The following is a 288,358-nucleotide window of genomic DNA, read 5'->3' as shown; positions in this document are numbered from 1 at the left end:
TTGGCATGATATCATACTTGTTTTAATATGGTATTTAATAATAGGCTCGAACTGAGGACGAAGCTCTGTCTGCAATGGCTGGACACTTGAACCAGGCACAAATCCAATTTCATAGTTCTTCCATTGCATTGACCAGCTCAGCCAGGTGGTTTTGAGTTATAGTGAAGAATTAAATAGAATAGCTTGGGGAATGTCTTAGCACACGTACATAACTGAAGGAATGCCTGCTGAGAAACTGCATATTTAAATAAAGCCTGTGGCAAGCAGTGTCCATTTCGAGCATATCCAACCCGAATGTTCAGCTCATCCGAAGTGGTTTAGATGTAGAGAGGACGATGTTGTCCATGTGTGCTCCAGGCCATGCTTTATTCATGTCTGTGACCTTGGGACATAGGGATCCATTAAATTGTGATTAGTTTTGATGTTATTCTGCTGACTCAACCAGAGGTGTGTGCTGGAATCCCTCTCAGAGGAGAAGCCTCATAAACTCAATTCTGCTTATCTCTGTATCAATATCACCAGAATTATGAATTGTAATAAAAAAAACGGCCTGATGTAAAGGAGGAGATGGTAATATATTCTCAGGGTGCTAGCTCAATGTATGCTCTCACAGGCTTATTGCTCCTGCGTGCACACACACACACTTGAACATATGCTCTTTTTCTGTCTCTCACGCACACCAGTCACCTCGGGTTATCACCGGACGTGAGATGAGACAGGGTGCTTTCTGTCCGCTGTCCAAAGCGATGATTGGAGTGGACTAAGTGGAAGCTCCAATCAGGAATGAACACGAAGCTAAGCAAGCCTCTAACCTGACTGCTACACAGTCAAGATGTCAGGGTGGAGGTCATTTTGCAGTGCTGTCTGGACACGACTAGATCCTCTAAAACACTGGTGTCTTATCAGTTGAATCCTCTTCTAATTCAGCAAAGAGAGCAATATTTCATCAAGGCTGGAGGTTTTCAGACAATTCAACATATTTCCATATCCTGTTCTTTATCCCTACATTCAAGGACGAGGCTGCTACAGCAACACTTGCTCTGGTATTGCCATGTTAATCAAGTCAAGTAAATTTAATTTGTCTAGCCCAGTGTCACAAATCACAAATTTGCCTCAACAATCTGTAAAGCATGTCATATTGCTTAGAGTAATTATGAGCGACCATGTCAGAAACACTCTTCACATCAGCCTATTAGTATCTGTCAGCAACCACATCTTACTACAGAAGTGTCAACAACGCTGGGAATACACTAGTGTTACAGGCAAGACCGTCCAAACCGAGACCAGAGTTTAAGTTGAGACCAAGACCAAGGGAGGGCGAGACGAGTCAAGACCAAGACCAGTTCCCCACGTTACATGACACATTAAAATGTGTAACGACATCATACTTCTCAAATTGATCTGAAAGATCCACATTCTCATTAAAACACCCACATACACACACTAAGAGCTGAAATCAACGTAAGCATCTTTATTCAACACTCCTTTTCCATGCTGACCATCGCGGGGAGGGGGGACAGTCGTTAACGGTAACAACACATTTTTAATTAGGGTTATTGGTTGCATTTGAAGCATTACGTTTTACAACCAATCAAAGTTAGGATGTTATCAAATAAATCAGACAACGCAAAAGCAATTTATTGATATTCTTAATGTTAAAGTCTTGACTGGTCTTGAAATATAAAATCCTGAGTCCGAGACAAGACCGAGTACAAATGCGGTTGAGTCTGAGACGAGACCAAGACCATCAAAAAGTGGTCTTGAGTACTACAACACTAGCATACACTGTATCATGTTGTTTAATTCCAACTCCACCTGTATGAGTAAATCAGATAAGAAGGCAAAGCCCACGATTTATGTGCTCACACTCTACGATTCAATCGTCGAGCCATGACCTCAGTGCTCGCGCTGAAGGTGTGAAAGTAGACAACAAAATAGACTAAGACTATTTTTTAAAGGCTCCGAGCCAGGAAAAGGTACAAACGTGGTTCCTTGATCATCCTGTGTGCCAAAACATGTTAAACAAAAACAGGCTCCTGTGGATATGGTGACTAGGAAGATGTGGCGATATGGCTTGTTCATTTTGCAGAGAAAATTGTTAACTATGTTTTGCTGTATAGATTGTTAACTTCGTAGCTAGCATTGTGTCGCCATGGTACTTTCAGATGCTCTGTTTGTTTGTCACTTTTTGAAAGCATTTGTTAAAAACATTCTGAAAAATGGCTTGCACCAAGAAATGTTAACTAACAACTGAAAATGCTTTCAGAAAGTTCGATTTGCTCAATAAGAAAACATGCAATGCATTATGGTTTTCCCCTCATATGAAAAAGACATTTGCACTGTAAATTGGACCAGAGGACCCCCAGAACCCCCTTACATATATTTCAGCATCAAATATTGAATCTAAATAGTGCTAAAAATCTTCTTGCCTTGTTCTTGTGCATCGTCATGTCTCATGACCCAAATGTATAATCACGCTGCTAATCTGTCCCCACCGCTTTTCAACACAAAGTGACGCCCTTATCTGTTTGCCTCTTTGTGCAGGCGCGGTAAGAAAAAAAAAGACACCTTTCGTGGGGAATCGACTCTTTGCTCTGCTTTAACTGTGCTAGCCAAAACGTCTGACATGTCAGGGAGCAGTTGATTGGTCCTTGCTCCCCACTATACACTGCACAACTGTCGTCGGACAAAGCTGAAATTCGACCTTTAAAATGAGTCGTGCGGCTAAAAAATAAGGTCAGAAGCAGGATCAGATCATACAGTGTATGCCCAGCTTAAGGCAACATGGCTGCAAAAACAACTATCTATGATATGAATATTTCAGATTAACAAATCAGATGACTCACAATCGTCGTTTCATTGCAGACATTACAGTTGGACTCGTCAGTTTGCCTAATGGTGATTTTTTTTAAAGCAGCTGACTCAAGAGGGTTTTGCATGTTCAAGTAAAATTTAGTGTGCAATCACTTGCCACATGTGACCATAATGTTCAAAGTTTAATGGATCTGCTGTGTGTATTGTACCAAGAAACCCAAATGTGTCATGTTCAACAACTGCACAAAAAAAAGATCAGAAATTATTGTAAAAGTAATTTTACATTATACAAAAATATGAAAACATCAGTTCATTTAAAACTCCTGGCTACACCATAAAGAAATATATACCATCTGGTGTCTTAAGCCATTTCCACATTTATTATTGATAGCAAATAAGGCTGTACATCAGAATAACATAACTAGGTTCTGGGAACTGTGGGCCAATGAAGTCTAATTCTTCAAAGGTGTTTTTTCTTTCCCTTGTAGATTTTCTGCCTAACCCAGAGTGTCAGGCAGTCTTTATGGCCGACGTCAAGCATATTAGTCAGTGCATAAATACAACACTTTTTTTTGAAATACTTACCTGCAGTACTGACTGAGAGGTTATCTTCTTAAGCTGCTATCATTATTCCTTCATGAATAAAACCTGGGGTCATCACAAAAGGTGTTGCTCTCAGAAAACCCTGAAGGAAAAAAAAATCATGCATCTTGTTTTACTTAGCGTGGACTGTCAATGATGTTCTATGATAATAAATGGAAGGCTGTACTCACCTAATGTGGAATGAAATTGCTAAAATTCTGGAGTCTCTTGTAAATAAACAGCTTCATTCTTTTTTATTTGAACATGGCTTACCAAACAAATATCATATGGGTTTTAGACCAGGTTACAGTACTATTATGACAACCACACTGGTTGTAGATGACATTGTTAAGGCCGATGCTAAACTAAGTTGTGTTGCTTTATTTATCGACCTGTCCAAGGGTTTTGACACCGTTTCAAAACTTTTTTAGTGATAGGGCTCAAGCGATTATTTCAGATGGATATGAATAAAAAACAAATGCATTTCATAAAGGAGTTTCCCGGGATTGGGTCCTTGTTTATATAAATTATATTTTTAATCTTGTGAGTAAATGTAATTTTCACTGTTATGCTGACGACACTATTGTACACAGCAACTTCTTCTCTCGTAAACTCTCTTAAGACCCATATTACTGAGTTGGTAAAAAAATTGAAAATCAGAATTGCTTTTATATTTGGAAATAAAACATGCTCATCATCGTGACATAGACGTGACATTGTTCAGGCCACTTTAATGTTGGTGTTAGGTTATGGTGATATTCTATATATGCATGCTCCGGCATCCGTTTTAAAAAGCATGGACTCTGTTTTCCATGCCGCTTTGCGTTTTATTACTGAGAAAAACGTTTATACACACCACTGTCTTTACTGCAGTTGGTTGGGATTCCTTGTTCTCAAGAAGGTCTAGACATTTTTCATTGTTTGTATATAAGGCCATCCAACACAAACTTCTTAATTATCTTACTGCTAAAGTAAACAGCTCTTACCATACACAATCACAATCAATTGAAGTGGGATTAATTGTTATTATTTTCGGTTTTATTTAGTTAAACCTTCCTCTTTTGTCTTTAACGTGAACTTTTCTTCCTGTCTTTGTATATTAGGTTATGTTTTTTCCTTGTGTTATTTTGTCATTCATTCCCCTTCCTCTTATGTTTGGTGTATAACTCCCTGTATTTGTGTTTGCTTATCCTTTGTATTAGTTTTTTCCTGTTTCCAATGATAAGTTCACCTGTGTCGTCTCCTCCTCACAAGGGTATTTAGTTAGTATGTTCCCCTCACTCTTTGTCAGTTCATCATTGTTTATACAATGATTCCAGCCTTCTTCTCAGTATTAGTTTCCCTGTGTTTTGGACTTTCTGTGTTTCCCCTGGAACACTGCCTGTTTCTGGACATTGGGGGATTTTGAACTGCGGACTTTGGTTTTGTTTGCCTTTGTTGAGCTGCTTAACTGGTATGACCCTTGCCTGCTTCGCCTAATTTTTGTTCCTGTTTCACCTTTTATTTATTCAAATCTTTGAACTGTACCTGTTCTGCCTCCGGTGTCTGCAATTGGGTTCACACCCTTGTTTGCCTGCTACCCTGCTAGCAGCACTTTTGATACTCATATGGATAAGGAAAACATGAAATTACTTAATGAAATTACTTTTTTACTACAAAAAACATTACCACCAGCATCACATCAGCTACATATAAAACATAAATATTGTATATGACATTGCCAACTTGTAGGTGAGGGTATTTAATTCAGTTTAATGTAACTGACCAAATCTGAAAAATGTGCCAACTGTTATATACTGTACATACTTTGCACATCAGCATTTATTGCAGTGGATTTTGAACAGAAAATTATGCAAATTTCAGGCAGCCAACCTGAATATGCAGCTACACTGTTGGCATAGCATACTCCTAGCTGCATCATATATCCACCATACCCTTGTAATCATAGTGCTGTACTGAAGCCATCAATGCTATGCTAACTCTTTAGTTGCATGCCAGGTCACATCACTCACCTAAAATCTATGCTATCACCTGCTGCTACATTCCCCTAGGGGGAAGTTAGTGTCAACAGTCACCACTCCCTGCTTTGTTGAGGTTGTGCCTCTCTTTGGGGATTGACGTAGCGACTGATATATACGATACTAACTATATATTCATCCAGCTAATGTAATATGCAGTCGACACAGCAGCTGTGGCAGTGGTTGCTAGCAGTTAAAGCTTGTTATGTTGACTGAAGAAGTAGGCTGGTAGCAAAGTGGTTAGGGAGCATACCACATAATCACAACAGACCTGTTGCATGGCCTCATGTTTCCTGTATCCCTCTACTAGCTGTCAAATAAAAGCAAATTGCCAAAAACATTCATTTAAAAATGAAGAAATACACAGTTTTAAGAGTTGTTTTTTCTGTACACTGACTAATAAAATGTATAACTGAGTCAATCTCATCTATGCTTGTTGTCATTTTAGTCATGTGGAGGCAGCTAAATTAGCACCGTTGCTAGTGAGCTAACCTGCTAGAATCTTTACTGCCAGCTGACCACCACTGGCAGCGGGATCTATTATTGCAATATTATCTTACATAATAGTAGGTCACGACTGTCTGTGTTTTTGACAATTATTATTATTTGTGGGATTTTGTAAACAATGTTAAAATGGTTATATTTTAGTTGGAGCTGTACAGTATTCATTGTCAGACATCTTTAGCTTGGCAACTCACACATTAATGGATTTGAGGAAAAGGTTTAGGATTAGGGATCTTTAACTGTGGTCTTTAGACAACACAGTTTACAGTACTGACAGTAGAATGCTAACAAAAAGAAGCCTACCGATGCCTTTGGCTGCCTCTGTCTAGTCGCTGGAGTTTGTCTCGTCAGTGATCACCAGACCTATTTGAATCAGTCTAGAAAAAGGCTACTCAACACCAAAGCCAGGTTACATGAGTTCAAAAAGGGACTAAGATAACTTTAAAAATAAGAGGAGTAAATGTTGAACAGTTGGAATAATACATGATGCCTGGAAAATTCTTCCTTTTGCATAATGATGACCTTCACCTTTTGCAAAAATAATACCTCCTATAGTTCCTCTGAAGTGCAGGCTGTGTGAGAGGAACTTCAAGCATTAAGGAGCCACTGAGGAGTGGTGAATAAGAGAAAAAGAGGGAGGGAGAACTGTAGAAGTTGAGGACTTGAAGACATTTTGTATTTGTACATCTGAATGCTGGCAGGATGCCCTATTGTCTGCCTTTTATAAAAGAACTTGCTGACAAAGAGGGAAGTGTGTGAAAAGAGTCCGCTCCTCTTAGTAAAAATATACAGTATATTTTCGCTCCATGTTTTGATGCCACCTGTCTACTGCTGTAGGTTGTAGCCTTCAAAGTAAAAAATATTCAAAGCCGTATTATTTTCCACCATATTTTTGAAATAAGGGCATCCAGTTTGCATCAAGTTTGAGGGAGAGGTTACAACAAGGCAGCATTGATCAGGACTGCTGGAGGATGGCGAAAAATATGATTTTCTCCAAACAAATTACATCCACATACTGTAAAAAGCTTGAGTTGGGCTTCAAGTAGGACATCAATATGCTTCTAAATACCCAGATGTCAGCTATTCTGTGGCATACCTGCAACCATGAAATCAGTTTCCTCAGCTGGAAAACATTTGAAGGATGCTGCATACAGTATGCTTGTTATCAGGAGACTGTGGTTTAATCAAATCAGAGCGCTTGAGTGTGAAACCAATCCCAAACTGAGCATTATTTATCTTGGCATGACACAATTCCTGTGTTTGTAGTTAAACCTACCGTAACCTCCACTCTGAGCCAGGGAGTACAGAGAAAGGAGGATGAGGAGATCCCATTCAGGTGAAATAACATCCTGTGTTACTTACTTCAATGGCGACGGTGCTTTAGAAAGGTAGGTCACGCACAAACTGCCTCCAGTACTCAGATATTTTCCCCCTTCTCTCCACTTGCTGTTTCTGTGTCGACGTTCAACCTTGAGCTGCCAGCATGAATGGCTTGAAAGGGATGACATGAGTGCTTTCACAGAGAGGTAAAGAGGGGGTGAGTAGATACACCAACAGTCAGACAGAAACTAGGACTGTCACTTTTTCTTTGAAATTCAAAGTTTTGTTCAAAAATGGAAAAAAATTGTAATATTCCAACTGTAATGACCTGTTTGAATTCAAAATGTACAGTCTATAAGCACATCAGACCATTTTAATTGCCCTTTTTCGCTTTCTCTCTTTCTCTACTAACCTCACACACACTCACATGCTCCATGCGCATCCACACACATCTGGAACCTACAGCTTTAAATCTACACTCCAGCTGTAGTCCACGCCATCTTGGTGAGAACAGGTAGAGTGTATCCACCATTTTGGTTCATAGCCCTTGCTTAAGCTTTGCGGGCCTAACTTTTAACAAACCACCCATGTAGTCACCCCCCCCCCCCCCATTCCCCCAGTTGCCTGTGGTTATTTGTGTATTATGTTGTAATATCAGCTATATGCTTGGACTCACCCTTCACTACTATATATTAATGTAAAATAGTGTTTTTATTATGTTATATATCTTTTTTGTGCATGCAAAAAAAGTTTCAAAGTGAAAAAGCCCAAAGTCTGCCCCTACGCGAGAGCTTCCATCTCCCACAGAAAAAATACTGCTCCTGAACTGGCTGAAAACAGCTCGAAGTAGTAGTCCTTTACATAGGTACTGTGGATGTGCAACTCCCAACAAAGATCTAATCACTCTCGCTTCACTCCGTGGCTAAAATCGAGCGTTCAACACAGGGTTGAAAGAGGAGCTGCAGCAATGTGCAGCATGACAAAAAGATGGTGTTTTTTGAAAATTAAGCCATGTTAACCTGTTCCGGTACAAGCCCTAAATACATTTATAAACCTGAAAATGAGCATAATTTGACCTCTTTAAATAGTGGCATTTACTGATTGGATAATCACAGACATTGATATTGTGAATGGAAGGATTTTGGGTTCTTTACCAGGTGAAGCTGGCTAAACAACCAACAAAGATAAGGCTGTTTGCCAACTTTGTAAACGTGTGTGACTGACTCCTTTTCACCACCCTCATCCTCAGGAGCTTGTAAAAGGTCATCGGCCATTGGCATTGTTTCGAAAGAAGTGGTTTTCTGGGTAATGACAGAACTGGAGCCATAGACACACAGTTGTATGACACCACATGGGGAAAAATATAGACTGCACTGAAAGGTAAGACACTGTCTGACAACGTGGTGACAGCGTTAACACACACAGCACCCATGATAACCTCTTTCTCGGTGTGTCACCTCTTTCTTTTCTGCTTCAGAAAATACTTGCACAAACAATAACCAGAACCACAGAGCTACATCACCGAAGTCCCAAGTGAGACAGAGAAGCAAAGGCTGTGTGAGCTTATTTAATGTGCAATATCATTTTGCACATTAAAAGTTCCAGAGCCAGTTATTCAGTTCTGACTGCTATGTGCCTGTCTCGCTTATATATGAATCCTTTGCTCCCACCGACACAAAAGCGCATCAACCTCTGCAAGCTAATAGTTTTCACAGAACTTGACTTTTTTTTTTTAAAGATGGAAGGAGGGCTTTTATTGCAACACAACCCAAATCCAGACCATAGTCTCAGTCCAATTCCCTTCAAAAATCTTTCTTTCTTTTTTCTGTTCAGAGCATCATGCACTGCAGATAAATGGATGCACCGCAGACAGCACATATAGGGAGGATAAGAAAAGGACAACAAAGGACTAGACAGCTCTATGAATATAGGAATGGGCTGAAAGCCTCATAAAAAACTCTGAAATTCATGACAAGAAGACTCAAATTCACAGTATGAGCACATCCTCTCGTATTTAACAGTTCTGAGACGACAAAACCAAATTAACCGTGCTGAGGCAGACTGGATGTCTGGGGATGCGCTAAGCTGATCATCTCACAATCTTACTATTTGGAAATTAATTTTGTGTCTTAAGTGCAGTGTTGTGTGTCGGAGCAGTGAAGTGCTTCACAACATGCTGTGGCTGGAAGCACAAGCAGCGTTTAGATGCTGGCTTGATAAAGACTGGAAGAAGCTGCAGCTCATTGAATCTGACTGTGTGGTTTTTATTGTAATAATGTTTTTATCCCCTCCTTAAACCACAGAACATGATATTGCAGCGTGGCAGTTACTGTTGCTCGTGCCGCTACTTAAAAATTCAGGTTTATTACAACTTGGCTCTTATTTTTGTAGCTTCAGTCCTATTAGTTATGATAACATTGTAATCAAATAATTGCCGAGATCTGGCAACATGGTGACATTGCTACAACAAAGAACAAACACGAGCCGCCAGCATGGCCGGAAACCTGCTAGGGGGCCCCCGGAACAAAAAATGAGCGGCTGGGCCCCTACCAACCCTTTCATTCCTCCTTCTCTGTACACTGTGTATTGTTTTTCACATGTCCTGAGATTTGCGGTGTGGTAGTTTGATTAGACACAATAATTTAGGAATACACATTGTGTAAGCTCAAAATAAAAGTAACGCTGGTCTTAAAAGTAGATTTTGACACAGACACCCTTTTTAAGACAGGGCCTCAAGATCAGGTAGTAAAGCAGGCCATTACCTTGAGGCCTTTATCATGTTAGCGGCTGTTGTGCTTTACTGGTTTACAGATTTTCTTATGAAGGATCCTCACCACTTACAGTTTGTAGGTTTAGGGAAAATCCTCTGTAGCCAACACAACACAGAGGGACTAAAAATACTTCTTCTCTTATGCGGCATTCAGACCAAACACGAATTTAATCCCTGCAACGCTTTCCTCGCGGGAGTTTTATCGCTGGACAACAGCCAAGTGTTCACACACAACGCGATAATGCGAATAAACACAACTTGTCATTACAACAGCTGTATGAACCCAAAGTAAACATTTTGCTGTGATTAAATAACTATAAACGGATCAAACTGATGCCGAAATAACCACAATGTGATGCAGATTTGTTAAACATATGAATTCATGCTTTGTCAGGTCTGTCAGCAAGACCACATGACAACAACTTCTAAAAAAGTTTGTTTTCTTAATGTTCGGATCGATCAGGGCTATGCTGACATATCTTTTCTGAACTCACCAGGTAGTTCAACTTCCTCGCTTTCCTTTCTCCAAGTAATGTCCAGTTTTGTCCTTTTTTAAAAATATAAATATGAAGTAGTCATCCCACAGAGCTCTGGGTGCCAACCGACGCTAACATCAACAGTGGAACCGGATGTGCACGGAAGCTAGCTGTTGAGAAGCTCGAGAGAAGATAAATCAACGTTGTAATCCCAGAAAACAAAAGTAAAAGTTAATTTAATAAAAGCAGTTTACACCGAGCTCCTCCCGCGAGCAAACGGCGTAGTTGTCAGAGCAGAATCCAGTCAGACTACGGGTGTTTATTTGTCCAAAAGCAGCAGAGCTTCTCCCCCAAGTTTCGCAGCTCTCTGCCGGCCAGCGGGTTTTCAATCCCCTGCTCTGCTTGGCCCTTTCCACACAGCGCTCTGATAATCTTAATGCTTAATGGCTATCGCGACTCAGGGTCACGCGACTTTCTTGCTCGAGTTGAAAATTTTCAACTCATGCGAAGGCCTTTGCACCGCTTCACAGGAAATCGCGGCTCTACGCGTCTTTGCATTGACTTTATATGTAAACCGCCCACAACGCTCACTTCGCTCTTGGTCTGAAAGCACCTTTAGGCCAACAGCATGGTGATGTTTATCCCATTTGAATCTTCTGCATTGCCCTGTAGTTTTGTGTATTTGCACTTGATCATTAAAAAGTTTTTGTGGGGAGTGTTTCCTTATTCTAATGGAGCCTTGGCTGCTGTGGCCAACCTAAGTGGTCAGACACGTTGTAAACAAGTAAACAGTTTGGCCAGATGATCTAAAAGTCATTTACAGGTAAAAATGAAAGTGAGGCAATAATTCTTTATTGTGCAGTGACATCACTCGGTTGCAGAGCAATGTTCTGCATTGCTAGCATAGCTTTTAGTCCGCTGGATTTCAATATGGTGCCGAGCATTTCTCTATTGTCCTTTTTTAGACAGCATGAAATACAAATAACATTAGCCAAGGCGATCACTGAAGATATTTTGAGATTCAGTAACATTTATTCACTTCAACAGAGATGAAAGGCACATGCTTTCCAAAGTTTTCTTGGTACCGGAGAGAGCCTGGGTGAGAGAGAAATGGACACAGTAAGAGCGGTAGAGAGGCAGCCTGTGCTGCTTTAGAGGCCGCGGGTGGCCCCTGAGCCGCCCAAGCCATCTCTCGTCTATTCTCAGCCATCCCTACCCCCATCCATCCAGGGACATGACTCCGTACCCTCTTCCTTCTCTCATCCTCTCTATTTCCTGTTTTCATCTCAGCCTCTGGTCCCCACAGACAACTGGAAGAAAATGAAAGCAGGTAAAGGTGCTCTCTGCCTCTCGCTCTCCCTGCCTGCATATTTCAGTGGATTTATTCTAGTCTGGCCTTGTCTGTCCCTGTCCTACTACTCCTGTTTGCGGTTGCCGAAGGGTCACGCTTACCCCGTCCCCACACGTTGCAAATACTATATCAATGCACACGCCTTCACACGTTTGCATGGTATGCCCATATGCATTGTCGGCCGCACACACACTTTCCCCACATGTATCTTCTGTCTCCTTCTCTCTTTGACTCTATTTTGGGAGAATATCTTTAGAGTAACTTCAATAATTCTCTTTGTGCAACACGAGGCTCCTTACTCTCAGAAAGGTTAAAGAAACATCTCTCCAAAACCTGTTCCCTGGAGCCCTTAGACACTCAATGAAATTATTTACATTGCATCACTGCACCTCCTTCTTGAGAGTGTAGCTCGTAGACCAGTATGAGACAAGTTTGTGTTGTAAGGGGCCGTGTGGAAATTACTGGGGGGGAGGAGGGGGGCTGAACTTTATGTTTATTTTATTCCATAAAGTGGGGTCTTCCCCAGTATTATTAATATTACCTCCATATCCTCCCCTTGACTTAGATGACTAAATGACTACACAAAATGTAAAAGGGGTCACTCCAAAGTGGCCAAAACCCATTTTGACGTTCCCCTCAGGTCTACAGAACCTTGAGCATCGTTATGCTTATTGTTTTGGTTTTACAGCCCTCACTGTTGTGGTTCAGTTTTGCCACCTTCCAGCCACAGCAGGCAGCTGTTTTGTTGCTAAAAGGAAGTTTTTCCTTGACACTGTTGCCAAGTGCATGCTCATGGTGGGAATTGTTGGGTCTCTGTAAATATCATTACAAAGAGTACGGTCTGCACTAGAGAGCTGCTTTGGGATTGGGATCCCGCGGGACCCAACACAAATAGCGCGGGTGGTTAAAAAATATACTGCGGGTCCCGCAGTAGCGCTGATAAGATGGAGCAAACAAAAAAAGTTGAAAAGAAGATTAAAGTTGGCGTATGCGGCTGCTTCTGAGAATGTATGCACGGAACTGACTCGGGTACGGGAGGCGGACACCCTGACAAAGAGGATACACCCCATGCCACTCGCCAGCGCGTGTCTTAAGGTGTCGGGAGTGAGGTTTACTCACTGCACAGCCTCGCTGGCTTATAAAATACCATAGCAAGACCAAAGCAAGGCAAGTCTGAAATTTGGAAAACTTCTCAGTTCTTAGGTTTTTCTGAATGTTTAGCATAGCCCAAACATTTGTGTCCTTTTTTTACTCTGCATGTCACAATGTTTGGAGTGGATACTCATGTTGCGGGAATTGGCGGTAATGGTCATAAAATCAACGGGAGTGGGATCAAGAAAACAGTCCTGTGCACGTATCTAGTCTGCACCTGCTCTATATGAAAAGTGCAATGAAATAACTTCTGCTATTAATTGAAGCCATATAAATAAAATTGCATTGAATTGAATTATTTTCTGTAAAAAAAAAAACTAGCAACATTAGTGGCGTAGAGAGACAAACTATTTCTTCAGGTAGAAACCAAAAGCTAAAAGAAAGTCTTCGGTGGCCTAACTATAAATGAATGCTAAGACCGAATCAACTTTATAAGGTGACAATAATATGTAAATGTTGTGTTTACAGTTTGTGAATTCAGGCACAATAAACAGTTTGTTAGGCTAGTAGCAGAAGAAGTCAGATGACCTAGTTTAAGGAGGGTGGTGGTGTGGATCTGTCATGTAAACTAAAAAATTTCACTCAGGAGACTGATGTTTGATACCCATGTGGCAGAAAGTCAAAGATGACATGTTTATAAAATAACATTTTGTAGACAACTTACGTCATGTGACTTACATAATGTGGTTATTTTAACCCAAACCACAATTTATTCCTAAACCTAACCAAGCTGCGACTATTTCACAACATTTAACAGGTGTTAAACGTCATGTGACTCCCTCACTGAAAGTCCAGTATGCCACAGTCACTGGACTGGTACTTGCCAAAAGTACTTGTACATGTTGTTTTGGGGAATAGGCCTAGTCGTTGTACTTTCCAACGGACATCTATGTATTTTAGGACAATTGACAATCAACCTATTTTGTCGTTTAGGTTATGAGGACGTGTTGCCCCCGGGGAACAGAGTTGGTAATAATTCTTTGTGGGTTACCATGAGTGATCCCTTTCACATACATGTAGTCCTTTGATTCATATTCAACATATTAAACATGTTCTAAACTGTAACTCCAAATTGTAATTGTAACCTCCAAACTTGTTAAACTTGGACACTAACTTTAAAGGACACATTCATTTAAATTACTAATTCTACCTTCTGTTTGAATGCGGGCAAGTACTGGCTAGTAAAAACATGAAAATCTTGTTAATGATAATGTTTAATCTGTAGAAATGTAAAGATCCACATGTATTCTCATATTTCTAACTGACAGTGATCCTATTTGTCCCTGGTGTTAATTGTGATGGGGACAAATAAAGCCCTGACACTGTGACAGGATTGTTTTCCTCTAAGCACAAAAAAGCTATATTTCCAATGTTACTGTTAAATTTTTAGTTTTTTAATGAATAGCCAAAAAAAATAAAAAATACATTACCTCCCCGTTTTCTACTCGCACAATCATTTTCACACCATCCCTAAGGTTGTAGTGCTTTAGAGGCTTAGCAACCTGTCTACTTTATTCTCTATGCAAGGACATAAGTGCACTGCGTCCCTAAGCCCTGATTTGCAAATGCACTCACAGTTTAATTGTTATTATACTTTTATATTCTACTTAGCTTAGAAGAATATTATCCTTACTTAGCATAAATCATAATCACAGTTGTCTGATGTGTGATGACAAGACTGCTTACTTACTAGTGTCACAGAGTAATAGCATGGCAGGTACAATCACATTGACAGGAAAAAAAAAACTTTAATAAAAAATGATCTCCGTAGAGCACTTACTTGTCACCATTCACATTTTCCAATTTGCAATTCACTCAATCAGAAAGGCAGTTTAAATTTTTTTTTTCCAGCGCTCCTCACCTGATTCAAATGCTGGATTAATTAGTCCCAGCTGTTAGAAGCTTACATGTAGATACTTAAAAAAAAAAAAAGAAAAGTGAGCTGTTAGGATATATATGCAGCATAAAATTATCACTTGTACGTTTCTGTCTTTTCACCTCATGCAAAAGCTGAACACTTGATTTAAACACTTACTTTACAACTTCCTTCTTTAGCAGAGATTCTGGGTGAAGACTTTGCATCACAATGGAGCTGAAAATGCCACTGTGTCACCGGCATAAGCAGCAGAAAGTGTCCTAGCGCAAAGAGAAAAGGGGATATGAATAAAAGATGGCCAGGCACAGCCGTGAGCTCTCTATTATTAAAGTGAGTTTCTACATCAAGGAACATGGAAGCTAAAAGTATTTGTGTGTTTGTGCGCATGTGCGTCGCTACCTGAGGTCACCATAATTTACTGCTCGTGTCTCACAGCTGCTTCTATATGGAGCCCGAAAGTGTTCAATATCAAATAAAATACGCTTTCTTTCATAACGTGATTTTGCATGTCAGCAGTGTTAGCACCACCATCACCTTTCAGCCAATCACATCCCCTCTGCCTCTTTATAGTTACACAATTTAATTTAAATGTAATTACTTCATAAAATTGTATTTAATATTGAACACCTTGCGGCTCCATAATCCATACAATGACAGTCAGTGCATTAAGGTAAATAATGGAGGAAGATTTATTTTCTGTTGTCTAGACATACTACTGCTGACAATGATTAGATCTAATAATTATTATTATTTTCATTGTTTGTTATTTTAGTAATTCTAGATTCTTTAGCTGTTTTTTAAGTTTTGGTCTTAATACACACACACACACACACACACACACACACACACACACACACACACACACACACAGTAAGTCAATGGCTGTAACTTTCTGGCCACAATCATTAACCACTCTCCTTTTGTTGGCTACTTTATTGATACCATTAAACTGAATCCGCAATATGCAAATGCATGCAAGGCCCAACACCGTTTGATCAGTACATCATGACTTCCACAGGTGAATTACAATATGAACATGGATGAATATTCAGGATGTGTCACTTTATGCACTTTTATCATGTGCAGCCTAGCCACAGGCTAGCTTTTAATTGGCTTCCCTGAGACATGTAAACATCAGCTTACATATACAGCAAGCAAACATCAGAGAGGAGGAAACAGGGGGATGAAGAGGGTGAAGAAGAGCACGCCTTCCAGAACATAATGGAAAATGTGTGATTTCCTGTCTTTATGCTGATAGAGTGTCCTTGTTCCTGCACTGTGTGTCTCACTGAGGAGGTAATTGAAATGATCTTGAGTGAAGACCTCAGTGCTGCTTTTCCTCACACCAGATGCCAATAATGTGGTGATTCCTCTTGCCACATGTAATCTAAGTCAGCCTGACATGCACTGAAAGGATAAAGTCATTTTAAGGCACTTTAAAAGCACAGGAGCGAAAACAAAATGGGTGTTCAAAAGATATTGCTTGAATAAATATTGTAATTCACAGTGCACGCATGCAGCCTCTGTACAGATGGATGTCTCTGGACAAACTAGTGTATTTACTTGTCTGTGTATTTATGATTACCCCTCAAACTTCCTCCTCACGCTGTCTGTTTCCTCTAGCTCCGCTCCACGTCGCTGCCTCATTTTTAATATTTTACCACACATTTTAAACTTCTGTTTACTCCTCTGCCGCATGGGTACATACAAACATCAACTTGCTTTTAACAAATCAAGCCTTGAACGAGGAGGCCATGCTTTGTTGTCTCATTCAATTTATGAATTAAAGTCTCTCCCTTTCTCTTATATTTTGATGTTTATATTTGTCTTTTTAAAATCACCTATGGGTCCAGAAAGCGTCTCAACCGCTGGACATCATGGTGGCTCCTTGACCATTTCATCAAAACCTCATGGCGTTCAAGTAATGCAAGATCGGGCTAGTGGGGAGGCTAGCATATATATATATATATATATATATATATATGTGGATGTATGTATGTATGTATGCACACACACACACACACACACACACAGTCAAGCCTGATTTTATTCATACCCCTGGCAAATTCTGACATAAAGTTACTGTTATTCAACCAGCAAATTGTTTCATGATTAGAAATGACACAGGCATCTCCCAGAAGATAATATGACGATGTACAAGAGGCATCATTGTGGAAAAAATTATTACTCATCTTTTATTTACATTTGAACAAAAAGTGGCATGTCCAAAACTATTCATACCCGTCTCAATAATCAATCGAAAAGCCTTTATTAGCTATTACAGCAATCAAACGCTTGCTATAATTGCTGACCAGCTTTCTGCATGTCTCCACTGGTATTTTTGCCCGTTCATCTTTAGCGATGAGCTCCAACTCTTTCAGGTTGGAGGATCTCCTTACCATCACCCTGATCTTTAGCTCCCTCCACAGATGCTCAATGGGATTTAAGTCAGGACTCTGTCTGGGCCACTGCAAAACGTTAATGTTTCTGTCTGCTAACCATTTCTTCACCGCGTTTGCAGTGTGTTTTGAGTGGTTGTTGTGCTGAAATGTCCACTGGTCCCCAAGGCCAAGCTTCTCTGCAGACTGCCTGATGTTGTTGTTGAGAAGTTCGCTGGTCCACTGGCTGAAAAACAACCCCAAAACATTAGGTTCCCACCACCATGTTTGACTGTGGGGATGATGTTCATAGGGTTGAAGGCTTCTCCTTTTTTACGGCAAATGAAGGCTACATCATTGTGGCCAAACAATTCAATTTTTGTTGCATCTGACCATAAAACAGAAGACTAAAAGTCTTCTTCTTTGTCCAGATGAGCATTTGCAAAGGCCGAGCGGGCTTTTGTCTGCCTTATCTGGAGAAGTGGTGTCCTCCTTGGTCTGCGTCTGTTGAACCCAGCGGTGTGCAGGGTCCGTTGGACTGTCTGCCTTGAGATGTTGCCACCAGCAGAGCCCAGATTCATCTGGATGGCCTCGGTGGTGATCCTAGGATTCTTTTTTACCTCACTCACTATCCTCCTGGCCAGCACAGGTGTCACTTTTCACAGTGTGGAACGTCTTGTATTTTTTAATAATACTTTGCACTGTAGCTACTGGAACTTCAAAACATTTATATATGGTCTTATAGCCCTTTCCTGATTTGTGACCAGCCACAATGCACAGCCGCAGGTCCTCAGTGAGCTCCTTTGTCTTAGCCATGACAACAACAACAACAGCAGAGAGCTTCTGATCTTCACCTGTTGAGTTGATTAAGACAGCTGTTCCCAATGACTCAGGGTAATTAGGATGCTTTAGAACAGCTTGGACTATTTGGAATGGTATAGATCTTTGGATTTTCCCATAGACTGTGACAGTTTGAAAAGGGTATGAATAATTTTGGACATGCCACTTTTTGTTCAAATGAGTAATAATTTTTTCCACAATTATGCCTCTTGTACATCGTCTTATTATCTTCTGGGAGACGCCTGTGTCATTTCTAATCACTTGCTGGTTGAATAACAGTAACTTTAAGTCAGAATTTGCCAGGGGTATGAATAATTTCGGGCTTGACGATACAAGTTTATTAAACCCCTTAAGATAAACCATCTTGTTTTTCGTGGGGGTCCTAACATGCAAAAAACAAGAGACGAACCACAGACACACTACAACTAAGATAAACACACAAACATCAAAAAGATACATAGGTGAATACAACCACTTGATGACCACAGAAAGGCCGTGAACGAATTCTTGACCAGCACTGAGGATAAAAAATATTTAACATCTTGTGAATTGTGAATTATATAGGCATAGCATCATCTGAAACATGAAATGATGTTAAAGATAGTATGTTTGAAGGTAAGTTATTCCAGTCTGAAGGAGCCTTAAATGCTGTCTTTGCTATTGCTTATATATATATATATTATTATGTCTGGTGTGAGGGTGTGTGGTGTGTGTGTGTGTGTGTGTGTGTGTGTGTGTGTCAAATAAAGGTGGACATATATAGATAATATGTCCACCTTAATAAATAGATTATCGAACTGGTCCTCAGACATTCCTTCAATTACAGCAGGTTTTACATTTATATTGAGAGACTTTGTCATAACCTAGTTTCTAGTGTATTAACTCTCTAGTACGTCCTCTATGTGACCTCTTAGGCCCCGATCAGACAGCGCACACCAGGTTCACCTCACTGCCTTTGTTGTAGAAGCCTACAATTTAAAAAAAACATCATCTTGCTGCATTTTTTTTTGTTGCTAGGCAACCTCTGAATCACATGTCTTTAGCCTAACTGTGAAGTAATCTCAAAAATCTTTTCCTATTCAATAATGGCAATAAACTTAAAAAAAAGCCTTCAACTTCGACAGGGAGCGTGAGTAGCACGCAAAACTTGGTGTTCCAAGGACATGGATTGAAAAGATAAGAGGGGAAACTCTGTCAGTGGCATCTGAATGGCTGGTTTAACCACTCTCCCCTGCTAAGAGAGACTATCTGTGTCACCTGCTGATTGAAGTCTCTGGGAGCCCTGTAGCTCAACTCAGTTTATCTGTCCCAATTCAACCTCACTGTTCATCTCTGGCTCTTCATTTCAACCCCCTACCTTCATCTGTTAAATCCTAATGGTCTTCACCTGTGTGTATGTGTGCCTATAGTGTGTATGGATATGAGCGGAAAACAGCAATTTAGGTAAGAGTGAATATAGCCTTAGTGAACAAAACTGTCTGGACAGTTAGGCAACTTTCTGTAATAACCTAATGGACTCACCACAGGATTAAGGGTGGATGACTGCAGTGTTTAGGAAATCAGTGGATTACTGCAATTAATAAATTGAAAATGAATAGGAGAGTCAGCAAGGTGGGATAATCTGAGGACATAAAGAGGTTAGATTTCAGAACAATAAAGCAAAAATGGTAAGGATTTATACCAAAATAACAAACTTGCCCACTTTTCAGTCTGAAATAGGTCAGCAGTGTTTTTATGAAAAGCTTTCCCACCTTCAAATACAGCTGATGGATTCTCAAATAGCAACATTATACGGGCACAACATATTGTTAAGGGCTCTCAGAAACTTCAGAATCATAAATTCCATGTTAGGTCCACAGGCCACACATTTTTCCAGATCAAGCTGAGACCCAGTCCACATTTTCACAGTACATGACTCCCTGCTATTAGGAACTGTGGGGGACTACAGCCAGAGTAGCTTTATGTAAATGCCCTTCTCCATGACAAGGTCTGAAAAGGAACTGCTGCCCTGGAGCGGTTTGGCGGTAGATGGAAGGAAAGGTTTCTCTTATCCATTGCTTCCTCACAGTGGGACAGTTTTCCTTATAGATGTTCAGAGTCAGTGTATTTACATTCTTCCACCATCTCTCCCCAATCCCATGACAGAGTAAAAAAAGGGAATTCCTTTCCATTCCCCATCCCGGAAGAATGACTCTTGTTCCATTCTGTTCTCGATAAAAAACAAATCAGAAAATAGCATTTATTCATATTAGAAGTGGCTTTTTCCTGTCCCGTCCCATTCCAATGATGAATAGTGAAATTGACTCCCACTGGAATCCCGTCACCCACAGGATTCCCAACAAAATGTCAGCCTCGAGTCCACATCCATACATTAAGTGGATGGACTTGGCGCTGGCACTGGATGGACAACATAAGGTGCGCAATTATCCAACATGTACATGTATGTAATTCCTAGGATGCTGGGCTGCGTCATGACTAATGGCCCACCAAAGCAAATACTATTTCAGTTCAGTGCAACGAAGCTTAAATATGTTTCTCGTATTCAAATAATTCTTTTAAGTCATAGCTCTGTGATAAAAGCTATCTAAAAGCTTACAGCTGTTCAGTACATTCACTGTTACATGTAATGTTCAATTCAAATTTATGACCAAACTGAGTGTGTCTTATTATGATAACAATATGATGATAAATATCGTCATAACTTCACTACAGACTTTAAAAAAAACAACCATTTTACACTACATCAGAGGACCAAAAACCCCCTCTCCAAAAAGGAAAAAAAAAAGTGTGTTAGCATTAAAGGTGGTGTTACAAGCTTGGTGATGTAGCTAGTGACTACTCACAGGGCTAGTTGGCAAACTACTGTAGCTGCCGATCTAACTGCTAACATAATATTCGGCACCGGACCATGCTAGCCCTAGTCAGTCACAACTGCTCTCCAAGCTAGCTACCTGGCTTGCTCAGTCACTAACAGGGCAGGGTTAAATAAAAGTGGATGGTGCAACACTAATAGTCTATGATAGCTTTCTCTATTTATGACCGTGCAGCTTCTCAAAATGATTGGCTGTGCAAATCGACCTGTCAGAGTTCAGTGTGCGAGATTGAACTTGATGCAAAAGACAAACAGTTTTACTTTCATGTTACATAGTGACTGTGACCCTGAGAGCTCAGCGCACTTCAGCTTCAGAAAACACAAATAGACAAAATACCCACACATGTTGCGAGTCCTACTCACCAGCGTAAGATGGCAGCACCCGTATCTGGGGTATGAAATCCTTATTTAATCCTGTCCAGTCTGAATTTTTCATCATCACCCCTGGCTGGTGAATGACTATTGGACTCCATGCTGAATAAATTCTGCTGAATAAATTCTAAGTAGTAGTGGTCAGCTGTATGCCACCTGTCCTTTAGAGGACATCATTACAGGCTTGCAAATGAAGCAAATATGTCCGCTCTGAATGATCATGCAGACCACTGATACCACAAAGGAGGTTTCATAGGCATGGCATTTACAATATGTTTGATGTGACTTGATTTAATTTTATGTGAATTTATGACACACACACACAAACACACACACAAATCATCCTAGCTGCCCTGATCTTCCCACTATTTCACTCCCAAGCTATCGACTGGCATTCATTCCACTTCTGCCTGTTTACTCATGTAATATCTAGGTTGTTTAGCCCAGCAGATAAAGACCTGTGTGATCCATGCTTTCCACTCTCAGATACGCGCACACAATCACACACAGTACACACGCTCTCCCACATCGATGGGAACCACCACCCTTATTCCATTTCCATAACTGAATATATTATTCAGTCCCTCTCCCCCCGCCTCGCTTTGACAGGGACAGATTGAGCCGGTCTCTGATAGCTGCAGTAGCTACTGTTATGGGAAATGGAGCTGCACATTTACATTTACTCATTCTATTACTTTGATGGATCTTCTGGGCTACCAGGCAGCTATTTTATTGTTAGGGTGTGATGTGTCTTTTGGAGTAATGGAGAAAAAAGATTGAGGACAGGTATTAAAATGCTTAGAAGGTGCAGAAGTTTATGAAACACGGCAGACTTTGTAGATAGTGACTAGTTAGTAGTCCTTGGCAAGTCAGATTTGACACAGATTCAAGTGTTGTAATGGTGCTGTTACTGTAAGTTAAACAAAACTCTAATAAGCTAAACAATTGCAATCTTAATGTTGTCTTCCTGCAGCAGAGGCAGAGCCAAGGGGTGACCACTGACTAGCATGGATGCTAAAATGGGCACCACAATGGTCAACTATTGCTGCACTGCTGGAGCACTACTGGAAATGCTGGAAGCTTTGTTAGCAGGATAAAGAATGGGGACGACAGCCATCTACATCTATGAGAAATACTGAGATAAACGTGGCCACAAAAAGGGAAAGGGTGGGTCTATAAATTGTTGTACGATCACATGAATCTCTTCTGTAGACTGGGTGAAATTATGTCCCTTGGTTACTGATTAAAAACAAAACAAAATAACCCCTAGCTTGCCCAACTAGAAACTGGCTAACATGAACATGATTTGAGGCTGAATGAAATGCAAAGTAAAGTGAAAATAAAATCTGGCAATGAGGCAACCAGGGTGTGAACTACAGGGGAGCCAGGGGGAGATTAGCTCCTCTTAATAAGACATCAGCTCTCATAAAAGCATGATTTGTGATATTTTGGGAGGGATATTTTCTAAAATGGCAGCCTGTTTTATTGCCATTCATTTCTATACTTCTCTATCATCAGGGATCCATGCGTAAAATGAGGAGCGTCAGACTTCATCCAGCCAGAGGGAACGATCACCGACCGTCAGCAGCGGGCCGCTCGCTCTGCGATCTCCTGTCCCTGGCCCTGTACGCTCCACCGCCCCACTCCCTCTCCGGTACAAGTTGTGTCGCTATTACTCAATGCACTACTGCTTTTTTCTTCCCTTTCACAGAGAAAAGAAAGGTGAGGTCGGAAACACAGCCACTGCTGTTGTGTGAAGCGTAATTGTAGCAAAATGGCTACCTATAATATATAATAATTATTATTATAATTATAAGACAAACATGCCTGATACTTCCACAGTCAGCCCTAGGCCTACATGCTTGCAGCTATTCCCCCCTGGGAAAGGAAAAAAAAGTGAGCTCCCCTGAAAGCTATGGTAGCAACATCTGTTTAGTAATCTCATGTAACATTACTTGTTGTTAGATAAAGCTAAGTGGCTAGCAGACCTCCCTAACACAAAGCTATCTTAACACAATATATATTTATATACAACCATGGATAGTAAGTTTATTGCAAGAAGAGGGTTATTTATCTTATACGCTAGCTGCAGATTGTATTTTTACTTAGCCTATCTGTCTAAAAGAAACTGCACTGTTTGATTATTATCTTTTGTTTGGTTGTTCCTACCTGCAAAGACTTCTGAACCCCCTCGTCTACGAATGATTTGCGTCTCCAACTTTTTGCTTCTTTTTTTTTTCAAAGAGAAGTGCTTCCTCTTTTCACATCTGGTGCAGAACACTGTGTCGATCACGTCTGCTGTTAATTTGAATCAGACGTAGCAAAAGTTGAAACGTTTACCCACTACATGAGTTTTATTGTGGATTAAATGCTTTAAAAAAGATCAATGCATCTTTTGATTTAGAAACGCTATGATTTGAGCAGACATTATTGTAATTGTCAGCCAGGAAGGTATCAAGCTGCTACACAGATCTATGAGACTGAATGGTGGTGCATAGACAGCATGCTCATGAAATAAATGTCCCATGCAGTTGGTGAAAAAAATAAAAGCAAGCTCAGATTTCACCTTCAAACAATACCATACAAGCTGTGTTGCTATGGATAAGGGATCAGGAACAGAGCAAATCAAAGACAAAGTGTAAACCAGTGAAGCCTTGGAGAGGAAAAGCTTGCTAGATTTGTTGTGCAAACATGACTTCACCTTTGCAGTGGGAGATCCACTCAAGGCAACTTCATTCTAATCCCTTGAGTTCTCTTGTTGTATAACACATTACAAGTTGCCTTGTAACCAAAGCTAAAAGCTAAAACATTGCAAATGAATAATGATGAAAGAAAAGCACAGTGCCTGTACTGTTGCCAAGGTAGCAGGTGTGCAAACACAACAGATCAAACATAAATGCTTAGGTTGAAAAATCCTTTTATGTTAATTCGTCACACAAACTTCTAGTTATACAGTTCTTATGTAATTTTCCTCGTACTGTGATAAATCATAGCTTCAAAACTCCATTTGCTTTGATAACAGATGGGAATAATAGTTATATTTGTCCTTCAGGTCAAGTTAATTCAATGACAGTTGGGTTCCTACAGTGATGCACATGAGCCATTTGGATTCAGCTCACAGGGCTGACATTCTTTTCTTTTTATTGAGACTGGCCTTTGGTTCAGTTCACCTAGTGGCAGTAGGTGACTAACATTCTTTCTGAAATAAAAATACAGCCCTTTTCAGACACAATACATTCCACGGATGGCTCCATCTGGCCATCTTAAATGTAAGGGCTTTTTAGATGTTTTAAATGTAGGTCTCTGGTTTCTAAATGTTCCGCGATGGCTTTATTGAAACAAGCACATTTAGTTTTACAGTCCTCATTTTACAAGAGATTCGACATTGGGTACACAACAGGAGGGGGAGAAGATTGGAGCACTGGAAAGTATCTATCAGAACAGAAGAGGATTTTAGTTGATGGATTCTAAAAACTAATGTATGAAGAAGTCAGAAGTAGGCTGAGCCTGATACATATAAATCAATTTTTTAAATTTTGCTTATTGCAGATTTTGTAGAATCAGCCAATAAGTAACAAAAAAAACTGCAGTAGAGAAATGAGGTGGTTTGCCCACCAAAGAGCACTATGAGTTTAATTTTCATCTGTAAAATGTCCTGCTCAGTATATATTTTGGTCAAAACTCTTAATAACAGTATTTATGGAACCTTTTCAAAAATGTTCATGTTATGTATGTTGATGATATACATTAATATCAGTATTTGCTTCACAAATTAAACCTTGGTCAGGCTACACATTCACACTGCTTAATTAAACAGATTTGATTTTCTCTGTGCAGAAGAGATAATGATTCAGTAGCCAATTTATTACAGTGCTCTTCAGAAGAAGGAACAAGACGTGAATTTAATTTATCCTTGTGGGTATTGAATGATACTTCTGTAGCTCTTATGTAAACATGACGGAATTCAACGTGACGTGACGGCTGTTTTAGAAAAGTGGCACCATGCTTACGTAACGAGGTGCATGTCTGACAGCAAACCTGTCTCCTTAAAATGACGTTTATATACTATGAAATAGCAGCAGCAAATACATTCTGAAAGAAACACCATGCTACCTGGATTACATACTTTATCAACTCAGTTTGTCATCTTATTTGAATATTGAAATAGTCCAAGTGTCACTGAAGTGTAAGTATACACATACACCTAACCACTGGTCTCTGGGGTCATATAGCAATTATGTTTCCTCTGCATTTGAAAATAGATATTCTAGATTTTACCACGTTTTATGGTAGCTATGGTATGTAGGCCGGAATTGATTTAGATGTAACTCATGCAAGCAGATGCTGTAAATAATATACAACCCTTTTCATTCTAACTTCACATGTGGCTGTGGTGTAAATAGCTGCCATCCAAAGGGGAACCATTAGTGTGGGCAGAGAGGGGATTGTGGGAGCAGCGATAGTAACACACAAGTGTCAGTGTCAGTGACTGTCTGAAAGCTGCCCCCCTCACTTAACTCTGTGCCGTAACAGAATGGTTTTCTTCATCTTCGGCACCGTAACCAAGCAAATGATCACTTCCATGGCTAATTTAATTTAAGTTGTCCTATTATCATGTGGTTATTATGCACCTCCATCAAGGACACAACTACGGGCTGAAGTTTCTGTGGTGGGTCTGCACCCTATTCCTCTCCCATTACAAAAAAGTCAGAATGACATGCCACACAGAGCACTGTTTAAAGGGTAGGAAATAAGGTGACTCTGATTTGTCATGACTGACACAGAACCCGCCTCATTTCCAGTTGTGCAGCAGCTGAGCACCAAAAATCAGTCAATTCCCTGTTCATGCTCTGAGCTGCTCCTCATAAATACAGAACCCTAAAAAAGGAACTAACTGGTCGTTCTGGCTTTGAATAACACAAACATGTCAGGAGCATAAAACATCAGTAGCAAGCTACTATTTGCATCCATTTCTTACTAACTTGCATTGACTCAAACCTCTGAACTGTGTGTAGCTGTTCAACAGATTTATTTTATCATAGGTTTGTTGGCATGGAAAAATGAAAGGACTTATAAAAAGAAAGTGTTTTTTTATGCAGTATATAATATAGACTGATGTGATGTTGCTGATCAGCCGCTGAATAGATGTCAGTTTCTGTCAGATGTCACATGGCTTTCTGCAAAATGTTGGAAATCACTAAATGATGAAGAGAAGGCAAGGCAATATACTGGATACTGGGGTGGGGAGTGATATGGATAAAATGTTATGTGTTACTTTTCAAAGTGATAAAAGATTTGAATATATCTTTTCATCACATGAGTGTCAGATTCGTAGGATGATGCATTTAAGGACACAAAATGGTAAAAAAAAAAACACTATAAAAAAACAAATTGTGTGGTTGCGATAAAAAAAGACTAAAAATTGATTCACAAATATCTAGGATTTGATTCTAAGAAAGTACTTCATCAACCCGCTCCCCGGCGGTTTGTTGTCAAATAACTTGTCATTTTCTACTGTATAACCCAATCATATTATACAGTATCTCCCTTCACCCTTCACATTTTTGTAAATATTTCATTGTATCTTTTCATGTGACATCACTGAACAAAAGACACTTTACTACAATGTAAAGTAGTGAGTGTACAGCAGTGTAAATTTGCTGTCCCCTCAAAATAACACATCACACAGCCGTTAATGTCTAAAGCGCTGGCAACAAAAGTGAGTACACCCCTAAATAAAAAAATATTTTGTGTGGCCACCATTATTTTCCAGCACTGCCTTAACCCTCTTGAGAATCTACATTTACTCATTTGGCAGACGCTTTTATCCAAAGCAACTTACATTTGAGGAACAACATACAAGCATCAACAGAGCATCAAATACAGATCTACAACTGACAAAACATACTAGTAAGAGCTCATAGTACATATCACATCAATGGGGTAAATACCTAGGGCAGGAACTAAGAATTAACAAAAAGTACAATCAAAACAAAAAGTGCAATCAATACGGCAGAGCCAGGCGGCGCTCGATGGGGGAGCGTAGCGGCCGAGAAGGAACGTAAGTTTGTATTATGGAGTTTAGGTAGATGGGTACAGACCCAGTAGTCACTCTGTATGCAAGCATTAGTGACTTGAATTTGATTCTGGAGGCCACGGGGAGCCAGTGGAGGTCACTGAGTAATGGAGTGACATGAGTCCTTTTGGGCTGATCAGAAACCAGATGCACTGCTGCGTTCTGAACCATTTGTAAGGGTTTCACTGCACAAGCTGGAAGACCTGCTAGGAGGGCATTGCAATAGTTGAGGCGAGAGATAACCATGGCCTGTACCAGAAGCTGGGTGGCGTACTGAGTGAGGTAGGGCCTGATTTTCCTTATGTTGTATAGAGCAAAGCGGCACGACCGAGAGACAGCAGCAACATGGTCTGAAAAGGACAGCTGGTCATCAATCATGACACCCAAGTTTCTCACCATCTTGGAGCGATGGTTGAGGAGTCCTGGAGCTCACCAGAGCTTCACAGGTTGCAACCGAATTCCTCTTTCACTCCTCCATGACGACAACAATTTACACTGTGTGTATATAAGTATGAGGGGTGTACTGACTGTTGTGAGATACTGTGTATTATATAAATCCCAAATTATTTATAGATTATTATAGAGCCTTTATTCTTGATTGTCCTTGTTTTGTAAGTATACCTTAATTATCATAATTTAGTAAGAGGCTTCCCTGTTATGTGATCTGCTCCCTTTTAATTTGATTCCAATGAAATCTCATTTCCTCCATGTTTACCTGTTGTCTTGATACGTTTTCGATTATGTATATTTCTTTTTTTTTTTTAAACCTGTCCTGCCCAGCAGCCTGGTATAGAGTATGATGACCTGGATACCATATTGTGCCAGACAGATTTTACTTTAACAAGAGAGTATTAAAATACTCCTTTGTCTGTTTTATTATTTATTTAATTATGTATTGATTTGTCACCGGGCCGGACAGGGGGGCAGACACGGGGATGGGGGGGCACAAACAGACAGCACAGAGAAAGGACAAGACCTGCAGGAGAAGGGGGAAAGGGGGATGGAAGGTGGGGACAACAGGGAAAAACTGTGGGAAACACCAATTGCAGAAAGCAACAAAACCTGCAATAGAACAGAGAGGGGGGCTTGGGGAGGTGAAACACAACAACAACAACAAACAAACACAAACAAAAACAAACAATTAAAATAATAATAATAGTAAAAGACAACCAGCCGAACAGCAGCAATAAACAGCTGAAATAGTAACACAACTAAGAGAAAAATTAAAACAAGAAACAGTCACACACACTAAATAAGCAACACAGCACAGCCACGAGAGCTGGAATAATAATTAATTTAAATAAGTAACTGAAAGAAAGGCATCAGGAATAATTCTACCAGGGACAACCTAAATTTGTTTGTGTCTGTGTGCGTGTGGGTGAATGTGTCTGTATGTGTGTGTGTGTACATGTGTGTGCACATAAGCCTGTTAAAGAATGTAGTTGTTAGTGAGAGTGGGATGCCACGACTGTAACAGGCAGGCAAGAACCCCAGTAGCCAATAGGGGTGGAAGAAAGAAAAAGAATAAATCAAATAAAAAAAAACAAAGACTCCCAGATGCACCGCGATGCAAACGCAGAAGACCCCGACCCAAATGCCAGTTGACAACGTAATGCCGACGGAACGCAAAAAGCGTAACCCGCGGAAGAGCAGCACCCGGACCGACTGCGCCGCGCACACAACATAGACCAGTGCTCCCCCCCACCCAGCACCCCACCGCCGCACAGCAAACAACCACAATGCCCAAATGCCACGCAATCATCAACACCAATGCACAAGTGACGAGCCCAACGCGCACACTGCGCGAGCATGGCGACACCCATGCCCAGCATCCCCCGCGAATCCCGCATGCGAGGTCGGGCAAACAAGAGAGAGCAAACGGAACAACACGACAGCGAAAGCCAGCGGAGAGAAACACCAGCAGCAAGTCCCAGCCCGGCAGCAAACACGCCACACAGGTCACCGTGCACCCGCCAATAAAAGTCCGCCGTCCCCCCAACCGCCGGAAAAAACTAAGGCCGCCGGCGCCAGCTGACATCCCCCATGCCCAGCGCGCCCCCCGGCCGCCATGCAACACCAGCCAAACCAGCAACGAGGCAAAATCAACTAGCTCAGCTGCATGCCACCAACAACCCACCCACCCGTCAAGGGCCGAGAACTTCAGGCACAAACCCAGAACAAACCGGAGCACAGCCCTGCCCCGCACCCACACTGCACATCCCAAGAACTAACTATATACCTCAGTATCCAGAGGGGTCCATCAACTGGCCGACAGAGAAATGGGGAAGCATTGATCCGAGGCCAACAAAGCAAAACAGGGACGCAAACAGATCCCTCCAAGCCAACGAGGAAATGCCTCTCCAATGCACAAACTAAACGCCCAGCAGCCATCCAGAGACCCTGCCCAGGGAAAAAGCATAATGCATCAAGATGCATCGACAATCGCCCCACAATCCCACCGCAGCCCACCAAACTGCAATCGGATCAACCCGCGCCGAGACCCCCACCCCCAGAAGCCAGGACATCCTGCGACCCCCCAAAGCGCAAAGGACCCCAGACCGCATTAATTCCGATTATGTATATTTCCACAGCACTTGTACCACAAGTACAACAACAGGCATACCAAACACATCGCTAGGTTTCTTCTCTCTCCTTTCTTGTCACTAATTACCATTTTTCCTTCTGTCACTGTTTAACTACTGTCGATGAAACTCATCACTTCCTCCACAGATACTTCACATCTTCCTGCAGGTCAAAGAGCATAATCCCTCCAGCTCCTAATGGGCTTTAAAGGGGAACTGCATCAATTTTAAGCATCAAAGTCTGTTTATAGGTTTGGGGGAGTACAACTGCTTATGTTTAAAAAGAACTGCGTAAATCCTTTTGTGGCTACAGAGGGATCTGTGTGAAGTCTGATAAGTTGCCTCAAGTGATGTCAGCATTGGTTGGGACTAAAGACTACAAGTTTGAAAAGGAAAGAAATCTGTTGTAGCAGAGTAAGAAAGAAGTGAGCTTACCAGACCTCTATAGCTCGCTCCTCATCTCTGCTGCAGGCAACAGGCTCCGGCTACATTAGCCGCTGCTAGAGGCTGACAGTTTGTCTCCAGTCAAAACAAACTGTCAGTGGTCAAGTTGCATTGTTGGTAATGTAGGCGGCAGGTTTTGACAAGGAAGAAGAATGTGTGGAATAAAAAAACAAACCATCTGCTTGTGCTGCATCTGTATTGATCCCTTTTTTTAAACTTTCCATCATAATTCCGGTGTTGTATACCAACAGTATGGATTTGTGCATTTTATATTAAATAAATTTGGACTACTCCAAATTCCTCTTCTCTCCCTGGGAGAAAGAAAGGAAGGGGGTTGAAGGTTTCTCTCTCTAAGTGCTGTCTCTGAGCAGTCTGATCGTAAAACTGCCACCTTTTTGATGCCGCAGCCAGATAACGCGGTGCTTGACTGTTAAACTGACAAAAGGAACATGGACCAGCGATTAGCGTTTTCCTGAACAGCCTATCAGAACTCTTCTTAAAGAAAGGGCAGGAAACCCTAAACTGCCCCCCCCCACATGTAACTGTGGCAATTGACCTTCCTCGTTGTTTAATCACCTCACACTCCTTGTCACGCCCAGGTGTGAGAAAATCCAGGACACCAGGGTCAGCCCTGAACTTCTTTATGTAAACAAAGACTGCTGTCTCCAAAGACTCGAAGCATTACCTCGTTTACTTAAATAATCTTTTAGTTACTTGATTATGTTTGCCTCTATTTGATTAGTTATGTTACCATGTTGTTGCTATCTGTTGTTGATATTATTGCTGAAAAGAATCTAATTAAGTTAATTTTGCAGTGTTTTAATTTTCAGCAAGGTTAATGACATTCCTTCATTTTATGTGTAATCAATGCTTGTTCACAATGCTTTCTGAAACCACCTTTAGAAATGATGATAAAGAAATGTCATCCTATACTCTATTAATTGCCAGCTTGAATTTAAGGTTAAGTAACCAAATTTCCCAGTTGCTAAGCAAAGATTGTTTTAGGATTAATCAGAGCTATCCTCATGTAACCCGAGCTCCCCCAAGTGGACGAAATAAGTATTACATACCATCGTCGGAAATGCCGTTAATGTATAAATGTCACTCGGTATTTATCATGACCAATAATTTGACAATTGTTTCCCTTATCAAGTGCTTAAAACTAAGAGCGGTACAACCGTTTGACAATTGAGGTTTGTTTGTCGGAAGATATTTGATTATAATACACACAAATAGATTTTCTTTTCCTTTTTATAGACATACTAATAGTTTAGAAAAACAGTCCCTCGGCAAACCGGAAACAGCCCGCCCCTCCGGGAAATGAAGGGCTGCACTCTGGGAACCACGCCCCAACAGAGTTTGGCCCGGCGCAACAAAGCCTTTGTTTCGTTTGAAGCTACACACGCGAAGTTACCACATTACCCCTATCCTAAAGTCCCTGCATTGGCTTCCAGTTAATTTTAGAATTGATTTTAAGATCCTTTTACTACTTTATAAGTCACTTAATGGTATTGGTTCAGAATACTTGTCCGATTTGCTGTTACCATATGAACCTACTAGAACCCTCAGGTCCTCTTGTAGTGGCTTTTTAATTATTCCTAAAGCCCCAACTAAGACTTATGGTGAAGCGTCCTTTCAATGTTATCACCCGTGTTTGTGGAACACCCTTCCTGTTGAGCTGAGAGTAGCAGGAAATCTGGAAATGTTTAAAGGCAAACTAAAGACATGTCTATTTAACCAAGCTTTTAACTGAGCTGTATTTATTTGATTTAGTTTAAATGTTATTTATTTATTATACTTTTACTATTGATGGGCTGCTTTTCTAGTGCTTTTTGTTCTGGGGTCCTGGGGTTTTAGTGTTTTGGGTTTGGCAGGGATTGATGTTTGGGCTTGATCTGCTGTTTTTTTTCTGTGGTTGTGGTTGTGGTTTTTAAACTATTGTTTTTAAATGGCTCTGTAGTGTGAAGCACTTTGTGTTATATGTATTTGTATGAAAAGTGCTATATAAATAAAGATCGATTGATTGATTGATTGATTGACAGTGCTCACAACACTGCAGATGAGTAGACCCTTCAGGAATGAGTTAGTGAAAGAAAGCAGTATTTTTCTTATAAAGAGAAACACAGAGCAGCAGAGTGGTGAGACATGCCCAAAACTACCAGAGTACAAAAGCTTAATTATTTCAAAACCAATAATGATTGCATGAACAGTAGGCAGTACCAAACAAACTATGTCTTCAGTCTGTTTATGACCCTGCTGACCTGGTTGGCTCAGGAGGTAGAATGGGTTGCCCATTAATTGCAAGGTCGGCAGTTCAATCCCCGGCTCCTCCAGGCATGTCGAAGTATCCTTGGGCAAGTTACTGAATTGCCTGTGGTGGCTGCCAGTGTGTGAATCTTAGTTTGTGGTTGAACACTTAGGTTCAGTGTGAATGGTGAATGCAGATTTAGTGTAAAAGTGCTTTGAGTGGTCGAAAAGACTAGAAAGGCGCTATACAAGTACAGAGCGTTTACATTTAAACAAACCACACCTCGAGGAATTACTGCTCCTGACACGCACTCAGCTACATAATTGATAGGCTAATCCTGAGACTGCTGGTCAGCAAACAAGCCAGCACATGAAGCAGACATGAGCAACGCCAGCATGTAGCAGATGCACAAGTCATGTACTGCTTTGCATTGTCTTAAATAATACACTAGTGGCACTCTGTGTCTATTTGGAATTCAGTGCAGACCAAGGCACATTTTAAAATGCTATAAGCACCTTTAGTACCTAATACTTTTAGTATAGTATAACAATTTGTTGTTAGCTGTTTATATCACTAAACAACAATGGCTGGGTAAACTATCTGAATTTACAGCTTCCTAGCAGAGGGGGCGAGTCAGAGTAAAAGCGAGGGGGGAGTGGAGAGGAGGAGGAACTGGTTAATCCCGGAGAGGTCTGTCAGATGAGAGCGATGAAACACATCTGGCCTGTCGGCTGCTCCCGGGTCTTTAATATTCACAGGAACTCCCAGGAATCCGCTGCAAAAAACCCACAATGAATAATTGATGCCTGTGGTGCCACAGGGCTTCTTCCGTTTGTTAATTGGATTTTAAGAAAAAAAGAACAGAGAAACAGGTAATAAAATAAGAAATCAAGAGACTATTTTCATGCTGCTGGCAATGCTGCGACTGTATTGTCCGTACGGCCTTTATTATTCATTCTTTTAAACACTGTGGAGCTGTAGTGTAGTGTGAATTTCTCACTGAACCTTACATTACTGGTTAATGTCTGTCATGTCAAGGCTTCTTCTATGAAACAAAAATATTTTAAATCTCGAGATCAATTTGCAAAATTGTCTATATGGGGCAACTAGCCATCACTGCTAGCTTGGAAACAGAAACTCTGCCCATGGTTGCCCAGGTCTCAAATTTTTGGGTGACACTTAATTAAGGTACACAAATTCCTAAGGAACAGCTAAGGAACAAATCCAAAAACAAATAGGTAACTGAGTTTTAACAAGGATTGCAAATTTCCTCTATTTTCAAAATACACATCTGTTTCTCAGTTTTTTTTAAACAATTTATGCACATTAGTTATGTGAAACATTAATTCATGAAGCACAAAAGTTTAAAAGGACACAGGCAGTCTCTGGACCAGCCAGCCCCCACAGTCTTGTTCAAGTCTTCAGCAGGCTGTCTGCTGTGTCTCTGACTGCTATGGCCTGTTAGGAGCTATGGTATTATTAGTACCATTATTCATTTTCATTGTATTTGTACCATTACCAGCATTATAATTGTTTCATATCTCTATGTGGAACTTTAGTTGGGCTACTATATTCTCCCTCTCCCTCTCCCCCCAGCTGGTCAAAGCAGATGTCCAAATTGGGCCCAGTTAGCCATTTAACGCACCCGGTGTCATGTGACTCTTTTGTGTTACAAGGTCTCAGGTGTGAATGGGGTAAATTTGATGTTATCGTTATCGGTCTCACATTCCCTCATACTGGTCACTAGAAGTTCAACATGGCACCTCATGGCAAAGAACCCTTTGAGTATCTGAAAAAAATAAATGTTGCTCTACATAAAGATGGCCTGGTCTATAAGAAGATTGCCAAGACCCTGAAACTGAGCTGCAGCATGGTGGCCAAGACCATACAGCGGTTCAACAGGACTGGTTCCACTGAGGTTCCACTTTGGTCGCCATGGTCTACCAAAGAAGTTGAGTGCACGTGCTCAGCGTCATATCCAGAGGCTGTCTTTTGCCTGTCAGTGGTCAGACCATACACCGCACACTGCATCAAATTGGTCTGAAGGAAGCCTCTTCTAAAGATGATGCACAAGAAAGCCCGCAGAAGGTTTGCTGAAGACAAGCAGACTAAGGACATGGATTACTGGAATCATGTCCTGTGGTCTGATGAGACCAAGATAAACTTATTTGGTTCAGATGGTGTCAAGCGTGTGTGGCGGAAACCGGGTGAGGAGCACAAAGACAAGTGTGTCTTGCCTACAGTCAAGCACGGTGGTGGGAGCATCATGGTCTGGGGCTGCATGAGTGCTGCCGGCACTGGGGAGCTACAGTTCATTGAGGGAACCATGAATTCCAACATGTACTGTGACATGCTGAAGCAGAGCATGATCCCCTCCCTTCGGAGACTGGGCCACAGGTCATTATTCCAACATAATGACCCCAAACACACCTCCAAGACGACCACTGTTAAAGAAGGTGAGGGTAAAGGTGATGGACTGGCCAAGCATGTATCCAGACCTAAACCCTATTGAGCATCTGTGGGGCATCCTCGAACGGAAGGTGGAGGAGCACAAGGGCCACCAGCTCCGTGATGTTGTCATGGAGGAGCGGAAGTGGCAACCTGTGAAGCTCTGGTGAACGCCATGCCCAAGAGGGTTAAGGCAGTGCTGGAAAACAATGGTGGCCACACAAAATATTGACACTTTGGTCCCAATTTTGACATTTTCACTTAGGGGTGTACTCATTTTTGTTGCCAGTGGTTTAGACATTAACGGCTGTGTGATGTGTTATTTTGAGGGGACAGCAAATTTACACTGTTATACAAGCTGTACACTCACTACTTTATATTGTAGCAAAGTGTCTTTTGTTCAGTGATGTCACATGAAAAGATACAATGAAATATTTACAAAAATGTGAAGGGTGAAGGGAGATACTGTATAATATGATTGGGTTATACAGTAGAAAATGACAAGTTATTTGACAACAAACCGCCGGGTAGCCGGTTGATGAAGTACTTTCTTAGAATCAAATCCTAGATATTTGTGAATCAATTTTTAGTCTTTTTTTATCGCAACCACACAATTTGTTTTTTTATAGTGTTTTTTTTTTTTTTTTACCATTTTGTGTCCTTAAATGCATCATCCTATGAATCTGACACTCAGCTTCAGAGCCTGCCATTATTCCAGCATTATGAGCCAAAATTGCAGTGCTGTATTTAGATCATAGTATCGGTTGTAGTGAGAAGTTTCAGTGGCAGTCTCTGCAGGCACAATCGAATACTGAAATAGACATTAAAGCCACTGTACAATAGAAGGTTCTTAGAGGCGGAAAACAACAATATAGTGACTTAAATCATAGTTGGCTGAGCCTAACACAGTTGCAGCATTTTCTCAAAAAAAAAACCAATTTACAAAACAATGAGTTTCATATAAGGCATAGCTGGGGAGCTAAAGCCACGGTGGCAGACACGCCCTGTCGGCTCTTGTGTGAATGTGGTCCTCTATTTGTTCAAATTTCACTTCTCTTCTTACTTCTAATAAACCACGAATACTGCTACTACTACTTCTACTTCTTCCTTCTTCTTGGTGCGTATTGAATTTAGTGACAAAACACGCTCTTTAGTGCCGCTTGTCCATTTGGGCTACTGTAGAAACATGGTGACATGGCGACTTCCATGTAAGGGGACCCGCAGTGTATGTATAAAGACATGACAATGACAATTACCAACAAAACCACAAATCATAAAGCAATATTTGTTATTTTGAAACAAACGGGAAACTTTTACAAAACTCCCTTCACCGTTATGCATCATGGGAATTCTGAGGGATAGATGCAGGTTAATATGTATCACACAGGTGGCGTGTGTGCCGTGGTTTTGTTCAGTCCTCTGCCCGGCGTCAACTTCTAAGCATCTCAGAAACATTCAGCAGCAGAGCCTGTAGCCTGCCCCACATTAATGACTTGTTTTTAATATGTCTTTTTTGTACTACCTTCTACTTCTACTACCTTAATCACAGCTCTCTGTGACCTGATATTGTTCCGTCGCCTGCACGTCTGCATATCCCACAGGGAGCATTTCAGAATAAGAGCGTTTTGCCTGCCTGATTTTGCTGACATGTTTAGATTTTGTTGATTTGGTGATTAGTGCTTTTTGTGCTACTTCTATGAATCAGTTGGCTAAGTAGTTAAGTTGTTTCTTTTTTGTGTGTTTTAACTGTGTTTATTGTTGATATAAGCTTCTGGTGTGGGCACAAGCACACACTAGAATGACTGCGATCAGCTCCTGCAGCCGCAACGCAGGTGGACTTTCAAAGTAAGCCGGGGGCCATGTATGTACTTGATATAAATGACATGGTAGCAGGTGGGGCCTGTGATGAAGCTCTGCCACCACTGTGCTGAGAATCTAGCTCCGCCCCTGACACTGAACCTTTAAGGGAGGGAGGGGGTCAGGAACACTTGTAATTTAATAGCTTTAACATCAGAATATACTCCCCAATCTCTTGCTTTTTGTGATCGATGCTACGCCACTGTTAATGAAACTCAACATGTGTTTCAAATTAAAAGCATAGCGGGAACTCTGATTGGGAAACAGAATTCAGAATGCAAATTGTGATTTGCGGTGCATTTACTTCATGCTCCTGCAGCCTCGTGTCAGGGGGAACATGTGATGGAGTGATGAGGCTTAATTGCAAGAAAATCATGCGATTAATCCTGATTAAAAATTTTAATCGTTGCCCAACACTAGAAGAAAAGCAGCAAATGCAAATATGAAAAATGGCAATGGAAAATAATTAGTTAATGATAGTGTAGAGTAGGTAATGACTAAGGGAGCACATCCAAAAAACAGGAAGGGAGTAAAATATACTTGAAACATTAAAAATTAGAAATGAAGACCTGGAGCAAAGGGGGTACCTGAGGACCCTTATAATCACACTTGTCACAAAACGTTATCACATGACCGTGAAAAATGAATGATATGCACGGCATCAACATCATATTCCACATCCTGTTCAGTCTGACACTTCTCTTTACACCTAAACCAATGAGATTCTTTCAGAGCAGCTCCATTTCCAAGAAGTGCCTTTATAACGAGAAACACACCTACAGGCATGCAACGACACTCAATTCTGGACCGAGACCTTCCGGCTCCGTGAACTCATCCTTTCTCAGCAGAGGTGTTAAAACCAAACAGCACACAGGAGCATTTTCTGTGTAGCTGCAGGCTACAGCCATTTAAACAGCGCGGAGAGAGGGCAGCCCATCTGCTGGCTAATAAAACCAGGTTAAAGCAAGTAGGAGAGGGAGAGAGAGAGAAAGGTCATAATATAGGCAGCAGTCCTTCATGTTTCACTGCCCCACTGCAGCCTTTATACCTTTGGTTACTAGCAGGCCAGCAACACTCGCTGAGCTGTTAAAACACATTGGAGGAAATTTATGGCACACAACAATAGAACAGGCTTGTTTTAGAGATCTAAAGGCTGCTATCTGTGTGTGTGTGTGTGTGTGTTAGACAGAGGAGAGAGTCTTTGTTAGAACCCATTACATGTGCTTTTATGTAGTTTTGAAGGACAGAACACAAATGTGTCATTAGTTTGGGCTGTATTTACTCCACAAGCCCAGTGAGCTGATCCAGTGTTTTCGTAATAGGCTGATCTGGTTGTCACTGTGGATGTGGTGTTACACTAAAAAATATCCAATACCATCTGTGGAGACAGAAGTAAAGAAAAGATGACATCTGGATCTGATATGCTCAGTACCTCTTTCCCTGAAGCCTATCTATGCTTGAATGATGCAATATAACACACACACATAAAGCATCATGTTATTATGAGAGCTGCTGTACGCCTGGTGTTGTCATAAAATACACACAAGACATTACATTATAAGTACTCAATAAGATCAGATATCCCAGTGGATTTTAATGGCTTTTCTACCCAATTTGCATGGATGTTTATAAGGTGCAAGCTCTGTGTGGCTATAATGTATTGAGTGTGGCTATGGCAGCCCGTAAATCCCTTATGAGAGCTCCTCATCTGATTTAGATCAAGAATGCATGTACTGCTATCTATTGCATGCATATAAGGAGATATAGCATCTTTTATTTTAAAGTCAGTGTCACTTTTTAGTGAAGTGAAAAAAAGTGAAGTCTTCAGCATCATGGCAGATGAAACAAAAGATGTAAAAAAACAAGAACAGATTTCTCTAGTACTCAGATACTATTTTAATAGAGCTATCAAGGAGAGTTTTCTTCATTTTGAATCCGCTGAGAAGCTAGATGCAGAAGGGCTTACTAAAAAAATAATCCACATTTTGGAAAGTCACGGACTAGAATACAAGAACAACCTTGTAGGCCAAGCATATGACGGTGCAGCTGTCATGAGTGGTAAGCACTCAGGGGTCCAGGCTAGAATCAAAGAGCAAGAAAAATATGCCTTTTACATCCATTGCCCACTGTCTAAACTTAGTGCTAGTAGATAGATTCAAAGCTGTCCCAGAGGCAGAGGAGTTCTTCTCCCTACTAGAAAAACTATATGCGTTCACGTCTGGATCATTTGTTCATCCTAAATGGCTAACTGTACAAAGAGAGATGAACGAAGGTGCACCATGAGAACTCCAGCGATTAAGTGACACTCGATGGGCATGTCGATTTATAGCTCACTGTAACATTATGGATAGACTGCCTGCCCTCAAGCGAGTACTGCAAGATATAGCCTAAGAACTGCATGGTGAAAGATCTATTGAGGCTCGAGGTCTGCTGGCACAGATAGATCTTGAATTCATTGTGCATCTTGTTACACTCCGTAAAGTGTTTGGAGAAACAAAACTTCACTCTGATATGCTAGAGTCTCCATCACTTGATGAAGCATGGATTTAGTTGAAGCTTTAGTCCAGACATTGAATGACTTCAGGCAGGAGTCATTTTTTGATAACTTGTGATGAATATTTCTGAGCAATGTGATACTTCAACACAGCAAGCTGCAAAACGGGAAAAAAAGCTAAGCACTAAACTCAGTGAACACAGTGTACTGTTGGTCAGAGAGAGTAAGAACCAGATAAAGACAGGTTTCGTACAGCCTTTTTCTACCCCGTCATTGATCAGATGCTCAATGAGCTTAACAGACGTTTTTCAAACTGTGACAAACTGTGACATAATGAATTGCATTAGCAAGCTCTAAACCCCAAAAGTGATGCATTTTTGAAAGAGACAGCTCTGTTTTCATTTGCTCGATTGTATGATTCAAATCTTGATGACTTTGGGCATGAACTACATCAGTTCAGCCGAACTTTAGAGAGGAAAATACAGAGTGGGATTCAGAGACCCTCTACTACAGTAGAGCTGGTACAGTTCATTGAACCATATAAAGATGTGTTTTTTGAGCTCTTCAGACTCAGACAACTTCAGACAGCAAAATAGCTGTCGCAATCCCAGAAAGTACTGCTTCTTGTGAACAGAGTTTTTCTGCACTGAAGCTGGTGAAAACTTCTCATGTCCACCATAACTGATGAAAGATTGAGTAATTTGGGGTGCTAAGTATTGAGTCTAGGAGGGCAAAGGCTTTAAATCTTGACTCATTTGTCGATAGTTTTGCCAAAAATCACAAAAACCAAAGAAAACCGTTGCTGTAATGTGAGATAGAAAGGAAAAATACAAACTGGGATCCAGAGAATGACCTTATATTGTTCATTAAGCCTTACAAAGAAGTTTTGCATTAAAGCATTTTCTGTAACTTGAGTCAAACTTAACAGAAATGTGTTTTTTAATATTGTTTAATAAAACTGTAACTAGGTTACTGAAAAGATACAGTAACCTGAAACAAAAAACTGTAAGTTACTGTAACTAAACCATTACATTATATACTAAAAAAGACATTTTGAAAGCTTGAACATTCCCTTTGTCTCTTTTGTCCCACATGAATGTGCCCCTACTGGCCCTCAGTAAAATTGGTCTACAACTGCCACTGACTCATTGTCCTGCTGCATGATAAACTTCCTCCCGATTAGTTTCAATGCATTTCTCCATAAACTGGCAGACAAAATGTTTCTGTCCACTTCTGAATTCATTCTGCTGCGACCATCATCAGTTACATCATCAATAAATATTAATGATCCTGTTCCAGAAGCAGCCATGCACGCCCAAGCCATGACATTACCTCCATGCTTCACAGATGAGCTTGTATGCTTCGGATCATAAGCAGTTCCTTTCTTTCTCCACACTTTGGCCTTCCCATCACTTTGGTAGAGATTAATCGTGGTCTCATCAGTCCATAAGATCGTGTTCCAGAACTATTGCGGCTCATCTCTGTACCTCCGATTCTTGCTGCTGATGAGTGGTTTGCATCTTGTGATGTGGCCTCTATATTTCTGCTCTCTGAGTCTTCTTCCAACAGTGGATTGTGATCCCTTCACCCTGCACTGTGGAGGTCGTTGCTGATGTCACTTACTGATGTTTTGGGGGTTTCTTCACAGCTCTCACTATATTTCTGTCATCAACTTCCACTTGTTTTTTCTTGGCCGACCTGTTGGACGTCTGTTGCTCAGTACACCAGTAGTTTCTTTCTTTTTCAGGACATTCCACATTGTTGTGCTTGCTATGCCCAATGTTTGTCCAATGGCTCGATTCGGCTTGATTTTCCTTCTTTTCTCAGCTTGACAGTGGCTTGCTTTTCTCCCATAGACAGCTCTCTGGTCTTCATGTTGGTTTATCCTCTTTAACAGGAAATGCAGTCTTTATAGGTTTGAACCAAGGATGAAAACTTAGACTAGTCATGCAGAGCTATTTAATGTTTGGACAATCAACCTAAAAGGCAACACCTGGGCAACAAGAAACATCTGTCAGTCACATGTTCCAATAGTTTTGCTCACTTGAAAAATGGGTGGGTTCAAACAAAGGGTGATATGTCCTAAGTTGTTTAACACATCTAGAAGTGAATACCAGGAAATGAGAGCTGAAATTCTGAACTCTTGTCTCATACTCATCTTTTGATCTTAAACCCAAATGTCTTCAGTAAACAACAAAAACAAATGAATTTACCTTACCGTTCCAATACTTTTGGAGGGGACAGTACTTGGTTAAAAGAACTACACAAGCTGAGGAAACCTGTGGCAGAATGGCTGTAAAGCCACAATTGCTGGCAATTACAAATTAATAAAATTCTATCGTAACACTTGATTGATGTAACACAACACAAGTAGCTCGTTTAGGCTTTTTAAAAGGTGTAACTACAAGGCTAGCAGTAACCTTCTTCAAAATTGGCATTAGAATAACATAAGGGGTTCTGTTCTTTCCAGACATTGTTTGAGTTCAGCATTAACCCCTTGACGTCGATTGTTGCGAATTCGCATCGCACCTCTTCCTTGCTGACTGCAAACGAAGATAGCACATGGATTCCCCCAATGCCTGTTGGTGCATTTGATACAAACCTAGGAACCTTTTGCAAGCTCTGGTTTCTTGTTTATGCCTGTTGTCGCTAATTTGCATCATACCTACACATAGGCCTACCTGTATTTATATCTTTTCTATATTCTAATTAACAACCTTCACTTAATTTAACATCAGCTGAAAGGCAAATGAAAACACAAATCATATTTTATTATTTTTTTATTGTAAAAAAAATTCAGGCGTGCACCTTTTCATGCCATTTATGAGGTGTTCCTGCTCCTCAGTTTATTATAGATGTGTGTTTCTGTTTTCCTCCATTTTGACATTCTGTCAGCATCTCTCAAGGTTTCGAATGTGGGCTGTGGGATGTGCACCTAAAATAAACTTATTTATATGCTATTAATCTGTAAGTTGTTAAAAAAAATGCACATCCTGCAAATTGATTCTACTGTACAGCTATTTTTTATAAGGTGGGCAGTGGAAAAAGGTCAGTAGACTGCTTCATATGCAGCTGAATCCCTGTCAGTATTATTTTGTGATCCAACTGAAACTAATTGACTATTTTAATGTGTTATCATTTCGGTGAAGATCTGCTTTAATGGTGCTAAAATTTGGGTCCCTGCTGATTGCATATGTCATGTCACACAGTCACAAGGCAACAAAATTCACTCTGCACAAATGAAGGAAACCATGTATGTAATAAGACTGTCTGGGAGGATAAAGTGAGGTCTGAATAGCACCCAGCTGCAAAGGGAGTGAGAATCAATGGTAAAATTAATGAGCATCCTCTGAGACAGTCTGATTTTAGTCCACGGCGCGTTTTATGGCTCTCAGAGGTGTGGAGGCCCCAGAAGAGGCTGGTGATTATGGAGTAAGTAGATTATACAGCTCATCCGTACTCATCACTGTGTGTGGAATTTCTGAGTGGGGGAAACTCATACAATCAAAATTGAAATATCATCTTCTTGTTAATTGTTTCCAAACAGCAGTGCAGTTCACTAGTAAGTACAAGTCTAATGAATATGTAATTATAGTAAGCACTGCAGTGTAAGCAGATTGTGTACCCAACACTCATATTCTTTACTTCAATAAGGCATATTTATCTTGTTAAGTGTTTTTTTAAGTGGCACTCGTCGCGTGTCCTTCGCTGTTACAGATGCCGCATTTCATGAGTTTTGGATCTGCAGGAAGTCAGGTGACTTGTAAGTATGTGAGTTAAGTAATTTAAAACTTTAAACAACTTATAAATAATTCAACAAGACCCATCCCTCCACCCCAACCACCTCCCAACTCTTTATGCTACTTCACCTGATATTTTTTTCTCTACGACACTCTGTCTCTGCACAATAGAAGTCAGTACAGAGTTAAACGACACGCAAAAAGCAAAAAAGTGTATAAGACATTGACGTGTTATTCATACGCCATTTGGTGATACCGAATTGTCACAGCTGTGTCCACCAATTTCCATAACTTTCCAAATCCAACAATCCAACGTGAAGGGACAATGGAGCAAGGGTTTGAATTTCTCTCTCGAGCTCTCTTTGATCATTCTTGACACAACAATTTCTGTCACATTTCATGTGAACAACTGAGTGCAACACCACGAACGTCTTCTAGGAGAGACTATCTGAAAATGCGTGCGTCTCCACCAGCTCTGTAGGATGGTAAACTTGTCACTCCACCTTCTAATGTGACAATAAGTGAAAATAAGACAGCATAAACCCTGTTTCTCCTGGTCATTCTCCCCCTATTTCAGCTGTATTGAGTCTCTCTCTTTCTCTCTGGATTACTCTCTCTCCGTGGACATTACAACCCTCTGATTGACGGGACACCTAGTGTTATAATGATAATGTTTTTTCTTTTATTTAGTTTGATTATATTTGCTCTTTATATATTTGCACTCTGTCCTACCTTGTACTGCAACTGCTGCATAACAATTTCTAGTGAGAAAGTACTTTCTTATCATATTATATAAAGAACCCCAAAATAAATGTGGTGAGTTGTTGATGTCCAGCCTGGATAAATATACAGAGCAGTATTATTTTGTCAGTTCTTTTTTTTTTTTTTATTTAGTGTTAGTCTTAGTCCTGTGTGAAATGCCCTTGGTAGTCATATTTAGTCAACCTCATCCTGTTTTTTTGTTTTACTTGACTAAAAGTCTGAGCATTTTACTCTTATCTTAGAAAACTGTAACTCTTTTAGTATAGTTTTAGTCAATGAAAACTGTTAAGTCTTTTCAGTCCTGTCCAGCGGAAACCATTACTTTTTTTAGAGAGTTTTAAACAAAATAACTTGATAACTGTTATTGATATCAAGTGCCATCACTTCCAGGTGCATTGACTCGAGGTGTCTCCTAACTGAATCAAGGAGAAAAAGTTTGACTCCACAGCAGCGGGGCTGATTGAAAGCCCCACTGCTGCAAACACATCTGGACAGGTGTGTCTCAAGAGTCAACACACATACAGAGATTTGCACATTTTCGATTTGGCTCAGCAGCTGTTCCTCTCCACTCCAGCTCCCTGCATGCCATCACCTTATTACGCTCTTATTAATATAATATCATTAAATGTTCCCCTGAACATCTGAGTGCAGAAATGTATACGCACCTCCTAACGTTTATTCCTTTTGGCAGGGCCAAGTCCGGAGAGATCTACTGCGGAGTCGAACTGATTATTTGTTGGGATGTGGTGGAGTGTGAGTGGGTGGTTGGGGGGAGGGGAAGGGGTTGCATTGAATCATTTCATGTATTTATTATCCGTCCTCTAGCTTTGGCTCAATCCTGCATCTCCTAGATCAGGTAGAATAATGGCCTCCATAACCTTGGGCGTCGGTGGCCTCTGAGAACTCTCTCTCTGCAGCCTCCCCCCTTCGCTATCTTTTCATTACATGTCTGTGGAAACAAGGCGCAGATCAGATAGTAAACAGAAAACGCTCATGTGCAGGCACACTCCCACATGCTTTAAGGCAGTATTTCTCTCCACATCAGGGTGACAAGAAGAGGCATCCTGAATTGATTGGGACATAATGAAGGAAGGCTGGGAGCGGGGGATCGATGCAGTGGGACACTGTTGACGGAAACAGACAACACAGGGCTGGGTGCTTCACTTACACACAAGGCCAGTCTGGATACAAAATCTGTCAAGATCTGGATGTGAGTCTGCATTCTTATCTTAATACATTGATCATTTTGATTGCTGAATATTTCTTTCTGTGGTGAATCTCTTCACATTTTTTGCATTTTGAAACATAAAACAGTCCACAGCTCTGAAGAATCCAATGACAAACACAGGATTTTTCCCTCTAACTGGGTCTGAAAAGGCATTTACTGTACACAACCTTGGGACACTAAGCTTCTCCACTGAAAAACAGACCAACAAAGGTTTTTAAGGAGATTTAGTAGCCCCTTAAGGCACGCAAAGAGGCTGTTTTTGCAGGTTTACAGGCTGCTAGCTATTTGAAATAAAACTAATATGCCTGTTAGGACTGTTGCAAAAATAAAGTCAGAACCTGTGCATGCAAAACATAATAAAAGACAAGACGTCCAAAGTTGCACTATTATATTTTTATAGCCTGTAATAGTTTTGTTGTTTGGCTTGTGCACGTTATTTCTAGCTGTAAAAGCGCACAATCATTTTCTGATCCTCTTCACGGTGAAGAGGGGGTGTTATTTAGACCTGTATACACATAAGAATGTGGACATTTGAGCGGACTAAATCATTACACAGACATGTGATAGTTGAACATGACAGTCCAAAATCATGAGCAAGCTGCTGCTGTAACATATAGTATAATAATATCCTCATGTCTTCCCGAAGGCTTTTAAAAAGAGTTTGAAACTTCCAGGGAGTTGCTCTTATTCAATCGCAAGAGCATTAGTGAGGTTGGCCTGTGATGTTGGGCGACAAAGGACTCAGTATGATTAAATTAAAGAATCTGAATCCCTCTTCCCAACAGGAGAGCATCGGGGGAGGTGCATCCATCAAATTTCTGAAACAGACATTCTGACAGTCTAGTATCCAGACACTGTAGTGTCTGGTCTGGTGTGAAGAGGTTCTACTACTTCTATCACTTTTCATGAGCACGACCATAAATCGAGGAGAGACTGTGCGGAAGTGTCCCCTGTTGTCCCCATTTGTACGAATCCTTGCATCTTGCCCTTCTCTGTGATGGCAGTCTTTTAGCCCACCCTTCAAGTGTAGCTATCAAACCCCGTACTATTTATGTCAGGTCAGGCTTTATTCAGCATTATCCATTCAATGCACAATATTTACATTCAGTCATTACCTTTCTATAGAGTAATTTTTATATGGTGGAATACAACCTTCTACCCCGGGATTCAAAGTTGGGTGATTAATGTTAGTTCACATTAAAATCATTCAATCACCAAAACACAAAAGGGGGGTGCTTATATTATGGAGCAGTAACAGTAAATGCAATGTATTTGTTACCAAGGTTAGCGCTGACAGCGATCAGTCATCAAAAATGCATTTACTAAACAATATGTGGTCATTTGAGGGATGTTTTGACAGTGAATCACTTAAATATTTTAAGGAGTAATGAACGATATGGAGCAGCCACAGTGGGCTGCAGGCTTCCAACTCTTCACCAAAGTTAAAACTCTTTTTCAAACTTTATTACTTTGCTCTGCTGTTTGGTGGAAAACTGCTCACGCCATGCTCAGCATAAAATCCAATCACGGTTGCCCATGGCATGATAGAAAAAGGCTAATATGACTGACTCTTTTATAAACACAAGACACGTTTGTTTGGTTGCACTGTAAACTGGTACACCAGTTGCTCTTCTACTGTATGTTTGACAAAATAACTGTGTGTTTACTCTCACCAATATTATGGGACCTGTAGTAACACTTGTTGAAACCACCAGTAACCACAGGAGCTGTGAAGTCAAATATGGATAAATAAGGATTACAACCTGGCTCGGTCAACAGGAAAAGGCCTTCTGCAAACTGTCTCGTCAACATTCCTGTCAGTGAAACATGTTCCTGGGGTTAACTATCGATGTTCTACACAATCTATTGTTTTGCTTTATTGGCATGACATGTGGCCTGACCTTCCAGTTGTAGGGTTCTGACCAGGGTGTGAAATTAGGACCCGCCACCCGCCAAACAAGAGCACATTTAGAGTATTGTGGCGATCTGTGCCTTTAAACATGCACACCCATCCGTCAACTCAAGGATTATCTATGCTCGCTTGTGTGCTTTGTGTTGTCTGCAGGTACCTTAGAAATACCTGGTTGTCAGGGATTATAAACATGGGTCCTTCGTGCATGTAAACATGCATGTAATGTTTTTTGTGTAAAAACATTATTAACATTATTAACATTAAATTATGCCTAAATTATCTCAATGTTATTCCTCCAATTAACGCAAAGATTTCAAAAGTGGCAGATTATGTTTTTGAGTTACAAAGACCAAAAAGTGCCACAGTGACAGGCAGTGGAAAAAGTTAATTTCAGACCCTGGTCCTGACTAACTCCCTGTAGTGTGAGGCAGACAGTGGTGGATTGGAAATGTATTGTTAGGCACGTACCCTCATCAGCACAGGAGAGGAAGTTCCTCTCCTCTTTGTTCCCTGATGGCCGCTGATGTGATTTGAAAGACTATGACAGGTCATGGTAACCCTCTGTGCATGGCTGACAGCTTCTGCTGTACCACGCTAACAATAGAAAGAAAGCCAGACTGTAACTCTGCGTCTGTTTCAGCAGGAGTCTATCCTTTCATTTTCAACACTACCCTGAAATCTGCGTTATCCGATTGTAATCGCTGAGCAACGTTATTGAGCATGCCTCTGAGGAGGAATATTGACATAAACACATTTAATAAGGAACAGTACAAAACAGGTACAGGTACAATAAGTCAGATCCTCATAGTGAAGCATTTTCCAAAGTGAACTTTCCAGACACATTTATTGGGCTGATAACATTACTCAAACACAGTGTATGACCATTGTAAACAATAAAACACAAAAAAAGGCATCAGACTTAGAACTGCTCCAGAATTCAAAGTGCGCCAAGCTTTTTAAAATTCTCAACTTTTGGTCTTTTTTTTTTAAATCCTCTTAATATATCTTTTGAATGTTAAGTCATTACTTTTCTTTACATATTCATTTTTCTGCAGTATTGATAATTATAATATGTACAAACGAGGCCAAGACACTGGTAGCTCTGAGGCCGTAAGACAGCCTGTAAATATTTGCTCTTCTTCCATGACATGACTCTAGTTTTGGAAAATGACAAGGTAAGGCTGTGCTCCCTCTCTGTTGGTTTTGCTGATTGCATGCCTTGTTGGTGACTGTAATGAAAAGTCTGTGTGAGTCTTGGTGACCACTTTGTCTTGACTGGCGGGATGGGGGCAGTGACTTAGTCCTTGGATTTTCCCACTGATAGCAACATCTTTATGTACAAAGGCTTTAAAGTCCCACCGTTGTCCTATTGGTTGGGAGGCTATCAAATAAATGCTTCCCCGTTATGTTTTAGCTTGTTTCCAAGTGTCTTTTTTTGGTTTTCTCCCAAAAAAGTATTGGTATCAAAATGTCTGTTTAGATATAGTTGTGCAGTGGGGGAAAGGGCTTGTTAGCATGTGTTAGAACAAGGGTTCAAACTGTTCTCAATGTATGAAAAGAAGAATCTCTTTGCTTGCAATGCAAAGTTCTTTACTTTGTATAATGTCCAGTGTTGTTTGTCTTTATACAATGCCATGACATAATCTTAGATGAGATGCAGCCTCAAGCCTGGTTTCACATCTTTTCCATCCTCCCCTCCGTCCCGTCGCCTCGTCCCTCTCTCCATCTCTGACACTCATCCCCATGCTCATCCAAGGGAGACTACTTTAGCAACCACTCGTTCACTGGAAGAGAGGAGAAGGACAGGAGTGAGAATACTGATTTATATATGCGGCGCTCGCCACAGTTCAACTATTCTCTGGCATTATTCACCCCCACCCTCCCCACGCACCATATTCCATCTTTAGTGATAACATACAATTTAAAAGAAATGGCCCTTGAGTGAATGGAGTGTAGGTGGGGGAGGGTGGGGGAGGTGAACTGGTGCCATTATGATATGAGCGGCAGTCTTGACAGAAACTTACACTCAAAACAAGGGGAACAAGAACATGAGTAAACATTTTAATTTGATAAAGGCTGTCTTGTTGTTATGTGAAAGAAGGCATTTATTGGAGTGCGTTATCATGAACATGTTTTCCTTTCACCAGGTGTTGACAAATAAAAAAGTAAACACACACATATGCACAGCAAACCTTCCTGATTTCCCATTCAGTTACCCTGATTAGAACCTCTCTGAACCTCCCTGAGGAAGGGAGGAGTGTATCTTGCTGCTCCCGGCACGGTTGACCTTACACAAATCACCATGGGGATGTATTTCCCCTTTTAATGAGACCCCCCCACCATCCCCACTTCATCTTGAAGGTCTTTAAATCTCTGAACAATTAAATGAGCATTGTAATATTTTTGCTTTTTGGTTTGCTCTCTCAAGGGTGTTTTTGTTTGGCAATCAGACGTGTGTGAGGTAGGTGGGGAGGGCAGAAATTTCCCCACAACTGCTGCACAGAATAAGAATTTCATCTTTTAAAGGTGGGGGGGGGGGGGGGGGGCAATCACTGTGCGTATCGGCCACAGCACTCCTGAGCAAAGAGAAAAAACCACAATGAATAGCAGGGACTGGAGTTACCGCTCGCCTTTAACGTATTTGCGCTTCAGGGGTGATATTCAACATTCTGTACAGCAGTTGCCCAGACACATTGGCTGAAACAGAGGAGAGGAGATGACAGACTGCAGCAGCACCTCCCAGGTTGCAGTGAGCTGTGACAAGCCAGTTTTCAGCCTCCCAACTGCCAGATCTGTCAGTCAGACCAAACAGGTGTACTGACTGTCCAGCCATCTGACTTTCTCCCGACTGTCTTCCCTCTTTCTCTTTAGCACATCAATCTGCAGTTTACATGCTATCAACTATCAGCTGAGTCCCAGCTCAGCACTCAAATTTGATATTAGTTCAGTTTATTAATTATAATGGTGAGCTTAGATCAAGCAATAATCCCCTTAAATTTCTGTGGATGTCATATCTAAAACAAATTACATCAGGGGCATTCGGGAGCAATATTCCCACCTGAAGCTGAGAGTTTGGTGATTAATAATTTAGCACGCTTACTGACCAAAAATTATATCTTGTCAGTTGCTTGTCAGAACTTCACAGGATGTAAATAGTTGTGAATGCAAACTGATAGCTGCAGGGGCTGCTATTGCTTTGAGTTTAATAAATGAATGCCTCTAAAGAGAATTAAGGTGAAACCTTCCCCTGCAATGCATTTTAAAGTCTTATTCCAGTTTATTACATCTTGGGTCTATATTTATGTAGAGAAGCATGAGCAGTGAGTGAGGTTATAAACAAACCCCCAGGTTGGTCATACAAGGCAGTAAAATGTTATTAGATGAGTCAGGTAAAAAAAACAAAAAAGTTAATATGATAACATGGGGCGTAAAAAGATGTCTTTTACTTATTCTCTAGTCAGTAGATAAGATAAATTAAAACTTAATCTCAATGAATTTTAACCTTCCATTAATCTTTCACTATTTCTCACTCCTTAGGTCCCTTTTGACCACCTGTTTGGCTTTAGGTTGTTTTTTTTTTACACCACATTTTAATAATTTAACTAATTGTATTATTTATTGATTTGATTGATTAAATAGCTATTGGTTTTGACTCATCTGACTACTTTTTGTTTGGCATTGATTTTGGGGCTCTATACAGCCGGACTTAATCGGCAGAGAATGTCCATGTACCTCCAAATTAATTACAGCTCTTTACATTAAAACACAGTAATAAGAAGATAATAAGGGGGTAATACATTAGGAGTTTACTTATTGTTATCACCAAGACATTACCAATAATCTGCCTAAAACTGTTGGCTTTAAAGCCTACCTGTTCAAGTGACTACTCTATTCTACTCTACTTTGTTGAATACATATTTATCATAACAAGACGGACACATAAGACACTAGCTGTAATAAACCAGAATTTTGCATTGAAGTAACATTTTGTGAAAACTTGTAAGTGTGGTAATACCATGTGTTGTTGCGCAATGGAAACACCAATGTACCTGCATGATTTGATTCACAATATCATTGTTATCAAATATAAATATATATGAACATTTAAATGTCAGTGGTGGAGAGAGGGAGATAATATGGCAGCAGGGTGAATTAGGTTATTGTTTCTACCTCGGTACTGGAGCTTCTGAGCCCTGTTGTTGGGGCAGTCTTTGCCCTGCATGCTGAAGTTGATGTTGGTGCGGATGCAGCGGTTGTTCAGTGGCTGGACCGGGCGAACGTTGTCACTCATGCTCAGGAAGATCTGAGATGGTTGGTTCTGGCTCAGCAGTCGCAAGGAGTGCATCTTAGATGAAGACAGAGACAGGGAAGAGGGAAAAGAAGCCTTTGAGAACAGGTTAGCCTAAACATCATGGAAATGGGAGCCAGGCATTTTGATCCACTGAAATATTTCCAGTGCAGGGCTGTATGGAGGATTAGGCAAAAGAAGAGCTGAGAGGTTCTGGAATCAAAGCCTCAGTGCTGGGCTGACATCGTTCATGGGGCAGAACTATGGTGAGAGAGAAAATCCTCAGCTGAGACAAACAATCCCCAGTGAATTTTGGGAGTTGTATTTCAGCCCTGGCTTGGCGGCTGAGGCTCACCTGCATGCGTGTGAGGTACACCGGCTTGTTCATCAGGATCCATGTGGCTGTCTCAAAGCACGGAGGGATGGTCATCGATCCTTCATATGTGATAAAACTACTGGTCTCTGGGTAAATCTCCTCTATGTTCAGGCCGGTCAGTAGATACGCATCATCTGCAAAAAAACAAAACCAAGAAGCGACCTTTAATGTTGCCTCAGAGGATACTGTACTGTTATTATTATTTTTTTCTATTTATTTTAACTATATTTTTACAGGGAAAACAGACTGAGATCTGGATCTCTTTTTAGGCTGGACCCTGTGTAAACATGTTAACATGTACAGTAGACACACAAACAAAAAATGTATTAAAATATACAAAAGCAAAAGTACACGTCAAGAGAAGCAATTAGATACAATATCATATTGATTCTCCATAAGATTTCTTAGTTGGCTAAATGATACCATTGTGTTTAACTTGAGTTTGGTCTGCAGTTTGTTCCTTAAATATATATGGAATTTATATAAGTGCTTTCTAGTGTCATTTACAATATAATTTACAACAAGTAGGGTGGCCGTGGTGCTGTGTTTAGGTCTTACTATACTATTAGCAGAGAGAAAAGATTGAAACTGTTTGTTGATTAACAATTGTAGGATTTTTGCCATATTAGGGACCCTAGAGATAAGTTGATAAGATGAGTTAACCATGTCAATGACATCACTTCCCTTATGCAATGGCAGAACAGCCAGAGTTGGACTGTTGGACAAAACTTTTACGAAACAAACTATTAATTCATTGATCAAGAAATAAACAGCAGATTAATCCATAATGTTAAAACAATCATGCTGCCCTAAAAGTGAAAACATTAAAAACTAGCTTCACTTTAACCAACAACATGAGCTAAATTCTGCTTAAAAACAATGCACCAGTAATCTAATGAAATAACTTGTAATAGTATAACCCTCAAGGGGACATTTTCTGTATTGAGTACTTTCACTTACTTAATGTACATTTTCCTAATAAAACGTTAGTAGTACTTTTACTTCAGTATGGAATCTGAATACTTCTTCCACCACTGGTTAAAAAAGATGCTAGAAGTATTGAGAGTGAACCGTATGAAATAGAGTTGTGGGCCAGACAGCATAACAATGAGCTGAAACTCACTGAAAGTTGAGGGGAGCTGCAGGTGATAATTCTCTTTATGTTAATCACTAGAAGTGACCCCTTTCACATTGTCACATTGTTGTTTGATGCAATGTTGTTATAAAAATATCCATTATAGCCATTAATAAATGGACCTTGAGTTAAGATTTCTTTGTTTAAATAGTATTGTTGCTACACATATAGCTTAGGTACATTCTTCTGTGCAGTTCTTTGGATGTATATATGTATGCATGAATCACTGAAATTTTTGGATTCAGTCTGATAGCCATTCAGGAATCAGGATTCATACTGGTCTGCATAAAAGCGTCAGCAGATACAGCTATCTCAACCAAATCCTAATTTTACGACGTCACCGAATGGCGTATTTACACATTAACGTGGGATATTTATCAAAATGTTGTACATGTCATCTACGTGTTCCATTGTGGCCATTGTTGAGGGTAATATACAGAGCATGCATTTGTCACAAATCTGAACAGGTCAAAAAAATCTTGGAGAGTAAAATGTGCTGGGTAGCGAATAGGAAGTCCTTTCAGATAGCAGACATGATCTTGTTTCTAACTTTTAACTAATAGTTACCTATTAGTTAACCTAATGCATCCTTCTTTTAGCGTGCAGATGGTAAACTCACCCCCCACTACTCATCACTGACTGAAATGAGCTCATCTGCCATAACACATTTTTCTCACTTCTCATTTCACCTATCATGTACTGTTCTGTGAATGACAGGCTGTTGGTGTTGCAGCACAAAACCTCTTTTATCCAAACTGTCTCCGCTGTCAGGATGCTAATTAGACAGACTGCAACTCTCTCCCTCTTCACACTCCAGAAGCACGCTATCAATAACTTGTCATCTGTTGGGCTGTTGACAAATGGACTGCCTATTGTGATGAGGTCACTGTGGTGGACCACTGCAGCTTTAATGCTAATTCGACTGTTCTTTGCACCACTATTAAATACTGCATCTTACGCACTGCAAAAGAATATTAGTTTAAAAAAGAATTTGAATGATAGGCTTGATTTGAGAAAATCCCCATAAAAAATCTCCTTTATATGCTATTACCATTCCACCTACAACATGAGCAAGTGAAGAGTATTTCTACTGCTGATCTTTTATTGTGTGGTTGAAATAATTAATTCTCTTTGAATGGTGTGTTTTTTATGTGTAGTATATGTGCTTTTAAAAAAGCGTTAGGCCTTCATGAAGGGGCTGTGCCACTGTGTGTGCACTATTAGTCAGTGTATCTGAGGGACTTTTGACAGCTGTCAGAATCCTTGCTGCTCCAAAGCTGGACCTGAAGGATCCCCCCACCCCCTCTTCCGTGCCACTGAGACTCCTCCCAGCCACAAGGGGTCAGTGCCTGTATCCAGCCATTCATTGCTCTCCCCATTAATCCAATTATTTGTCTCTTTTTTCAAGCTAGCCTCAGGCAATCTCCGTGCCGATGCTGCCTCTCCAGTATGGCAGGCTGGCAGAGGGAAGCCTCTGGAGAGCAGCTGTCGAATGCTGCCTAACACGCTGCCTCACAGACAGCCTCCGCCAGCTATCAATAGTTCCTATGCAGGAATCTCACCATCCCCATTCTGCAGCATCCCTTCAATTACCTCAAAAATTGACTGTTTGCTGACAGCTTCGTCTAAACAAATAAAGATACATATGTGTATAAAATATAGTAAAGATACTGTATATATACAGATTATTTATAAAGAGATTGGGTGTGGGTCCAGTTTTTTCTTACAAAACCAAAAACACAAAATCAAAAGTTTATGGCATGGATTAAACAGTGCAAACATTAGCATGTCCTTAACTAGCTAGCAGAAGTCGCTGGTATTTACCCAGGGAGCCTCGGTCTGACTAATATACTTTATACTTTACAGTGAGCAAAACCGTGCAAAGGGGTGGCCACAGCCACCAGCCCTTTAATTACCAGCACACACAAAACAGAAAGCAAGAACACACAGAACAGTCAGTCACTATGTACAATAAAGGGAAGTACCCCAACTCAGTCTTTCTTGTTTTCCTACAGTTCCCAAAAAGGCGTTGCCTCATATGGTGGACAGCATAAGCTTCAGGCTCCTGGGAATACTCGGCCCGAGTGAAGAGCAGACAGTTAGCTGTATAACTCTGGACTTCAAGGACAGGCAGGCTAACAACAGACGGACTTTTTACGCCCTGCCAGGGGTTGGCAGGCTAGATGCAGACACTCATGACGAGCTGACCACTTCATTGTGTGCACCAGCTGTAAGCACGTGTCATACTGTTTTTTAAACAGCCATTCAAACAGCTAGGGGTGTGTGTGTGTGTGTGATGTAAGGGGTACGTCCTTAAAGGTGCCAACTGCCACAAGCTACTATTTTAGATTCTCTATCCTGCTCTATTTGGAAAGTTTATGGTCTAGCTGCAATACAAGAATAATGCTGTTTCTTTACATCCATGGCTTTTCTACATGGATCATCAACTGGTGTGGATGCTGTCTGAAATAAAAGACCTGTTGTTTAAAAGAAATAATTACAATTTTAAATGGTAAATCTGTCACCATTAGCATGTGGGAAAAAACAGTAAGTAAAGGGAGCAAGGCTTAGTCTTAATTAGTACAGACCTAATTAGTACAGGACATTCACACTTACTTTTATATGTTATTCTTGTGATGGTGTCTCTGTTCAGCATTCGATTGAGGAATGAGTTGGATGTCTCAGCAATCTGGATTAAAAGAGAGAGAGAGAGAGAAAAAAGGTGTGAAGAATTGAGAGCCAATCTAAAATTTCACAATAACAATAGTCAACACAATTTCAATCTACTCAGTTCAGTACTTTAAAGGATAATGCATTTCTATCACCTTTAATGCCCATAAAATGTGTAAACCCACTGATGTATTTTGCACAGTCAGAAGCTCCTACACTCTCTTGTACTGGTGATTTGGCTTCTGGAAAACAAAGGCTCCCACTGTTTTCAAGACACCATTAAAAACAGCTCACAGAAACACACTGCTGCCATGACAAAACAAAATCTATCTTTTTAAATAGCAAATACATTGTATTCTTGACCTAACATGACTTTATAATGGATCCAAACAAGTTTTATTCTATCAGAGGCCTATTTTAGAACTTTGTACACAGTCAGGATACCTGTTTCCCCCTGCTTCCAGTTTTAATGCCTCTCTATAGCTACGTACTTACTGTAGAGACATGAGTGGTATTGATCTTCTTATCTAGTGAAAATGAATAACATGAAGGACAGAAAATATGATAAAGTGATGATATCTGGCAGTTGTTCATTTGGCATTTTAAAGTGAATAACCAGAAATTTCAGTACAAAGTAATTAAGTCTATTGCTGGCCTGGTCCGTCCCAGTGATGGGGACTCGAGTTAGAGACTCAGACTTGAGTCCAACTTAAGTCGCACACACAGTGACTTGAGACTCGACGTGAGACTCGTCCTCAAAAGACTTCAGACTTGACTTGGATTCGAGGTGCGGAACCCCTGAACAATGTTTATTTTTAGGGAACGTCTGATGAGCGTGCTGTTATTCCCCTCCCACCGTTACCTATAACCTGCGCGGCCGCACGTGAGAGAGGACAACAAACAGCGGCAGCTGCTGAGCCATTCATCAAAAACTTTGGCTTTAAAACTTCACACAACAAGACCCAAACAAAGAAGCGCTGAACGCAAAATAGGTTAGTTACCTGAGGTTAGTGAACATGTTTAGCTCAGCATTGGCCAACTAACGTTAGCTTGCTTCTTGCTTTAGCTATGACCTACAGGAGGTTAACCCCGGCTGTCGTTACTTATGAAAAGATGAATGAGTTTATTTACTTGCCAAACTTGCGGTGGTCGATTTACGTAATAATTTACATCCCGCTGGTTGCCATCACGTTAATTATTAATGACGGCTGCAAACAGGTCACAGGTTTATTGTTGATCATGCAATGTTACAGTTTTATTTTGTTATAACGTTACACTGGTTTGAGAGTCTGGTGGATGTGTTGACTTACAGTAGTTAATCAGTTGTGATTAATTGCATTTCACATTACATAGATGTGCTCTGTAAATGAAAAACAGGCTACAGTTACAGAATTCCTCATAACTATGCAGTTTTTTAAGCAGCCTGGATTGAATGCAGCAGGTGATATAGCATTCATTATAACCACGAGAGACTTGAGACTTGACTTGGACTCTAGCTCAGAGACTTGAGACTTGACTTGGACTCCAGCTCAGAGACTTGAGACTTGACTTGGACTCTAGCTCAAAGACTTGAGACTTGACTTGGACTCCAGCTCAGAGACTTGAGACTTGACTTGGACTCTAGCTCAAAGATTTGAGACTTGACTTGGACTCCTGCTCAGAGACTTGAGACTTGACTTGGACTCTTGCTCAGAGACTTGAGACTTGACTTGGACTCTAGCTCAAAGATTTGAGACTTGACTTGGACTCCAGCTCAGAGACTTGAGACTTGACTTGGACTCTTGCTCAGAGACTTGAGACTTGACTTGGACTCCAGCTCAAAGACTTGAGATTTGACTTGGACTCCAGCTCAGAGACTTGAGACTTGACTTGGACTCTAGCTCAGAGACTTGAGACTTGAGACTTGACTTGGACTCCAGCTCAGAGACTTGAGACTTGACTTGGACTCTAGCTCAGAGACTTGAGACTTGAGACTTGACTTGGACTCTAGCTCAAAGACTTGAGATTTGACTTGGACTCCAGCTCAGAGACTTGAGACTTGACTTGGACTCTAGCTCAGAGACTTGAGACTTGACTTGGACTCCAGCTCAGAGACTTGAGACTTGACTTGGACTCTAGCTCAGAGACTTGAGACTTGACTTGGACTCTAGCTCAGAGACTTGAGACTTGACTTGGACTCTTGCTCAGAGACTTGAGACCTGCAGTTAGCTACAGTTAGCGTGCAGTTAATTGGTGAAAAGAGTGGTGGTGACAACAGAAGGAGCCTAACAGGACAATAGTATACAAACTGCTATAGGGTGTAATTGGTTGGGTGCTGGTTATGGTGTGGATTTTCTACCCCTAACCCTAACAACAAAAAACATTTACTATCATTGATGATAGAAATTACACTCCACCCTTATTTCACCCTGAGCATTATAGTAAGTCAATCACAGGTTGGTCATTGGTTCAGTGACAAAGTCTTTTTATTTCCAGTGCCAGCATTTAAAAAAATTCTTACTTTTTACTTTTCTATCTGCACATGGCAACTGCACTAATGGTAAAGTTTAAGGAGATACTGTGGATTTTAATACAAATAAAAAGACAAATGCTAATTGCAGGTTAAAAAAAATTAGGCATACTATGTGACAGGTTACCCCAGGTAAGGTTAGGGTCAAGAGCTGAGCTAAAATAAGGTGACAGCCTTTGAATCTCCAAAACAGCAGTTCCCTCCTCTCTGCCTGCAAGGCTGACTGACTGATGCAGCTGCCTCGATAAGGATGCACTCTTTCGTCCATCTCAAAGCCAAGATTATCTATTTTTTGTTTCATTACAGACAGACTGACTGGCTCTATGTAGAAAATGTTGCATGTGACTTGAATGACATACGTCACTTAGGTAAGCATAGTGTCTTGTTTTAAACCAATAGCCAACAGAATTTTCACACTTGTATAGAGGAGTGAACAATAGACATTAGTGGATACTTAGTGAATCTCTGTCGGTGTAGGAGGGCTGAATGTCCCAAACAGGAAGTATCCTTCGGAATTGGTTTGGTACTACATTGTGTCCGCACTCTGCACGCTGTTGCCAGTCTCCCCGACCGGGTCTCAATAAACAATTCTTTGTAAGACATCATGAGTTTCCTGAGATCTTCTAAGAATAAGAGTTGACCTGCCCCCAAGAAATTTCATAACACACGTTGGTGACGGAAGTCAGGTCTCCTGCGTGAAAGTCAGACTCGCCCTGACCTCCACACCCTTACTTTCCACCTCACTACGTTAGGGCAAACTACTTATTGCACAGGCACTGAACGTTGGTATTGGATGACACTTGCTGAAAATGAGTGGAGAATATATATTTGACAGAAGCCACATGAAGCTACAGAGTAGATCGAACCAGGCATGGAGTCAGACACAGAAACAGCATAGAGCAGACGGAGGACGGAACAAAACCGTGACGTCATGGGGCATAACTCCGCTTGAGCGTAGAGTAGTCTGAGAAGTCAATGGCTGGCGGAAGCACCTCACACTTCGTGTCCTCCCTCACACCCTTCTTTGATTCCTCCCTGCCTTCCCCTCCACTCTATCTATCCCTCACTCATGCTAGTTGAACTTCACTCAAGTCTAATTGTCGAGATGTCTTTGGGTGAAGTGATTAAAAAGAGATGTGCTCGTCCTCCTCCTCCCCTCACTGCAGCTAGAATTACTTAGTCTTTGACCTGTTCCCTGTGCTCTTCAGGCAGGCATTATGCCTTTACCAGCCACTCATGCTGTTCACAAGTTTTGCTACTTTCTGTCTCTCACATTTTCATCGTTTTCCTAGAAAAGCACCCAAGGGGATTCAGTCAGTCTGTCTCTTCCATTCCAGGAAAGTCTGCACATTAGATTTGAGAAAGGATTTAGCACCATATGAGACTTAAAGACACATCTTTAAGATTCACATATTTCTTGCTGTTACATCAATCGACAATCAAATGAGTGTATCAGTGAGTGAAATGGGCTTGCATTCACAGTAAATGCCTGCCCCGGTGTCTCTCTATTGTGTGTCTGGTTTCCACAGAGGTCCCCGCGTTGTTGCAGTCACCCACTGCTGACCTTATTGGTGCCTCACGACAACACGCTCAGAATGGGGGCCTTTCTTGGCTTTCTGAGTCACAGCGATGGGATCGGAAATCTGACAAGGCCATTTCTGCATGAGTCACTGAAAAGTGAGAAAAATTTGCTCCTGCTTTGAAAAAGATGTGGCTAATTACCACCTGTCTGCTCAATGCTACTAAGACTCTGACCCGGTGTAACACGCTCAGACAGTGGAGAGGAGAGATGTTAGCAGAAAACCAGTTGGAGTGCAGTTGGGCGTTGGGTGTGTGAGTGGGTGGCAGGTGAGTGCATCTGTGTGTGTGCATGATTTTTTTTATCTCTTAAGATATTACTGATCCTTTTTGTTTTGACATGTGGGCATTAACAAAATTGTCTTCCTTGGATTTCACTACTTCTGAATTAGCCCTGCTGCAATGTCTTTAAAAGAATGTCGTGCTAGAGTATTTATCCAAAGCTTAACAAAAAGGGATCAACATTTCTTTGATCTTATTTTACAGGGATTGAATGCTTATCTGTTGCTGCTTTCTGATTTAGATTCATTAAAAAGTATTGCAGCTTTAAAGAGAATTCTTGGAAATGCAACATTATGACTATACTGTATAAGAAAATACTGTATAAGAAAATAAGATACAAGCCTGTGTATGAAAACATACATAAAGAAGTGACTTCTGAGGTGCTTTTCGCTCAAAAACATACAATGGCTGACTTTAAAATGGCATCAAAAGAAGAAGTAGGGTGATGTATTATAAATAGCAAGAAAGTCTGCATAAGAAGGTGTATGGGGTGTATGGATGGGTCAAACCAACCCAGGACTTTCACACAGGACAACGGCGTTCGAGTCCAATGAGAGACCAAGTAAATGGGGAGTTATTTTCATTTTTAAGTTAAATAGTATTAATGACTTATGTCACGTGTGTTATTTGTTAGAAGTGTCACGCCCTGAAGAATTTGTAAAAAGTAAGAAGTCAGGTCTCATGATGATACAAGAAATTGAGTTCTGTCACATGGTATACGTCATGTGACTGGCGCAGTGTACTTGTTTTAACCCAAACCACCATGTTTTCCTAAACCTAGCCAAGTAATTCTGTTGCCTAAACCTAACCAAACATCCACAACATCAGAATGTTAACTACGTGTTTAATGTCACGTGTTTAATCATGTGTCACGTGTTTAATGTTATGTAGTTAGACCTGGTGAGACTTGCGTCACGTGACATGACATGACAAGTCATGTTGTTAAGTTCCGGTTGTTGCAGAAAAAAACATACTTTCTCTGAAACTAAGCTGTAATAATCAGCTGCCAACTTTTCAATGTAGTTTGGAGTGAGATTTGGTATTGCAGATCGGTTCATTTTAGGCCTTCTGTGTCATATCATATCGCAGGGGTCGGGGTCATTACTCTTTAATCTTCAGGAATTTGGTTTTGAAAGTTCAACAGCCACATGCATGTACAGATGAAAAGCCAAGTCAATAATCATGGTCAGATCAGTGTGATCAAGATACTTGCCAACCTCCAGACATGATGGCCTTAATTTTGACCAAACCTAACCATGTATTGGGGATTCTTCCCCCACAGAATCTATGTGTCAAACCAAAGACTGTATTTCTTTTAATTGTAGAGAATGTTTGGAATATTAAAGCAACAGCTTAAGGAAACCCTTAAGCAGTGGAGGAGCCACTTAATTGGGCAGGTTGTCTGGGGGTCCTCCCCCATCAAATTTTTAGCATTAACTCTTAATTTCCTGCATTCTGGTGAAATTTCCTGCACCAATTCTTGCCTTTTCTGGATCAATTTATGGTGGAACTGTTTTTATCTAGGCTATGTCAATGGAAACACAAAACTCAGGTGACAATTTAAAATATAATATACCAGAATAGAATCAGTATGCATGGCTTTCAAGCATTCTGTAGGCCAATTTCTTTTTCTCTCATGATTTAGTCTTCCCTCCTCTTTGTGTCTTTGTTTGGGGAAGTTCTTCTTTAAATGCGGCACCTTTTCACCTCAAGGATAAATTAATTCATTTTAATTCAGTTAGGAATTTTTACAGGACTTTTATTTCCCAAACCATGGATGCTGGAAAAGTCTCCTGACTTTCTGTGTTTGTAAAATGTGTGGCACCTTTAAGATGCAATGAATACTCTAAATGTGCATGGGTAGTATCATCATATTATAAATCTTTTCTTTGACAGCTAAGCCTAACAGCAGTGTGGAACTGCATGGTTCTGTTACAGGGCCATTTGCTCTTTCTGTCGTATCTGGAATACACACCTGCAGCCCATCTCCTCTCTCGTACGTCCTCCGACACGCTCTCCTGCTGGTTAGTGGGGGGAGTCAAGGAGGGTTCACCTAGGTCAGCGTCTCCTCTGTCTCTTCAAGACTAAATGATGATCCCATTGACATTGGGGAGCTAATTAGCAGTTAGCAGCTGAACTTTTCAGCCTTAGTGCGCACAGTGCTGAGGACGTCGGCTGCCTCTCTGATCTCTGAGCCTCTCATTCAAGATGGAGCCCTCTCACAGACAACAAAGAGAGAGGGGAGTACTGCCACCACCGCTGACACAAAGCCAAGAAGCACAATGTTTTGCTCTGTAAGATAATTGGATTGCTAATTGTTTGTGAGTCGTGAGTGGAACATTTAGAATATTTCAGGCAAAGACACAGAGGAAGCAGTGGGAGCACTGAGGCTGTCATGCTGAAGGATAATTCAGCTCCTGGCAGATTTCTTCTAAAAACAATTTGTGGCTACTAGATACAAACACAGATAATCAGCCCATTTTGGGTATTAAAGGTAGATCAGAATATTAACAAAAATAGAATGAACCATGATTCAATTAAGTTGAATATGGACATCATCTGACACTTTGTTAAATGAGAACCATACAAAATAACCCCTAAATTGCATCCAAATTTGACATAAATTTCACTTTCCTCTTTCAAAACTTACATAATAACTGTTTTTGCTCTGTTTTCACTCCCTTTATTCACAGATATGTGGCACACACACTAAATTTCTTGCCTATGTTATTCATGACTATTATAATGATGCTGGGGACACAGGGAAGACAGAAACGCAGCGAAGCATCAGTTCTCGTGCGAACAGTAGCTTGACGGTTCGCATCAAAAGCACATTTCTATGTGCAGCTCAACAAGCTATTCTGCTTGTTCTGCAGAGTTCAACAGGCTTGACACACATTGACTGATATAGTAGACAAAACCAAATTATAACATTTAAGTTTAAAACAACAAGGCTGAAACTTATGAAATTATTATTTGGTCAGCCCTGTGATAAAAGTCTTGTAAAAGACCTTAATGTATCTTTACCTTTAATGTAAAGTTATCTAAAAGACTTGGTGGATTCCTTTGAGTGATTTAGTACTTAGAGCCTGCTCATTTTGTTTCCGTGGCTGAATGTGAGTCTGAAGACATGCCTCGGTCATCTGTTCCATTAGTGTAGTCAACAATACAATAATGAAAAATGATCTCATTAGGTGCAATCCCAGTTCACAGCCTGTACAGGTCACCAGTCAATGACAGGGCTGACACATACAGACAGACAACCAATAATGCTCACATTTACACCTACTGGCAATTTAGACTGGCCTGCATGGACTGTGGGAGGAAACCCATGCAGGCAGCAGGCACGGGGGAGAACATGGAAAATACTGTATATACTGTATGTATACACAAAAATAAACATACTTTTATAATTACTTTAACGAGGCTACTTAGTTTCAAATATGTATGAGTGTATGACATATAATCTATAGGTATTTTAAAATACATGTACTAAGTCTATATTTTCATGGAATTTGCCACTCCTGTAGGCCATTTTCACTTTTCACAGAAGACACTTTGACACATAGGAAAACACAGGTGTAAATAATTAAATGGATGAATTCCATTTATCTGCTTCAGGAGACCCTTTTCCTGGCAGACCTTTTGACATGTCATAACAGGAGAAACAGAGACAGAGCCATTAACGTTATCAGTACCACCAGCACTTTAACGACAAGTCAAAATGTCTGCCAGGAAAAAGGCCCATTGATTATTTTAGTTTCCTTTGGAATTCAAATGGTTTGAGTTTTTGCCACCAGGCATCCCATTATAGTTTGGATCATGCAAACAAATGTCGCCATGGAGTCAGCCATGAGCTGCAACCGAGCTCTGTTTGTTTTTTCCCCTTAACAATTTACTGGATTACTTTTGATCCTGAAAATAAATCTTAATTTTGATAATTGTGAGGCAAGATTTCTATTCATATGATTTGTAAAATTCTCCAATTGCATTGTATAAACTGCTGGAAAGAGTCAAGCTGATTGCAGCCGCATGTATGATATTGGCGCATTCTTGTTTAACTGAGTTAAGACACTGTTTCAGAAGAAGGTTGCAAGATGAGACAGAAACTGCATTAATTGGGTTTAAAGGGTCAATAACTTAAATCTAAATGCTGTTTCAGAAGTTTTTACTGCCTGAAAAGAAATAAAAATAGGAGGGAAAATTTTTGTGACCATGTCAGCGGTGCTACACGGAAACACTTAAATGAACACTTGGTCCACCTTTAACTGAGTCTCGTCTGTAATGAACACCATGTTAAGTCCTGTTCCATTTTGCACTATATGTTCCTACATGTATTATACACTGTAGCTATCCTGTAATGCTTATACATTGATTAAAACAGGTCAAGGTCCTTGTAAAGCTGGACTCAAATTCAGTATCTATAGAGGGATATGAAAAAACTCTCCAATACAATGATTAGTATTCTGTTGGATTGCCAAGGTATAACCCATTATAAAATGTCACCATAGCAGCTGCTGGGTAAAAAAAAAATGTTTGAGTGAATACAGCCTACACACTGGCAGTTTTTAAACATATGTATGAGACTTACCTTCATGAATATAGACACTATGACCAGTCCATTAGGGCTTTTAGCAGCTTCTGTATAATTTGTATACAGCTCGTGATTGTAGTGGATCAGTTGAACCTGGAACATACAGAGAGAGTTAATGTAGAGAGTTACTGAAATAAAATCATAAAATTACATTTTTGGCCAGACAACTTAAACGGTATGATAAGGAGACACAAGGCTGATATCCAAAGTGAGTACAAAATAGTGGAGACCGTGGAGTTGTAAACCCCTCTAGAGAATCTATATCTCAGTTGCTTGAAGTTAAGAGTCCCTCATTCACCTAAACCCTTCCTCGTTGCTACATCATGTCAGATGATTTAAAAAGGAAAATCAATATGGGATCAAGTCTCTCCCGTGGATTCACAGAGACACTCAATGAAATGTAAGGAGCTGATGTTCGGAACATTTGTGTACTCGAAATAGATGTGGATAGAAGTAATAAGAGGGACAGACAAGGATTCTGTCATCATTTGATCCAAGGCCAGCCTGCTCTCACAGACTGAGGTGAGAACAGCTAAACCATCTCCCTGTATGAGGTTAATGTTTCATTGACGCAGGTGCTTCATCCACTCCAGCTGTTCAATATTCCTGCCTTTAATGATGTTTGGGCGTGGGCAGGCACGCTCAACTTCCTTCTCATAAAAGTGCATAATGTTGAAAGTGTTGCCCACGGTTTTAAAACCCCGTGAAAGACAGCAACGATGAGTCCATCTCTATGTATTTTAAAGTACATTTTTATGAACGTTGTAAGCCTTTATTAATTAGTCCACAGTAAATAGACAACAGGAAATGAAAAGGAAGAGAGATGGGGAGTGGCGTGAAGTGGAATGTTGCGATTCACCATGAAACAGGAAGCAGAGAGTGCTTTTTGCTTCCACATATTTACGTGTTTCCTATAAAAACACAAAACTAGGTACTTGACGAGGTACTTGACGGGGATATTACGCCCCCTGCCATGCAGAATTTGTGCAGAATGGAAGCTCCCAGTGAGTGAACACGGCAGCCGGAGCGGAACCAAACACAGCCTCCGAGACTGACCGGTTTGACGACAGGGAATACAGTACCGAGCTGATTTTCTTGCTGGGTTTGACTCAGCTAATAGGATTGCTGGCTGCACGGCTAACTGAGCTAACTAGTTAAAGGTTCAAGTGTGTAAGATTTAGTGGCGGTAGTAGCAGTCCAGTCTACCACTGCCCCCTACACTTTCAAAGAGCGAAGGACAGCTACGGCGGATGACACAGCACAAAAGGTGTCTCTTCTGAGACAGCAGAGATTAGCCAGTCAAGAAATGAGGTTTCTTTAGGTATATTTATTAAGAAATTATATTCACTTAATTATTCAGTAAAACCATATGTTATTGGTGACTTGCGCAAAATTGAATGCACAAAATTGAATAATGAATTCTGTAGTAGTGTATTGCGCACTTTTAATTTAAATGTACTGCTATATCCCCAAAAGTGCAATAATATTTTTATTTTACCAGCAGTATTCCCTTTACACAGTAGCAATAACATATTTATATATTCTCAACTTAAACATTAATGTAATCAGATCAAATATAAAACCAAAGCTATTTGCCACTGCCAGGGCTTTACCTTTTATCTAGCTTGTTAAAAGTTCCCATCAGAGTCCAGAGCCACGGTCATAACATCATAACAGGCACCTTCTGAGCAACAGGTTAACATATATAAATCTGTTGTTTTTTTTTCTGAACAGGTATCAGCAGAAACATTTTTCTTTTATCAGGGAGCAGCAGAAACAGACTACGTACAGTAGCAAGTGTCTGTGAGCTGAAGGGCTCGAGCAACGCGCGTTATGGCATTTGTGCTCGCCTCACGCACACACCCGCCCGCTGCTGAAGTTGATTTGCCTTGAACTTTTTGTACGCAACTCGCAGCACAGATCATTGGAGGAGAGACTGATCCTCGCTGTTTGAGTTTCCAGAATCTATTACTGTTTACTAAATAGTTATCAGGAGATCAACAGGAGGGAATTCGCATGGCAGAGAAAACTAAATGAAAGCCTATCAGGTAAATTTATGTAGCCTATAATTTTAATTTAAGTTAAGCTGTGTAGCACACAGAAGCCGTTGCCATGGTTACTATCCATAGAGCGCCTGCTGTTTACTTGCGGAGCGCTGTTTCCCTGCCTGATCACTGGAGCAAAGAACAGATTATGTCAGATTATGGTGATTTTATAGCGGCAAAAAATATAAATAAATAAATACTTTGATAGTGGTGCTGAAATAGATCTCAGTCATGACAGCAACAGTTACTCACATAATCACTTCCTCTTTAGTGGTTTTGCCTACAAAATAAAAGTGCAAGAAGCTTGCCTGCTGTAATGCTTTATATGGAGTTGAATTGAGAGCTTTTACTTTGTACGATATTAAAAGAGTCTGTAGCCTGCTTGACACAACTCTGAAAGAGCAGAAAATGTGATGCCCCTAAATGTCTTCTGCCTGGAGATACTGGGTCCGTAGGTTGATGGATGCGGATCAAAAACCAAAACACACATACTGCTGCACATGCCGTAATGTGAGCATGAGAAACAGTCGCTGCAGAATCCGCAAAACTGTTCGCTTTTCAGTTACTGTAGAAACATGATGCCGCTACATGGCAATGTCCATGGAATGGGGGACCCGCAGTTATGTAGATATAAATGACTCATTCTAAGGTAATAAAAATACTGGATTACCTGTTGGTCTAATAGCTGGTTCTGCTGCATTTACTGGGAGGCTGCAGAGGGCGTTGCAGCGTGGGCCAAACTAAAATAAAGATTGTCACTGTGATAACTTTCTACAGTTTTATAAACCTCACTTTATAGTGCAGTGTTTTGGCGTCTGATAAGTCTTCAAACTCATCAATCTATTACTAAACTGGGACCAGGCATTTCATTGTTTCATCAGTAGCCCCTAGCATTCTTTTAATGCAAAGGGGTTTTTGGTCTGAACAGCCGTGAAAAAAATTAATTATGGTTTATACTGGCGATGATTATAATGTAACAGGCCTTTTATAAATAACCAATTCCTCTCAAAATGTATCATTACCTTAGCAGCTCATGATCACGTAAATACTTGACATTCAACACCCTAACAGCAAGGACTAGGCTTTCCTTCATTTTTTGTGGGTTATGTCCAGTTCTGTCCAATTCTGAACTGTTCTGGGGACAGTGTAAAAAAAAATAAAAAAATAGTGGGGTTGCAGCTTTAGTGTTTTCCTCTAGTGAGGAGGAAACTTTGATATGTAGTGTCAGAAACTGGTTTCCATGAGATGAGAGATCTCTCTGTGATAATTAAGTTACTTTATATATTATTATACTTTATCTTATCTACGTTAGTTCAGTATAAACCTATACTGTGTGTGTGTGTATATATATATATACCTAATTATAAAATATAAAAAAATAAAAGTAGCTAAGGTGTAACTAAGCTACTTTTGCCACACTGCTGTAGCTTAGCTTGCTACATTTCACTGAGGGGTAGCTTCTGTGTAGTGAAGCTTCATTTAATGTAGAGTAGCTAGCAGCTTAGCTCACTACATTTTCCAAGTAGCTTGCCCAACACTGATAACTGCAGTACTATTGCTGAGGGTTGTTGAAAAATGATGAATGAAAATGAAAAATGAACTCGCCTCTCTTCATTACCTAAATCAGCAAAACTTGCAGCCATACTACTATAACCTAAAGCTTCTAATTTATTACCATTGGGCTGTAGTACTTAAGTGCTTATTTCAAGCCAAGAGAGGTGGGAATGATTTTCAGATCTTTTCCAATGGCTTACTCTTCATAAACTTCTCATCCTCACTCACTGGCAAAGGGCTCAGCACGTACTGTACTGGATGATATAAATAAACAAATGTAAGAAGAGAGTAATTATGAAATGCTCGATTAGGGGAGCACAGAGAGCGACAGAACGTCTATAAATGCAATCAAGGCGAGAGAGGAAGTGATTAGAGCCCTACAATGATCTGATTAGATTTTTAGGTGGGAGCGGCAGAGGCAGCCAAAAGAGCTCATCCGCACTCCCTCAATGACAAATTGCACAACATTTGCTGCTGGTGGGCAATAAAAGGCCAGTGTAAAGTGAGAATGTCTGCCAAATGGAGAAGAAAAAAAAGAGGGAGATGCAGAGCAAAAGAGGGAGAAACTAGAGGCCGTAATTAGATACAAAAACAGTTGAAGAAATAGCATAAGAGAAGAGCTGCTGCATGTTGGCCAGACCAGACCAGTGAGACTGCATCATTCATCATAGTGTCCCTCAGTTCAAACCCAGACTCACACTAACAACTAAATACAGTAACACCTCCACCCATCTCACAGGTACATTCTATTAAGATTCTGTCATAACACTCACATGTTACGACAAGAGATGCAGACAGATTATCTAATATATAATATTAGACTACTATAATATATAATACGGTGTGACAGATGTTACAGAGTTAGTACAAATTGGGGTTGGGGTTCAATAGCACTTCATCTAATCAGAATCCAGTATTGAATCTGCTTATCAATTCGAAATCCTATTTAGGTTCATTTTTTCAGTATTTGTAAGTAAACTTAGAAACTCCAACATTCAGTTGAGATCTTTATTCAGTTTTTGTTTTCTGAGAAACTAGGTCACGTATAAACAAGTGATCATATATGGAGGGGAGATGGTAGACCCCGTTTTTGGTGTCAGACGTGAACATCCTCCTTGATCGTTCTCTGGCTGGTCCACACTGATATAACTGTTGGTTGATCGATAGCCATGTCATTTTGTACAAACATTCATGGTCCCCACAGGATGTGTCCTGCTGACTTTGAGGATCCCCTGCCTTGTCTTATTCCCACCATGAGACTGACATTTGTGGTTATAAGTTATATATCTTAACTATTACAATGATGAAATCCATGTACAGTAAGGATGATTTGTAGCTGTGATAATCCTCTGCGCCGTCATCAGGCCGAAATTTCAGTTTGTCCAATACGTTTGTCCAATTAGGTTTATTTCCCAGTAGTGGGGGTGGTGATGGCGCATAGATAAGATGCTTTGCTTTGGTGTGGGAGACTTGTCTTCAATTCCCACTGTGAGACATCCACATATGTGTCCCTGAGCAAGAAACTTAACCCCTAGTTGCTCCAGAGGCGTGTGACCTCTGACATATATAGCAATTTTAAGTCACTTTGGATAAAAGCTAAATGAATAAATGTAAATGTAGCCTAAGCTGTACTTTTTTATTATTGCTCATTGCTGTCTATTTATCAGATCTATCTCAGTTTGTACATGTTAATAATGAATCCTCCATGCATGCCAAAGTTAGTCATGGAGCTACACAAGGTTCAGCGCTTGGACCAACACTATTCAACTTATACAGTATGTGCTTCTTTTAGACAATGTTATTAGGAAACACTCCATAAACTTTCATTGTGATGAGACCCAATTTATCTATCGATCAAGCCAGATGAAACCAATCACTTAGCTAAATATAAGCATGCCTTAAGGATGTGCAATTTTCTGATGTTAAAAAAACGGAAGTCATTGTACTTAGCTCCAAACACAGTGTCTAAAGATATAGTTTCCTTGGATGGCACTGCCATGGCCTCCAGCACCACTGAGTTATCTTTGATCAGGATATGTCCTTTAACTCCCACATATAACAACATCAAGAACCAGAGGTCGCATGCCTCAGGAGCATCGAGTTAAGTGTCTTGCTAGGCATGTGTCTTATCCACTGCCCCATCAACCACCTTTTCTCACCTACGTAACACTGCAAAAATCAAACACGTCCTGTTTCAAAATGTTGCAGAGGATGACAGATGTATAGATGATAGGATAGCTTCTCCGCACTGACTCCCTGTTAAATCCAGAAGAGAATTTAAAGTCCTCCTCCTCACCAACAAAGCCAATCATATCTTAAAGAGCTCATAGTTCTTTATCACACCACTAGAACACTGCGCTCCCAGAATGCATGCTGCAGCTCCTGTGTTCAAAACACTGCAGCACCACAGAACAAAACATCAGTTGACCGGAGCCTACCAGAGCTACGGTGAGTAATGTTAGCTCCTGGTAGCTCTCACACTATTATTCGCGGTGAGTTGTTCATTTGTCTTGTCAATTATATCACTTTTCCTCTCCTGAAAACATTCATACCAGACTTTCTAACCCTGAGTTTTTCACTGCACTCTCCCGGGTCACAGCAGGATGTTAAATGTTACAGTAGGTGAGTGGTGGAGGCTAACGTAACACTGACAGAAGTGATTGTATTTATGTCTGAAACAGTGCAGCACGTCTAGTGAACGGCCCTCTCATTTCTCCCTAGTCCATTACTTCTAAATATTCGTTAACATCACTAACAGCAGCTAATGCTGCCCGTTGCCAAGTTAGCCACAAAGCATTATCAGTGGAGGAGCGCTAACAGTGTTAATGAACAGTTAAACTATCTTGTTTAATGTATTCTAAATATATCTGCAAGCTGCTTGTCTGTAGTTACAGTCGGTGTGTCAGAAATGATTAAACCAGAAGGGACACGTAAATAAATGTGAGCTGAACAAGAATCTAACACAGCTTCTTGCCTAAAGAAGTTCTCTAACTTCTTAGAGTTAAATTTCAAAGTTGCAGGTCCTCCTTGTAGACAGTTTTCTCTGTGTCACTGTATCTGCTATTGGATTTTAAAATCCTCAAATATCGAAATTGGTATCGGACTTAAAAATCCCATATCGGTCAGGCTCTACTTCTGACCACTCAAAGTACTTTACACTACATGTCACGTTCACCCCATTGCCACATATTCATACACTGATAGCAGAGGCTACCATGCAAGGTGCCAATTGCTCATCAGAAATAAACTAATCATTCCCACACACTCACACATCTATGGCGCAGCCATCGGGAGCAATTTGGGGTTCAGTATCTTGCTTCAACATGCAAACTTCCAATTAGTGGGTGAGCTGCTCTACCTCCTAACCATAGTGCTCTGGATCATGTTTTTTCCACTGGAAGGTCACCGTGCAGGACACCTCATCACATTTTCTCCACTGGAAGGGCCCCCTAGAGGACACCTCATCACTTTTTTCCCACTGGAAGGGCCCCCTAGAGCAGTGGTTCTCAAACTTTTTCACTTCAAGGACCCCTTAACTGACACAAATTAGACCACGTACCCCAATTTGATAAGATTTTTTTCCCAGGATCGACCATCTGATAGGAAATTGGGTTTTTAGATGTTTTATTACAGAACATATATGAAACTCATAACCAAAATAGTCATACATTTTGTCATTGTGTTACTAATGAATGGAATTTTCCCCCCTTTTTACTTGAACCCTCTCAAGCACAACCGGGGGTCCCAGGACCCCACTTTGAGAACCACTGCCCTAGAGGGCATAACATCACATTTTCCACTGAAAGGGCCCCCTAGAGGACACAAAATCACTCTTTTCCACTGAAAAGGCCCCCAAGCGCACTTGGTTACATTTTCTCCACTGAAAGGGCCCCTTGGAGGACACTTTATTATGTTTTCTCCACTGGAAGAGCATGCTAGAGGGCACTTTATCACATCGTCTTGCACATTGGGCAAACCTAGAGGGCACTTTTGCAGTGTTTTTTTGAATGCGCAGGAGTTTCAGTTTGTTAAACCTGCAATAAAACCTGCATGAGAAGCCACACTGAGCGGACGTGGTTTGAAACAACACTGACTTGGGTGTAAAGGGTCACTTCTACTTGGCTGGCCAGTGCTCTCTGTTGTGTGTGTGTGTGTATTTGTGTGAGTGTTTGGGGGTCATGACAGCCTCTTTATGGCATGATGGCTGGCCTGGCCCCAGGGGTAGGGAAATATGAAGACAGCAAGTCGATAGCGGAAGAGAGGTGTTCAGCGCTAACGGTGAGAGGGGGTTTAAAAGCACTGGGCTGAAAATTACACTCTCCATCTCAACTTCTATCCATCCGTCCACCCTCCTTTAGATTAACTGGAGCATAGATCCATAAAACTAACAAACGGACAAGGCCTGCTACCAAATACACAAATCACACTCTCATCATGCACACGTATCTACATACCATGCTACCTGGTGTGTTAACTGTTTTTCATCTGTATCAATACTCATCATGCTACATTTGTAATTGAACAGAATCCTAAATATAGTTTCCTTTCTTTCTTCACATTAATTCTGCATGTTTTCCATCCATGCAGTGATGTTTTGGCGTATTTTAACCCAAGACGCAGCACAATTAAGATGCCGCGGTGCAGATGTGGGCGAAATGTGCCATTTAATAGTGATTAATGATAATTAGGGAAAGAGAAAATAAAACAGAACAAGCTTCCCCATCAAAAGCTCTGGGACCGATAATCTGCCGCAGAGACATCAGCTCAGTGTAATTTTCCATATGTGTGTCTGTGTTTGAAAGAGGACATTTGGCGTGTGTATCTGTGATTGATGGGTGTTTAAAGTGTTTGGATCAGCTGCCTATGGCGAAGCCTTCTCAAACAGATTTGTATTAAATATAGCTGGATCCTCTCTTTAGCAATGAGCGGTGTCTTCTTCACTTTGTAGGGGCTAACTCTGTTTTTTATTAGGTCTAATGTGAATCTAATCTTCTAACAGTAATATTCTTTGAATTTTGAAAACATATAACATTTTTTGTCCATCATCATGTAGTTTAATCAGATGATCTAAATAATGGGTTTTAAAGTCATGGAGGCAACAACTGCTCAATGTTGTTTGCTTTTCAAGAGCATTTTCCATCTAGGGATGGGTATTGAAGCAAAAAGAAAATTCAAACTAGAAGGCAAACACTAAACTGAATCTAGTTGTATTTAATTAGATTGTTTGGCTATGTTCAGACTGCAGGACAAAGTGACCCAATTTTTTGCTCATATGTGACTCAGATCTGATCTTTTTATGACAATTTGAACAGGACAAGTCACATGGAATCTGATCTTTTCCAGTTCGGATTTGGGCCACTTCCATATGTGATACAGATCTTTTTAAATGCGACCTGAGTCTGGACACAGGTTGGAATTGATGTGACTTTGACGTCACTCTGGAGCAGCTGTTGTCATAGTTCTGCTGTAGACGGAGCTTTCAGCTGCTCACAAATTCCCTTTCCTACACCTGAAATCCACCGGCCGCAAGCTCTCTTCTGAGTTATGTGCATGCTATATAGAGAGAGAAGGAGTGAGTGAGTTGCGGGATAGTTGCGTTGTACAGCGCCAGAAACCATAATGAAAAGAACAGAAAGTTGTGAACACCTGTCATAATTCGGGAGAAATGTGACCCGTGAGAGGAGAATAAAAAACAGGAGTCTCCCGTGAGCTAACCTCTGTTGCTCTTTGTTTACTTCTGTAGCCTGCAACAGCGTGCTGTGTGTGACCTGTTATTCTAATGCGCATGTGGGTCACTTTCAGGCGGCGAACAGTTCACACTGCAGTCTGATATGGGCCACATTTCAGGGCCACAAGTTTATCAGCTTCTGTATAACTCAAATCTGACTGTATGAAGACTTTTGTGTATAAAAACACGCCAACCCGGAGGAAGGAAAAATGGACACTGGACCAAGGTGTTTCATTTTCAGATTAGAGCAGCTCCAGGGTAGCAGAGTTATTTAAAGACCAAGGTGTTTCATTTTCAGATTAGAGCTCAGCTCCAGGGGTAGCAGAGTTGACTGCATCCTTATTCCAGTCCATTCTGCCTGCATTTACACCTGCATACACATGCAGCTTCCCTTATCCAAATTAAATATCCAGATACACACTGAACATTAATATCACGTGGCAATGTTGTCTTGTTGTTCTACAATTCACAAATGCATGCTAGTGAAAAACTCCAACATCCTCCTTTAATTCTGGCAATATTAACTTCACTGACTGTACCGCAGTGGTTCTTTTTGTTACATTAAACGTGTGTACTGCTGTGTCCGTTCACAGGATACTTCTAATTTTATACAACTTGAGTCTTTTTTTCACAGATTCCTATCACTGATAATAATATTGTAATCACCAAGTTTATAGCTGGTGATAGCTCGTAATGTGGTGACATCACAAAAATAAGTCAGGCAAGAGAACGAGCAGTCTGATGATCAGACAGGTTGTACACAAAGCCCCAGGTTAGCCAAACTTATTTAGGAGAGAAAGCCAAGGTGAACAGTAAAATGATGACTAGGGATGTCCTGATACAGATTCCCATCCCATACTTACCTAACCACTAAATGTTGATTAAATATGTATCTGACACATGGAATAACAGCTGTAGCCTGTCTTGGCACATCTTATTTTTTAAGAGATTCTTTATCCAAGTGCAGGTTCTGATTCAAAACTATAAAGTATCTCAACTTAAATTATTGATATAATATGAATGCCAAAATTACAAATGATCTTTGGCAGAATACAGACACCAACTACAGAAAGCAAACAAGACAAGATAAAACAAGATAATAGCCAAGGTTTATTTTGGCCAAGTTACTCACAGAGTAGAAGTTAATAAGCGACAGGTAGTGGCTGGCAACATTTGTCATTTAACCAATGACAGTGACGGTCAGAACTAGCCAAAAATAAAAAGCAACCACCTGGATGTTTTCACTGCTCTTTGCTAATGAGAAAGCAGAGATAACAGATTTGATACTGTTGGAGCTTAGCGACCGTCTTTTATAGCTGATACGAATATATTAGTCCAGAGTGGTCTTGATAACGAATCTTAGGATAGGCTTGGGACATATAGATAAATATTACCCAGACTGATGAGTCTTCCTGGTTAAACTTAGACCTGAGGTTCTGTTCTGTGACCTACACAGTCTTGTGCATTCATGGGTTTTCCTGTGCATCGCACTGAATTGAAGTACAAATTGTTAGTCAAAATGGAAGGCAGAGAAAAAGGCACGATGAGCCATTAGATATAAAGGGGTGATTTAAAGACGACAGCTTCTGAGTGTTAAAACACCCACACACACGCACGGATATACACACATGCCACCATTACCCAACCCAACCCCCATCCTCCCACAGGCTGCCATTTCAGAGGGATGCTTTGCTTTAAAAAGTTTTAATATTTCTCTCTTTGTTCACGTTTCAAGGACAAGCACAGCCACCACTCATCTGCAGATGAGGGCGAGAGGGAGCCAGAGAGAGCGAGAGAGTGAGAGAGAATTTTCTGCAACTTCGATTATGAAACATCTTGTTGGACCTTGAAGTCACGGCTTTGGCTCAGAGAAAGCCTGGGGTGGGCTATCCGGGGAGGTGGTGGAGGATGAGCAGGATGTTTTCTAGCTGCCATTTCACTCACAAAACTGTTGTTTGAGTAAGGAGAACATGGCAAAAGGCAAAGGGATGTTAAAAAAAACCCATCTGTTAGCAACCTTTTCTGGCCTTGTTTTCTCTGCGGTTTGGCAGCTCTATAGCTGCAGCTATCTGTCTATTTGAGCAGAGCTGCCAGTTATTCTACTGAAAAAAACCCACCTGTTGTTAACTCCTTATATACAGTGTGATTGGAAACAGATACAGAGTTTGGACCACATGCTCTCTGTCAAGTATGGAGATTTGTTTTGATGAGTTGGGAAGGTGATAATGAAGAAAGAAAAAAAAACATCAACAAAATTACAAAGTAAATTGATCATTGTTCCTACCACAAGCCTAACCAAATACTTTGTGTTACTGTCTGTGTTATTACTGCACTAACCCTATCCCTTAGAATTACATATTAGAGGACCACAAAAAAAAATGTAAGACTATGGCAGAAAATTGTGTCCTCATCTTTTATTATTATTACTATTGTTATTACTATTCTCCTTTCAGCTTATAGATATATGTACTGTGTTTTTTGTGCCTTAGCCTTTCCTCTGTATAAATGATGATGATTCATCCCTTTGCTCGGGGCCAGACGCCCGAAGCTGGCGTAGGCGGCAGGTCTCTGGACCAGCTGTATATGTGTATCAGTACATCTCTGTTTACTCTCTTTTGTTAAATAAATTCTTCAAAGACAACAGTTGGTTGTAACTCAATTCTTTGCTCAACCCCTCACCAGGAATAAAATTTCCATAAAAAAGACTTTAACACTATAGAATAGTTTTCATCACCCAAAGTCATGTATTTTCTATGGAAGAATAAAAATTTTGAATTTACTTTTTTTGTCGTGTTACATTGCTTCCACTGATTGTCTGCTTAACATTGTGTTTCATTAATTTAATAACTTAATAAATAAATGTGTTCTAAAATACATTTTTACAGATTAAAAGAAAGAGGCTTAGGGGAATCCTACAATTATGAAACATTTTATTTTCAAATGGAAATGAAATTTTCAATTTGGAACCTTGGTAGCTATTTACTTCCACAGAACACCGTCTTCTGCTGTCTTAGCTGTGACTGAGGTTCACTAACATGTTTTTCACGCCATCACCTGTAAACCCAAATTCATTTCATGATTTTTCTCCCCAAAACCGAGAAAGGTATCTATTTATTTATTTATTTTTAGCCCTGACTAAAGACAATCCACAATGAGATCAGACAGCCAAGGCAACCTGTAATTGTCCTGAGAGGCAAGACCCAGGGCAAAATATTTCCACAGAATGTCCAGTGTAGCTGCCATTGAACACTGATGTCCTCTCAGATATTTCTGGACATTTGGGATTTAAGCAACCTTTAGGGAGGTTACATTCTATAACTGAAAGCATACACATGGCAAGTATTTTAATGGCAGGTCCCTCCCCCAATCCCCAGTCGATAGGACTTGCTGCAAGCACAGACTCACCCTCCCCTTACCCTGTGGCCTGCCTTAGGGATGCAGTGTGCAACTTGGCAACAATGTGACATCACATTTCAGATATCAGCAGCAAATCTCTTCAGAGCCCCTCCGCTTGTCTCCGAAGAACTCCTCCAACTTAGTGTTAACTCACAAAGTGCAAATCAGTGACTGAAGAACACGAAGCCCTAGAGAGAGCCACAATATACAGTAGTGTGTATGTGTATGTGTGTGTGTGTGTGTGTGTGTGTGTGTGTGAGGGGGGGAGTGTCCTTTCAGGCTTGGGTTACAGCTCTCTTCACCCTGAAGGACACAGTAAACACTTGTTTTATTATGATTTGAATATCAGCTCTCAGACTCTGAGGGAGGATAAATTATTATCATTAATTATAATAAATTTGCCTGTCAAGACTGCAATTATTTTGTTGCCACACAAATTGGTTATTCATATGATGGCGGCGGTGGAATGCAGCAGCGTGAGTGACTCATGATTTTGTTGAACAATCAAACCAGGGAAGCTAATTGTTTCACTCGTCAAAATATTAAAATGGCAGTGCATGTGTATGTGCAAGTGTGTGCAGGGCCAGAGCATGTGTGTGTGTGTTTGTGTGTGTGAGGGAGTCGAATCCTTAACTGTCATCTCCAAGACAAGTTTGTTCCTACTGAAAGCGCTGATGCAAATTTACAGCCGTCAAGTGAAAAATCATTTAGGATGTCATGTGGTTCTCGACAGATTGGGGGAAATTTGGACTCATTTAGGTCTGTAAAAACATAAAAACTCAACCGAACATAAAGTGCTGGTCGTGATTGTAGTCTAGGAAAAATGTGTGTGATTTTTCATCTACCTCTATCCCAGTAACGAATACAACTCCATTTACATTTTTTTGTTTGTTTGAGTTGTTTGTGGAAAGCCTATTGCCAGACAAGAACCAGGACATTACAATTAGTACGATTCTGTCAAAACCAGATTACGTTCAATGACAACAATTTTAAAATGATTTTCTTCTATCATAGCTGTGCATGGCAGCCATGGTATGGTTAAGGTTAGGGTAAGAGGCTGGTTATAGTTGGTTAAGGTACATTTGGTTAAGGTAAGGGAAGGATTATGTTTATGGTTGCGTTTATGATCTGTGATGAGAGATGCATAGATAAACTGATGAACTGCAGTCTCTCGCAGTTGGATGTGCGTCACCTTTCTATATAACACTACTTCCTGCTTTGGCAATGAATGTTGGCGGTGAATGTACATTGGCAGGAAAGATATTGACATAACAGATACTGGAATCCAACTGAAGACACAACCTATTGTAGGTATCGGAGAGGGAATGGGGCGTTGGGGTGTACAGGGCCAGGAACAGGAGATTGCGGCTTTCCCTCCCGACTCTCCATGTCGGAAACCATTAAAACCCATTTAAATACTGCCACCTCCATTGTGATTGCGCCTGTTGTCATCTACGCAATCATTTTTAGTTAATCACCCATTACAGGTACTACAATTGCACGTGCAATATTTTAGAATGCACACGCAGTTTAGTACTCTTTATTCGGGATGTTAGTAAATCCAGCCCTAAGAGTTTTAAGCAATAGTCCTTTTTGTATGTCTGTGACAGTGCAATATAAACACTACTACTCAAAGTACTTAGTTTCCACTAAGATGTTATTGAACTATCTGCTCTGACAGGCTCATCATGGCAGAGTTACTGCTCCTGCTGAAATTAGGTGAAAACCGCTGTCTTTCTTCTCCATGCACATGTGCACTTGACTTATTTATTTCTCTATGATGACAAGAGTGTGTTTACTTGCATGGCTCTTGGCCAATTGTACTGTAATTCACACAGAGTGTACACACCTCTCCAGAGAAGGCCTGTCCGTTCAGAAGGTGTTCAGAGCCCTGGCCGTCCTCGCTGCCGAAATGTAGCCGGATCTCCTCCAAGCGATGGCTGTACGTCATTGGCCCTCCAGAGATATTAACCAGATGCTCCTTGTCCAATCGCAGAGAGACATGGCGACCCGTGTTGTACATCGTCCCTCCCACCTGGAGAACAACAATGAGGCAACTTTCATTACACAAGAACACAATCACATTCCCAAGAAGAAACTTAAACTAGCACATCTGTGGAAAAATGGACCTCAGATCATCCAAAATAAGAGTTAACATGAGGCTATGTGAAGCGACAGGATTCTCACTGATGTGACAGCACATTAACAGCACGTCATGATGCAGCTAACTCTGCCGTTTATTTAACTTGTGTGGTGTCACAAAGAGATCAAGAAGAAATAGTTGATGAACATTGTTACTCCAGGCAGAAACAAGAAGAATAAGAGATGTGGGTGTAATATTATGGGGGATACTAACTTTGTGGTCACATAAAAAAAAGTCAGTGGAGTCACTCACTTTTTTATGAGAAACTTCTAAAATATAAAGTGTCAGACACAAACACAACACACCTTTTGCCTCTATTTTATGTATCGGGAACACATTCAAATGCTGACCCGCACAACTGTTGCCATGGTTACCACATTATCTTGCATAAATATGTGCATCGTTTAAGCAGTTTGGGAAAACTGAAAAATTAATTTCTTTTTACAGTCGTTTCGATCAGAAGTTGTTTTGCTTTCACACCACAAAGGGACTGTACCAGTTTGTTTTCATCACAGCAAGCAGGTTAGCTGTGAGCACCCTGAGCTTTTCTTGGTCTCCTGCAAATCCTGTGACCTGTGTTTAAAGTGAGCCAATGTAACTTTTGCTGAATAGCTCTCACCATGGACACGAGTGGCTTCTGCAGGGTATTTGTAAAAGCTAACACAAAGTGTAGCAGTAGCACAAGTAGAGGAGAGTCATAAAGTTAGCAAACTGCGTCCGTAATGTCAGGAACATGGCAGAATCCTTTTACATTTTAGACATTAAATCCCTGAGTGAATTACTTTTGGACAAGGATGCATTTTATTGCTCATGAATTCAACTTTTTATTTCTGAGAATGAACATGCTGTTTCTTCTTTCAAACGTAACGTTAAGGTGGATGCGCCCACAAGCCACAATAGTTCCAACCTAAAACAAAACCAAACATAATGTGATTGCAGCTCATCAAGCCGTACATCACTTCACCAAAGGGTGACTGCCTACTCAGCTCATAATTTTTTAGATTTCAAGCTATTAATAAGGTTAAAAATATGCATGAGATCCAACCCTGACTCTAAGAAATTACACATTAAACATTAAATAGTTTTGCCACTTGGTACCCGGCTTATGGTCACACACCCCAAAGTGGGTCACTTTGCAGTCTGAACGTAGCCTAAGTGTTAGATTCATGTGCCACAGAGAAGTTTTATGGATGTGGCTTGAACGTAAAAATAAAAAAAAATGTATGCTTAAAATCTCCCTTACTGGATATTTTAGGAATGCAGATTTTATCACTGAATGGTTTTGCTGATACACTCAGTGTGAGCAGATTTTGCAGTTTCCTTATTATATTGAGTCAAACTGATCAAGGTGCCATTCTGTTTCTTTCTTCTAAAGGTATCTGCTGTTGCATACGAGTGGTGCAGTATATAGACATGATTTGGAGGAGAAAAGGTTGCAAGAACACAAACTAATTGCTCAAATAATATATTTAGGTATGTAAAATAATAAGTGTTTCTCCCAAAACATCTTTTTATTATTTTATTTCTATAACAAATGAAATTCGACAAGATCTCCAAAATCATGCAAGAAAACTCACTCACAAAAACTTGAAAGGATGTCTACATTGAAAGGGCTATTGGTGTATTTTGCAGGAAAGTTTGCCCTAGTCCCTTTCTTCTGGCTGACTTGACAGAGTAGTGGATCATTTCTTTAGTAAGAGCTTTTTAAAAATAAAAACAAGCGAGGAAAATCAGGTTCTCTTGATGTCTTTTTCAGCTATGTGAGCTTTGGTTTCAGTAAAAAGGAAATGCTGTTGTCTTGCGTTTTTTTTGACAGCTTAAGAATTCAAGTTTTTGTTGAAGCCTGTATCATCAACAGAGCTGATGCAGGAACAGTCCTGAGGGCTTCATTTAATTAGGCAGCAATCTGAGCAGGAGGTAAACTGCAACAACACTTCAACAGACAAACTGAGCGAGTGGAGCCTCAAGTAAAGAAAGGACAGGTATAGATAAAAAAGAGAAATAATCAGAATATGTTCACAATCAATACAAAATCCATGAATAACAATCTTTTGCTTTATTAACCAATCCTTAACGATCTGTAGATCTGTTTATTTAGAATCGGGAGTGGTTTCAAAGCGAGGCATTGATATTCATGCCACGACTTTTGGTGGACTTCCATCGCTCTTATCTGCCTCTTTCTCTCTTCTCCTCTTTCCATTCCCTGTGCTTTCCCTCGTCTCCCGATCTCTCATTCCTTATACCACTGGCTTTCAAAATGATCACCCCGCCCCTCCGCAAATTCCCAGAGAAAGAAGTCTGCCCACACGTTGTAAATATTTTATAGAAGCTCAGAAAAATCAATGATTTGAAAGGAGAAAGAGAGAGGAAGAGGGAGCGATGCAAAGAGGAGATAAGTATGGGGAGAGGGAGGGGAGAGGTGGGATGGATTCAGAGCCCAAAGAGGAAAAGAGAGGAGCGAGTGGAGAAAAGTCTTTTAGGTTTCCTGGCCAGGCGGTGAGGGCGAGGTGAGACCCCTGAAAAGGCCAGAAAAAAATCTCATCTCCCTCAAGACCTCCTTTGGCTATTATTCATGGGTTGGAGAAGTGGTGAGATGACTGGAACTCTCTTAAAGCGTCAGAAATAATGAATGTCCAGCAGCCTGGAAATGAAGGACACTGAGATACTAAGCTAAAAATATGCAGCCATGCAAAGACATAGTATTCGCAGCCTCAGATACACTGCATGGCCCAGAGTATGTGTATACCTGAACGTTACACCCCTATGTCATTGCTAAACATCTCATTCCAGAACCATCTGCATTACTATGCTGGAGTTGGTGTAGACCAAAACAGAGCTAAAAGAAGAGTAAATATTAGACATAACAGCAGGACAGAAAGCATTAGCTAAAGTTAATGATAGTTGCACACATGATTGACATAATTGACAACTGTACGAGGTCATAATATGTCAGGTGTTTTAAACTTTTGGAGGAAAAAACAAACAAGCAGATGACTGCAGCTTTAAGGTTGTGAAACAATTTTGTTTCGCAAGAAGCCATCTCTTAGGCCAAAGTCACTTTGTTGTCACATCCATCCACCCTGACCTCCTTCCTCAGACTTTTTGCTGTGCTAATAACAGCCTCACACTGTTGTCTGTGGAGATTCTCAGCCATCCAGGTCACGGTATATATGCAACCACGGTCAAGGACTGAACGATGCTACAGAGGTTAAATGACAGCGACTCTCTATCAGTCCAACAGAACTGAAGACGCCTTTTGTCTTCAAGAATTCAAAACACGTTGGTAGAGATGGCTACTAGTGGTCCTTGTCAGGTACACCTAAACATAGATCATATTAGGCATTTGACAAATGCTGTTGTGAGACCTTCCCCGTACTGTTGCCACAAAGTTGTGCGCATATGTTGTCTGTCATTATTATCACCGTTATTGTTGACAAATGGGACCAATCGGGGTACTGAAAACAGACCAACAACCAAAAGTGTACAAAAGAATGTGGCCTCACAGCATAATTATGAAGCACAAAAAGCAAAAGAGCAGCTGGAATACAGAGTTTCTCCTGCCTCAAACCCTCACACTATTGCTAATATCTGTTGTTAAGGCTGATTGTTTGTGTCAGGGCAAATGGCTAGAGGCTGGCTGGGAGGCGCGAGTAGTGGAGTGTGGCTAGAATGACACAGGCGAGGGCAGTAATCGTGTTTGTCTTATAGTGAAACAAAGATACAAGAGCATGTACAGCAAAACGCAGCTCCTTTTCTAATTGGTAATTCTTTCATCTCCTGGGATCGATAATCCCCATCTAGTGAAGTGAAGTGCTCGTAAGAGCAAAACAGAAGGGAACATCATGGTAGAAACTGTGCTGCAGATGCTGAAGGGGGGAAAAGAAGTAAAAGAATATGCAAATTTTGAAAAGAAAAAAAAACTCTGCAGAAGCACAATATTGAGATGAGAATGTAAAGGTAAAAATCATTCATATTTTAAGTTACATTTTCAATCTTCTGATATGGGGTTGAACGAGATCATATTTTGGTACGTTTAGCCAGAAGAATAAATGAATATACACTTGAACAAAACTTACTTACTTCATTTGTCACGTTTCTGCTGTAACAATTACCAGACAAAGTCAATGTGCTGGGAAGGTTGCAAACAAAGCAAAGGCACTGTATTCCAATCTGCTTTCTCATTATTGTCTGGTGTCTCAACACTTCTGCAAGTAGTGAGGTAATTATTACAAGCGGGTTGCAGAGTTCATATTTTCATTCTCAGTGCTGAATGTGTTTCTGAAAATCACCAGCTTATGTACTTCATTCATGAAAATAAACCCAGCCTGTCAGATAAGCAGCGGACTAGCAGCGTTGCTTGTTTATTGAAAAGCACAACTGTACGACAGTCAACAGAAGTACTCGCAGCTTTCCAACTCATCTCATGTCTCATCATTATATTATTCTGATTATACTGTCTATATTTATACTGTGGCATCCAAATTACATCAAGAAGGACTTTTCTACACTCCAGTCTTTTGTTGTGAGCACTGCCATAAACAGTATACCCAATCATGTTCATGTTCATAGTTCAATTCATGATACTATGCTACTATACCAAAAGTCCATCAAGCTGTGTCACCGAGCTCTACTGATGTACAAAAACCATCAATGAGCCACTCCATTGTGACAGTGAAAGTGTGACTGGTAATGAACACACACACTGTTGTTTATTTTGACTCAGTCCTACACCATCCTGCTGCCCCAGATACTCACTAGAGCACTGAATGTTTATTCATCTGTCACCAAAAATGGTCCCCCACAAATGCGCAATTTCCTCCAGTTTGAGTCATTTTTGGTGGCTCAAACCACACTTGCTTTGGTAAAAACTACAAGGTCCAGCTTTTTTAGGAAATTATTGAGCCTTTAGAATGTAAAACTATATACTGTATTTGTGAGCTATTTATCTCCATCATACGAAAGTCTGAAAGTATAACATATTTTTGGTTTTGGCCTTTTCATAGGATTTATTTTACAGTCTTTTAAGACAACACCCTGATTATGTTTCTGGATTATGATTTTTGTTCTGGTGTGGCTCATAGTATATTTAAATGTGATTTCCCACTTACCTAAAGTTTGTCTGTAATTTAATTCTATATAGTGTACAGTTTTTTTGCAGTTTTTTTGTATAGTGTATATGTGTAGTTTATAGTTGATTGTGGTATTTGCGCTGGATTAGTATCCTAAACGGCGACAAGTTAGCACTAGCTTGCCATTTATGAGTGGTTGTTGTCAAATTACACCTGTCAAAAATCCCGAAAGGGGTCGGATGAATCGTTTACCTATCTATGTGTAGGATTTATTGATAGAGTGTTTTGTGGTTTAGATATTTTCTTTGGTTTTATTCGTTTTCTCCTAACAGCAAAAATGCTCCACTAACCCATAGTACAAGCTGCCCAGCACCAAGACAGTATTAGTAGCTAGCTGGTGAACATAGTGGATCAAACAGAGCTAATAGAAGAGTGAATATTGGACTTACATTCATCACATGGCTCTATTATTGACTCGCAGGGCTTTTCTTACCACGGCTATGCAGATGACGCCCAAATAATTTTTTCGTTTCCCCCCAGTGAACGCACTTTAATAAATGTAATGCAACATAAAATTTGTCATTGTTTTAACTTGTTTCCACTGCTACCCAACTTCAATCTACCTAAAAGGACACTGCACAACCCTGCACACTGTTGTTCCATCCACACAGGTGTTTTCACTTAAAGGTGTGATTGTGGAGAAATACCATAACAAATACAATGAATAGAGCAAACAACGACACATCAGATAATGTTACTAACATTAGCTAGGTTGTGGGTTAGGAAACTGTTGCTACAGTTGATGCTGCAACATGCAGAGAGGACTAGACGGTTTCCCAGAGCCAGCACACCAGCTCCAGACAGCAATACTCACAACTCTCCTGTTACTATAGCTAACATCACAACACCAGTCTTGGCAAACTAGAATGTAAGCTGAATGTCTGTGGGCAAGTCCTTTAACCTAACATACTAATAATGGCTGGAACGGCTGGAAGAGTGTTGTGCGGCTAAGTCCGAACTACTTTGTTTCACATTTACAGAAAAAAAAAAATAATAATTTTTTTTCAGCGCACACACAGAAGGAACAGCTAGCAGACCGTGGAGAGAGATTTGCTAAATTTGTCAAAAAGATGTGTATTGGATTAGAATCTCACATCCCATCTTAATTAATCACATTAAACCTCTTCTGAGGACTGTGTGGGTCTGTACAAACTGGGCCTGATTGACATCTTACCATTTCTCATGTTTGTTTTTTATTATCTGTTGCTGAGCGGGACAACTTGCACCGTCATCATTATAGTTCTTTTTTCACGGCAGACATTTGGACTTGTCAAATAGCAGGAAAAGCACAGGTGTTACTAAAACACATTAATGATGGCTCTGTCCCAGTTAGCCATGACAGTGTGACAGTGAGCCAGCGTGAACAACACCAGGACCCTGAAACTGAAGCAGATAAATTGAAATCCAGCCATCATTCATTTTATTATTTACACCTATTCTTTTGTTACTGTGACATGTCAAAATGTCCTCTGTGAAAAAAAAGGCAATCATAATGTGTGTACCTGCCTTTAAAGGCCCTGTACACTGTTGGTCCGCCCACACTGGTGTTAATTTGCCTGATTAGACCTGCGTGGGTGTGTACAAACTATCTCCCTGGTTCTCTTGTTAGGGTTGCTGCACCTGTTAGTGTGAAACAACTTACTTCTTTATCATTTTTATATAATACATGCACATGTTTGGTGACGTTATGTAAGTCCCTGCACAGTCCCAGCCTAATCTAACCTGAGCAGAGGTCTAATCAGCTAAGTGTGCAGGGTCTTTAATGTGGTAACAGTTATATTTGCATTGCTACATTCTTAACTCCACCACCCTAAGGTAGGGGTTTTCATACTGGGGTCACAATGTAGTATGGCCGATGCATTTTGGGTGCATTTACACCTGTATTTCATGTAGTCAAGCACTATCCAATAGCAGTCGGATCACCGAATACACATTTTAATGCCAGGTGTAAAGGGGGCCTATGATTGTTAGATTGGCTGGAGGCAGGTGCACACACAAATGCCTGTATGATCACACACATCCATGTTTGTTCTTCTACCTCTGTGAGATGTTTATTTTGTTGACTTTTCCTCTTGTTTCCTAACCCTCAAACAATTTCCTTGACCTGTGTTTCCAACTCTTAGCCCATAAATATCACAGACAAACAAAAAATGTTTTTCCTTCTTCTCATACATATTCAGAAGTACACACAGTTGAGCATGTGGACATGTACTGGCAGCCACTTCAACTAACGATTGTTTTAAAAACACGTCAAAAAAGACAGAGGATGCTGCCAACACGGATTGATTTAGATAGAAACTGAAATCAAGCAAACAGCATCAGTTCGGAGCCTGACAGCTGCCACAACATTTCACACACATACATTGTTACAACAGTCCCAGTTCCAATAAACAGATGCACAGTAGTGAGAAGATATCACAGCCATCAGCAATAGGAGCGCACTGTTTGCTTTCTATGTTTATTAGAGTAAATTACAAAGTGCAACCCTTTTGGCATAGTAACTCATGTCATATGTCACTGCTGTGCGTCTCCTGTAAACCCCCTAATACACCTAATTTGTTCAAGAAGACTAAGCAAGCTTTTAATTTGTTCCGAGAAGCTTCCAGGAGCAATGGAGCCAAAAAGGACAATTGGACAGCGCGCTGGTCCTCCCTTAACAGATAGTGATGATCACGACGCACTACCACATTAGAGGTAATAGCTCGGTGAACGTAAACAAGTCATAAAGGAGATTGTTGACTGTCTGGGGCAGACTTGGTGGTAGCAGGCAGGTACGGTAATAGAAAACATCAGTAGCATGCTGATAATGAGAAAACACAAGGAACATCATCATTATCTGAGCACACAGATCAATAGAGTAAATTCCCCTTGTTACAAGAAGAAGAATCCACTAACTACTGTATAACTTCAGCTATTAGGCTGCGGTATTGCGCTGTTATAGAACATTTTGAATATAATTTAGCTGAAAGGAAATCCTAAACCTACACAGAAAAGAACAAGTTGTAATATAGAGTACTGTACATGCCGCCACACAGGGTAAAATAGCTAAATAGTGGAAATGGTGATAAGCTACATTAGACTGTAATTGTTAGATGCACAGATGCTTTAGAGACCAGAGTTTTATTATCTTCTCTAAAGGTCTGCAGATGTAAACACGGCAAAGCACGGCAAGGTTGTTATTAAAAAGATGACTGGTTCTCTTTCATTAAGGTGTGCAGATATGGAGCTATCCATGGAGAATGGATAGAGATAGAGACAGAGGGTATGTTTCTACCAAACACAGGAGGTCAGGAGGGAGAAGAGGGAAGAAGAAGAGAGAAGAAAGAGAGTAGCCCTAGTGAATTAAATATAAGCAGGGCTGTGTGGGTTGCAGCTCAGTGAAGTTATGGACACACATTTCAGTACAGCAGTTCCAGTAATGCAACATGATGAGGGAGATTCAACACAGATCTGAAGCATTTGGAGAGAGATTTCAAGAGACTGTGCTGTCCTCACCAGAAAAACAACAGCATCTGTAGTTCGTTCAAATCAAACCTTTCACCACACAAGAAGACTGACAGAGAAAGACAGTTCTGAAAATATGAATATTATGTTCATTGTCAGTGTTTTTTAATGTTCAGTACTAATATTTGCAAATGCTTTCTTTCTGCAAAAGTATGCATGCAGTCAAAGCCAGGGTGTGCTTTTAACAAACCAGTTAGTGTCTTAGAGTCTTATCTGACCACCGCTAAAGGCAAAAGTACTTGCACCTTTTCCGGACGGCCAAACTCAAAGGTGGGGCATGAAAAACTAAATCGTACTAAGGCAGATAACAGCGAATGCTTTTGGACAGTCTCTCCTCGAAGGCATTCATGGTGTTTCACACATGAAGAGTGAAGAAAAGAAAAAAACAGAGCTTGAGAGAGAAGCTCAAATCCTGCCTACTTTCACACACCTGGCCAAATGTTGCGTGAAGTGGGCATGCTTGTAGGATTTTCAATTTCAGAAAGTTTCAAAAATGGTCAGATACAGCCCCTCCAAAGCCAGCATCAGTAAGGCGTGGGTGAAAGGGCAGTGCCAATCATCCAACAAGCACTTTGAAGCATACGGACACCTTTAAGGTTAGGATCATAGTTATGGCATATTAACTAGTGTGGTCAAGGTTAGGCAAATAAAATATTTGGTTAAGCTTAAGGAAAGTTAGTGGTTATGGATTGAATTATTTTTATTGCAGGTCTGTGACAGCAAACATAGGTTTCCCATATGAACATCAGACATGCTACAGGCCCAACACTGTCACATTCACACCTTTACTTTTCACCTTACTATAAAAGACACACTAATTCCTGTGTTAGCACCGAATGTTGGCACTGTACATAAAATGTTAAATGCGGAATCATCCAATATAAATACCATTCCAATGGATACTGGTCTGGTTCAAATGCTTTAAACAACCTATGTGTAAGGCCTATAGCACCACAAAACCTCTTACTGACAATGTGGGTTGGGAGGGTCACTCTGACTTTGACACCGGAGGCTTCAGTTGACACCCTGCTTCCTACCACGATCTTTCCCTAACCTTAATGAAATAGGTTTGGCTACCTTAACTTCACTGATTTGTATCTTCTAAGCCGTGAAGCCATTGTTACACCATTTAAAGTTGTGTAACAGTTCCCAGGAATCAGTAAAATGCCTCGTTGCTGTAGAGGTGTTTGACCTGAAATTTCTCATATGACGCACTTTTGTAAGACTCATATGAGCCATTTTGGAAGACCCTGACAAACTAAAAGGTATGAAAACTTGTTGGATGTCAATCAATAGAGTATCTATGTCCATGCATGAAAGATCAAAAAATATATTTATAATAGGTCCACTTCATTATTATTCTAATGCGACATCTCTAAAATATATGTATTTAGGTCACCCACAAAATGAAATAAATAATAATCAAATCAATAAAATCATTGATTCTGTGTAGTGGGCTTGTAGAGCTAGAAGAACTGCAAGAAATTGGATAAGTTTACTGACACCATGAGACAAGAATTCTATGAAATATTATGATGAAACTTTTCATTTCAGTTTTCACATTTCACTGGAGCATGAAGCAGACTAGATGTCCGAGCAGGCCTCCCTCTATCAACAGAGTCTCTGAATAGTCGGAATAGGCTGTTAAACTCAATGGGTGGAGTAAGCAGCATTAATTAGACCCTGTAAAACATTAGGAAACCAATCAGGCTCCAGTGCCTCAGGGAGCTCATTTATAAAAATGTACTTGGATTCTATTTTTAACTTGATGGTAAGACTGAATGCGCATCATGTACAAAAACAACTTCAATTGTATATTTACACAGAAGTAAATCACTGCAGTTAAATGTAAATTCAAGGTATAAATGACAAAAGCACTACATAAAGTCTCCATATATTGTGTATAGACTGTAAAAAACAAACACAACACATTTTTTAAAGATCATAATTCCCTTGAGCCAGAAATTCTTCATTTCCACATCAGGAAAGGCCCTACATCAGCACTAGCCTGGGTAGAAGAGCTGAGAATTCCTTGGCAGTCTCAGTATATTCACATTGGCATAATCACATTTGATTGCAGGATTCCTCCAGAGTATAATGGGCAGTGGCAAAACTAAACCCACAACACTTTGAATCAAACTGCCACGAAAGCACAAAATCCAGATAATACATTTCTCTTTTCAGTAATTCTCTAAATTGTTGGCTGTTGAGAGAAGAAGGCGTGTGAAAACTGCTGCGGAGGCTTCTTTAATGTGACAGCCTAACAGCCTTCTTGAAAACAACGGACTATCCTTCCCCCTTTAATCACATTAGAAGAAAGTGGCCATGGGAACATGTGTGGTTTTACACAGGCAGATTCTTTTGATTCCCAGGCTGAAAGCATATGTTTGTGTCTTTGTGTCCACTATTATCTGGAGACGTCTGATGTGTCAGAATAGTGAATTTCAAAAGAGCCATTGGAGCGTCTCCCGGATCTGGCCATCAAGATGATGGCATTTTAAGATAACTTCTCGTGTCATCAAAACAAGCAAAATAAAAAGCACTGGGACCGGCGTTAAAGGAGGCTTTTGATTCAGCATACCAGTTTAAGTACCTGCCTGAAACACTGTTTCAGCCATGGTTGTCAGGGATTCATCAGTTGAGGTCCCTTCTGAAAGCCTGAGAATCAGTTTGGAAAGGTATAGTATCTCTTTATCTGCAGCTCTTACTTTCCCCTCTCTTTTCTTTGGTTCTAGTGTGTTTCAACTTTTCCTAAAACCCTACACCTAGCTTTTTTAGGCCAGTTACTTTAAACCCTGGAGCAGTTTCTCCCTTTGTTGGGTTTGTTTGGACTTGTGAGAACACAAGCATTTCACAGCAGACCAAATCAATTGGACTGAGCTCTTGTTGACAAGGAGGCTTCTTGGTACGCTTCCAAACCAAGCCAGGAGCGCCATTTGGACTGAGAACGTGATCTGAATGCGACACCACCATTTTTGATCTCACACAATTTTATGAAATTTAAATGTTGTCTTAAAATATAAATGTTGTGCTGCATGTTTAAAATGTGCAAAGCCTTTATGCTCATGAAGAAGACAAGTAAAACTGCAAGTAGGCCTGAGGGTGTGACGGTCAGGGTGTGGATGAGTTTGCCTGCTCACCTCAAACTCAGACAGCTCAGGTTCAGTTCCCAATTGATATGAAGAAGTTTTTCAAGATTTCATCTGAAGAAAAAGTTTTTACCAATCATGTCCAGCAGTATGAAGAATCCAACCATTATTTATAGCCTGACAAAAATTGACACAAATATAAAAAGAACAGATCAACATTTTCTTTATGAAAGCAAGATCTGAATTAATCTGGAGCTGAAATTAGGTATTTAGCCTAGCTTAGTATAAAGATAGGAGTGAAACAGGGGGAAAGCGCTAGCTTGGCTCTGTCCAAAGATTAAATACATGTGTACCAACACATCTAAAGCTCACTAACACCAACCACTCTTTCCAAAAGCATTGTCACTGGAACTAGACACGTTGCTGCTCAATGCAATGAGAACTACAGCTAAGATTCAACTTAACTCCACTGTTTTGAGGTGGAGGCAGGAATCTCAGAGATAGATATCTTAACCCCTGGACAAATAAAACCAATGCCATACAGCGGTTGGGCTCGATCCTGTCAGCGGTGGAAATGGGGGGAGTGTACGAGAAGGTCTTTTAGGAGTAAAAGTTGGGACAGGACGGTGTTCCTGCTCAGATCTATTCAATGTTCTTTATAGTGGGAATTCGCTTAGAACAGTTTTACACTGTTTCTAAAGCGTATTAATGAAACAAATATTGTGAATTTTTTATTTATTGTGAATGAACGCAGCACAAATCCAGCTACTGTCTATACAGCTGGTGGGAAGGCGTGACATTACAGGGTCCCTGGAACCAGTTCCCACTGCAGTGTTTCTGTGTCAGCGCTGACATCGCTACCAGCTACAGGTGTGCTGGAAGTTGCAGTGATGTTGATGGGTACTAGTCTTGCGTCTCTGACGCATTAAAATCTGAAAGAACTCAGTAAGCTCACTACTGCACCCTATTATCTGTGTTGAAGTCATTGAAATTCTGCTATCAGTGAGCTCCTACACAAACACACACACAGCAAAGTCAGTGGTCAGCAGAGGCCACATTGGAGAAATGAACCAGGTAAAATGAAGAAAACTCCAAGATTACTCTATGACAGGTATACTTGTTACTCTAAGCAAGTGCAATAAAACCTTAGTGAGGAAAAAGTCAGTACTTAATCAGTACACAACAAGCATAAACATGTAAACCTGTGCAAAGCATTTATAGTATATAAAGTCACTTTGCTGCTGTAAACATCACTGTTGTTGCTCTAGAAACAACATTTAGTTATATTTAAAATATTCAATTCTAATCCTCTTCTGAATTTATTCTAATCTAATGTTGATCTTGACTGTTTGACGGTGCACGTTGTTTATTGTTGTTGTTGGACAGGAGAGACAGCATGAGAGCAACAGAGCAGAGAACAGTAGGGGAACATGTTTTTGGAAGCTGAATAAGCAGTGTCACCAAGGACATAAACACTAGATCTTGGTAATCTTTGTAATTTTCAATAACTAAGATATTTTTGATGCAGCTCTCATGATAATGAGCAAAATCTGTGCCTGGAATATCCCCCCATTCTTCTGTTCTTAGTGTGGTCTTGTGTTGAGTTTTGAGAACATTATTTCAACATACTGACTCAGGGAAACATTGAACACACTGAACGTCTGACCAACGGAACAAAACATTGCTGAGAACATGAAACTGTTTCACAGGTCTCCTCAATGGTCATATTAATAGGATATTATGCTAATGAACATATGACCCTGGGAACATTGGACCTGTGAGCTTAGGACCCTGGGAGTATAGGATCCTGAGAGCATAGGACCCTGGGAACATTTGCACTTTTTGTCATTCCTGCCACTGCACTAGCTTTCACTACGCAGCCGGCCGGCCAGATTAGCTGTCTGTAACCACCTCTGGAAATCAAATAACAGCTGATAAGGCAGAAAGGGGGAAGGCAAAGAAAAGCTAATGTCATAGCTTTGCTATCTGATAAGTTGATTGCAATCAAAATAATGGACAAGGGCTCTGTTTTGGAATTCAATACAGGAGAGTTCAGCTTGTTCCCAAATTCAGAAGTTCTCTCAGCTCTGGCAAGGTCATATTTACGTATAAAGTGTACAAGTATCGAGAGGGTGAATAAAAATAATAGACTTTTTCTTCACTCCCACTTTTCTGACATTGTAGTGCTTACCTCAGGGCAAAGACAGGCAAAGGCAACCAATAGCTTTGATGGAAGACAGGTACGGCAATAAATATTTGATGCTATTGACGGGTTGTTGTGCTCAGAATGAGAGTTATGGAACTAGTACACCTTAACATAATAGAAGGTAGTCTCTTGCCAGCGAACTGACTCCGCATCTGTGTTTACATTAATCATTGGAAGAGGTGATATCAGGTCTAAAAGCTGATATTGATTCAATAGTTTGATCCAGAAGTACTTTGAAAACCTGCTGAGCCAGTTAATAATACAGCCTTTTAAATGCAATTAGCTCTGAACATCAGGGATAGAGTTTTAACAGATGCTACAGAGAATGATGATGAATAAAAGGAAAGTTAATCTACATACTACAGAAATGCACATTTACATAAAAATGTAACCTTCTTTAAAATAAATGGAACAGGGATAAAACAGAATTCAAGAATGGTTATTCAACCTGCATGTAAACCAATATGGAAACAGAAATAGGAATATCAGTTTCTGAAACCATCTGGCTGTCGTTTCTCCACTTTGATACTCTTCCCACAGGCTCTTGGATGTTTCTCTCCTCCAAGCAAGTCTTGCTGGACAAAAAAGTAGAGAGAGGAGAAGGAGAAGGATGAGGCATTCCTAGCCTTCTGTTCCCAGCAGTAACTTCATCAGCCTCAGTGCTTTCTGGCTGAGTGACTGTGTGCAGGTGTAAAGTGGCATCCGTCGAGCCCCTGATTAAGACCCAGTCTATGCCAGCAAGATGACAGCACAGCAGAGGGCCGGTAAGAAGTGGCGCTCTGGAACCTGTCCCACAATGCCATCTGTTTTGCTCATGAGCCACGTCACGGAGGGTAAACGGAGGGAGAGCGGCAGCAAGGCTCACACACATGATGGAAAGAGAAACTCACACATGCTTTTATTCACACAAACACAGGAATGTGGAGACAAACTACAAGCCCAGGGGTTCCTCTCATAACCCTGGTGTAAAAGAGCTTTTTATTTGCTTTCTATGGTTATAGTAAGGCATAGCTCCAACACCTGAAACATTCTTTCTTCCTGTTTGCAGCTATAAATATTTTCTGTATTATTTCAATATGATTGCAGTGGTGGAAAGTAATCTAATCTCTAATAATCACCTGACTCTGATGGTCATCTCAGAGTCATGCTGTTCACGTCAAAATCAGCAATAACAATCCAATATGATTTATCCTTTATATGATAATGCATTATAAGTACTTTGTACCTCAGTTTATTTTGCTAATACTATGTACTATGCAGTACTGTCTGTAGTATGGCTATTTTACTAAAGTAATGACTGACTTTTTTCCATCAGTGGCTTAATTTGGACAGGACAGGATATAGTCCCTTTCTCCTTTTATAAGCATAGCTTTCCTAATGTTGCTTCCCAGTTTTAGAGATACATGTTGATGCTGCTCAAGGACATTTATCAAGTTCTTCAACTTTCCATGCCAATCCATCAAATTCTTTCAAATGGAAATCTACTCAGTTTAGTGATTCACAAGAAATGCTCTGATCACCCAACACGCCCTCATACCTAAACGACAAAATATGTTGATTGTCAGTTGTCCCAAAATGACATATATAACCGTTGAAAAAGTACCAGTCCAGTGACAGGCTACCAGACTGTAGTATGACCTCTGTGAAACCGTCATAGTTTGGCAGGGTTTAGAATCCAAAACTACTTGGTTAGGTTTTGGAAAAGATATTAGTTTGGGTTAAAATTACGTAAGTCATGTGACATAAGTAACATAAGTAACGTAAGTCACCTATTTAACGTTATTTAACTTAAAATAATGATGCATTCCATTTCCGACTTTGAAAGTCAGGAGAACCGCAATGCAATAGTAGTAGTTTATACTGTTTATTAGCACTTTTGTGTACTTGTGTCTCTCAGAAATTTTCGTACACAAAGTGCTGTCCAGCTACTGTCTGTGGACGTTTTGCTACAGTGTTTCGTATGAGTAAATACCGCACAGTGCGTTCTTTTATTAACCAGCATAACAATGGCTAATCTGGCTAGTTGTAAACAATGGCTGGCCGAGCAAGGTTTTCCGACTTGTTAACCGGAACCCCTTCAACTCGGGGGTGACATCATTCCCAGCTCTGACCTCTGACTTCCAAGGTAAATGGAACGCACCTTCAAACCCAAGTCTCCTGGATTAAAGACCTGAATTTATTTGATCCATCCATCCATTCATCCATCCACCATTTCATGCATACAAATGAAGCTCAGCATAAAGTCAACCAGGAAGACTACCTTTATGCTTCATTCGTTTATAACTGACTTTCTCTCATTCATTCTCTCTCTCTTCTAGCTGACTACATTCACTCTTTATTAAAACCAATCCGATTTTGCCATGATGTCAATCAGCCAATCGCGTGGTCAGTGTGAATCTTTAAATCTTTCCCCTCCTGCTGCTGTCAGCTGTCTTTTAAGAGAGAAATCGCTGCAACCCTCCTCTACCCCATTCACCTCTAGTTCATCATATCCAGGCCCAGGTCGTGCTCATCAGAAGCCCACTCCTCATCACATCCAGATCTTCATCAGTCTCTAGACTCCATTGGGAGGTTTTCACACACCCCTTTTAAACGCCATGATGTCACAATGGGGCTTAATCACCACAGACATTCACATTTTCCATATCCAGCATACACATGTTAAATGGCTGAAATAAATTACTTACTTACTAGATGAGGAAAGGAGGTCAGGATTAAATTCAGTTAGCAGAATACTTGTAGTTTACCTTTCTAATAAAATACAACAACAGCTGCAAAGTTGCACTAATCAATGTTTTTATTAACAAATGATTAAATGACAGTGGGCTATGTAAAAAAAAACGTCAGTAGTGACAAATCCACAGTGAATAATCACCAACTCTGCAGTTCTGCTCATCTCTACAGAGCATTGAGACCTCTTTTAGCTCGTTGTTTTGATTTTCTGTGCTGCATAACCTTTTGTCTACTCATAGCTCACTGCTGGAGCTCTGCAAGCTGCTCTGACTGATCATTAGCATTCAGACAGCGTGTGGGACTGCAAAGCTACTGTCGGCCTACTTATCATTGTGGGGTGGTTAAAAAGCAGAGCCATATGTATGCGTCAGGCTGCATGGAGTACTGTATCGTATCTCCCTGCAAAGATCTGGATTCATACCACAGCTCCAGCTGCTTTACTGCGGGAAAACGCTGAGGCCATTTTTCAAGTGGAAAGCCCTGTATTTGTGTTTTGTACAGAGTTTTGTGCTCTGAGTGGTTTAGGAAGCACTTAAGCAGAACAAAGCCTTAGAGTAACTATTGTCATGATTGAACTTGGGAGGCAGTCATTTAAAAATCACTTTAGCAACTTTCCAACAACACATTTGAAGATGAGGACATTAAACCAAACAGATTATGGCACTGACATACTGTACTGTCATGCTTTCTGGGATTTAGCTTGATACACAAAGTACCTCAGTCTGAGAGCTTTATGAGCAATCACAAATTACATAAAATGAAGATATAACATTATTATTTTGGTCAGAAGACAGAGAGCTGAAGTGGAAAAGGAGGGATGAGTGGAGAGGAAAATAGCAAGGGTGGGGATGGAAATCAAAGAGATGGAGAAAAAAACTTGTCCTCATGATGTGTCTTAAAATAGGTTAGGTCGCCCACACAGACACTCCTGGGTACTTGGCTGATTTATTTATTTTGTTTGTGGTAAGGAGCGATCCACTGGGCATTGTATGAGGGGAAAGCCCTATACCTGGCCCTCAGGCTTTCTTTTTGCAGCTAAGGCAGCAGTAACTAAATTTAAACCCCCACTTTTTCACATCATTATCGCCCTGCCTTTTTTCTGTGTGCAAACTGAGAACAGCTACACAGCTGGTTTCCTAGTGGCTGGAGTGTGTTTCAAAGCTCAGAATCACAGAGAAACCCTGTGATCTGAGCTGTGTAAAGCCCATGGATGGTAAAGGCCCGTGGGACTGCACTGCACGATAGAATAAAGACTGCGGACAATAAGTTCCAGCGTGATTTCTATCAGATTCACCGTTTGTGTTTGCATCTCGGGGCTACAACAGAAAAAGACAAGCAGGTTAGGTTAGGATCATCGACAAGCAGAAAAAGAAGCAAGAATAGCCTCCGAAATGAGTGTGTGCTAAGTGGGGGAGAGATGAAAGAAGAGGTTCAGGGATGCTGCTCAACTCGTTGGTTGCACAGCTCAAAACACAGTGGAATCAAAGACTTAGAACTGAACCAGTGAAACAAAGGGAGGAAAAAAGCGATGAAGGCACGAAAGCAGGGCCTTCTATCGTTTTAAAGTGTTTTCACATCATCTGTTGTCGATTGAAGTCGGGACGCTGACGTAAAAGGGCTTGTTGCAGACTCATTAACACAAGAAACAATGGCAACAGAGGCAAAGGTTTCAAAGTTGATTCTGTAGATGCTATGCTGCAGTCCTGTTTGAATACTGATTTAATCTGTAAATATTCTATTCGCATTTCTCCTTTTGCCAGGATCAGACTACAAAACATTTATGTGTCCCAAGCCAAGCCTTCGTCAATACCAACAAATCCCATTGTCAAATCTGCTTTACAACCAACAAGTCCTAAGTCAAACATGTCCAAATCCAATCTCTGGCAGACTGATTCGAAGTATCTGTATCAGGAAAATGAAGAGTGAATCGCAACACACTTTTATACACCATCATTTTCAGTATTTGAGTGAGACTATCAAGTCGTTTCAAGTCAAAAGACTCCAAGTGTCCAAGTGAAGTCACAAGTCTTAAACTCAACGTTTACTTGCAAGTCTTTTTTTGATTTTGTCAGGTCAAGTCTAAAGTTTTAAGATTTGTGACTTGAGTCTGACTTGAGTCCAAGTGAGTCCACATGGCCCGCCTCTCCTATCAGAGCAAAAAGCTTTTCTTTTCTAAACTGTTGGAAGAAGCGATTTACTCTCATTAATGCCCGGGTCAGCAGGTGCAAGATAGGTCTAGCTAACATGGTAAATGCTAAGATGCTAATGGTAGATGCTCCATCAGTGACTTCTGCGTTCACTTCAATGAGGTGTGTGTGTGAAGTCCTACTGCTGTTTTGACAACAATCCCTGCCATAGATGTGACTGCAGGCCACTCTTTCAGCTCCAAATGTCTGAAACATTTGATGAGCTCAGTGGGACACAGAGACTGAGGGGACTGGTTAGAAAGAACAAGACTCAGAGAATGTCACTCAGACAGGTAACAGGAACAACACACTCTGTGATGGCTGTAACTCTTTCTCTCCAGAGGAGAATGGCACTGTTGCCAGGCAACATAGTGTTGTGTGCTGCTCCCTTTTTCCTTTAACATGTGTGTTTGTGAGCTGCAGCCTCTACGGAGTTTGTATTATTCATACATGAACGTGTTGTCTGCCATGGTGATGATTTACTCTGCTATTAATTCTATTAGAAGTGTTATGCTATTTAATTTCTCTAGCTTTTACAGTTTTTACAACACACTTTTTTATATTTAATGTATATGTACAGTATATATGCCGATTGTTATGAACTCCTGCCCACACATGCAGTTGGGGAGGTTTATTAACAGTGTCCTCAGTGTTATCTCGCTACTTTTGTTTACCTTCTCGCCAGTCCTTGATTAGTGATTCCCTTTTCAACAGATCCTCTCATGGACTGACATCCCCAGTTACCTGGGATTTTGTGCCGCAGCCAAGAACAATGTGAGTAATACGGTGCCAAAAATTGGGCTGCACAAAAAACTGAAAGGAAAATAGGAATAATCACCCAAATGAATTCCTGGATTTCCACCTAGACAGCAGGCATATATTTCTAGTTAATACATGAAAACCCCTGCAGTCGTACCAGGATATAATAACAGCCTGGATTTATAGACCTCTGTAGGTGGACCTTAAAAAAACTGCAAAGATTGGTGGCGCATTACTCTGGTGCAGCCCTATTTGATATAGGTTGGAGGTTTATGATTGCACCACTAATGTAGTCTAAAAAACAACTGACTGCTGTTGTAACACGTACAGAAACGAAAGTCACAAAATACATCATACTAGTAAAAGTCTTAATGGAAAATGTAGCTCTACAGATCTGTATATTTCTTGCAGAAAAAGATCAAAGATTCCAGATGTCAGGAAGCATGTCACATGTATGTAAAGCTTAAATTCAAGCTGTGCTTTGTAATCCTATTAAAATTCATCACTGTCACAGTATGAAAAGATGTGAGATAAAACAGACACAAGAACCACCTCATTCTCATTCATTTAACAGGCATTTCCTTTTATTTCGGTGCAACACGCAACACACAAACAAAACTGAGTATGATTATTAACCCCATGACTACTGTTGCAGCAGCCAAGTTGCATATTTAAATCACAAAATTAAACAGTGTGAAGATACTTGACGGGGGAGATATGGAATAAAATACAATAACAAACATAAAAATAAAATTAAAAAACTTTAAAGCTGCACTGATCCACTTTTTTAGTAACAAATGTTTGAAAATGTTCAAATGACTGTGAGTAATGTGAAAAACCCACAGAGAATAATCACCAACTCTCCTCTTTGAGCTCATTGTTTTGATTTTTAGGCCTCAAAGCTCTGCTGCAGGAAGCCGGTTTTGCGCGAAAAAGCCAGTGTGCCCACACTGTATTTTACCTACCCAGCATTAAACAAGCAACTAGCTAGTTAACAGTGGCACATGCAGCTGCTAAAGAACCGAATATCATACTCTAGGTGGTTGAGACCAAAACAAAGCAAAGTGAAAAGAGAATATTGTGTGCATTAAATGGCTCGAAATACAACTTAACTAATTGCTAATCTTGTTCTGTGTCTGCTTGAAGTAGTCAATCGTTAGCTAACACATTAGCATAGCATGTTTGGGAAGGCGCTTCCTTTAAGTATTTTTTTTCAATTAACAATGATTATAATGACTGAAATGTGAAAGGGGTCGCTTGTAGTGACAAATCCACAGAGAATTGTCACCTGATTCTAAAGTTCTTCTTAGATTATTTTTAGAGTGTCTTCAATGAGAGAGTGAATATTGGACTTTTACCAAGGAGCCAGAAAGACAATCCCAAAAAATGCTAAAAAAATGAATGAACAGTATAATAATGTGAGTCAGAGAGTGTTAATGTTACAGCCACAGACTAATAGCAATGTATTGTACAGACTGAAATGTATTTGCTCTCATGGATTCCTGATACTGTCAGGCAGTTGCTGGGTGACGGAGACATCAACATGCCAGTCATACTGCATTTCCAGCAGCCCGAGGCCACTGACCACTGATCCATGGGACACACTGAAATGGCCAGGGTCAATATCTCTTACGCTAATGCTCGATCGATACCCAGTGGCATCCCTAGCTTCCTTGAGAGCCAGTGTTAATTGATCGCGACAATCGAGCCGAGTTGACTAGCAGCGCTAATGTCAGTCAATGGGGATAGCTGGGCGGCAGCTGTATCAAGGTAATCACTTCTACATATCTGTAATGTGGAAATGATGGCTGTCATTAAGCATGTCTGTTCTGTGGCTGATGGATGTTGGCAATACTCACCACCAATGATTAGCAACTGTGATGTAGTATGGCCCCGCCTTGCTGCATTTAAATGATTCCAGTACAGCGAGGAAAGAACTGGGTTGTCCAAACAGATGAGATAACTCGGACACTTCTGACAGCACATTCTTCATCCTGCTGGATCCGTTGCTGTGTGTGCCAAACTTATTTAGATAGTAGTGGCATCATTATGCAGGACCTCACTGTCAACTTGGAGACTGTGAAGAACTGATTTGCTTCAAATTCATGCTTCAATATTCATTCAAAGTGGAAAGAAGTGCACTTTAGAGACTATTGAGCTATATCTCTGTCTATCCTCTCAAATCCATTATGGTAAAACTCCCTCCACTCCTCCAATGTATTGGCATTCTGATGGGAGGCATCCCTTTTCACACACCTCTACCTTTTCCTTTTTTCACCTTTATTCCTAAACAAGTCATTGCAAAGTAAAACATCAATGTCTTGTCTTTGGGGAGAGCACCAGAGCAAGCTTTGAACTAAAACCTTCCTGTGAATAAGACTAAGACCTACCCCCCCCCCCCCCAAAAAAAGAAAATAGCATGCACACACACACAGACACACACACTTGGGAAGCCACATGCATACACAAATGCACACACACACACACACCCTATCAAACCCTTGGGATCCTCCAGCTTACTAGGATGCTAAACCAGCTGCGAGATGCTCACCACGGACGGATAAAGCCTAATCATTGCCACACACTCAGCCTGAACACACATGCGAAGGCACACATCCTCCAATTTGTGTTACTGTTTATCTTGTGAGAAAGAAGGACAGACAATGCACTGTAAAAAAGAAGTGTACGTAACCATGACATCACCTCGAGTCGGGCATTTTGGCCATTGCCATCTTGGTTTTTAGAACAGAGTGACCATATTTGGAAGAGAGGGTATAACTGGGGAGGGATACGCATTGCTACACCAGACAGGTCTCCGTAGTAGCGTCAATGACAAGGTAACCATGCCCTAAAGCATACCCTGCTTTTTGTCAATTTTACTCAAAATGGGTCCATCATTTACTTATTGACCTTATTGAAGAAGACCTGAAGCTAGCAATCAAGACAATAAACTCATTAGAAAGTGTTTAATGAGGTAATAAATCAAGTGAGAAGTAGGGTCATTTTGTCATAGACTTCTGTATAATCTGACTTCTTTTTGCAACTAGTGGTGTCGCCCCCTGCCAACCATTAGAAAGAATGCAGGCTTTACTTTTCAGGACCAGAAGTTCCTGCTTTGAAATGATTGATTTTTACCCTCCTACATGAAAAGGATAGTTTTTTAGGATAGGATTTTGCAGATTTGCGTTAATTTACTTTTTGAGACTGAGATGAGAGGAGTAATTACATGTTATGTTGGATTGTGGTTTGTCTAGCTTAGCAAAAAATTGGAAGTGGGCAAACAGCTACTATGCAAGCCATGTCCAAAGTTTAAAAAATATCCTTAGAAACAACTTTGACAGAACGTGAACATAAATTTCTGTCTTGCATTATTCACTCAAATTTGACCACTAGACTGTTTTTGCAGTCTGCTTGTTTGCCCCAGTCACTGTATTTCCTATCCAATATCCTTTGACCGTGTCAGTGCAAAGGGTGTCAGCCTCTGAACTCCTGTTCTTTCTGTTTCCTCCAGTCTTTCTCTTTTTTCCTTTCGTCTCTGTAGATTTATAGACACCTAAAGCCCTCGACATTTTCAACTCGGATGATGTCATTTAGCCTCAATTTGAACTGCCTTGGGCAAATTTGCATATAGTTGCGCCCGCTCCATCTTTCCAGTGACCATGCAATTGTGCCACACCTACAATTCAGTTCAGGTTCTTTCTGAATGCATCTTAAAGCTCAGTAATAAACATGTTTAACCTGCAGATAAAGAGAAATGTGAAAATGATCATCTAGACCACAGGTCAACCCAATGCCAGCGCACTGGATAAAAAAACTTCCTGCAGCATAGACCACACCATGCAGTGGATAATATATATATATTATCCATATATATATGTTATGTTTTATTCTCAGTAACAATCATTAACAATCATCAGGTGCCAATATGAACAATGTAACATGCAATTGCTCTGCTTAGAAAACATCCATTGTCAATGATCTTTGAACTGACCTGAAATAAACGATTCAAGTCAGCAAAGTGAATAGTAATTTGTGTAAATGTATTATCCAAAGTGAACTGTTCCTCTAAAACATATTTAAATAAGGAAAGAAACAGAGAAAAAAGAAAAAGAAAAGGGAACTGAATGAGGGAGGACATTGAAAGCAAGTCACACACACTGAAGCCTAAGGGAAATATGGTTCTGCTTCTGCAGATTTTGATCATTACTTACTTTCTTTCTTTCTTTCTTTCTTTCTTTCACACACACACACACACACACACACACACACATACAAACTAGTAGACTCTTATTCACTAGTGGCAGCGAGGGAAGGGAGTAACGTTACACCCATGCATACACACATGCACCACTCCCTTGGCCTTTTGCCACCTTTTCCAGTGCCATCAAATCTTGAAATATGTACACATTTGCACTCAGACATCCCAGTTTAACAGGTCATCTTGATGCTCAGCCATGTACAGACTCAATGTGTTTTCCTTCCTTCTTTACCACAGCGACTATGTGTTTACATCTGTGAGCTCTCCGGATTCTAACTAGAGCATGTTTATGGAAGCATATTTTCACACCCTTCCCAGCCACATTATCACCTCTATGTCTATGTCTCTATGTTCTTTGTAGCACCTCACAGCAGCTTGCATTATGTAAACTCCACTTTTAAGTGTGTGTGTATGTGTGAGAGAGGGTTTATTGCCAAAGCACTTATCCCTGCATCGGTTGGCCTCTTTGCCACCAGCCAGCGGTCACTGTCAGTTCTTCACACTTGCACATAAAGTAGAAACATATAGTAGAAACATAAGCTGACCCTGTCACTCACCAGACGTGTGCTACACTGCTCTCAAGGGCAGCCTAGATGATATGCATGGATTGAGCCGTGGTATTCTGGGATTACAAGCCAAATGTGACTTTAAGGACAACGTTCAATTTGTGATTAAAAAGAGGAGTGAGCGAGGTTAATACAGCATCTGTCCTGTAAAGGCTGGATTCTTCTGTGGCTGGCTGCATCGCGTTCCGGCTGCGATGCGCTGCAGCTGAAAGTGATAATTCTAGTCAAGGTTTGCGATTCCACCAGATGTTTCCTGAAGCATCCCTCAAGGGGCGCTCACGGAGAATACGTGGCTAGTCTACTTTGCCGGAAGCAGATAGAAACGCATGCAGTGCATGTGCACGGTGGCCTAGTGGATAGCACTGTGGCCTCACAGTTTGAACCCCGGTCGTCTCGGCCTTTCTGTGTGGAGTTTGCATGTTCTCCCCGTGTCTGCGTGGGTTTTCTCCGGGTGCTCCGGTTTCCCCCACCATCAAAAACATGTTAGGTAGGTTCTCCAGTCAGTGCTGTTTGACCTGGCACTGCATGGCAATCTGGAGTATGTCCCCGGGTGCTGTACAGCGGCTGCCCACTGCTCCCTTCAGGGATGGGTTAAATGCAGAGGATGAATATGTGTATGTGACAAATAAAGTACCTTTGAAAAAAATAACAAAGTACCGGAATGCATGGGGTTCTATGGAATCAGCCAGGTCTCTAGTCATAATTTTTAGCATTTTTTTTGACAATGTTATGTTATCAACCCACCAATGACACCAAGAAAACAACATCAGTCGTTTTAGCCAGTGCCTCAGAACAGCATCTGTTTACGTTACAACAGTGACAATGCCCTCTAGTGGCCATAGTAAGGACACGTACGGAGGGGGTCAGGGTGGATGGTTGGGTTGTATTGTATGCCTCATGCCAATAAAGCCACTTGATTTGAAACTGAACAGAAAGGACGCAACTCTCTCTACTTGGCTCTGGAGCAGCTGGAGCCATGGCGTAGGCTAAAGCAACTAGGATTATGGAGGAGCATGTGGCAGAAAAACCTCAGAAGTGTCCAAGAAAAGTTTCTGATGATTCAGATAAAAAAGAAAATCAGCGTGCAGAGGAAGGATTACAGTCAATAAAAAAAAGCAATGGATGGTGAGGACAAATGCAGATAACTGTTGATGTAGCTTTTCCTCACTGGAGAACCCTGAGAGAAGATAAATAAGGGCACACACGATGTCGTGTAACTGCTCTTGGACAGGTTGGTATTGGTAAAATATTTGGAGATGGCTATGTAGCTATTGCATTTACTCTACCTAAACTTATTGTCCTACTGTGAATATGCCTCTGTTTTTTGCACATGCCTTTGCTCCTCCTGCTTCAACAGTGTCTCCTTAAAGTGGATATACATATACATATATATATATATATCAATAAATACAATATCCAATTTTAGCAAAGATGTTTAGTCATCTCAAAACAGTTGGTTAAAGATAGGAGAAGATGGTCATAGCAATGAAAATAGCTAAATTGTGAAAATAGTTTTCAATATTTAATCAAAAAAACTATTCATAAGACGCAAACTCCTGTCCTGTGCTGTGTTTGCTCAGCACCCACTCTGACCACCTCCCTGCCATTGCAGCAGAATGCAGCACTTCCTGGAGTGGACACAAACCTTGCCAGTGAACAAAACTCAGACAATAATTATATGTCTTCCAAAATGTAGTGGTACATTTTGTAGTATGTAAATATGCTTTATAAGTACCCATATGGCCAGAGCGCTACTATCAGCTTAATTATATTTTGCTTTTACATTTGCTGCATTAGTTTAGTTTAGTTAGTTTGGGGTGATGTGATGCTCCATGTACTGTAAGCACAGTATCAATTTTTTAAGATCTTTTACTTTTGACAAAAGGTTTGGCATGGCACATGCCTCTAATTACCCATGAGCCTCAGACCTGTTATGGAAAAGGCACAAGTCAGTAGCAGAGAAATAAAATCTTTATTCTTTTAGAATAAAACACCGCACCACGAGTGCTGAACTCACACAAATTTCCCCCAGAAACAGAGAGTGAATCAATTTAAGCTGCTGAATGTTTTATCAGGTTTCTACCATGTGTAATCTTTAACTTCTGACCACCATTAGTGGTGTATGCATACACTTGTAAGCTTATTGATGGATCTTTATAATCATTTCTTGACTTCTTTACTTCACGTTTAGCAATAGACCAAAAGGTGGCTTTGAAGATGAGCAAATAAGTTAGGACATTTATGGTTCTGCACAGTACTAGGTGCCGGTCACCTCACAATAGGTTGGTTTCCATCCCCCTGTTTTATGTGCATCCATTAGAAACACAAAAAATTAGAAATAAAAGGTTTTGAGGCTTGGCTGTGGTGGGAGAGTAGGTTTATCAATAAAAGCAATATGCAACAACGTGCCATGGCAATTGAAACCGTAGGGAATAAATCATGACATACACAAAGCATGAAACACTGACTGACCACTGAAGACAAGAAAGAAGATCTGTGTGGCGCGATAAGGAGACCTGTAACCTTTCTCAAATTAATTCATGAAACAAACATCTGTCCATTTTGTCCATTTCAACATTGTTTTTCACCATTCGAAGTTTGACAGGTGCTTATTTGATGACCTTATCTTGTTGTGGCCTCTTCCTCTGCAATATTTTAATGGCAACCAACGGGCAAATTAGCACCACCAGAAAATCAACTCCTAGTAATTGTATATAAATGGTAAAGACATTTGTTCAAATGTTTTTTGGCCAGTTTTTTTGAAATCAGGTTTGAATTTGCACATTTTGATGGAAACCTAGCATCCAGAAAATAAATGGGACTCCACTTGCTACTACACTTCCAGTACTCACAGCATTGCAGAATCGCTTCTAAATATCACTCAGAAAGGGATCTTAGGACTAAAAACACTCAAATATGGATTTCTCAGTTATTCACGAAGGCTGTCTGAGTTAACTTGACAAATGACAAATGATATTTTGAAAGATTTAGAGATCTAGGTGAAACTTTACCCTGACAAAACATCAACGTAATGGCACTTTGAGCAGGCAGTAAAAACTGTATTTTCTTGTGTTGTGGGGTACAAAATCCTGTAAATCCTCAGTCATTACATGTCATTCCTTCCACTTTGACAAAAGAATGCGGATCACACCCCACACGAACATTCAAAGTCATGAAAGTTATCACAGAGGATATACATTTTTTTTGTGACTGAGGCTAACTTTCTCTGTTGTTTTGCTTCTCCCTCCCCTTGACTCGGTGGTGTTGGTCTCCATTGTGGCAGATCATGGATTAGTCTCTTAGCAGGGATTATTGAGTGGGCAGTAAAGATGATTAAAGACTCCTCCAATATTCTGCCTTTGGGGGACAAATGGTGGAAAAGCGAGAGCGAGCCAGAGAGAATGTGTGAGATAGAAAGCACACAGAGACAGGATATATTTCAATGCCAGCTCTCGCTCGTTTGTATTGTTGACTGCCACTGGCTCTGTGAGTGTAAATCAGGGCAAATAACGATGCAGATCCTCATGAAAGTAGTTTTTCATTGCTTTGTCCAGCATGCACCCTCTAAACAATATTAACGTTATTAACAGACAAACCCAGTTGTGTGTTTTTTTCTTTCCTCCTCTGGTAACCATTCCTAACTTGATTAATTATTAATTATACTTTTGGCTTGGGAGTATTTTCAGCACTCTACCCACCAATGCCTGTCCCTTTCGTGACTGGAATTTGTTGGGTTAGGGATGGGTTCTTCTGATGGTATCGTATTCTTCTCTTGTGCCACAGTGAGAGGTGTAACAGTGAATGTGGCTGTTGCATGTTCACTCTGCAAAAATCCCCATGTTAGCAAGCTGTGAAGTCTCATACTTCACACTTAACATCTTAGTTTCCATCCTGAAAGTGATCCATCTTATCCTCTGCAGCCACTCATGTCAGTGTCTTGAAACCAGGCTGAATAATGCAGACCAGTGAGGTAAATAAAGTTGCTTCACCAACAAGTACTCAAAAATAACTGACAAAATATATTGTGCATTCCAAAATTGCCCATATACTGTATATATATATATTTTTGTATATATACTTTTTGCCTTCATTTGATAGTTAGAACAAGTGTAAGAAAGAGAGGGTTATAATATGCAGTATAAGAGTCGGGTCGATTACGGTTATTGCCTACAAATGAACTAATGTATTTTTCTCAGGTACTAAGGTATTTTACATATTTTAAACAAGCCAAATATGATAAGCAAATGTTGGTCATCTTTCAACAAACCAGCATACATTAAAGAAATTAAACAAACAGTGGTATTTGTTGCTTTTGTTGCTTTTGTCAGTTCAGGCCTTTATGGCTTGCTAATCAAAGTGCATGCCATGCGAGCTAACTTCCTCTTTAGCCCAATGCTAACTGCGATAGGTTGAAATGAGTTGTGACGCTAAAAACAATTTATCCACCGCTGTATAGCCATTGCACATAGTATTAAGAGCGAAGGAGGCTATGGCAGGGCCTATGACATAAGCACAAGTTTAGCCAGTAAAGAGACAGATAGAGCCAGACGGCCAGTAAAAACCGTATGGATTTTTTGACGGTCCACCGGCCCGCAGATGTGCAGGCCCACTGGGATTTGTTCCAGTATGCCAGATGGCCAGTACACCAATGCAGGTCAACATTCAAGAGATTCAGAGCATGTGACAAGTGAGGAAACTCCTCCTGATGAAGACTGTGATGTGGTTGAAAGCTGTGGAAAAAGGTTGCTTAAGGTCATAGAAAGATTTATTTACTATTTATTTACTATTACCTGTAGTAAGAATGACAACAATACATGGCAAATGGCAAAACTGCATCCACTGATGACAATGAGATTTAGTCAAACATTTGCTTGACATCCTACATACAATTGCAAAATACATTACAGTGAATGCACTTTTTGGTGCATCTAAATCTGCTCAATGTAAAAAATGTGGCCTATCAAGGTGACAACAAAAAAGTGGTGTGCACCGCTGCCAACAAGCCATGAAATAGTTTCATTGTGAGGTGGTCAGAGCAGACGGAAATGCAAGTAAACATAATCTGTTGACAACATGAAGGCCACATTTGCCTCAGCAATCTGCATGCTCTCCCTGTACCCATACAGCACCCCCGGCATTTCCCTATACCGCCGATGCCAGCAGCTGGCTCAGATGTGTGTGTTTGTTTGCATGTCTCAGGTTGAAAGTGGGCCTTTTTAAAAATCCTGAACTGGAGCCCATCAGTGCTCGCAGCCACCACTGGCAACACCATCAAGAAAATGCCATATATCCAGGAAATTCAAGTTGACTTGTATTGTGTTATCTCACTGCACTGGCATACCGTTGTTGATTCACTTTCTACAAAATAATTCTTGTTAGTGGATTAAAAAACATGTTCTGGGAATTGTTTTTGCTTATGGTGAGGTAATTACAGGACAGTGCTAGCAATGTATGTACGCTACATTTAATGTTGCAGGGAGCATGCTAAATTTGGTAAAAGAGGATTATGTTAAGGCTGGCCAGAGGGAAAAAGAGTTATCACACTATGTTTAGCCTATTGAAGTTCTCTGACCACATGGAAAACACATACATGTCTCTTACAATGCACACCTGTTGTACTATAAAAGTTCTCTGATCTTTTACTAAAGTAAAAGTACCAATGTCAAAATACTCCACTAAAAGAAAAATGCCCATTACTTAAGTAAAAGTACAGTAGTATTATCAGCAAAATGTAAAGTATCAAAAGTAAAAGTACTCGTTCTTCTCTATGTTCCCTGTGATTGTATATTATATATGACAATATAGGTTTGTTAATACTGATGCATCAGTGTATAAGCAGCATTTTACTCTTGTAGGTGTACAAGGATAATAGGTGTACTGATTAAAACAAAATGCAATAAAGTGCAATGCAAACAGATTTGGCGAATGAATCATGCCACACATGAAGCATGTGATTTAAACGACTCCCGTCACCACAGAGATGAAGATGTCCTCTTCTTCTGCAATGGTGCAATGGCCAGCTGTTTGTGCTCCCGAATCCTTATAGAAATAGCAGTAGTGGATGGAAACCCACATTAATTAGCATATTCTGCTGCAGATTTTGTTATAATAAAACAATGAGTTTAGCCTATCGTATGTTTTTAATGTAAAATCTTATCTGCAAAGTAACTACTAACAATAGCTTCTAAATGTAGTGTGAGTACGATATTTCCCTCTAAAATTTAATGAGGTAGAAGCATAAAAATTCTAGTTAAATTGAAGTAAAAGCACTTCAAAATTGTTTTTAAGTGGAGTATTTAAGTAAATGTACTAAGTATGTCTCAGACCTTTGTACATTCACACATACTGTAGTCCTGATTTAGATTCAGAACATGATTTCAAAGGTTTCTATAAATCAGATATTAATTTCAGCTTTTGCGAAAGCGAGGTCAATAGAGCAAAGAGAGGATACATATGAATGAAGGCTCATCAGCATGCTGGCCTCGCAGTCCTCCAGAAGATTGATTTCAGCAGGGGGATATGTGGCCTCTTGCTCCCTCTTTCTCTCCTATATGACTGTCTCATGCAGAATGGTAATAATCGCAGTGATGTTTTCTTCTACATGTGGGCTCTGTAGGTCTCCGTCTGTCAGACGTGTGATTCACTGGAATCGTATCACATCTAATTCACAGTAAAGCGCCGGGATCTTAGAGATAAAAAAGGTGGCCCATGAATAAATAAATTATCGGAGTGACTGAAGTCGGCATCTCTCAGTGTGTTTCCCCGTGTGTGAAGCTGCATCAGCATCCACGGATGAGCTGAGTGTTTTTTTTTTTCCTCTCAACCATTCCATTTGTCTTAGTTCCAAGAAGAAAATTGCCTGCTTAGATCAACAACCTTGATAAAGCCAACTACCTTGTGGACAATGCCTTTAATTTCAATGGGCCATTAAAACACTGATTAACAGCTGAGTTGCCTGCATCTCTCTGACTGATGTGAAACTGCTGGTCACAATGAGGCTGACACCGTTTCCAGGCTGGGTCCATATGTTTTACTGCAGTACAATGGGAAATTCAACTTCTGTTCCCATTCCTGTTTCTCAGTTGTTAGTGACGTTTTTGCCAGCAGTAACACAAGTACCTCATTTTCTTGTAAGTGAAATATAGCCCGTGTTAAGACTGTAAAGATTTTAAAGCCTTTTTGTTTTAGCTTAACCTGTTGTATCTTATCTGTTAAATGAAGAATACTAATAGAATAACACCGCTTGCTGGATGTTTTGCTGTGGTGCTCCTTACATTTGTGGCATGTTCAGCGATACTCCATACTGATGCCTAAGCATAGGCTACACTAGACTGAGTGATTGTTGGCAATAGTCACATACAGTGACTACGGGTAGTAAAAAAGCAGTTTGATTTTAAAGCTGCAACAATCAATATTTTAATGTCAACAGTGAAGCAAATGTTAAAGGGGTCATACACAGTGAAGAACCCACAGAGAATTATCTCTGCGGGTCCCCTCAGCTCGATGGGGCATTTTAGCATCTTTAAGCTCATTGATTTGGTTTTAAAGCCAGCAACTCTGTTGTTTTGGTTCAGTGTCATAGTTTTCAGCTATTTTCAGTGAAAAAGCTCAGACAGACCCACTGCAAGCCGCCAGCCCTGCACCAAACCAACCCATTCTTACTCCCAAGTTGTCACATGTCGGCATATGAACATTTGCCAAGAACATTTGGCGTCAGTTTGTAACGCACAGGGGAGCCCCTTAGCGTCTTAGTTCAACCCACTGGAGGAGGCCCAGTAGCATCATTTATGAACACTAACCCGTGTCGTATATTTAACAGAAAACAGGAGGTAGTTGGAATGGATGAGTGGAAACCAGACTTTCACCCAGGAGACTGGTATTCATTTACCTTGTGAAACAAAAAGTCAACATTGAATGTTTTTAGTTAAGTTAGAAAAAGTTACGCAAGTAATGTTAAATAACTTATGTAAGTTAAGTGACATAAGTATGATTATTTTAATCCAAACCATGCTGTTTTCCTAAACCTAACCAAGTAGTTTTGTTCCCTACACCTAACCAAATTGCAACGTTTTACAACATTTTACAACGTTTCACAATGTGCCGTTTCAAAATTGAGATGTTTCACAACAAATAGTTTTATTCTGAAAGTCCCCCCAGACGTTGCATATTTAACTATCTAACTTCGGAGCCCTACACATTGACAAACTACGCTAAAGGTGTACCCAGGGTGTTAAAAAGCAACGCCAAGGGGTCTTGACCAAGCATCCATATGTGACGAGTTAGGAGTGAGAATGTGTTGACCAAACAGCAGAAAGAGAGAGTTAGTGGCTAGCTGGTGAACATAGACATGTTGGATTAGCATTATTATTAGCACATAAACAACACACACACATCTAGTTCACTCTATATGGACAGCAAACTAATTGTTATAACCAGATTAAAAAATATGTATATGCAATATGAACAAATCAAAGTTCTGTATACTATGTATATTATGTCCTGTGTACATTTTATTTCTCTTTTTGTAATAAAAGAATTAATGAGGAAAAAATGATTATTCCGACACCACATGAATGCACCGCTCACCCCTCCCTTTTCAAGAGCGTAAATTTCTCTTCTTTTCTTATCTCTAAAAACCAGTCAACTACTTCTTCTTCATCTTCTTCATACCTATTCAACGTAGGGACGAAATGTTCTGTAGTGCCGTTTGGACTACTGCAGAAACATGGTGGCGCAACATGGTGACGTCCATGTAAGAGGACCCGCGGTGTATGTAGACAGGAATGTCTCATTCTAAGTTAACATAACGGTTCATTAAGTATATACACCTCTGAAAACATAGTTATATTATATTGCATTTGTGTCAATAGATCCTCCTGAATTTTACACACTGAACCTTTAAATGTGCTAACATTGAATTATATCTGCTAGATTTATAGGCAACTGCTTGCCAACAACCTTATTCACTTTATAAGGTGATAATATGTCAGTGTTGCTTCTTGCGCTGACTCCACGTGGCCTAAAACATCAGCGAATGCATGATTTTCCTGATTTGCCCTGTTGTGGGTTTATTTTATGCCAATCTTGCTCACAGTGATTTTAGATCAAACGGGCCATTCCTCTTGCCACACATTTTGTATTTCTCATTGACACTGATTTAAGTATTCCTCGGTCAGTCATCCACCACATACGGATGGTTGAGTTTGGTGTTTATGTTGTCATCACAGACAGGGGTCATAACATTTATTTTTGATATTGTATATGATCCCTTACAAATAATAGTAATAAAATTGTACAATCTAAATCCTAGTGTTTTCCCTTAAAATTTGCGACTCTTTACAAGTGCTAACTAACTTTCTTTGTGTAAATGTTTCTTTGCAACTTTAACTCAAATCCTGTCAATCCCTCCTTCCTGGAAAGATGCATTCTATCTAATACTGATTCTTACCGACTATAATCTGCTGGCGGTCTTACTTTTGATGCCATTACTCAGTTATGAAACATGCATACAACATGCGTGATTCATTAAATTTAAATCTTCCAAAAACTCATTTGCATGTTTGTTGAGAATGTTAATTAATTGGTAATTAATGAGGGTATAGTTGCAGGGTTGTATTAGGTTGCATTATAATAGGGTCCTCAGTGTTTCTGCTGTGTCCTCCCCTCTACATTGAAATATAGCTTGAAAATCACTTGCTTTAAATGACATTGTTAATATTCAGCGCTGCTGCATGATTTTGATAACAACTAATTCATCTCATAATCCACTGAGTCAGCTAATTTGGGATAATTAGGCAGTTGGATGCAGGGCCGGGTAATTGGCCTTGGCAAAAGGTTTCAGCTTGGATTTGCATTCACTGGCTACAAGTTCACAGTGACAGTGTGCTATCCTGTTGGCATGGTGGCATACTTAAAGTCTTTGCTGTTGTTTTATTATGATCACAGGCTTTGCTTCAGCTTTAAGGTCAGTCTCTCTTTGATGGATGCATAAAGGTCCCTATGTATGTGTCTATGTTCTGTGTGTTTATAGCTGCATTGTGTACAGGTAAAACTACTAGCTGATAATTGCCCTTTAAATGTTTCATTTCTTCTTGATTCCTGAAAATTAATTATAATGTTTCCATGTGACTTTCTTTAATCAAGAAGATGTTTCATACTAATAGTACCTCCAAACAACTCATTAAGCTTATTGTCACACATGTAGTTTTCTTTACAGCATAAATAATGCAATCTCTACTATCTTCTGTAGGAGAGCTGAAATTAGATGGTGTAAAGAAAACTTTGTGTAAACTATACACATTACAGCAATCAAAAAGTTAGATAACTGTCCTGTATTCCGTTGTTATTGTGAAGTTAATGTATCCTAAATCTACTGTAGATTCCATGGTCATGAATGATTTATCATTATAAAAATATAAAGTGAGTCTTTATTGGATATGGCATTCATTTGACTTTGTGAGGGTAGAAGTGTTGGCACAGCTTTGATTTTATTCACTGAATTGTAGGTAGGCATTAAATATAAATGCTTGCGCATTAGAGTTTTAACAATACAGTCAATACAGTTTGATTCATGATGCAGAGCTCAGTTTGATATGCTCATGATACTTGATACTACAAAATAAATAAACCATGATAGTCGAAAATTCCTTACTTATTCAGTAGGCATAGAATCTGCAGAAAACATGTTTTCAGTTTCACCATTCATGGTTTTTGAAATAGTTTTTCTTACAGTTTTCAGTGAGAAAAAAACAAAGCGAAAGTGAAACTTTTGAAAGAGGGGATAACAACTCCCTCTTCTAAATGCAAATTTTAATTCATAAGAAAAGAAACGCGGGGCGGTGTGGTGGTGCAGTGGTTAGCACTGTTGCCCCGGGTTCTCTCCGGGTGCTCCGGCTTCCTCCCACCATCCAAAGACATGCAGGCTAAGTTAATTGGTGTCTCCAAAATTGTCCTTAGGTGTGGATGTGAGTGTTAGTGTTTTTTTTGTCTATGTGTGGCCCTGCGATGGACTGGCGACCTGTCCAGGGTGTACCCCGCCTTTCGCTCGATGTCAGCTGGGATTGGCTCCAGCCCCCCCGCGACCCTGTACGCAGGATAAGCGGTTGACGATGGATGGATGGATGGATGAAGCAAAGAAACGCACCGTTGCTCAAGTCAGTGCACTCAGGGGTTTTTGCTTTACTTGGCCTGTATGACCAGTAGCGTACGCTGGCTAATGTTAGATAATGTTATTAACCTTTAGATGGATAGAATGAAACAAATAAGATTCGTGCTTACTCAAGAATGTCCTCAATAAAATAAAGAACAAATGTCTGAATTTGGTTAAAAATAACATTCTCTGTTAATGTGGAGAATGCTGCCGTTCAGTTGCGTTTTACAGTGCAAAGATAAGATAGGTCAAGATTTGTTTGTCACAGCAAACAACAGTCAGAGAGCTTGTCAACTGACAGGACAAGACACATACTGAAAAAACACATTCAACAAAGATAGTTGCTACTTTGATTTGATACCATTTGTATAAGTACTGTTTTTTTTATCATAATAGGCTGCATATTCATTTATTGGGAGTAAACCAGTAGTTCTATGTAAAATGAGACGTTGAGCTCCCATGCATGTAGCCAAAACGCCACTGTGAAGATTCGACTGTGAGATTAACAGTCGAGTCAGGCTCCGCCCATTGAAGCATTGAATCTTCGACTATTTGGGGTCAGCCCTAATATATATAAATATCAAGCCATGGGTTTTTAGCCCTGTTAGCAGTGTGGCTCTAGGAGTTGCTATTGCTACTCCAACAGTGAATGACTCGACAACTACAAGATGGATCGGCATAAAACTGACTTCAAACATTCAGAAATCCAAGACTTCCTTTGTGCTTTGTATTGTGGAAGAAAAACCAAGTGTTTTTTTTTTTTAGTATGAATGTTGAGTGTTATTTTATTTTGTCACTTTTCTAATGTGAACACTCAAAACACTCCTAGAGTAAGTTTGTTGTACGGATTTGCGACACAGCTTGAGTGTTCTTCTGTTGCCCCCCTCAAACATGCACCATTACCACCACTAAAACACAGTCCGTGTAAATGCTTATTGCAAATAGTTATCCAGAACATGCGCTTACACACAGCAGATCACAAGTGAAGTATTCATGCAGTGTGTAAATAAACGAGCTGGCTGTGTTTGACACCCCGCTATGTCTTTAATCCACGCGGGTTGCTCCGATGCCCCGCCCAAGGCCACAGATTGCTTTGTGCCAAAAGACAACATGTTCTCATATTGGAGTGTGCCTTCCAGAGACGTTCATTCAGGCCTCACACACGCTATTACACTCTGTATTGTCCTCTGTGTCCCTGCCTCATTACTCCTCATCTATTTTTAAAAGGGAATAAGCCTTATTACAATTAGTCTGTTTAGAGGCCAATCTGTTACGCTCATTACAGTGAACTGCATCCCCCCTGCATATATTCCTTTGCTCTCTCTTTTATCTCCCCATTTGTCTCTGTCTTTCTACCTCTGCTGTACTTTTGTGACTGATTCTGGCACTTGAAGAAACGGAGGGTGGAGGACAGGAGCGGGCATTTTGCATATATATTTGGATTATGTGAAAGAGGAGGAAACAGCAGGCTGAAATACTGAAGAACGTTTGCACTCAGAAATGAGGCAGGAAGAGAGAGGGGAAAAGTGAAGCAGACAGAAAGGTGGAGGGATCTAATGTGTTCTTTTTTTAAATGATTTAATTGATCAAGAAGGAATTTGCGGCAATCCAAACTGCTGCCGCTAATGACAGCAAGAGACAACACTTCCTCTTAGACGCAGAGAGTGGAATTAGTCTCCATCTGAGATGGGTCCATGGAGGACCACTGTTTACCAAGTCAGCCATTTCTCCTCTAATTGTCCATGATCTGGTTTCAACCTGAAGTACATTATAGTCTGAGGCCTCTGAGGACCACTCCCTTCTCTCTTCTTATTCTAGCTCTCTGTGAACTGGGAAATAATTCCAGTTTGGCTTTCCTCACTTCATGTGAAAGGCATAGAAAAGGCACTGCAGGGAACTTTTTAGCCACTTTAAATCTGCTCGGTGAACTTCACAGCCCTTTCCCACGCCAACCTGGCAGGATCTGCACACCATGGGGAGTGTGGGAGTGTGTGAGTGGAGGAGGGGGCTGCGTCTTGTTGGGGAAAATGCAGTCACACTCCCACAATGTACAGCACATTCAAAAGAGAAAAGGAAGAACCAAATGATTGACTCTTTAACTTCCCTATGTTGCTTTGTGCCAAATGATACTTCTCCCTTAACGCAAATGCTCCTCTGCTGATCATAAAATCTTAATTAGCTGGATGTCCCTCTGTCCGTCCAGGCCTGCCAGAGAGTGTTTCTCGATCACTTATTTATTACATTCTTAATTGCAATTTCACAGTGAGTGCCCATGACATTTAGGGACCTTGCAGCAGTGGACGGAGCTGATTAAAGAAGAAGCGGAGTTACTAAGATTCCACGTCTGTAATGACCACACACACACTAACAAACCTTGTCTCCTAAAAACGATGATGATATACTTTACACTTTGAAGGCAACGTAATGCCAGCCTGATTATATTTTCATGTACATAAAGAGAAGGGAGTTAAATTGAATGTAGAGGACTGTCTTAATCAGCATTAGTAGTTTGTTCAAACACACAGAATGACCAAAGTTTAAGTTTTTCTGACAAGCGTGACATTCATTTAGCTTCACAAAACCTCTCAGGAAGGAGGTAACAATATACGGTTAGGCACATACTCTGTCTTCTACTAACAGTCAATGTTGGTTGCTTTTAACCATGACCTCGTGCTTTGAGTTCCCTAGACATAACCACAAAACGGTAGTTTGCATGAGTGGATATTCTAGGGAAAAGATTGCAGAGACGTTTAAGTATGAACATTTGTGCTGGCAGTGAACAGTTTGCAGACACGGTGATGGAGACTGTATATTTCCTCGTGAAAAAAATTAACAAATTGAAGTTACAACAAACAGCTGTCTTTGTGATATTTAGTAATCACAAAGACAGTAACAGTAAGAATAACAGAGTAAGTAATTCAGCTGAAGGACAGAGAGCTCACACACCTAAGGGTGACAAGAGAATCTGACCAAGAGAAACCTAAAATTTAATGAAGAAATTGAGGAGTCTACAAGAAAAGCCTTTCTCAGCCCTGAGCCACAGTGGATACTCATTTCTCACCGGAAAAGTGTATACATAAGACAAAACAATATCACAGATGTAGGGATGTTCATTTTATCAAAACACTGGTACACTAAGTGGAAATTATAATACCACATGAGATGAGCATAAGTACATAAGGTAGGTAGAAGATATATATAGGATTATCAGAGTACATTCTGGTAAAAATCCATTTTCCATCACAAATACATTCACCTAAAATCAATAAGACAAAATATTTGATTCTCATTCCTCTCTCATTCATTCATTCAAGGCTCTTTTGTCAGGAGAAATTTTGCCCCAAAAATGGGGGTTACAAAAGTTATTTATATGACTATCTGTAGGCTACATCAGTGGTTAAGGTTTAGGCAACAAAAACTAATTGTTTAAAGTTACAGAAACATTGTATTATCGCAACAGACAAAACCGATGGCCAGATCAACAAAACATATCTGAACTGTCCAATATAAACATCCATGGTTCAACTTTGACCTACAATACTTACCACAGTCAGACACACTCAGGGTTTTCTTCTGTTATGAGGGGTTATTAGCAATATTCCCCAACCCATTCTCATCCCAGGGCACCAAATGTGGATACTTACTTGCTTTTAATGGGTACCTTTTAGCGTCTTTTTTGCACATGTAGGGTTCCGCGGTTAAAAGTTAGCAGGACAAATATGCAAAGTCTGGTCAAGCAATTTTGTTAGGTTTAGGCAACCCATTCTCACTCCCTGACTCATCACATATGGACACATAGTCAAGACCCATCAGCGTCAGTTCGTAACGCACTTGGCATCCCTGTAGTGTCATAGTTCAACGCAGTGGGGGAAGCCCAATATTTATCACAAAATAAGGAGAAAGGAGGTGTTTGGGGTGGATGGAGGACCAGAACCCAGACTTTAACCATAAACAAGTACTTTTTGTGCCTTAACCTAAGCAAATTGCAACGCTTCACGACTTTAATAACGTGTCGTTTCAAAATGGCAGTGTTTGGAAATGCTAGCGTTTTATCTTGAAAGTCTAACCAGATGTTGCACATTTGTTGTTGCTAAGCATTGCTAACCTGACCGCGGAGCCCTACACATCCAAAAATGACGCTGCGTATCCCTGTACCCTACGCCTCACAACCCGAGCGAAATGATTCGTTTCACTATCAGAATGCGATCCATTCGGTCGATAACTTTTGAAAAGGCCATACCAGCCGCACGTATACAATTTTACCCCCATTCATGTTAGCCGAGGGCTAAACCAGAAGTTAGCCTGCTCGGCCGGCAAAAGCCAACACAGTGGATGCTTTAGCGTTTGGTGGTATAACTGCAGAACGATGACGACACCGTGCCAGGCTATGTGCGTAGCCTATGGCGTAGCTGGCCACATACCCCTGATGCAGGAGTATAAATCAAGCTTAATTGTTGTGTACATGACAATAACTTGAACATAGGATGCAGGATCTCTTTGTACCTCTCTGCTGTGAAAGTCCTATATGCCCAGCCTTCTACACTTCCAAGATTGGATAAAACGTTGGAATTACAGAATCCTACAGAATGTAATTGTCAAAACAAATTACTAGTACCAGTAAAACCTTGTAGGACATAAGGTTGCCCCAAAAACATACAAGCTACAATATGTTCCTATGACAATAATGCGAGCATGCGAGCATATGGCACTGAAAACACCCCACATTGGCCTGATGTTTCCCGCTGCACAATCACCGTCATTATCACCTATAAACTCAGCCACTCACACAAAGGCACAGGTTCAAAACCACTCGGCGGTGGCAAATAGCTGGCAATAAGGGTGGACGAACAAATCAACGAAACAGGTCCAGAGCAAAGAAGCCACAATTTGTAACATTTTGTGGTCCTGGGTATGGCCTGCCTGTTGTCTCTGTATCAGATACATAATTACAGCTAAAGAATGATCCGGCAGGGGATTAAAGGAGGATTTGGAGGGTGATCTCTCATGCTCTTCTCTGTTCCCTGCTATGGCTCCAAAAAGTTTCAGCTGCTTATCTTATCCCTCAAGGAGACGGAGGCAGAAAATGCAGAGACTGATAGGCAGAGGGAGGGAGACCCAGACCATGAATTTATGTACATGCGGACGTGTACACAAACACAGCCGCATCCAATTATACACACACACACAAACCCTCACTCACGCACACACTCATAATCTCTTGCTTTCTCTCTCTTTCTCTCTGGTTTGTTCTTGTTGGCCTGCCTCTTACATAAGCAGAATGTAGCTGCATGTTAACTCCAGAGAGGCGATAGATTTGTGGTCTAACAAAGGGTCAACAGGCTGGCAGCAGAAGGGCGATGCATATAAACAATATTTCCTCGAGTGGTTTCGCAAATCCATCAACTCTGGTGTGTACGGACGGTGGTTGTAGGCAGGGACATCTGTTAAGCTCTCATTTTAATAAAAATATGTGAAAAGAGCAGTCAACTGCTTTTTACTTTCTAATGTTTATGATCAAGCACAGCAAGGACAAACAGTCTATACACATTTTGCAGCAAACTTATGGAATAAACAGACACAAATTAAAGGTTTAAGCAAATCACAACCAACGTATTTCCTCACTTACAGTTTAGGTTGTACTAGTCTAAGTTTTGAGGTCTCTGAGATTACCATCTCTACCACAATATGTTGGAGGTGAGTGGAATTTTAATTTCCCCAAGACTCCCTTCAGTTCAAGGCTCTTAAAACACAAGAGCAGAACCTGGTAAAGAGTCCCTAATGCCAGCTAGTTTTGAGACTAACAAATCCTGCAACATGTCACACAGACCTTACTCAAGCTAGCACTGCTTTACAAACCAGTTAGGGTAAACCAAATGATCATTCAAAGCAAAAATACAATGTGGAATGCTGGGAGAAAGAGACAAAAAACAACACAAACTAGATTGTCCTAAACTGAGATTATGAAATGACTGGCTATCTCTCTGCTCTCAGAGATATCAAGCAGAGGCAGCTTCTTACCAAGTACAGACACAGTGACCACACCTTGCAATTGAAAAAGGGAGAAATAAAAAGTCCTGGTTACCTAAAGAATATAGAGTCTGTGAGCACCATACAGGCATTTAATATATAAGCATAAGAGAGCAATATTTTGAGAAATTCCATCTATTATTACCCGATTTTAAAGAACTTAAATATAACTATAAATTAAGAATACTTCTATGAAAAGGACATACTAAATCTTGTTCACTTTTATTTGTAGTTTACGTTGTATCTGTATTTTGTCATGTATAGCTGCTAAATTGAACAGTTTTGATTGGATTAATCTTGTTATGTTGTATTTAAATGATATTTAAATAGGATTTTGAAACTGCTATGGCAACATTGTTTAAAGGAAAGCCAGTAAAACACACTGAACTGAACTGAATTTAGTCTGTAGTGCTCACAGCACTGAAAAAATTATTGGGGGGAAAAAATCAGCAGCAGAGCGTCTTTCCAAAAAACATTTTCCAGCGAGGTCAGGTAAGGATCCAAAGTTATCTATGGTTATGCGGTTGGCAATATAAAAAGACATCTTGATTTCAGAGACTGCCTAAAAAAATAAAGTGGTCAGTCCAGCTTTACAAGGTTGTTTTTATTCCTTGATTTCTTTAAAAACTCCTGCTCTGGATAATTGAGAAAATATGATAGTTTAATCATGCATAAACCTCACCCTTTTCATTTTAATTAAAAGGGTGTCATCTAACCCTACCTTGAAGGCTGCAGCTTGGTTATAATTAAGATTAAAATAGATTTCTATTGAATTCAATTCATTTTATATAAGTTCCTTGTACTTGGACAGATCTGAAAAAAAGGAGGACTGAGGCTTTAAAGTCGAGCTTGACATTTAAAGGTCTGACATCTGAAAGCTCCAAAAAAACATGTAAATGGACCTTGAGCAGAGATTGTTTTGTCAACAGCTGTTTTCAAGGTCAAGAATCAGCCGTCACAGGTGTGTCTGTCCATGGGCCTGGAGACTACACATTGTGGATGTGACATTTGAAAGGAGGAGGGTCTAATTAAACAACAGTTGCATCATGGGAAATGTAGGTTTTGGACCTTGACTCATACTAGGCACTAGTGTGATATATAATAAATTGCTGGAATACAACTTTGAAACAAAGAGATGGTTTCAGACCAAAAAAACAAACCAAAAGTAATGCTCATATGATATCTCTACAAGTCCTGTGAATTTTCAAGTTAAGTTAGTTGTATTCCTGTATTCAAAATTAGTTTTCCCACAGTCCTTAACAATCTCTATAATTATTAGATGACAAAAAAAAAAAACAGGCTGACAGGTATGGTAGATCTCAAAAGAGTTTATACATATAATATACTGAAGTATAATCGTACCTCCACATGGGTGCAATGAAAATTGTCTCACACTGTTTCAAAATGTCTTCATAACAGTAATGTGTTTTGATGAAGGATGGGGCTGACATTGAGATGACATGGATTTTCCTTTCATTATTTCCAATTCTTAAGTTGCGTGTCGTCATGTGTTTCTGAGAAAACCTGCCGCAGGCAACAATGTTAATCTGATCTGTTCAAGGGCGTTCCGACATCCCAAATGACTCCCCACGCGAGGACTGCCACTGGAGCTGCTGCTGGATCTGCTACATCTCAGGCGATAGACAGAGACATTACCAAAATCCGCCTGCCATGTCTGTACATTAGCCTGCATGATCGACAGCTTTATCTGAGGGAACGCCGATGATGGAAATGTATCTCACTCATTTCCTGGGCCCTCGCAAAAATGCCCCGCTGTCACACTACGTGATTCCATAATGTGATTTTGACCTCGAAATGAGACACTGTGTTGAGCAAATACAGGGAATATTGGTTTCCACACTCAAAGCGAGACCATGTCAAGATAGCTTGTCTCGTGCCACTGTGTCCATCGCTTCTGATGTGTGTGAGCTTCTCGCTTCAAAAGAGATTTGCAATAATAAAAAAATTTTAAAAAATGGATGGGAGAAATAAGATCCAGACGACCCTGTAGCACACGGCTAATAAGCAGATTTAAGACGTATGTTGAAGGAGTAACAATTTAGTGATAAGATATTTTTTTATGATGATGATGAGATTTAAGTTTATTCATCCCCATGAAGACACAGGATCATAAAATTAATGCTCAAGTCTCAGATAATAATGTCCAGCACGGACAAATGGAAAAACAGGTAACAACTACTGAGGGGTAGTGAGGTTCTGCATGGTAAATTCAGCATAATATACAAAATACACATGAATCAGTAAAATGTTTATTTTGCTGCTTAGCCACTGTCGACAGTTCCTGCGGATATTTCACATTAAAAGCCTATCAGCAGGGGTCTTGTAGTGAAGGGAAGGCCGCCAGGAAGCCTGGAAATAGAAGTGGGTTTCTCTGCAACCTTAAAATTGACATTATCAGTGTCAAATTAATAATGTTGTCTACATTTTTGTTGACAACATTATTAAAACGCCACTTGGGGGGCCTTCCACAAAACATTGACATCAGGCTACCAGAAGACAGACAGCAGAAAGAAAGAAAATGTCAACAAAGGCGTTCAAAAGAAACGTGAGTGAACACAACATCCTAACATGTATTTGTGTTGTGTTGTTGATTCAGTAAATTGTACATGCGTGAGAATGAATGTCAGAGAGGAAGATTCCCACTGAGACTGTATATGCTCAACGGCCCAGATTTTTGGGCTACACCTCAGAATGCCAGAAAAGGCGTGGATTATTCCCTGTGAGCTGCTGGGAGGCTCTGAATGTGAAATGTCTGTGATTGAAGTGTTGAGTTTTATTGGCAGCAGCTTAACACTGAACAAAAAAAACCTGGCAGGAATTAATTAGCGAATAAGGAAAGTATTTCTGTAAAACAGAAACTCAGGGCCAGTGTTGGGGAGACTGCTTTAAAATAGTAGCTCGCTAAGCAACAGCAAATTACACTGCAACCTGCTCTGAAAAAGTAGTTCGGTACCAAAGCTATTTCACATCAAGATATATTTGGTTGTGAGAGTCTCTAGTCAGCAGTGTAGTTTCATGCACACTTTCTCTCTCTTCTGTGTTGGGTAATGACCATCAAATATCCTCATCATTATCATTTTAGGAATTAAAGAGTGTTCAGTATGCGTGTGATGTTAAGGCTATTTTTGGCTCTTAATGTCTGACTGATTGGCCCACTTGCTCAAAGAGATGAGCAGGGATTGAAGGAACGGCCCCAGACCAGCGCCCAACCCACTTACTGGCACATGACCACCACCATTTCAGTAGGTAGCGCTGTTGCAAAAAACTAGGGTCCTAGAAATGCGGTCCTAGGGCTGCTGGGGTCCTGAAAATGCAGTCTCCGGTACTGCAGCTATGTAGTATAGGACCAGAGACCAGGTTTAGTTTAGGCAACAAAGATACTTTGGTTAAGATTAAGGAAAGATCATGGTTTCGGTTAAATGTTGATAAACACGTCGTTTCAAGTTACTGTGGACCATTCCTTCGCCTAACCTTAACCTGGAGCTGCCAGTGTCTAAACATAACTGTCACAAAAGTTAATAATGCTGCATGTGTGCAATTTGTAGGAGATGGGGTTGTGGGGAAAAATTCCATACAATTCATGATTTAGAAAAATAGCATTGCTACTCAGATGCTACAGGAAATGGAATAAATAGTCAAGTAGCATTGCTACATGTAGAATTATTACTGTGTGGTGAGTACTGAATTTATCAAGGCAAACATGTAGGAACCAAAAACAGAGCAGCTTTAAAGTAAAATATGACAAAATATAATTAAAATACTCATTTACAATAAGATACAATACAATAAAATAACAGTAGGCTACTGCATTAAACTATTGCAAATAACAAAATAAATGCAAGAAAGTTAGTAATTGTGAACAATTAGGAATTAACTTTGCTTCTACTGACGCTAGTAACGTGTAAGTAAAGACTGGAGGTTCTCACTCACACTGTGTGTGCGTTTTAGAGAGTTCTGTGGTGAGAGAGATCTTCACACAGCGGTGTTACATGTCAGTCAAACCAAGAGATGAGTTAGTGGAGGACAAGGAGGTCGAGTGGAAGGGGAGGAAGAAGAGGAGTAGGAGGAGGAGGGAGAAAAAAGGAAGGGGGTGGGCAGATGGAGTAGTGGATGAAACATCTGCACGGCATGGGAGATGACAGAGCAAAGCTTATGTGTGGGAGATAAGAGACAGACAGAGAGAGAGAGAAGGAGAAAAGAGACAAAGAGGAAGAGGTGTTGGTCTGTCAGAGCTGAATGCAGTGAACTGAAACAAACAGCAAGATGTGCATTCCATGTTAGTGGTCTTCAGAATTCAATTAGGCATAATATACAGACCTAAAATGTAAATCATAACCTCCTCTAATATCCTCTTCCTCATTCTCTTATTGCTAAAACAAATGTTCAGTTCCTCCCACACAGGTGTAGTTAAGAGAGCTACCTGGAGCACCTGAAGAAAATGCTACCTGTCTAATCACTGTAGTGGAGAGTGTTCAGCTTTGAAAGTTCCTTTAGATTAGAGCTGCAACTAACAACTAACGAGTAGGACACATCAAGATAAACAATTGCTGGGTGTTATTCTCCAGCCAGTTGCCATGCAACAAGATGGCATATGTAAATACAGGCCAGTCAAACCTTAATTGAACTAAAAGTAAGTAAAAACATGATGTAAATATTTTTGTTTCATGTATTATTTGAGGACGGTTACAGGTGGATGGAAAGGCACTTAGTGTCTGTTGCTCTGGAAAAATCTGAGACCCTGCTGTGATAGTCTTTACATTTTGTACTACATCAAGCATTTAAATCTGTAATCAAATGCGATGCCAACCCTTTCACACTTAATTTGTCACTAAGTGAGACTGGTGCAAACGGGGAGCTAAAAGTTGAATTCTCTGAAAGCTTTGTTGTTCATGAACATGCAAGAGTAGCATGTCAAGTGGCGAGAACCGCAAATTAGGCAATGCATGTATTCATGCGAATGTATAATGTTTAATTATTCTAATCAGAAGGAACATAACCCTTAATGGCTGTTATATTCCATTAAAAATGAAACACTCAACTTCTCTTGGCTTAAAAAGTGACTGTCATGTGTTTTTTAGTTTTCCCATATCAGTTCAAATAGATTCCAATGTGACCGGTTTTCAGGTCGGCGAAAAAAATGTCAAAACAGCCTGTATTATGTTCTCGTTTTGTCAGTAAAAGTCAGGTTCCTGCAGATATTTCACATTTAAGCAGGGCTGCAACTAACATTTCTTTCTTAATTAACCAATTATTACTTTTCAGCATTTTTGAATAAAAAATTACTTAAAAGATTAATCAATTATTACAATAAACAGTTGTAACAAATATTTTGTTGACTGACTTCATTATTCAAATAATGTTGCAGCTCTACATTGAAAGTCCCTTTGAGCAGCTGGAAGGCTTTTAATGCTAGCTAGCTAGCTATGTTTGTGTTAAAAGTGTTGACAGCCCCCCAAAGCCCGCTACCCTTACCATAACCATCAGAAATGTTACTGCCTAAACCTACGTCACTGACTTTATGCATGTTAGCCTCCTTTGTGTTGCTGCGATATAGCAAACAGTGGCATTTCATACAGACGCTGAAGGGTACCTTTAGCGTCAAATAATTACGCTTTGTCACGCTGTCACTCCGGTAATGACGCACTGAGATGAGAACGCATTGAAAAATGGCAAAGTAGAACTGACCGGAATTCAAAACAGTGGGGAAGCTACTTTGAAACACTAGCTAGTGAAGCTACGAACTACTCTTCATTGGAGGACGACAGGCTACAGTAACACTATGCTTTTGTTGAAAATAGAACGCTACATTGCAAATTACTCAGAAAATGTAGCTCACTACACTTTCTCTAACCAGTCTTGCAGCATAAACCACTTTTGCTCACTTACATTTTTACATTTAGCTGACACTTTTATCCAAAGCAATTTACAATTGAGAGGTCGCACACCTCTGGAGCAACTAGGGGTCTTACTGAGGGTCACATTGGTGGATGTGTCGCAGTAGCAATCGAACCCGGGTCTCGCTCACCAAAGGTGTGTGTCTTATCCACGGTACCTTCGCCAACCTCTGCTCAGTATTCTGAAAACAACTATGTTCCACCACAATGGACCATTTACATTCACAGTGAGATTCTATAAACTCAGTTCTATAATCTCATCGTTGTTGCATCGTGACCTTTTGGGAAAGGCTTAACAGGCGCCATCCTAATCTCTTGTGTGTTCGGCCCTTCGAGGTTATGTGAAGGTTGCACACCAGGGGCAGTCTGCTCGCCTCAACATCTGATAACAGCTGACCTGTGACTCTATATAGCTGAACACACAGGATTATCCATTTTAAGTGCTGTAACAATGCCATGTGGATTTGGCTGTGCTGAGCATAAAGTTGTGACTACTAGTAGAGCAGCAGCAGTGTGAGAGATTCCCCTGAAACTAGCAGGCCACTGGTTAGATTTATAATTTCTGATCTGAAGCCTGTCCAAGAACAAAATGCTGAACCTCTACCTGCTAATGTTTACTGCAACATTTTTTCAGTGCGGTCACCCTCTGCTTTTTTGATCAGAAGGTAAAGGACGGACAAGAGGAAGAAGCTGACGGTGTTGAGGACAGTCACGATCAGGGCTAATTAAATACCAAATCAGTGAGCACAGGCGCTCCACAGCCTGCTGTGAATGTAAACTGGAAAAGAGGGCGACCGTGCTTCACTCCACTGCTTTCCAGTTCAGTCCAGTCCACCTAAATAAAACCTAAATCCGTTTTCTCGTCACCATTTATAGTATTTCATAAGCCACAACAAGACCATATTAGCATCATCATTAATCTTACCCTTAATTACCAGAAGCACACAACTGAGGCGTTCCTGATTAATCTGTAAAGACTTTCATTTGCAACGCGGCTGCTCTCTTTCAGGTCTGTCTCTCTCTCTGTTCATCGGGAGCGACGGGGCAGCGGTTTCATTTGCGCCACTCGAGCACAAGACAGAAGCCATTTTGCCCAGCGGAGCAGATCTTAGGGCGTAATTACGCCGGCTGATTGGTAAATTAGATTAGAGTGTGGAGGTGCATGCTGTGTAGGAGATGGAATGAAACACTTTGGGACTCCGTGGACCACACTTTATGAGGTACTACCCTCCACATTTCTTGGAGACACATACACCCACACACACACATACGCATACATAGCTGGCCCCTTAAAATGAATGCCAAGGTGGGAGCGCTTGCCAAATTTCAGAAATTTTAAAATTGAGTTTCCCTTCAGCAACAGCCAGATTTATAAGCACAAATGTAAAGAAACACTGTTAGTTCAGCACATCTCAAAGCAATTAGTATTACATTTTCAGTTGCTTAGAAATATTTCATAGCAATAGAAAATAAAAGAGTGCAAGAAACCCAACTAGAAAGTTAAAAGAAAAACGTAAGTTAAATGAATAAGCAATGACTTCTGAGTTTGTAACTTACTGAGAAAACTTTCCAGCAGCCTTTTTATCTGTACCAAACACTACCAGAAGTTTCATCACAGTGGAGAAAAGGGTTTTATCATTATAATTGAGAGCAAAGATCAAGAAAAACCCTCAGAAACCCATTTGGAAGCTAAAATGTTTACTTCAGAGTAGCACTCGGGATCAGTCCTCCCTCTACAGTTGGTGACGCAAATCCACAAATGCATAATATTGAACAAATCATTTTTCTGATTGGTCCCCACAGGTTCTGGCAAATATTAGGCGCAGGCTTTCTGCCATTTTAGTGTTTGCCTGGTTGTCTTAACCTAACCTTTGGACAATACACACTCGCCTTCGTTGACATGCTCGACAAGCCACTAAAGCAACAGCTTGTTTCTGTTCCTTCTATCTGACCACTGTTGATGGGAAGAACTCCTCAGGGGAACGTGTCGGCATTTATCTACCTGTGGAGCTGGTCCATCTGCCCAGATCTAAAAAGATTGAGGGTAGGTGGTGTTGGTGGCATACAACGTAAGAACGAGAGGAAGAGAAGACAGGTTTTTGGAGGGTGAGGTACGGAGGGGGAAGCGCTGCAGATCAAGGGGGATTTTCTGCTTGTCAAGCTCCCTTCGTCTTTCCGAGAGGGAAGGAGGGAAGCGGTGCAGCTGTCGCTACACTATCCATCTGGGTACTTCAAAAAGACGCCCAGATGTTCAACACCGTACACACACATCGTCCACCACCCACCCCGGCCCATACACCTTGACACACACTCACGCTCATAAACACAGAGACGGCTGGTGAGAACATTACCCACTTGACTTGAAACTCCCATTGCACTTGACATGTCCCACCCATCCTTGTCTGCTGCCATATTACACTGGCAACTGCAGCTGTTGCAAGATCACACATAATTTGCCTCTTTTCTTCCTTGTTGTCCTGTCAAAAAAAAAAGTCAAATTTCTGTTGTACCAAGCCCGAGCCTCTATTGCAATGAACCAGAGGCCTCGAGCTGCACCGCGGAGACAATGCCAATGCACTACACTGTGGGTGGCCGTAATTTGCTGTTTAACAGGCATCCAGATGGCTGAGTTGATTGGACCATAATGGTGGTATCATCAAAATTGTGGTATCATCAGCTCCTGTACTTTTAAGAATCTGCATAATCACAGGGAAAACACAGATCTCTTAGTATAGCTTACTGTGTCGGAATGGTGAAAGATGTACTCCCCTTAATTTTTCATTAGCATGCAGCCGTTCCTTACAAAACTGTACAGCAACTTGTTTGCCCTCGCAGGAGGCACTGGGGCAAAAGTTTGCTTTTGGGCCCTGTTTGGCCCCCAAAATAGAATGAATTAGCAGACTATACACAGCATCTTTAACAGCCCAGTCACTCAAACACCAACCTGTACTCCTATGCTGGAAAAATACTACCTGGCCTCAGGGTTTGTGTTCATTTTGATGAATATGTACCATGCACAATGTAAAAGAGTCCCAAGATAAAATAACAATGCACCATCTGCTGTAGTCGTGGAGCTCATGGGTGTCTGAAGATGTAGGGCCATTGCCGGGTTTGCTTGGTTGTTATTCCAGCCTAGGGTCTATAGCTGGATTATGTAAGATTAGATCAGATCTTGTAATTGGAAATCAATTTTTGATACTTTCCCTAAACAGATATGTAAGCCTATCCTCAAGCATTGTTTAGTGGACACTCCCCAAGAGATGCCTACAGCATCTGAATAGGTCAATATGGTAACCATCTGTACCTACCTGGTTTTGTCTCAAGACAAAAAGTTCAACTGGGGTATAAACTAAATGAATGAAATAAGAAGCATTGCAACAAAAAAGTGCAGGACGGGCTTAATAACCCCAATAAAATAGAGCTAACTATAACTAAAATAGTTTTTACAGCAAAATGTTTCAGCAGGCCAGCTAAAAAGCACATAGAAATAAAAAGCTGCTATGCTAAAAATGATATAGAGAAGAGAAGTTGTTTTTAATAGGCTTAATGCCAGGCCAGTGCTGTAATGAATTACGCATTTAGAGTTTTTTGTCTCTTTTCTGTGCAGAATAAATTTCAAAAGTTAAATGTTTTTCAGGTCGAGCTATCTAATTCTCTGTGCTACAAGCAGCAGAGATATTGGGAAAATGCTAGGTGAGGGTCACATGACTGACACAGACTGCTTTTATTGTAAAGCTGTATGGCAAACTGGGGCGACTCACTCTGCAACGGTTTTTATCACAATCTCTATGACATCGTGTTGTCCATGACGTCCAGATGTTGCTCTGCATTGTAATTAAAAGAGCTACGGTCGGTGATTTGGCCAGGCTTGTTAAGAAGAAGATGACACAAGCAGCCGTTGGTGAGGCAGGACTGGCGGAGAGGGACGGTCCTGAGGGAGTTATTAGCAGGGGAGAGACATTTTAATTGATCCATGATATTTCATGGAACTGTGTGAACTGTTTTTAATGCGTGCATCGGCAACATGTCTGTTCACTTTCAGTAGAAACTGTGGAATCATTACTCTAAATGACACGTTGGGTGTGAACATAAGCACAGAGGTTTCTGTGGTCATTTTGCTACAGTCTGGTACAGGTGACCAAAATGTCATGAAGTGTTCTGAGCGGTCGACCTGCTCTGAGCACACAGCTGCACCAGACTCTGCACTCCTTCTCTGCACTTCTTTGCCTCCTACTGGGGGAGTTGCAGGTGCAACAATGTGTTCTACACTCTGCACACGCAATAAAGCCCTCAGACTGGACCTGTTGTCCACCTTTGCAATGTGACCAGTTGGAAATCGCTCGTTTACACTGTATATATCATAGTTGCATTCATTGTAATATAATTCTGTACATACATACTATGTATTGGCTTGTTGATCATACTGCACATACAGTTATATCCATTCATACTGTGCTTCACACTGGCTTATTATTCATTCCGTACGTCTAATATTATTAATTAATGTTTATAGAACTGTATACACTTTGCTTGTTGTACTAGGACTTCCTCTGTGTCAATAAAGCAAAATCAAATTTAATCAAGGGATCTGCACTACATGGTGGCCATTTTGAACTTTTTTTGGAAAACATGGAAGCTGATGCCAAAGAGATTTCTGAAACCTGTAAAACACTTCCTGCTTCCTGTTGAGCTGATGCAGATGTAGATGCATGGGAATTACCAGACTTTTGATGACATTTTTCACCAACAATTAGATGAAACAACTTCATAAACTAGACTCTGGATGCTTCACCATCTTTGCTGTAGTTTATAGCGGGGACAATATGCTACCCTTTCACTTACGGCCACCAGGGGGAGAGTTGAGACTGAAACATTCAGACACACACTCACACACTCAAGCTTGCACTGAGGCACACACAGACACCTTCACAAACACATACACTGAATCCCGCGCCCCTTTTGGCAGTGAGCAGAGAGAGTGACGCAAAGGTGAACGACGCGATATGGGTCCCGGTTATGTTTTCAGCCGAGCCAGGTTCAATTTCAACGCTTTGATCTGTGAAATAATGGCAGCAGACTGCAACATTGTCATTTCCCGCAGGATCAAGTGAAGGAATTGAGAGAGACGAGCTAATTCTGCCACGCTGAGAGCAAACAGGCAGACGCAAGGCCAAGAAAGGCTGCACGGCGAGGAGGAAGAAGAGATATGGGCAGGGCGCAGACTGAGCCACAAAGAAGGAGAAGGTGAAATAATGGCAGGGAAATTGAAAAAGAAGAGACGACAGAAGGAGAAAGAGAGGAGGACATGACAGCGGGGCGACAGCCAAGTGGCAGTGGGATAGAAATATAGGAGAGATGACAGAGTAGATAAGAAAAGGGAGAGGAGAGAGGACAGGAAGATGGAGAGAGCCTGGAGGAAAATTAGGAGGGGAGGAAGAGAGAGTAAGAAGAGGAGGTTGGAGGCAGTAAAGTGGTTATGGCGTGAGTCTTTACTTTGGCAGTCACCGGGTGAGATGAGGGCAGACACCTCTATTCCAGCACAGGGCAGACCAGTGGCACCCAGGGGCTCCGGGGTCTGCTGAATATTACATGAGCCTGGTCGTCTATGAACACACGCACACACACACATCCAGTACTCCAACGGATGTCTAAAGATGAACATGCGAACTTATGCATACATTCATACACACACATACTCAGGGGGATGGAAGTAGGTGGATATTGCCAATGAGGCCAGTGGATCAAAAGAGACTTAAATTCCCCAGAATGAGGCAGACGGATCAGACTAAGGGAGGTGGAAGAGTGTTTGCGAGTGTCAGGCCGGATCTTTATTGGATCAATGCACTTTCCTCTTCGCTGACTCAACTCAATTTTCATTCATAATACATGCACATATGTGACCAATGTTGTCAGCGTGGTGGACATTGAAACATGGAATGCAGCGCTTCTCTAAATCTACAAGACCTACATTTGAATGTTGATTTGTTTTTGTTTTTAAGTCTGTCTCCATGTTTTTGCCTTGCTGTTAGGTTAAATGGTCAGTCCACCAACATGATAAAAAATCTCTAGTGGTTGCTCATGCAAATAGTTTTGCTTTTATTTGTTCAGATTTTGAGATATCTGTCCCACCACAAGGTGGGTGGTGGTGGTGGTGGGGGTGTAGTGCTCACAGCATTGGAAAAACAGTGTAGTATATAATAAAAATAATAACTGTAAAAGATGCAAAATAATAGCTTAAACTCAAAAGTCCACTTCATAGCTCTCAGGGCCTGCAACAGCATCTCACACCTTGTCTTTGTTAGTCTGGATAATCCACACAGCACACTCAACAGTTTGCATAGGCACTGTAAACTGGGTGAGACTATTATTGATAATATCCCAGGATGATTGCTGAAAAGAACTGTAATTTGGTACTAATCACAGGGAAAACAGAAACAGTATTCTGATTACTTATTTGAGATGGAATTTTGTTAGCTGTGTTGAGTCTATAAGCAATTGTTGATTTTCAGAGGTATTTGTAAGAAGTGCTCCCTTTAAACCCAACTCTATATGCATTTATTATTTGAAACTATTCTTCATAAATGTTGAATTGTATTCTGGCCTGTAGACATTCTGCTGAACTGCTGTGCAACAACAAAAACAATACCAACTGTACCAGTGGAAGACTATGTTATCTGGAATTAGTACCATATTACATTGACGTTATGCAAATTGCAGCAATCAGTACCGTTATTACTATTATTATGTCTCCATGAGCTGTGTGTTTTAACCAATGCTGCTGCTCCAACTGCTGAGACAGATGTCTCAGAGACAAATATCTAAAAACCTGGACAAAGAATATGAAGGCAGGCTGTCACTGTGCACTTCTATTTATTCCAAACATAATGAAAGTGTAAAATGCATCGCTTCACCAGACAGCAGATGCTGAGAACATGAACGTAACTGCTTTCATGAATTGATTATCGGTTGAAGTTTGATGAGATCTGTTTGCCAAATGGATATTTCTTTGTGTTGTTAATTTGTGTACATTTTACAGCAAGCAATCTCATCTATTATGCAACAGCCAGACAACATGAAACCTCTCCTCTTTCCACAAGAGACTGAGACTCCGTCTAATTCCACGTAGTCCCCCTCTAACGCCGCAGTGATAGGCCTTTGTAATTCAAAGCCCTGATGGAGATAAGAGAAGAGCCTCCTGCCTGTGTCTTTGTTGAGGGGGAGACACGAGCTTTATGGATTAAAACCTGTCGACAGTAACGGGATGTTGGTCCATGGACAGCTTTGATGGTGTCTCCCCTCCTGCTATTGATTTCCTCCCTGCTGGCCATCACTCAGCCCGGCTGTAAGTGAGTTGTGAAACTCTTTGCGTCTCGCCCCTCTTTGTTGATCTCCGGTCATTCGGAGAGCGCTTGTGTGTGTGTGGATATTGTTACAGAGGACATTAGAGGTGTGTGAGTCTGTGTTTGAGTATGTGTCAGAAAAGGAAGAAAGAACAACAATCAAGTGATCGTTTTCCAACCTTACAGTTTGAGCTTACTTTTAATTTCATTAAATGTCATCACATTTAATTTTCCCCCACATTGTAATCTTATCAGGGTGGGGGAGGGAAGGCTTTGCACACTTAGATACAGGGCAAGCAGGAACCTGCAGGTCTGAAAAGTGAAGCTAATGAGGAAGTGCCTTAAACCTGCATTCTTTCTAACGGCCAGCAGGGGGCAACTATACAGGTTGCAAAAAGAAGTCAGATTGCATTAGACTTAATGGCAAAAGGGCAGTACCACCCACTTGATTTATTACCTCAGTAAACACTTTCCTAATGAGTTCATGATTCAACCGTTAGCTTCAAGTTTTCTTCAATTCAGCATGATGTTCATTTAGTATATATGATTCAGGACAGAGGTCACTAGTATCCACTGCACTGCGTAAATTCAGCCAGCGTGGTTGAAAAGCTGATTAGGCTGTTAATTTTTGCCGCAATGTACATTTTGTTTTAATCCTGTTTTTCGCTAGCAAAAGTTAGCATCCTTAATGTGAATTACGGATGCACCTTGCCAACCAAGCTAGCTAGCGCCATCGTCTGGTACGTCTGGTTCTAAAGAATTAAGATGGTGACGGCCAAAAAGGTAATCCACAAACCAACGGGCGATGTCACGGTGACTACATCCACTGCTTTTATTCACTCTATGATACAAGGCAAATATCTAAAGGGGTCTTCCTGCAAGTTAGTATTAGACTTTGGAAGTAAACTGTATGAATAGAGATGGTCAGTTAAATCATTAAGAAACGAAACAAGGGAGAAGAAGTTACCTGGACTAACAATGGGATCTATGATTGGTCGTTTGGCACACACATTCACGGTTCATTCACATCTCTGTCTGGCTGATGATTGGTCGACTGCACCAGAGAGCCACAGCTACGTGAGAGCACATTCACAGTGAATACTGGTGACTCTCTTCATAGGAGATGAGTCTAGTCTGCCCAAAACTTTGTCACTAGGCATTTTTTTGCAAACAATAAAGCCATTAAAGGGGTCTTAAAAGTCACCAAATCTGTGACTATAATGCTGACTTTTCGTTAGCATTAGCTTTAACCTCTATGACAGAGGTCACTAATAGGCGGACCGCGGTCCGGATCCGGACCCAGCCGCCGTCCTCTCCGGACCGCCGACCTACAGCCCATTTATTATTGAGACTTACTACCTCGTGACGGAGCGTTTCTATTTTAACCCGCGCAGCTTTTCTAGCATTTACTGTACTGGTTTAGAGGACCAGGAAACTCACAGACCAATCGCATGTGCTCCAATCGTCTCATGTGACGCTGCTCAGCCAATCAAATCTGTGCATACCGAGGCTTGCGAGTCGAGTCCGCGAGATTCACCAGAGACGTTTTGGAAACACACCCGAATTGAGGAGACGAAAGATAAAAGAGATTTCACATGACTTTTAATCAAGAATGTACAGATTTTTACATGTACATTCCTCCCACGGGCAGTTCAAAACCAGAATATCTCATAGATCTCCAATATGCTAGCTGGAGCTCACGTTTCTCACTGAACAACAGAAAGTAGGAAAGTGGTAGCTCTGTAAGAGGAAATGAAAGAGAAGAGGAGGCATTACAGCTGTTCATTTGTTATGATGTGTTGAGTGTTTATTATAAAATTGGTTAAGACTACACTTCATCACTTCAAGCTACACTTTTTATTACATTTTTTCTAAAAAATTAGGCACTTTAATTTAGTTTACTTAAATTTAGAATTTATTATTTGAATAGTTATTATTTATTATCCCTCCAGTTTGATGTGAAAACTGACTGAAATATTATTTGATTTGACAGTCCGTTGTTGACTAAAAACATGTGTTGATACAACTATAGGTTATAGTACTGAATGATAACGCAAGTTTGTCGTTTTGATGTTCCGGACCTTTGCTTCAGGAAATTTTCTCTAACTAGACCTCTTTGAAATCTAATTGAATACCCCTGCTCTATGATATGCATGTATGTAGCCATCTAGTGCATATTAAAGGTGTTTTAGCAGGTGTCTCATTCTAAAACGATTTAGTCAAATAAATTAAAATCTGAGCTGGTCACAGAGTTGTTATGTAGCTAACTACAACTGATAAAATAGGACAGCCGTCATTTCAGCCGTCAAAATCAAAAACCACCGACTAAAATAAGAAGGCCACTCTTATCTACCTCTATCTCAAATCAAGGACATTATTAAAAAAATTACTTAAAGAAATATGAGTGGTAAATGTGTCACTGTTCTCACTGTAAACTGCATGCAGTGCCACTTTGTATAGCTTAACAGGCGTAGCAACAGTAGGAATGGCATTTTTATTCAGAAAGGGAATAACAAGAGCACTGGATTTCAACACTGTTGGGTTCACTTCACCTTATTTCAAAAGAATGACATTTTCATTTCAGGAGAGCAAAGGGCAGTTACAGTAATACAATGACTAGTTAAACAAATTAATTTTCAAGGTAATGAAATTAATATATAATTATTTCCTTTTTTTAAAAAGTGAGCCCATCATTGAGTACTAGCAGAGAGGACACGTGTGTATGTGCAGCCTGTGTTTGTGCATGTGTGGGGGAGATGCGGTGCTTGAGTGCATATGCAACAGAAAACATGAGAGAGTGGGCGATGGCCTGAGGGAGGCCCAGGCAGACACAGACCACACAATACACTCATAATGCCATTATGAGGAAACTCAACTTTTAATGGCTTTTGCACTTGGCGAAAGGGGATGGAGAGGCGTCTGGTGCTTTAAAAATGACTGTTCTGGGGGATTAACGCTATCAGGACTCAAAAAAGCAATTTTGTTCGAAAACATGTCTTTTCTAGGAAGGTGAAAACACATGCATTAAAAAGAGACCTTCTCTACATAGTGGTGATAAATGTCCTCATTATCAGACGTCGGCTAGGTGGAAAGGCTACGTGGGATTAAGTACACCTATAAAAATCGAAAAGGAGGAAAGATAAAAGAAAAGGAGACAGTCAAGGAAGGGATGAGAAAGAAAAAAAAAGAAAGACATTCATAAGCAAGGAGAGGAAGCAACAGCATAATTAGCTGTCCTTGAAATGCCTCCAGAGTTTGAGAAACATGACGAGAAATGTCTTACAGAAAGAGAATGTGAAAGATTAACCTGTTCTCCCTGTTTTAGACCTAGATAGCTATCCATTCATCAGTCCAGGCTCATACCCTTCAGTTCCACACACTTTGATCTGTCCTCACATCCCAGCCTTCGCTTTGGCACTCACCATTATTGTGAACTGACACTGGCAGACAGCTGCCCTGTACCGTCCCGTACGAGATGGAAGTTGAGATGTATGAGTAGCATTTACCGATCAATCAGCAGAGAGAGGCCCCACTAGCCCAGCGCTCGGCAATATACAGTATGAGCTACATGGTGAGTGATGGCGACACTGAGAAAGTGGCACTCCAAAAATTAAGAAAGCCAAACATCCATCAATTCTGTTTGTTTTCTGTCTTTTCCTATTTCTTATGTGAAGTTTATTTATTTAGGGTACATTAAATGATTTTGCTAGCTGTGTTAGACCCTAGAATAGGCACAAGAAGGGTGGCATTGAGGGTGCAACACTGCTGGGTGAAGAGGAAATAATAACCTTAGATAGAAATTATTCAACAAAAGTATGCTAAGATGCTAGTGAATGCATTATTCTGTTGGATATATGTATTCTGTTCTATTTATCAAATTGGATAAATAAAATTGTGAAGTCCTGTTTTTTACTCCCTTTATTGACTCCTTTTTTTCATTTTGGGCAAGACATAAATTGAAAAAGAATTTAAGTTGGGCTACTCAGAAATGCTATTACTTTACATGTGCATGTTACTATACATGTTACAAGGAAATCTTTCATTCAATAAAATCATTAAAGTTCTAGGCAATCTGCAAAAGAGTTTTGTGCTGCAGTATGTTTTCAGCACTGACAAATGTAGAAATGTATTTGAAGCCTTTTAATTGAACCTTGTATGTATATAAGTACAGCAGACGTTTGCCCCATAAAGTCCAAATTCAAGAGTGAAATTCTTTGTATCTGTTCCCATACATGCGAATAAAGCTAATTCTGATTCTAAAGGGACTGCAGGGCGGTTGCATTTTAAAAAATTACAAAAATTATTTATGCGCATTTTATTAAAAAAAATAGACGCCCATACACAGCGTGTCACACAAGAGTGTATTTCCAGCAGCCATGCTTTTCAGGTGTGTGTGTGTCATGATAATCTGTTCAGCAGGGTTTTCTCTGTTTTTCTGTGTTCACGATGAGAACAATAGCCTCACTTGCTAAGGGCAACAGAGCATATGCTAGATCAGCGTGACAATGTATTTTGCAAACATCCCAGCTGGAGTATGAGGTACGGTAAGATCATTACAGTTAGTGAATATTTCTGTTTTCCCACATTCAAATAGTAGTTTACATTTTTAAATAAAAAGTGACCGGCCTACAGGATATTAAAATAAACCCGCTAGTAAGAATTATTTGCCAAAGCTATTGGACCCAGCTCTACTCACTGTGTAACCTTTTGCCTTGCTGGTGCAGGCTGCAGCATTGCATCATGCTGCGGTGTGCGCTATCTGGAATGCATGGGGGATTACAGCGAGGCGGGAAGCGCTGGGCTTGTTTCGTTGGAACAGACAGGCAGGATGTGAGGAAACAGTGATCAGTACACTTTCTCTGGGTTTGTCGGCAAAGTCTCCAAAGACGTAGATTTATTAGAACATGTATGAGGAACATGGAATGAAGTCAAAAGGGAGAAAAAATGCTGTTAAACATTAATATTTTTGTTTCTTTTCGGTTTGACTGTTAGTGGATAGTCGGCAAACCAAGAGGGAGTCGTCTCTCGGAGCAAAGCTGCTGGCAGAGCCATGTCAATACATGGAGTTCTGATTGTACGAGTGCGCATTTGTTTGCCCATGTGTTTGCTTCTCCCAGGATTCTTTGGCTGTCGATCAGGCTCTCCTGTTATGGGTGGCCTTGTACAGCAAGCAACACATACACGTATCAACACACACACACACAAAGATCCATGTGGGTGTGCAGACAGTAGCACAAAGACCTAGTCCTCCTCTAGCAGGTCCAAGTGCATATGCTTTGCTAATTACTTTCCCATTTATACCTAATGCCATGAGGCTCCTTTCAGAGCTGCAGAATAACAGTTGCACTGAATTGCACAGCCTCTGAACACGCGTCCTCGCCCGCTTCCCCCTGCCATAATTTAGTAATAATTTGAGCATTGATGTGAGCCCTGAGAATTGAGTGCGTATGGATATATAGAGATTTTTACAAAGATCTTTCTTTTTCAAGCCGTGATCACACTGAACATGAGGTGATAATTGGAGACAAATTAATGCGTGCAAAGATAATATAAAAAGAAAAGAGAAAGTCTTGAGGAAAATTTAAAAAAACAACAGCAGTCCCTGGTTAGGTTTTGATACCGACTGATGTCAGAGTCTTGTCAATAATATCACATCCACTGGTTGTTTTTGGCTGATAAAGACACACCTTCTGTTCAGTTCACTTTACCAAAATCCTGGCATTTTATTTCCATACTTTATCTTGTACAACACAGAGATTATTATTTTATTGACAACAAAAAATGCAAAACTTCAAACTGGACTTTACTGGATTGTACTTCATTGTCTCATAGGTTCCTAAACAACACACCCCCACTAATACAGGGGAAGTTTTTGGGCTGAATCCCCACCAGGTTATCCCACCTTAACAGGTGCTGTACAGGCCCTGAGAAGAAGTCCAAAGAGGCAAAATAAGTGAAAACACCTGGAAGAGTGGACCATGATGATGTGCTGCAGCACTGATCCATTTCATGAAAGGTACTAGGATTTCAAGTAAGTTAAATATTTCTAAATATTTATATCATATCATATAACTAAATAAAAAGTAAGGCAGTTTTAGACATCCCTAACCTTTTCAAGCCTCTCTTACCACCGTCTGTTCAGTAGTTTAACCTGATTACAGTCTGTTGCTGAGATTCACAATTGGGCCAATAAAACCCAAGAAGTGGGACTAAACAGGTCTACAAACATCCCAACAGAGGGGAATAGAAGAGAAGCAGAGTGGGAGCAAGCAAATGGTGGGATTTTATACCATGCAGCATGTGACAACAGCAGCCAGAATGCATAATGTAGGCTTTAATTTAAAGACCAGCTGGGAAAAGAGACGATAAAGATGTTTGTCTTTAATGAGCTCTATGATGGAACGCCACATGTGTGTTTGAAGAGAACAGGACATCCAAACAGAGAAAAAAGGGAGAGCCATGTTTGAATGACTTACCTACACATAATGTAAATGGTGCTCTATAACGTGTGTGTTGGAATACTAAAGACTATGAGGTAGATCCTTGGATCTGTGGGCCCAGGGACACCTGATCCTTGTTATCAATGACAATGAATGTTATCAACAGTAGCTTTTATCCGCCACTCCACTTCCTCCAGCTGTGACTGTATATCCACTCCCAGGCGTGGACGCCCGGCATTAAAACCCACCCTTGAAATAAAGTGAGGCATCGTTGCTCAACACCTGCTAGGTAATAAAAGTTTCATTCTTCGGTGTAAGCGGTTTTATAGCTGTGTGTGTAAACACATCGCCTCTTGTTGAGAGTTTTGTTCCTACTCATGCCTTCTCCAAGGGGAGGGAGAATGATGAACTGGAAATGCACAGCGTCTGCATATCTTCAACATACCGTGCTCCGCTGCGTGTAGAGTCCAGCAGGAGATAGAAGCTTCAGCGTAGGATGAAAAAAGTCAATTTTAAGCAGCAGTGTTCCACTGAGTCGTGTATGATAATTAGGGAGTATGTGGTACTCTTGAGGACATAAGTGAGTTACAGTTACATAAGCACATTTTTGTGTAGGTGTACTTTTAGAGTACTTTTGTAAGTCAGTAATTTTACTTTAGTTTTACGTATCCACTCTAGCCCTACATGGTGCAGGTCAGTTTCAGTGTAAAAGCACCTAAATAATAGTGTAGCAGCAACAGAGAAAGGTGTGGTAACATGTGTTACCACATCTGTATATCATCCCTAGCTGAATGATGTCTGATGTCTAACTCCTCTCAAAATCTTAAATAATGTATAAAATAATCTGTACTGTAGACAAAGAATGGTACACTTTAGTCAAAGCCGTCATTGTAAATCATTCATGAAATGCAGCTTTGAAGGATGAGGCTGGTGATGATCTCAGTTTCGTCTTGTCAACAAATCCACCAAACACCAAAGACAACAAGCTACTAATATTAAGTATTGTGTGTGTAAAGCCTGATATATCATATTCCCCTGAGGAGTATTCCAAAGTCGACTAGTCCTGTTTGAATAATGTTTACTAAAAAAACCACAGAGCCAAGCTGTTTTAGAAAATGTAAATTAGCTTTACTTAGTCCTTTGAAAAAATAAATGATATACTGTATCTACAATGTATGTATGTACCTGTTTGATGTCTTCTATAGGAACCCATGGCCTTGAGGCGGAATTAATGAATGAACAGAATTCATGGCCTTCTCCTTTAGCCAAAAAATGTTCATTTCTTATAAAAAATTACAAAACAACAACAGTAGTCCCGGTGCATTCAGTTTAGATACATAATTTCTCATTTCTATTAAAACTTAATTCACAGAGGTTATATTGTCCGTCAATATCAATCTTCTTCTAATCAACCTTCAGCACAATCAAGACACATTTCCACTGTGCTTAACACTGTTAAGCACAGTTCTGCATTTTATATCCAAGTGCAAATTTTGCAGCTTCTCTCCATTAGCGTTTCAGCACACAGGCCAATTTATGAGCGATGAAGGAGGGAAACATGACGGAAAGTCAATGAAAGTCATCAAATCCAAATCAGCTTTGGCCTTGGCCTGTTCAGATTTGCAGCTCAGAAACTGCCACTAACACCTTTGTTTATTCATGCTTTCTTTATTTTATGCACTTCATTTTAGAAGTAAACTATTACCTCAAATGCAACGTCCTCCTCTGCTTTGCTAAAAAGGTTCTGAGTCATAACTTTCTTTTATTACAGTTTGTTGTTACAGCTGTAATTATATCCTTGTCTGGTAGTGTTTCTTCCGTAGCTGATTTGACCCCATGGCTGCAGTATATTGTATTACTTAGATTTGTGTGGCGGAGAGTTGCAATTCCCTCAAGGCTGTGGCAGGATTGTAGGTTCAGGAGGTTAGCCAGGAGGTAAGGCAGCAGGGATAAGACAGCCTAGACATGCTCACTGGCTGGATCTCCCCTCAATCACACCCAAGATTGGTAATGGATGCACATAGGTCACCCGGTGCATACACACTCCCTCCCTCACATACAGGTGGAAGTATTTAAGGTGTGTGTATGTGTGTGTGTGCATGTGACACAGCGAGCTCCACTCCATCCTTGTCACATCCCCTGTGGGACTGCAGCCTATCCATGTGTCAGCTGACCTGCCAGGCAATCAGAGCCCAAAATGTCATCCGTAGCCTGAGCCTTCCCTGGTCGCCTTCCCTGGCCCAGGCTGACCATCCACCCCCCCCAAGTTTTACGACCTGTGAAAAGCCAAATCCAAGGTCAGGACAGTATTTTTCCTTTGCTCTTTCAAAGTAAGAGGCAATATTTCCAAATTTGCTGGCAGAATCCAACATCAAATAAAATTAGCCTGATAACAAAGCCTCTGTTTTACTGCATTTGATTTGAAGGTATCTTTCATCCACATTCCCAAGAGATCCATGAATTTACTGTTGCTCAGTGAGCCGTCGACCAGGTATCAGTCATGCGTCTGGTGAAAAACATATTTTCATGGTCCACTTCATTATTGAGCGCACACTCATGCCAAATCTGAGATAAAAGCTTTAAAAGGAGCACCAAGGAGACATTTGCCAGCTCGTATTACTACAATCTATCATTCTCTGATGATTGCGTGCTGCATGAGAGAACTGGCCTGGCTTGTGTTACCGCCATGCCGGAGAAAGCCACTTTACAAGGAACGATAAATAGCAAACACAATAGATACACAAAGAAAGAGAGCGGCGCTGAATTTCAAAGCCTTGTTTGAAAGTCTGGGAGGGGAAGTGGATTGTAGTGGGTCCATAAAATATCTGTTACATTCGATCTGTTACTCATATCAGGGTGGCGGCAAGCGCTGTCTTATGGTGTGTGATTTGATGCATGGTGGAAAGAAGAAGCGTTGTATTTTTGTCTCGCGTCTTTTGCCGCAGCAAGGTCACAGAAGTGGTTGATGTGAAAAACACACATGTCGGTCTCAATACCAAAGGATATGACCTTCTGAACCACATTCAATTCTCATTTCTGAGGCGGTTTTCAGACAGACATGCATGGAAACATGCAGCCCACTCATTCAATTCAAAGCTCTGGCAACGAGCAACTCACTGCGTTGAAAGTGCGCAGGGTGTAACAACTGTTCCAACATGTATTTAGAAAATGCTTCACCTTAATAATATAGTCTTTTAACCACTTAACCTGCAAATATGGGAATACCAAAAAAATAAGAGCATCATTATGTTTTGGTTTTTAATTAAAAGTGAGTGTTATCTAATGCACACCTGTTAGCCAGTGAAATGTTGCATTTTCAATAAACTTAGTTTTGCCTGTGAGCTATGGAATTTGTTTCTTTTGCATGTTTATATTTATTCATTTAAAGGGAATTATATCTGTTTTTTCATTTTTATTAAAACATTTGTTTACTAAGATGTGCTGTAGTGCGTTATCATTTACTCATTTGAAAATGTTCTTTATTTATTTACCTTTATTTGAGCTGTCCTCATTACCATCATCTGTGGTGGTCAATGTGTTCTAGCACAGAAAACCTCGCTTTCCTGTGTTAAATCATGTTTGCCTCTTTAAAAAAAAAATAATAATCAGGCTGTTTTTAACTGAAATACTGTGAGAAAAAACATCCCATACATACATAAATTCTCAGCTCTAATGAATCACAATATATACCTTTTTGATCCCCAAGGGTTACTTTTTGTGTTACAGTTGCTCACGTTGCAAACAGAAAAAGTAAGAACGTAGAATTATAAAAATATAAATGTAAAAATATAAATAAAAGTGTGGAAATATATAGTATTCTACAGTATGTGTAAGTGTAATGAATAAATAATTGAGTATTGTAAAGGCAAAATGTGACTAATAGAGTTGAAGATGATCAAAAAGCAACAAGAATAAATAAAAATAATTTAAAACTAATCCTAGTAAGAGTAAAGCTTTTTTGTTCCCTCTCTAAGACCCTATTTTATACACAGTAGTTTATGTAAGTTTGATGCTAATTACTATGATTGCTTCATTATGACTACTCCCTCGCCTCACACAAGCATACACTACAAATCCATTAAGACATTAGAAGTTAGTTCCTCTACCATATCTGTGCCAAGCCGAATGCTGTTTCATAAGGAAGCCTGACATTTCCATTTTCACTGTGGCGTTAAGTGCTACCTTACCTGGGGCCTGTCCCACCTCGACACATCACTGCGGCTGGAGAGGGAACACACACCGCACACTGTCATCACTCATACCTGACTAAAGACCGCTGGCCCATTCACAGAGATAACAAACAAATTGAATTGGTGAGGTAGAAAGAGACAGACAAAAGTGGTCTTTCAACAATCCCTAGATGACAGTAAAAATAATAATGACCCACAGAGGACATTTGGCCTCATACACACACATCCACACACACAATGACACACTGAACATGCCACACGCGTCATTCCTTTTGCTATTACAGCAAGGGAGATGATCCAGTTTATTCTGCACTGCTGTCTTTGTACAAGTGCGTAGCACTTTGGGCTTGCAGCCTGAATACATGAAAGAGACAGTATTTGGAAACGAGAGAAAAAAAAAACATATTTTTACTGAACATCATTGTCACTGTCACTGAGCAGCGAGTTTGAAGAGAGGGGGAAGATCAAAGGCGAGTCGAGCGATGGCCTCTGGCGGTGGAGACTCTCCCCGCCAAGGAGGTGAAGGACAAAGTCTCTCAGAGCTCCCTCGTCCTCCTCCTTCTCCTCCTATTGCTTACTTTCAAACCGAGCCGGGCTTTGTTCACCTTGTGCTTTGAAGCAGACTGCAAACGTCATGTTCTAATTTCACCTGTCACAGTCGCGTCCGCTTACTTTCACCACAGGCGTGTGTTCCATCCACCTCTTCCTGAGCTTTCTCTTTGCTGCCGTCTGCCTCTGTGACTACCGGGGGGTGGGGGGGCTCATGAGATCACATGGTAATCTGTGATGTCACACTGATCACCATGTGCGTATCAATATAGCTGCCACAGTCACTGCTTTTGACAAGGAGTGCCAACAAGCAGCACAAGGTGAAGGATTTCATTATGTATAGACGTTAACATTCACTTGCTGTTTTCAGAAAAAGCAGCTATGCTAGCTAGCGGCCTGTGTGTAAAGCAGCAAAACACCATTAAGGTTTTTAAATATGTAATGATAACAGGTCTCAAACAGGCAAGTCTTTTTTAACACAATTTGTTACAGATACAGAGGCTACCTGTGCTTGCTAATAACCTGTTAGACCTGTCTTTATTGACATCATCTCATTATCTTAAAAAAAGAGTGTTTTTCTCACGATTATCGTCACCCGTGTCACCCGTGGTGTTGCGTCAGGAGATGCAGTAACTGAACCAGCGGTGAGTAAGAAATAGTATAAATCACATGTAATTTGTGAAGCTACGAGGAGAGAAAAAGTCCAATAGCCGCTAGGCTAATTTATGCTGTGGAACCTTTTTATGTACAGTCTACAGTCTATGTGTGTAACGTTGCAGATTTCTTCTCAACATCCATGCACCGCTTGGACGGAGACAGCCAGCCTATCCAGCGAGCCGTGCTTCCTGAACACATAACCTGTCTGCGTCTGTCATTGGCGGAGCAGTCTGTCAATCCCTCTATCCAGTAAATATGACTTGTGATTGGACTGTACTTCAGCAGACAGCCAAGCATTGGCTAAGAGCAGAAGGCCCTGCCTCCAGGCTTTTTTTTATGTAGCGAGGTTGCGAAGCTTCATTTTCGCACATTCTGATTTTCAGAGTTTCAGAGCACACAAACCATGTGAGTCGCAAGCTCGCAACTGTGTGGACGTATCTCCGCAAAGTGGGTGTTGTAGGTTCATGGCAGGATATTCTTCCCATAGAGGTCAATGCTTTGAGGGACACATTTAGAAATTAAGCAGGCCACATAACGCAGGGCCGTTTTCCCGATTTTGGTTTAAAATGAAAAAAACATGAAAACATGTTTTTTTTCTTTTGTCTGCAGCATAAGAGAAAAGTTTGCAAAGCTTTTTTGACTAAAAAAATTCAGCAAATTTGATCTAGTTAGTTCTAATCTTCTGTTAATCAGTGATGAACTGGTTCACAGAGCACGGTAAAGAAAAGTCAGAAATCACAACATATCTGAAAAAAATGCTCAGGAACAGGAAAAGACACAAAACGAAATGTTTATACTGATTTCTTTTTTGATCTTCCACATTAAATTCAATAATTTTAACAAAACAGATGATGCATGGACCCGACAATAAAAACTTAATGACTCACAAACAGTGGCACAACAACAAGCGTGTCCAAGTGTTCAAGTTCAGCATGTATTAGTGTCCTCTAGAAACACTTCCAGTATTTGGTTGTGTTTTCTGTATTTAATGGGAAGTAGGAGCCTCAAATGTAATTATGTGGGGAAAAAATTTTCTTTCCTCAAAGATAAATGTTATGCAGTGTTACCTTTTTCCACTAACTCTTTCTAGATGAGAGTGTCACTTTATATGGTTTAGAATGTACAAATACTTGAAATCTCATGGTTGTATTAATTATTACTATTGTTCCTCTGAAGACATGCACTCTCTCCAGAGTTCTCAATAAAGTGAATTCAACTGTTTGAGTTAATTAGTGTATTGATGATAAAACCTTGGCGTCTGAAACAGGAGGAAGGCATAAATGAGAAGGAAACATGACGTGAACACAGAGAGCGTAAATGAAACAACAGGATGCTCAGACAGAAGTAGTGGGGCCTTGTGCCAGAGGAAAGAAACACTACAGACACTACTACAACCACAGGGGCAGGGTTAGGGCTAAACTGGAGAGACATGACTCAGACTGTCTTCTCTATAGGAGAGAATAGAAGAAATCCTTGTAGCATTACATTCTTCACATACAATCCTCCACACAATTGACTGAACTCAATCGCAGAAGTGGGAGGAATGCGTAAGAGGAAGACAGGAAGCCAGAAAGGGCATGCAATTGCATGCATGTTGAGAATTTCGGTCTGCTGTTATGGTTAACCTTCATGTGGGGGGAGGGGAGGGGGGTGAATATCTTCTTTGCTTCTTTTCTTAAACTTCTTTTCATTGCTAATCACCCCATCTCCTTCACTGTATTCCTATGTGTGATTTCTCTCTCAGTCAGTCTGAGGAATTCAGCTCGATAATCATGTCAGTCCACTGACATTTTTTGGTCTGAGAAAACCATTCTGGAAAAACTGGGCACCTCTCTGCTCTTAGCCCTCCTCGGAAGAGGGGAAATTACTCGACACGAGTGTGGACCATGAAGGGTTCATTACGCTTCAGCTGTCGTCTAAAGGCTGCTGTCATACAAAGAGACAAGACACAGTAAATGGTACAAATGGTGATAATGGTGCACACGTCTGGACAATCTCTTATCAAAGGGATCCATGTTGTTGCACATGGATGAAAAATTGCGGAAATTAAAAAGGTTGAGAGAGAAGTTCAAACCCCCGTTGCACATAAAATAGGCACGATTGTCGGATTGTCTGTTTCAGAAAGTTGCTATTGCTGAATGCACTCTCCCGTGCTTTGAAGGAACAAAGGTGTTGAGGAGGGCATTTACCTGACAGATGCTTTTGTCCAGAGCAGCATACAAATTAAGTACAGTCCAAGGGACAGTAGATCAAGGAGAAGCCTTCGGGAATAAGAGCCCCAATTCTTAGGTCCATGTTGCACCCGACACAAGAGCCACACTCTTCCAGGTGCATGAAGTAACATGTATGTGCTTAGCAGGAGCGAAAGAGCACGTTAAATGAGTCGGCATTCGTAGAAGCAGTTTTTGAACACAGAGACGGATTGTGTGTCTGGACAAGCACATTGAGGCCCTAAACCTTCTCTGAAAGCCACATGTCTACCAGGTCAACTAGAATCCATCTGTACTTTGAGTGATGTAGTTTTAGTCTATTACAACCAAGGACCTTTAGGCCATCATTCCATTAGTTAAGATTGTACTCACCAAGTTGATAGCTGAGATCTGAGAATGTCCTAACATTGCTAAATAATAAGTCAGAGGGGGAAAGAAACGCGAGTTGACAGGCGAACTTCCATGTTAGTCAAACATATTTGGAAGAGAAATCAAAGGTGAACTGCAAAGTTACCACCCAAACTGTCCATTCACTTAGACCCACGAATCTTTACGTAACTGTGTGTGCGCACTGTCTTCCTGTGTAATGAGGGATTATGACATTTCAGTGAAGTGGTTCAGGTAATCTGGCTGAATTTTTAGCTTGTCTACTATGAAGTTGAAGTGTTCTCAGGTTTGTATGTATTTGTGTATGTTTTTTCTTTTTTTCACTCAGCATTTCTAAAATGTAAAACCATGCCTTTTAAAATTCCAGCATGAGTATGAGTGCACCCCTCCGGGAGCGAGGCAATACTGACTGAGGTTTACTGTGAAATGCGTTAACATGTGCCTCCTTGGCAGGGCCCAAACACTTGATTGATGAGAAAACGGCAGGGGATTTAATGCCTCCTCCACTGCGCCCTGACACCAGAACTACCCTGCGTGTCAGCACCCAGGAAAATATGACCACAAATTGAAACCATGGGGGGAACAAAATATATATGGTACCCTTCACTTTCCCCAAATTCATTTTCAGGGGAAATACAATTTGCAGGATGCTTGCACTGCAGAAAGAAATAGGGTGTTGGTAGGGGGCGAGAAAGGAAAATGAACAGAAGGATTTGGAGTCTGGGGGTTTGTGTGTGGAACTGATTCCACAGCTTCTGGCCCCTGTGATGTGTCTGACACCTTTATAGACATGTTTATTTAGCTCAGCAGTCTGAATTAAAACTCAGGTGGGCTTCTCTGTGCTGTTTACCTATTCAGGGGAGGCTGCCATTCCAAAAGTGGGCAATGCAATGTACAGATGAAGGAGGGAGGGGAGGGTGCTTTTGATGAGGTGTAGCCCTCCTCTCATGACTCAGAGGCCTGACAGAGAAGTGTGCATGATCAAGTCCTCAGTTAGCCTATAAATCTTTGTAGTTCGTTTTCAGTTTTCTGGTGTTTATCTGGTGCCTGCTTGATCCACATAGCATGACCAGCCTGCATTTTTCTTTAATGTTATTGGATTTCCTGAGATTATTCTCTACTTCGTGCATTCTCCCAAAGATCATGCTGTACGGGGTGCTAAAGGCAAAGACAAATAAAAGGATTTCAAGAGAGAGTGAAAGATAAAAGACAGGAAGGATCCAATTGGAGGACTGCAAACGTGGACATATGGAGCGGAGGAACAAGAAAGACACACAGAAAGAGGAGGAGAGGATGGAATTATGTGGCGAGGCAAGCAGCAGATAGCTGATGGGTAAACAGGCCTGGCACAGGCTGGAATGAAGAAGTGCCCTCCGGTGGCTAGGAACTTTGGAGAGAATAAATGCCAGTGTTACAAACAGCCCAAACCCGTATTAATCTCCTCGATAGCCTTCATGCCCACCGTGCATTAGAGGAAATAGCATGCTAAGCCACAGAAACATTCAATCTTCCCTGCGCTCTCCCTGAGTGCTGCCTGCAAACAGCCAAGGCCCAGCGCAATAAGGAATGATGGAGGAGCCGAGCGTACAAGCAGCCCCATCCACCGCAGCATTTTACATTTTAATCACATCACACAATAAGACAGGTTGAAATCAAGTATGGGCAGGTGGAGGGGAAGCAATTAACAGTGACAGTGGAAAGAGGAGGAAGGCAGAGATAGAAGAGGGCATGAAGAAAAGTTCTTGGTCATTTCAGCTTTCATCAACGTATTAAAAAAGGGGGCTTAAGATCAAATTTGGAGGTTTTTAATTCTCTGGGCATTGATTTAAGGTTGGACGCACACAGAGTATTTGATGGTATTGAAATTATGGAAAGTGTTCAAAGCCGTAGGAAAGCGGATTAGTACTATTTTGTCCTGTTACGGGGATAGTGACCTTGTTTACTCACACCCTCAAAGAGCCACACTGGTCTGACGTAAGGCTTAACAAGACATGTAGCCTCTGCTCAAACTGAGTATTAAGCCCTGAACTCCAAATTAATTGCTCATTAGATTATTCTCCAGACCTCAGGACAGTGTTTTATCATCACCCAGACCAATGTTGTGGTTTTCACTCCTTGCTTCCTTTCCTTTCCAAATGGCAATGGAAGCAGGAATTGTAATTGTCCAGGGCCTGTGCCAAAGTCAAATGGAGTCTTATGGAGTCAAATGGAAATCTTATGTTTTGCTCATTTTCTCTTGACTGTAGTCATCAATCTTTTAATCTGCGGTGAAGTGCAGTTGGGGTGGTTTCTGCCGGGGCTCCTAGCACGTTGCGCTTTCAAGGTTTTATTCCTAAGTATGACAAATGAAGAGTGGGACAGGACTGCACACACCGCCATGCAAACTGATGCCGCACAGGCACTTGTGATAGAGGGACTACAACTGGGCAAATGGTAAATAGCGGAGGGTGAATATGTATCTCTTTTTGCAGAGGTTTTCTGCCATTCGCTTCATTTTAAACACATAATTGCATTTGGTTAATAATGAAATGGTGTTTGTTCTCTTCGTTTGATGTTAGATTTTGTGGTAATATTATTTGTTGAACAAGAACCCACTACAATTAAACTCTGTTTAAGGTAGCAAACCACCACACTTTTTTGTTTCAGGATGTGGACACACAGGTTTAGAAATTCCTGGAGAAATACTAGATCTATCCTTCCCTAATCTTAAATGTTTTAGTTTACCTAACCACACTTTATTTGGTGTACCACAATCTTTCTCTAACCTTAACGATAACTGTAGTTGCCACCCACAGAATCTTATCTGGGGGTTAGGCAGTGTGGTGGTAGGGTTGGGTGTTCAGTCCTACTAACGAGTCCTGATAAATTAAGTGAGCTTTTTAAAAAAGAAACATAAAATCTGGCTGTGAACAAGTTCATTCTTGAATCAGAAAAATAATTCCAGTGTGGTGTGTTTACTCCACAGCTCCAGGGGGGTCGATCTGTAAAACCTACAACAAAATCTGCCTTTGCCTGCCTGAAGGAGCTGCTCGCCCAATAAAAACATTTGGAATTCAGCAGAGAGCTTTAGTGATGGATATCCTCAGTGAATCTAAAGAAGCTTTTCAACCTTGACAGAAGTGAAGATCTGAGGGAAACACAGAATCGCCGTGGTTCAGGTGATTATATTGGCACGAAAAGAGTCGATGATAGCTTTAAAAAAAAAAAGTTTCCACCATGTCAAACTGTACTTGACAGTACACTACTCTGTTGCCCAGTGCAGTTGAAGTAATTAAAAAGTGGAGTGCTGGGAGTTGACTTGCACTGCATCTATCCTCTGCTGAAGAGCACATGTCAGGACTGTCATTACCGCCAGTGTGTGAGCTAGTTAGCACCAGGGTCAGCAGCTAAGGGGTAACAGGAGAATGAGAAGCGGTCAGAGAGAGGTGGGAGGTCAAAAGCTGGGGTTGAACCCGGGAAGTCAGAGCACTAATGGGATACTACGCTGAAACACACTCATACAAACACAGGTTTCTGTGTGCCTCTTTCTGAGCATATGCGCTAAATGCAGCCCTTTACGTAGCTTCCCCATCTCAGCAGCTGGCTGTGGAGGTGACCTTTTTGTGCACCATCTCCCCACACCGATGCCCACCCACATCTAACCCCCAACCTGTAGAGCCCCCCCTAAGAGCACAGCCTGCAAGGGGAGGTTACAGAGATATACAGAGATGGATAGAGCCGAGAGTGAGGAAGATAGCAGGAAGTTGGCAAAGGTTGCATTTGCCCGCCTCCCCGCTGCGTCTTCACCCACCCCACCCCAGTCTCTGTCATTAGTACTGCACGCCGTAGAGCAGAGGGAGGGAGAGGCAAATATCTTGCCTTAAAGAATAAACTGAGCCTCTAACCAAACAGACCGATAGAGGCACTTTATGCCATGCCTCGGCCTGACACAGCAGCATATGTTGTTTACATGCTAAATTAGCAAAATCTTTTGAATTTTGAAGACAGCTACAGTCTGCTGCGGCGATACTGCAAGAAATCTGCAGCAACAGCAGAGTAGGTTAAATGGCTGTGACATCAGGAACTGAAGTATGACTGATGAATCACTTTTTGGATATGTTGTGATGATATTAGTATTTTTATAATTATTATCATTAAAACGATTCCAGTTTGCTGTGGCAGTTTTCTGCTCATCACTTCCAGTGGCGGAGCCTATAAAACCATTAGTAGTAGTTCGGTCTAGAAACCACTGAATTTGTGTTTTCATTTGTAATCTGGTCAAAATGAAGGATGTGCCACTAAAGGCCACTAAAGCTAGTTAGTATTAAAATTGTCACAAAGGATACAGCCGGGGACAAGATACCCTCAATTCTTGTCACTAGAATGGGTCAAGGTACAAAAGCACTGGATCCGGTATTTCCCACAATGCATTTCGATAGCTTTTTTTTGTAGAACCCCCATGCCCATGTCTTTCAAATTCTACGCCCCCCAGTTTGCAGAGCAGGTTTATGTTTTGTTTGTAATAAATGGGGAATCTTCAAGCTCAATCCAAGGTAACCATGTTGCGATTTGTGATTCTTGGGAGCCTGGGAAACTCACAAGCTGGAAAGTGTGTTGTGTTACAATGATGACCTGCAACTGTGAGCGGTCATGTTGTTAGCATTAGTGATTTTAAATGTGGTGATGTCAGTTTTTTTTCTATGTATGAACATAGATGGTATTACTGTCACCGTGTTTGTAATTATTATTAAATTATCCATTGCTATTAAAAATGGAGAGTAAAAAAATGTAAATTAACAAATCCTGCAGCGCACTTGGCCTGTTCTTAAGGGACCCTGCTTTAAAACACTTCCTCAAGAGTCACAGAAGACATTATAAATCCTTTTTCACAGGCTGAGTAATACTCCTCGTGACAAGTGAACTAATTTTAATGTGTAAAATCTATGTTTTAAATATTTGCGCAGAATCTCAATTTGCAACAATACCAGGTCCAAAATTGCTCCATCCCTTCCTGTAACTGTTTGAGTTTTTGGCTTTTGTGTCCACCTCCAAGACACATCCTACTACAACATCCCATTACAGTAGCATAGAAACTGTATAAAGAACTAATTAACATGGATCTGTGAGCCTGTGGTTTCACAGCAGACCTGCCACGCTGGCTGAGCCCGGGCTGTCCAGGGAAACATTAATGAATGAAATAGCTTTAACAGCCTGTGGGATTGTACAAGCAATGCACATAATATATCCATTGGTTTAGGAACTAGAAGTATTCACAATGTTAATCACTTCCTTTTGCTAGTCAGATGATGAAGAATGTCAAAATCTTAAAATGTGAGCTCAGTCTAAGTAAACCAAGCTAACACTTTCAAACTGCTCAACAGCGCTGTGAGGAAGGATGAGCTACGACAGATAAACTGCTGATGGGCTCTACTCATCTGTGTATCCCAAAGCATCTCCAACAGACATAGTGGCAAAGAGCAAAGACATCTGTGTAGCTCGGCTGGCTAACTAACACTGCCAAGACTGGTGGACTGACTGAGAAAGAGACAAGATGAATGGCTGATGGTGGACGAATAAAAGAAAGACAGCTCTTGTACAGTAGTATATCATCTGTTACACCAGGTGTTGCCTACTCATCTGGAAGTTAGAGAAACCTTTGCTTGTGCTCTATCTCTTTCTCTCACAAACACAAACACACACACACACACACGTATTTCATGCCTTCAGTTTGATCTAATTAGGGATGGAGCAGAATGCTTCACGGCTGACACTGGCTTTGGTGTAAGCCACAGGGCTCTACAGTATGGACAGACACCATTTCTTATCAACCTGCCTCAGTGCTGATAATCTGGCTAAATGGGATGGCAGCCTGCACGTCATGCTCTTTTCCTGCCTTTTGTAAATGTTTTGTACGTGTGAGAGGTGTTGGGTGTTGAGTGGCCAGCTCTTTCTATTGGATGTCATGTTGCTGAGCGCTAATGCAAGCTAAAATATGTGATGTGTTCATACCTGACAACCTCGGTGACACGCCTGATCTCACTCTCATTCTTGGAACGTAATTTCCGCCCACATTTCAGTCCAGTCTACACTGAATGTCAGCGCTCAGCGTCAATGTTGGAAGTAGTGTCTTGTTACAGGAAAATGCCTGTTTAGTACTTGCTTTACTTACTTTTGCAGTTTTAACCATCATTTCTTGGTTATGATAACATTGTTGAATTCTGGAATCATCGCTTCAACAAAAGAAAAGCCAACAATTTAGCCAACAGTTTTGAGTACTGGACCCCTACCTAAAGGACCCCCTTACTGAGGAAACCGCTGGCATTCCCGTCCACATCCGGGCGTAATCTCCAGTTGAAATTATGTCCTTGCATAAAGCGTCTTGTGGGGTTATGCAGAGTCAACATCAGCTTAGCGAGTTGCAGGTTTCTACATCTGTGTTGATCCCTCTATAATCTCTTAGTCAATTCCTGGAGAATAACTGCCTGGTAAATAAATGATCATCATGTATCTGGATACATTAAAACAATGCAGGTAAAAGCAGAACAGACTGTTTCCTTTTCTCATTTGTTTGCTCTTTTTCTGGCTCCATCATTTTGCCTTTCCTAACATCCTGCTTATTGTATCAAAGAGTGTATTCCATAACTGCAGACACAATATAGCATGTTCATCAGCATTCTGTGAAGAATACAGTAAATCAAATCTCAGTAGCATTAGTCAACCCAGATCATATGACTTGCATCATCACACAATATAAGCCTATTAATGATCCTCTATAATAAACAGAACTGAGGGGAGAGCAAAAGCATGCACTTAATGTAATTTGAGAATAATTACAGCCAATAAGGGTCTATAATTTTGTTCACATATTAAAGGCCACACTTTACATCAGAACTGCAACCTAGGCATAGTCGTATTTCAGAGCTAAACTACTGTAGTGGGACAGGACTGCTGTGAACTGTGCATGCAGAGCTGACTTTATTACTGAGGAAAAACTGAAAAAAAGACAGAACTAAGCAAACATCAAGGAGCAGGAAACATCCCTGTGATCTTCAAGCTTTCGTTTATAGAGGGGGACAGTATATTCTGCAAAGTGCTGACACTACACATGCACTGTATACTGCATAGAGAGACGCTCCCTGCACACGAAGTACAGCACAGAAAGCAAAACAGGGGAGCGCTCACTTTTGGCTAATGTCGGCATTTTGCCCATGGTAGCTTTCTTTTTAGCCAGATTTGTCTCACATGTGAAATGGATTCCTGTCAAAAGAATATAATGAAGGCCTTTTTTAGCTGTTTACCTGTCAAAAGACTAATTAGCCACTTTGAATCGCTGTTCTGAAAACACAGAAGACAGAAATGAGAGAGGGAGCAATCTGACAGCGACAGTGGAAACTGAAAGGCAAATAACCACCATTTTGTTGCAGGAGATTCAAGGTTTGATGGAGGGGAAGAACAGGCGGAGTGAACAGCTTCCCATCCCTTCCCATTTGTCATTAGCGATATAAGTCTGCACTATGGAATTCACTTCTCTGAGTGTCTCCACAAGAGGAGATGACAGCACAGCAATTCCAGATTGTTTCTGATGTCAGCAGGCGGTGAGAAACAGCAATAAACCTCAGAGTCAAGGTAACACTGTGGCTTGTATCACCTTTTATTTTAACATGTATTTCCTGGGTGTATGTGCCAGTTCTCTGCATATTGTGCACTGACAGCTCAAAAAAAAAAAGATAAATAAAAGTACCTGTGTACTGTTCTTAGCACCTGCTGCCCATATATTTCTCTGCTGGCAGGGCAGCAAGCACTCTGATCACTCAGTGGCCGTGATGACACCGTGGTCATTGTGCACTGAGCATTTACAAAAGAGCTACTGCTTAAAAACCTGCCTGTCCTTAAAAATCCCAGATAAAAAAGGTATCTGAAACATTTCTGAAAACAACTACGCTACAAGGTCCATTTAGCTGTTCTGGAGCTTTCAATCATATCCTCCATCAACTTCATTTTCTTTTAATGGATTTAATTTTTTACTCATTCATATTGTCTTAAAAAGATATGGGCCAAAGTCTTTTTCTGGAACCTCGGAAACAGGAGCTGACAAATTAATCTCACCATAATCTTAACATAATTGAAAGCCACTAAATGGACCCACTAAACAACCCCATCCTCTCTTATTATTAGTGAGCAATAAAAATATATATAGTATATATTCAACAATTGTTTATTATTTTACTTATGCAGTAAGTAACATAGTTACTATCTCACCACTATGTCCAATGCATTAAAATGACCTTAAAACCAAACATATTAAGGACTACAGAGGCTTTTAAACCTGACAAAAACAAAATAATAGGGTAATCCCTGAATTGAATTCTCAATTTACATACAACAGCAACGCAAACACACACACACCAACACACACCAGTGCGGAGCAGAATGGGCTGTCCACAACTGACCGATGCGCTGTAGTAACGCTTTAACTAAATTTCCACAGAATGCAATGTGAAAAACAGCAGCAGGCATCCCACACACTACGCTTGTTAGTTAGTGAGCTTCAAATGAGGCTTACCGTTCATAGTTTCTCTCGACTGTCCCTCAGGATCACAACGTTAGTCCAACATCTCCGAGCCTGCTAGCCACATTAGCCGCGCAATATGCTAACGCCAAGTTAGCGAACCTTTAAAATAAACAGTAAAACAACACGGCAACACTTACAACTTCCAAGTTTGAAGTCAGGCCACGTACAGCCCATGGCGATCCGTCCTTGAACCGTTACAGAGCTCGTTACGGTTGTGGAACATTTGAGGCCCTAATGTATTCATTTAACACGCACTGAAGAGAACAGTATGAACATTGCGGTTGTTGTGGTGCTTGCCATCCTCTGCGGTAGGCTTGACCAATATCTCAATTTTAAGGTTATCGCAACAGCCCTATATTTGTAGCAGAGTGCTAGTCCCACTTTTTGATTCTGCCCAATCTGAGGCTTATCCTGCTCTTTTACCAAGCTTAATCAGATTACTAAGTGATTGATATAAAATGACACGCCCGATACCTATCAAATAGATGAACAATATAACTTATATGACTTGATTTGTGAGTTGTATTAAAGTCAAAGACATACAGTCATAAGTCATGTCGTGAATTGGCACATACATACATCTTCATGTTCAAGAAAAGCAGTGCAAGCCAGATGTAGAAAGAGAAAGAGACAGAAACTGTTAGTCCAATAGATACAGGGACACATTATGCTAAAGAAATTGAGTTGTGGGATGTTGGGGTGTAGGCCAGTCAAGGACAGGAGCTGGAGCACCACAGGACTGTAGATTTCAGACTGGTATGAGTCCACCTGGCCATCATTAGCAGCGGGATCACGTCCACCCCGAGGCCCCTCGCTCTTTCCCGACCCCGTCCTTCACCTGCGCGGCCTGTAGATGGAGAGCTGGCGGGCTACATTCAGACACACACAAGGGTGTGCAGGTTTCATTCATCACACACACGTACACACAGACACACACTGAAGAGTGTTAAATTCAGCTTTGAAGGACCTTGGTGATGGGAGTGAGAGTGGCCCTCCTAGACTGGCAAGATCCTTGGCTATCGATTGTAAGTCTACTCTCAGCTGCAAGTGTGGAATAAAAAACTCACATCTTCAACACTGAGCTACACCTTTTGTTTTTATTTCACATCATGTTGTGATGATGCTTAAAGTTGTAGTAAACTGCTTTAACATCCTAAGATTTTGTTTAACTCCTCTGAATCTCCTGTTTGTGCTAACCTCCAGTGGGTGAAGTTGTCACCGTACTGCAGTAATGCAACAGTACACGCAGGGTGAAAACAACTGACTTATCATAAGCCCCGCCCCCATCACTGCAGTTTACAAGTTACAAGGTAAATTTATTTGTCATTTAACAGGGTTGTATAATGAGATACATTATACCATCTCATCTTCATGTAGGGCCCAGTAGTGACATGCAATGTTCCAGTCATACGGAGCGTTTAATAAAATGTGAAGAGAGAAGTGATTGTGCAGTAGAACTCAATGATTGCTTAACCCAGAGGTTGCGTTAGACATTCTCGTTGTCTGTCATCTTGACAGACAGGGTCGTAAACGTTCCGTCATAATCTATTATTACCCGTCATTTTAATTTTATTTTTTTTAATGATATTGAGACGGGGTTTGTAATGCATTTAGGATTAAAAGGCAGCTGCCTGGTCCCAGCTCTCGAAAAAACTCTGACAGGTGTCTTCTTGGTGAACGCTATTTTCTACCAAGAGTTGAACTTTGTGACTGGACTGGCGGCATTGACGCTGCATCAGCACAGTGCACTGGCAAAGATGCTGGTATAGTCTATTAAATAGTATTTCATATTTAAAAATAACTGGATCACAATAAAATTTACCGTATAGATCTTAGAGAAGGTGTATTTAAGGATGGAGATAAAATATGAATAGAGACACTTTTCATATCACTAGTGTTACTTTCGTCATGCGAAACTAAACGAAATATGTTCGTCAACGACCTTTTTTCCCCTGACTAAAACGAGGAGATGGCGACAATGTCCTTAAACATTGACTGTGACAATATTATCATCATCGGGCGGATTTCAAACGACGATGAGAGTTCACATCGGGAGGAAATTCATAATCTTGTAGAGTAGTGCTCAGAGAACAGCCTACTGCTCAACATCAGCAAAACCAACGAGCTGATCGTTGATTTTAGGAAGAAAGAGATAAAGACACACACTCCTGTCTACATCAGTGGAGCTGAGGTGGAGCAGGTGAACAGTTTCAAGTTCCTGGGAATCAGCATCACAGAGAAGACTAAAAAGATGGTTAATGACTAAAACTAGACTTAAATACTTTTGATTTTCTTTTGACTAAAATCAGATTAAAATACCCAGACTTTTAGTCAACTAAAACTTGAATAAAAAATAGTAGGCCTATACAGTGGATTAATATGACAAAAAGTACATTTGACACAGGACTAAGACTAAATTTTTAAAAAGCCTGACAAAATTTCCCCCATAACATTAGCTGTCGCTGGCTGACAAACCTTATCAGTAGTACTTGCTTGTCCTGCACCCTCCACCACATCAGGCCCTCTTATTGGGCTTTCTAAAGAAACTTTGGATACTCAGCTGCTTTGACATTTTGCAGTAGCTAGGCTACATATTAGCCAGAACAACTTTAAAGGCCATAATATGTCAAACGTGTGTGGTGGAGTTCTGCCCCCAAGTGGCCAAAAAATGACTAGCTACTTTAAATAAAAGTTTTTGCTCAGTTTCACAGGTGTGATCTTTCACCTTGAATAAATTATTTATTGGTGTACTGAAGCCCTTGCTGTTGACAATACTACTTGACAATAGAATGTCTCATATATTTTGGCTAATTCGTAGCAGCAGGAAGTTGTTTGATATAGCAATAAGAAGTACGTGTGGGAGGTCTCAGGATGTTCTACTAAAAATAAAATTGTATGAATTCCTTTTTGTTAAAGCTGCATTAGACATGCTGTCAGGCCCAAATACAAATGGTTGCTAAGACCAAACATAAATTTCGATGATAATCATGAAGCGTGTATGAAAAATAGGTTCAGTCGTCACTTTAATTTTCCACATCCTGCATGTGGAAAAGAAAAACCCAAAAGCAGAATTTGTAGAAATAAAGGAGCAAGAGACATTCTCTGTTTCGGCCTACTTGTTCTTTTGGCCTCATGATTTTACACAAGAACCATGCATAGTGCAGTTTTAATGTAAAAACTTCAGGGAGATTCTACACAGATGAGCAGTCTAAAAATACCGTAGGTATTCCTGTAAAGAAACTAATTGTAACATTTGTCGATATTGCCAGACTTCCCGAGACAACATATCAGATTCTCTGAATTTCCAGTTAAATGTTCCTTAATGTTCCAGAAATATTCTATGGCCAGTGGGAACCGTAAAGCACTCACGGGCATCAAGCAATGAGCAGGAGATGAGGTGGTGGGAGCAGAAAGGTTACTCCTAGATGAAAGAAGCTGAATGATAATAGAGCACACGGCAGGCCCAGAGATGATTAATACCATTCTCCTCTCACATTTGCTGTTCATTAACTCACTGTCTGCCATAATGGCCTGGGCTCAAATGAAAGGGGAGGGATGGCGAGAAGTTCAGGTTGGGCGTCATTAGAATGAACAAAGATGGAGTGAGAGAATTGGAGGAGAAAAAGAGGAAAGGAAAGAGTGCTGATTAGTGCAGCAGTTATCTACATCTTAATCAAGCTGAGTATTGCTCTCTTGCCCTGAAAAGGCCACACAATGACAAAACACAGCACCGTTTAGCATAACAGTCTATCCACTAGAAAAGTCTATTGGAGCTGCTGCTAGAGTTTATTGCCCGTGACTTCTTGCTGAATAAATATTAAAGTTGACATGCATGGTAAAGTAATTTTGTTAGCGAAAAGAGCTTGTTAAGGCCAGCACAAAATGTCAAAAACCAGAACCGTAAAAGCAGGTCTCAAATTTTTTACATATTTTGTTCCCCACTAAGCCAAGAGCACCGCAAGGGAGCAGGCAAAGTCAGGTGGATTGGATAAAGAGAAAGGGAAGGTAGATAACACCGAGTGCATGTGCATTTACAGAGGCATAACACGTAGCATTTCAGTTATGGTAAAACTCTGGCAGAGATAAAAGCATCAGGCATTATGAAAAGGATGGACACATGCAATTGGATTTGGAGAGCTGCTGCAATGTATTTCAATCTACGTCAGCGCTAACCTTACAAAATGGAAACTATTGAACTGATAGAGAGGAGGGAAAAAAACACCCATCCACTGAGACAGCACAGGAGCCGTGACTGATAGAGAAACACAGGAAGCCTGTCGAGACGCAGTAATTATTCTGAAAAATGGAAAATAAAGAGTGACAAAGAGGAATAGAGTGTAAAAAAAAAAAGGTAGAGGAGGAGGTTTTCAGACGATTCTGAGTGAATCTCATTGGTAAAAGCCAACAACCTTCATTTCTCTTTACCAATTCTATACATTAATACACAGTACAAGTATCTTAACTCCTGAGCTTTGATTCCCTGAACAAAATGTTCTATTAAATATTCTTGAAACGTTTTAAGTGACTTGAACACAACGATTACAGTATGTAAGGTACTGGTAATACCTGAAAGAAGCCACATCGATATTTTACATTGTAAATGGGAATGTCATTATTTTTAGCAATACAGCAGCGTTCATATTTAATACCCTTCCCGCACTGTGTCAGTCCCTTAAGTGCATCTCTACCGCTCAGATCACGTTGCCAAATGCATCATTATGTCACCAGTATCGCTAAATGCAACTCTGTAGGACAGGATGAGTTTTTAGGATTCTGGGTAGGAAGAAGGTGACCTTGCTTAAGTTCTTTTGCTGCTGTGAAAGATTCGGAAATATCTGTGTTCATGTTGTTATCCATATACCATGAAGGCACTTTTGTTCATTAATAATAAAGCTCAATATCAATAAACACACAAATGTTAACAGTGAACATGCAGTGTAGAAACAACAGGGGTGAGAAAAAGTGAAGCAATATTTTCTTAGCACCATGGCAACTAAATGTATGGAATTTCAGGAAATAGTGATAAACTCTGTGTCTTCTTAGCAAAAACAGTGTCCCACTAGACATATTCGCGGGTCTTCTCCAATGGATCCAATCACATCCTGCCTTATCAAGTCGAGGTAATGTAGGTTCCCGTTACCGCAAGTCTTGGGTCTGTACAAATGTCATGTCTGATCCCCAAGTGGATCAGAGTGGACAGGCTTTTGATTACACGGTATTACAATTGTGGCAGGAAAAAAGTTCATATAATCATCAATCATATAATGTAGATGGGTCATATGGGTCAGTTTCAGAGACCAAAATTGTGGCCCTGTAAAGAGCTCTACATCCCACAATGTGCTACTTCAGCAGTAGAAAAAGCAGTGACAGCAGTAGCCATGCTAACCATGTAAAACGTCTCGTCCTGATCCCTGATCACAATCCAATTATGCTGATTCTAAATCCAGAACAAATCTGAGTTTGGATCAGCACTGATGCCCTTCAGAAATGACGCTCTACTTTTTATTATTCATTTAAACTGTTAATTTGCTTGTCTGCCGCTCTGTAGCTCGCTCACTCGCAACATTGTGCCTTGGGAAGATTCCAGGGTTTCCAGGTTCCAGTCAGCTGGGTATATTTTTGGCACTTTTTTAGGTAAATGAGTTACACCACATAAAGGATCAGAAATAGAGAGGGGAATATTTAGCTGACCAATTGGCCCTGATACTGATGCAGCAGATTGGCTCGGAGCATCCCTGCCATACTTTACACTTTAATTGATAATACCTGGCAGCAGCAGGTTCTGAAAAATGTTTTTTTTTTTATAAAAAACAAAAATTATTTATAGAGACAGTTGAAGGTAAGCAAAGCTACAGTGAACAATTCCGTATGGACATCTTTTTTTATTGCAACCAACCACCATACATAAAGTAATCTCCGCTGTGTTCGCTGTGATGACGCGGCTGCTGATTCTGACTAATTCCTCATACACATGTTCCACTGCAGAGGCTGGTGTTAGTGAAATGTCAAAATAGTTTTGGCAAACAGCAACTGAATGAATTCAGTGTATTAAATGTGTGGATTTGAGCAGAGGATTAACTTGTTGCTTACGCGCAGCTGTGGGAAGAAGAAAAACAGGTTGCCCAGAAAGAAGTACAGCCAGAAGGTAGTAGAGCTTTCTTACTTTCTTTCTTTAAAGTATTTCACCTTCCCCACAAAAGACAGCTATGCATTTGGGGACTGAGACTAAGTGCTGGCTTATATTTGTTTTGTAATGCCTACTATCTTCAAAATACCGAGAGCAGGATTCAAACAAAAACAGGTGCCATTGGGGAAAATGACTCCCTATTATGTATCACTCCCTACTGAAACGCCAAGCCATAGAGCGGTCTAGAGACCCGAGCGAAATGACTGATGAGAATATGGGATTATGGGAGAAAGAGGGAGGTGGGGGGGGGTTGTGAGTGGAGGACAGGAGTGATGGAGCAGGTGGACTCTCATCTATCTTGTCCCTGTTGATGGATATATGAGCGGGGGCCCCGGGCTGGCCGTCAGCTGCTGTGATGGATGAGAGGTAAGTAGTGAAAAACATGTAGATTCGAATGACAGTCATACAAGCCACACGCAAAGGTGGCACAGTATGAGTGGACACAGCTTAGAAAAGCCCTGATGTTGAATGATTCAGCTACTTTAAGGTGATATCCTGTAAAACTTAAAATTAATGAGCATGTTGAGTTGAATGATAAAGTCATGTGTCACATGATGAGGACACATGGCATCATGTATCGTTGCCGCGCCTTTATCGTACCATTCAGCACTAAGCAATCACAAAAGCAGCTTTTTAACTTGCAGTGGGCATAGTTTTAGTATCTTTCAAATTTACAAGCAGAAAGGCAAGCTATAGATAAAATAAAACATATACAGACAGGCTATTTGTTTAACGGGGCAATCCAGTGATTTAGTGTGGTACTTTCATAAAGTTGGGAGTCTCACAAGAGACAGATTTAAAAATCGATGCAACAGTGTTACGTTTTAACAGGCTGGACTCAAACGCAGGACTTGGACAGGGAATGATAAAGATAAAGGTTTTTATTGAGAACAGGGGACTGATGATGGAATGAAAGCCTGCTTTGGAGATCTGCCGGCCCGGACTGTGGAGGTAATGGCGGAGAAGATGGCGTGGGCAGTGGAGAACGAAGGGAAGCATAGCTGGCAGACTGGCAGGAAGCAAGCAGGAAGCCGAGAAGCAGGCAACGCTCCTGAGGCACAAAGAACACAGGGTAACGCGAGGCAAAACACACATGGAGCAGAGTCAGACAGGAAGCAAACGATCACTGAGTTTTTGCCGAGAGTAACTACCACGGAGGTTCAAACAACAATCTGGCGATGAGTGGATGAAAAGCAAGAGTAGATAATACTGCAGGCTGATGGGAGTGGAGTAGACTGGGCGACATGATTATTTGATACAGACCAGGTGTGTAGATCCAGGATAGAGCGAGAGGATAAGTCAGACAGGCAGACAAACACGCAGAGTAACAGACAGGGGAAAACAGGAAACACAGGGAAACACTGACATATTGTCACAGCCGTGACAAACCGACACACAGATGTCCTGGCTGTTAGTTGTAGTGTGGTGGTAGCAGTAGTATGGGTCAAACTCCCAAGACACTGTTTCCTACATTTCCGATAATGCAACCAATAGCATATTTCCATTAGACCCTCCCTACCTGGTAAAACACCAACATCTTTTAAATTTCACACCCTAAATTTGTAAAGCACAATATCTGTTATAAATTTGTAGAGTCCGAGCCCAAGCTGAGATGGCCCTGATGACATCACTTTCACAGATTAAAGCGAACTCCACCGATTTTACACATCAAAGTGCCGTTCTCAAACTGCTTGCTGCTCCCTCTCCCTACCTACTTCCACTCTGTTTGCGCGTTCATGCAGAGGGTCCGGCACGTTGAGTGCCTCATCAAAACCAATGAGGGCGGAGTGTACGCCGAGTGAGCACCGATGCCGGCTTGGTGAAGGTGTGTAACACCATACTGCTGCATGGTTGTACAAAGCCTTTTGTGGCTTTAGGGGAAGCTGTGCAAAATCTGATAAATTGAGTTTGATAAATTAAATTGAGTGACATCACTTGAGTCAGCATTGGCTGCAGCTCAAGACTGCACGTTTGACAATGAGAAAACCTCTGTAGCCTGCCCCTCACCTCTGCTTAAGGCTAGCCGCTTGAAGTCCCTCCTAGCAAAACACACCATAATCTGAATTAACTGAACTGTTGGCGGATGACTTGCATTGTGGGTAATGTGGATCACAGGTTTTGACAATAAAGAAGAATGAGTGGAATAAAGGAGCAATATCTCTGGTACTACTGCATCGATATTAATCCTTTTGCACAACTCTCCATTGTGAGTGCAATGTGTAGTACAACGCTCACTTACTGGAATATTCTTTTAACACGGCCACATAAGCCATTATACAACCATTTTCACAGACTGAGTATCCAATCCATTTTATTTATATAGCACATTTTAAAAAACAGGTTTACAAAGTGCTGCACAAGGAATGAAACATAAAACACATAGACAACACACAAACAAACGGTTCACAAACAATCGAAGGGCAACAGAAGACCACACATCTCTCATGCTGAGTTAAAAGCCAGGGAATAAAATGAGTTTTCAGACGGGTTTAAAAAAATTTCGAGCGTGGGGGCCATTTTGACCTGTGCGGAAGAGGATTAGGGCTTTGGATTTGTTAGCTGTACTTTGTCTCACATTGACATTTTTTAAATCTGCAGCTGCAGTTATGCGTGCTCCTCTCCTCCTCTGTCTGTTCTCCCAGCGCATTTGTCCCGTTCTCTACCTGCAGAACTGAGTAGATGGATTGATCTCTACAGGCAATTTAGGCATGTGTTTCTTCTTTCGTCTCATCTGGCAGTCTGTCAGGAGATTGTCTGCTCTTTCCCAGCTGCCAGTCAACCCCCCCCCCCCCAAAATAATGTTCGTGCCTCACCCACTGCAAATATCTGTGTATGTGCGTGCGTGTGTGTGTGTGTGTGAGGGGTTGCTTGTGTGACAGGAATGCCAGTAACTGCACTCTAATTACTGACTTGCATGTCTAAGTTCCAGGAAGTGTAGTAACCTTGTTAGGTGAAATAATTTGTCTTCATCAGCAACAAAGACTCACAGAGAATCCCAGTAGTCACTGGCCTGCCTTCTCATTTATACCAACCTGATCTGGTTAGATTAGACCCATGCATCTAACACAGGTAGCATTTGGAGGGATTGTCACAGACCCGGTGACCCAGTTGAAGTTATTTAAGGGAGTCCTCTGTGGCTGTGGACGGTTCCCAGCTCACTCTTAATTATGTAACAGAAAATAATCTTTCGGTTACTTATAAAAAAGATAACAATTAGAGTTAGCAGAGCAAATAACAAAACTGCACGTCTGCTTAATAGAAATCCATATCTTAATCTGATTTCATGAAAATTAAGTTGCTCTGATTACATATTTATCATGAGAATAAACATTAGTTATCTCGAGATCACGAGATAATTTTCCCGTTATCACAGAAAAACGGAGTAAAATAAATATTTGAATCGATGGCCGCTTAGGGCTTCCGTAATTATCAGTTCATAAAGTGATATGGCAAACTTGTTAGCAAAGAGTTACTTATTTACACACCCAGCAGTTACCGAGAAAGCATTCATTTGGAGTGTTTCTGATTACTTGATAAATGTAAACTCAACATTCACTCTCTTTTAAGTCTGTCTTTGGTTTGAAGGTTCAGCCCTACTGTAAAGCACCTCAAAGGTACTTTTACTTTCTTTTCTTTTCTTTTTAACCATATTTTAGTTCCTGTGTAGAGGTGTACAACTTTACAGCTATTTCAAAGCTGGGACACTACAGAAAAGAGCAAGGAGACATACCAACAAACTGAATATGATCACAGAAGGAAATTTAATTCCAAAAGTAGAATATGCTCATATTAAAATTAAGTAAAACTGTGGAATTCTCTGTGGGGATTATTTAAATTTTTTTTCTTCTCCCTGCTTCTTTCATCCTGGAATATATATTACTTTGTCACTGTTGAAAGCTGCTATTTCAGCCCATCCTCACCAGAAAAACAGCCAGGTCAATGATGCAGCAGTTTATTATGACCCATAGTTACGTTTGTGTTTTTTTTAGGCCACGACTTCTAGTGGTGGAAAAAGTCAGCTGATGTAGTATAAACAATGACAAGGTCTGCGTATGGAGGTGGTGGGGTGGATGAATGTGTCAAGTAAAATCAGGACTTTCATGCAGGTGATTACAGTCCCATGGGAAAGAAAGTCAAATTTGACATCTTTAAAGTTTTAAGTTAAATGACGTTTCATAGCCTGACATTGTCACAATCTTTTCCTAAACCTAACCAAGCAGTTGTGTTGCCTAAACCTAACCAAACTATGACTGTTTCACAATGTTTACCACGTGTTAAACGTTGTGTGACTTAGGTCGAGTGACTTTTGTAACGTAACTTAAGGTCTGGACTGGTACTTGCCAAAGTTTGTATTGTCATTTGGGGAACTGTCATATATGTTGTTGTACTTTCCAGCGAACATATATGTTGTTTTGGAATATGGTCGTATTTGTTGTTTTGAGACAATTGACAACCTTCTTTGTTGTTTATGTATGAGGAAGTGTTGGATATTTAGCATAACATTTTGGCTGAAACGTGTTGTAACTGAAACACATTAAAAGACACTGAATATCTGCATCTGCAATTGTAATGGCCACTTTCCTCTCAGAAACATCAGTACCAGCGTCGGCCCTGAAAGCTCTTCTGTCAGCAGAGCCCTAAACCCTGTAAGACTCAAGACTACAGAGCTTCCTCCCTCGAGATGTCATTACCAGCTCTTTGAGAGGGGACCCATCAATGGGAAGAAAAGATGGAGAAGTTTTCAAGCAAGCTGTAAGGGCTGCACACAGACGGGACAGAATCCAACCAAGATCACATGAGATTTCCTGATCGCATGAGATTTCCTGACTCATTTAGATTTTTGAACAATGTAAAATCCCTCATCCTATATAGATTCATAAATTATTCTACATGTAGTAATCACAGGAAGCCCGTGTGATTGCCTGTCCTACCCTAGTTTTTCTAGTGTCTTTCATCATTGCTGTGACAGCCATTTGTAACGCTAAGATGGCGGCAGTCCTATGTATCATGCTGTGCAGTGTCAGAGTCCGCTTTCTACAGGGTTTAGGTTTAGGGTTAGGGTTTAGAACTGTATTTTGTTGTTTTACTGTGAAGCACCTTGTGATTTTATCTGTGGAAAGTGCTATATAAATACATTTTACTTACTTACTTACTTTACTTACTTAAATGTCTGTGATGTAAGACTGCAGGACCGCAGTAAAAGTACTATCTCTGACCCACTTCCCCGTTAATCATCCTGCCGTGTGCTGCCACACGTACACTATGCACACACCTCTCTCCTTCAACCAAATACCTCAAAACACAATCTATGAGCACACGCTCCTCTAATATAATACCTCTAACCAGGCCAAGAAAACACAAAGGCGTGACAGCGGCGTTTTGAGGCTGTAAGCAACCTGGGAGGAAATGCAGACCACATGCTGAGTGAGAACATGCAGCTGATTGAAGTTTGTCTGGTAGGATACACAGAACAGATAGATGTGGAGAGCACACAATCAAGTTTTATTTTGTTGTTACATCCACTTTGAACTCAAGTCCAAGTCCTCTGTTTCCCCCGTGGTGCAATGCTGTACTCTGGATCCATGTGGTGGTTAAACAGAGATCAAACAGCTGATCCAAATATATGTAGTGGTTGGCGAGAGTGTTTAAATGGGTTTGGCAGTGCAAATTATAAGGTGCGTGTTCCAGCCATGTAAACTACTTTGTCTAGACAACCTTCATCAGAGCAAATGTTATTTTTAGATCTGATTCCACTAATAACTATTGTTGTGTGTGTGTGTGTGTGTCAAAGCCTCATACATCTTATGCCTCTGTGCCATACACACTGTTGTCCAGAAACTATTAAAATACATCAGCGAGCCGTACTGTTGCACCGGGTGACATGCTCCTTCATACCATGAACACACACTATTTTGACATAGACACTGAAAATAGTCCCAAAATAAATGCATTATTTTCTCCTGATTGAGTAAAGTTTGTTGAAAACTAAAGTTTGCAGCTGTTTTGCTGAATGACCAACCAATAACTATATAAAGATCTGTTTCCTCATGCATGTAAAGCAAACATGAAACATTTAAAATATTTCTAATTCTGGGTAACACTGTGAAGGCAACAGGAGATATCTTCTAAAATACAGGGCATGAAAATAAACATTATAGTCTGTAAATTCAGTGTGTGTGTTAGAGGTAAACCTTATGCTCAGAGGAAACACTGCATGTTTGCAAGAACAAAACATATCCTAATATCTTTATGCTGAAGTCACTAAATGTTCTGTAAAATATGTCATCTCATAGTACATTTGGTTTCTCATATGGCTTCAGTTTGATTATCGGGACTGTGTGGATTGTAGTAGTAACGTCCTGGCTTTTAGTGCCGTTTATTTTGCAAAGTCAGTGTGTGTGTGTCCTGTCCAGACGCTCCCCAATTTTCAAATTCTACACATAGAGGCTTTAAGGTCAAGAAAGCAATTTGACTTCAAAAGTTGTGATGGAAAGTAATGGAATAATGTCAGTTGGAGAATTGTTCCAAACTTTTTGAAGAGGCACAGTTCCCTCAGTGCCCTTTAGTAGATGCTGGACTTGAACAATTTTCTGATGCATCTACAGTTGATTTTTAGAGTATAATCAATCTGAGTAATTACCTTTCTCATTTTGTGCATGCTCCCTAAGGAAGCCACTACATGAAAACAACCATCTGTCTTCAACCAGCTGCTTGTTGTTGCATGGTATGTGGACAATACATCTTTTGGGATATAATTTTGCACATACAGTGCTCACTCCTATTTTAACTGAACCATCAGGACACACCAAGAGCGATGTCTCGAGGCCATCTGGGCCACTGTACCCTGATTCTGCCTTTTCTCTCCTCATACCCCAGCTCCCTTCCCCTCTCCCCCTGTCCCTCTGATGAGCAGTTTGTAATTGAGATTCAGGCCCACAGATGGATATGCCATGGACGCTGGCTCCGACATCGCTGTTACACGTCCAGCTATCTGTGGAGCCGGAGACATGAGAAGAATTCCTTAGCTTCAAGGCCCCTGCATTGCCGACGCAATTAGAGCAATCTCCCGCCTTGAGAAGTGAGAACAGCCTCAGTCAGATGATGGTAATTGCAGTTTTCATGCACGGGGCCTGCTCTCTTTTGTAATGCTGCGACAACCTCGCAGGTTCAGCCAGCCCAAACTTGTGTCTAATTAATTTGAATCTGCAATTTACATAATTGAATATTTACGTAATTGTAATGCATTCTCCACTGCTGACATCAGCTTGTGTTTGCAGACTTATACTTGTCAGGCCATTGACTCTTATGTGTACAGCAGCAAACATTTGTACATGACAGGAGTTTGAATGTGACCCTGTCACACTCACAGTCCAAAAGTTTTTACTTGTAAAATTCACAAGACATTTTAGACAATGTGGTTTATATGTTTATTTACATAAGATTTTATTCAGCATTAGTTGACTAGACTATATGACTATAATTGTAGCCAATATCATCAGATTTACAGAAGTGAAAACATCACTGCTTGTATATATTCATTCAGGTGCGGCGTTAAAACAATCCTCTGTGCAGTATAGATGGGTGTCTGAGCGACGTCATCAGTGAGATGCAGGGGTGGTACCTGAGAGTTTATGTGAATATCAACAGTAAGTTATTTTTGTGCCTTAAACTGCAAAAATTATGTGTGGGAAATGTTATCCAAGACGGAAACTTCCTTGTTAGCTCAGACTGCAGAATTAGCCATTATTATCTAGCGATCTGGTCAGAGCCTAAAAAGGCTATAAAAGGAAATGCCAGCTATAAGGTAAGACAGCTCAGACTATTTGTGTGTGTTTATGTTGAGTAAACATCATTTATCTGTGCTATGATAGGCGCTTATGATTTTTCAGGAAAAAGAAATTATAAACAGGTGGGCAGTCTCTTTTCATCATCCTGTGTGGCTTACCAATAACATGTATTAAATCCTGTACTGACATAGTTTCTTATGAGTGAAGCTTTGCCTGTTTACACTGCAGTCATCCAATATGAGTGTTTTTGCAACATAACACATCTGGGATATCTAGTGGCAGGAATATTTTGAGCGAACAGCAGGATTTTCAAACATACTGACATTATCACTAACTTCTAAGTCTTTTTTTAATACTAACATTACTTGTGTGAGAGAAGAAGCACTTCTGTGCTGTTAACCCGTGCTGCCTATTAAAGTTTTAGGGCACTCACAGTTTATGTTTCACCACCTGTAGAGCTATGTGATCTTTACTACTACTGGCTGCCATTTGCCAATGGAATACATGTCATGTTAACTAGCCAGAGCCGACAGATGTCTATCAGAGGGTAGTGTGTGGGAAAGAAACGTTTTGGAAATGGAAGGATGAGAGCCACGTCCAAATTCACCTCTAAACAGTTCTGGCTCCCAGCAAGTTGCTTTATTTCTAGAATGGAAATGTCCATAAATAAGCTATCATGACGTTATGGCAATGAGTTTTCCATCCCTCTGCTGCGAGTGCATCCTTGATTGTTTGTAAATGGAAAACCTGTCTAGTGCATTTATCTTTATTTATTTATTTTTCTGTACTGTGCATTGGGAGGACATTTGAAACGCAGCACAGATGAAATCAGAGATCATCATTGCATCTCTGAAAGCCAGATATTAGCAAGAAGATCAATTTTAAAGTGCAACTTAGCAGCTAAAAACCTGTTTATTGCTGACCTCCAGTGGTTTAACTTGCTGCAGTGATGTAGTAGGGTACTCCCGGGTGTGTCAGTACACTTTGAAATAATTACTGGGTATGGTTACAGGCAGCACAATACAGTACAGAGAGGTCAGCACGGTTTGTACAGTATTTAGCAGTGTTTCCAAACTTTTCTGGCTCATGACCCCTTACCCCACAATCAGTGGTGACTTTAAAGAGGTGGTATTGTGCTTTTTGCCTTTTTCCCTCTCCTTTACTGAGTTATATTCCTTTTTTGTGCATGTAACATGTAACGTCCTGAAAACAGCTCGTTTGCTTCAATTTCATCACTGTGACGTCACAGGGATGAAAGCTAAACGCGCCTCCTATAACGCTCGCCAAGCGGCTACTCCAACACGACCTCAAAAACACAAGTGGAAAAACACTGAGCTGCTGCACACACCTCCTCTCCCTTCCAAACACTAGCTACCCTCCAGGCAGTCAATGGGCATACATTTGTTACAGATTAATAACTCACCACTCTGAAACTCATGCTCCAGCCAAGCTGGTTGGCAACATGTGTTTGCTTCCCACTGACCCGCCCTTCTCTGCTTCCTTAACTAGGAACTGCACACTGCCCAACAAAGATCATTTAGAGACAAGATGTATCACGTAAAACAAAGCATTCAACACAAGGCTTTTTCATCCAGCAATGTGTAGTATGAAAAAAAATGGTGTTTTATGAAAATTAAACCATGTAAACCTGTTCTGGTACAACCCCTACATAGGATTTTGAACCTGAAAATGAGCATAATACCACCTCTTTAATAGGTCACACATGTACAATCAAATGCAATCCAATACAGCAGCCTTGCCACAACATCTATCTTTGTGAGTTTTATAATGTTCTGTTTTTGGTGACTTTGTAACACCTAACAAAAAACCACTACATTATAAGTATCATAAGAGTAGACTTTAAGGCAGAACAGTTGGATTGGATTGCATTAGATTCATGTACCTAATAATTCGGACACTGAGTGTATGTCTACTTACAAGCCCTTGTCATAGCTTGCACATGTCTAAATATTGCGACCACTTAAACATAAAAATGAATATTTCTTCTCAGATTTTTTTTAATAAATAAAAGCAAAATGCATCCATGCTGCTCTATCCTGTGGCCTCTCAGCCACTTACCAATTTGTCTTGCAACTCCAAAATATACATTATCTGTAAATTTACAACAATATTAGTAATCTGTGCTAGTTAAATGTATCAGAGAAGTTGGACACTGTGGTTGCCCTAAACTAATTCTTAAGATGTAATTTGAATAGATTACAGAAATATTCTGTTATTACACCCACCCACCCTTGGACTTACCACCACTTTGCAGATTCCTGCCACTTGCATACAAATGAGCAATCGTGAACCCCCAGTGGACACAGGGTATAGTGCATCTGCTTCAGTGAACTATAGCCAAACAAACATTATCAATGGGCCCAGGAGCACATGTATGGATCCCCTCTGCTACCTGAAAACATCTGCAGTGAGCCAGTCTGGAAAAGACCCAACATCAGCAGCAGAACCTGCTTCACACACAGGTACACACACGTTCCATCAAACACAGGATATTAATGCCATGTGGGAAAAGAGCTTTAGTGACTGGTTGGCTCTCTGTCTGAGATCTGATAGGTTGGCTGGCTGGCCAGCTAGGCAGACCAGAGAAAGTGTTTTTTTTTCCTCCAGAGTGAAAGTACAGCCGCTGTCCAAGAGCCTGCTGTTTGTTATTCTCTCTGTAATTAGGCAGATTCAGGGCTGCCAGTAGCATACACATACATCCACACCAACCTGCGTGCTTGTCATATTTCCTCTAGTTGATAAGGACTGCAGGAAGATGTTCTTCATGAACAGTAGAATAAGAAATGAGACATAAGGGACGTAGATATTCCCCCCTGGTGTTCAGAAGGGTCACAGATTGTCACAAACACATTTGGAGCTTGTTTGGTAACCAAAATATGATGAAATAGATACATAAAAGATATGAAACAATGTAGTCAGAATTCCATTCCATTGTATTCCTTTTTTTATGGAATACACCACCTGTCACTCATTGTTACAATGCTTTTTTGCACGCACCTGACTTCAAAGTGTGAGAACAAAAAGGAGGAGAGAGCCCTCCATCTCCAAATGTGAAGAATGCCACCGATTTCACAGCCCTAATAGATTCTCTGTGCATTTAGTTTAAAAAATAAACCTGGCAAAAAAGGACAAAAGACATCTAATCCTGTTTCATAAACACTATTCATAAATGTGCAGAAAACACTTCACACAGAGAGTGAGGACTCCAAAATCACTTTTTATCACCTCCCTGGCTCCAAAGTGATTAAATTCATTAAACTCTTTTCAAATAATTGCAGCTCATCAACAGCAGAGTAAATATTCAGTTAATAGTGCCTTTCAGCTAACTGTGATTCCTTCAATCCATCGTGCATAGCCTTGCATGTCTCGCTGTCATTAATTAAAATTTCTCTTTGGAGGTCAATTTAATTTCCTTTAACTATATATTAGCCCCAATCCAGGGCAGCACAAGCATCTTCCTATGCAGTTGTCGTGTGTGTGCTGAGAGTCGGTGGGGGAGGGTTAATCTTTCTCTTTGCTTTCCTCCTGGGCAGAAAGTGGGTTTAAGCTCTCTCTGTGTCAAGGTGGCGAGCTGAGCTGTGGCGAGCCGAAGCAGAAGCTCTTTACCAGTCTCCGTAGCGTGTTTGGCCAAGGCTGACTGGCTGCCAAACAGCCAGAGACAGAGCGGGGATGAATCAGCACTGACAAGGTGAAGCCAGCTTCGTGTTCACTAGCTGACAGCTCAGGTGCTCAGAGAGATGGAGACACAACAGATTACATTTAGGCAACTGCAGAGAGAGAGACAGAGAGAGAAAGGAAAAGAGGGGGAGATAAAGCAGGAGAGAAAGACCAAAATGGCTTTTGGACTCTTTGGAAACTTCTTGAAAAATAAATGAGAAAGATGAAATGGTTTGTGTGGGTGTTAAAGTATAGTGGTCCTTTATAGCCTACCAAAAGTGTAATGCAGCAACAGATTAAGCAACATAAAAAAAGCCTATATGGTTTCCTGTTTTTGGTGCAAGAAGAATTAAGCATCAGTTTCTGTTTTTTATGCTTTGTTATCTGTGATATCTGCAACACTGATCCAATCTACTGCCTTTTCAAAATCATGGATTGACTTTCCTTTCGTCCGAGGTCTTTGGGTGTACATGCCCAACACATTCTCACTCCCGACTCGTCACATATTGACGCTTTGCCAAGGCCCTTTGGCATCACATTTTAACGCCCTGGGTACCCCTTTTGCGTCATTTTTAGACGGTTAAGGCTCCGTGGTCAAGTTAGCAATGCTTAGCAACAACAAATATGCAACGTCCGGTAAAGTTAGAAACAATAAATATGCAATGTCTGAAACATCGCCATTTTGAAACGGCACGTTATTTAAGTCATGAAACTTGCATTTGGGTTAGGTTTAGGCAACAAAACGACTTGGTTAAGGTTAGGAAAAGATCATGGTTTGCGTTAAAATAACACGTAAGTTAACTTATGCCATTTACGTAATTCCCGTAAAAAATATTTAATGTTGACTTTTTGTTTTATACAGGACACCAACACCACTTTCCTGGTTCAAAGTCAGGCTTCTGGCCCTCCATCCACCCCAACCACCTCTTTACTCAGTCTTTTCTGTTAAATATCATATACCTAGATTACCGTCAAAAACTGGCACTACAGGGCTTCCCCCACTGCGTTAAACTATGACACTATAGGGATCGCCAGCGTTACAAACTGACACCGATGGGTCTTGCGTCCATATGTGACGAGTCAGGGAGTGAGAACAGGTTGGCCCACATACTTATACTTGAGTAGATGTTTTGGGAAGAATATGTAATGTATTGTGTGTGTATGACTGCAGACACAGTCGCAAGGTGGCCCATCTCTAACTAATCTTTCCAGAAGCATTGTTCTAGAGAAACGACATTGAGCACTGTCCCTTAATGTTTGAGATGTAACCCTAAATAACACACTGTAATTCTCTCTCAACTACCCTCTACTTCCCTCTGATTCATCCTAATAGCAATAAAATTGTGCCATTGTGAGTGATGCCTTACTCCGGACACACTGCAGGGTAGCTGCTCTCAAAGTGAAGTCCTTGAGGGAGCAGCAGGGGAGTCCTTGCAAAAAGAGGAATTGTTAAATTTAATTTTTATTTCAAGTAGATATTATACCATTGTGAAAATGTATGAGTGACTATTCTAAGCACCGGTTTCGCTATGAATTCTATTATTTTCTCTGAACACAGACAGATCTACAATTCTATTCTAAATGACTAACTCCTCCAATAAGAGGTCTGAGTACCAACATCTGATCAGACAGGTGGCATAACATGGGTCTATTTTTAGATCTGTTTTATGAAGACATCTACTGTAGCAGTGTATCATAGGTGGTATGTGTCCTATATGCTTTATCTTTGCCCAAGGCTAACCCTGTATTCACTGCTGGCACGTAAACATAAACTCATAATAACATTAATCTCACCATGCAACTGTGCACTTTTCAAAAGCAGCCCATCTGTGAAGGCTTCCCAATTAGCTGCTGTCATATGGCACAGGATGAAACAGATTTCTGATACACACTGTCCTTGGTACACCACTGTACAGGAGAAAATAAACAATATGTTCAACTAATCTGCTGTTAAGCTGCAGGATTTCATCTGTAAAGCACTTATGATAATGTTAAGGCTTTTCTTGGACCAAAATACAACCATTGTGCATCTCTGAATAGGTCAATTGTTCTGTATTTTATCTCCAGGAGAGTGTTCGTTGGACAAATAGCTCACATTGTCTACCAACACAAATAGCAGTCAGGAGCATCGATCAGGGATACACACCTTATCTACAAGAGCTCTGAAACAACAACCAGCACTATAGTGACTAGCATTACAGCAGTGTAGTGCAACATCTTAGAGACGCGACCAGCAACAAAAAGAGAGTCAACAATGCTGCAGCATCCATCAAGCAGACAGCAGAGAATAGTGTGTGTGTTTGCATTTGCGTGCATTTACCTTGCGTCCGCCTGTGTTCAGCTTTATGGGCGTGAGGAAGGGGTCAAAGATCATGTGGCTGGTCTCGATGTTGACTGGTGACTGCCTCTTCCCCACCGAGCACAGGTTCCAGGCCGAGTTTACCAGCCCCCAGAACGACGGCACTGCGACACAAAAGACAGAGCAGGTGTTTAAAAGGGTGAGCATCTGCACCAACGAGATAGGAGCGCATTCCACAAAGAGGTCACAGTGACGGGCAGCATTTTTTTTAATTCTGGCCTGCCAGACTCACAGTGGGAGAAGTGTAATTAGCAGGGTTCAACTCGCGTGGGCTTTTGGTAGTCTGTAGCAGTACTCTGGGAGTGAACCTGCAGATGGTTCCTAGATTATATTTCTCTCAACATTTTTCTAAGATTTCTCACAGGATTTTGTTCATTTTGTTTTTTTTATTCCTGTTGTGTAAATATCATCATCAAACCTCTTTTTTGTGATCATTGTTATAGAGTTGGAACATGGGTCAGTAGAATATCTTGTTTTGGTCTGCTTTAGTGTTGTTAATGTTCCTATACTCAAACCTTGTGCACAGGAGTAATAGGAACATAAATCAATACATGCAGACATACATGCACATTATGTACTGTATATGCCGCCAATTGTAATTTAAAGGAATGCAAAAAGTACATAAATAAAAAAGCAAAATCACTTATTTAACCATAACCAATAATTAATACACAAAATAAGCTGCTTCTAGTTGACAACCCAACTCCTACCCCCATTTTTTTTATTTTCATTAATTCATTCTGCCATCACCCATTCACCCATTGTACACAAGACAATAAAAGCAAAGGCAAAAATCATACATTTAGACAAACTTCTGAATGTATAACCAAAACGTACACCCCTTCAAGACAATAACCAGGCTAATGAACTAAAATTTCAAAACCATAACTCCATTTTTCAAAAAGCACACCCATTTCTCTAAACTCTACACACAAATCCCTTCATTTCTCATTGCCTACACCATGTGTTCATTGAGAAAGCACTATCATTCAATATTGTTCACTGTATCAGCAAAGCTTGAGCTGAAATAGCACACAGCTACCCAGGTGGAAACACAAACTGTCAAAACTGATAACGCACCAATCAGAACCTTCAGTAGATAGATAAAGGGGCCAGAGTCAGTTCAGTTTTGGAGCAATGGATCAAGAGAAATCTGAAGGAAGAGGTAGAGGACACCGGAGAGGAGGAGGAGGAAGAAGAGGAGGAGGAAGAGCAGTATGGAGAGGAATAAGAGGTGAAGGAAGAGGAACAGTCGGAGTTGGAGTAGGAGGAAGATGAGGAGTAGGAGGAGGCGGAGCAGGAGTAGGGCGGAGAAGGAGGAGGTAGAGAAAGAGATGGAGGAGGTGGTGAAGAAGGTGGAGAACAAGAATCTCTGGCCTGTCCTAGACCAAAGGCAGTACGCAGGGGCAGAATAATTAGTTGTTTGGTGTGTTGTGCTGTACAGCATACTAAGGAATAAAAACTGTGTGCAAATGTTTACATTTGTTACTTTTTGTGTTCATTTTGAGGGATTGTGTGTCATCACTGAGGGCAAAGTTTGCATTTTCAGCAAGATTGAATGATTTTGAATGGAGAGCGTATTTTGACCTGAAAATTGGAGAAGTTTGAGAAGTTGTGGATTTGTGTTTAGAGTTTTGAGAAAAAGAGGCATAATTTCAAGAAATTTCAAGAATCAAAAAAGCTGTAGATATTTCCCCATTGTAGAAGGACCCAGAGTAGGTGATTACACAAATGACCTGATCTATACATCCTCACAGATATATATATTATATCTACGTTTGGGATTTAAGCACTGTACATACTTACAACTTATTGAATTTTAAAACCAAGAAAAAGCCATGGAAAACAAGTGAACTTTCTCTGTCTTCTGAGACTGGAGGAAGTGGAGTTTAAAGTAGAGTAAAAGTTTAATGTCTGCCTCTGAAATATAATAACATATATATATATATATATACATATATATAAACATAACTGTACATAAGTACAGTACATAACAGTACTTGAGTTGGTGTACCTAGTTACGTTCCATCATTACCAACACCTTACTTTCAGAAATATTGAGGTACAAACAGATCAAGCTGATGTAATAAAATTGGTTTCAGTTAAAGGGGTATTCCAGCAATTTAGTATTACGCTTCCATGAAGTTGGGAGACTCAGAAGAGACAGATCTGAGATAGATTGATCAAAATCAAAGCACAAAAGGCAAAAATATCTAAATATCTTTTAGTACCAAACTAAAACATTTCCCACAATGCAACTAGATGGTGCCATTTTATTAAATGCCAACACAAATGCACCCAATTTGTAAAGGAGACTTTTTGTTAACCAGAGTTAACCCTCATGGCTTCACTATGACATCATCCGGGGATCTTTTCTCAGAATTGACAAAGCTTCTGAAGAGCCACAAAATATATTACACAACTGTCACTCCACATGACAAGTAAACAGATTTGATGCTGAAAATTGGTGGCATGACCCTTGAAGATATTCCCATCACCTTAAAACCCATAAGAAATATAGCTAATCATTCTACATTATATCTGTTTTTTTCAGTTTGTTGTCTAGTTGGTGAACTAGACAATAAATAATTTTTGAAAACAAAAAATTCGCCAAGCCAACACGCCTGTCTGTTCTTCAACATTAGCATGACAATCCTGCAGAAAGATTCAGTCAGACTGGATACTTGCTAGCATTCATTCTTCACCTATTTTCAGGATCTAGGTAACTATTTCATAACATTATAGCCTCCCATGTGTCCATATTATCCATCTTGAAGCTTATAGTGGCATAGATTGCTAGTCTAATGCTTCAGCAGGCAATTCCAATGTTAGAATCATGAAGCTCAGTGGGCAAAACTAATCTCCAGTAACTTTTAGCAATTTGGTCTAAACCTCCCTCTGATAAGAGGAGATATTACAGAAGTGAGAGAAGTGGAATCATTCTATAATCAGCTAACACATGTACTATAAGACTGAGAGGACAGGATGGCCCAGTGAGAGAATGTCAGCAATGTGGGCGTGATAGGCATCTCAGCCAGTCATTTTCTTATGTAAGACTTGGCCACCGGGACTAAGAATTCAATTGCTTCAACAGGGTGGGAAGTAGAGGCTTATCACGTCAACTCAAGCAAGAGGCAGGTTTTCGCTACAATATCTGCTGGAGCCCTAAGCAGCATTTTCCATTTAGGAACATGGTATTAAGCAGAAATGAGTCACTGGAATGTGCTATGCAAATTCCACTGAGATTTCCAACAAAAGCTGAGATAATTTGAAAATATGCAAATTCATGGTGACTGAGAGGGAAGCAGACACGACACAGCGTGAATTCAAAGCTAAAGACTCAGCAAGTCAACAAGTCTCTGAACCACAGAGTTTGTTCGTGGTGCTCATACATTAGACATGCTGTACCGAGAAAGCATTGCATCACTGTTCAGATAAAAGCACAGTATTCATCACCCTTTCTGCCATGAACATTGTGTTAGCTGTGGGTATGTGCATATTTTATGGTGTTTCCTACAATGAATAAATATCAGCAGAAAGCATTTGGTGACAGACAGAATCATGTTCTTAGCTTACCTTAAAGCTGATCTAAGAAATATTTCAAATGACAGTAGCTGTATTCACATGGACCCTAAGATTCCACTTATTCATAATAATAATCCAGTCATAATGAATGCCTCAAGCAACCACCCTAATTGGAGGAGACTGGCCCGATCTGTCCTGATCAGAAGGAATTTTCATCGGAATGGCCGGTCAATAGGGGCCAAGCGCCCAGGGAGCCCACAAGCTGTTATATCAGTCATGGAAGTCCTTGTTTTCCAAAGTCCGGCTAACCTGGGGGTTAGTTTTCAACCTGTCTGATCCCCTGAGTGATGTTTTCTTATTTTTAGGGATGTCTCTGCGTTTTTAGATTTCAGCAATAACTGTAACTGAATGCAATGTTATTATTGCCAATAGGAATGAATTAACAGAAAAGTCTTTAGATGTTTCTTTAATCAACATACATAGGTACTGTAAGTATGCAGCTAACATAAAAGATGTTTATATAGACTTTCCTTGAAGCATATGTATTACTTATCCAAATTCATATCTAGCAGAGTTAAGGTAGCACCTTGATATAGTGTTAAAATGCCATGTTGTGGTCATAGGAACCACAGTAATGTTTCAGATCACTTTGAAATAACTATCCAGACCTGATCCTTCGCTGACTGAAAGATGACAAATATGTCCACTAAGGAAACAGAGTGGTGACGTTGCTACAGGCATGAGTTGTGGCATATTGTAATACTTTAGTCACACAACACTGGGTCACGCTGCAATAAAAAGCTTTGCTTGGTAATCCTTCTGAGGTGGGAGTTCTTTCTTTGAGCTGTCAATACTTTGACTTTATCAGGTCAATAAAAAATGTGTTGACCTGCACCAAACCGGAGTAAAATTGTAAATACTGTAGCTTTTTGAGATATGCCCTTAAACTAGACCTGAAATACAATTTTGGACATTAAGCTGACTTTCAGAGTCCTTACACGCCAGTAGGCAAGTTGCTGCCTTTATTTATGTCAGCAGAGTGTGGCGGCAGCTTTCTCTGCCAGTCCAGCAGCAGCAGTGGCAGCATGGGACTAGATGTGTGGTCATGGGTCACTCACAAGAATCATTTTCCCTTTCTGACATTTTTTTAGTAGCTTGATGAACTTTGGCAGGCTGGCCTCTCTAGCTTTGATGTCCACAAAAGCCCTGACCAGTCAACTGCAATATTTGACCGAGATGCAGAAGGAGTCTCTGGTGATGCTGGTGAGGTCTCTATAATGTATCAGTGCCAGGTACAGCTAAAGCTACTTTACCCTTGTAAAAAGGCCAACTTGGGAGCTCATGAGTTTGCTACGGGAGAAGTAATAGGACAGTCCCTCCTATCATAAGATGATAGAAACCTAATGAATGCAAGATGGGAAGTAAAGGCTTATTACAAATGTTTCCATACAAGTCACTGGCTAAATGAGAACAGAAATTATGTATATGAATCGTATGCTATGGCCTTTCAGTCACCAGATCTCAACCCAACTGAAAACCTATGGGAGATTTCAAAGGCACATGTATGAGGGTAAATCAATTTTAAAATCATTGTAAATGCACAATGTAGTAGAGTATGAGTCAAATGAAGAACAAAACATGATCTACAAATAGATTTAAAATCCACAAACTTTTCATGATCCACAAATATAAAACATGATTCACAAATACATTCAAAATCCACAAACAGACTGTTCATGATCCACAAATATAAGACATGAAAAAAAGATTCAAAACCAGGTTTCCCCAGGTCATGATAGGGTCAATTGCTAAAGTAAGCCAAATGGTGACAACCAGGGACTCTCCAAATCTCTAGGTCAGACCCTCTCTGCATGCTTTTGTCATGATCCTGTCTGTGTGTCTTCTTTGGGAGTCTAGGTTTTAGTTCTATATTTTTGTTCTTAGTCCTGGTCCTTAGTTCATGTTTTAATATTCACTCCTAGTTCTTGTTTACATTATTTTGTTTTAGTCTCCTCTGTACTCTGTGTTCTAGTTCTGTGTTCTTGTTCAGGTTCTGGCACTTTGTAACTTGTGTGTTTCTGTCTTTGTTGGTTATTCATTTTGCCCCATGTCTGCCTGTCAAGTGTTCTCTCTGTTTTCCCCCGCTCGCTCTCGCCTGCCTCGTTAGCCCTAATCCCGCTCACCTGTGTTGCTCCCACCCCGCTCGTTAGTCCCTGTGTGTATGTATACCTGCTTGTGTCTCCAGTCTTTGTCACTTCCTTGCGTCTAATGTCGAGTTAGATACCTTTGTTTGGATTTTGTCTCGAGCTCCATGTAAGCCTGTTTCAGTTTAGTTTTGAGTTAATAAAACACCTATTGAACTGCATCCCCCTCTCGCTTCGCCTTTGTCTGCATTTGGGGCCTCACCTCAGCCTGCACTCAGCTCTTGTAAAACATTGCTCTTAAGTCCTTATCAGTCTCTGAAACGACTTTATCACTCTGAACCTGGCTCACAATAATTCTTTTGACACAAGCCATAGCCAATCAGGGCTATGGCTTGCTATGTGATGTCGCACCTCCTCAATAAGCCTTTCAAAATAAGACCTGGAACGTGTCAGAATATCGGAAGTGTGCCTATGTAATTTAATATTTGTACATTATGTATGCTGCGGTCCTGTGTCTCATTTGCTCTTAACCCTTGTGGTCTGAGCAAATTTTAGCATATTGAGTGCAAGTTTCTCCCACAATCTCTCTTGTACTGTATAATTAGAGAAATTATTAGTGTCTGTATATTGCTTAGTATCCCTGTTATTGTGCTTAGTTTGAGATTTATTAGAGCTGTCACGTAAGTTAATGTGTGGTATTATTTCGCCAATAGAGGATGCTCTTTACCAATGTAATGGAATATTCATTAGTGCTATCTCACTGCCTTAACTGGTGATTATTGTGTTTAAATAGTACATTGGTGTTTTTAAAGATGTAAGCTTTTGTAAATGTATATGATAAGTTAAACTGAGTAATCTACTTAATTTGTTCAGTTATGAATGCCCCCCTATTATCTGAACTCATGTTTAATTATATTTAAGGTAGTACAGGTGAAATTGTCTTTTCCCTCTGCAATCACTGCATTTCTGCCCATAATGTTGTCCAGTTTCTATTTTTAAACATACACCAGTAGCCAACCTAGTATAGCCTTGTGTTATGTGTGCTTTTTGCTCTTTGTAGTGTGCATTTATCCATACTGTGTGTGTACACACACACACTCACCAACCACTTTATTAAGTACACCTGTTCAATTGCTTTATGCAAATAGCTGATCAATCACATGGCAGCAACTCATATACTTTTGCATTTTAAAGGCTCAGAGTGTAAGATTTAGTGGCATCTAGTGGCGAGTATTGTGAATTGCAACCATCTGTCCAGTCTACCACTGCCCCCTCACCTTTCAAACAGTGCAGGACAGCTACGGTGGCTGACACAGCACAAAAGGTGTCTCTTCTGAGACAGCAGAGAGTGACCAGTCAAGAAATGAGGTTTCTTTAGGTATATTTAGAGATTATATTAAATTATTCAGTAAAACCATATGTTATTGTCACTTGGCCACTGACAGACATCATGGAAAATTTAAGCCAAGAGTATGAAATGCTATTTCTGCCCCACAGTCCATTATAAATCACAAAGTTTATAGGAAACATTGACAAGGGAAACATGTTTATTCTCTCTGTGATTAGGGACCCTCACCAAAACTGCCCGCCAGCAATAACATCTGGCCTACAGTCAGATTATGGTGCTTTGGTAGCGGCAAAAAATATAAATACATACATTATAGTGGTGCTGAAATAGATCTCAGTCATGATAGCAACAGTTACTCAAATAATCACTTCCTCTTTAGTGGTTTTGCCTACAAAATAAAAGCATGAGAAGCTTGTTTACTGCAATTCTGTTGGAGTTGAACTGAGGTTTTACTTTGAAAAATTCTGAACGACATTAAGAGTCTGTAGCTCACTTGAAGCCGTCAGAAAACGTGATTCCCCTAAATGCCTGGAGATACTGGGGAATTGCAAACGTGTCCGTAGGTTGATGGATGTGGATCAAACACCGAAGCAGTGCATGATCTAAAACATTCGCTGCAGATTCCATTTGTTGAAGAGATAGAGAAAAAAGTTGTCAAGAGGTGGAATTGAACACTCAACCCTGTGCTTTACTGACTGAAATTACTCAACATGTTGAATCAAGACAATATTATGGCTTATAATCTCATCCATCATCTAATGGTTGAAAATATTGCTTCGATGCTAAACTTATTTGCCGACCCCTGCAGAATGTTATTTATTACTTCTTCTTCTAATGTACGTATTCAACATAGTGATTAGTGTCTGCACTGCCTGAATTCTACCAGAAGTAGAACAAGAAGAACATAGTGACGAAATGCGCTCTGTAGCGCGGTTCGTCCGTTTTCAGCTACATGACGACACAACGTGCCGACGTCCATGGAAGTGGGGACCCACGGTTATGTAGATATAAATAGCTCATTCTAAGGTAATAAGGGTTAAGGTTATTATGTAAGGCAGGGGTGGACAAATAAGTCTGGCATTGGGCCAATTTTTTTTCAAGCCGTTACATGGCGGGCCAGAACATGGTTAGATTTTTTCAAATCCTTGGATACATGTGAGCATGCTTGGCTCAGTCAGTAGTGTACAGTACCCCGATGGGAGACACTTTCAGGGGGGGAAATTTAGGGGAATCCTGTCACACGTTTACTGATGACTTTTTCAGAGGTGTGTCAAGCAAGCCAGAGACTCTTTTGAATGTCCTTCAGAACTTTTCAAAGTAAAAGCTCAAACTCGACATAAAGCATTGCTGCAAAAAATGCTTTTATTTTGGAGGTAAAATCACTTAAGAGGATCTGATTGTGTGAGTAAATGTACCTGTCATGACTGAGATCTATTTCAGCACCAGCCGCTATCAATGTATTTATTTTTTATTTTTCTGCTATCAAAGCAGTCTGGCCCGCGGGCCACCTATTACTGACCACTGATTTGTCGATAGATCCTCAGAAATATTACACACTGAACCTCTAATAATTACATCACATATACAGAATTGGTCATTTTTTAATCTTACAATGTTTTTTAATATTTTTCTAATTGATATTTGTACTATAATTCTAATTATTTTTCTTTATTGCACACACACCTTTTAGCAAATCCTCAAAATGTATTGTATTGACAATGTGACAATTAAAAGCTCTGAATCTTGAATCTTAAATCATATGCAAATTTTGAGTAGCTATAAATGGTATTGGTAATGACCTACAAACCATGTTGTACCATGGGAAATAGAATTTTTACTTCTTACTCCTTTTAATTAGCTACATGAGTTGCCAACATGGACCAATGGGAACAAACCATTAATGAGCTACTGTGTTAGCAACAATTGCTGTTCTGTTCAATCCCAGGATACCTGCTGTTGGTTGAAAGTTAGATAAATTCTATAAGTTAAGAAAGTTCTACAGGAGGAAAGAACAGCAAGACAGAATAAAAAAACATTAAAAAATAAGGTTAAGTCATCATTTGTCAAAGGTAGCATTGAATAAGGAAGTGACATGTTTCATCAGAAAGGGAGGTTCGGGGGGGAGAGAGAGAGAGAGAGAGAGAGAGAGAGAAATAGAGAGACCTCTTGTGATGCAACATCCCTCATGAAAATGACAGGAAATCCATGTGCAGAATGGGAATTGGAGTGTGAGCGAATCGATCCATTAAACCCAGGCCCCTTGTCGTAAATGTACACATAATTATTAGCCGTTGATAGATTCCTGAATGCAACTTCAGTGGCAAGGGACATCACTCACTGCTGACAGAGGCACAAGTAGCTCTGTCAATAACCTACTCACACCCTCCTATAGCACTCATACTCCTATATAGCAAGGCTGTTTCTTGAGCGTTAGAGCCACTTTCATTTCTTATTGGCAAGCTATAAAAGTGGACAGGGATATATGGTGTGGCCTTTTGCAGATGTCGGACAGAGTATGTGTAATGTGCAAGTGAAAAGGGCAACTGAGGCTTCTGTGTCGTGGCCGGTCCTCATCACACTTTTTTTTTTATCAAAGGGCCTCAGCAATTAGAATTATCACATGGTGGAAAATGGTTTGGGCTTATTTAGCCAAAAAAGACAGTGAGCAGAATTCACAGCAATTTGGTAGCCAACTTTAAATAATAATTGCAATCTTTCCTGCTTCTTCCAGTTATTTGTGATGTATTTAAAGTTATTAAATCTGCAGATCAGGCGAGGCATTCCAAAGCCCGGGGGCTGTAACAGCAAACGCACCTTTAGTTTTTAGCCGTGACTGTGCGACAGATAACACAGTTTGGCCTGATAATCTCGGGTAGCACAGCCAAACTAAGATTAAAAGTATTTTAAAATGTACACCCTGTTGTATTAAGAATGCATGTACAACATCAGATCAGACTCAGCATCAGCCCATCCTCACCAGAAAAATGGCTATATAGGATAGATTGTGCATATTTACATTTACTGTTAGGCCACGACCTCCAGTGGGTGTATGACAAACGCAGGAGACAGACATCTGAGTCCCATCTGAAACAATGTTATAGTTGACTTATTTAAAGTTAAATAAAATGTTACGTAGGTGTTACGTCAAGTAAGCAAAGTAAGTGACTTGCGTTACTTACATCACGACTTACGTAACATACTTATTTCAACCAGAACCACAATATTTACCTAAACCTAAGTAGTTTTGTTGCTAAAACCTAACCAAACTGCAACCACTTCACAACCTTAACAGTGTGTTTTACGTCATGTGACTTACGTAATTTACTTAAAGTCTGGTACAACCGTCGCTGGACTGGTACTTTCCAACCATCATATATGTTGTTTTGGGACAGCTGACAATTGACCTATTTTGTTTAAGGACGTGTTGAGCAGATATTTGATGTTATAAGATCAAGATTTAAAAAAAATTATCAAGCACATCCTTACTTTGAACTGAGTAGTGTAGTCACTTTAAACTTGCTTAGGGGCCTTTAAACTTTCGGGCTCCTGGGGCTGAGTCCTGTAGACCCATTCAATTATCCAAAAAAATTTATATAAAGAATACATGATTTGTAGTACATAGGCTAAGACGTGTAAAACCATACCAGTGGTTTTGTACATAAATTCACATAGTTAAAGGAGACCTATTATGCTTTTCCGTATTTTATGACTTATCTAGAATGTTACAATGTTGGATGTTCATGTTAAACATGGCCAAAGCTTCAAATAATGAGTTAGAAGTATTTAAAAGAAATCCATGTCAGCAAAAACCTCAGATTTCCTCCTTTTCTGAATGTTCTGTTTTGAACTACTTTTTCTACCAACTGCTTCGGTATACGACACATGGAGCTAGATGGAGCTGGTATTCCATATATGGTCATTTGCTTTGCACAGCAACGGCACAGCAACGCTCAGTCTGTCTGTACCGCTCAGCGGCAACAACAGCCTGGTACACGTGCCTCAGGGTCTTGGCCAATCAGAAGACAGTGGGCTTTGAGAGAGGGGGCCTCAAAGAGACAGGAGCATCTACAGCCTGTTTCAGACAGAAGCTGAGATGAAGCTCTACATAATAGAAAATTATTTTTTTAAACTTTGAATCATGCAAAGCTGCCACACATAAGTCACAGATCTCCAATATAGTACTGGAAATGCAGTATAATAGGTCTCGTTTAAAACCTCAAAAAGTGAGATTCCACATCCATGGAGAAGACTGTCCATTGCAGTCACATGTCATTACTAAGTCTCATAGAATGGGTGTTTTCCACATACAAGTCTTGCCTTACCACAGCTATAAGCTCGGCTCGGCTGTGTGAGGCTATGTTTGCAGACTAATTATGCGGCTGCCTGGGCTGGGTGTGAGGTGCACGCTGGGTCGTCCCTGTGGGCTTATTAGAGTTCAGGGTTGCGGTGAAGGTGGGATCCGAGGTCTGAGGAGACACTCACTGGACAATTAAACCCTACATTAATTACTTCCACGGCCAAGCATCGCACAGATAGCCATGTAGTTATAAATCCAAAGTCTGGAGAGACCTAGTTTCTCATTATAGAGAGCAGCTCGGAGAATGCCGGCATCAAAACGCATTATATCGACATGTGCAGACACAACCAAAGCAGTTACAGCTGCACCCAAGCCAGGAAAATGTATCTATACCACAGACTACTACAACTACAAAAATTAAAGGTAACCTCCTATATCTGAGTGACACTAAATGAGATGCACACACAGACACACACACACACACACACACACACACACACACACACACAGACAAAGACCAGTGTTGCATTTGGTAATGCATTTCATTAAACAGGCCTAGGCCCAGTGATATCCTTAATGAAATGTCTTTATTCTGTCAACTGGATATGGATGAAAAGTTAGGGTAATAGTCTTTGGAAAACGGGAGAGAATTGGAGAAATGCAAAGTGCACACACACCTACACACACACACACACACACACAAACAGCATTTCTCTCTCTCATGTTCTCCTCCTCTCCCAAAGACCCAGATGCATCCTGTACATCAATTTCTTGGATGAGCTTCAAGAAAAGTATGAAAAGTGCCTTCCTTTTGGAACTGCTGATGCAAAGTTGCAAATTTGCCCGCAATGGGAGAGAGAGAGCGAGAGAGAGAGAGCGCTGAAGGAGACCTTACAGCTTGGGGATAAATGCTTACTTAAGCAGGTATGGAAACCAACATCTTAATGATAATGAATGTCTAAGAGCAGCATTAACAGAGCTGTCATATTCTGCTAGCTCTCAATTTGAAACACTGCTCCAGCGCTGCGGGTTCCATCTTGTTTACTCACTAGGGGGCATTTTAACAGACATTTTGTTAGGTCTATAAACAGAAGGAGATATGTTTTATATAAAAGCTGTGGACAGGGATCTGGTGCAGTACATTTATCAAAAAAGGTGTCGTCGTTTGTTGAGGCAAAGGGAACTTGGAGACTGTAAAACTGAGAGGCTTCTGGGTAAAATCACCAAATGTGTGGGGGCTAGTATATAACACACATCTTTGCATAGCGCATCTTACATGCAGTTCTTGGCTTGTTTGAGAGGTGTTTAGAAGGTATATATTTGTAACAGACTGTGTGAACAGGACACCGGCGAACATATTCAGTGGCAGAGAATTAATGGCATCCAGATAAACACAGTTTAGGCATAAGGACGAGGCAGACTGAGTTAACTGTTAACTCTTAGCACTTTCACACTTTGAGACAAAAACAACTAACGGGAGCACCTGCACTAAACATAATGCTATACTATACTTAACTATAGGGGACAGCGCGGTGATTTGAGCCTGTGGGGAAGTTGAGCCACCCCTTGTTTCTCGGCAACCATAGACAAAATTGGTCATGTGACCACACAATGGATAACAAGAGTCATCCATTTTACTCTCCCTGTGATGGAGAGAGGCCCATGGAATAAGTGAAAAGCACATTTAAGATCAAAAAACTGTTTTTTGCCGTTCAAAGTGATTTTCATATGTTCAAGGAGTCCTGATTCTTGTGTCTGAACAATTAGGTTTGAGAAAATCTTATGCATGTGTTAGTGCTTTAGGAAATTACAATATGAGGCTATACTGTTAGCGTGATGTTACCCTTAAACTGTGGGATAAAATTGCAGGGATGGGGTAATTTGAGCCAAAAGACCTGTGGGATGTTGAGCCAGCTATTTAACTGTAATTTTATATTGCATTTTTATGCATCACCAAAATGATGTAAACATTATGCATTTTAGACCAGAAACCATCATTTCATGCTTCTATAAATGGAAGACAGACAGGAGTCAACTCCTGTTGTGTGTTTGGACAGAGCAGTGGGAGAGGTACAAAAATGGGAAGTCCATTCATCAGGTGGTACGAGACAAGACGATCAACAGGATGACTTTAAAGCAATACATTGATCTGAAACAACTAGGAGACATAGCTGCAATGTGTGTGGAATTGAATGTTGGGACCTGGGGTTTGAGTTTGCATGATGAAATGACATTAATGTCCCCGACCCCCTCATATGGTACATAGTCTTTTTTTACAGTATAATAATATGTACAATATATGTACATATTTTAGTTGGAGACCTTACTGTCATGTCCTCAGTTTAAAGACACCTCAAGTAAAAACTGGCTCCACTCACCCCGCTCTCCCCTAACTTAAGCACCTTCAATTTTCTGTTATGTTTTACTGTCAGTGACTGGGCCTTGCAAAGAGATCAGGACCTTGGACAGCTCTAGCTAAAAGAGCGGGAGAGATGGGCTGTGAAATGACTCTATTTTAGTATTTGCATTTAAGTGTAAAACTGATGCACCATATAGTGCATTCAAAACTTGCCACACAGGACTGAAAGTTGTAGTGTCCATTCATTTTGATAATTGTGACAACAACAGTCATGCAACACACCTTTCTGAAGAGTTCCGCAACCTCACCTGAACCCAATGGGTCCCGACAACGGGTTAAATGTTGGGTCGGGTCAATAGTGCTTTACCCTGACATTTTCCTAATGTCTCTCTGAATTATCTAACTAATGAACAAGTCCCTTTAGTAAGGACATTTGCTGCTAATAAATATCCAAAAACAAAAAAAAACACAGATGGTGCTGCAGGTGAGATACTATCAGGTCATAACACAGACTTTTATCATTTGGTCCACAGTAGTCTCATTACCACAGTTCATCAATAGCCCCTTTATATCAGCTGTAGCATTAGCGTTAATGGGGCTAACAATGGCGCTGCTGACGATTAGTAGAACAAACCGTAAATCACCAGGCTGCTATTACAGGCAGGGTGCCGCAGGTACATGAAAGTCTTTCAAGATGCGCACACATTGATTGATGCTGAGTGAATGCGCTAGACTGTGCATCTGTGTTTGAGACCGAGGGAGGGAAGAAGCTCAGGAAGAAATGTGTCTGTATTAATTGAAGAATACAAAGTCTGTATCCAGGTTACCGTCAAACAGAGTCACAAAAGAAATGCATTTTCATGTATACTTTTCCATCCTTCACTGTCATGCGAATATTAGGAGCTGGTTCAACGAGACGAGCAGTAGGTGGCACAATGACCGTGTATGAAATTGCATACTGATATACTGTTCATGCTACATGTGATGCAAACTTACAAGTATGTATGTTCCACCTGCTCAGTTTTGGTATTTTGGATTTTGTGTACCTGAGAAATGCCAGAATGTATTCTACATTAGCAAGAATTTCTGAATATAAAAGTTTTTTTCATTGTTTCCCTATTTCATGTTAAAATCCAAATCCTGGACACTTTGACAACATTATACCCAACATGCATATTACAATTTATTTGGAAATACATCACATTACAGAAGCTAGGGACATTCAGTCTGCCACTTTAAATGCATAATGCACTGAGACTAGCACATTATGCATTTTCCCATTCATTGTTGACCGGGAAGTCAGTGCCTTTCCAATACTGCCGTGTGCTCATGCCTTTTCAAGTTAATAAATTATTAAAACCTCAATTATATTCATAATGCTAATTTTCCCTTCTTAATTTTCTAGCAGTGCAAAGCAGCACTGCTTGACCTCTGATATAAAAAAAAACACTACAAAATGACTTAGCACTTTGCATTTGTCATGGCCAAGTGCATCAAGAAATTGCGTTTGCAACTCCTGAACATAGGAGTAGGAGTGTAGTGTGAGAACCTGAAGGCAGCAGCCTGTGTTGAGTATGTGTGTTTGGGCGCTCTCAGGGAAATGGTCAGTGACAGTGGGTCTTGTTTGTGCTTGTCTTGTGATGCTGGGGTAATCCTGCTGGCCCAGCACAGTGTGAAGGCCTCATTAGCACTGCCCAGTCAACAGAACAATAAACATGCCAGTCAAGCTAACTCCTCCTGTCATGTTCTTAATGGTCTGAGATATACAAGCTGGCGGCAAGCAGAGGCCTTCGCTCTCAGGGGCGGAATAACAAATACAACGTTCCTCAAGGAGGGGTGGGACGGATGTAGAGAGGTAGTAATGGAGGAGGATGTGGAGCACTAGAGGGGGAAGAGAGGAGGATATTTTTCTTCTGAAGTGGGTGTTCTACAAGCAGAGACATCATAAGGAGACTAGATCGCAGCTGTTGCATGGAAGTTCAGGGGGAAGGACCACATGTACTCCAAATAAGTGTAAGGAAGTTTTGTAGTGGTGAGAAAAACGACTAAGGTTTAAAACCAACTCCTTTAGCTGGGGCTTTTCAAAATGTTTCATGTTCTCACAATGTCTATGTGGTTTTTTTTTGGGTGTTCCAGTTTAATAACACATGCATATTAGGTGCAAAGGTGTAAATGTGTTCGTCTATGTGTGTGTTAAGGGTTCAATATGCTTCAAATGACTTTGGTTTAGTAGTGGTCAGACGGCAAGAACACAGTATCTTGGCAAGAACAGTGTGTCTTATGCGTTTCTTTGTAGTCTCCAAGTAATAAATTGCACAAATGGAGACAGTCTCTCTAAAGCATTCATGATGTTCCACACAGAAAAAGGAGAATGGACACACACAATAAATAAAGAGAGATCCAGTAAGATCAACCCTGCCTACTTCCACACCTTCACACACCTTACCAATCGCTGAATGAAATGATTCTGGACTGAAAGCCAATCGTCTTCTTTTAATAGCCGAGGCGGGAAACATATTTCAGCCAATCGTGTGGTTCCACTGACGTAAGGGGTCGTATACGTAGAAGTATAATTGGTCGCAAAAAATGCTTTTTAAACCTTATTTTGAGGCAAAGTCGTCAAACTTTTTCTGTGATTTTTTGCAGATTTTATTGCTGATTCTAGTCATGTAGGTTTTATGTGACCAGTGAAAGTACAGATCTGTCAGAGCTGTCGAGTGGCATGACTTGCCTATAAGGACTTTGGATCCGACAAAACAAAATGCCATAGAGCAAATGAATGCGATATCATACTTACTTTGTTCTACTGTTTTCTAAATGATTGCTGTTTACTTGATGTTGAAAATGAAACATTTCCATCTGATAAACCTTCAAATCAGATCAAGAAGTGGCACAGAAAAATTTATTTCCCGTTCTTGCAGAATATTTAGTGACATCTTGCAGGAAAGGCTGGCAAGCTACCGTGGCTGGTGAGCCAGCAGGTAACACGCTGCTGCTAACTGACAATACAATAGCCCACCAAGCTAGCTTTCTTTAGCTTTTTATTCCAGAGACATGTTTGTACAGCTAAATCCTGTCTCATGACTGTTCACATACCATGCCATTTTTGTGGTGCTGTCTACACTCCAGCAGAGTTGGGGTATATTAAATGTGACGGTGTGACGCAGCAAATCTGATAGTTTCCTCCATACAGGCCTCCCAGTCTCTGATCCCTCAACGGTGAACACGGTCAAGACAACTGCAAGAATTTGTGTGCCAACTGCCAACAAAGTTAGACTCAACGCAAAGGATCCTTGCAGATTTACTTTGCTTCTGTGAGCAAATCCACTGACCACGGCAATTCCATTAAACTGAATTGATTTTACTGTTAGAAATGCTGGTGTGACAGGGCCCAAACTCCTGAATGGATTTTTCAAACTGGATTTCCTGGATCCACTTGACACACCAAGCCACTTCCATTCTTCTATCATAGAGCTAAGGACTTCTATCCTTGGGTCACAGTCAGACCGACTTATACCCTGCCTGAAAAAAAACAAAACAAAATGTCTTCTCATTCATTTGAATCAGACCAGTGCCCTTTTATGAATATTCAGCTGCTAAAAGTACTGATACATATTTTCTTTTGCCAGCCTTTCTAAAGAAATGGAAAACTTCTGATAGAAACCTAACTCAATAAAACAAACTAACAGCAGTGACAAACTGTTAATAAACCACAGCAGTCAGGTTTCTCTCCCCACATTAGCAACTTGTCCTTATCTGAGTTCTGATATGGCTAAATAGTCTTATCCCTCACAGACAGAGAAAGCCAGAAAGAGAGTGTCAGTCATTTGCTGTGTTAATTACAGGCAGATCTTTGAGGGCAGACTGCAGACTTCATTTGGAAGCCCAATCCCCGACTGATAGACACCTTGCGACTCACAGTAAATGTACTTTTATCCTCGGGAGTCACTAACTCAGCCCCTGTGGAGAGTAAAGACAAGTAAGAACTGAAAAACAACTGCAGTAATAATTACCTAAAGGTAAAAGATCCATGGCTCTGCCAATGTGTCCTGGGGATAATCTGCTTTTTGCAGATAGTTATGCTGTGAAGTCGTCTGTATTAACACAGGTGGACGTCTTGTGGGGAAAGCAAACATAATGGACTAAATGTTTAATGGTCCTTCGTAAAAAGAGTTTGCGATATTGGCTGAACACACTGCAAGGGTGGAAGTTTACAAAGTAGAAATTAGTGGAAAACCCTTGTAGCATGCGGCAATATGAGACTGAGGGCTAGCTTTTCTTCCAATTTCCCTCAGCTATGTGTCTCCATTTCAATCCCAGTGGGGTGCTCAGGACTCCTCAACAGTCCATGTCATTACATTTTATTGTGGTCCGCTAGACTACGTGGCGAGCATGTCTGAGCATGTATGTGGGCTTATATGTATCTTCAAACCCCTAGGAGAGTGTGATAATCGCTGCCTCTCTCTCATGTCTGCTTGCAGTCTAGCTGCCACTTGGACTCCATGGATAAAGGAGGAACATGATTAAAACACACAGTGGCACTGACTCCAGTCCTCGGGGGTCAAAATGTAACATCTCTTGAAGAAAGTAAATGAGAAAAGCTGGGAATGGAGCCATAATTATAAGTGGGGGAATGAGCTCACAGCTCAGTGACTCCACATTTGCTCTGTATTTACGTTAGTGTTACTTTTGTCAGACAAAACAAAATAAAATATATTCGTCAAAGACTTTCTTTTCCCTGACGACAACGAGACAAGGACGAGACGGCAACAATGTCTTTAAATGCTGACTGTGACTATATTAACATGCAATATTGTTGACGAAAAATGACCAGACTAAAATGTAATTCATAAAATAAAAACGTTAATAAAATCTCTCTTTCTTTTTGTCAGTATAATGAGGAGACAAAATGTTACAGGCCAGATTTTCTCCCTCTAAATTTTCTTCCTGTGCTTTGAATGCTGGCAGCGCCTGGTGCGTGAGGAAAACGTTACTGCGGAGGATGCAAACTCTGGTGATGAACACAACATAAATATATATATATAAAATAAAGAGGTGCTTAGATATCAGCTACCCTAAAAGCATGATATGAGATATTTTGGGGGGGCTCTAAAATATTGACAGCATGCTTTATTGACATTAATCTCAATATTTCTCTAACATCATGGATCATGTGGAGCGTCAGACTTCATCCAGTCATTGACAACAAAATCCATGCCACTGAAACACCAAGTAGTAGTGTAGTAGTAGTGACCGGATCATCTCTCATTCCTCAGAGAGTCTCACCCAGTGATGAGAAGCCCGGCGTAACAGAGTTTATGTAGTATATTATTTAAGGTGACCAGATTTCTGAAATGAAAACCGAGGACATTTTTGGTTTGGTGGTCAGTATGTCATTAAAAAATATAATGTCATTTGGCTATATATGAAATAAAAAGGGGGACAATTTCGGTTTTATAATCTGTCAAATAGCCTACAACTCTTCTGAATAAAATCAAGTCATTTTGAGGCAGAAACTACCTTTCAGTCAATACTTTCTGGCAAGTGCATTTTATGTGTTGTTTTGGCCATTTAAAGGTATTTTAAGTGGTAAAAAAGTACTAGTTGAGTTATAATCTGTCAAAATAACTTGACTTGAGGCAGAAACTACCTTTCAGTCAATAAGTAGAGGCTGCAATCACTTTCAGGCAAGTGAAATACTGCATGTTATGTGTTGTATTGTACATAGCAAGTTAAATGTAGAGTCACAAGGATAATTGCAAAAGGGATTATTTATTTTGTATATAACTCAGCAGTAAGTCGTGTTAATTATAGGCTACCTTCTGTTTTCCAAATATAAACAAGGATGATATAGGCCTATTATGTTCCATCGGCAACAACAGGCTTCTATTATTGCCTATAATCACGTAAATGTCCTGCCTGGTTATGCTATAAACTGCAAACACTTATTTGGCCACAATTGTGATTATTCCGTTAAAAGAAATATTAAAGTATCACAATTTATCGTGCTAATAAAAATCACTTTATGTCCGTGGTATTGCCACGGCAATCAGTTTTCAGCGATCACTTTCACGTAAAATCTGATTTCAGGCCTGTTAACACCTTATACAGTCTATGATTAACACAGTTAAAAACGGGGACATTTCCGGGGACAGCTCCAGACGGGGACAGGCCGCCAAAAACAGGGACTGTCCTCGGTCTGGTCACCCTAATATTATTCCACTTGCTGATAAGTCATTCATTTATTCTCCATGTATCTGTGGGGATTTATTGGCTTGAGGGCGCCCTCTCTCAGGCGTAGTAGGTAAATACCATTAACGCACCTGTAACGTTGTTAGTTCATGAGAGACGTGCCCGAGTAGAGTAGCTAAACGTAGCCCTGTGTACAAATATTGTGTATTATGCCTGTACGTATGAACTACATGAACACATGTGCACTGTAACTTATGGAGAGGTTGATAAGCATAGTAATGAGTGGGTTGTACTTTTAAGTGCTACAGTGTTTAAGTAACAACACAATGCATCCTCTAAACTAGCTAGCATCGGTGCTACAATAACTTACCATTCGTTTGTAGTGTGCTGTGCGTGAGCTGCCTAAAGCGAGCCAACTGTATGACTTACCAGTACATATTCTGTTCCTGTCCGGATAATAAACGGCTGCATTGAGAGATAAACGCGCCTCGTACTTATCACTTCGAACACACAACGCAGAGTCGAGGGGTTGATTGAAGCAGCCGGTTACAGTGAAGTGTAGCTGAGCGCAGTTACACTGGCATTATCTGAAGGTGTGGTAAAGCCACTGTCTGAGAAAGGATGCTGATAAGTCACTGACTAAATTTCATTTGGCAACACTCAGAGAGAGCACACCCTGAATAACAGAGAGGTTTTCAAAATGTGGCTATTGACTAAAGGACCCGTTCCAGGCTAATGAATCCTTTTCCCGCTTTTACCTCCCTCCCTCTCACTCATAAGCTCTGAATTTCAAAAAAAAGACCTTTGCACCAAAAAAGAGAGAATTACCACTGCTAATCTCTTGGCTAAGCGCCTGATAAGGACCGCTAATAGAAATCATTGTGTCCGCTTTCATGTCCCCAAAAAGGGGACTTCAATGCCAGCAGACAATGAGAGTCCATATGCTTCTTCTTCTTAGGCTCATTTCAGAAGGGAAATATTAATAATGGCTTTTCTTTGACTCTGTCTGCCACTGCGTGGGTTGTTTTAAGCATAATGGCAGCCGAGTGACAGCATCAGCGTTGCTCTTCCCTCGCTCTCTTTCCCACTCCAACTCATACACTGTCCCTGCTAATGAAGCAGTGGAGTGTATTAGAGCTGAAAGCCTGGGCTGCTCGCTGTTGTCGCTGGTATTAAAGACCACTTCTCTCCCACTGGTGACATGAAAGTCTCCCACACCCACTTACAGGTTGTGGGTGAGCTACAGCTAATAAGAATGCGATTTGGCCTAGATCCCAGCAAGGTTCTTCTCCTAAAGAAAGGTCAGAGGTCAGTGGAAGGTGTAGGATGGCAGCATTGGAACAAAAAAATGATTCTGAATCTCGCTCAAGGACACTTCAGCCATCGTGTGTGTCTGCTACAATAAGGGCCAGTGTTTTCTTTTTCTCTAGTTAAGGTTTCACAGAGCCCCACTGAAGAGTTTAGAATTCCATATTTCTAACAACAAGAAGAAAATGTACTATGTGTTTCCTTCGGTTTGTTAATTCCATAAATCTATGTTATGTCTTTATTTTATTCAGTGGGTGTTGATGGGTCTTTTTTACCCAGCTGGACATCACTGTAGCCAAGGGGGTAGGTTTGGTTTAAAAAACATTTGAATTTATGAAGTATGAAGCATTAAGAAAGGTTGATGGCAAAATTTCCCAATAAACTTTTTACGCTCGCTTGAGGTGGTTTTTGCCTTTGTTGAAATACTGTTATGAGCTAAATGGGAGATGGAAACACTTTTGATAAGTTTGATGTAGTGAACTAACGTGTGATCAGCTGTTTCCGCTGTCGGCGTCTCAAGCTATAATATTGTTTGGATTTGCATCCAACTCTGCATGCAATTCTTGGTGGGCAGGCAGAATTCGGCAGAGACATGGCTGGTAGCAGCTTGCCCGCTTAAAACACATTTCTGAGGACCTCTCCCATTTTTCTAAGATCCATGGAGCCATGTGTAATGTCAACTACTTACGTAACTATGCTTGCTGTAGCCTGGTTTATTCGCTCCAACTGATGGAAATTTGGATTTCCTTTTTGTTTTTTTTGCAACATTTCAAAAGCATAAAATTCACATGACAATTAGATGGAAACATGGCTGGAGCCTTCTTGATTAATCCAACACAGACACAAATCCATACATTTAGACGTGTTGCAGCCATAAGCAGTCAGATTCTGATTGTGAGCAGAATATATTTTTACTGTCCTCTGCTTCCACCTGCTACAATAGATTCACAACTAATCAATACCTCATATTTCCCACTGATGGCACACGCTCACTCACCCTTCAGCATGCATTTGCGTTTTATCTCTGGATGAAGCATTTTGTTGGTAATGTCTCCAGACAGGCTTTCGGAGCCCTGAGTATACTAATGTACAGTCCCATTATTCAAAGGCACCTCAACAAAGAGATATGAATTGAAGCAGGAGAGTGTGTTATATCATGTCACATCTTCCACAATGTGTTGGAAGCCTCTTGTAAAGACAGAGTGGGAGTGGGAGTGGGTGGAATGGAGACTTGGCTGCTCATTAATCTGGTCACCGTAGTCGACTCTCAGCGTTGAAACAAGCACAAGAGACTCACATCGTACACGGGATTGTAGTCTTCCTCTTTTAAATGCTAAGAAGCCCAAAAGCAAGCAGGCAGAGGCCCCGCAAAGCTGACATTTACAGGGCAAACCACCAGCACCAGCTATTTTACTCATTCTCTCCCTTTCTGTCCCGTCCCTCCGCATTACTTACATTTCTTGACACGATTCAGTAAGTGCTTATGTCAGCTGTCTCTTGCATGGCATCACATAGAGCAGCCAGTCCACAGAGTCTGTTTTACATTATCATACAAATAGCTCCTTCAATGCATGCTTGTGAATTGTGTCCAGATAGCAGCCACACAGAGATAAACTGACAATGAAGTCAAATGCCTCCATAGATCTTTTTTAATATTTGTTTGCCTGGTTTGCAGTTGCAGTGTAAAGGTCAACGCAGAGATGTGGTCACATGCTTAATAACGGGTGTGAGTGGGATTTGGGAATATGCATGCATACATGATGCACACACCCTTTTGTAATTGCCAACTCAGTGTATGGATTAGATATAGGGAGTGAACCAGAAGATGTGGGGAAAAGCGCTAATAGCTGCACACACTCTTGGCTGAGGGGACAGATAGATATGGAGTGCATGTATAATGAGAGAAAGGGGGGAAAAAATCTAATCAGCTCTAAAGAGAAGAGTTAATTCAGGGCCGGATGGCGAACAGAGGAGAGATGACAGCAGATGTGCAGATTTGACATTTGAGTGCAATCATGAGTGACTTTAATACTTAGCTGCCTGACTGACGCCAGGCTCAGGGCATAGGGATGTGTACACAACAAGCACGTTTAGAACTGTTTATTCAAAGTGTTTAGCTCTAGGGCTGAATATCGGGAACTGAGATCCTGGTATTTCATACCTGAAAATGTATGTTAGAAAAACACACCTGAGTAAACCAAGAAGCATGTATGCAGAATGAAAGACCTCTCTAAACCTCATTAAAGCTTACCTTGAAATGCCGTAATTACTGTAATACAGTCCTGGGAATGTACCAGGGATTTTGAAAATATCAGCTAATACGACTGCAAGCAGCTAATGTTAACCGAGCTAACTAGCTACAGATGCAGACACACACAGTCAGCAGTCATCTGTCAATCCTGAAGCGCTGTAAATCACCTCGGTACTGTATTCCCTTTTGGTCTTTGAGGCTGTGTTTGGAAAGGTGACCAGATTTCCGAAATAAAAACCAGGGACATTTTTGGTTTGGTGGTCAGTATGCCTTTAAAAAATATAATGTTACTATATATGAAATAAAAACGGGGGACAACTTTGGTTTTATAATCTGTCAAATATAACTCTCCTGAATGAAATCAAGTCATTTTGAAGCAATCTTTCAGTCAATAAGTAGCCTAGACGCTGCAATGCCTTTCTGGCAAGTGGAATACTGCATTTTATGTGTTGTTTTGGCCATTTAAAGGTATTTTAAGAGGTAAAAAGTAGTAGGTGAGTTATAATCTGTCAAATATAACCCTCATGAATATAATCAAGTCATTTCAGGGCAGAAATAAGTGAAATACTGCATGTTGTGGATCGTATTGGCCATTTAAAGGTATTTCACAGGTAAAAAGGACTGGATTAGTCGGTACACAGCAGGTTAAATAATGTCGAGTAATAAGGATAGTTGCAAAAGAGATCACGTCTTTATTTTATATATAACCCAGCAGTAAGTCATGTTAATTATAGGCTACATTCCGTTTTCCAAATATAAACAAGGATATTAGTAGAAAAATTGTAACCCTAACCCTGGGTCGTCAGTGCACATGTGTAGGCGTAGCATGTGTGTGTGTGTAGTGGCAGGAGGAACAGACGGAGCCCCTGCTTCACCAGTGTTGTGCCGAGTTGTCCGCACCTCGCAGGACTTTCGGACTTTCGGATAGTTTATCACCGTTGATTAACCACACAAAGAATATTTTATCGTTTTTAAATAGCTGGCTACTTGAAATAGACCCACGAGGTTACCGCAACGTGCATGCTGTTGTCAGCAGCACGGCAAAAACTCTGCACAGGACCGGTGAATGGCAGGCGAGAGAGAGAGAGAGAGAGAGAGAGAGAGAGAGAAAATAGTCAACAAAAAGCCTCAGTTTAGCTTCGGCTCGCAATCGCAGTTCACACAAAAAAGGTGCTACATGCTGTTCATTCAGTCTTCTGCAGTCCATGATTAACACACAGTTGAAAACGGGGACATTTCCGGGGACAGCTCCAGATGGGGACAGGCCACCAAAACCGTGGACTGTCCCTGGAAAACAGGGACGTCTGGTCACCCTAGTGTTTGGTCTTGTTCAGGCTGTGTTCACTGGGAGGCTGCTGAACGCGGTTTCAGTGTCTACTCGCCTGGGTCCGGTACCCATTCTCCGCCATCATTCCCTGCTGGTCCTGCGACCTTGGCCATAGACTTTCCAAGCCCCTTTGGCCTGAAAACCTCCATGGCTTGAGTAACGTTAGAAGTGTAACGTTAAACACCCTCCCAGTGCTCCGAGCTCCCAGTCCAGGCAGAGTCGGGTAATCTGATCGCTAACTGAGCTAATTACATCAACAGCAGTTAGAAGCAGTTAGCTGTTACTTTAGCAGCAAGTAAAGCTAACTGTTCATCAGCAAACTCCATACATCACAGATAGTTGAGGCAGGGCAGCCAGGGGACAATATTGTTCTCCATCAAATATGATTCAGTATCTCCAAAATCAGTTAATACAGATGTGTTTTTGTTTTTGTACAGTAATCAGTGAGGTCCAGTCAGCCCCCATAAACACTACACTCCGGTGGCATCATAAAAATCTGAAAGCTTTTCATTGGACACTGAATTAATACACACCCCCGAGTGCAGGATGAGTCATTAACATTTTAAAAGTGTTTTCCAGGAAATGACAAACTCTAAAATACCATCATTGTTGGGCCAGATGCTGATGTATTGGTGACATATAGTGCAAGGCATTCGCAATAAAAACAAATAAAAATAAATTTTCATTTCACGGGGACTTTAAGTTCAAACTTGAAATGGTGTTATATTGGAATATGGCTGGATCAGCTTTTCAGCTTCAGCGGCTTCGTATGTACAAATAGGTATGGTAATATATGTGTAAATTAAAATTCTGGCGTGTGATCTTTTCTGTATGACTGGCAAAATTTGAATGAACAGAGATATCCAAACTTAAAAACGAAAATAAAATAAGCTTAAGAAAGTGCTTTGTTCGTACATATTGAGAACTGAAATACTGTTTGTGAGAATGGAAGGTATGGGGGCATGAAGGTAAACCAATGATAGTTAGTCATATCCAGACTGGGCTACAGCACAAATCCAGTACTTCATGTCTTCTTAGCTGGTATGAACTCCAGATTGATTTGGAACAACTTTCTGATAAGGCACCTTTGTTGATGGTTGATAAAATAATTAGTTTATAAATCAGCTATAAGCCATTAATAAGAACACCTTTTGGGTTTGCGATGATCTTCCTGATGAAAACAAAGAGCTAGACAATGTATGTAAGTTACAGTCGTGCAACACAGTAATGAAACTATTAAGTGTCTGAATGAAGAATTGATTTCAAATTCTTGTGTAGGGTGTGGTGTTATGCAACAGAAAACCGCTGCAAACTGCAGCCAGGCCTCTATCAACTGGACTGGACCTGAATGGAGCTATCCATTGGTTTGTAATGTATGACTACAAGAGAGTTGTAAGCTTTGTGTAATGCTACCAGGATAAAAGGGCAGCATCGTCTGCATTGGAAAAAAACAGCACACATTTATTTTGAAGTGAGTCAAGAGAATTCAGAAAAAAAAGATCCTTCTGAGAGGCTTGGAATTATTTTGTCTCCCAGAGCTCATGTACAGCTAGATCAGCTTTATGTAGGGCAGTGCAAGTTAGCGGTAATCAAAATAAAGAACAAAAACATTACCACTGACTCAGCTTCAAATGCGCTGCAAAGCTCCTTATGCTACTGATACATTGCATTGTCACTGTAATTGTCAGGCTAAGCCTGGGTGCGTGCTCCAGCCATGTCGACACATGTTGACGTGGACGCTTAAAGAAAATGAAGCCTAGGGGCTGATGCGTGTCTGAATATTTCTAATTATTGTGAGCTATGTGAGCAGATTATCCACAGTGTCATGTGTTCCCAGGGCTGCAAACAGCCAGACACGTCAATGAAACCTTAATCTGATTTTCTCTACCCAGAAAGCATTTGCATCTACTCATCACGCTTTGCTCTTTCCCTCTTAGTTCCCACTTCCAGCGACTGAATCCTCCAGCGCATAAACTGAAGAGTATTTAAAAATCCACGACATATGATTCCAATGTGACATATGTACTATATTATGAAGTAACGTAGATGATTCATATCTCCAGGTTGCAGGGCATTAGGGACAGTATGTGTGTTTTTTACCCTCTACCCGTGTCCTGAGCAGAACTTTAAGCATCAGTAACTTGCTGTGCGTCTGAGGCTGGGGGCGAGCCTTCTGGCTGATTCTGGCAGCAAGGTTTCATGGGGAATACTGAGCACACACAGAGGAAACTCCTGCTGCTCTTCTCAGCAAGTAGTACACATCTGAACATGAAGTGAGGCGATCACGTCAAACACTACAAAGCTCACATGTCGTCTCTTCTGTCATCTTTCGTTTCTGAAAAAGGTCAAATAAGGTTCTATTTGCTTTGGGATTATTTCTGCACTTACAGCGATGTCAAGTCTGTCGAGTGAGGGTGACAACGGGGCTTTGCAAACACACCCAAAACTTTCAGTGTCTACAGATATGCTGAGATCTACTGTGTTCATGTAATGACAACGCCATTACATGTGCTTTAACATTAACTGGGAAAACACACACATATCCACTTAATCAAATGATGATGAATATAATTAGATTTTGACTTGTCTGCTGGACATGTTGTTAAGATCTGGTTTTATTAATTTCAAGAGCATCGTTAAACCAACAATGAATATATCTACTAACAAGTATTGTGTGTGTATTCAAAGCCTGATACTGTCTCTTCTTCCTCTGAGCCATAGAGCTCCACTGTTGCTTCAACACATCAGCGAGCCACACTGTTGCACTGGGTGACGTGTTCCTTCATTACCATGAACACACACTGGAGTTTATTTTGACTCCGTCCCACGTACACATCCTGCTGCCCCAAATACTCACAACATGTTCATTAATCCGCAGCTGAAAATAGTCACCAACAAATGCACGATTTCCTCCTGTTTGAGTAACATTAGCTAAAAATGACAGTGTTCATCTGTTGTAGGAAATTATTAAATTTAATTGAATCGAAGTATATATTTAAACCAGTGGGTTTGGAGCTAAATGCCACTGACAAGTCCAAAAGTATTGAAAGACAGGTTAATTGTTTTTTTTCATGGAGTTTGTTCACAAAAAGAATGATATAAAACATTATGGATAGATTCTATTGTCCCCAAAGGGAAATCCCTTTCCACACAATGTCAATCCTGTGTACCCCAGCCCCTACACGCTGTTGGTCAGCCCTCACAGGTGTTTTCAAATAATTTGCTTGATTAGATCATTTCATAGGACTGTGTGGACATCTCCCTCGTCCTTCTGTTAGCTTTGGTGTATCTTACAGTTTACAGCATTAGTGTTGTTATCAGCACGTTAGATAATGTCACATTGTTCCCACCAGACCTAGTCAGAGGTCTAATCAGCAACAATAACTGAAACTAACAAAAGGCCTTTAGACACTACAGAACAAACAGTCCCAGTGGAAACTGCTTTCAGTGTGTTTTGTGTTTATTCTGAATAAGGCTCCATGGTCACACCACCCAGCAGCACAGCAAAGCTCAACCATGTGTCCATGTGAAATAGTTTGCACTAGAACCTTAGTGATGTATAGTAGGCAAATTACTGTATCAAGCAAGGGAACTGCTGGCCAGTGTGAAACATGCTGCCACTAGTCAGTTATAATAGCTCCAAAATAACAGGCTCTCTAACGGTCACTACGTAAGCTAGCTAGCTTGGTTTGTCACATTCTTCTCGCTCATTTTGCGAAACGATTCATACTGAAAATGGACAGTGTAACATAGCTCTGTTAGCACTGTCAAGATGGCTTGCTATTATGCCTGGTGCACACGAGAGGATTTTCAAATCTTAAACGATTTAAAAAACGTGGATACCGCAGAAATAACAACAGAATTAAGCGATCTGTAATATTTAAATGTTAAGAGCGCACTCACCAGACAATTTAGTCAAGACACCACACATGGCGTTTATACTAAATTATTTCAGTGGCGGTTCCAGGGACTTGGGATCTCACAGAAACTCACGTGATCAAACGTGACATCAGATATAAACACACATGGAGGCACACTGTTGTCATCAGCTGGTTGCACTTGTGTGTGCTATTATTTGCACTGAAAACAAAAAAAGAGAATCAAACTGTTGATGAACTGAGAGAGGGAATCAGCATGAGTTATACATTTTATAGCATGAGCAAATACACAGCATGCTGGTGATGTTTCAGGTTGCAGGTTTCTGATCGGAGGCTCCCTGATTTGCTCCTATTTCATCCGATCCAGTCGGCAACCTTAAGACTTCATCGGTAAACCCCTCACACAGGATCAATAATCTGTTCTGACCAGCCTTTGCTTGGAAACATCCCAAGCGATTGTCGGGAGGGCTGAATCGGACCCAAAATTATCCTCTAGTGTGTGGCCAGCATTAGTCAGCTGTGCAAATTGACAGCACTTCACAAAGTTCTCATTGAATTTTATATTTTTAAATATTTTAAAATTGTCTGTGCTGTGAGCATCCATTGAATTGGGGAGAAATCTCAGAGACAGATTACTATTAATTATCAAGACCTGAAAAAATTTAACCAAAACTATCTTGGGGGATGGATACCACTTGAGGTAGGTGATGAATTCTGTTTTGCATAATTTGGCTGAACTGACTAAAATAAAAACAGAAAGCAAGCTGCACTAACCTAATTTACTGCATATGTGTCCCTCTCTTTTCCATCACATTTAAGCATAAGCAGGCTGTTAGCAATTTATTGAAGTTACATTACATTATTTATTAATAGACCTTGAATTTCTTAGGGTTTTTTTTTAAGTTTCTCCTCAAACTCAGGTGACACTGCCAATACACAAACAGCCATGAAAGTATAAATATCTGGAAGTTCTTAAAACTACCACAGTGTACCACAAAACCTGCAGCAATGTGCTTTTGCATCTCCTATCTCTTTTTAAAGAGCCTGGTGATGCATGCTGGCAGTGTGAGAGAGCCTTTCAATGGAGCAGACATTTGTGGTAGCTTGAAGAGATAAAAGCAGAGGCGACTTGCTCCAGATTGCCAAAGAATAAAAATAGTGTCATTTCTGTGCCTCAAAAAATGTTGTGGTTCAGTCTTTTGTGGCAAATGAGGGAACAGTGTTAGAGAGCAGAGCCTTTAACCACTGCTTTAATCCAAACTAATCCATCATACTGTGCACCACTCTCACATTTCTCACATACCCCCCCCAGTCTAGATCCCTTTGTAATTACATGGACGCCTTATCTTCCATGCATCATTTTATTTTCTGTTCACATACCACCCAGGATTGACACTTAGTGTATGTTTCCACAACAAAGGAGAGTCTGTTAAAATTCACTGATTAGTATGTTGGTGAAGATCGATCATGTATGCACTAATCCAGCTGGTATTAAACAAGCCTGTGGTTCACGAATGGATCGCTGGATGTGTAAAAACTGGTAATCTGTCTGAAAGCATCTACAGCCAAAGCCTTCGAACTCTGAAGTTCATGACCATATGTGTGGATTTAGAGAGTGACCAACAGCAACCCTGGCTTTGTAAAAGAAATCATTGCCATAAATTGTTCAAATCATAGAGGAAAGGAACCAGGTGAAGGGAAAAATAGAGGGTCCAAAGTTACGACACTGAAGCAGATTCATAAATAAAGAGACCAAAACAGATTAAAAAAAACAAATAAAATGTCTCCATGACTGATTAATCATCAGCTCTCAGATTAAAGAGCTGGATCATATGGCATTTAATCAAAACTCTCTTCAGATGACAGCCATGCTTTTCTCTGTGGTTTACGATAACTTGTGTCTTTATAGTCCATGTTGTGATAAATGGATCTGGCAAGTTATGTATTTCTGTGGGCCAAGCAGATTGAAGAGCTGTAAATATGTTAGGCATAAAGAAAGTAAGATTGAGCAGAAGGAATTTGGTGCAACCGATGATTTAACGAGTCAGTTTACCCAAATTACGATAAAACATACCTCAGAGGATGGTCCAACCGTGCAGATAGTTACGGACTATATATCTGAGAGTTCTGCCTCCCCTTCAGTACAATGGAAGTGAAAACGTAAAGGTGTATAAATGTGGAGTTTTCTTTAACAAACAGGTACATTTACATTCAGGGTTTCACACTACATTTTAAACATTGTGTGTCTTGAGGCCTAACTCCTTACAGATTTGCAAAGCCCATGAAAACCTGACTTCAATAATAAAGTATTTCGGAGTCAAACATGAACTTTCCAACATATAAATATTCATTACTTACAGAAGTGCCTTGCATCCATCAAAGAAAACAAATTATGACTCATTATCTCATAATTATGAGAAAACATCTCATAATCACAAAATCTGGCTCTCTTTTTTAGAAAAGATCTCCAAGCTACAACAAAGTTACCAGTTGGTTTTTCTACACTGGATGCAGGGCACTTCCATAATTATTAAATGAGCAACAATCACAGTTAAAGTAAAAAAAAAGTCAAACTTAATATTCCGTCAACTCTGCTAAGGTCAGGGTATATACAGGAATCCTGCAGTAAAATTCAATACCTTTTTAAGACCTTTTCAAGACCTTTTCAACATATTTTATGACTGCCACGCCACTTTGAGCTGTAACTGATTAAAACAGCCACACACCTTTAAAAGGGACATTTTTGAGTTTTTAAAAGGAATTTAAATATATGTATAACATATTTATTGCCTATATGTCATCAGGTTGTAACGCCACCTACAAATTGAGGCATTCACCAATTTTCTCAGTTGCCTATAAGCCTGTTTTTATGTGAAGAACTGGTCAGATTTCCTGCAAAAAGCAACTGTCTTACATAAGCTATGACGTTATGACATTACAGCAATCATGTGAAACACAGTGTAATTTTGTGTTTTAGTTGGTTTAAACTAGATAATGTGAGCTCGCCTGCAATGATATGTGTGATAACTTTCACCGTCCACTTGATCACTACAACAAAATTCAAATAGGGCAGGAGTGAATAAATAAGTAGTGTAGGCGGTGTAGCACAGGCACAACCTGGAGGAGGAACTAGTCTAAATGACTGTATTAGTATAATATTATAACATTAAATTAAAAGTATATTGTTAATTTAATAGTAAACTGTAAGTTTGATATTTATATTCATTATGTTACTATATTCAATATAATTTCATATAACAGTATCTAACTTAGCACTAGTATCATATTAATTCAAATTACAGCTGCTTCAGTTTGTATTATTATTATTATTCATTAACTTTTTTATAAGAAAAATACTCTAGGCTACACGATAGTCTCCAACATTGATTTTGGGCAGGCTTGTCAATAACTCGTCAATAATCAGAACTCTTTATGCAGAACGCTGAGTTCAACATTCATAAAGTTTGTTGCAGCACATCAAACTTTTATTAAATCCATCTCCATCCAGGCTGTGATCGATCTGTTCACAAAAAGTGACACTGACAAGAGCATTGGTTTTATGAAAAGTAGAATTTGTTTCAACAAAAAGCAGCGATTTAGCTAAATAGCCAGCTAACGTTAGCCAAACCCACACGCTCCTTGGATTTTCCCTGTTGTCTTCTGTCTTACTGATTCAGCTGCTGGCGGCGCATCTCGCTCTTGTTTTCGGGAACGGGGCTGTTCAAAGTGGCCACAGAGAGAGCGGGTTAATCCCGTTACTACTGATCTCCACTCCGACTATGTTTTGGACGATCAGCATTGCGGGTCCGGCGGGGTGGGAGATTACGGTCGGTGTACTCGTAAATCATTTTCCGGTTCTGAATCTGATCTATTTTTTGGAGCGTTTCAGAGTGAAAAGGGCGCTCGTAGATCCCTGCGCCTAACGTTACAGAAAGGAATCACAGTTGCTACTCACTGCCTGTCTAGTATTATTGGCTATGCATTATAAATAAATACATTCACCTACACTTTTAGCAAACAAACTTTCACATTGAAAAAAATATCTTAACAATTGAATACCTTGTTAAATGGCGATTAAGACTTTTTAATGGCCTTCATTTTTCACAAAATTGATTTATCACCTTTTAAGACTTTTTAAGACCCCGCGGACACCCAGTAAGGTGCTGCAACAGGACTGTGGGGGTGTAGGTTGATCAGATTTGATTGACAGTGGCCTCATGGCAATCCATTCAACAGTTGTAGTGACTCAAACCCACAAATGTCAACCTCATGGCTTGAGGAAAAGTCAGGGGATCACCGAAATTAGTAGTTTGGTTGGTGAGAGCATTCGCTTTCCAACTCAGGGCGCAAGATTTCCCATGATGCCTCTTTTAATGGAGCACTTCTCATGGAGCGCCGAGGCTCTCAGAGGACCCCCAAGATCTACTGGTCTTTCATCAGCCTCTGGGCGTCTTTGCTACGGCCTGAGAAATAATTACTGAACAGCTGAAACGCAGAGCAATATTTCTCCTGTCTGTGCTGCCCTCCTCTCCAGTACACCCCCTGAGGCCTGATTGCCAAATCATTTGAAGTATGATATGAGTGAGGCAAGAGGAGCTCATGCATGAATAACAAATAGGGGCTATACGTTTCATGCCTGTTCTTTTTTTTTACTCCCATTGCAATCCCCCTTAAACTTTAAGATAAAGATTTGATCAAACATGTTGGAATTTGTATTCCAAAATTATATTGAAAGGAAATCCAAAGCCGACTTACATTGGCATACAGTAAATCATGACTTAAATGTGACACTGAAGATCTGTGTAGCTAAATCAGATTTTGGAAATCTGGCGTTGTACATAAATTAATCTTTTGAAGGGCAAATGAGGACTTTGATTAGCTAATGCTGTGACAGCCAGATCTATTCCACCCCTACTCCATTCTCTCCTTTCCCATTTCTTCTCTGATTTACTGCATCATTCTCTGCTTCCCTTCCCCCTCTCCACACTGGACCCTTTCCTTTTCCCTCTCCTACTCCAGGCGCTGGATTCCTCTTTTCATCATCGCCTCTTCCTTTGCAGCTCCACTAGCAGAACTGCCACTCCACAAACTCCTGCAGCACTTACAAAATGGACGTCCTGCTGAGAGCAGCCACCACTCCTGGCATGAGTGGGAGATGAGAGGAGTTGTGGGAGAGAGAGAAACAAGATTACAGAAAAATAAAGACAAAGTCCCAGGAGTGGGACCCTAAATCATTGCCAGTTACAAGTGTTGGGAAGGAGCTTAGCTGTTTAGTTTTATTGGCATGAAAGAAGAATAAGGTTTAAAGTTTCCGGAGGTACCGCAGCTTTAGTGACTAAGGGGGCTGTCAGCAAAAAAAAACGACAGCGTTAGTCATTTTTTCAAACACTTAAAACTACGTTTTCTTGACAGGAACCTCTTGTTGCTGTGTGAATAGTGACTATTCTGTGAAGAGCAAATGTGGATGTAGTGTTGTTGTCATTAACCCTAACCCTACCCCTAACCAGAAGAATGTTTTAGTTTTAGACTTTACATTGGAGTAGTTTGCATTCTAATAACTGTCAATACTGGTTTCATTTAACTATGCCTACAAAATTTCCTCAGACTTAATCCTGACCTAAGTAATCAAGTTTTAGTTGTGTAAACTTTAAGTTTAAAGGTGTACAATGTTTAAGATATGGCCAGAATTTTTGTTTAAAACATTCAAAAAACTTACATTATCAACAGAGAAATGACAGTTCTGATGTTATGTCAAAGACGTTTATGTATTGTGTTGCAGAGATAGACAAGATACAAGATAGACAAGCTCTCATAGTTTTTTTTTGTTTATTAAACAAAATAAACTCACAAAATGAATAAAGGACTTTTTCTTATACGTATCTTGCTTATTAAACAGAACATTTTAACCGTAGACCTTCTGAATTCAATTTTCTTTCACCGAACTGATTGCCTTGTTAACTCACTCAAATTTTTTTTTTCGTGCTACACAAAATTAAATTAACCAAAACCGTCTTAGCTAGTTTTACAACCACCAACTCTGTTTTTTTCAAGATAAACCATTAATTCACTGAGTTAGATATTCTAGCAAATATTCTGAAAATATTCTGGCTCTACATTCTGTTGTTGCCTCTCTGATACCTGACTTCCCTTCCGCTCCTCTCTTGCTTGATTCCACGCCTGTCACCCACCTGAACCCACCTATGTCTGTAAATCACTTCGGTGCTGTCCTCCCCGTCGTTAAACTGGCCTCCGTCGGTCTCTTTGTGTTCAGTCCCGTTCTGACTGTGTTTACTGGGAGGCTGATTGCGATGCCAGCTCGCCTAACTCTGGTTCTGGTGCCCATTCTGGACTCAGTCAACTGCTAAGTTAGCTGCTCGGCTAACTGAGCTAACGTCATAGGGATTTCTGATCATGATGATGTATCACCAATAAGAACACCCTATCGTCATAAAGGAATTGCTGTTAGGTATAATGACCACCTTTTTGTGTCAATACTACATACTGTGTGTATATACTAAACTGACTGTCTTAGTTTACAGTTGGTATCCTAACAAATAACCTCTCATACTAAATAATACAATACATGTGTTGGTACATGTCAATCAAACAAATAAAAAAATATCTGTGGTGTTTGTCTTTTCTTTTGGTTTCTGCAGCTGTGATTGCCTCCTCTATTTCTTTTGAGGGAGGATAGCATCCACTAAAAAGTTATGAGTATGTTGTCACCTTTCCAGTGTGGATATGCTTAACTGCTTAAATTTCAAGTTTGTTACACATCTGATATTTTCAAAGTTCTTTCTTTCTGCAGGATGGCAACTATTGCACGACTGAGGTTCAAGAAAAATTGTGTTTGAAAATTGTAAAGAAGCATTGATGACGCTTAAAAAGCAAATTACTGCATTTGGTACTGTCACAATTAGTCAATTAAACACTTTGTGAATGTGATAACACTGAATTATCGATCAAAAAATGATAAGTCATTTATCATGCAACAAATAACTATTTGTTGGTTCCAGTGTCTCAATATAATGATTTTCTAGTGTTATCTGATATATATCATTGTAATTTGAATATCTTTGGGTTTTCAACTGTTGGTCAGACAAACAAAACAATCTAAAGGCTACTTGGGTTTCTGTTTGTTTTTGTCATTATTTTCTTTCATTTTCCAGACTAAACAATTAATACATCAAGTAACCCAAAAAAAAACAAAAAATGTATTTGCCATCATCATGTTGCTGCTTTCTTTTAAAGGAGGTGGAAAGCTGTGGGTGGTCCAGTATTTGGGGGACAGCTGTTGAAGCACCAGGGAATGCTTACACCAAACATAACAAAACACACTAAATTTGGACTCCTAATTTCAGTAGGTGTTATGTTTTGTTCATCACCCAGCTCTGCTTAAAATACACCCACTAACCAAGAGTAAGATCACGACTTGAGCATTTGACTAAATGTCTAAAACACAGAGACCTACATTAAGTTGCTTAGCTCAGAGGTTAAAGCAATATGAGTGGATGTGGAGGTGTGGAGTATGTTCAGTGATTATAACAGTAGGAGTGCAAAGCCACCAACACACTGGGGGCTAATGGCCTAAAGGAGCACATATGGCTATATCACTTGATGTAAGGCTATAGGTGCACAATTGCTTTTGTAATCCCACGAGCCTCTGTGACCTGGAAAGGTATGAGTGCAAAGGGCCCGGGCTATACTTAGCCCTGCGCTTTCTATCATCAGTCACAGCATGTTTACCTTATTGCTGTGGAAGTATTGCTATAGGTCTAAGACTGAGTGAGGCGAGAGGGAGATTGTACAGAGGTGGAGGAGTAGGAGGGTATTGCTGAGTGGAGGAAGCTGCAGTAATTCTCTGCCTGTTGTAGATCTAATTTGTTCCCAGACTTTTTCCAAAAATAACCTCAGTATTTTTTTCCCGTAAGTCCTGTTTCGTGAGAAAGCCTTGGCGCTTTAGTTAAATCTCACAACTGAATACTGGGGAAGCATTGTATTGGATGGTTGGATGGACATTCAAATTAGCTGACCTATAGGGATGGCACTGCCTCTTGGAAAGTAACGCCACAAATAAGAGTCCCACGCAAAAAAGCATAAAAATACAAACTGTGCTAAAAGTTATATAAAAGGAATATTACAAGTGTGATAAGTGGCTTAGTAAGCTGGTTTGCGGTAGAGTGAGTGTGAGTTTGTATGGCAGTATCTATGTGTGTGGAAAGAGAATTATAGCAGTCGGGAGCTTAAAATCAAAAATGTTTTATGTTTTATAAATTGTTGAATTTTACTCGGGAGATGGCGCAGACTAAAACAGAGTTAAATGGGCCCCTCACCTCCACGTGTGCTTTGAGTTGCCTAAACATGAAATATCATTTATGCTTCAGCAGCCAGGGGTCAATAGCGTAACATGTCTATTAATTGTCTGCACATGTGCTAAATATAAATGTTTCCACATATTTGGTAAATCCCAATAGTTGTACATGAATGAATTTTCAGGAAACAGCACTGTGAGAGTCTGTGTTTCTATAAATTATAAATGATATGCCAAACAGACGATGCATTCCACTCGCATAGATACATATGCGCTATGAGTCATTAGCAAGAATTTAAACTTATAAGCGAGAAAGCTAATTATGCAGTCAGAGGCTGGAACAACATGTAAGGCAACCACCAGTCTAATTAATTGTAGTGTTAGATATGTTAGTCTCATTATGGCACACATCATGACTCTGTATGGTGAAAATGGATAGGATCTTAGTAATTGGTTAAGTGAAGGTTTATCCTTGACTACAGACGTTCAACTTAAATGACAAACCACTACAAAAACATTCTGACAAACAACCTGGGACTCTAACTATATAGCCTCTCTCTTTCATCCTCTGCACCTTATTTGGTGTGTCAGTGGTGTTAAAGAGAAACAGGAGTGAATCCGTCCTCTGGTGAATGAGCCGTGCCTTTTAGCTAAGCCTCACAATCACACGACCAGGTCCGAGCACAGTGTGAGCTCCGAGCAAATCGAAAGCCAAAAGACTTGAAAGAGGATTTTGAAAGTAGCCAGAAATGAGAAGACACAGAGGAGGCAGGTATGGGGGGGAAAAAGGGAAATACTTTTTGTATTGATTTCTGTTTTTGTGATATGCTGCATTTGTAGAGTTGTAGAGGTGTATTTGAACTTCAACTGTAAACTGCATTTCCCACATATGACTACTTACATGACAAAGCATGAGCTGTCCTTGACTGATGTCACTTTAATGCTGCGTTCCAGACAACAGGGGACTCAAACCTTTCTAACCTCCTATAGAAAAGTTACAACGGAACGTCATTCAAAGTCAGAGTTCCTACTTGTAGACATCCACCTAAAACTCACGAAGAAGTAACTCTCAAACGTCACACAACAATGGAAGCGCGCAGTGTAAATGGTATTAACTCAAAGTCAACATAAAGTATTTGCCTGCATTTATTTAACATAAAACATACTATCATGTAGTAAAACCTGTTCTGTATCTAAGTTGATTTCAAAATATGTCGCCAATGTGTTAGGTAGTTGATTATGGTAAACAATCTCTGAAAGTCATCTTCTCTGCACAACAGTTATTCTATCAATAGTAGGGCTGTGCAATTGATCAAAATTTAATCACAGTTTCGATTTGTGCTTCCAACGATCATAAAAACAAGTGAATCGAATTAAAACGATTACTGTGCGCATGTTGTTTCGACACTCATTTTGTCATGTGTTATAAATCCAGCACACCCGTTCCTTCACAGCGGTGCCCCCTGCCCCCTCCCCCCCAAAAGCCCAACTCGCATACAGCAACTGGGATGTTTACTTCAGCTCGAGCCAACGCGACAGGGTTATAACTGCTACAACCTGCTAGTCGCTGTTATTAGCTTATGCCTATTTACACTGCCGAAATTAGCCTAGCAGCTAGCTGACTTTTCCTCTACTCAAAGATTTACTATTTACATATTACATATGCTTAAACCAGGTGTGAAGCGTTGATTTACTTGTAAAGTATTCACTGTGTCCTAGCCTATACTTTCCTCACCGTTAGTTTCAGTAACTACATCTCCCAACAGAACACCGCTGCTAAATTTCAGCGTTATATAACTTATCGAGTTGTCGTCAACTGACCCTTCGCTAAGCCACGCCCGCCTTAGTTACTGTTGCTAAGTCCGACAAACTGTTGGATCTGTCGGACTTTTAGCACGGCGCTGCCACTGTCTGTAACTGCTCTCCCTGGAGAAATATTGTCTAATTTCTGGAACTCAGAGAGAGTTCCTATACTGCACTGTGATTGGCCAGCTGTACGCAAACACACACACACACACACACACACGCTGTCTTCCTCTTCGCTCTGAGATGGTGTTTAAAGTTAAAAACATTTGATTACCATTTCCTATTTTATGGGCAATGTTGGATAATGCATAATCTTTTTTTTTTAAATGAACCATTTATTTTTAAAAGCTCCATAAATGCATGATGTTTCAGAAGTCAATCAATAATCATGTTAATAATCGTGATTTCAATTATGACTAAAAGATTCGTTATTATGATTTCAACTGGGAAGTTCCAACCTCCGACTCCAACTGGAACGCATCATAAGCACTGGGATAGACCTTTTGACATTTTGCATGTCATAGCAAAAAGAGTTAAGGTGTAAATGATAACATTAACCAAGGGTACGTTCAGTTAAAGGATCTCACACACACACACACACACACACACATCCATAACTAAATGTCATTATTAATGTAATGTTCTCAGCTCTGTCCTTAATCACTCTCTTTTTCTCTTTACGTACTATATAAAAGACAGACGACAGATTTCAGACACGTATGTAGTATCACGGTATGCCATCATAACTGACGTGCAGTACGTAGTGTTGCACATGTTGTATGGTGCATTTGGAGTGTGCTGTGCGTATCAGTAACAGTGGCGTAATTCGTGTTACAGTTCAGTTGTGGTGTAATGGTTGCTATTAGCACTTTTTTTCTAATAGAAATGTGCCAATGTCAGACTTGTTTATATATTTAATAATTTAAACATTTGTACAGCTCCATCAATCTCAATGCTTGTCACAGAAACACGATAACCCCATTCTTTAGAAAGTAGCATTCCCTCCAAAGACTGAACACTGCAGTTTAAACAGCTTTAACAATAGATCAGCTCCGTCATATTATCATATTTTCAGTCTGCTTTAAAGCAGCTTTGTCTCTGACATTCGTGATTATGTATCACGTTTCTGTGGTTTATTGGTGAGTTGAAGGGCAGCTTTTACCTGTCATCTCTAGGGAGGTGTGTTCACAAATGTGTGTTTAAGTGTGTGTGTATGTGTGTGTCTTAGAGATATCTGTAATTGTTCCAGTCACTGCTGTTACCCCCGTGTGACTGCACTTGCCGAGCTTTCATGCTAATTTGAAATGTAATGTTTTTGAAGGCTGTACTCACTTGTAAATGCAATGTTTTTTTCCCTCCTAATCTGATCTACTTTGTGTTCTCCAATAAACTGTAGCACTGTAATTAAACAGCTGATGCAATACCCCAGCACCGTCTTAACTTTCCATCAAGGCCAAGATATATTTTCTCAGTGAAAACTCGTTTGTTACTTCCTCTGAGTGTTCCTTTTTATTCTTGTTTCTGGCTGTTTTCAAATCCTCTTCCAAGTCTTAACTCATTTTGTTGCTTCAAAGATCAGAGGAACCGAAAGGGATTGTGATTTACCAGAGGAGCTGCTGTCTCACTCTCACAGCAGTGGGGTTTACAAAGTGGGGGTAATTTCAGTTTTGCCCAACTGCTCATTGGTGGTTTTCTATTTCAGCTCTTGTGATAAACCACAATTGGCCATTAGTGTTTACTGTTCAATATAGTATAAACATTTTCTTTTGTACAGTGACCGGATATATGTTGGCAAGCCATGTAGCAGTACATGTTCATGCTTCATCTTTTGAGTGTTTGTCTTCATTCTTAATTTTGAACGTACAGCAGGGTTTGTATCAGGAGAGCTCAAAAGCTTTAATCATCTATAAAGTGCGTCACCAGACACCAAATAGCAACAAGATTGGAAAACCAAAGACTTCATTACCCAGAAGTGTCAGGCTTTTCTATTTGCTCTTCTAAGCTCCCACTGTTTGTTTTTCCTTGAATAACAGAAACAGACTGTTTGTTGTAGTTGCAGCAACAGATTCTGTTTGCACTAAATTGAATAACGGAGTGAGATTGTATGGGAAAGTTTGCTTAAACAGACAAAGAACATAACATTCACAGAAAAACAATCAGATTAATCAGTCAGAGGAAGACCAGCATGCTACAGCGAACATGGGAACTGCCTTTACAAAATGAAAAGGACTCACGGTGAGAGAAGACAAGAAGAAGCAACATCGCAACATGCATATTAATAACTTTAGCTTACTAATATGGGCGCACGTTAGTCTTTATGATTATGTTGAGTGAGTGCCGATGCCACACCCTGTCTAGCTGCTGTTTCACCAGCTTCTGTAACTCAATACAATCTTTCAACTTCTTTCTGAAAACGTGAATTGTGTTCCTGCAGTTTTTTATACATACCTACTGCTGGACCTTCGCGAACAAGGTTATATAAAACTGCAAAAAAAGACTGCTCCCATGAGAAGAATGATTAGCATAAACATCGGTCATGTCATTTTTACAACTTTGTAGCTGGACTCTCTGCTCTACCTCGACACCATTTGGCCTCCTACCTGTCCTGCACTTCTTACTGTAGACATGTCTGGCCTGCCATGGTCACTGGACTCAAGTGGCATGGTGACATTTATCACATAATGTTTTCAGGCTTATGGGAAATGGTATTCATTAAAGGTTACTAAAAACCTAAATGTTAGTAATAGTAAAAGTAATAGTAGTCTTGAATCTTTACATTTAAATAAATGTCTGTTAAATCACTAACAAATAACTACTATGTCTGTGGCGACTTTCCCGGAAAAAATGCTGTATGTGAAATGTATTAAGTTACTTCTAATGCAAATCAACCATTTCCTACTGCTGAAGCTTCACATTAAAAGCATTTAACTGGTGAAACACGAGTAGACGTTTATTATGAAGCAGTCACAGCAGATGCAATGTGTTTTTAGGGAGATAAGCACTTATCCAGGGCTTGACATTAGCACTCGCCTACCCACCGAAGGGGTAGAATTCGCCAGTGGCGTGTAACACAGTCACTCTTACTAGGCATTTTGACAGGTGGCTTTCATAGGGCTGCCTTATAATATGTTGTAATTCAAGTTATCAGCCGAGAAGACCCAAATCAATCGAATCAATGCACTTTTTAGCTGTGTGACTGTACACAGTAGAAGGCAGGAGCAAATAGTATGGTAGGCTGTAGACTTTACACACCTAGTCTCAAAATGACCACAAACCACGAGAGATGGAGGGCAGAGTGAGGCAGAGTAGCAGGACTCCAGTCTATTGGCTGCTCCGAAGCTCCCTGCTCTGCTCTGTCTGTCAGCTATCAGTCACACTGTCATCACTGTCAGCAGCCCAGCAGGAGAGACACTCCGTGGTGCGCTGGGATTTTATAACTCTGCCTTTGTGGAAATCACATATGACAAAAAAAGGCAGTAAAACATTAAAACAACAACGTACTTAAGACTCGTAGGCTAATGAAAAAATTCGACATCCACATTTTATCCACACATATGTGTATATAATGGGTGGCTAACCACAGGGGCTGGTTAGCAATGAAGTTAATGCGAATCCCTTCACTGACCGCTATCCTTCATCAAAAATGCAACTACAAAACAAGACAATGGTCATTTCAGACATTTTTAACAGTGGATCACTTTGAAATATTGCAGGAAGTAATGGAACAAGAAGGAGCGGCCTCAGTGAGCTGTTAGATGAAGCGCTGCAGGCGACAAGCTATACACCTCCAACCTCTCAGAGAGGTAACCAGTGTCTTTCACTGTGCCCTGCTGTTCACAGACTCGTGCTGTCTGCAGCATAAAATAAGATCACGGAAGCTCCGGAAAAGACCAATTACTGCATGAGTTCTTTATTGAAATGACAATAGTTTGTTTTGCTGAATCCAAGCGTTCTGGGCATTTTCTGTTAGCACAAGTAACTACAGATGTTGGCAAATCAAACCTGAAATCTTAAAATAGGTAATTTTATGCCAAACCAAAACTGTTTTTCTGCTAGCTATTTCGTCCCTTAAAAGAGTCGGTGACCTTCAGGCCCTTTCGGTTTCCCCCACCTGCCTTGAATTTGCACCGGGGATGGTTAAGGCATTCTTATATCCCAAACATGGTTATGTTCCTAAGGTGCCTACCATTATTCCGAGGCCTATTGTGCTTCAGGCTTTCTGTCCTCCTCCGTTTACTTCTCAGGACCAGGAAAGGCTGAACCTCTTGTGCCCATTGTGAGCACTGGACACTTATGTTCATGGGACTTCTATGTTCAGAAAATCTGATCAGTTGTTGGTTTGCTTTGGCTCACCCAAAATGGGTCTTCCGGCTTCTAAGCAGACGATAGTCGAGGCTTATGAGTCCTCTGACCAGCCGTGCCCTTTGGTGGTCAGGGCTCATTCTACTAGAGGTATGGCGGCTTCTAAAGCTCTTTTATCTGGAGTTTCTCAACATGACATTTGTGATGCGGCGGGCTGGTCACATTTGTCAGGTTTTATAGCCTGGACCTGGATGCTGCCCCAGGGTCTCAGGTGCTAAGTGATTAGTGTGGTGTGACAACAGGCTAACACTCAGGCATTTGTAATTCTGGCGATTTGGGTATTCTCGTTCCCAAAGCGTTGATGACACATCGCGAGTTCCCTTCGAAAGGGAACGTCTCAGGTTACGACTGTAACCATAGTTCCCTGAGAGAGGGAACGAGATGATGCGTCATACCATACTTCCTGCATCCCTGCGATCGGCTTGCTTTGGCAAATTTCGAAGCTAATGCCAGTCTGCACCAGATGCATTTTTATCTGTTCCTGGTCATGACGTCACCCGCCCGTGACGATCATTCATTCCATTGGACTAGTTGACATAGATGCTTCAGACGCATTCACGCCGGGGGCGTTCCCAAAGCGTTGATGACTCATCGTCTCGTTCCCTCTCTCAGGGAACTGTGGTTACAGTCGTAACCTGAGACGTTTGTGGGGGCGGGAAAACCAAAACAATGAGCTACAAGAAGCTAAAAGGGCTTGTATAGCTGTGGAGAACTGCAGCTTTGGGCTGGTTCATCACCACGGAGATCTCATCATGCACTCATAGATAAAAACCATGTGTGTAGACTGGTGGCTCGGGTTTAAAATGTCACTGTGTTGTGTGTGTGTTATTTGTAGCTTCTTCAGCACTCTGAACAGAGCAGCACACGCTGCATGTGTTTGTTTGGAGGTGTGAGAGTTGCTGTCAGTCCAGATATGTAATATGTGTTCACTTTTACAGAGGAGTAATAGAAAGCATCCTCACTGGAAACATCACAAACTAGCATGGGATGTGCCAGTGCCTCTGCAGCGGGTGATTAAAAACGCTCAGAAAATAATTGTTGGGTCTGTAAATTACAAAGAGTACAGTCTAGACCTCTATATGAAAAGCACAATAAGATAACTTCTGTTCTGAGTTGGTGCTACGTGGATAAAATTGAATTGAACTGAATAGAAGATCATTGGTACCCATATACTGAGCATCAGTGATGTCATTGTGGAACTTTCTGTTATGCTGGTTTTTCGCACTGCCATACCACTGCCTTGTATTTTTATTCTATTCTAATTCTCAATATGTTCTGTGTGTGTAACATGAAGGGGGCTCCAACTTTTATTTCATTGTGTAGCCCTGTGTTGTAGCAACTAAATGTACACTGAACCTTAAAAGCACTAGCTCCACTGTTGGGACTCCTGGGAAGTGCAGTGCAAACACCAAAGAAATTGCAGTTTAGGCAGATAACTAAAATGTAAGGAGAACTAAGTGAAAGAAGACATGGTCTCTTAATAAAGGTTAGGATTAGGATTTAGGTAAAATATTTGAGTGGGATAAGATAACACCATTACATGACTTATTGCAAGTCAGAATAAGCAATGCCTCTGATAAGAATACATTTAAAAAAGTAATGATTTCTACAGGTTTGTGTGGTTTTTTTGGCTTTAAGCCAGCCAATACTTCATAAAATGAAAATTGTGCAAACAATTCTCTTGTTTAAATTCTTGCTGAGGTCTTACCAGTCTAGGGTGCATTGCTTTCCTTGTGCTTTCTAACCAATTGCTGTATGATGAGGCTGAGTTATTGCCATCTGCCACCTCAGATTCGACAGGAATGTTCCTGGCTCGAGCAGCTGAGCTACAAGAATATTTTCTGCTGCAATATTTAAATCTCTGCACACAATCTTCAAATAGATCAGTCATAAGATCAGGTTAAAAAACATTAGGTAAACTTGCATGAGCCACGTGTGGGTTGTCGAGGTGACAGCGTGAAGGATATAGATAAGATAACAAATAAGAGCATAGCAAAGGATTCATACTAAAAAACATACATACAAATACCATACATAACAGACATGCATCCACACACCCTGTCGACCACTCCATCAGCAGGGCAGACACAACATGAATAAAGACAAGTATAGATTCTGAAAAGTCTCATGATACTTTTCACTGTAGAGTTAATGAATGAGTAATGACTCCAGCTCTCCAGCTTCCTGGTTGATCAACTGTGACCAGCTCCTCTAGAATAGTCTATATACTGTGTCCTAAATGCATACTATCAGCTAATTATAAATGTGTTTTCGGTGCAAATGTAGTTAAAATCAAATCAATTTATTTATATAGCGCCAATTAATAACAGAAGTTGTGTTATCTCATAGCACTTTTCACACAGAGCAGATCTAGGAACGTACTATTATTTACAACGACCGAACAATTCCCACCACGAGCAAGCACTTGGTGACAGTGGCAAGGAAAAACTCCCTTTAACATGTAGAACCCTTGAGTATTTTTGGAAGAATAGTATTTTTCATGTTCCTTTCTAAAACTGTACTTCTTTCTACTGGAGTGTTTTTCGGGTGAGTAATCTGCTTTTAACTTCATTTGTCATTCACACCTCCGTTACAACGAGCCTGTTATACATATTACTACATTAACTGAAATGAGCTGTCATGTTTTCCTCAGCTGTTTCCTGTTGTCAGGGGCAGGACAGGTTTGAAAAAAAAAAAGATAAAATAAAATAAAGACCTGTCACCAAGCTGTGCGTGCAGTTACACAGGAGAGCTTTTAGCTGTGCGCTTGTGCCAGATATAAATATTAATAAATAGCTGGGCAAATGCAAAAAATTAAAAAACTAGGCAAATACCTTTTCACTTTAAGGTTTGGTCATTCTACTAATGTAACTCAAATCTGTTGTGCAGAGCATGGCTTTCTTTTGATGGAAATGTCTTTTCTCTAATTTGCATAGGTTGCTATTTGTTTTATAGCGATGTCCGACAGTGAATTCATAAAATAGAATGCCGCCGGTAAAACTGATCTTGGCTTTCACTCAGTAGGCTACCAGTTGGTACTTATTCAGCAATTGTTTTTTTTGTTTTTTTGAGAAGCATAGGGAGAGAACAAATATGGGTATTTCTAAACTGTTGAACAGCAGATGAAACACTTATTCTTCCAAAAAACAGAGATAGCCAAATATTATTTATGAGGTAAAAGAAGCATCACTCTGCAACACCACTGTACAACTGCATGTTTTTTGTAGTCCCCACAACTCTAACAGAGGTAGGTGACACGCCTTCTCTACTAAAATAACATAGCTAATCACATCAAATTGGGAGTCAACTTCTCCAGTTAAACTTCATGTCATATCAATAATTTAAGCTTATAAACCTGAACAAGGACCTTCTGTATTTGGATGAAGTAGATTGTGAATATTGTTTTAAATTTAGTAGTCAACAGACTTTGATAGACATTTTTCTGTGCAAAAGCTACTCAGTTAGCAGAAAATGGTACCATCAAACTCATGTGTTGTATACGAACAGCATTACATACAGTAGCCTGAATGTCCCTCAAAGTCTTCATTTCCAGATGAATGTGCACATTTCCAAAGATGAATCTATAAATGTTTTTGTTGATGTAAGCGGTCAACACTTTTTCACCCTGCTGACCCACATCAAGAAAACGATAATTGCATCCTGTGACACTGTTCAACACGTCAGATTAGCTCACAAACTGTAAAGTGGTTTTGCAGCAGAGCTTCATTAACAGGATGCTGATCTCCAGAAGTCTTTCACCCCACAGCGCTGATGGCACCTTTTACACTTTACCATGTTTTCACACATGGATTGAAAATGCGTTGTGAAGGCTTTTATATCCTATTGGCATTACATCTAGTAATGTACTTTCTAGTGAACTACTATGAAACATGTATGTTATACTACACCAGTGTACTGAATGGCAGCAGCCTATGCGTCCCAGAAGAAAAAGTACTAGTAGCAGTAGTGAAAATACTAGTTCTGCTATAACTGCTGCATGTAAATGCATTTATTTTTAATCAATGGGCTGTAGCAGCTGTTTGGAAAAGTGGGTCCAAGCGTGAAGAGTCACCATGTTTTCATAAAAAATGGAAACTTAGCAAGAAACACAGAGACTGCTAAGTGATCTGCTATAAGAATCCCAACTTCCCCTTAGTTTTCTTATCAGTTTTGACCTTAAGTAACTATACTACACCAAATTATTGAATAACAGAACTGACTTAATGTATTTTTGGCTTCTGAGCAAGAGGTGTTCACCATTTCTGTGCATCCCTTTAAACAGTTTTGAATAGTTTCTTTTTGATCATGTCCTTAAACGTGACTTCGCATCACTATATTACTGCACTCACGCATATCCGTCATTGTAAAGAATTTTTTGACTCCAAAGCTGCAATCTAAAGTAAACTGGTCCTAAGTTTTGAAAACAACACCACTTCCACTGTTTTCTGTTCATCACAGTAGATACTGTTCGATGAAGACCAGACATCATTTGTAGAAATGATTTCTCCCCACTGTGATGTAATTTGATAGTTAAGCGCCACTCTCTACATCACTGATTAGAAATTGCCTCTTCAAGAGGAGAAAGGGCAGAGGAGAAATTGGTGGTGGAGGTGGTGGTGGTGGTGGGGTTCTCACAAAAACACACATTCACAGATACTGACGCACACACATATAGACAGCAGAGGCTGCCCTACGCTATTGGCATTCCTCCTGTGTTTCTGTGGCAAGCCATCTCAGGGGAGAGAAGCTCCACCTCGGCAGTCTCTGTGCCTCCCCAGGTCGACTTATTAAAACACTGAGACGACACACACACACGCACAACCATAACAACTTCTGTGGTTTTACTCCCAGGTACTGCACACAAGGCCCTGAGGTGATTCATCACTTCCCAGAACTACACAAACACACACAAACCTGCTTGGATATGTACATAAAAATGCCCAAACATCCACTTTTAGCTACATCTGTTTACACACGCTTGCTCACAAACACACAGTCTTTTGTGTACAAACACACACTCCTGTAGAAAAGCAGATGGACACATACAGAATCCTTTTTCTTGAATTTCCTTTTTGAAACACCTGCTTTGATTTTCTATTTTCTCTGCCTTTCTGATTCAAATTACTGCCAGTTTATCTGTTGGACTGGGTGGAATTGACCAAATGGACTCCTAAAAGCCTCTGAGCTGCAGTAATGCGGCGTCGGGCTACAGAGGACCAGCAAGCAGCCCAGCACCATTTGTTGCCTGTAAAATGAAACAACACAATATACAATGAATCTCATCTCAATGCCTCGACAGGCTGATTTGAATACAAATCAACAGCAATCACACCAGCAGTAGCGGCAGGGGATATCTATCAGCGTGTTGTTGTGCTGAGGCTGGAGAGCAGCACATTTCAATGCTGTTGGACCTTCAGTGAACAAACAAAAAGAGCAGAGCAAGAGGTCTACAGTCCCCTCAGATCTCTGCACAGCCTGCTGGTTAATGGGCTTATTTATCATAATTTTTGGTGTTTTGCCAGAGGCAGAAACAAGGGATCAGTGTTTTGGGGCACTACTTCAAGGAAAGATTATAAGTACCGAGGAGGGAGCCTCATCTCTGTTGATTATTTGCCCTCTCTCCCCGAGACGTGCTGCTGGCCCAGATTGAATTGATTAGATAAGACCTCTGATTTCCAGCATGGCCGAGACATGATCACTCTGGAATGCCAATAGTCCTGCTCTGTCTGGGTCATTTTTCTTGGCCCATAGTGAGGAGCTGCTGCCTGGATAGCTGGGGTTAGCATGATTTATGGGGCCAGTAGTGGAGTATTATGAAAAGTGGCACATGGACCGGTTAGTCTGACAGCATGGATGTGGTTCAGTTTGTTTGAGTATATATATTTATGGTGTCATTAATCAATAATGATTTGGTTGACTATAGGAAGCCCCTAACGTATAGATTCTGGTGTGACATTTTGATCTGATTACAACTAGGCAAGAATATGTGACTGCAATTCTTCTTGTCATCATGTTGGATGTTCGCAGGGAGCTATGGTGTACCACAGTGTTTAAAATACTATGTGAGGGTATATGAATAGGAATAGTTGACTTTCTTGAGTCTGATGTTGCCAGACTCAAGCTCATCACCCTACATGTAAGATGAAATTCCGATCATTGCCCAAACATCTTGACCATAGGTGATGGATGGAATGTAGATCAACTGCTAAATCGAGAACATTGCCTTCAGGCCTAGCGGTCTCCTTACGGCGTTAGTACGGTGCAGTTACTGCTGTTGCCGCACCAATCCGCCTCCCTCAAGCTCCATCTTACCAAGACGCCAAGGTAGCTGAACTCCTTCACTCGGCGATCCTTTCCTAGACCCAAGTGGACTGTCCCGACAGGACACATTGGCCTGAGGCTTGTGATATTTGTCACATTTTATACAATGTCTTTAATTGAAAAATAGTTGGGGACCATTCTTCCATTGTTGAAGGGGATGCCCCATTAAGCTATCAATAAGGAAGCTCTACAGAGAGTTGTTCTAATGTAAATTTCATTTCAGCCTCAGGGTCAAACTGTCTTCACGGTTTTACCGCAGAACACTCTGGAAAAAGACACCTAGTGAACCTAGAGTTAAGAAAAAGTTAAAAAAGTCAAATTATTTCATGAGTTTTATGAGAGCCCTTTCTGCTAGAATTGTTTTTAATTACTGATACTGAACTTATGGTGTTTTCCACCACACCACTCCACTCATAGATAAACTTTCTTATAGTTTGTTTAATCACTGACAGCTCTTGGTTAAGGTTAGGGAAAGATCATGGTCAGTTTTGGATACGGATTTGAAGCAGTAAACAACATGCCTATTAACATTTAACTGAAACCACAGTCTTTACTTTCTTAACCAAAGTGCTTTTGTTGCCTAAACCTAACCAGGGACTCAGGATGCAAACCCTGGTCTCTGATGCCAAAGTCCTGTGCTTTGCATTTCCACCATCCACCCCAAACACCTCTCGGTAGCATTCAAAAAAATTAACCAAACAATTTCCCAATGTAATAGGGATATCAATTTAGTAATACATACTGTATATCTAGATGTAAACATTTCTAACTAAGGACCAAAATCAATAAAATGGGAAATGTTAGAGGAGGAATGTTGGAGGCGATAAAATGAAAGCTACAACCAGTATAGCATATTTTTGGACCAACTACGTGATTTGCACTAACCACCGCTAATAAAAGACAGAAAACAATCAAGACAAAGTGAAGGACTGAAAAAAGTAATTGCACTTGGTAGAAACATATGGCAGAAAGACAAACAAGATCGCCATGTGTTGGTACTAACCAGCAACCACAGATGAGTAGGTCCACAACAGGAAACAACGGCAAACAATGGCGTGATGAATCTATCCAAACAGTGAATTGTGGGAACAAGCAGTGGAGCTAATATTAGGAGGTCTTAGGAGCTGTGGCATACTGCAAGGGAACCATGTGCATGCAGAGCCCCGACAGTTTTAGATAATGTGAAGCGGGGGGGCTCACTGACGGCGTCCTCGCAAAGCACATAATTACTTTATGTTTGCTCTCCTCTGCCATATGTTTTCATTAGAAATGCACTAGCGCATGTGATGTTGTGCAGGCACACATGGGATGGGCTCATACATGCATTTATATGCTCATATACTCGTATGCAAGTTTAACAACACAGATGCACACGGACCAGAGAATCCATTTAAGCCTGCAGTGCTGATTTGAAGACGTTTTCAAGGTAACAGGTAATGTGAAGATTTATTTTCAACATACACTTGATATCACTAAAACCCTATGGGCCTGCACTTCCACAACAGCCTGTGCTTGACAGGAAGTGTGGTACAGATTGTCGTACATGGCAAGGCAATCAGTGTTACCTCTCCTTGGAATGACGGGGTGCTGCTAAATGAAATGTCGACATTTTTAACCCGTCTGCCAACAGCAACTTGTGATCAGTGTATCAAGGTCTGAATACACAGAGGTGACTCGTCAGCCAGAGATGATGGTAAACAGTCACAATAAAGGAGATTATGAGAATCACATGTGTTTATGTCGGGATATGATAAACGACACCACCACATGTGTTTTAATACACTGCACACTTAATCTTTTAATGCTTCATTGACTGAAAACGATTATGCTATGCTTTAATGTTATTTCTGCTATTGCTGCTGATATTATTAACTGTGTGACTAAATAGATGCTTTAGAGCATTAGTGATATTATACATTCAGTAAAAGGGAAGCTGCTTATGTGCCATAATTTGTAGCATAACAATAATATATGAGTTGAATGGAATTAAACTTCTTTCATGAACAAATAAAATCATGCTCGCTATGTGCTACCTAGAGATGACAAACTTTCAATCCTTTACAACAACAATGCCAAAAGAACTAATGAGGCCTACTGATAGTCGTACTTAGAGGTTTTTTTCTGAGGTTTTTCTGCCAAGTCTTTCATCTCTTTCTTATTCAGTGCCTCATAATTGTATAAGACTCACTTGCACCATTACCAAATAGAGATTGGCATTAAGCAGAAGCTTTGGAAGTACTGAGCAACTTTGGAATGGAACACGTAGGTGGGGTCAACTGTAGTTAAACCATAGCTGCATTTTTGCCGGTGACATAGATACATCAAATGTTGTGTATGTCATTTGAACAGTAAACAGTAAAACAAAGACAAAATGTTTTTAATTTTTTCTAAAGATTGTATCCATTGATCAGGATTGCGTCCATGTAGTTAACAACAGCAATGACTTCACTGTAACATCACCAACTGTGACTCTGCAACAAGATCAGCAGGTATGAAGAATAGGTTTGGGATTTGATAGCTTGTTTCACTTCCAGGTCCCAGTTGAGAAATTACCCAAATGTGTTATGTTTAAGGTTTGATGCTACCACATCTCTTCTTGATACGTTTATCAGTTCTAATTCTTTCATAAATTTATTAGCAAAAAAAACAAAAAAGGTAGCAATTTTACCAGTTAAAAAGACAAACATCCCCGGCAGCAGATTGTATCAGCTGTTGCTAATTAAAGTTAATTCTAAACAGTTGTGGCTGTTTGCTTCTTTAAACGCTCCCGGCAGGCCGGTGTCTGTACTTGGCCAAAGAACAGTTGTGAGAGAAAATAAACATTACTCTGTAACAACCCGAGTGAACCGTGTGTTTTTATAGTTCAACAAAACCAACAGAGTGGTGACTCTTCTCACTAATTGCATTTGATATGGGCTTTGAAAGTATTAGAGACTGGATTCAATTAAAATAAAATACAATGAGACCCCAACCCTAATAGAGGGTTTCATTTTACATTGGTACAGACGTTTTGATCCACATTGATCCTTAGATGCGTTTAAAGATGTCTGACTTGATTTTTACAGTACATTTGTTTGAGAGCCAGGAGGGCAGATTGAGCATATGAGAGAATAAGGCTGACCGCGAGCGCTCTCCCTCAATCTGCCTTTGTTCTAATGAATGAAATATTCATCAATTTTGTATCCTGACTACACACCAACACAAACAAATCACACTGGGTCCTCCCTGACTGTGATTTGTTTGCAGACGCTGGTCAACTACATCCATTTGTCTATTTCCCCAGCAGGAGGACACCTTAGTACGCCTCTCCACAGCTCATAAAAATGTCAGCTGAATTTCCATCAGGCCAACCGGGCCGTAAATTCCTCCCCAGGTCTGCGGTCTGACAGGTCCACACACAGCCCCTTAACGCTCAGAGGGGAAAATGGATGAAGTCAAATGAAGCAAGGGTGATAATGAAACTGGTATTACCACGGTTAACCTTTAGCTGAGGAGCAGCACCCTGCAGCTGCCTCCTCTGGGCCATATGAAATGGTTAAAGCTCAAAGAAGTCACCCGTCTGTGTATCTGAGGGCAGGCTCTAAGTCACAGAATGGAAAAATGTGATGGCTGATAGAAATATAGAGCGCACAGGAATATTTAAATGGCACTTTAGAAATGGAACCAAGTTCATTATGCCATCAGGCTTTGCACAGTCAACAATTTTAAAAGCTTCAATGCATCAAATGTCAAACTTAAACTACAACTGGGAAACCTTATTTTTCAAAAAACAATGCTTCGATTGAAAAACAATTCAGATCGGGTCAGGTTTTCTCAAAAGCTATATCTCAAAAGGTTGGTTCATACTGGTTTTATAGTTTTTTATTTGAACAGGTTTTGGGATATATGTCTCTGAGGTATCTGCACAATGGGGGTGAATGGAGTCCTGACAGCAAAGAAAAATAACAAAATGAAAGAGCTACATGTTTTCAACAAAGAATGTCGCTGTTACTCTAGGCAATCCACTGACCTCTCACACTTTTCATAGGGACTAGGAACTATTTCCTTAGTAAAAAGGAGTTCTATGAATTAGATGGTGAAAAATGACCACGGGTAAAAAGCAGGAGAAAGAAAAAATAGAAAGACATGAAAACAATAAAACGTCTGGTGCTACATTCTTTCTTTTCTCTTTATGCAAATTTTCACCAGTGAAATTTTATAAATCCCAACAGTCAGTGAGAAGAGCATTTCTTAATGGGGTTTGGAGACAGCTGTTAAAATCTTGGAATGTTTTGGAACAGCTCAGCAGTGCATAGAAGGTCAATTACCATAGAATCCTGGTAGCATGTCAGGAAATTTAAATAATGAAGGAAGTCATCCACGCTGTGCCAGCTGTGCGCAAAACACACAGACGCCCAAGTGTGGTCCCGAAATTGATTTAGAGATAATTGCAGGTAATGGGTCAGTTATGGTTTTGCAAAACTGGACCCATGCAGGACACCTAGAGGCTTGATTTGATTTGCACTGCAATTATCAACTTAAGTTAGCAACAGGGAAGCCACATAAAGTACATTTAATATAGCTCTTTCATCGAGTGATGGAGTTTACTGGAGTATTCTCTTTTTGACTCCATTTCAACAGGGACATTTTTGCCACTGTTTTCACAGTCATTAGAGACTTCTATGTCGCAGCTTCGCCAGGAGTTGAGAGTATGGAATAAGAAGTGTGTTTCCTCACACTGGCAGATTATGGGCCCCTCGGCACAGACATGTAAAACAACTACAAACAATGGGGCCTATCAGTAATCCACCCTTGGGTACCCATGTGGGCTAAAATTTTAAGTCCCTAATTCCAGCAACTGATATTAATAGATAGCAGTATAGGTCAGTGAGAAAATGAATGCTTGAAACATCACCAGGATATAGAATAGTGACTTTTTTGCCAGATTATTTCATCTCATTATCCCTTCCTGATTGAAATTCTAAGCTAGAGTCTGATGACAAGCCTTTATAATTCAACGCAGCGTTCAATATTTTCAAAAGCGACTAGTTTTTCTGTCTGACCGCGATGAGTTTGACAGGTGCAGTAATTGAGTCATTTCCTTTGGAAGCCGCTCCATGATTGATTGATTTGGATCGGTACAATTGCCGGCTTGTAGATAATATCATAATTTCAGCTGCCTCACATTGCCATTGATTCTCACGCTCATTGCTATGCAGAGGGCTGCCCGAGTTTAGAAGTTTATAGCGAGCAAAGTGTATGAAAGATGGTGCAAAAACTTTGCAGTGAAGGCTGCAGTGAAGCTAAAAGGAGTAATCTGTCTTGCCATGCATGAAAAACACCATTAATTCTGTTCAAGTCAACATCTTATAAATGTGTTATTTCACAAAACTTGCCAGTCAACAAGGCTTTGGTTACAAATCGCAGAGGAAGGCTTTTTTTTATGACCTTTGAGGGAAAACATTGAAATCAACTTAATGAATTATTCGTTAGCAGGGAGTGATTTGGTGGATTAAGGACTGTGGAAGAGCCTTGGTAAATGTATCTAAATTGAAAATGATTTCCTAGGTTGAATTGAGTGTCTCGTGCCATTGATTTAATTTCTCAATCAGAGAGAGCAGGGAAAAGGTTATTCCAAAGAGCAGACTGAGTAAAAGGCTGCCACACTGCATCAAAGGCAAACTGTACACAGCTCCTTTTTGTCTTGACGCACACTTTACACCTCTGTTTCATCACCATCTTATTGCTGCCCCTCTGAGATTTAACACAATGTGTTTCCACATATGGTAAAACGTATTTTAAAAAAATCCCTGCTGGGCACAAGGGATGAAAGGAAAGCTTAAGATGAGGGCAAATGAATACCTATGTCATTATCTGCCTATTTCACTCAGTCGCCGTTGTGAACTGCACAGTGCTAATTTATCGTTGTGTCCTTGCTCAGATCTGTGGAGCAGATTTGGCTATTGGCGGGGGTCACCTGCCTCAGAGGCACCCCTACCTCATTACAGTCTAGTCTGGTGAGGAATCCTACAGGCACTGGGATTGAACTGCAGCAGTGTCCCACTGAGGAGCTTAGTTTAAACAGTGTTGCGCTGTATTACCCAACTTAATGGAGACTCCGTTCCCGGCCCAACCCTCAGCAGCTCGTGTATTTACATGGGTTTATCTGCTCCGCAATGTCAGTTATAGGGCAGCACGCCGGACCGATTGGAAGAGAAAATGGGACTCACAAATGAGGAAATTGCACCTCTAAATGTGGGTGAAGAGCAAATCTCATTTACTTGGTTGTTAGCTCAGTTAACTGATGTGTTAGAATGAGAAAGGCTGATTTTGTGGGTCCAAGAGACAGCCAGCAAACAGTGAAAATCAAGGGGTAAATACAATTATGACAGCATTGGTTTGCAGGATTTTGATGGTTTTGAAATGCTGATTTGTATAGAAAATGGGTCTAGTCACACAGGGATGTTTTAAAGGGGAGATGATTATATCACTACTTTGAACTGTTTTATGATCATGATATGAGCATTCAATGCAATAATTCTGCACAGGAAAGTAAAGGCGGAATGCACCAAAATGAAATTGGCAGGAAAAGCAGCATGAAATCATGATGAAAAATGATTCATTTGTCAATGTGTCGATAACAATATGAGAAGTGTTTTAAAGTTTTTATGTGTGTTGTCAGTGGACTCACTGCCAGATCAGACCAGATCACCAGTAAAACTTACGCTAGTCCAGATGTTCAGGCCATCCCTGCTGCTGTGACAGACCTTTGGCTGAGGTTGATAGAGCAGAAAAGCTTTTTATGGTTCTTTGTGGGGGACCAACCATATGACAGAGTAATCTACAGTATATTACCTGCTGGTTGCAAATAAAAAACCCACTGTTTAATTGTCTGTAAGCTTTGAGGGCTGTTCTAAGATCCATTAAACAAGACCTATTATACTGTATTTCCAGCCTTATATTGTAGTTCTGTGCCTCCTCTATGGCAGCATTGCATGATTCAAAGTTCAAAAAAAGGATTAGATGCTGTAGATGACCTGTCTCCTTGAGACCTCCCTCTCCATAGCCCACTGTCTTCTGATTGGCCAATGTCACCAACCCGTAATGTATTTACCCAGGTTGCCGCAGGGCTGCATGTTCCTTTGTCCTGCATTCTCTGCCTGGAGCACATGGCCATATATGGAAATCTTGCTCGGAATGACATCATACCGAGCCGTTAGTAGAAAATAACAGTTTAAAACAGAGTGTTCAGAACAGGGGGATTACTGAGGTTTTGGTTCACAGGGATTTCTTTTAAATACTTTTACCTCATTATTTGAAGCTTTGGTAATTTTTAACATTAACATCCAACATTGTAACATTCTAGAAATCCCAGAAAATATGAAAAAGAATAATAGGTCCCCTTTAACAAAACGTAGATAGAATTTTTCAAAAGTATTACAATTAGTAAGGTACAGTATATTCCAATGCAAAGAATGTCCAGTTACAAAAATGATTCACAAGTGATGCCAACTCAGTTGGTAAGGTTTACAAACTAAAACTATTTGGTTCAGGTTAAGTAAAGATTGTGTTCATGATTAATGTAGTTCGGGGTTTACCTACCTAATTATACTTTTTAGATTATTGGGAGGGTATGAGGCTCTGATTGGGCTTTTTTGGTGTCACCTCTGGCAAATCTAGCCACAGTTACATGGAAAATATTTCTTCAACCCGACTGAAAATGGCAAGATCCTGTAAGATTTGGATTTACATGCACCAAAGCATTTAATCAGAATATTCCTTGGACATGTGAAAAGGGGTTCCGCCCGCTGTGAAGACAGGACGCACATACACCAGAAGAAGAAATAAGAATATTTGCATTCTTGCAGGCTGCATTCACGTGGATTCAAGCAGTAGACGGCATACTGGAGAGCAGGGTAAAATACTGTTAAAATATTTTAACTTTTTGCAGTCCTTCATGATAGTAGTTACAACCGGACGTAACCTAGCTCCCTCACACAAGGAGGAAACATGGACAATGAGAAGCTAATAATTCTGGTGCAACAACAATCCGAATTATATGATCATCAGCACAGAGCTAAGTGGACAACCAGGTAGGTAATATGGGAAGCGTGTTGTGCTTTATTAGCTTAGCGAGCTATCTGTGTAGCTGACATAGCAACATATCGTGCATGATTCGTTTTGCCGTCCTCCGATTCCGTCATACTGTTTTCCCCCCAAGGAGTTGGGGGGTTCAGGGGCTTCCTCAAGGCCTCCTTCGGCAGTGCCCAGGAGGTGAACTGGCACCTCTCCAGCTACCAGTCTCAGCAACTCTGGTCCGAGCTGGATTTGAACCGGCGACCCTCTGGTTCCCTGCCTAATCCCCAGTATTAGTGTATTAGTTATTATTAGGTGTTAATATGTTCTTATTGAACGGATTATCAGATCACTTCTCTCAGCCTGATTGAAAATCCCTTCCGATCACGACAGATCATGCCAGACTCTCCCGGTTGAGGTGGTTACACGAGGCATTATTATTGTGATTATTAGTGGCATATCAGGGTCCATGTAAATGTAGCAATAGTTTAGCAGTGATCATAGCCCGATAGTTAGCCACTGGTTAACTCACTTTGCGGCAACCTTGGTTATTACGAGTTATTGTGGGCTTATTTTACAACAAACTACAGCCAATTAGGCCATACATCCAGCTCACAAGGTGATGCAAAGCCTATAGGGCAGTGTTTCCTCTCCTAGAGTACCCATTGTCATTGCAAACACAGCTGATTCAAATTATCAACTGTTATGCAGTCCTGAAGATGGCTGATAACAAGCTGATAATTTAAATCAGCTTTGTTGGAGCAGGGAGAGATCTAAGGCCCCATCCACACTACTCCATTTTAGTTTACAAATGGAGAATTAAAACGCATACGATCTCCGTCCACACCAGCGTTTTGGAGTTGATCTCCGTCTACATGAAAACGCACATCTATTGGCCGTTCAGGTGCACTGGGCATGCGCGTGCTGGTGTAAACATGAAGCAGATGGTCTCTTCCTGGTTACAGAAGATTTGGCGAAAGAAAAAATAAATACAGACGAAGAAGTTTTTTTTTTTTTTGCATGCACCAATAAGGAGCTGGGACTGTTACTGAATTAACACAGGAGTGTGAAGTCGGAAAACAGACAGGGAGTCGTTGCAAAGTAAATACGGCGACATGCACAGTACAAGTGTAGGCAGATACTGTAAGTGTTATTTGCACGGTACATAATATTTTAATAAAAATACCACGTCAAAAACCCGGTCAGTAGCATCGTGTTTCTGCTTTGCATAACTTCTAAGACCCAATCAGAGAGGCAAGCGTGAGCGGCTGCGTCATCGTTTCTAAAGTCCTCCATTTTGGCCCGTCTTCAATAAAATGCCCTCTGGAGTTTTGAAACGCAAAGCGGGGTTGGTAGCGTTTCTAAACTTCTCCGTTTTAGGTCTTCGTTTTCGCCGTTGTAGTCTGGATGGGAGGTGCAAGCGTAGCAAAAGGTCTCCGTTTTAATTCGAAAACACAGTAGTGTGGATGGGGTTTGGAAAATGCTCTTATAGGGGACTGTTAGGTTGACACTAAGAAAGCTAAATATAAGAAAAGACTCACAGATATAACACATTGCTTTCACGAATGTCTGGCAAATGCCATGTCAGAGCTTAGCCTGCACTGACTGTTCTATTGGCAACATTAGCGCCAGAAGAAGAAGAAAAACACCATGCTTGCTGTAACATGTGTCTACCAAGTCTGTGAGTTAGTTAGCAACAAATAATTTGATAAACCCTTTATTTACCTTTTTTTAATCATAAATTAGACCACATTTCACTTCAGGGCAACTTTTTCAGCTCCATGTCATGGCAGTGCCCGGTTGTTAAGTTAGTAGGCTGTTTGCTTTCCACATGCTGTGGAACCACATACATGTTTTCAATTCTGGTGAGAATTAGCTGGGTCACTGTCTGCCGGTAAATGTCAAGCAGAGCCACAGCCACATTGCCTACATTTTTTGCCCCCAAAAGTTTAACCAAAGTTGCCAGCAATGATATAATATATTATCTTCAATGGACAATGTTAATCATAATTTCTCATGTGCCCAATGCACGTGAGATCAAAGACAGTAATTGCAAACACTGGCTAGTTTGGTCATTTGGTCCAGGACTATGGGGAACATATTTTACATTGTTGCCCTTTAGTTCTGGTCTGGTTTGTGTTCACACTGACTTCTCACAAACAAACCAAGAGCTGTTAGCATGGACTGACAGTTGAAGACCAGCAGCTGGATTCAATAGAAGTTTAGCTTTTGAATCAAAACATTTAGTGCTTGGTCCTTTTCCATTGACACCACAGATCAGCCACCTTCTCAGGCAGCCTTGGTCTGGTTTGATTGACAGCTTTCACACCAGTGAATGAACCATAAATGAACCATACTTAACAGCAAACACAGCACAGTTCATGGTGTTAAAGCACCCGCACATCCCTTTGAAATAACAGTTTGTGCAGCCTGAATGCCTAAAATAACTTCTATTTTAAACCCGGTTTTAAAAAAACCCTCCTTGGTTGACTACACAGACACAGTACAGCAGCTATAGTAGTTTGCTGTGTTTGACCATCATTGATTTGTCTGTGTTTGAAACCATCAGTGTCTGCCTGTACACTCTGCATAATGTCTACAGAGAACCCTCTCCCTCCGCCAGCCACCTCACACTTACTATGCACGCTGCTATTCTGCCTCCATAGGCAAAATGGATAATGCAGAAAGCCTGAGGATGCAGCTTAATCTTTACATCTTTCCGAGCGCGACAGGCACCACAACACAAGCCTGTGATATAATACTCAGCTTTTGCATTCTGCTGACATTCCTCTGCAGATCCTCGAAGACAAAAAGAAGTTTTATCAACAGTGAGTCACTCCGTAGTGATTGTTTTATTCACCTGCCTCTGGCTGTGAGTTTGGTTATTGTTGAAAAATCTCATACCAAAGCCAGGAAAACAATATCAGTTAAAAAACGTGACACGTATTTTATTGTTCAGTTTTTCTTCACATTACTAAACAACTGATATATGAAGGAGCAGAGGTGAATCATAAAGCACCTTGTGACATCTGTAAGCAATCTGTTCCCAGCATCGCGTGCAATTTGTTTCCCCGTGGGGGCATATGTAAGGAGTTTAACACAACAGGATTTACCAAGGCAATGTAAATCAAAGACTGGAGTCTAAGCGTCAGCAACTTACTGTACTGTAGGTACACAGGTGCACAGCACACACACCTCGCCTCGCATTCTCCTAAATGCCACTCTGAGAAGCTAAACACACAACTCAGCCGCTGACAGAGTACCATATAACCGAAAATAAACAGGACGGGCAGATGAGGGGAACCAGATGTAATCGTGTATTTTGCTTTTTACGATCTGCTTTGTCCTGCACCAGACTCAGACGACGACAGATTATTTGATTTATATCGCAATGTGTAATCCCCTCAGTACACAGTATCAGTGTCAATAAAAGGAAATGGTATTTGGCAAAGACGTCCATGGTGGGATACAACACAGGCTGTCATATGATCCTCTCTGATATTGTTTTGTCTTCCGGAGATTTTCATAGCTTTGATTATACATAGCTTCGACTCACATGGCTGCTTGGACACTGAATTGAATGTTGAATGCAAAGGTAGCTAATAAACTGCAATGAAGGGCAGTTTTCAGAGCATGTGATGATTTCATGGGCAAAGTCACACTCATAAAGAATAACTAGCATGGGCTATACATTCATATATATTCAGCATTGTAACCCCATATGAGTATTTAGAAATGATCAGATGATCTGACTCTGTATCTTCTAGAAATGCATGTGTGTATGCCATCTGAAATAGCATTTTTATGATTCCATAATCTACTGAGAGTGTCTTGTCTGTAGGTGAGATAGTGTGTGTGGCAGTACCAGCGTGTCAGGGCTCCACAGGTCAAGTGCGTGCATGTCATTTAATTGATCATCTTCCATCCATTTGCTGTTCAAGCTGGTGAGAGCAGCCTAAATAAATGGTAAAAACCTGTCAGACAGGTCATTTTCTTCCTCATCACGGCCCTGCAAATGAAACCAAAATAATCCTATCTCATTTAGCACAAAGTAGACACTGCAATGGCTAACAAGGAGGCAATTTACAAATGCAAAATGTGGCCATGCTTCACTGGTTTCATTGGCACAGTCTGGCTGTAAGAGATTTGCTTTCGCACCAATACAGCCAGGTGACAAATTACAGGGAAAACCAGAATAAATGGACGGGCAAACATAACAAGTGCAGATGCTTCCATACAGGTTATGAGAGATGACTGAATGGTTTGATGAGTAGCGAAACGATGTGAATCACAAGCTGTGGTGTTCACAGTCCCCAGATTTCAATCCATTAAACACCTAGGTGAGATTTGGGACCAACATGTTAGCAGGTGTCCAGTCTGAAAATGGCACTGTGTAGAAAATAAACAAAAGGCCTGGTGTTGGTGGGGCTGTGCTGAGACATCAAAATACAATCCAGAAACACGGGTTTGAGTAATGGATCTATTAGGTTGAGGGCTGCACAGTGGTTTTAAATACTATGAGACAGGATGTTACGACTCTGAGAACTTGCACAGTGACAAACACTTTATCCTCCATCACCATGATTGTGAGCATTACAAAGTCATCTATCAGGAGCGTGCGCTTGACCTGCCATCGCAGTGTGTTGCCAGATGACATTGCGTTGCGGTAAAAGTTGAGGCTATTCCACAGTCTTTCCGGCCAACATTGCATCCTGTTGCTTCAAAATACTGATCTCATTGAAATGAATGAGAGGGCAGCCTTTTTCCACACAGAGCTAATGTCCTTCTTAAAACAGCCTGCATAGACACTGTATGGGTAAAACAGGAACCATGCAGGTGAGTATGGTGTTAACTCACTGCCAGTGCTAGCTGCCCGGTGAAATCAGGTATATGTCTTCTGTGGTTCTGGAGGGAGTCTAAGTCAGTAAAAACAGCACCTGATGATGTCGTTAAGATAACACAGGTACGCATTTTTAGCAGAAAGAGTGTGTTACAAACTGGGTGGACTATAAAAGACGAGCACATTTATTAGGCAGCGAGGGTCTGATGAACATATGCTTTTTGTTGCGTTATGGGAAATGTAGGATTCTGTGTTTTAGCAGGTTGCAGCTTGAGCTCGGCCTAAAGGTTCGGATATCTCCCCCTCTGCTGCGCCATTCTTTTTTTCATTCGTCATACACATGTATGAAAATGAAACACAAAATTACCCAAATACCCCTTTAACAATGAAACACTTTTTAAATGCAACACGTGGAAATGCTTACTTGACTATCTTTGCATAGAACTGGCTGCAAGGGACATGCATTTGCATCGACAGATTTATTGACAGTGCTGCAACGATTTATCGACTAGTTGCTGAATTGTAACCAGGTTTGATAATAAATGAATGTTAAAATTGTTAAAATTGGTTTCTGCTTCTTACATCTGAGTATTTGAAGCTTCTTTTGTTTCATGAGTGTAAAATTTATTTCACAGGTTTTAGATTGTTGGTCAGACAAAACACATAATATGACATGACTTTCACTTTGGGCTGTTGGAACTTTGATGAATATTTTTCAGCATTTTGAGACGATTTAGATAATAAGCAATTGTTTGTAGAAAATAATTGACAGATTATATCATAATAAAAGGAATCATTAGTTGCATGCAAAAACAACAGAGGGGAGAGGAAAGGCGCTGACCTAAATTAAACTGCTATGTGGGCACTTTCAACTCATCACTGAGATTAAAATTGACCACAGATTAGGCAGATTTTTAATGGATATACTTTGCATATGGAATAGTTATATTAATAGAAATAAGTTGTTTCATTTAAATTCTTATGACATTACGGTGGCCCTAAACCCCTAACACACTGCAGTACACACACACGCAAAATAGACAAATAGACAAAAGAACATAAACAATTAGACAACACATGCACAGCATCAAAAAAAAATGCTGCAAAGTCAGAAAACCGAAGGTTGTCTTCAGTTGCCTGTGTTTTGTCTATTTGTGGTACACTGGGTGGTCCAAAGATTAGGACAGCTATTTAAACACGCCCGCAAGATCAAACACCTTCGTTGAATCTCAACAAGCTGAACAGCAAAAAGTGTGCTTCCTCTTAAATAGTGGAATAAAGAGAGCTGGTATTTAGCTGATATTTGAAAGCCATGCTGTCAGACAGCAGAAGCAGAAATAAAACATCAAGGAACTGACAGAGAAAGAGCAAAAATGAGCAAAAGAATCAGAGAAAATGCAGATTTGATTTAAATAAGGATGGAGAGAAGGTACAGAGTAACCCAGACAGCCAGTTTTGACTGGGCATATCTTGAGTGATCAGTACAGATCAAAAGGAGAGTGTGAAAAGAAAGTTCTCCTCTTGTCATTGTAAGTTGGAGGCCAGCGGTGCTTACAGTGGCTGGGTGATTGACAGCCAGCCGCGGATTCACGGTGACCTGTGGAATTGAAGGATTTAAAGGAGGTGAGGAAAGTGTGTGCGCCCATCATCACAGGGTTACTGTCAACCACAAGGAATATTTTTCAATTTCCAACAGTTCTTTTCTTTGCGTGGCTCTTTAAGAAAATCCCCCACCCCTCCATCCGACCTTCAACTCTATTCATCCCGCCGCTCTCTTTCTCTTACCCTCCACTCGGCTGCCTCTGCTTTCATCTCCTCGCTCGATCTAACTCGGACCTGACTTCTCTCCTCATATACCCACTCTGCAACCTTTCCCTGCACATCTACCATCTTCCCTGTTCTCTAATTTCCTTTCTTTCATCTTCCCTCTCCTCCTCCTCTCTTCTCTTTTACTTCTCTGCTGTCATTTCTTCTTCTCTTTTGCCAATACTGTGCCCCTTCTTTTATATCCTTACCTCTTTTCTTCCCTTGACTTAGTTTCTTTGCTTATATTTCCATTCCTATTTTGTCCTTCATCGCTTCCTCATTTTATCAGTTTTTCCTCTATGTCATATCTTCCCTTCTCTCATTTCCTCTCCCTGTCATGCCCTCCTTTCATCTGTTGCATCTGTTTCCAGTTTTTTTTATCCATTTCCCTTCATTGCCTCTCTCCTCTTTTTATCAGTTCCCCTTCCCTCTCTCCCCTCCTCTTATCATTTGTTTCCTTTCCTCTATCTAATTCCTCTCCTGTTTTCATTCCTTTCCTTATGCTCTCCTCTTTTCCTCTCTTCCTCCCCTCCTCTCCTCCCTGTCTCTTTCCCTGCTGTCAGTCAGTGGAGGGTAAATAAAGGGGAGGTTATGAGGGCCATCCTGTCTGAACCCCATCCATCACACTGCCACTTAATACCCACAGCTGTCACTGTGTGGACGCAGGTGTGTGCCTTTGTGCATGTGTATATGTGTGTTGATCATGTTCAGCCAGCTAGTGCGTGTATGCGTAGGATTTTCCAAATATCACATTAGAAATTGACAGACGGTTACTAAAAATGTGAATCCTACCCGGTCAGCAGCCCCACATGTTCTCCTCTCTGTTAAAATGTTTGGATTTTTTTTTCCTCTTTCCACTGTGTGTGTGTGTGTGTGTGTGTGTTTACGCAAGTGTGTGTGAGCCGATGACAGAGTGTGCAGGCCTGCTGAGCAGCTCCAGCGTTCCCCCCAGTCCACTGAATGTGGACTCTGACATCATACACACATTCAGTTAGACAGAAAGCAGCAGCACAAGGACACATCAGGACAGAAGATTAAGAGGAGAGGGCGTTTGTTTGAGACAAGAGATGTGCCCATCATGCACTAGAAGGACTAGAACATGCAGGAGGTGGCCAAGTACATCAGCAGCATGATATTGGTCCAGTATAAGAACACATAATTAATCTGACATAGGATTTGAGAGGCCAAAATCCTTTTTTCATGTTCCATTCCCTTCTCTCCTCTCCTGTTTTCCTTTCCTCCTCTCCTCTTTTGATCTGTTTCTTTATCTTTCCTTTCCTTACCTCCTCTCCCCTCCTGTTTTCCTTTCCCTCTCACCTCTCCTCTTTTCCACTTAGTTCTGAGTAAATGTAGCTGTCTCATGTTGTGTTTACTTCACTTGCTTCGTTTTGAGGGCCTGGCAGATAGGACATAAAAGCTGGCCACTGTGCAAAAAGAGTGTCAGTGCCTCACTTCCACCATTTTGTTAAAACACTATGGCTCCTCCGCAGGGATGATGGGGGTTTAGTCCAAAAAATGCCACGCATTTGAGAGAGAGACAGGAAAGGTGGAAGAGAGAGAGAGAGACATGCAGCTAGACTGTGGGTTGGATTTGACCCTGGGCCACTAAAGCAAGGACTCAGCCTTTGTACAAGGGGGGCGTGCTCTACTGGAGAGCTAACTGGCGCTCCCACATATAGATTTACAACCAACATGCTCAGTATAGGCGTAGAATTAATTAGAAAAGAGCACAAATTTAGCAAATTATGCAATTAAGAAAAAACGGCCGATGCAACCCGTTCTCACTCCCTGACTCATCACATATGGACGCACTGGACGTCAGTTTTTGACGGTAAAGGTAGGTATATGATATTTAACAGAAAAGATGCAGTAAGCAAGTGGTTGGAGTGGATGGAGGGCCAGAACCCCAACTTTGGACCAGGAGACCGGGGTTCATGTCCTGTGTGAAACAAAAAGTCAACATTAAATATTTAAGTTATTTAAGTTAGACAAAGTTATGTAAAAGTGTTAACTGACGTACGTAATTTTAGGCCAAACCATGATCTTTTCCTAACCCTAACCAAGTACTTTTTGTGCCTATACCTAACCAAATTGCAACATGTCACAACTTTAATAACGTGCCATTTCAAAATGGCGATGTTTCGAAACGCTAGAGTTTCATTTTGAAGGTGTAACCGGACGTTGCAAATTTATTGTTGCTAAACGTTGCTAACTTGACCGCCGAGCCCTAAACATCTAAACCATACTTAGACAGTATGGTGGATGGAATGTGCATAAATACAACAATCATTTTGTTAACACTCCCTTTGTGTCATTTGTTAGGTCAGTTATGTTTACTTCAGGCTTAAAGTTGCTGTTTCTTTCATTGACCTCATTTTAAGTTAAAGGGTCTAGTTTTTTAAGATATTGTTGTATCTTAAATCATTTTCTACTTTGTTTTGCTTAAAATTAAGTTGGAAATACAATACAAAGGGTCTCAAAACAAGTGATTGTTGCAACCGCATTATTTGTGGATTTTCAAAAAGGAACTACATTTCAGTCTGGGTTTCTGAGAAGCTGTGTGAGTGTTTTAGTAGAGAATGTCTACACACACAGAGTAAAACCCTGCCTCAGAAAAATAAATTGTGTAGCCAAACTGATCCAAAGTGTTATTCTTTTCATTTGCGGATACCTCTACATTAAACTACAAAGAGCAAAAAGACTGGAATGGTACCAAAGTGGAAAAAATTGTTGCTCAGTATATCAGTGCAGAAGATAATATTTCACCTTGATAGGAGAAATTTCTCTTGCAACTGTCGTCTCCACATGGGGCCAAATCTGTTTAGTTAGATGCTTGAGGCCCATAAAACTGCCTCTGGTGTGCAGGGAGGTACTGGGACTGAAATTCAGCCCAGGACTTTGAAACAGAGAGGCCTTTTATGCGAGCGCTGTGTGGGGGTGCGGGGAAAGATTTTAAGAAGTTATTTTAATTAATAGTGTTGCACTTGTATACAGTCAATTTCATTATGATAAAGACCTTCAAGAATATTTTGTGACACCTGCCTCTTAAGTTTGTATCAGCAAGGCACCACTGCGCTGAACAAGACCAGGCCGGACAAGCCAGAGTCAGTCAGAATGCAAAAATAGTTAAATATCATTAAAAACTACAATTCAGTCTCATAAAATAGAGCAGTGTGTGTGTGTGTGTGTGTGTGCATAAAAATCAAATCCCTCAGCTTCAGTTCTGAGTAGCTCCCCTGTGCTTGTACTGATTACGCAGCTACATATGAGCGTTAAGAACATCAGTAATAAATAAAACTAACAATAATCCATTTTCTTATTCTATTTATGGATAATTGCCTTCCCAGCCCTGCACAGGCCCCTGTACCTGTCACTGTTTCTGGTTCCATGGTCCTTCTCCTCCTGCTTCTCCTCCTCGTGCAGCTCCTGCAGCTCCTCCTGTTCCTCCTCCTGTTCCTTCTTCCTTCAGCTGTTGTTTTTGTAATATATAAATATATAATACAGCCTATATGCCTATAAATAAAGGCCTATAAATAATCTCAGGTTATAATAAATGCATTACTTTCCGGTCCCTGTGCTGGGTCCTGCCTCATTTGTACTTGCCACAGCACCTTTCCACCAAGGAAGAGGTCAGTTGATTTGACGCATTTAGCTGCCTCTTGTGCCCAACATCTGTCTTCTAAATTCTTATTTGTTCTGCACCACACATTTCTTTTTCCTCTTTCTTTCTTTTCGACATATTAACCTTCTCTGTTGTGCTTATCACACAACCCTGGGCTGAGTTTAGCACCGACAAAACGTATTGAGATTAAACTCGTCCAAGATGGAAAGTAAACTCCTTTGATCGGCACAGTCGAGCCAATCAGATTTCAGCAAAAAGGAGGATCGGTCCAAGCGCCCCCTCAAAATAGTATTGGTTTGGCCCAGTCTGATAGACACATCGGACCGGCTGGCCAGTGCGGTCGCGGATCTTTTAAACTTGAACATCAGAAACTGAAAAATAAAAACTCTTGAACACTTGGGATTGTTCCCAAAATTCCCAATGGTCAGTCCGCCCCTGCTGATGGTCAGAAACCATCTCCTACACTCTGTAGGCACTGATCCCACCACTGTGAGGGCTCTTCTCATCAGACCTGCACCCACACCACCGTAACATCTGCACATTTCAGAGTCTTATTTTCACCTCCAGTGCAGGGGCTGGCTTGGGTACCCCCATAACAAATTGGTAATGTGCTATTGGATGTCCATTTTCTTCCCATAAACATGCTGGTGGCAAATCGTGCATGTCCCTGATGGTGGTGTCTGTGTCTTTAATTGGTTTTCGATCAGCGATTGTCACTTGAAGAAGAGCTTGCTACCTGCCAGACATATACAAAGAAACTACCAATTAGCCTCCTCCATTGATTCAGAGAGGGGCTTAGCTGGAGTATTCAGTATTAAAAAAAAGAAAAACATTTAAGGGGATTTTTCACAACACTGCTTTTTGGACTTTTACAACTGGCAGCTAAAATTCTATAATTGGTGCTTGGTTCTTGTCTCAGTGGGATGTAAAAAAAATAAAAATACAAATGTTAATCAGCTCACAAGCCTGCTAGAAAAACCGCAGCCGCTCGTTTGATTGCTGGAAACAAAAGTGGCTATCAAACAAGAGTGTAAGGAGGGGAAAACACAGGATTAAATCAAATTCGGGTGATGAGAAGCTGTGACAAAATGCTCTGACGTGGGTTGAGGGCCTTGGAAAATGGAGCATCAGATGGGGAGATGTACGATAAGGTCTAATGATTATATCGGATGCTTGCACATTCAAGATCAAGAGCTGTCCTCTATGCTTTGTTAACAGCAAAAAGCACAACAACAATCCTAACTAGAGCACTGCAGCACTTTACTCAACACTTGTGCCAACAGGTTTTACTCCATTTAAATCAGGAGAGTGGCTGACATGACAGCCAGGCTCCAAATTCTTTCACTAAATGCATCATTTAACACTAGAACCGCCAACAGGTCAAATTTACCCGCGAGCTGTTTTTTGATTGTATCTATCTTTGTTTCAATATAATATTCAGGTCCCCAAGTCTCTGACTTTTCCTAAAAGTGTGTTATGTAGCAACCCCTATTGTTAAAAAATGTCAAGATAAAGCCAGATTTAAAAAATGGGCATTTATACCTGTAAGCGGCAGCAGGTAAAATTTACCCCTGTTGAGTCATTATAGCGCTGTTCATTTCGAGCGTTTAGATAAACATTCTATGTTGCTATTGACAACGCCTTTTCCACTACAGGCATTACACTTTCTCAGCGCAGTGAGTGAAGGAGAGTCTGACGGTGGGGGCTAGGCGATGTGTCCTGGGTTGATTCAGCATCGGACAGGTCTTTATCTGACAGCGATCCACTTGCATGAAGTAAACATGCATAAAAGCTGCTGCTTATAGCTTTTGTGTAGGCTACATGATCATCAAAACTAATACTGCAGTAGCCGAGTTTTTCGCTGTGATATAGGTCTGTTCTGCGGTCCCTTCGAGAGAGCGTGGCTATAACTTTTTCAATGCTATGTATTTTTTAGTAAAAGTGATCATTATACATTGTTCTGTTGGGTAAAAATCTACTATGAATTTTGGAATTGATAATAATCGTTTCTTTCAAATAAATAGCCTGCTTTTATTTGGACTTTGTGGCTATGTGTTACTCTCTGGATACCCGATGGAGTCAACAAGCCGAACAGTAAGATTTAGCCGACATTATGAGGCTATTATTAGTACCGCCTATAAAACACTACAACATTTTTACATTTTACATCTTTTTTTGTAAATTGTATGCTGCATTTAAATTCAAGCTGTGTTTAGAATATAACTAGGCTATAACATCTATAACAGCGGCGAGTGGATGACATCAAAAGAGCCGCCGCATGTGAACGTGTCCTTCACAGATACACAGCGCAAGCGATCGACCTGCACGGTGAAGACAATGAACAGAATAGAATAAACTTTCTGTAAATGCCTGAAATATGAAATATGTTTATAGGAAATAATGTTTCCCAAAGTGTGTTGGAGCAACATGTAGCAGAAATAATCACTAAATCACTGCGTTTTTATAGCGGGTAAAATTTACCCGGTCTCCAAATTACCAAAAACACAAATACATGACTTACCTCTAGAGCTATGGAGCCATGCAGAAATTAGTTTTTATTTGTCCATGTTTGAGATATCTGTCTGTGAGACTTGCCTGTCTTGCAGCCAATTAAGATGAATGAGATTTAACTTATGATGCTCGAAGTATTGAAAGATTACATTTTTAAAAATTCAACTGTTAAATGTATTTCCATAAAGACTGTCATCTGTGGATAATCCACACACTTGACTCCCAACAGATTATTTGGAACTACTTCCTGAGAAAGTCTTCTTCTTCTTCTTCTTCTTCTTCTTCTTCTTCTTCTTCTTCTTCTTTCGGCTGCTCCTGTAAGGGCTTGCCAAAGGGGATCATCTGTTTCCATCGCTTCCTGTCCTCTGCATCCTCCTCACACCAACCACCTGCGTGTCCTCCCTCACCTTCTTTCTCGTCTTCTTTGACCTTCTTTTCTCTGCTTGGCTGGCAGCTCCAACTTCAGCATCCTTTTCCTGATATACCCAGCATCTCTCCTCCACACTTGCCCACATCATTTCAGAGGTCCCTATGAAAACTACAGATAATATGTCTTGTGGATTTTGGATTGAGAGTAGTAAGGTCACTGGGTCCTGTACAAGTGTGTTTATTTAGTTTTATCTAAATCCTCTTTTACTTTTCTTTCTGAGGTGAGTTCCAATAAGTGTTCCAAGTCAGAATTACCAAACTCATTTAACTGTACAAATGGGTCATAAATCGCTCATTTGAACATGATTAATGCCATTTATTAATGAGAGTTTGTCATCTGCAAATAAACGTCTCTGAATTGGCCACAGTACCTGTTTCACTCATTCAGATTGCGGAGCTTCAAGTCTTGCTGTCGGAAATCAGCAGACGAAAAAAGAACAAATGTAGCTGTGTCAGCAGGCATATTAGAGACATGAAACAATATTAATAAGCAAATATTAATAAGCAATGGCGCGCCATTTCAAAGCTGTACAGTGACAGAAATAACAAGTTAATGGTTCGACATGATGTCAGATTCCTCAAAATTTCATGCTTGTTTTTGTTTGATGAGAATTTCCTAGAAACTACTCAAATGAAAAGCGGCCATTTGTGTGAAACTCATATGACAGGCCTGAATCATTCAAAATTAAATACAAGAAAAACTGTGTGTGAAAAATGCAACCAGGTATCTCAAATCATTCATACATTCTTAAGAACAAATCTGGTCAGTACAAGTGGCTCCTGGTCCCATATTTCTTGAAAAGGGAAGTAGCTATTGAATTTTGAATTCCATTTGTAGTACTTCCATTGCACTGGAGTAGAGGCAGTTAGAGTATCTCATGCAATCAACAAACCAAAACCACAGTCTACATGCCCATGACTCAAGGTAAAAGAAATTTGGTTAATTTGTGATTTGGGTGAAGCAGCCCTTCAAGCTGAACTGCATGTATCTGTAAAATGTCATGAAAACAGTTCTAAATTCTGAATCCTTTGAATTATGTAAGAGCTTTAATTTGCTAGAATTTAGCCTAATTATTGGATGTGTAACAATTACTAACAGAATTATAAGCATCACTCATCCTAATTATTTCCACATACAGTATAAGTGGGGAGTTAAACATTTTAATCCTCAATTTAAACATTTTAATCCTAAATTAACAATAACAACATCTTTTAATATGGATCCCTGGGACAAAAAAATCCAATGGAGAGCTGTGACTATATTGGCTATAATGCCTGTGTGTGCCTGTGTGTGTGTGTGTGTGTGTGTTTAAAAGCCAGAGCGATTTATCTATTACCCCATTATCTCCCTAAAAGCATCCTTGTGTCAGTCTCTCTGAGCACTCTCATCACTCTCTGCCCCGCAGTTGCCCTCTCCGTAGCTTTTCCCTCCCTCCATCCTCCTCCTCATCGTCCTCCACTACTGCCTCCACAGCTCTGTCATAAGCCACTGATGGGACTTTACACGGGGAAAGCCCTATTTCTCCAAACTCTGCACTGATGACCCATTACATCTCCCCCAACTGGGAGGATTGTGACCACATGGAGGGATAAATGTACCCAAACCCTAATTATGAAGCAGTTATAAAAAACACAATGTTTTGAGGTTATTACTGACAACAACCATTCATCAAAAATGTGCCTTCAAGACAACCGTCATTCTGGTCAATTTTGACTAGAGTTGGATTCAAGGCATCGTTTTTTCTAAAAGCCTGGCTACAGGCTTGGAAGGTAGCAGCAAAGACTTTTAGATTTCAGTTTAATGAAGAATTCCCAGCAAAATAAAAGAGGCAGGGTATAAGAAAGGGTTTAAAATCACATTAAGGCATTAGGCCTCCTTCTGCTACCATAATGCATTGACCCAACTACTGATCCTGGAAACGTACTCAAGAAATGTGTAGTCTCAAAGTACTAACATGCATAAAATGCACTTCTTTTTAACACTGCAGTTAAGACAGGTTTTCGTATTGTACATTACAGTGTAGTGTCAAAAGCACCATCATTATTATCTACACAATTCTCAAAAATAATACTTATTATCAGTGCTGGTAATCTTGTTACATTCAATAATTGGAGCATTACAGTGGCAGCTTATTAGCTGGCTTAAATGCAGGCTCCGCTTTTCCATTCCATTTTTGTTTTTAACATTCTAACACATTAAATAGACTTTTACAACACAGCAGGCACTCAAGTTGTAAGTCTGGGAAAATTAGATAATTTCTTTGCGTATTTGCACTGCATGGAAATTAAAGTTGAATTATAAAACCATACACCAGACACAAACAAATGAGCGGATTAGTTACATACATCACATGTGTCCTGTGTGCTTCTAGTCGTTACAATGAAATGAACAGCTCTGGAATAAATTTTTGCACTGTAGAAAGACTGACAACAATGAGTGAAAGTGACTGACTGCAAGAGTTAAACACTAAGACATGACATAAAGAGGAGGTGAGAGCAAAAGGGAAACAGGTGCAGAACGTAGAGTTATATCTGACCTTTACCAAATTTAAATCTAATTGAGAGAGTTCAGAAAGGATAAGTAATATTCCAAAGGTCAGCCGTGGTGACACAAGCCTGAGAATGGGATTACATTTGCTTTTCCAACCTTGGGGAGCAAATGTTCTAAGATGCTGGACTCCAGTTTTTGACCTCCACTGTGAAACGTTTCAGGGAAGAGAAATGGGCCATTAACAGGTGAAAAGAAGTGGAGAGGGCTCAGAGCCCTGGTAGCACTACTACAGAGCTGCCTGGAGCCTTACACTGATATTATAAATCATCTCCATTTCAATTTCTACAATATTACTTTGGCTGCCATTCATAGTCACAACTTTTTTAAGAACCCCTATAACTGCCAAATGATAAAATATTCAAAAACTAGACTGTCTCCTGAGTTCTTCCACTGATCATTTCTAATAAGAAATATATAAAATAGCTAAAGTGTAGGTGAGGAAGAGTTGCATAATACTCATTATAATGGATTACTGCTCTAAGGGAGTATTTTCTTTGAATGATGTGCATGTAACATACGACTAAAATTCCAGTGCACAAACAGTTCAGTTTCCAATGAAATCGTTTATCACCACTCACTGTCCAAGTAGACTGAGTACAATAAGAATATATTCCACGTTCCATGTTTTTTTCTCTGCATCATTAAAGCAGGCTTCATTTGCAGTGAAAACCCTTCCTTTCTCTTTAATATCCCAGCTATGAAACCCTGCCATCTGCAGAAGAAGGTAACTAGGGTAGGGAATTCTCCGCACTGCCACAGGAGGATCGTGAACAGTATTTAACTGCTCCAGCTGTTGTACGGTGGTTAGCAAAGCAAGTGCGCCATGGAGAACTGCTGGAAGAGATAGTTTTTAAAAAAAATTTATCTTTTATTTTACCAGGAAAGAAATCCATTGAGATTTTTAATCTCTTTTACAAGGATGTCCCGGAGAGATAGTTGAGATATAAACGCGGCAGCAAACCACCAAGTGCTTGCTGCCAGAGGGAAGGACAAACAGGCGTTAATATGTATGCTCGGACATGCTGGGAAGCCTTAGTGTTCTTTATAAGAAAGTGCACAACACCACATTACCTTAATTTAATGTTTTTAATCCCTAAGGCCCTTTCCCTAAAGTCAGTCTCTCAGTCACCATAATATGCCAACTTTAATCTCTATTTAGTGTGAAAACAATTCACAAATTAGTAGAAACTGCATGAGTATGGCTGAATATCTAAGCTATGTGGAAGCACCTTTAGACTGGCTGGCTCTGCTAGCTCCACAAAGACTTGGACTGTATTGAAGTAAGTGGGCAAACATTAGTTTTAATGTGTGTCAAGGTGGGGACTGTAAATATGAGTGTTCCATTGAGAACGTATTAGGACTTTACTAAGAGCGGTGTGATTGCCCTAATTTAAAGGTCTCTAACGCTCCGCTGTGATGGCTGCTTATATCTCACCCCACTGCCTTTGCTTTATGAAATATCTGCACTTGACAACTACGGTATGGTCAAGATTAGCCAACTAAAACAATATTATAGTTCAGGTTAGGGAACAAATAATAAAAAAGCTGCAACGGGACAGAAACTCAGACACGCTGTCATGCCCATCCACCACCCTGACCTCCGCACCCTCACTTTCTGCTATTATTAAAGGTCATCCAGATGCATATTATGAGGTGAAGATTTTTCCTAGGGATACTGGCCTGGTCTTTCACAACAAATGTGCAAACATGCATAGTTTGCAAGCATTAGAGGATAGGATAAAGAGCATTGCTTGACGCTTACTAACTCCTAATAAAGTAGCTAACAAAAAAGCCAGCAATGGCATTTCCATCCATTTGCACATTAAAAAAACCCAAATGCAAAGGCCAGATATTCTGCAAATAAAAAAAACCAAACATTCGGCTGAGGTGGAAAAGTTGGTGTATAAATAAATGCAAAATGCAAATGAAATGAAGGCAGCCTTAGTAAATAAATCATCACATAATAGTAGTAGTGTTACATTATCCTGGGAATTCAGACATGCATAATTTAACTAATAATTCTTCTCTGTAGTGACATTGGCACTGTAGCTTTAAAAGATATCATAAAGTCAGGGAAATGTCTGTAACTATGGAGCATTCAGCAACTAAGCGCTAAGAGTTTATTGAAAGCAATAGTTGCTCTGTATAATTTTGCAACTCATGTATTTAGGGTTGAAGCAGAGTTAGAGTTCCAATTTAATGGTTTTAATGAGGTCCTACATTACTTGGGAATATAGAAAACTACAAAACTCAAACCTTACCCTAACCTTTACCTCTCATTATTACTTGATACTTGCACTTCACCTTTACCCTTAAAGTAAAGCTAACCTTGATTGTTATAGAAGTGAGTACCAGCAAAAAAAACCTCCTAAAATTCCTAATTGTTCGATCCGTACATTTGGTCCTCATAAGCATGGGCATTACCTTACATACATATATACAGCCTACACATGCACAGCCACCTGCAGGCTTTCTCAAAATCACCTCAACGCAGCAGAAAAACACAATCTCAGGAAAATAATTGGCCTGACAAGCAGATACATAACAAGATGGAAAAGGTGGAAGGAACAGTGAGCTGCCATCAATCAATCAGTGAAAAAGCGTCATCTGTGTGTGAAGGCCGAAGAGGTCTTGTAAGATTGAGAAAATAAAACTACTGCCAGCGGCAAGGTGGCCCGATGTTATCTTAAATATGTAATAAGCTCCGACTTCAGGATCAAGCACACAGTGTGGTTAAAGTGTATGCAGGGAAATCAGTATTCTGTGGGAATGCATCAAAGTGCTACATACTGTTTTGAGGCTTACCTGGAACAAAGCTCCCCTGCACCACTTCCTTGTACGCCCACCATCCTTCGTGAATTTTCGGTGGATTCGGCTGTGCTGTAAGGTGAAGAGAAGAAACACAGGAACAGGGACATCAATCACTTCGATCTGAAATTTAGACAAGAAACAGAACACGGTCTTGTCTCCAACTGAAGCACTAAGTTTTTCTACCGCCCTCATCATTTTCAGACGCCCCGCTAACCTTCTCAGCAAGAGACCTTGGCAAATAGACTCCCTGGAGATGGCCTCTAAGCAAACAGGCTTCCAATTCTACCGTGCGTTTCGGTCCAATTGCATACACACACAGGTTCACACACACTGGCAAACTCCTCCGTGATGCGATGACTCCCTAGGCGTTACTATGGAAATGTATTCTGTCATGTTGTTTGAGCTGTGGAAGAAAGCCCCAGATTAGAGCAGGGTGGTGCAGTTTAATTGAGGTGACTAAGTAAAGGTCTCAGAACAGAGAAAGAGTTGTGACCAAGAATAACCCACCGAGCCTTCGGGATATTGCTTTTTACACCTCAACGTTTTTTCTTTCCTGTTCATTCACAGAAAAAGCGCAAAGTGGGGCTTAATCAACGGCCTCGAGGTTGCCCTGCTTGCTTGTCTTTAATGGAAGTTGAGGCGGACGAACAACCCTCCTCCCTCTTCTATCGCCTCCAAACAGCCTTGCTCTAGTAACACTAGAGAGCAGGTTCAATTTCAGAGGGGTGTGCTATTTTCTCAGAGGGCCATCTCCGTAGCCATAAGCTGAAAAGGGGGGTAAGGTAGCAGCTGCCCTCCCAAGAAAAAAAAACAGAGCCTGTTTGCCACTTCTCTAAATGATAAATGAACTTGAAGTAAACACCATCTTTGATTGGAGGGCAGCTAAATCAGTGCAATGGCCAACCAAGCAGCAGTGAGTTCCAAACCATTAGAGGGAGGCTGGTCCACTGCCCAGCACTGCCGCACCCTGACAAAACTCCCACAAACTGCAATACAAGATCATTTAAAAGGTTTTTACATAGTCAATTTTACACAATGAGGAAGACTGAAGAACTAAATCAGAATCACTCTCTGCGGTTACAATTCCTTTTTAAACACACTTATTTAAAATGAAATAGCTGACCAGTGCTAGGGCAGAGGATGCAGAGTGGAATCGCTCAACTATTGATACCCCAGACTTTCCCAGAGGTGAATGAGGTAAGTTGTTGTTGGCTAATGTGTGTACTGTTATTGGATCGTACTTTGTTTAGAGTCCTGCCATCCGTTATGAGAGGTTAAAATGGTTTATTTTATAATCACACTGGAAAAGGTCTATCTTTATTTTAATCTCTTAATCTCTTTAGTCTCTAAATGACTACAGACCCGTCATCCTGACCTCTGTGGGAATGAAGTCTTTTGGGCAGCCTGTGTTGTCGCACCTCAAATCCATTACAGACCCACGACTGGACCTCTTGAAATTCGCTCACAGGTGCCAACAGGTCCGTAGACGATATAGTAAACATAGCCCTAGTCTATTCCTAACCCTAAGTAGTTTTGTTGCCTAAACCTAACCAAATTCCAACTTTTCACAACTTTAATAATGTGCTGTTTCAAAATGGCGATGTTTTGAAACGCTATTATATTTATTGTTGCTAACTTTACCAGACGTTGCATATTTGTTGTTGCTAAGCGTTGCTAACTTGAATCCTAAAATGTCTAAAACTGACACTAAAGGGGTACCCAGGGCGTTAAAAAGTGACGCCATAGGGCCTTGACCAAGAGTCAAGATGTCCTTACCCCTTCAGTGTGTTTTCAGTTCATGAAAGATAATTGCAACATTTTTGACGCCAAAAAAATTCTTGGTCAGCAGTTGGTTGTACTAAAACACAATCCAGTAAATACATTTTGTTTTAAGTCTATTTTTTTTGGCCAAAATTACTATCCCAATTAATATTACAGTTAACATGAATTACAGATGCAACTTACTAACCAAGCTAGCTAGCTCCATCTTCTTGTCCATATATGGTCATTTCTGATTCCAAATGGCAACAGCCAAAATGCCAAACTTGAGGCTTCAGAATGGTAGTCCACAAAGCAATGGGTGACACAACAGTGGCTACATCCACTTCTTTTATGACAGGTCACTTAGATTTGCTCTGCTTCTGCTCAAACATTTCTCAGTTAAAGATATACTGAAGATGGGATGCTATAAGAAGTAAAACAAACACACTTGCAACGAGGCAGTGATCATTTCATACACCTGCCATTCTATTGATTGGGTTCTATTCCACAATCTTCCAGGACCTAAATTGGGCATCGAACATTGACACAACTATCAGTAAGCCCCTGCAGAGGATATACTTCCTTTTCCAGCTCAGGAAGTTGCGTCAGGAGCTGCTGATCCAGTTGTACACTGCAATAATAATCCAATCTGGTCACCAAATAGGACAGGAACAGACCACAACAGACATTCAGAGAAAATCATTGGTGCCAAATTGCCCTCCATTCAGGACATACATGTACATCTCTACAGTCAAGAAATGGGCAGGAAACTTCACTGCAGACCCATCACACCCTGGACAAAAACCCGATTCAACTTCTCCCCTCTAGTAGTACACCACTGTACACCAAAGAAACCCAGACCCTATCAATTTCCAACAAGCCATCACTCTGAGGAACAGTTAACATCAGTCACACAGTGACCCTGTAACACCAAAACATCCACTTATTTCCATTATAGATTATATTTTTACAGTGTAACATACATATCATCGTGCACATCATGCACTGTAAATATACGCATGTAGATATACATATATTTGTATGTTTCATATACATATACTTGTTAGAGTGTAAGAGTCAAATTCCTTAGCCAATAAAGCTGATTCTGATTCTAACCTTACTGCTGCAGAGCAAATATACTGTGATATGGCGTGTTATGGTGTACCACTTTGTCGACCGCATCATATTTTCAACATGTTTTTTAGATAAAACCTCAGCAGTAAGAAAAATAATGAGCAGTCAGAGAAGCCAAACGTATACTGTGTGATTTGGGTGTATATGTGTGTGTAGGAGTGGTAGTGTGTGTAAGTGAGAGCCCTTGGGATTCTAGCTACTGTAAGTAATAATATAAAGGAGATTTGGAGGCCTGTGGACATGATCCTCTTACAAGCTACTGACAACAATACAGATACAGTTCTCTCTATTTTACTCCCACTCTGCACATGTGCACAGTAATAGTGTCCATATTAAGACAGCTGTGGTCCTTGACAAAAAAAGAATAAAACACCTTTTTGGATTGATTTGTTCACTATCCCTGTTATTTCAGTCTAATTAGAGTGAATGTGAAACAATTTTGTTGCCATCAATTTTAGACAAATTGCTGCTGAGATAATACAATTATAGATTTTGTGAGGTAAATTTAACCTTTCATGATCCCTGTGGCAAAGCAAACTAAGCTGTAGCTGCAGCTGAACAGCGGCACTAATTACAACAAAATATATTATGAGGAATATGAAACTGAAAATGTGAAAATATATGAATTATCAATTCATGCAAAATGAATGCAATATACAGTATGACCAATGAAAAAATAAAAGTTGATGTCTGTTTAATACTATTGCATTTTTTGGCAAGATGTATCGCTAAATCTATGGAGTCTGCAGTGTGACAGAGATTTTTCAATGTGTAATGTGTAATTATATTTAATTGATACATTAAAAAAAAGCTATTAAGAATGCGTTAATTATATTAGTATTTCAATGATGGCATTTCATTTATTTTAGTTTACCAAATCATGTTTTTTGTAATAGTTTTTTTAAATTATTATTATTCTTAATTTGAGGTATCTTCACTTTATGCGCTTGTGGCTTGTTGACCTCTCCTGTAACATCTGTTTAAATGTGCAATAAGAATTAACACTACTCTCTATCTGTCAAATTCATACTCCAAATAAAATAGGGGGCAGCAGATCACATATCGGATCTTAACTGCTGTTAACTGACATTAGCTTGCTAGCTCAGTTAAACGTGCAGCTAACTTAGTGGTCCTATTAGCTGAGTCCTGAATGGGCAGCAGAACCAGAGCAGGGCGTGTGGGCAACAGAACCGGGCTTAGCCTCTGACACCAATGGAGGCCAGTTTGACAACGACAGGGAATACAGTACCCAGGTCATGTACAGTGGCAGTGGCCAGCACTCTGACTCCAGGGACAACAAAGACACATCGGGTTCAGGCGGGGAGAGGCATCAAGCAGGAGTGGAGCGAGAGAGAGGTCAGGCATCAGAGAGACAGAATATTTTCACATCTAACTGTAACTCTTAATTCTAACTGAATTAAGGGTTTATTTTGACCAAACCAGAGTTAGTGAATGTTGGAACAGTGGTAAGACTGGGGAGTGACTGTAACAGTTTGTGTCGGGGGTGGGACGGGTCCTGGAGGGATGGAAGGTTGCAACCAATCACCTTCTCAGCAGACGGAACGATACGCTGCAGTCTGCCTTTGTTTCTGGCGGTGGCAGTAGCGTACCAGATGGTGATGGAGGAGGTGAGGATGGACTCAGTGATGGCGGTGTAGAAGTGCACCGTCATTGACTTTGGCTGGCTGAACTTCTTCAGCTGCCGCAGGAAGTACATCTTCTGCTGTTTTTGGTGATGGAGGTGATGTTCAGCTCCCACTTGAGGTCACAGGAGATGATGGTGCCCAGGAAGCGGAAGAAGTCCACAGTGTTGACTCAGGATGATGGGGGATGGTGGGGCTGGGCTCTTTCTAAAATCCACAACCATCTCCGTTGTCTACAGAGCATTGAGCTCCAGACTGTTCTGGGTTCACCAGGTCACCAGATGGTCGATCTCCTACCTGTAGGCGGACTCATCTCCACCAGAGACGAGCCCAAAGAGGATGGTGTCATCCATAAACTTCAGGACATTGATGATCTGGTGACTGGAGGTGAAGCTGTTGGTGTACAGTACAGAGAGAAGAGCAGAGGAGAAAGAACACAACCTTGAGGGGAACCAGTGCTGATGGTCCAGGAGTCAGAGACATGGGGCCTTTCTCAATCTGTGTTCTTGTGTTCTTGTGAAACATCATCTTTTGTGGCCCTAGTACTGTCCCAATACACAAGGTTGCATTTTGGCAAGAACGGTTTAAAATCCCATAAATGTTCTTGACTCACCCATTTTACCGAGGATGCATCGGTTGGTAACTTGTGTGAACTTGACGGCAGAGAGATCCCAGCATTCATTTCGGCATTCAAGCGAGCGGCTCAAAAAAGCTGAGTGAGGCCAACAACAGAACGTTTTGCACTATTTTCATACGTTATTTCATCACTAAATCCACTTCTGATAAGGTTTGAGACGAGAAATCAGCTGTGTAGATGTCGAATATTGGTAGTTTTACTAAAAATGATGGCCAACTTGAAAATGTGCTCAAACGTTTTTCGGAGTCGTGATGCTCCGTAACCGTCAGCGGAGGGAGCTAGCAAACCAGCCCGCGGGGGGGAGCTAACGAGCCGGCCTGCCAGATCAGCTCAGAGAGCCCTCAGACACGCAGACCACTACAGCCAACACAGCAGACTCCAACAACAACTGCAGAAGAAAGACCCACAGCTGTATGATGGTTTTAACATTACCACTGTTATTCTGTCAGTACATTCTGAGCAATTTAGTAATATTTTAACTTAAATCAAGAGACATCTTGATGATGTACATAAAAATGGTGATGTACAAAAAAATCTGGTCTTGTGAAACTTCGGGAAAAATGATCAGAAATAGTATGAAAGGGGACTGTCTTTCCTTTATTATTATTATTGTTGTTAATATTATTATTATATTAGACATTGCATTGCTAGTGGACAGAGTTGAGTAGAGTTGTGGTCACAGTATTTGCTTTTTATTTGCTTTTATTTTATCTTGGTAAGTTAAAACCTACAATAAACCTGATTCTGAGCTTTTTGTTTTGGGGGATGAAGCCTGGCTGTTACAATAATTAGAGCAATGCAGGCGGCAAGCAATGCAGCAAGAACGCATCGCAACCGTCAGCAGCGTTTTGTGTGCTCGTGACATTGCAAGTTCATTCTTCCCCAAGAACACAAGTCTATTCTTTGCATTCTTGGTTTTGAGAAACACCCATGTTTTCCCATCTTCAAGTTCTGCTTCCTGTCCGTCAGGAAGTCCATGATCCGCTTGCAGTTGCTAGGTGCTATAAATAAATAAATAAAAATCTACTCTAAAGAGTAGTAAAACATTTGAAGGAACAGTCAATAAAAAGATAATTGATTCAGAAAGGTGGTAGGCAATGTCTTTAGGTTATCAATTAATAATTTAACATTAACATGGAATAAAAAATATGTTTAAAAAAGGTTTGTAAATGTGACTTTTGGTCATTTATTTATATGCTGTATAGGTGTATATGCTGTTTTATGTCTTTCTTTACTTTATAGATGGTTAGGCAGTGTGCAAAAAAATAAAAAAATTAGATAAAGCCTAACCCACCCAACAATAACAGGAGCACTGATTGGCTACTCTGTATTGTGGTGGCACCACTCCAGACTCCATATAATTATGTAAGCTTCTGTCATTGCTGAATAGGAAGTGGTGGCCAATAGATTAGAAATAATCACTTCCTGTGGCTCATCAGAAGAGAGTGAGAGAGAAAGAAGCAGCATAAGAAGCACTGTCCCATTTCTCACAATGTCTGGCTCTGGCCCCAAAACACACTTCCTGACATCAGCAGAAAAGAAATGCCTCCAATCTATAAAGGGAAATGCAGACGAGACGCTGCAGGAGGTGGGATATGGGAGGAGGGGTTGATGGATTGCCATTTTCCATTTTATTGGGTCCCAGAGCTGTGTAGATAGACAGTGTAGGCAGGGTACAATAAAGGTATGACGTTTAAACTATCAATTAAGTAGTGTGTGAGGTAGAAGATGAATCCATGTTGCGTACTGCTAAGACCTTAAAGTATTTTTAAATGCTTTTCTATACTTATTAATATGACCTTTTCTCTGGGCATGGAAACCAATTAAAAACTGACTGAAAAATGTGATGCTGAAACAACTACAAGGGAGAGTAAGTGATTCTGCAGAAAGATTGTTTAGCAGTTTGATCTCTTCTACCAAACAACCCTCCCTTCAGTACTCCCTCAGAAGCTGTTTATACTCTTCAGACCTTTTCCTCTTTGGCTGTTTCTCATCCATCTGTCCTTCTTCACAGAGCCTAGAGTCCATCACGTTTGAATGTGCTGGTGTATAGAACTCTCTCTCTGTCACCTGTTGCTGACTGGATGGAACAATGTTGTGGGGAAGGTCCACACCACTGTCTTTGTTTCCCATTTACAGAGCTAGGGCTGTTTCAGAGCAAATGGAGAGCTAGTGAACTAAGCGGAAATACTCGCTGAAGTTGACAAAGGGTACATTGGATTACAGTCATTTACCATCCCTTTAATGACGAGTTGTCACATGAAGATTGCAGGCCAAAGGGAGACATGGCTGAAGCAAGTCAATTTTGGAAACTTGCATTAAAGTGCATTAAAAAGTCTTCAGCTGACTATAAACAGAAAAAAGAAGGCCACTGCTTGTTTGCTTGTGCAGGAAAAACGCTTCTTCTCAAGCACAGAGAAGATTCCTATAGTTTAACATAAGCTGTGTACGTGAAGCTGCATGCAGTCAATAAAAACACGGTACACAGTAAAAAGGGTTTGAGTCAACCTTGAACAGACCTCGATGTAACATTCATTATCAAAATGGATCTTACACCTTCTCAGTTGTTGTCAGCCACCATGTCATTGTCTGATACACCCTCAATTGACCAGCTTTTATCTTTCTCCAGCCTACATCAAAGCACTTTTAGTTTGTAATTTCTTTATGGCCTTTTGATTTTGTGTCAACTGCTTCAAACAGAGGATTTCAAAGAACCATGTTGATCCCTATTGACATCTACCAGCAGTCTAATAGACACTAACAATAATAACTTTGTCTCAGTAAAATGCATATGCATGGCCATGAAATCCGGTTATCCGGTTTCTCTAGCAGAAACTGCATGAAAACAAATTGTCTGTAACGGTCCTAATGGTACCAGGTCATTGGTTATGATCATCAGTTCATTTAATACCATGAGACATTTGCGTGAACTCCTCCCAGCAGGCAGTGTAAAGTGATCTAATAAACTGCATAAATGAGTGAGGCTATTGAATTGCCTACAGAACAATGGCCAAGTCATGATCAGAAAATCTATAAGAAAAATGATTTGTCTCCATTCCATGTTAAACTGGAGGCATGTACTACGAAGCAGGATTTGACATTAAAAAGGTAACTTCGGGATTAACCCTGGATTTTCAGTCCAACGAGGATACATCGTCATGATAACTTGAACGGCTAACCTGAGCAGGTAATGGTTTAATTTCTCTTTTTATGTGAGCATATTATGAACATATATTTGGTATCTAAATTAACTTTAATTTGAATTTGTTTATTATAACACTGGGTTCCATTTCTTTCTGATATTATAGGGACTGGCATACCACCCCACCTTTAGCTGAGTCTTTCAAGCACTATATGAGCATTTCCGTTTTGCGTTATGAAGTTAATTTAAAACAATGTTTGGAACATTCTTGGGTGTGTTCAATTCTTGAAAGAGAGCTGGAGCAACCACTTGTTCAGTGCCCGCTGCTTTTAATGTTGAAATGCTGACACATAGCCATTGCAGGTGCAGACTGAAAACTAAAATTGTCATACAGTCCATTAAAATACATCTAAGCAACACATTCATTTAATGGAAAACACAAATGTAATTATAGTCAGATCTAATGATGGGGCAATAACATTATAAGCCCATTAACTTTCATATTCACGCAGCTTTTCGGTCCTTTTCCTGCATGTGGCAGCTTCAGCTGTGTTGCTTTAGCCTTGATTATATGTTTTTAACTTCTTCATATTTGTCTGATGTTATAGTTTGCTCTTCGTTTGTAAAATATGACACTCTGCTGTCAGTCGACTTGGCCATGTTTGTGAATTGTCATCTACTGCAAACACTGCCCCTTTTTATGTGAACGCGCAATAGCTTGATTGGGAAACCCTGAGTTGACTTTCTGAGTTGATAATGCTGAGCCTGATCGTGGCTGTTAGGTTTGTGAAGCCAGATAACGAGAAGATATCCTGGGTATTTCGAACTTGTTCGCTCGTGTTATTGGTCTGCAGCAACAGTACAGTGCAAGTTTGGATTGTCATATGCCAACTCTATACAGGTCTTGAGTCTAAGTATAGAAGCTCACAGACAGGCAGGGCTCAGCAGATGACAATATGCTCTTGTCAACTCTTTCTACACTACATATTTCAAGACTGGACCCAATGTAAATGCGTACTTTGTGTTTCTGTCAGCCTGTCACAATGTCAGCCCTCACATAGACATATTTGGATGTCTCTACTGTCAGCAGCTTTGTCAGCTAACCCTATTGAAGTGGTAGAAAATAAATGAAACAGGATAACATCAGTCGATTCAAGAAAAGTCTGGGGATAAGCTGACTTACACTGGAAACTGGTCAAACTTCCAGAACGTAAAATAATCGTCAGTCAGTAGAGGTGGAAAGTACATTACTCAGGTATCATACTTAAGTTCAGTTTTGAAGTGCTGATATTGTCTCCACTATACTGTATGAGGGAAACATTAAACATTCAAGTCCAATACATTTATCTTACAGCTTTGGTTCCTTGTCGCAGCCAATATCACATTTGTTTTGGCCATGACAGTGCTTCAGTGTTTTTTCCTTCTATGTGTATCTAGTCATCCCATGTCTCTCTCTCTCTCTCTCTCTCTCTCTCTCTCTCTTTCTCTCTCTCTCTCTCTCTCTCTCTCTCTGTCTGTCTGTTTCTTTAGATTTTTGTTTTCATTCCCTCTGTCCTTCCTAATTATTTTATTGTTCCCTTTAGTTGTCTTCCTTAGTTCCCTCTCTTTGTTCTTTGTTCTTTCCTTTCCTTGTTACAGTAAACTGTTCTGAAACCATGGAAATCCCATAAACTCTACAAATTGGGCTGACACCAAAATATGCTTTTCTAAGTACTTTTTGCTATCAAAATGTTGGATTACATTTTACTGCCAAAACTTTTAGTAAAGCAGTATAGCCGTAACATAGCATTTTCCATCATGCTACTTTGACTTCAGTAAACTATACAATTATTTGAGAGGTTCCCGCCTCTTGACAAATAAACATACTTAAATTACTTGAAAGACTAGCCAAACCAAATTTGAAGCCTTGTACCACTGAGACAAAGCCAGAACCACTTGAGATCCTCCATTCATCACCCAGTGCCAAAGAAAACCATGATTTGCTGTAGTGTTGTTTGGAAAAGAGAGGGCTCCTCTAAAGCCATATGACAGATCCGATTGGCCACAGCCTCTTACTGACCTGAATCCTATTTAGCATAGCACCGGTCTATCTCACTCTCATACTTGGGAGTCTGGCATCCAGCCCCTGCCAACCTCCCATAAAGCCAAAAGAGAGAGACTCAGTAAATAAACAGTTCATTTTCATATAATATCCAAACTCTTTTATTAATATTCATTGAAGGGCACAAGCAATCCTGAAGCCCAACCATGCAGAAAGAGAGAAGAAGGGAAGGATGGTGGGGAGTGACGGGGAGCAGGACAGGTACAGAACAGGCTCAAACAGATAGAAAAAGAGAGAGGAAGAAGAAAGACAGATTGGAAAAGACAGAGCGACATAACTGAGAGTGCGACGTGCGTCCATAAATGAAACTTGACCTTGCCAACAGCTGTGCTTACTGACTTATGAGACAATTATCTCTCACCAAGCTCCTATTGGTGCCTCTCTTTAATAGCCCCAGCTGCAGAGTGTGTGTGTGTGTGTGTGTGTGTGTGTGTGCCAGGGCATATTTGCCTCTGTGTCACAAAGTGAAAGATCTGGGCCCTGAAGACTGAATCTAACCAAACCAATTGGTTTCCTATCCAAAATGCAGCAGGCAATATGCTGTCCCGGTACTACTCTATCATCATGTGCTAGCTCAGGAGGCACCAGTCACTCAGTCAAACCCCACAATTTGACCTCAAAAGAATGCAGACAATGCCTGTGGATAATATTCACGCTAATAAAATACACTTTATTTGGATTGTTATACTCCATCGTTCATTACAGGTACGTAGCTTTTTCCTTGCGTCAATTAACTATTAAGAAAAAGCCCAGCTAAACTCTATACATCTGCTGGAATTGTTAACCTCATGTTAATGCTCCAAGTCCTACAGCAAAGCATTGAATGAACAGAGAAAACAAGACAAGGCAATGAGCACCAACACACAGAGGCAGCCATTTGTGGCGCCATCTAGTATGTAGTTACTGTGTTCAGACTTTGAAGAGCAGGACGAGTGAAACTTTGATACATGTCCTGCTTATTATCCTGCTGACATTGCTGGCAGCTACAATGATAAAACTTTTGGAGACATTCTCGGTCCTAAGAATCGGAGTGTATAAAACAACAGATGCTACAAAGTGAAGGCATCATCCATTGATTTGAATTGGTTCAGATTTTTTGCCTCACATTGGGCTTTGTGCTTGACACCATTTTTATCTCTCACAGACACACATACTCCAAGAGCCATACAATTATCTTTATTTAACGTTACCTGCAGTTTCTGGCATACCTAACTGAAGTGGATGTTGTTAGCTAACAGTAACAGAGAATGTGTCATGATTAATTGTTACTCTTATTAGTGTTAGCAGCTTGTATGAATTTCAGTGATGAACTGATTGTTCTGGAAGTAAGATTGTTATCTCTGGCATTATCATTTATTATCATTGCTATACTTTGTTTAGGGCTGAAATGAATGATTATTATTAATTAATCTTGCCATTATTTTGTTTATGAATCAGGCAATAAAATGTTTAAAAAGTGAAAACAAAATCCAGAACCCTATGGTGATGTTTCCAAATAGCTTGTTTTGGCAAACCAACCTACAGCATACAACCTGAAGATATTGAATGTACAATGGTGTAACAATGACAAAAGCTGCATATTCTCACATCTGAGGAGGAATCAGGCATTTTTCCTCGTGAATTAACTTGTTGCTATGGGTTCTTTTTATATGGCCCCACCTTAGTGGAAGAGCTAAACCCTGGATGCACTCATATGACTTGGTTACTTATACCATCTCAAGTGGCAGAAAAGCCAGTGTAAAAAGGCTTTAAAATACAGTCCATATAATACAGTCTGTGTGCAGGTTGCAGAAAAACTGTGAGCGACAGGGAAAACAACCTCAGTCAATTTTGTTTCCACCTTAAGTTGGGTCTGAACTACTAATTTCACTTCTTCTGACATGTGTTTTGGAGTTTTGAAGAGGGCTTGTGTTTGCTTTGACTGACAGGTCTCTGAGATTTAAAAACTAAGAGAAGGCTCCTGTCTCTCTTTGCCCAAGTTTTCAGGCTACAAAGTAAACACTGACAAGATGGCAGCAGCGGTAAACCTAAATCCAGGCTTCAACAAGTCCCTTTCAGAAATCTGTGAGTGATGTTCCAGACCGTTTTTTTCTACACATACCCAAACCTCAGTGAAAATATATTTTCAGGCAAAAGGAATGCAGGCTTGAAAGCAGACAATCATTATTTAAATGTTAAAAAGTTGCATATTGCAGCTTTAATTTACCAATAATTGTATTCAGTTGATCTCTGTGTCACTGAAAACTAATCCAGTATCTGATAGGACAAACTCTCTAACCACTAATAGGTATATTTGGTTCAACAGAGTGGTGTCCAGGTACCAGGATGGGGTCAGAGGTGTATTCAGGAAAGCCATAAAGAAGTGGCTGAGTGTTTAGGGATCACTGATCACACTGAATCTGACTTGACAAGAACACACTCTGTTTGCCCAGTTTCTCCCCTCCCTCTCGCTTCTCATCTCTACAAATTGTCACCATTTTTGCTCCACTGAGCTCCAAAAAAAGAAGAAATGCATTATTATGTTTGTTGTTGAGCTAGAGAAAGGAAAAGTCAAGCAGAGAAGAGGAAGCAGCCATCAATAATTGAGGTGGGTTTAAAGAAGGTGAGTAGGTTTGTCCTCTGTGGCCTCTGATCCTTTAGAGCTGAGAGCCATAAAACCCTGTGTACCTGTGCCAGTGATTAGACACTGTACTTACCACAGTGTATAACAGCCACGCTACAGTCTGCTCCGTCTCAGCACACATACACTGAGCCAAGAACAGCTACGGTGAGTAAAGTCTACTGTAGTGCCCTGACAGTTTACCATACTTAGTCATTTAAGATTTATTTACCACAGAACACGCACACAGTGCAACTTAAAACACACCTAAAGTCACTTTTGTAAAATAGCTTTGTAATGGTTATTTACAATGACATGACATGTGAGGTGTTGTTTAATAAGATCCATAAGACTCACAGTAATTGACTCTTAAAGGCCAATGCACAACTCAGCTCGACTGCAACAAAAAGGCCCCTTAGCCTTGGGTCTTCATTTCCAGCCTTATGGCAAACTAACAACATATTAGCTAGGCATGCCACAGGTTATTTTCAGAATAATGGGACTCAGAAATGGCATAATTGGTATAAGAATATTAATATTTTGTGGAGAGAAAAATCCAATAGAAATTATTATTAATTATTATTTTTGTTTTGTTTTGTAGGTCCAATGGTTTTCTGTATATGGATGGAATGGATAGATGATAGCAGTGTTCTATGAATATAAGAACCGTGTTTACTTGACTTCCTGTGGGTTAGAACTTTAAAAAAAAAAAAAAAAAGATCTTGTAAAATGGAAGAAGTTTCAGTTTTAGCTGTCAAACAGAAAGTGTTATTCTGCCTTTGACTCAGTAAATCAGCTGTGGCCTACGCTTTATGCCACATCAATTACATAATTAAGATAATTATGTATCAACATGTCAGCTTCCTGGTCGGACTTCTGAGTCAGAGGTATTGGGACAGTTACAATATCGCCCACAATAACTACACAAGTGTTACAATATATATAATTGATCAGCAGAAAAATATGAGAGACAGAGAGTTATTTATATCTGGTGTTTTTCTCCCTGATTCTTATCTTTATAATTGTGGCAATTCTGACTATGGGCTGATTGCTACCTCCAGGTCTTCATTGACTCTGGTAAAACTACAGACATCACCAACATTAACCTAATCCTGAAGGATTTCCAAATAAACTTAAATTTCACATGATCATTTTCCAGCTGCCATGGACATGAGACTCTAACAAAGTAGGTAATTTATGCTATTTATCTGGTGCCACTACATGGCTGGAATAATGCACCCAAGACGGAACAGGAGTTTTTTTGTTCTTTTCATTCTGCCAATATTGCGTGAATGAGACACAAGCTACCTTTTCCTTCTTTTTCTTTTCAAATATCATTTACATGTCAGCAAATATCCACAGTGGAAAGTCATGATGCACCAGCAGTCCCTGTTGATACTGTAACCATGGAAGGACAGAAAACAATCACGATGATTAATGGAAACCATAATACCTCATTTCCATAGGGATTTGTTGTCGTTCATTCCCAAAGGAAATCTTTCTGGATGCAAACTGATCCACACGATGAATAGAGCTTATAACATCACTTTCTCAGGACCATATATACTAAAAATGTGATATCGGCTTTCTTCAGATTGAAGAAATCACCACACCCAGTATATTTGCTGTGTTAAACTCTCGGCAGATTGTGTAAACACCGGTGCAGACTCTTCCAGAAGAACTGGTGACATGGCAAAACAAACAGCTACTGTCACAGAAAGAGAAGGGAAAGTGAAGCCTGGATAAACACCAGCTCTCTGCGTCTCTGTATCACTCACCCACTAACTGTAGAACACACTCACTTACTCTCCATCTCCCTCACACAAACACACACTATCCCTGTTCCTGCTGCAGGACACACATCTGCATAGGATTATCAGATTAGCAGCTGGAGATTTGGCTTCCCTGACAGGGCCTGCATGTGATGGAGAGTGAATTGGGGCACTTGGATGGTGCTGTGGTATTGAGCAGGCAGGGCTGCTTTTTGGTTGGTGCTCATGAAAACTCACTGTCCACCTGCAGTATGATGCTTCCATATCACCGCCAACACCACAGCCTTTCTTCTTTCTGTCCTCTGCCAGTCCCCATCACTGACTTACTCAGTTTGCTCTTTCTGGCCGCGTCAATCCCTCACAAATACAACACATTCACACACACCTATACACATTCCCCATCCCATCTCCCCGTGGTAAATTACAGCTGGCATGGAGGTCGTCTCACTCCAGCTGGCTGATAGACTTCAGATTCCTGAGCAGCAGATGTGATGAGCTACGGCTGCTTGGGGATAGTCAAGGTGGTCACTCACACACATGCACACACACATTTGAACCACTATATACTTGTGAGGACTTACTGTAAACTTTCCTCTGCACATTTAGAATTGCCATATGTAATGCATTTGCATTAATTGCACATCTGTATTTTCTACTTGTACATACATATGCTTATACTTAATTTTCTGCCAACCTTTTTGCACTTCTGGTTAGACGCAAACTGCATTTTCTTGTACTGTACTTGTTCAATAACAATAAAGTTGTTATTGCTCATCTAATCTTATTGACATCATTCAATCTCGTATCCTATAATTAACCCTAAACCCAAGTCCTAAACTTAAACTAAACTTTCTACTAGTACTTTCCACTAAATTATTCCTCATACAACACTTAAATGACTAAATATATTTGCTAGTTGCTAACTTTGCTAAAAGCTAACAATAAAAAGCTAAAGCTAGGTTTGGGTTTTTAGAGCTTTGTTGCCAAAAAATGTTGCCCGATGCTGCAAAACAAGCACTGAGACTGACCCAAAACAATAAAGTTGTAGGCTGTAAAAGGCTTAAATGTCAAGTGAAAAAGTGGCCATCTAAGCATCTAAGATGAAAGGGGGCATTCACCACCTTTTAAACAATCACTGTTAGGTTATAAAACAGACAACACAGAAATCTTGCAATCATAGGTGGAAACATCAGCAATCAATTTATCTTTTTCTCATGGCATAACATGCAAATTGAAAGAAGTTTGTTTGCTAGCAATAATACTAACAAGGCAGAAATCACCTTAATAATAATACGTGTGAGGCACTGGTGTATATGGACCAGGTGACTGGGTAAACGTCGACAGCATGATATGTTAATTTTGCAGAGAGAATGGTATGTAAGCTAGCTACGTTTTACTGTAGCCTATAGATTGTTAACTTGATGTCTAGCATTGTGTCGCCATGGCACTTTCAGACGCTGTTCACCACTTCACGCAGGCGCTGTGAGAAAATAAAACACTGATTGTGGGGAATCCACTTGTGGCTCTGATTCAACTGTGTGACAGCCTGACGATGGCCAACCAAAATTTTGACGTCAGAAATTCATCTGATCGTCCGACGGCAGTCGCTCGGTCCTTGCTCCCCGCTGTACACCTCACGGCAAATGACGCCCTATGAAATTCATCCCGACTCTAAAGTGGGTCATGCAGCTCAAAAATCGGGTCAGAAAGTGGCTCAAATCATACAGCATATGCCCTGCTTAATGTGACAAGAGAAATCCTCAGACCAAACCCTAAACGCTAACCAACCACAGGTCTCGCCCTAACAAACTTAGTCATAATTGTAATCCTAAACGCAACACACACTGGCAGCATCATGTAGCACTGCACCATATGAAATATAGCACACACAGGACTTGGTAAGCAGTCATGGTAAGTAGCCATGATGTACTGACTGATGGGAGCAAAGGTAATAAAACTTTCTAGAGAGAAATGGGCCAGTGACATTTCCTGACACGTGGCAGGATGGATGTGGGTGTTTTGATGTGCCAAACTGCACATATATGACAGTTGCAGAGTACAGTCCAGCGACAGTCGTACCCTTAAGTACGTTACGTAAATCATATGATGTTAAACACGTGGTTAACATTTTGAAACAGTCACAGTTTGAGGTTTAGGTACTTTGTGAGGTAAGTCAACACTATATATTTGAAAGTTCAATGTAAGTCAAGGTTGACTTGGTTTCACACGGGATTCAAACCTTGGTCTCCTGGGTGAAATCCATCCATTCCGACCACCTCCTTACGCGGACAATCGACCTATACGGCTGTTTTTCTGGTGAGGATGGGCTGCTTTCTTTTAGACCAATAAAAATTGACTCTCACAGACTGTTGGTGCTCACAAGCGTAGCAAAATGGCAGCACACACACACTGACACTGACCGGGGTGGGCTGAGATTCAAGCAGAAACACACTACAAGTGCCATGTGCCACTGGGGGTTGCAACATAAGATACATGCACTCAGAGCAGAGGAGGGAGTGATTGCAGACATCTCAGTAACACGGATGTTTGGTTGGTGGCATATGGTCGGCTGGTGGAGACACGTGTTATTGTCACAAATACACCAAAGGCCTCTACCCTATGATTTCATCATCCCATTTAAATTTCTAAGCTACCCTGAGGCCACCTTTTTCTCTGAAGGTAAGGTGTGATTATCTGCAGTGGTCACAGTTGCTCACAAAATAAGGTTCAGCAGAGGAAGCGGAGCTACTAATGCGCCTCCGTCCCTGGCAGCAATCAGGTGTTGATATTACTTTGCCTTGAAGCCAATACTTGGCTTGCACAGCTTGCTTTGAATTTTTCAAGTAATGTGTCAGGTGGGGACTTATTCAATGCCTTTGCAACTTCAATGCTACTTCAGTAGAATTGAATAGTAGATTTTATAAACTTTCGATCATCCTGTCAAACATGTTCTGCAAGCTGAAGTGCCATTTTGGCATCAGCTCTGGAGGGCAGAAAGGGAATGCTCACATTGGTTAAAAGAGGAAGGAGGATGAGTTTAAGAACTGAAAAAACGGCCAGCTCCTAAATAGGCTGTCCAATTGGCACAGGAGACAGACACACACGCAGCTGACATAAAACGCTGCTGTAGCACTAAAGCTGACAGCACAAATGTCTATTCAGCATGCCAGAGTGAATTCTCAAGTTATATGAACAAAGGATAAATCCCTGTTTATGCTCAGCAAAAGAACACGAAAGCTGACAACGATGCAGAGAAAACTACATTGTGTTTCAGAGCATCATGAGAGACTTCATCTGAGTGAACGATGATAATTTACTGACATGTCTACAATGAGTCTGAGAACAGTCTTTGGCGATTAGACCCCATTGTGATGAGTTGGTATTTAAACGGGGTGGAGTCTAGACCCTGGTTGCGGTGATGAATGCATGGAGGAAATGCTGAAGATCTGGATGTGATGAGGAGAGGAGTTCTGAGCTTGAGCTGGGCCTGGATCTGATGAGCAGGAGGGGAATGGGATGGAGGAAGGCCACAGCGATTTCACACTGAAAAGGCAGCTGACAGCAGCAGAGAACACATTTAAAATTTGACAGCGACTACATGATTGGCTGTGAAGAGTGAACGCCCATAGTTAGCGGTTCAGAGAGGCAGGAAGAGAGAGTGAATGAGAGAGAGAGAGAGTTGTGAATGAATGAAGCATTAAGATTAGCTCATAAGTCATTATTTAAGAGGAATATATGCATTAAGCCTTTCTCTAGGGACCATATAGATATTTAAGTACTTTTTTTTTTACTGCTCACACAACTAAAAAAGCAGAAATATCTACTAATAAAGCTCTTTTATTGGTAAAACCCCTTTATTTGGTTTACTTCAAAGATTATGTATCCTTTGGGGTCAGAGGGCAAAGAGAAAAAAAATTTTCTGGTGGGGTTTTACCTCAGTTTTTTGCCACTGTCATGATTGCAATGCCACATTCAATTCACGTCACAAAAAAGTCTGACTTTTTGAAGCCACAAGGCCCTTTGAGCGCCACAAACCATTCGACACCATAAGGTTTTTAGCTGGTGCACCCTAAAGACAGAGGAAGACCGGAATGATGAATGACGTCACGTGGCAGTTGTGGGGAACAATGTCAGGGACCCTGGACACGAGTCTCAATGACCAGGCGGAAAAACATGAACAGAACATCCGGCTGCAAACAACCGTATTTTGGGCCAATCTCTGATCACAAGTCGAGACTGAAGTCCCTGAGGGCAATTCCAAGTCAAGTCATAAGTCAATCAAGCCAAACTCTGAAAGACACTCTTACATCCTATCTCTAATAATTGTTTTCTCTCAGTTGGTATTTCTTGTCTTAATGCACTATGCTCACCATTTGGTTCTCATATCATATTCTAGGTTTCCTGTTCCTGTGTTTCCCGCATTACCTCCCCGCCCTGATTCATACCTGCATCTCGTATTCCCCTCTTCACTAGTGTACTTAATATGTCTGTCCCTCTTTGTGCCAGTTCTTTTTGACTTCCCACAGGAAACATTCCAGCATTCAGTATTTGTTATTCCCTAATGATAGTGCTGGAATAGAAACATGTGAAGTACAGGGGCACAGCAAAAAACATGCCTGTCAAGTGGCTCAATCTGCTATCCATAAAACAAAGAATTTTTTCAAACAAGCTGGTTTGTTTAAAAAAAAAATCATCTACCCTTCCTTCTGTATTTTGTTCTTAGAGGAGCATTACATAAACAAGGCAGAAAAATAGAGAATCAATCCTTTCATACCAATCTGTCACAGTATGGAGATAGGAGGATTTCTGCTGAGAACATGTTAAGGCAAAGTGAGTGGAAAGAACAGCATTTCTGTGCCTGAACAGATAGAGAACAGCAGACAAAACTGTTTACCTGGCACATAATGTCAAATCCTGTTTAGAACTGGCTTTCTGAGCACTTCCGGGCAGAGAAAGCAAACAAATGCTGCAGGGAAAAAAAACAAAATAAACTGTAATAGAGGAGAGGTGAAAATCGTTCCTGTGAATGTGTGCTCTAACACAGCACTACGACAACATATTCCTGCTCTGGCCTTTTGCCATGAAAGAAATAAACTGTGTAAAAGTACACACAACAAGTCTTTATAGATCTCGACACAACTGGAGTCCACCAAAAATCAATACTCTTTTTTTTTTTCTCCTCTGGAATATCTGAAACAGCCAGACTCTTATGAATATTTGCCTAGTCTGAATTTCTGATCTTTGATTTGGTCATTAGAGCAACAATTTGGCCTAAAGGCACCCTGATTGGATTTAAAATGGAAGACAGTTTAGTCAATATTCAAAATCATTAAATATATCTCCCCAAACTACAAACTAGAAAAAGTGTGGCTCTAATCATCAAGAAGCTGAAACTGAGACTAATTCAATGCCACTTAATGCTGATGATTGTTCTTAATTAAACTTTGACGTACCAAAACATCATTTGGGTTGGTTCTTCTCACTCTGCTACTTTACATCATGGCTGAATTACTAACTGGGCAAATCAAGAAACTAGCCCAGAGGCTCAGACCCTGGTCATCAAGAGGCCTTGGTGTGTGTCAATTGATTTGTAAAGTAATTGCTATAATTAAATGATTTGGGCCATAAAGGATCATACCAATGATTTTGCATGTCTTAGCCCATTTACTTTAAATCACCCATCCTTGGCATCACAAATAACGCTGCTGGGTTTCAGAAATGTAAATGCATATTTTCTATTTTCTGAGGCAGCCAATATTTTTATATTTCACAATGGTTATGTGTAATAGAAATGATCGACACCTAAAATATCCATACTATTAATACTAAGTTTTTTGAGTATTGATAATTCTGTAAATAGGACCGATACCTTTAAAATAAAAAATAAAAAGATCAGTCTAACTTTAGATCACGCTCTGGGTACATGAACACTCTTTTTTTTTAGTGCATGCAATCTCTGCTTCTCTGATGCTGTTGTGTGATGGCCTGCAGCATTAGTTAGTACACAAATTCCCACAACAAAAAGGCGTTTTATGTACTGTTACAAATGGTTGTGTTTTTATTAATGGATGTGATTATATAAATAACACAATTGTTCAAAGATAATAGAAATGTCATCAGAAGGAGCCTGTTAATGATGCATTTAGCTCATAAATTATGGCTGTGCCCTACATTAGCAGGAAAAACAGGGGGCCAATAGGGGGCCAACATGTTATTTTTGCCCCTGGGCCCTATAGTAGCTTAATCTGGCCGTGCTTTAAACTGTTTTATATTTTGCATCTATAGATAGGCTACATCTGTGGGATACCACGTGGGCAGATATAAGCAAAACCATCAGCATGCTTCAGATATGAGGCTTCCTCTATCCTGATTAATATTACATTGTATTTCAAGATCATCTGAAAGAAACCTTAAGTCCTCTGGCTCACATTTACTAATATTTGCTACTGTTTGGGTGGCCGTAAAATAAAGAATTACAGCTGAGTACAGTCCAATTATAAAATGAATATGACCCAGATGACACAAACATTGTGGATTAAAATAGAGGCTGTGGAGGAGGTTCAACTTCAAACATTTTATATGTATGGCCTATGTAACATCAAAGGACCATTTTTAGATAACCATGAAACCATGGTTTATAATTAGGAGTCCATAATTAAATGACACCATAGTCAAGATGATTACTTCCCTCTATCTCATGTCTGCAGCTCTGTTGGAACAATGGATTATCAAAATAAGAGGACATAATTTCCCATAAACCCCATTGCTTCCTGTGACCACAGGAAACGATGTTCACTTAAATTAAAAACAATGGATTGCAGCTACAGTCTTTGCTCCCCTCATTTTTCACAAAAGAAGGGGAGAAGGAAATAAAAGATCTTGACAAATCAAAATTGAGCATGAGGCTTGAGAGTTGAGACTCCAGATGAGATTGACCCCACATTAACATCAGTCCAGCGGGGCCACCCTGCTGGAGGTTTTTAATTTACAGCCAGGGCAAACGATCAAAATGTTACAGGAAATTGTACATGTGAAAAATCCCCAGACCTCTAACCCATATCACCTGACTCTGGCCTTATGAGAGTACGGATTTCAGCCTCCAACCCAGTACAGTGGAGGTGAATTTGCAATAAATGAAAAATTACATTTAAAAAATCTCAAAATATCTGTCAAGAAATAATTTCTCTAATACTCTGGATAATCCACAGATCTCACTCTGAAGAGTTGTCACTGGAGCCAGAAATGACAGAAGACATAGTCCCAGATAAAAGGAGGTAGGCTCCTTTGTCTTTAATGACCCTGAAGACTTTGGGTGTGCCAGTTCACATATACTCACTTCCAAGTGGGTGTTTTTTTTCCTCAAGGTGCCACAATACTGGAGGGTGCACTACAAAGTACTTCAGTTCCCGAGCGTGCGTGTTTCCACTCATTCTTTTACTTATTCAAGTCCTGGTATCTGATTAAAGCTGCTTTGCCCAAAATCTATATATTAAAAATGGACCAAATCACTATGTGTATGTGAAAAGTGCTGTTTGCAGTGAAGAACTCAAAGAGCATCAACTTACAGTTCCCCTCAGCTCCACAGAGCATTTTAACATCTTTCAGTACATTGTTTTTAGTTTTACAGCCCCCAACGTTACTGTTTTGCTCACAGCTCTCAACTACCTTGTTTCCTGCCACAACAAGCTCTGATAAACCTACTGCCCGCTGCCTGCTCAGCACCACACAGCACACAGAGAAAGTTAAGAACTAGCTGGTGAACATAGTGGGGCATTTAGCTGCTAAACAGCCAGTTATTTTTGCACGAATTACTGGAGACTGAAACAGAGCAACTGTTTGCTGACCCATTAGTCATAACAACTTGAAAGTGTACATTCTTGGTTTTGTGTTTACAACTTGTTTGTGTGCCCCCTAAACAAATTCTATTAATGCAGATTAAAGGTTTAAAGATATATCAGAATTGGCTGCTGATTTGGCCTGCTCACACTCATGGAGCCAGTTAAGGTACTTTAACGCCCTCGGTCCGTAATTGTTGCAATTTGCACCAAAATTCAGACTCTGAGTCAAAACACACATGTTCAAATTCAGCCTACACTTTCTGGGGGTATCATTATCTCCATGGTTTTAAGTGTTCTTCAGTATAAAAGTAATCAAGCATGAGTGTACTGGAACTAACAGGAACGTCTAATAGCTAATTCTGCTTTTAATGGTGGCGAAATATAAACAGATGTAGACTATAAAATGGGTTGTAGCCCACATTGGAACTCACTGAATGCATGGCGACAATATATTTTCTGTCAAAATCCCCTATGGAATTATGAGAACTGTCGTGGTGGAGGGGTGTCTGACGTGGGGCCAGCAGTGTCAAATTTTGAAAACCATAGCTTTGGAATAATGACTGTAGCGCCTTCTCCTCAGAAAATCAACTAAGGGTGCTGTCACTGTGCCCACAGAATCAGTCTCCTGTTATTGGAGCAATGCCAAGCTTTTCCTCTTGATTACATCACAGATTAGAGTCTTGGCACTAAGGAGACTTTCATGTCCACAATGCAGGCTCAACTGTGCCAGATAATAGCCTGCCTTGAAATCTGATTTAGCTGCATTATCATGCCTGTAGATATATGTAGTTTAGCCTGAAGCAAGCTACAGAAAATCAATTGGCTGATAAATGAGCTGCATCCCATCACATATTTGTAAAAATAAAACTAAAACAAAATACTCTAATGAAAATGCTACAATACCAAGCATTATGTCCACATGACAGCTTTTTGTTGCACTATTGCACACTGGTACTTCAAGTTAATGCAGGCAACCAAGCGGAGAAATGACCGGTGCCGCAAATGGAAATGGAATGAAATGAATTCAAATTGCAAAAAAAAAAAAAAAAAAAAAAGAAAACATTTTAGAGGAATCTCCAACAAGCTCTTGAGAATGACAATTCATTCTTGCAACCAGCTGTTCACAAAACAATCTCCACTCAAGGCGCACTTACTCGCTTTTCTGGAGCTTTCAACCATCAAGCTCAGCTTTTATGGATGAGAAGTCTGGAAAGTTTGAACATGTACACTGCCCTACAAAGCCAAAACACAGTAATACATACATATTTGCTCAAAATTGAGTTAAGACTGAAATCTCACCTTTTAATGAATGTTTACCGTATAAAAATGTTATGAGATAGAAATGAATATAATGCATGTAAAAAAAAAGAATTGAAACAACAGAGGCCTGGATTTCCTGATGTTCAGTCCTTGAGAATGAGTCAAGCTTCAAAAACAGGAGATCCGACACATCCAGTAATGCAAGTCAATAGCATCTTTCATTCGACTTCCCCTGCCTCTAACTCCACACCTCCGGTAATAAAGGCTGTCTCTCGAAAATCTGAAGCCAAACTCTCTCCCAAACCAAGATAACTGATGACATCATCAGGGTTGTTTCCTCCGACTACAGAACGTTCACTCAAGATATTCAACAAATTATTTAACAGTCTTACAGTGACATCTGCATGGATATAAATTAAAAGGTTAAATGTTTCTTAATCCACTTCCTCTTTTGTCTGTCTGCCACGATGGTGGCACATACAGTATCAGTATATACAGTACACCCTCATTAAGAATTTAATGAAACAATCATTTACACCTATTAACTGTATAATTTCCCAAAAAATAACAATCATCAGGTTGTCTTGCCTCAATTATCCTTAAGGACAAACCAATCAAAGCTGGAGGGTGGGGCTAGGCCACTGACCTAGAGTGGTTGATACATACAAACCTCTTCTCTCTGACAACCTGAGGGCCAAACTACAGAGCCTTGTGTGCCTGTACAATACAATACAAGGGATGAGCACCATGTATGTCTCTAGCAAGCACGGATGTACTTTATTTTTTATTTATTTAGCTTTATAAATTTCAAAATTAATGATAAACACTCCGATATTGTATCTGCAACTTTTATCCAAATTGTAGCATCTCCTGTTTTAGGCACATGTGAACAGCAGGTTGGTTTTTAAACAAAAACTGGGACACATTTGCACAATTCGCAGTGAAAATGGGTGAAACTGTGACTTTTTTTCATAACAGTAAGACTATAACACTATAAACATAGTTTAAAACACACTAACAGGAGCACGGCATAAAATCGGTCTTTTACAAAGTAACCCAGTGAAGTGAGGGAACGCATTCCTCCACTGATTAACGCCAAAGTCTCAGACGCATCTGCCTGCAGAGCGCGCAAAGAGCAGTTAGAACAGCTTGACCTACAGCGGCGCAGCGCATCTGCTCATCACACGGCAGAGTGCCGTGCTCTCACCGGTGCAGCTTTTATAAAAAAAATAAAATAAAATCATAACTCCGATTGGATTGTTTCGCTCTACAGACTTCATAATGACGGGGAGGGCAAGGGAGAGCGGATTCGGGCTTACACGCGCATGTGTGGAGCAACAAAACACCAAAAAAAAACAAAAAAAAAACAAAAAAAAAAAGAATCATTGTGACTTGCATTAAAAAAGACCACCCATGTCATGCGTGCGTCAGAAGCCTGCGCATCCAGTCCTGTCTTCAGTCACACACACACACACACACTGCCACACAGGCGTTTAAAGATCTTTAGGTAACCAAAGACTAAAACAACAGGAATATTTCATGCCAGGCACACAATCTAGGGTAGGCTACATTTTGCAATTTTCTCTCCACCTGCCACAGTGTGTCCTTTGCAGCATTTCTTCTGAATGAATCTGTTATTCCTACAAACCCAAAATCCCACCCCAGCCACCTCACAGGATTTCAAGAAGTTAATAATAATTCATTCTTAGATTTACGTGATGCCCCTGCCACAAACACACAAATGACGCCCATAACTCACCTGATATGCAGACAATAAAATTGGCTTGGAGTAGGATCAATATTTCCCAAATTATATCCATCCTCTGTCTTCATTCCACGTACATTACGCACAGATTAAAAAGGAAATTAAGAAGAAACGGAGTTTTATCAGTAGCAAATGTCCTGTCCTTCCAGACTGGATCCAGCTGTACACCTTCCACCAGGTATTTTCCACTCCAAACACATAGCAGGTGATCAAAGCCTGAGGAATAAATGCTGCACGTTCCCACCACTAGACGCAACAATTCCAGAGATGGCCAAAAAGGATGAACTCCAGGCAAAAGAGACGATCAGAACACTGATTCTCTGTCAGTTCACTGTATTATTCCTGTGCGCCCCAGAACGGACACATCCATCCATCCACCCTGCGCCGTTTCACAGTGCGGGCATCCCGTTCTTACCACGGAAAGTCACACATGACCTTTTCAGTAAAATTCCTGTGTGGGAAGAGAAAAACAGAAAGCATAGATTAATGAGGTGGAGCAGCTGTGGGATCAGACCAACACCTGGAGACGCCTTGCAACTCAGAAACTCGCATAGCCAGGTGGCGAGTCTCCGATCCCCGTCACTGCAAGGGACCAGCGTCAAGTTATAAATGACGATAATAAAACGGAATAAAAGACTTCCTGTGTAGGCTGTGAAATCTTCTTTGTTTACTTCAGTGTCTTTTTACGTATGCGTACATAACTTAAATGGAGGCATTGGACATATGATTTAATTTCAGGAGTCTCAAATGTTTAAATGTTATTTTGTGACACCTCCCTGTCAATGATGACAAATAAAGACTGAGAGCAAAAGGTGCAAATGATGTAACTGTATACAAGAGACCGTTTAAAGAGACTCCCAATTCTCAAATTGAGACCTACTAGCCAAATAAGAATTTGATGATAGCATATCTAATTGGTGTCCGTATTGGTTTAACTCAAACTCTTCTATTATTTTGGTGTAGCCTACCACTTAAAACATCACGTAATTTGATAATATTTGGAAAAATTACTAACCTTATTATTTTACTGAACATGCCTATTTAGATTAATTGTTCTGTTTTAGTTGTTCTTTAATCTGTGCTTTTAATTTCTTTACATAACGACAGCATTTCCGGTCGTGTTCAGGGTAACTGTGTTGAGCTTGACGCAGGGTTACTTCGCTCTCCATCCCACACACCCTGAGCAGAACTACTGCACGGATTCTTCCAAATTAAAGGTTTTCCGTGCAAATATAAAACTAAATGTGGGAAGTCTGTTAATGAGAAGACAATAAAACACACTTACAGCGACTGGAGATCATTTTTTCTGCACATTTAAAGGGTTAGGAAACTCCGAACCGCGCAGCTTTGACGCACCAGAGAATATCTGTCCTGAAGCAAGACTCAGTGTTGAGAACAAAAAGTGGACAGTATAGAAAGAAGATGAAAGCGATCCAACTTGGTAAAAAGACAATACGGATCTGCCGAATGTCCTCATAGAAATGAAACGTTGATGATCATGAGCAACAGTGATCTATTGATGATGGACTCCGTATCCAAACGCGAGGGCTGGTGCACTCCCAGACAGGCGGCAGTTGTATTCTCACTAACGGCTCGTAATGGACTTGCTGCTCCAGTCTGGCACCGGGCGTCCAGCGATGCCACCCAGCTCTGCGGCTCTACTCACTATTAGGATTCACGAGGCGCGATGCGCGCGGCCGCATGCAGTGAATGCGCGCACTGGCAGGCGGGGGCACAGGTGGAGGAAAAGCGCGCTCTGCAGAAAAAAAAAATTCTCATTTGTGATGTTGAAATATTGTTTGCGTTAAATGGAACGCCGTCGCTGATCTGAGAGTGCCATTCAGTTTCAGGCGTGGCAGGAGTTTGCTGGAAAGAAGGCACAGTGATATCAAGAAAATGGCACACTGACTGTAGATATTCCAGTTGAAATGATGTGTTTACATTGTTATGCGCCTGAATTGAAAACGCACACAAGCACGTGCACATACACTCTCTCTCTCTCTCCCTGTGGTGTGTGTGTGCAAGAGAGGGCAATAAACAAACAAGATTAGCCTACAATTACCAAAAAATAATGGCAGCCTGTTTACCAATGTCTTCTTTTCATATAAAAAAGTGGTAGTGGTGAGAGGGGGGGTTCTATGTTAGTGATATTCCACTATACTTTTGGGGTCTAACAGCTTTGTGGGGACCAAATGCTGGACCCCTGAACTTTAGAGGGCTTTTTGAGGGTCTTGGATTAAGGGTTCAGGTTCGAACACGTTTAAGGTTAGGGGTAGGCGTGTAGTTGTGATGGTTAAGGTTAGGGTAAGGGGCTAGCAAGTGCTATCAAGGCTCACACTGGGGTAATGGACTCATGGACAGTTTATTGAACAAGGTTCAAAAAACTTGCAGGCAGAGGTACAAAATCGCAGGGCAGAAATCATAGTCAAAAACTGATGCTGAGGTCAAAACACACTAAGGCAAACACGAGGAAATTGCTGGACCGCTAATACAAGAGATCAAGACAAACTGGCACAAGCACAAAGGAAACAAGGGTTTATATACACTGGGGCAGGGGAGACAACGAGACACAGGTGGAGCACATTAGGGTGGGGACTGGTAATCACACAGGAGGGAAGGCAGACGAAGACCTGAAACGAGACACAAGATGAGTCACTGAAGTACAACAGGAAGTGGTAGCAGACTAAACTGAACACGTAACCTAACTGCAGGAGCTGGGCATGACAAATGCATTATGTCAATGACGAGTGACAGTGTGGCTGTGTGTGTGAGTGAATGTGCTTGCCCGTGCTCCTACCAAAGCAAAAACACATTTACATATATCATTACTAAGCCTAATGGCATTGACATTTCCACTGAAACATTCACATCTTACATAAAAGGAAAGTGTTACACTTTTATATGTGTGTAGTTTGGAACATTACATAGCTATACTGTGTACCCATGTACATTTTCACATGTATACACGAAAGTATGTGGACACCTATTACATTACATTATACATTACATCCATCGGTGGATTAACACACATAGTTAAACATATCATTCCAAAACCATGGGCATTAATGTTCTGCTCCAACAGCGTCCACTCTTCTGGTTTCAGGCTTTCCAACAGTTGTTGAAACCTGGCCGCAGGGATTTGCTTCCAGTCGACAACAAGAGCATTAGTGCGGTCTAATGTTAGATGATAAGGTCTGGCTCAGTATTCCAGTTCATCCTAAAAGGTGTGGGATGGGAGTGAGATCAGGGCTCTGTATAGGCGAGTCAACTTCTTAAACACACTGTTGCACTGGGTGACATGTTCCTTCATTAGCATGAACACACACCGTAGGATAGTCTCACTCAGTCCCACATATCACGTCCAACTGATGTAAATAATATCTAGACCAAACATGTATTAATCCACCGCTAAATGAACTATTTCCTTCTGCTACATTAATAAGTAACATTTGATAAAAGCTATAGTGTGCAGCTGTTTGAGAACAGGAATAAGGCTGTGGTAAAAATAAAACTATTTAATTGTGTTGAGCAGGGACGTTAATTCTTTAACTTGGGCAATCATGGGATCAGGCTTTAGTAGTACGAGTTTTCCACTGTATCTTATGGTCTTCAGGGAATGTAACTGGACGTAATTTCCGTCATGCAATGATGCCTGAACAAGGTTCCATTTGCTGAAGAAGTCCATAGATATGGTCGAAAGTGAAAACGTTAAGTGAAAATGTTGATCAGGTGTCAGGTTGGGTTATGCAGGAAATTATTGTCCAATAATGTGCTTAAAGGCGGGCAGACCGCTGGGCAGGTAGGTACACAAGCTGGCAACGAGCAGGTAGTAGCCAGACAGGCAGATGTAAGTCCATGTGATGCAAAAATCCCGCAAGCTACAAGGACCACAGTAAACAGGCGGCTGACAAACAGAATAACTAACTAAGGCAGATAGCAAACAAGATGAACTGACAGAAGTGAACGGGTATAGGTGCTGAGCGGCTGATGGGAGAATTAGCTGCAGGAAAGGAATGGACAGAGAAGGCCAGGCAACTACAGGGCAGAGAAGTGAGAACAGCCCCAACAAGTAACTAAAGTAACACCTCTGTCACTCCCACCAAACAGGAGAAAACGTACATCCAAGATCATTATGCTCCATTGCACACTGTTTCAAGGAAACATGTTGTTCAAAAAGAGGAAAGGAAAGGAGTCCAAGGGCATCTGGTGGAAAGCTAGAGGATGGCAGGTCCGGGGAGTCAGAGGAGGGTACAGAGAGCAAACTGTGACATTACATTACATTTATTCATTTATCTGACGCTTTTATCCGAAGCGATTTACTATTGCTATTTATGTCAGAGGTCGCACATCTCTTGAGGAACTAGGGGTTAAGTGTCTTGCTCAGGGACACATTGGTGGATTGGTCTCTTACACCAAAGGCATGTGTCTCATTCACTGCACCATCAACATCAGAAGTTATTTGTGAAAATAAACCACACAGGTCATACATGCCATAGGTAGCTACAAGGGACCACCCGGAAGATATCATCGACTTCATTTGACATGCTCAGACTGCTGAAGCCTCATTAGCTTCAGATAAACTTATGAAGCCTTTTCTGAGAGAAAACATGGATTTTGTGAACCCTTTACGGACACTGAAATGGAAGAATGGTTACAGCAAGCAAAAACTTATTTTTTAATATTCATATGGGCACCTATTGCTATTGCGAATACAGACTTGAAAATTGTGAACCCATCCTTTAACCCCCAGGCCACCAGTGCATCGACTTTGCCCACTTACCCACTAAAGAGTTACGTCTTCAGTAGAAATAAATGGGCTTAAGGAAGTTGGAAGGTGTTATGTGTGTTCTATGTAATTTTACATTCTGACAAACACATATTCACTACGCACTCGCTCACTATTGATCCTTCCTGGTCAATAGAAGGGCTTGCCGTAGGATCGTTCTGTTCATTTAAATGGAAACTGCTACTGTGAAGCATAATATGAATCCAGCTGCAGCTCACTGTACTCACTAAAAATACCAACCCTATTATTTTGCCTGTTATTTTCTTTGGCATGGGCCTTTTAAAACCCAGAATTTTGTCAGGTGTTGGGGTGTTTGAAGGTGTAAGGACTTGTGTGCTTATGATCTTCCTCCATTTATCCCTTCCCGCTCGTGGCCCCTGTGATGTTCCAAGTAACAAAGGCTGGGCCGGAGGTAGAGAAGACTGGCAATCAATACCATACACAGTCTGATTTCTCAAGTGCCACTTTTCCACATCAGACAGGTACATCTCTGCAGACACGCCCGTCCCTTTGGACCCAAATGCTTTTACCCATCAAGTCTCATCCAGTCTTCCTTTCCCACCATGTGGGCCTGCATGGTGTAAAGCTGCTTCTTATAAGGAGGGCCTTTCTCCTGGAAGCACACAATAACCGATTCTGTTTCAACTTGAAATATGATTGTTATTCAGCGGACAAAGGTCTCTGTGCTGCTGGTGTGAGGAAGGAAATTGCTGTTCTCACAACTCAGTTCACTTTTCAAATTTCAATTCCTCTATCAGCTCGCTCTCTGATTCATTCTGTCAGTGATGTTTTGATGACTTGTTTGCAAATATAGTCCCATCATGACCCTGGATCACAATCATGATTTCTATGATGTTTTGAAAAGTAAAAAGAAACGCAGTTTGGAAGCTTTCCAGGGAGGGAGATGTCAGTTCAATTATGTCTTACCTTCACACTTTAAATTGGCCTCAATGGCTTTCAGAACTGCAGAAATTCTTTGTTTAGCTACACTAGTAAGGTCCATGTTGCTCTGTGTTGATCAGAAATAGTCACAATGGAACACCAACAGCTGGAACTAGGATTCACTGCAGCAGACAAATTCATAGTCCAAGCATCAGTACTGGACTGGAATGTCCAGTACTGATGCTTTCTGCTTTAAAAAAGCCCAGTACTTTACGTTCTTGATAGGTCTGCTCCCATATGGCGATGATTTGTAGTGATGGTAAAAGTCACTGTTTTGAAAGACTCGAGTCACCAAATCTCGTTCATTAAAATTAACTAATCGTTTTTGTGTCATTTCGTTCATTTCGTCCATTTTAACTAGGCTGGTTATTGCGGCGCTGCAGCCCTCTAGTGGGCGATTTTTAAAAAAACAGCGCAGTTCTCAAACACAGAAGGCTGCCTGGCTTGCTCTAATTGACAAAGTATAATGCACAAATTCACCTCTTTATCTTTCTCTATCATGGTTCTATAAAGCCCCATGGAGACACAAACAAATTCAAACCATGGAAAAACCACAGAAATATGTTGTCAATATTTGATTAATCCACTACTCCGGCTGAATTTTCACAATCTTTCCTGAGTATACTACCAGACCAGCCATATATATATATATAATTATATTTACTATCCCTATATCTCTAAAGTGCTCATTCATACAGCAGCCTAACGCCTATCCAGGAGTAAAATCTACATATTAACATCAGATTTACAGGGAATATATTGAAGTAATAAGCTTGACACACTAGATGAATAAAACACACTTATTAAAATTTAACAAATTCAATAATTTAATCTCAAACACTGCAGGTTGTTCACCAGTGAGGAGCGGTGAAACATCAGCACGGCTCTGTCGATAAATAAAAAGTAAAAGTTACGTTGCGTGCTCTGGCGGACCGGATCAGCTGTTAGCTGTAAACAAACCACAGGGCTAACGCTAACACTGCTATGTGGCTGTGTTTTAATGGTTTAATGAGTCGGTTTGTTTTGGAGAGGAGACGACCTCGGAGGTAATTCAGCTCCCGGTAGAACCCTGTCAGGGCTCTGAAGCAGACCCAGAACGACTCTCATCAGCTGTTAGCTGTAAACACTAGCAGGACTAAAGTTACGGTGTGTTCAAACTATAACTTAGCACAACATCACTGCGCTGTAATAACGTTATGCTTTATTAAATGTCACAAAATTATCAAAATAGATATTAGATATATGTCAGTCCAGTGACTGTTACCTGACAACAGACTTGCCTCTCATTCCCTGGTGCTGAGAGTAAGTCAGCCTGCTGAGTGAAGACAGACTCTGAGGAGGATCCATGTGAGCGCTGAACGATTAGTTCATTCCTGCTGCACAGTAGCCGAGGTGTCAAACCCAGAGACCCACAGTTATGAGTCCTGAACTAATCAATTCTGTTTCCTGTGCTGACCATGCAGCTGCTGTGTAACGAGACAACCCGTTCCTCCTGAGTCATATACAAGATTAGGTCAAATGAACGAAACGTTCTTTGAACGACACAACACTAATGATTTGAGTCATTGAGCCAGAGTTGAAGCTCATGTTGGCAGTTGAATCTCTGCGCTTTCTTAGCTGCATCTTGTGCGCAGAGCGACACAGGATAACAGCATGGCAGGCTACACACTTTTACAAACCGAGTCTTGTCTCAAGTGTACTTAAAGAATGTCCAGCAGAACCTCCTGTTGTGCTGCCGTCCAGTGTGACTGCCTCCCCGGCTGACAGAGCTGTCAGCAGCCCTGGAGGAGAGATGCCCTGTGGTGTGCTAGGATTTCATAACTGAACTATGACCAGGACCCATGCTTTATTTGTGCCACTATGTGGAAATCAGATGTTCTTATATCACACACAGCTGATGAACAAAGGCATTCAATTATGACTTTTACTGGTAAAACATGATCTGTTACTGAGGATGGGCTAAATTCCTATAGTATAATAAGTGTGACTTTACATAATAAGGTTGATTTGAAACTACCAGTCAATATCTCACATGAAAAAATAAATGTAAATAAAATACATATAACACGAACATATCAGATATATATGACTACAACATATGTTGAGATTAAAAAGGGATACCAGTAGGACATTTCAGTATTCTGTGATACATTTGTTGGCACACAGTCTCTGCACTCATTGCTACTTGCAATTAAAAGTTTGAGAAGTTCCCTAATTCCTTTTGTAGACTTCATTCCAGATACTAGGGGGCAGGCAGATGTTAGGATCAACTCCAACATGATCAAGGGTGTATCCTTGCTCTAAATGAAGCAATTAATATTATGTTCTCGTTAAACTCTTGTCATACCTTCCAGGCTGCACAGTTAAACAGCAACTGGAGAAGTGGAGATGCAGACCAAGTCTATCTTAGGGTTAAAACACTGTACTCAAATCAAATTAATTATAGAAAGTATTACCCCTGATGTCCACTGGATGCTTCAGTTGTTCCAATATCCACTGGGACGAATTCAGACGTGTAGCATCTTCAAGCAGTCTGTTCCTGAGCAGACACATTTCCAGTGCTATTAGGAATCTAAGCCCGAGGGGGCTTGGGGCCGGGCATGTTTACAGTACCAGTATTAAAGTGAAATTCACTGGGGAGGTATAGACTGCTGAAAACACCTCAGGTGTAATAATAATAATAATCTTTATTTGTAGAGCACTTTTCAAAAACAGGTTAGAAAGTGCTTTAATAAGCACTTTCTAACAGAAGTGTTATATCAACACATTTGCTGAATTTTGTGATACAGGCCACGCCCATTTTGCCTGTTTTTTCTTCTGCAAAATGCCAAAATATGCAAACCCTACTTTTCCAGACTCCTCCTTGTTGGTAAGTTTGCTTGTAGGATCTCTGGACCCTCATGATCAAAGGTTGCATAAAGTATTACAATAATCCAAAGGTTGCAAACAAAAATGAAGTGATATCATATCACTGCATAGGTCTGTCCAACCACTTTAGTTGGGCCAGCAGTTTCCTTTGCCAAACTGAAACTCAACAAAATTTGCCATCAGTTGGCCACTAGGCGTGCTTTTGTTGCAAAATTACAAAATTACAAGTATATTAAAACACATTTGCAGCTAATTCATGATGGATGTGGTAGCAGATGCTGTGGTTGTGCTTATTCTATTTACTTTACAAACCATGCTGTTTTATCATAATTTTGTATCAGTATTTTCTGAATATTGTACATTAGCAGAAAGAAAATTTTAGTATTTCAATCTTGCTACAGAAGAGAAGTGGCATAAACAACAAGAAAAACTAGAAAGACAAAGTAACTAAAGTAAATAATGAAATGCTCAATGAAATATTAAATGAATGCCAATTTACATTAAAGGGCAATGTGTCGTTAGAGAGATGCACCAATCACATTTCCAAACGGCACTGGTTATCTAAAGGCTGGCCTTCAGCTCCTTTCAGCACTGTTGCTTAAAGTGACAGTTGAACTCCTTTCAGAGCTTGCACTTCAATTGACTCTTCAACTCCATTCAGTTCTTAAGGCAGCACTGCACTCCATCAGAACTGTTTGTCAGATGGTCTATTAGCTTTGGAATCCACCTTCCCACACATCTTTCCAACATCATGATTGATCAGCTGTGCGGAAGTAAGAAAGGAGC

At 40.6% G+C, this 288,358-nt stretch overlaps 1 protein-coding gene across 1 annotated transcript; it reads right to left on the bottom strand.

Moving 5' to 3' along the window:
• Positions 1–47,929: 47,929 nt before the first annotated feature.
• Positions 47,930–280,955, bottom strand: ca10a (carbonic anhydrase Xa). Its single transcript, XM_038736386.1, has 10 exons — positions 280,262–280,955; positions 278,971–279,427; positions 253,319–253,393; positions 177,232–177,374; positions 79,121–79,306; positions 64,546–64,641; positions 55,532–55,604; positions 51,760–51,914; positions 51,287–51,461; positions 47,930–48,900 (listed from the first exon to the last, which is right to left on the bottom strand). Exons 2-10 carry the CDS (start codon positions 279,029–279,031, stop codon positions 48,878–48,880), a joined length of 987 nt encoding a protein of 328 aa, XP_038592314.1. The 5' UTR covers positions 279,032–279,427; positions 280,262–280,955; the 3' UTR covers positions 47,930–48,877.
• Positions 280,956–288,358: the final 7,403 nt, after the last annotated feature.

Source organism: Micropterus salmoides, unplaced genomic scaffold, assembly GCF_014851395.1.
Source record: "Micropterus salmoides isolate LMB-PRFRI ecotype aquatic unplaced genomic scaffold, ASM1485139v1 Ms_hic_scaffold_21, whole genome shotgun sequence".
NCBI lineage: Eukaryota > Metazoa > Chordata > Actinopteri > Centrarchiformes > Centrarchidae > Micropterus > Micropterus salmoides.
This window is presented reverse-complemented; position numbering and strand designations above follow the sequence as displayed.

What these genes read in the sequence shown, in the direction of transcription:
- ca10a (XM_038736386.1), bottom strand. Translation starts at nt 279,031, where the DNA reads ATGGATATAATTTGGGAAATATTGATCCTACTCCAAGCCAATTTTATT. An exon ending in GACAGGCCTTCTCTGGAGAG is followed by an intron (nt 64,642 to 79,120) that starts GTGTGTACACTC and finishes TGTATGTTCCAG; the next exon opens with GTTCAACTGATCCACTACAA. An exon ending in TCAGAAGCTCCAGTACCGAG is followed by an intron (nt 48,901 to 51,286) that starts GTAGAAACAATA and finishes CCTCTCTTCCAG; the next exon opens with TGAACGAGTGGTTGCTAAAG.